The following is a 288,358-nucleotide window of genomic DNA, read 5'->3' as shown; positions in this document are numbered from 1 at the left end:
AAAATGAACGGACAGATTCTTTTATTACCTCTTTGTATACGGTCTGTATATAACCTGCTGCAGTGTCTTGATCTTGATGTGGCCTTCCTCTCTCTTCCTCTCATATCCTCTCTCTGTCATCCGCCGCAAAAATACCTGGTAAATGTCGGCATTTTTATGAGTTTTTCCATTTGGCTTTATATGACTTTGTGGATCCATATTTCAGTGAAAATGTGGTCTTCTCATCTCTCCAATTGCTACCACAGCTCATTTTTCTTTTTTTCCAGACTAACAATCTGGACTACCTTATAAAGTATTACATTTTTCTATCATGTACGTATATATACACGCTGGTAGATGCTCATATTAACAATGACCAGCGTTTCAAATAATGAGGTCAGCATAGGTACAGGGTGATCCCTAACAGAAGTTCATGCTTCAGGCTGCTCTAAAGGCTCAGTTTTCCATGTTTTTGTCCAGCCTTAATAATGTCATAGAGATGGGATATCCCTAATATAGTCATCTCAGGTGCACAGCTCTGTAGCAGCGCTACACACCTGCTGTTCAGATCTTTTGTTTCCCAGCTGCAAGCAAGAAGGAGGGAAAAGAAAAAGGGAGATAAAATGACCAAGACCCAGTATAAAATAAGTGAGGATTATTTTAAAATGTGAAGCATGCAAAATGAGCACAATATGTCTCCTATCATGTAAATGGTCTGTAAATGTGAATCATCCAAAAATGTTTTAATACTAGAAATAAACCATGTTTTAGTTTTAGTTTGATCTCATTTAAGAACAACACTTTTTGACAGACAAAGACTAACTTCTAAAGTCTGGATTGCACTCTGGAAGGTTTTATACCTGTAATTTTGGTTCAGTTTAGATCCAAATACTTGTTTCCCTTACAGACAGAGCTTTCGGTATCTGTGTAGGCAAAAGAAAACTTTGCATACGACCAAAATTCCTCCAGAAAAACTGTAATTTGACACATTAGACAAATCGTACTGTTGATTTGGGTCATATATGAATAGTGTCACTGGGATTACAATACAACAAACAATGAAAGGCTGCTCATCCATCTGAACTCATGAAGAAAACAAAAGGATATGTGCACTGTGAGTGTGATCTTTATGCTTGCCCCTCAATCACCACCAGCCACAAGCGAACAGAGGATGATATTGTGTGCAAGCCGCAGCTGCACCAAGGAAGGCTGCTTGCATTCTGTATTTCTCCTTCATCAGTAAGAACCAGAAGTCGATACTATTTCCCACAGACACTGAACGCACTCCGCTTTCTCTGAATCTCTTTTACCCACAGCACATACCCCACCCATGCTTCTCCCTACACTAAATCTCCTATATTCTCGTCCTCCATCCTCCCGTCTTCCAATACCCTGCACATGCCCTTTTTCTTTCCCTCCCTGTGGTCATCTAAAATGCCTATGCTGAGCATTTGGAAGCATCTCTATATTTACTCCATCTCCACCCTGCTTCCACCCCGGCAGTCAGTGCTATGCGTCTTTCATCCTAGGGGCTGAATGACCTATATTCTCAGTCTGGCCCCGTGCAGCCATAGTTCACCACCGCTCTACTCTGTCCTGCTGATCTCGCATTGGCCCCGAGCAGCAGCTGTGGGTGTGGCAGCCAGGCTCAATTGGAATGGGTTTTGCAAGCACAGACTCCCATTCAGAGCAATCTATCTTGGCTGTCTTGGACACACTGAATTTCAAAAGTAAAATGACAAAACTAAATCACACTGCACTGAGAACAAGACAGAGATGGAGGAACAGGCCCATACCAGTGGCATAATAAGCATTTCAACATACAAGTGTTTGGGAAGAGTTGCTCTATTAAACACAGCTGAATATAGGTCAAAGCACACTCTTATAGCGCATAACCCAGTTTACTAGTTTTTTTCCACAGCACCATTATTGCATGCTCAAATGTGAGTCAACTAATTATCACTTGTTATAAAATTTCCATAGACTTATAAATACACATGCAAACTAGATCAAACATAAGCACAAAGATGCTTCTGTAATGAAGTTAATTTGCTCGTAAAGAATGCATTCATCACTTGCTGCTTATTGTCCTTGACATATGAATGTTTTTTGTTTTATTTCTTTTTTTTAAAGCAGTGAATATACAATCATATTCACACTTATCCAGGTCAGTATATAGTGGGATGAATATTCATAACTGCTGCCTTCAAAAGACCTAATCGCTGTTATAGCACTATTAAAATCACTGTGATAACTATTTCTTTTGAAAAGCACCTGAAAACTTAAAAATATAACACAAAACAAAATGGTACCCACACCCACATCTCTCACAAAGGAAGTTGTATAAAGCTAGTGACTTTAGGACAAGTACAACAAACGTAATATTTGTGTTACTAAATCAAACTCTGCTTGTTTTTTTAATGACAAGACCAAAGCCTTGCAATAGACTCTGCCAAATGTGGTTGAAAGTACTGATGCACACACAAGCACACACACACACTGTTTATCCATATGCTAACCGTGTTTAACCATTTGCTGTTGATCCACAAAAGCTGATTAGAAGGTTTCTCTTTCTAACAGATGTCACCACACTGGTTGGCTTAAATTCATGTCACCAGTGAGTCACTGCTCATGTCCATCCATCCATCCAGCTTTTCAATGAAGTTCTTTTGGAAAGTGGGCACTGAATAGCACACCAACTGCAGTCTCCATTTGTTGAGAGTATGAAAAGCTATTGATCTTCTCAAGTTGGAAAGAAAAATATATTTTGTTAAGAATCAATGCCCACACTCACTTCCCCATACAAAGTACAGTAAGTGCCAATGAGGAAAAAAAATCATCAGATGATCCTTTCCCCTGGGTATGATTTGTGTTGCTAATATAGCTGCCCTCTGCAGCAGAGCTGCTGAGTCACAGTTGTTCCCATACCCTGGGAAAGTGACCTCTCTTTGGGCCGGAGACAGGTGCCTGCCCTTTCCCCTAATGTCAAGACCCCCAACCTGAATGTCAAATACTCACAAGACATACACACACATGAATATAAACACACAAGTCAGCTTCCGGGTTATTAGGTCACTCTGAAATGCACAGGCCAAGCTGTCATATCAGCCATTATTAACAGCCCAGGCGTCTGGGAGATTTATTTAGCGTGGTGTGGGCGAGGTAAGTCTCTACTGCAAGCTGGTAGACTTGGGTAATATGGGGTCTAATAATATGCCTCTGACTACAGCAGGGCTCTGCTCAGTTTAGGCTGAGAGCTAACAATGAGATACTAGTCAAACTTTCCCAATCAGGATGTCACATTTCATTAATGGCCAGACAGGGTTAGCATGCCAAGTTCATGCACAAGACAGCGGAAAGGTATTAGCCTAGGTGGCTTAAGTTTTCTGCATGGACAGATGCTTCTAAGTAGGGAGAAACCAGCCAAGAATAGATGGGAAAATGATCTAATTCACATGAATATTTTCCAGTTTGGTTTTTCACTCATCTAGACATTTTGCTCCTCCTCCTGTAGGTTGGAAGCAAGGTTGCTTTTGCACTTCATAATGACACGTGGCACTCTAAATATTGACAGTTAACCTTATAAAAAGAAAAGTTTCAATTCTCCAAAACCAAAGATCAGTTTATGGCTCAGTTTAGTTCTTTAGAGGAGATGAGTGACGAAAACCAGCAAAATGTTATTTTTAGCGATATGCCTTATCAAATAATTATGACTGGTGCATGAACTTGAACAATCTTTAAACATTATAGCTTTCACCATACAGGAAGACAAAAGAAGAGCCATTTTAAGCCATTCCCATATATCCACTGCAGCCCTGAAATTTTATGAGAGCAGAAATGTCCAGAAAATAAAGGACTACTACAGGGAGTGCAGAATTATTAGGCAAGTTGTATTTTTGAGGAATAATTTTATTATTGAACAACAACCATGTTCTCAATGAACCCAAAAAACTCGTTAATATCAAAGCTGAATGTTTTTGGAAGTAGTTTTTAATTTGTTTTTAGTTTTAGCTATTTTAGGGGGATATCTGTGTGTGCAGGTGACTATTACTGTGCATAATTATTAGGCAACTTAACAAAAAACAAATAGATACCCATTTCAATTATTTATTTTTACCAGTGAAACCAATATAACATCTCCACATTCACAAATATACATTTCTGACATTCAAAAACAAAACAAAAACAAATCAGCGACCAATATAGCCACCTTTCTTTGCAAGGACACTCAAAAGCCTGCCATCCATGGATTCTGTCAGTGTTTTGATCTGTTCACAGCCTCCCAGACACTGTTCAGAGAGGTGTACTGTTTTCCCTCCTTGTAAATCTCACATTTGATGATGGACCACAGGTTCTCAATGGGGTTCAGATCAGGTGAACAAGGTGGCCATGTCATTAGTTTTTCTTCTTTTATACCCTTTCTTGCCAGCCACGCTGTGGAGTACTTGGACGCGTGTGATGGAGCATTGTCCTGCATGAAAATCATGTTTTTCTTGAAGGATGCAGACTTCTTCCTGTACCACTGCTTGAAGAAGGTGTCTTCCAGAAACTGGCAGTAGGACTGGGAGTTGAGCTTGACTCCATCCTCAACCCGAAAAGGCCCCACAAGCTCATCTTTGATGATACCAGCCCAAACCAGTACTCCACCTCCACCTTGCTGGCGTCTGAGTTGGACTGGAGCTCTCTGGCCTTTACCAATCCAGCCACGGGCCCATCCATCTGGCCCATCAAGACTCACTCTCATTTCATCAGTCCATCAAACCTTAGAAAAACCAGTCTTGAGATATTTCTTGGCCCAGTCTTGACGTTTCAGCTTGTGTGTCTTGTTCAGTGGTGGTCGTCTTTCAGCCTTTCTTACCTTGGCCATGTCTCTGAGTATTGCACACCTTGTGCTTTTGGGCACTCCAGTGATGTTGCAGCTCTGAAATATGGCCAAACTGGTTGCAAGTGGCATCTTGGCAGCTGCACGCTTGACTTTTCTCAGTTCATGGGCAGTTATTTTGCGCCTTGGTTTTTCCACACGCTTCTTGCGACCCTGTTGACTATTTTGAATGAAACGCTTGATTGTTCGATGATCACGCTTCAGAAGCTTTGCAATTTTGAGACGGCTGCATCCCTCTGCAAGATATCTCACTATTTTTGACTTTTCTGAGCCTGTCAAGTCCTTCTTTTGACCCATTTTGCCAAAGGAAAGGACGTTGCCTAATAATTATGCACACCTGATATAGGGTGTTGATGTCATTAGACCACACCCCTTCTCATTACAGAGTTGCACATCACCTAATATGCTTAATTGGTAGTAGGCTTTCGAGCCTATACAGCTTGGAGTAAGACAACATGCATGAAGAGGATGATGTGGACAAAATACTCATTTGCCTAATAATTCTGCACTCCTTGTAGAGTCTGTGTATTTTCTGATTGCACCACTTTGCACGGATTTTATAAAAGCACGTACAGTGAATTCAGAGCTAGAGAAAGGCTGTTCTGTGTCTTGATCCCTGCTCTCTTTACTCAGGCACTACCCTCGCCCAAGCCAAAGGGAATATTTCCAGCAGCAAAACTGACACGGATACTTTACTACTGTCTTTAAATGTGACAGAGGACAAGTTTGGAACAGAGTCCAGTTCCTTAAAATCAAAAAATTATTTTATTTTAATTCCCTGTAAGTGACACTGAGACAGTGTCAGCAACCTTTGATCACTCCAGTACTAATTCTGATCTTATCCTTCAGTTTCTTCTTTACCTCATTAAACATCATTTGGCTTCACTTCAGAGCAGTTTTGCTATAACTAAAGCTATTCTGCTACCAGCACTGAAATCATATTGTACAAGTGAATGTGTTATTGCAGGTGATGTGTCTGAGTGTATAATGAGTGACTCACCAGGGACAACTTTGTCTTTGATGTAGCTGCCAGCCAGCTAGTTGGATGACTGATCAGCTGTTTCTGAATTGGGAACAAGAGGCTATCAGAGATTTTAGCTCCACGGCTACAGGCAGATGGTGTTGTGTATGCGCACACAGAGTGAAATACACACAGGATGTACAGTTCAAGAGACTGTAAAGCACATGCACAAGCATTCACACAAGCAAACACAACGAGACACACCGCTATCTCATCCCACACTTAAAAAGATCCAGGAACACAACATCTCTCTCAAGAGGCAGCAGCTCCAACATGACTAATTAAACACACACACAAAGACAGAGCCCTCTTGGACATTGTAAATTGCCGTGGCAATAATTGCATTAGTGCAGTAAGTAAATTAAATGGCTGTATGCTTGCAGGCTCTGCAGCAGGATGGAGCGGTGGCCTCTGCTCTGCTGTTGGCACCCTTTATGGACCCTGTTGCACTGTCAGCTGTTCCATGTCATACACCATTACCTGCAACCACCCACCATTTCACACACATGCACTTGCATGCGCACAAAGACCTTCATGGTTTCTTTCTAGTTAGCTGTAAATTTTCTAAACTGTGTCAAGATGTAGTTCAATAGCACATGCATTATTTACAGCTCTTTGCCAGCTCGCCCTTGTTATTTCTTCTGTAGCTACATGCAGCATAAAAGACAACACCTGAGAATACTAAGTGGGCAGCGATGCATACACAGTACAGATGGATAACAAACTTGCCTTCTTGTCATCATATGCATAAACACGCACATTCAGACATGCCCTGCAGTGTAGGTAGTACTGGGGATTTATGCTTGCGCAGAAAATCTACACCACAGCTACGTCGTAACTGTAAACCCCTCTGAAACCCTACCCTGTAACCTACAGAATAACCTGACATGTACCTCCAGAGAAATGTAACCACACATCTGGTCAACACAGCCTTCAACTATTGTGACTGGCCTGATCAGTACTGTTCATTCTTCCTGTGCATTTCCAGCTAATCTTTCTCTTCATTTTTGGAAATGATCAATGAGAGATAAACAATCATCATAAGGAATAATAATCACGGCAACAAGGTAATTAACGCATAATGGTGTTGAGCACCCATGTAGGTTACGCATAGGCTCTGGAAGACTCCCTGTAGAAGTCTAAATTAGTCCTCTGTTGTAAGTGCTCTGAGTTTTATCTATGTCAGTATCAGGAGTCACATCACGTCAGGGGTGCTTGTGGTCACAAGCTAAGGGGCTTAACTAGCTTGCTGCCTGACCTGTTAAACAGCTGATAAGCCCTCTCAGCACATCACCTGGTGAGCTTTGAGGATGTTACAGGCAAGATTAATAAGTAAGAAAACTTTCTGTTATGGAAAACCTTTCAGAAGCCTTAAAAAGAAAACGCAGTATCATGACTTCCTACAGTTGTTCTATAAAGTCTTAAATAATGAATTAACATTAAGTTGGCGACTCTGGTGCTCATATTACATCAACAGCAGAGTTCAAATTAAGTGTGCTGTCTAATTTTGTTGTTTCTAATCAGGGGTGAATGTTATGTTAGTTAATGAATAATAAGGTCTGTTAAAAAGGTTAATAATATTACTACTGAACGGCAAAGGGGCACTTGCACAGTATTAAGAAAATAATGACATCCCATGGCCTACTGCAATGTAAACACATCAGTTTGTTCATGGTCTAGATGTAAAGTTGTGGTTGCAGTAGTTTATCTAGCTAGCTACAGAAAATGAGCGAGCTTTTATGGAAAAATAGTTTTTTGTTTTGTTTATCTGCTGAGAAACTTCAAATTCAACTTTGCAAACAGCTCAACAGATATCACCAAGCACACAATGGTTTCCACACAGTTTGTCAAAAATGTGTCTGTGAGCTAAATGTACAGTTGTGTTTTTTCCCAGGAAAAGAAAAAAACACAGAGATGGTGAAAGATGTAAGATTAGTTTCAAAGGTGACGACAGCTCACCTTAAATTATATACATGTCATGCATGTCATATCCCTATTCATTTTAAACTGTTTAACAAAAATGTAACAGCATAACAGTCCAGTAATTGGTTCCATATATGGCAACTTCCTCCTTGACTTTGCATGTGAAATTGCAAACCTGTGTGCAAAAGCATTCTAGTTTTACAGCAAAATCAGTGATTTTAACTAAGAAAGTAATTCTGGATCAAGTGTGTATATTGATGAGTACTTTAAATGATGTAACTTGTTTTGTTTAACTTTTTTTAAAGTTGTCTGTAAAACCAAACCCTATCAGAACTGGGACATGGACTTAAGCAAAGACATGAAAATGTTTCTAATTTAGAAGATTTTTGAAAATGTCATGTTAGATGTTAGAAAACAGCAGTCAGACCCAGGTAAATGTATCAATCTGTAAATAGATGATGACGGTTGGAACTAATCAAACAGAATGGGAGCTTTCACAGTGTTCGGTGAGTGGGGGGTTAGCTCAGTATCTCAGTATCACACAATGAGAGCCAACTTTTGTATATTCAAAGAAAAATCCATATATTAAATAAACTAATGGGAACACACTAATGCTAACACTAATACCATTATACTCAGTTGAACAGAGGTCATGGCACCAGAGCTGTCATATCCCATTTTGACTCAGGGATCGAGGCTAGAGCCACTGTCGATGCATATGAGCTGGAATGAGATCAAGGCAAGGAAACAGCCACAATTACCGCCACACAGCCTGAGCTGGCCTCCCTCCGAATCATTACAGTACCATCTGATGCAGCTTGAGTACAAACGGTGGATTTTTGTTTGTCAGGATTGCAGTGGTGCAAAGTCAGAAATGACTGATTATATGAGGTTGTCTTTTGAGGTGAAGCAACTTCATTTTTAGTGTGTTGTTTTTTTTCTTCTTTGTATTATTATTATTATTATTATTATTATTATTATTATTATTCTTTTTAGAAATACTCTATGTCTTCTTTTAAAAATAAGTCGCAAAGTAGCAAGATCAAAGAAAAAGGGCTTCCTCAAGAAGCAGCCACAGTTCAGGAGATAATATTTAGAGGAAGTCATTGCAACATTTTTACTGAAAACTGCATTCTCTCGATGGAATCGGATTTACATCTTTATTCGGGATTGTCTCCTATGGGAAGGTGGTGTAATTTATGCCTTTTGTTACTGGGCTGTCTGCTGCAATTTTGAAGCGAATGCTATTGTGGTGTGACTTTTTCCTGACTGCTGTGCATGAGTCTCTGTGTGTGTGCGTGCATGTGTGCTTGAAGCATCTGAAGGTGTCTTAATGCCTGCGGCAAACTGGCACACTCAGCAGATGGGACAGAGACTGATCCCCTGTTTGTTGACAGTGCACTCAAATGTGGATGTTTGTGTATGTGTGCACGTGTGTGAAACCTCACATCATAAACCATCTCCGGTAGTGTAGTAAATAAATCATAAACAATTCAGTCAATCCAAAGCAAAGCCCAGTCAGATCTGCGCTCTTCTTTATTTGTGCCTGGGTGTGTGTAAGACAGTAAGAGAAGGGGAATACGCATATATATATGCGTATTCCCCTTCTCTTACTGTCTTACACACACCCAGGCACAAATAAAGAAGAGCGCATTCTCCACTACCCTTGGGGGGCATCTCCCATTTTGACCTCGGGACTTCCAGGTTATACTCTGCACAGATGTTCCTGTACACTATGCCGGCCACTTGGTTATGGCGTTCCATGTATGCCTTGCCTGCTAGCATCTAGCATATATATATATATATATATATATACACTCAACAAAAATATAAACGCAACACCTTTGTTACTGCTCCCATTCCCCATGGGATGGACGTAGAGACCTAAAATTCATTCCAGATACACAATATAACCATCCCTCCCAAACAGTGGTCACAAATCAGTCCAAATGTGTGGTAGTGGGCACATCTGCTATATTGAGATAATCCATCCCACCTCACAGGTGTGCCACATCAGGATGCTGATCTGACATCATGAGTAGTGCACAGGTGTACCTCAGACTGCCCACAACAAAAGGCCACCCTCGAATGTGCAGTTTTTTGCGCTATTGGGGGTCTGGGGACCCAGAACCGGTCAGTATCTGGTGTGACCACCATTTGCCTCATGCAGTGCAACACATCGTCGCATGGAGTCTATCAGATTGTCAATTGTGGCCTGTGGAATGTTGGTCCACTCCACTTCAATGGCTGTGCGAGGTTGTTGGATATTCGTGGGAACTGGTACACGCTGTCGTATACGCTGGTCAAGCACATCCCGAACATGCTCAATGGGTGACATGTCCGGTGAGTATGCTGGCCATGCAAGAACTGGGACATTCTCAGCTGCCATCTGCCCTGAACAATGTGAACCATGATTCATCCGTGAAGCGCACACCTCTCCAACGTGCCAGACGCCATCGGATGTGAGCATTTGCCCACACAAGTCTGTTACGGCGACGAGCTGGAGTCAGGTCAAGACTCCGATGAGGACGACGGGCATGCAGTTGAGCGTCCCTGAGACGGTTTCTGACAGTTTGTGCAGAAATTGTTTGGTTGTGCAAACCAATTGTTCCAGCAGCTGTCTGGGTGGCTGGTCTCAGACGATCTTGGAGGTGAACCTGCTGGATGTGGAGGTCCTGGGCTGGTGTGGTTACACGAGGTCTGCGGTTGTGAGGCCGGTTGGATGTGCTGCCATATTCTCTGAAACGCCTGTGGAGACGGCTTATGGTTGAGAAAGGAACATTCAATGCACGGGCGACAGATCTGGTTGACATTCCTGCTGTCAGCATGCCAATTGCACGCTCCCTCATTGCTTGTGGCATCTGTGGCATTTTGCTGTGAGACAAAACTGCACATTCCAGGGTGGCCTTTTGTTGTGGGCAGTCTGAGGTACACCTGTGCACTACTCATGATGTCAGATCAGCATCCTGATGTGGCACACCTGTGAGGTGGGATGGATTATCTCAATATAGCAGATGTGCCCACTACCACACATTTGGACTGATTTGTGACCACTGTTTGGGAGGGATGGTTATATTGTGTATCTGGAATGAATTTTAGGTCTCTACGTCCATCCCATGGGGAATGGGAGCAGTAACAAAGGTGTTGCGTTTATATTTTTGTTGAGTGTATATATATATATATATATATATATATATATATATATATATATATATATATATATATATATATATATATTCGTATCGATATTGAACCGTTCGATACAGTGCTTTTGGTTCGGTACGCATATGTATCGAACAATACAACATTTGTAATTTATTTTATCAACTTTCCTTCTGACGATGCTGTCTGTGTTGAGCGCTCAGTGAATCTGCGTTCGACTACTCCGCCTAGGCTGCACTGTCGAGCGCAGATCCACTGAGCGCTCAACACAGACAGCATAGTCAGAAGGAAGAGCGCTGGGCAAGCTAGCAAGACAGAAGTTAAGCTCCCCTTGCAAGATGGACCTCCCCCACTCTCATTCAGATCTGGCGTTTGGAATTATTTTGGTTTTCATGTGACGTATGACCCTGAAGGTAAGCGAGTCATGGACTAAAGTAAAACAGTATGTTGGATGTGCCATGCAATGCTTAATTACATGGGTGGGAACTAGTGTGTTAGCGCAGTTAGCTCGTTAACGTGTTGGCCGTCTAGCCCCATGCACGGGGCGATCGGCGGTAGCTCGTTAACGGAGATTTGCCGTGTTGTGGCGTTAAGGTCATTTCAACGAGATTAACCTGAAAGCACTAGTGGGAACACAACGGATATGACTGCACATTTACGCCGACATCATCCTAGTGCAAAGACCAAAACAACAAGCATGCTACTAACTTTAGCCGAGTCATTTAGACAGCTGTTAGCACATGATTCTCCTTATGCTGCTGAGAATATAGCCCAGAAGAAGCGGATAGTATAGCTTTTATTTTGGAAAGAGACATTTCTCTGTAATAAACTCTCTTTTCCAAAGAGGAGTGATTCCTCAATCAGATACAGGGCTCACAAAATCGCTAGCCCGACGTCCTGGGGCTAGCGATTTTTTTCAGACGGGCTACCCTGCCCGTCGAGCTATTGTAGGAAGGAAAAATATATGTCAATGCTTTTGCATTCTTTCAGAAATGTAGCTGGGTAATTATGTCATTGGCATCAGTGAGCCACTGTCAATATGTGACATATTGAAATCGCGTTTGAATTTGCGCTTGTTTTTTTGCTTTCACTTTGCAATCGTGCGAACTGTGTATAGAGAGCGACAGCACTGATCTGTGAGTGATGATAATTTGTGCACCAATTCCTCTGACATCGTCTTATTAATCGTTAGCTTACTATGCAAACATGACAAGTGAAATCTCCCGCAGCAAGCTTAAACATGTGAGAGGTTGATCGCGCAGAGAATCGCTGAGCTTATGTGAGTCCGTGTGTAAAAGCAGCAGTATATATATTTTAGTTCTGCTGAGCCAAATAAGACAGGTCGGGGTGAAGAAGTGACAGCCAAAGAAAAGCTTACCACAAAACGGAGAAGTTATGACAAATGAGACTATAAGGCAAAAAGAAAGTGCAGCTTTATGGTTTCATGGACAAAAGAATTTCTGTGGCTGCAATATGACGAGCTAAATAACCAGGGCTGCACATAAGTGGTCCGCAGGTGCGCATTCGCTGTCAAAATAAAAAACACGCACAAGGGTTAGGGTTAAATTTAAAAACTGTACTTTTGAGTTAAAATATATATTTATAATTTTAATAAATGACAAATTAAAAAGGCATGAACATTTTTTTGTATCGAAAAAATATCGAACCGTGACACCAAAGTATCGAACCGAACCGAACCGTGAATTTTGTGTATCGTTGCACCCCTAATATATATATATATATATATATATATATATATACACCCAGCACGCCCCTGCGGGCGGTTTATCCTTCAAGCTCGGGTCCTCTACCAGAGGCCTGGGAGCTTGAGGGTCCTGCGCAGTATCTTAGCTGTTCCCAGGACTGCGCTCTTCTGGACAGAGATCTCCGATGTTATTCCCGGGATCTGCTGGAGCCACTCGCCTAGCTTGGGAGTCACCGCACCTAGTGCTCCGATTACCACGGGGACCACCGTTACCTTCACCCTCCACGTCCTCTCGAGCTCTTCTCTGAGCCCTTGGTATTTCTCCAGCTTCTCGTGTTCCTTCTTCCTGATATTGCTGTCATTCGGAACCGCTACATCGATCACTACGGCCGTCTTCTTCTGTTTGTCTACCACCACTATGTCCGGTTGGTTAGCCACCACCATTTTGTCCGTCTGTATCTGGAAGTCCCACAGGATCTTAGCTCGGTCATTCTCCACCACCCTTGGGGGCATCTCCCATTTTGACCTCGGGACTTCCAGGTTATACTCGGCACAGATGTTCCTGTACACTATGCCGGCCACTTGGTTATGGCGTTCCATGTATGCCTTGCCTGCTAGCATCTTGCACCCTGCTGTTATGTGCTGGATTGTCTCTGGGGCATCTTTACACAGCCTGCACCTGGGGTCTTGCCTGGTGTGATAGACCCCAGCCTCTATGGATCTTGTACTCAGAGCTTGTTCTTGTGCTGCCATGATTAGTGCCTCTGTGCTGTCTTTCAGTCCAGCTTTGTCCAGCCACTGGTAGGATTTCTGGATATCAGCCACCTCCTCTATCTGCCGGTGGTACATACCGTGCAGGGGCCTGTCCTTCCATGATGGTTCCTCGTCTCCCTCCTCTTTCTTGGGTTTCTGCTGCCTGAGGTATTCACTGAGCACTCGGTCAGTTGGGGCCATCTTCCCAATGTATTCTTGGATGTTCGTTGTCTCATCCTGGACTGTGGTGCTGACACTCACCAGTCCCCGGCCCCCTTCCTTCCGCTTAGCGTACAGCCTCAGGGTGCTGGACTTGGGGTGAAACCCTCCATGCATGGTAAGGAGATTTCTTGTCTTTATGTCAGTGGCTTCTATCTCCTCCTTTGGCCAGCCTATTACCCCAGCAGGGTACCTGATCACGGGCAGGGCGTACGTGTTGATGGCCCGGATCTTGTTCTTACCATTCAGCTGACTCCTCAGGACTTGCCTGACCCTCTGCAGGTACTTGGTGGTTGCAGCCTTTCTAGCGGCCTCTTCATGGTTCCCATTTGCCTGCGGGATCCCCAGGTACTTGTAACTGTCCTCTATGTCTGCAATGTTGCCTTCTGGTAGTTCAATCCCCTCAGTTCTGACTACCTTCCCTCTCTTTGTTACCATCCTACTACACTTCTCCAGTCCGAACGACATTCCAATGTCATTGCTGTATAGCCTGGTAGTGTGGATCAGTGAATCGATGTCTCGTTCACTCTTGGCATACAGCTTGATGTCATCCATGTACAGGAGGTGGCTGACAACTGCTCCGTTCCGTAGTCGGTATCCGTAGCCAGTCTTGTTAATGATCTCACTGAGGGGGTTCAGGCCTATGCAGAACAGCAGTGGGGACAGAGCATCTCCTTGGTAGATCCCGCACTTGATGGTGACTTGTGCTATGGGCTTGGAGTTGGCCTCTAGTGTTGTACGCCACATCCCCATTGAGTTCCTGATGAAGGCTCTTAGGGTCCCATTGATCTTGTACAATTCTAGGCATTCCAGTATCCAGCTGTGGGGCATTGAGTCATAGGCCTTCTTGTAATCAATCCAGGCAGTGCACAGGTTGGTCAGTCTGGTCTTGCAGTCTCGGCTGACTGTTCTGTCTACCAGTAGCTGGTGTTTTGCGCCTCTGGTATTCTTGCCAATTCCTTTCTGTGTCCCACTCATGTATTGACCCATGTGCCTGTTCATCTTTGCCGATATGATGCCTGACAGGAGCTTCCATGTAGTACTGAGGCAGGTTATTGGTCGGTAGTTGGAGGGGACCGGTCCCTTCTTGGGGTCCTTGGGGATCAGGACCGTCCGACCTTCGGTTAGCCATTCCGGGTGTCTCTCGTTAACTAGCAGCTGGTTCATTTGTGCTCCCAGACGCTCGTGGAGTGCAGTCAGCTTCTTTAGCCAGTAGGCGTGAACCATGTCGGGCCCTGGTGCTGTCCAACTCTTCATACTGGAGACCCTTTCTTGGATATCTGCCACTGTGATGGTTACTGGACCCTGTTCAGGGAGGTCGCTGTGGTCTGCCCTCAGATCCACTAGCCACTGAGCATTGCCGTTATGGGTTGCGTCCTTCTCCCATATGCTCTTCCAGTATTGCTCCGTCTCCAGCCTTGGTGGTGCTGTTCTCTTATTATTGTTCCCTTGCCACTGAGAGTACACCTTTGCTGGTTCTGTGGAGAACAGCTGGTTTATTCTCCTGCCTTCTATCTCTCTGGTGTACCTCCTCAAGCGGCTGGCCAAGGCTGTGAGTCTTTGCTTGGCAGTTTCCAAGGCCTCAGGTATGGACAGCTTGCTGTATTTCTTATGCGCCTTCTTTGTCGCACCTTTCTGCAACTCCGTTAGTTGGCTAAACTCCCTCCGTGCTACTTTGATCTTGCCCTCTAGCCTCCTTCTCCATGGAGGGTACTGCCCCTTGTGGCTGTTCAACTTGTAGCCAAGCATCTCACTGATCACTGCTGCCGTATTGTAGATCAGCTTGTTAGTGTCGGTAATCGTGGTTGTAGGTATTGTCCGTAGTGCTGCATTAACATCATCTAGCAGACCTTCTGAGGGTACTTCACGTAATCTTGGTAACCGGCTACGGGGTATCCAGGTTTCAAGCTTGGCCATTATCCTATTTTTCAGGTCAGTTCCTCTCGCACTCAACGATCCTTCTCCTATCGCACTTGGGGCTATGTACCCAATCTCGGGTGGGGGTGATGATATCTCCCCCCTGACCTGGCGTCCTGACTCCTCCTTGCCGTAGCATTTGTGTTGTGCCTCGTCAATCTCTAGCTGTGAGAGCAGTCCCTTCTTTCGAATGTTGGAACACTGAGCTACTAGTTGTTTCGCCGTCATTGTGGATGTTGGGTATCGAAGAATCCATAGGTCCGTCATCCTATTCATATATATATATATATATATATATATATATATATATATATATATATATATATATATATATATATATATATATATATATATATATATATATATATATGCCACCAAGGGTGGTGGAGAATGACCGAGCTAAGATCCTGTGGGACTTCCAGATACAGACGGAAAAAATGGTGGTGGCTAACCAACCGGACATAGTGGTGGTAGATAAACAGAAGAAGACAGCAATATCAGGAAGAAGGAACACGAGAAGCTGGAAAAATACTAAGGGCTCAGAGAAGAGCTCGAGAGGATGTGGAGGGTGAAGGTAACGGTGGTCCCCGTGGTAATCGGAGCACTAGGTGCGGTGACTCCCAAGCTAGGCGAGTGGCTCCAGCAGATCCCGGGAATAACATCGGAGATCTCTGTCCAGAAGAGCGCAGTCCCTGGAACAGCTAAGATACTGCGCAGGACCCTCAAGCTCCCAGGCCTCTGGTAGAGGACCCGAGCTGGGTGTTTTTTTTTAATATATATACACACATATATATATATATATATATATATATATACACATATATATATATATATATATATATATATATATATATATATATATATATACACATATATATATATATGTGTGTGTGTGTGTGTGTGTGTGTGTGTGTGTGTGTGTGTGTGTGTGCAGGCTTTGCACTTCATAACTTGTGAGGTTAATGCATGGATGAATTATTAATTTTCATTGGCCATATTCTATCTCTGGAAGTCAGTAAGAAAAGGAAATCTGATTGACTCCTAAGGAATAAAAATCCAAAGATACACACAGGTAAGTAAATTTAGAAATTCATGCTACCATCTGATAGGCAGACTCAGCGAGTCTAGCAAATAAAGGGATGGAAACAATGATAGAGAAATAGAAAGAAATGATGTCGATCATGAATGTTTCATAAAGCTCTCAGAACTGTGAAGGATTCATCAAATCCAGGGGGAGGTCTCTGGCCTTCGTACGACTCCTTCCTCTTGAGTTCCTGGCATCTATTTTCTTCCTCTCTCACTCAGTGTCTCCTTTGCACACACACACATACATAAAGGAGGGTTACATACGAGCGCAGATAGAATCAGCTGCAGAGCTATCATCATCTGGCTTTTCATTTACCAGCCCTATTAGCCCCATTACCCTCTCAGCCAGACCCTCTGCTTGGCCTTCTGCTCCCCTTTCACAGAAAAACAATGATTATCTTTCCGAAATCCCTCCCTTCCAAATGTATTCAGCTGCTTCCGGAACTCAAATACTTAGCTGGATGTATTCTAAGCTGGCTGACATGCTTGTTTGCGCGGTAGCTAGCTGGCTGGCTGACTATCTAGCTTTCTGGTGGCTACCTGGCCTGTTCGGTCATCTAAGGTGCCATAAATGATGAATTCCACAGTGGGTGAGGAGCAGGCAGATGGCTTGGCCTCCAAACACCCCTCCATGTGAATGTGAGGAGAGGAGGGGGGCAAGGGATGCGAGCTGACAGAGTGCCTCTGTCTCACCAGAGCTCAGATCCGCATGTAGCAGATCATGGTCCAACTCAGAGACACATAACATACCCATGCACACAAAACAGAGATTATGAATAGTTATGTTCAGAGATCTTTCATGTATCAAAGCAAGCCGGCACCAATTTGGCCAGATTCATTAGGAGCTATGTTTAATGCATGTCAGATATTCTGAAACAGTGTGGTATGTTAATGAAGTGCTGCATGTTTGGACTACTGAGAGGAATACGCCTAATTAAAATTCTAACATGTGAAAATGTGTGTGATTATGTTTGTCCGAAGATATACAGTGTAATGAAGTGATTCTAATGGGGTTCCTTTCATATTAATCACATGTAATGCTGTCTAGTGTCTCTAGAAAGATCTTTAAATGATCCACAGTGGACGTCTCCACAAGACCGATGTCTGTTAACTGTCCATCCCTCTGTGGAATCTGTAGAGCCTGGTGACGCAGGTTTATGAAGCATGTAATGGCCAAACGATAAACATATGAAGCACAATATATTATAGAGTGTATTTATAGCGTATCTAAAGCGAATCTAACCTACATATAGTCATTTTCCCTTTAATCATTATTTTATTTTAGACCAGTATACTCAATACTATGTTCATATTCGGAATATTCCCGTGAATATATGCATCCAGTGTGTAAAGGCCTCACGAGTTGTTGTTGCCATACCATATCTGACCCACAGATATTAAAAACATTCTATATTACAAACCATGAACTCTGTCGGCCATGGTTTCAAAGAGTCAGAATTGTTCATTTGAATTCAATTTTATTCATATAGTGTTAAATAAGAGCAGCAGTCACCTCAAGATGCTTTACATTGTAAGGTAAAGACCCTACAATAATACAGAGTAAACCCCCAACAATCAAATGACCCCTTTGAGCAAGCACTTGGTGACAGTGGGAAGGAAAACCTCCTTTTAACAGGAAGAAACCTCCAGCAGAACAAGGCTCAGGTCACTTCACAATTTTCAGGGGAGGCTCATTCATGCCTCTCATCCTTTGTAAGTGTTTTTGGCATGTAGAAATGCTTTCATTTTCATATTAGAAGGCAAAAATGCCCCTTTCAGCCAGGAGACTGCACATTTTTACATTTGGTTTTCACCCTGCGTTTAGTTTAGTCTTTATTTACTGTTCGGTTAAGTTAAGCCAACAAAATTAGTCGGTTATTGTTAGGAAAAGGGTTGAGTAAATTACACCCTTTAACAACTTCAAACACGTTTTAGAAAGCTTTCAAGGTTACTAGGTTAGAGACTACTGCCACATTTAATAAGACACAGTCACACATTTTCCATGTATTTCTTTACATAGCCGCAAGAGTTCGGTTAATATTAAAACATAACCATAAGTCTTTGTAACAGCTGGAACTATGAGGTTGTTTTGTGGGGGAGGATACACATGGTATAAAATTTGTTGTTTGTGCGCCGTGGCCTGAGGCACACTGAGTAGCAGTCTCTAAGGCATGGCAAGGAAAGCTGGAGCAAATACAGGCAGCAAAAAGCAGCAAGTTGTGTTATGCAGCACATGTACAGAAAACGAAGGCTGTGATTTCAAAATGAAGATGACCCTAAGCATTTTTTTTTTCATTGTACATGAGATGTCTTCAACATCTGCTTCACCTGCTCTGGTTCTGGTGCTCTTAATCAGCTCCGGGGAAGGCAACATATCAAGGTAGACAGCTCATCAACATGACTGACAAGTATTAGTAAAAGGAACTGCCCATCTGAAGGAAGAGGTCAGACCTTAATATACACAAACACAGCCTTCAGGCATAATGTTGTGTATTGCACCTTTATGCTTTCACATTTTCACTGGAGCTCCTGAAGATTTCTGGTTTCCCTGGTTGACAGGTAGTGGAGAATCGACACTCAGGGCAGGAAATACATGACCTCTGTGGCCTGTTCACAATAGTGCGTTGTGTGAGGAAATAGGATTGTGTATTATAAAAGAAATCTCTAGTCAAACCAGTACAGTACTACTGACAACAATCAGAATGACTTTTCCGTTATTTGTCTCTATATTCATAAGATGTCAGTTCTTTGACTGGAAATTTATCCAACAAAAAATACATTAAGTTTAATGTCTTATATGTCACACGGGATGTTTTGAAGGACAGTCATAGCTTCCTTAATGTACAAACGGACCAGTCTAATCGAACCTGAAGATCAATAATAAATTAAATACTGCTCCAGACACTTCACGCTAAAATGGCTCCCTAGAGGTGATGCCAACAAAGTCTCTTTGTCTCTCCTAAGAAGCTGCCCTTATTGCAAAGAAAGATAAAAGGATAAGCTCTATAATCCTGTTTCCAAAAGCCTTTTTTTTGGTCAAATACAGTTTTGAATCACTTCCATAGGAATTTCTTATGTAAATAATACAAAAGCTGTCTCATTTACCTGTAATTCACTAAAGAATTTGTGATTGCACATTACACAGAATCCAGCACTTTCCAATAGGCAAATGTTTGATGACGTTTATACAAAATCCTGTCTGGCGCACTCTTATTCCTTCACTGTGCTGGCGTTCCAAGGTAAATCCGTGATGCTTCTGGAGTTATTAAACATAATGCAATTCTTTTTTTTTTCTTTATCTCCCCAAAACCAGGAAACATCACCTATTCAAAGGCGGCTCCCCTGAGAAAGACACACAGCTCTGAAAAGTGGTAGACGGTGTTCCATAACAGACAATGAGCACAAAAGTGTTTTACCATCTCAAGGGAGCGAGTGAGCATGTGCAGTACAGCGAGTACAGATTTCCCCTAAAAGAGAGCAATCAAAAACAATATTGTCATGACATGACATGTAGTTAACTCTTTCATGGGACGAATTCAAATGGAAAAAAACATTCCTTTTGAAATGGAACCATTTATTCAGCACAGGATGCTTCAGTGAGGCATTTTTTATTTTTATTTTTTTGCCATAATTGTGCTCTTCTTCAGATTTCTAGTGGAATTTAATTATCCATGTGAACTCAGCTGGTTCGTGACACTTAACACACACTTAACAAACACACATTTAACTGAAAAGCAGATAATTTTTATTTTTTTATTCCCCCTTTGTTTTAGCTGAACAGAAGCTGCATTTGCACTGAGTGCACTAGGTTGCGTGATTGAAGGATAAAACTGAATGCAAATAGTAGTTCAGTGTTTACATCTTCAGTCACTCAAAATAAATCCCTGACTCACTCTTGTTTGTGCCGACTTTCTCTTCTGACCCTTTTGTGTGTGTGTTTCTGTCTCTTCCCCCCCTTTTTCTGCAGTGCCAGACTGCGTCTTTATTTTGCAGCCTTGTTTTGTGTAACTCGCTGTGACCGTTGGCCTTCTCTTGGGTCATGTCACTTGCTAAAGATGACAGCAGGCGTGCTGGGTTAGGTGGACGTAGCACGGTGTCGGGATTGGCATCTGTGAGCGTGGCTGACACAGAGGGCACGGTACACTATTTGCAAAATTTATCGCTGTGTTGTTCTGCTTGTGGTCATGCCAGCAGCTTATTGTTCACGTCGGTCAAGCGGGCCATCTAAGCCCAGTCGAGTGTTTGCCAGTAAAAAAGGATGCCACATCTACATGTGGCTAGAGATAAGACAAATGACAGGGGAGGTCATTAAAACAGGAACAACATCAACTCTCTCACTCGGACTGAATATAAATCATGCAGCCAACTTGGATATGTGAATGTGCAGACACATATGAATCTCCTGAGAGGAAGCCTCTGCCTGTTGCTTGACGCTTTGGCTCTTCATTTTCTGGCAGGAACCATTGAAATGCGGGCCGAGCGGTATGGATAATGGACTGTCCCACAGTGGCACAGTGCTCTGCAGACTCTCTGCCGTTCCCTCAGACAGACGCTCCAGCAGTAGTCTGCACTACACATCCCTTCTTTTCAGCCCCAGGGAGGTGCTGGCAAGTGGCCAACCATCACTGAGCGTGCGAGTGACTGGCTATGTGCTTGTGTGTTTGTGCGTGTGAATTTTGTGTGGGAGTGTAGGAAGCACTTGCTCGCCGAGAGCTATGCTTATTAATGCCCTACAGACTAAGTGCTCTCTTTTGCGCTCTCCTCCACTCCTCCCCTCCTCTGCCAATCTCTCTTGCCCTCTCAGTGGCCATTGCTGAGAGAGATGGAGATGGGGGAGGTGGTGCTGCGGGACAGGGCGGGGTGCTGGAGGGAAGTGCACGAACAAAGCGGAATATAAGAGGAAGTACACTAGTGGGCTTCGACAACGCCGAGCCCTCCCGCCGTCTCCCAGCTGCCTTCTCTGTTTGATGCTAGGAACGATCGATATACCCAACTCAAAGCTGCGCCTCAAATTGTCTCATTCTAACCACATACATAACTCCCCAACTTTCACCATATTCGGCAATGAAAGCACACGACGCCACTGACAAGCACACCTGATTACTCGTATTCAGATGCTCATTTCACATGCATGGAAACATGAACGACTCATAAACCTTCACACACTCTCCAAGTGCTTTCTTTTTTTTGCATCGGCGGGACTTACATGAAGATCCCTGCAGCTTTCACCCTCAGCTGAAACCCTGCTGCATGCACTCTCGCACACTTAAGTGCCTCCATAACCTTGTAACAAATACAGAGAGCCACAGAAATTCTGTGGCTGCCTTTGTGCTTGGGCCCTAATGTTATTCTAATAGTTCAGCTTACACCAGCAAGATGGTCATAACTCTATACGAGTCTGTTCTTCGGGTGTGTGTTAAGGTGGCTGTGTGATGAGACACCTGGGACGAGGCATAAAGAGGCCCATAGCTCCTGTCTGAGTGAGGCAGAGCAAAGAGACCAGAGCTAGTTTACGCATATTTAAGGGGACCATAAAGCCAGCCGGGCCTCCTCCTCCATCTACTTGAAATATGATCTATGCTGAGTATTGTTGCTGTTGTTTTTCCCAACTAGACTTCCATCCTCTCGTGACTCTTCCCTTCCACCACATCCATTCGCAACTATCTCTCCTTTTCACCAGCTTCCTGTCTCTCTGTAAGCACTTCTTCCCTTCCATTGGGTATGGATGGCGGCATGCCACTCTGCCCTTTGAGCAACCTTGTCTGATTAAGGAAAAGAGGTTTTTGTGGCCATGGCATCTGGCAGGGTCAGTCCAAATATGAGAAACAATGCCGTATACATTCTCCAGAACAGAGCAAACAGAGAGAGACGCTCCTAGTGGACCTTACTGAAAGAAGCACATGAATGCAAACAGACCCCGGCACTGCAGAGTGGACCCCCTGAATGAGGGGTCCTGTTTGATTTAATCCCAGCACTGCGCTCTGAACCTCACGCACACACAGATTTCACAGGCGTTACTCAGGGCCGCTATTTGCACTGAGGCTATAGCGCAACGCAGAGAGGTAACCCACTGAGGATGCCAAAGGTTTGGATTTTCCCATGATAGCAACCACTCTCACTGGATAGAGGGTGAGTAACCAGGAAGGAATCTGTCCCTTTTCAATGGCCACTGAAAGGGGAGCTGTGAAATTGTCCGAAATTTCTCTGTGTGTAAACAGAGGACCGAGGGAGGGGGAACCCAGGGACCCCGCCTGGGCCAGACCGCTTGTTTCTCTGAACTCTTTCTCTACCTCTCTCTCTCTCTCTCTCTCTCTCTCTCTGTATGTCTTTGCCCCTCCTTCCTTTTTTTCCACTGCACACCCCTGTCTCAAATTAATTTTCAGTCTCTCGGTCCCCCATCCCCACTGTGAACAAGCCTCAAACTGTGAGGACATGGGAGCATTTCTGCACGCTGTTCTCACATGGTAATAATTAGTTTTGAGCATTTCTCATTGACAGACAGATGCCAAATACTAAAATAACAAGCAGACTGCAGGCACTGGTTGTCTCCTAAATAAGACTACTGCCCTACGATCGGTGAACAGAAGTGTAAATGTATTACATCCATTCTTGGATCAAACCTTACCTAGCGCGAGGGTACAGACGCATGAATCATCCTCTGTTTTGACTGAATATGACCACACACAGGAATTTGCGTGAACTTTTTTTTTTTTTTGGCTGGTTGCTAGGTGATGGCTTCAGCTCTTGTGAGAACGCTGTGTGAATGAGGCGGGGGTAACTAATGTCCTCACCCAATGACCACACTCTCAACAGACTGCTCTTGTCCAGTTAAAAAAAACATTATGCTACTTCCTCAATGTAATCAAACACACCGCAATAGGCAGGCTGAAAAGCTCTAATACTCAGCATGTGTCTGATGTTTTCCAATGTGAAAAAAAAAACTAACAATGCAATGGCCCTCAGGGAAAATCACACTAACGTCAGTAAATATTGTTTTGATTTAATTCATTTCATTTAGGATGTTTTTTTAGTTGATTTATTTTTTAAAAATTAAGGAAAATTGCTAACGGTGGCGTGGTGCCGTGGTGCCGTGCAATCCAGCGAAGTTTGGTATTGATCGGACACCAAGTAAATATGGAGCCAGTGTTGCTGATACCAATGCCGATACTTTTGACTTCAATGGGAAGCTTTGTGTGTCGTGATTTATGAGACGAAGTTGACAGCTAGATGAATTCTGACAGAATTTAATGATCACTAAATCACTGTGATTTTTACTTTCTACAATAACTAGTTAACACTACATATCACACTTTTCAGTATTTCATGCATTTTGAAACTGTTTTTGTTTTTTGGAGACCTGAAATGTAAACGTGCCCGTGTCTAAAGCACTTTGGATCAACTTATATTTTTTAAATGTGCTACAGGCTATAAATAATATACACCTGACATTCAGCGCAACAAGTTCAGGCATTTTTCACAGTCCATGTTTAAGGTATATTTTTTTCTTAAAAATAAAATTAACACTATATACTGAACTTAGGGGCTACAAACAAAGTATTTGTCCTATCGTGCTAGTATAGATCCAATACCAATAGCAGCATTAGCATCGATGCCCCCACTTTTAGTGCAGGGACCATCACAGACATTTTTAAGTGAACTAATGTTCATTTATGAATTTATTAATCCAGCACATACGCAGGCAGAAAAACAGACCAACGCACACTTTCCTGAGTACTCACGAGTCTATATATGCTACACTGGTGATCTTCTGCCTGTGTGATCTCTACTGGGGTTATATTATTTGTCATTGTGTATATAAGGCTGCACCTGGTTCACCACAGGTGCCAGTGTAGTGCAGTTTGGCAGAAGGTGCTTATAGGGGCACAGGTGTAGCACAGCGTCTAATCATTCTTTGGTTGACGGGGACGATCACACGGTTTTTAGTGCTCACTCGGGACGCCTGCATGCTGGCACGCTCACAGCTTCAGGACAGCCACACCAGTCATCATGTCATTGCGCAGGTTTTATTTCCAAGCCCCTCCCCCCCAAAAAGCCTGTTTGCTGTATCCATTAATTGCTGGTTTGTGGGAACATCAACCAACAGTGATGACACTGATTCACTGAAGCGCATCAAAAACGTTTCCCGCACACCCAGCTGAGTGACTAACTCTGGGTTTGTCGCTACATGATCAGATCCATTAATAATATGGTTTCACTAGAAAACAGTGCCTTTCTTTTTACACGGCTGGTCCTACACCGCTCAAAATTGTGCAAAGCTTCCTGGATTTTGTTGTTTTTTTGGTTTGTGTTTGTCTGTTTCTGGTCACTTTTTACGCTTTTTAATGCGCCGTTAATGCTGCATTTCCGGGAAACAGATAAATCCTAAACTGATAGTGAGTGTATTTCACATTTGGGAAAATAAGCTGAATTTTCAATCATTTTAAGTGGAAAATGAGATTTTACGAGATGCTCACATTTTCAAGACAGCCAACCAAAGAAAGAAGCAGAGAAACAGTGATGAGCATTAATATTCTTTTTTTTTGGACAGAATGTCGCCTGCTGACCGAGTTTCGCATATTTGACATAGTATTGTGCTGCCAAAATTTCTTTCCTTAGTGACAAGGTCTGGTTGCTCATGCACACAAACCCACACATAACATGCAAAGAAGTAAGAACAACCCCTGTAAGAGGGATAAAAATACTTCCCATGATTGTGGTATATATCTGCTCCAGACCAACACTGTGACAGCTTCCTCATCTATATTCCTCACAGACTTTATGTTTCACTCATTTGCATTAAAACATACATTTGTGTCAGATGAATAACACTACAATCAATCTCTCTGCCAATGACACACACATCCATTGCTTCTTTAAACTCAGCTATTTACTATCAGACAAAGGGCTTGCTAAATAACCACTAAGCCTCATAATTTGGAGAATAGCACAGCACCTCTTTGCTCTTTTTACTCTCTTTAAATGCATTTAATTCCTTTTAACAGAATAAATATGACAGGGAATAGTAGAAATAACTCAAGAATTAGAGCTGTGCTCCAAAGCTAAATCATATTTTAGTGCACTTACAATTCCTCTAAAAGCTTGGGCGATATGGCCGCACAGCAAGAGTGATGGCTTGTGGGACTTTGGGGTAGAAAGAACAGCTTGAGACTGCTTGTTGCAAACCTTTAAACCAACCTGAAACGCCAGATGCTCACACTAAAATGCTTCTTTAAGGTGCCTCCTCCATCTCTTTTTTTTTCCTTGCTCAGAAGGCTGAGAAATCCATATTATTGTGTTAAATGTAGCTTCAAAAAGCGAAGGCAACACATTCATTTTAGATTCTGGACACTGAAAGGACCACATTTCCAAGTGAATTCAAAGTCTGCTCATTTATCTGTTTCGGGACAAAAAAAGACTGAAACCATTTGTAAAATTCCTATTTCACTTTGTCTGCGATCCAGTCCATTTGTTTGTTTTGTCAGCGACAAATTGTCTGGGCTTTGTGCCAGTAATCTTTAATTCTAATGGCTTAACTTGGCTGAAAGTGCAGTATGCAAATTAAAAGATATGCTTCAATCTGTTAAATTCTCAAATTTTGAAGACAGCAGCTGAGATGGTATAACAATTCAGCTTACAGACAAAAAAAACTAGATTGGGTAATGGTGTCTCTTGGATGAAGCCAACTGCATAACCTTATTCAGTATTTTGGTTGTCTGATTAATATCAATCATATTGTGTGATTTCACCTTTTTCCTTTTAAAGCACAGCCAAAACATCTAAAAACCAGTGAGATCCACATTCCTACAGGAGTGCCATGGAGCTCATTTATACATGTTTGCCATTTGTCACTCCATTTGAAAAGAAAAATGAAATGAAAGAGGAGGTCCTTTAAATATTGAACATTTCATGCATATTAATACCAGAATTGTGTTTGTCCTTCGTATTATAAGGATACAGCATTTGGAATGACGTCAACCCGAGGCACCTGTTTATTTTCTTAACTGGGTTAAGTGTCATTTTTTTTTTAATATTAACAGGGTTTGTCGGCATCATTTAAACGCCTGACTCGGTTATTTAATGCTCTGATCATTATACATTTCTTCACTGAGACTGAGGACTAGTGTGGTGGCCACATCACTTTGACTTTAATCCAGACTCCTCCTCTAACTTCCGATATGCTTATTTTCCGTGCTCTTATCTGAAGACTTGTTCTCTATAACAACATTTTTTAAAAGGCAGGCATTAAGAGGCTTAGCAGTGGATGTGCTTTAGCAGCCAAAAGGTCACTTTTGCAAATTGGGTTCATTAATCTTCCAGTGTATGGCAGCTCCATTGGGACACTCTTCATACACAGACACAGATTAAAATGGGGAAAGCATTCGTAGATTAGCCCAGAAAAAAAAGAAACTCTTGGAATGATAAAGACTCTTGTGACGAAGTTGAGCCTTGGCTCTGTAAAGTCAGATTGCCAGTTTCGCTCAGATCAGAGTGAGAGAGAGAGCCGATGGGAGGGATATATGGAGTCTGGAGTAGAGTTTGACTGAGCTGTGATTATACCATCACAGATGATTATAGTTAGGCATTCCACTGACCCAGTGCATGACAGAATCTCTCACTTTTCTCTCACTCTCAGTCTCTCTTTCTCGTTTTCTCTCCGGGTCTCTGGGTGGGTGCCAGCTCTCCTACAGATGTAAAACACCTGCACAAGCAAGACGAGCCCCGAACACTGTAAGGTATCCAGTGTTCTGCAGAGACCCATTGATTTGGCTGAAATACGAAACAAAAGAATCACTACAACAGCAACAACAAAAACGATAATAGTGGACGGCAGTGTTTCCCAACCTCACCTCATTCAGATAAACCGAACTTTGCCTTCATTGTACAGGATACAGGAAGCCTATTTTTTTACACACACATAAAAACACACGTATCTATATCCACATACAAACTCCGGCCAAAAAAACCACCAAAAAAAACTTAAGCATGCATCAAAAAGAACCAAAAACCTGTATGTGTCCCTTAATCAGCATTTCTAAGAAGTCATAACCATTTTCTGGTTAAAGAACTATGGTCTTCAATGGATCTAGGATGTGACACAGACACACTGTTTTCACCCACACTGACGTGCAAATGATGTTCATCGCACCAGTCCACAAACCTGCTTACTTCAGCTGAATAGTTGCTAATGCTGCAGTTGCTTGTGAGTAAAGTGAGAATAAGTGCTATCGGAGCATTTCACTACTGATTAGTTTGAGAGTCGGTACGATCATTTCTACACAAACCAACAGCGAGCAACAGGATCCCTTTAGAAACCAAATCTGACTAATGCACTTTTTTGCTAATTGTGTCTCACTTTTAATGTCACTACAGCTTTAAGGTGTTGCAATTAAAATGATGAGAGGTGTGCTCTACTCAGTTAACATGGTACTAGAAAACACAGGCTCATATTTATAAGAGCAATAAAAAAGTAGGCTTAGAGTAATTCTACTAATACTATTTTAGACTATGGACTAAGTCAGTGGCCAGCATTGTTATTGCACCAAAGAAGAAGATGGTGCTCACTGATCTCGTAAGCCTCACCCAGCTCCATTAAATCTTTACTATATAATAAAAGTGAAGCATATTATCATAATATTGTAATGATCATACTTTTAACATAGTAGCTCAGAGTCTTTGGTTCTTCTGGCATGCTAATTGCTGTCTTGAATCCAACGCTGTCTAGGAAAAGGCAACAAATGACTTTGTAAATGAGATCTAGATCTACTAATAAACTTAATCAAAATTTCATTTATCCATTTAGTTTTGACAAACCATCCTCATAGTCCAGATGGCATTGTGTGTTTTCAGTCTCTGTTCTGCCATCATGATGCTTATTAATAATTCATGTCTCATAAATGACTTATCAGCTCCTTCTCCATCTCTCGGTTGCTTTTCTCTATGTTATGGCTCCATGCACGCTATGGATGTTCTGCACTTCATGAAGCCAATGAAAATGCGCAACCTGTTCCACAGCTATTCCAACTTGCTAATGAATGGTTTGTTTTGATGCTCGTGGTAGTGCTTGTGTTGGAGTGGCTGTGTGTCACGACACCTGGATTTTATGCAAAACCACATTTAAGAAGGTAGCCAAATGCGTTTTCTCTGCAAATAATAAAATGTGGGATTCTGGCATGATAAACTAGTCATCACTCACATAATGAAAATCATTCCCACCTAAACATTGTCATTAAGGAGAACTTTAAAGGGTCTAATGAAACTAAACTCATAAAGACTTCCTGTAATGATCAGAGAGTGCAGATGGGATTGGATGCTGCTCACACCACTGCCGCATACACACAAACACAGATGCGCACACTCGCGTTCAGAATTCGTATATTATATTCAATCCACTGGGTGTGTAATGATGGCCGTTATTAAAGCGGGTAATTGTCTTACAGCGGTGCCGTGTTATTGGATCCGGGGGCCGTTCTGCAGACACAGTCGGAGGCAACTGGATGTAAAGTCGCTGAGCAGTGAAATAGGGAGCAGGGCTGAGCAGACACACAGAAGATGGTATCAGCATCAAAGGGAGATGCTAGCATTGTGCTGTCTGACCCTTCTGAATGGCACTCAGCCCACCTGTTATCCTATCCCCCCTGGGACTCTCACTAACTCTGTCCCCTTCCCTCCTGGAACTAGACACTCAGTTTACTAGGAAATCTCATGAAAACCCAGCAGAGTGAGATTCAACCATCAAAGATATCAGGCACAGATCCATTGTACCATGGAAAAAATTGGGCCATGTGATTGCAGGCTTATTCCATGCAGAGGTTTGTAACAGATCATACCCACATAAGGGCAAAAATAATAATAAAATATTTTTAAAAAAGTAATTTTTTCCTTGTTATTAAAAAGCAAAGGTTATTATTCACAGTGGAATAAAAATGTTGAGGATATCTCAGGAATAAATCTCAGTGCTTTAATCACTGTTTTTAACTCCTGTCCATTGAAACATTAGGTTGATGCCATTATTTGTAATCCACTCTGTAATAGTTACCCCTGTTTTTCATGCCTGCCTTTACAGTTTTTTTCTGCTATTTTCACACTCTATAACAAAAATTACTCTGAACATTCATTTATTCAAAACAATACCATGTCAGCAAAAAAGAAAAAAAGTGTCATTTCATTCATGAAAGAAAAATACACTGTCATTACAAAAGAACTCGAATAATAATATGTTCATGAGGTGTCCTTAAATGCAGTACGACATTCTCCAAGGGCTCTGTGAAAAATGATTGAATACAATCATTCTGAAACAGCGCAAAAAGGAAGGAGAAGACAAATGAAACCAAAAGCAACATAATAAATAAAACTATTATATTAAATACACTGCAGCAATTTATAAGCAGGGTTTGAAAAAAACATGACATTTAATGTAGCCTAAAAGTTTATATTCTATTAAAAATTCTATATTAAATTCTGTTGCAGTGATTTATCAAAACACGCAAAAATATACATGGAAATGTAATATAGGAGGCAGACCACCTTTATTCTTCAGCGCAGTCTGAACTCTCTTAGTAGTTTTCTAGTAATTTCTTTAAGTAGTCTTTAGGAATTTCTTGAAGGACATTCAAAGCGTTTTTCTATGAAGGTATTTTGTTTTACTGCATTTGCGGTGTGTTTGTGATCACTGTCATGCTGAAAAATAAAACTGCTGTCAACCAGATGCTTTCCAGATTATATTGCACGGTCAATAAAAATCTGACAGTACTCATAATGTTCAGAATTCCAACAACTTTGACAGAATTCTCAACACCAGAGCCTCCAATGTGAGGTGCAGATGGCTGTAGACACTGTTGCATCATATATTGATGACAATTTGGATTTATAACTCTACATAAAGAGAGTAAAGACCTGTTGCCACTGATTTTCAGTCCAGTTCCTGAATACTTTGCTGGAACAACTGAAGGGCTCAATCCATCTCTCAGCTCCCGTGTCAGCTCTGTGTTGGAGCTTTTCTTATTTATTACTTTCAGAAGCTGTTCATCTGCTGTAGATAGTTTTTGACCTAATAACTTTTTACAAATCATTGTGACTGTCAAACTATGTTAGCTTTGTTATTTTTCATTGATTTAACTAATGAAATTGGAACAAATGATGTTTTTGCGATGGGCTGCGAGTAACAAAGTGCCTACAGAGACAAACAGATTCTTTGCTAATGTGTGTGTCATGTTAGACACAACGCTAGTTATTTCCTTAGGTTAGGGGCCCGTTTATGCTTAAATGAAATGCTTCTCCTAGTAAACAAACAAGGTGTGGATTTATGAGCACACTGATATCTGAGATGTACTGAAGCCATGTTTAATGCAAGATTGCTTATTTCATTGAGTTCATGTTATGGGTCAGTGTAAAAGTAAACTTGGTTAGAAATATGTTCAAGTTTAGCTGTTATTCATGTGATTAACAGTAGAGTCAGCCAGTTCTCACATTAGATTGTTTATATAATGTTACACTGCACCATGAGTGTATTTGAGACGTAATTCTAGGGCTGTACCATATGACCAAAATATAAGACGTTTCTCGTCCCGATAACGATATATACTACAAAATAGTGCTTTTTCTGTGAATCTCGGATAAGTAGACTTGTGTGAAGTCTTTTCAGCTGGTGTACCTGAGTCGAGTGTTTTGACCGATGCATGAAACGATATATTTTTAGATGTAAGTTGTAACAGCCGCCATCTTCTTTGCGAGTATTTATTACATGGCGTACTTCGGGGAAATTTTTACTAGTCCTTCTGTTCGGAGTTACCTGGTTCTGCCTCATTTTCACCGTCTATGCTGGAATTCTCTGTGCCCCGATGAAAAAATATTGCCATAAACGGTGTATTTTGCGACACCACGAAACAAATGATAGCGTATTATTTGAAACGATAGATGTTTTCATTTAATCATATCGCACAGCTCTATGTAATTCTATTATATAAAAATATTGTTGTTGTAGCTCCACTTTGTGTGGACACCACAGCGCATTTGTTTAAGGGCACTGCTGTGATGACAAAGATTATGAATTGTAACGTGTTGCTGAGATGTCAGTGGTTGTTTGGAGTTAAAAGAAACAAAACAAAAGGAAATGATTTTGGGGAGGGGGTAGTTCTAATTTAACCATCAAGGACCTTGACACAAATCGGCAGTAACATTTAGAAGCGGCCTTTTATTACCTCTTTGGTTCAACAACAACAAACCCATCCTCCTTCACAGCGCCGCTGAACTCTCATTTAACGCTGGCCCCACAAACAACATTAATCCAGTTCCTGCCCAGCTGTGCACAGTGTGAGGTGAAGCTGGCAAGAGAAGAAGGAGGTGGACCGTCCCAATACCCTGTGGTCTGTACTTTAGCCAGCCAGCTGGTGTCATTGGATCCTTCCTGACTTGGACTGCAGAGGTGATTTCTCAGTAGAGGCCATGGAATTAGCATCTTAAACACAGTTTACTGGAGTCATTTTATCAGCAAGGCACTTTCACATGCAGTCTACGGGTAATTTGTTCTGGGAACTGTTCTCCAAAATCACAAACCAATACATTTGCACAAGGAAATCCTACCTGTAGCTATATCTAACTGCTCTAATCAGGTGCATCATTCAACTTCTAAAGGTAAGAGATAACAAGACATCGGTACAAAGTCTGACCAAGTCACATTTTAACTTTGGGGCAGTAAGCTATTATGGTTGTCTCTGCATGTCCGGTAGACACTTTTGTTGAACCACCGCTTTTCCTGATGTGAAAGCTTCTACATTAAATTAAGTCAATACGAGAAACAACAATGAACAACATTGAAATTTTAGAATCTGTATCCAGCAAAAAGGGTGAGTGCAAAAGAAACACTGTGTGGGTCAGCTGTGTGAGCTCGTGAAGTTAAGTATGAACTGTAAAAACTGCATGCTGTTTTTTTGTTAAAGCACAGTGGCACACTCTTTCTAGTGCTTACATAGCTATTGGAAAAGCCGAGCTATTTCCTCCCTTGCAAGACCAAAGGCAGCCAGGACAGAATAAACAGGCCTTTCAGCCCATCCTGTGGGGAATGTATTCCTTTTACCAACTACCACATGGATTTTAACATAAGAAGGTCAAAGCTGGGATTTTCTTTTGCACAAATAAACAAGAGAAGGTGGTTTATTTATTTATCGCTGTCTTAATATATGCAAAGTCATAATTAAGACAGAGAAGGGAGGGAAAGAAACAGAGGATGAGGGAGGGTGTTAGTGTTAAGGATAGCTATCTGGAGTCAGTAAGGAGGTGGTGTGCATATCTCTATTTAAGGGATATTCGATATTCAATTAAAAAAATAGAGTACGCGCTGTCGGAGTTAATTCGGATTCACATGAATTATCCCCAGTCTACATGCACTGATGGAGCCTATGTGCGCACTATTGAGTTTTCAGGGATCTGTGTGATTTGTCTGCAAAGTGTCTTCCCATCTATTCCATTCACCTCAGTCACATCCTTCACATCAACCCCTCGTCTCTTGTCTCATGAAAGGCAGTCCATTACTGAATATTAGCAGTGGAGTGAGGCAGCGAGATAAGGGAGGCTGCTGATCAAACACACAGACAAATCGCCAGTGACAGAAACACACATTTGTTGCTCAGCGTTTAGCTTTGATCTCTGACTCTGCCAAAAGCCAAAAAGAAGCAAATCTCAGCCTTTGAACTAAGGCTGTTCAGATGAGGTATCTCTCTCTCTCCCTCTTATGGAGATCGGTACACTCCACACATCATTTGCAATCATGCTGCACAACTGATACTGCCTACACATTCAGCAGACCATTGAAGAGATGGTACAGGGAGGAGCAGGATATCCACATCACTGACATAGAACATGACACTGGAGATGTTGATGCTTATTATTTGGGACTTTGGGCCTCTGGTGGGCTGACTGAGGCCCATTACAGTGAAACGATTGTTCAAGGTTTAACAGCAGCATCCTTATAAAACCTTCATACGCCTCTAAATCACTGTCAAGTCGGCAGGAGTATCAACAAGTAGTGACTAGAGCACTGACTTGCGATTATGTTTCAATTTTGTGCACATGGGCAGAGCGCAGACCCACACGTAAAGCTCCGATTAGCCTCGACTGCGAATCTTCCGATCTCTGATCTGCTCTGATATCGCATTTTATTTTGTTTGTATCCTTGCGATCATCAGCAAACACGTGCGCAAACATATTCACACACAGGGGAGAGTGAGATTGTTTTTGCAGCATAGAAATAACAGATAAGTGGCTGCTGTGTGTCTAAGCTGTCAGCCATGGATCATCTCATTTCCTGACCGGGCCGGCCCAGGCCCCCTGTGTGTTATTACAAACAGCCCAGATCATGTGACAGAGGAGGAAGATTACTGGAGAAACTAATTGAGGCTGTTCTGTGTGTTCTCTGATGGAGAACAGTGGGGTAACTGTTTGCCCAGGCGGCCTGATACTCGACCCTCCTACGTCCCCTGCAACCACAAAATGGCTATTACAAACAAAGACCCTGTCAAAGCCAACAGACCTGGCCAGCCTGTAGTGAACAAGATCGCTCCTTTGAAGCTTGGGGATTCCCCTTATCATGAAGAAAATGTATGGGCATGGGACCAGTTGTGCATCCACACACCTGGCTCAGCACACTGTTTTACTAAACAGGTAGCATGCTCCTCATTAACCCCATAGAATTACCAGGAAGGACCTTGCTATATGTGTTTTATATGATATACACTGGAGGGTGAAGTCAGCCTTGAATACTCCACTCTTAGCTTCATCCTCTCCCCGATACCTTGGCCCACCTGCATTATTTATGGCACATCTTGCACTGGCCGTTGTGTACAAGACCTGGCCGGGTTGTATCATCGGCCTTGGCACAGTACTCAGTGGTATTGGTACCTACAGTACAACAGAGCTAGAAGAAAAAAAAAGAGGCCACTGGCAGCAACCAGCGCCCACTACTTCACACGCAAGAAAAACTGTCAGTTAGCATTTGCTTTGAGCAGACCAGTATGGCTGTCAGGCAGAGCTATTATTGTGATACAGCCCTGGGTCAGGCTGGAGCTCCAGGGTGAAACAAAGTCATCTTGTGTCATCACTTTCAGCTCTGCTTTTCCATAGATCAGCATGCTGTGAGGCTTTAACAAAGATAGAGTCACACATACAGCTATATCTCTTTTGACAGGTGATAGACATGGCAGATGCATTACAAGGAAGGCAATCAAATGATCTTATACGACGGGCGTGCTTAAACTGAATAATGGTGAAAGTGTTATATTATCTAAAAAAAAAAATTAAACTGTCAAAGCGGTGAAAACATCAATCAGCGCCAGATACAAAACAGACATTTGTGATTCTGGCCTTTAGCCTTGAGTCGAAGTGACAGGCAACCATATGCGCAATCTGTTGATCACAATCTGTGATTCAGATCAGATCATTGGCCAGATTACTCGCCCCTAAATGCATACATACAAGAAAACTGTTCCATAATTACTAAGAAGCATGAAAGGAATGCAAGAACAAGTCTCACACAGAAACCCCTGAAACCAATTGCATAAACAGTCACACGCATACCAACACCTATACCTACGCTTTCACTAGAGAAGTTCCAGGCACTGGCTGGTAAAAGAGAAAGTGGAGGGGGAGGGGTTGCAGTATTGTATTTCCACTAAGTATATATTGCCTGCGTTTTATGTGCAGTCGGCCCCAGGCATGCCCCAGTTCTAGCCTAGTGCCAGTGCCAAGGAGAGCCCAGGCGCCAACGATGGCTGTACAGGGCTGATAGCACTTTTACAAGTGGGAATCTGAGAGCCACTGTGCTTTTAAAGCTTGGCTACTTGTGCTGCATCTCAAATGACATCCTCTTGCCACAAATAAAGCAATAATCTTGACCACTTTTGTGTCATGTGTAATGCACTATGTGAAAGTAGAAGTAGAAGTAGAAGTAGAAGTAGAAGAGTAGAAATAATAAACGATGCCCAGGTCAGGAGTGGCATTATTTTCTGGGCAGCTGACCGGTGAATGTTGGCCTCATAGGCAGAGAAAAACACAGTCAAGATGTCAGGTTGCATGGGAATCCTAGCTTTAACTTAATAGCTTGCAATCAGTGGCTGCTTGAATTAAGTGCTTCAGGATGCACTTAGGCTCAAATTGTACTGATAAAAGTTGAACCAAAGTGAAAAGTGAACTGAACTGCAAGTTGTGCAGAGTTTTCTTAACTCTATAACCCACAATAGTAGCATTTTTTTGTGAACGCAGTTTTCTCCTGTGAACCAGAGTTTTTGCATAACTTGGTCTGAAGTTGAAATACCTGCAAGTTTATTCATCTGGTGATTTCTTGGACTATTTAAAAATCATTTGAAAAATTATCCTTGCAACATATGGAAATTATCTAATGACAAATTATCTACTAAGTTGGATCCTGCCTCTACCATGCTGGTATGCCCTGGATCATTTGTCATCCCATCATGCTAGTGCAAGTTAATCATGGTTTTATTTGTCTAAATAAGTATTTTTTCAAAACTCTGCAGACAGATGTTTTTCAGCAAAGTCTAATCTGGCCTCCCTGTTCTTGTCATAAACCTTCTGTATGTATATTCACAAAGTAGTCTCTTGATTGTAGACTTTGACAACCGTCAAGAGTCTTAACCAAAAAAAGGTTTGCAGTTATTGTACTTATTTGTTATTGAACGTTTTATATACTGGCCTCGCTCTATGGCTTTCCGGGCCTTTTTGAGCGTGCCGGTGCATTCCTTCTTTTTAAGAATATGCCAGATAATTTGATTTAGTTTGGTTTGTAAGTCTAATGATGTTCTTCTTCAATAGCATCAGAATCTCTTTGGCGCTGACAAAGTTGACAGTGCCAAAATACAGGTTCAACACTTGTATTCTACTTCAGATATTTTAAGTTCTTTTTTTTTCCAGGCAAAATGAAGCAGCGGGCCTCACCTCACTTGTCAGTCAAGTCTGATTACAAATGAGCTTCTGAAAATACTTATAAAAATGGCTGTAATTCCCAAATATTGAATTCAGGACTCTTGTTAAACTCCTTCAATCACATAAAGTGGTTGCCTCTGTAGGGTTGCACAGAGGCAAAATTACAATAAAAAAGTGTCATTTTCTAGGCTAAAAAAGGATCAGCACTGGTTGTCTAGCTCAAACCACAGTTGTTTTAATATTTTTTCAACAGATAGAATTTTATTAAAAACTTGAAAGCAGAAGCAATTAGGTAATGTAAGAAGACAAAATTGTACTCATGATGCAAACCCTGAACCTAACCTATAAAGGGTTGAATGAGATGTGATTAAGAATCCTTATCTTAAATTTGGCAATTTCTCGTTTGAGATTATGTTGTCAGTCAGCTCCAGACAACGTCCAACATCGAACGTTCAGCAGAAATCAGAGGCTTTGTTTGTTCACATTCAAACTTTTTGCAAAACACGGAGAACTCGGCAGATTCTCCAACTTGCAACTGCACACACTTCCTGAAAAAAACACAGTGAACAATGCTATTTTGACACACAGCACGTTGAAAAAGATCTTCTCCTGAGGGATCAACAAACAGGAACAGTGACAATGGTCCTGAAGTGCATAAGAATATGACCTCAAATGTGTTGCTGAACAACTATAAAGGAGTAATGAGATTTTACAGTTAAATCAGTTATATTTATAATTAAGAAACTGTTCTAAAATCATCAGTGTCTGCCTATGCCTATATATTCAGGACTCTCTCTGGTTAATTATAGCCTAATTAAAGATCAGTCCATTTACCATGCCATACTATTAATGCACTGTAGACCTCTGGATATTTATACCTGGGTGGGTTTTTTTTTGGTATATACAATAAAACAGGTATAAATATACAGCAGATGTTCGGGTTAAACAAACAAGCCAGCCTTAAGCGTTGATAATTTTAGTATGATAATAACTTGCGTACGCATATTGCATTTGGTTTTGTGTGATACACACCTGCTTCAGCTAAAAGTCCATATTTAGTCAGAGATATTCAGAATTACATCAGAGCTACGACTTAGCTGTGACACTGAAATGAGATCTAGTGCTCAGTGAGCAGCTAATATTCTTTGCTCACGTTGACTCTCCAGCACCCAGAGCTGATGATGATTATCCAAGTTGAAAGATCCAGATTCAGTGAACCGAGTAACTGTATCTGAAACATAAAGCCATGCCCATAACCGATGACTAATAAACCACAGTTTGTCTACAACACTAAAACAAATTATAATGGCTGAACTCTCCTACATTCGCACACTACAATACTTCTTCACACACAGAAGTTACTTGCAGACACTTATTACCATTTCAACTTAACATTCAGTTGTTGCACTTGATGACATCAAGTCATAGAGGCCACTGTCATACCTAAACTTTAGGATTTGCTGCTGTATTTTTGTAGAGTTGTTCTTTCTTACCATGTTGCATGCAGCAGGAATAAAATTGGATTCAAACATTTTTGCACTACTGGAAACACTCCAGTGTGTTTTAAGGGAGAGAGATACCTGGATCCCGAGGCAGGACAAATGATGCCCACTTCCTGGTGGTGAATGCAGTATTACCCGTGCTATTTTCAAATTGGCACAAACCAATATTGCACAGATGTTGCAGGAGCTGGCCTGTTAAAGACCAGCTACTGTCCCACGCAACAGCATCAGACATTTGCAAATTCACTATTGCCAGGTAATGTCTAAAACATTTCAGGGCTCCAGTGCATTTCTGAAAATGCCTCGAGTAATAGTCCTCCCTTCTCAACCTAAGTCTCCCAACCTTAATACAAATCTTAAATATCCTGACTATGAGTCACTAGCTCAAAAAGTACTGTAAGGACATCTTTTATGTGCTTAATAAGAACAGAAATGTTAAGATCATGTGCCTAGTTTGCTGCAAAGACTTAGTCTTGGTCTATAATGTGGGGAGAATAATGGGCAATTTGGTGCTTAAGGGCAATTATCTGTTTGGTGTAACTTTTTACAAGAAACATACAAACACCAAGCCTTTGTGTCACCCACTATTAAAGCAGGCCTGGATCTTGCCTGCCATGCTACATATTTCCATTTGTTTGTGTGATACATACCACCTGATAGCCTATTAGTAGCAAATGATAGTTTAGAGGTGCTAGCTAGTAAGTGGCAGGTATCTCTGAGATTATCTTTTAAACAATCCCTGACATAATCACACCTTATAAACAACTTTGCTATGTGGAAACTTAAAACCCTTATTTGTTGCAGCCCATATGGACCAGCTATAAGATTTCTACATGCTGAAGAAGAGCGGTAACAGCAGGAGTCAACATCTGCACATTTACTCTCTTGAAGAGCAGCACAGCCAGCACACACACAGAGACTGACTCCAAAAAATGCTGGGCCTCTAAAAACACTGATTACAAGTAATGTTATATTTAATGCTAATAAATAAAAGCAAGACTAAAATATTCAATTAGTAAAGTTCATTTTCACTAACACACATTGTAACATCTTCACAAAACGCCTCACCGTCTAAGTCTAGACCAGGGGTCAGCAACCTTTAAGACCCAAAGAGCCATTTGGACCCGGTTTCCATGCAAAAGAAAACACTGGGAGCCGCAAATACTTTTTGACATCCAAAATGAAGATAACACTGTACACAGCATTGTTTTTTACCTTTTTTTTTTACCTTTGTGTGAACAACTAAGGTGTGTTGCTTATGAAATCCATGAAGTGCTATAGAGAATCATATTTTATTTATGCAATTAACACATTTTGAACTCTTAAAGAAATATAGAGGCGGACGCACCTGAGCAGCACCCGCAATCGCGCCTCGCCGCCTTAACGTCTGTGCTATCTGTGCTGTTGTGTTGGTGTGTGTCAGGCTGTGAGCTGAAAAGCTACAGCCAGCTGTATGCGTACAGCAACCGTGTGTGAAAAGTGGTCAATAAAGAGATGCGTGTTCATGGAAACATCGTCGGGTCTGCCGTGATATGTTTACAATGGGACTTCTGCTCCTGAACCTCTCCGCACAGCGTCTGCAAATCGGGGCTGTACGAAGTCACTTTCATCTTTACGCAGGACTGTAAGCTGTCATCTGTGAGGCGTGAGCGGTGTTTGTTTTTAACATAGTTCACGGTTGAGAATAGCTGCTGACATAATGTGGATCCGAAGATCCATAATTGGCCTACCTGGGGTTGAAAGTCTCGATAAATGCACAGGGTTAGGGTTAGAACTAACATAAATAAAATACACTTCAGCTAAATGCTCCTAATTTATTTTCCCAAACCACATGGAGCCGTATTATAAGGACTAAAGAGCCGCATGCGGCTCCGGAGCCGCAGGTTGCCGACCCCTGGTCTAGTCATTAAATAAAGAGTTTATTTTCATGTTGTTAATCTGCTCATACAGCACAGTTATACCACAAGAGTACACAAGAACATGCAAATATCATAACGCATCTCTAACTGAAAATTTAATACACAAACTCACTGGCAGGCTTTGTCTCAGTGCCCTGCAGCGAGTCAGAAAATATGCAAATGAGGGAAAATCTCCAATGGATTAAACAGACGCAGCAACCACTTTTACCAACCAAAACACTCAGTAATTTATTTACTTATGGCTTTGCTCTGAGTTGAATAGTCGAACACCTTTGCACTCTCTGAGAGACACAGCAGTCTGTTGCTTCTGACCTCTGTGTTTTGAGCAGTGGGTCGCCCACCTAATCACATATGAAAAACAAATTGTTTTTCTTGTTCTTTACATGTTATTCACACTATGCTTTTATGCTGAAATAGAGTAAACTCCAGGAATAACCAAACATGACACCCAAAGTTTCTCTTACACACAGAGATTTATATAGAAAGTAAAAATAGAGTACTTGAAATAAATGCTTTCGTATGCGATCTCCCCTACATGTTTATCACCATGTGCTGAAGGGTTGTCTCTCAGCAGCGTCAGATGGTTTTAGCACCACTTAAGTCATCGATCCATTAGCCCCTCCATTTAAACCTTCACACCTAATTGGTGAATCAAATAATACGATTTAAGAGGCTCAAAAGACACACGCACCTGCATCAGGGGTAGTGTTACTCTCTTATTGCGACGTTAATGCACCGGTCCTGGTTTAACCCCTAACTATTATTCCCTGAAGCACTTTCATTATCCTATTGATGTTATATGAACTCAGTTGCTTGTTTTCTTTTTTTTACACATATTGGACATATTAAAGTCAACATGTTCACAGGTTTGCTAAATGAGTGAAAGAAGCATTTAGAGCAAATTCGCAGGTACACTTCTGACTCATTACGCAATTAATGTTGTCATTGGCCATTCAGCGCTGCCGTAAATAATAATCACACCTCATTATGAACAATATTATGTTAAAGCTACTTAGCATGCTGTGGTGTACTGAAGTGAATTTGTTTATTTACAGCTGGCTGGCTTTTGATTACTCAACATTTGACAAGAACAAATTTACAGTCATGCCAATTTTCTTTGAAACCATCCGGCGTGCTAAAGACAACAGGGCTTTGATGGATTCTCTCAGGGGACTGATCATGTCAGCCAGATAACAGAACACTAGTTAAAAGACACATACCACTTCTTTTGAACACATTTGATTAGGTTCGTAAATTACTTGCATTCCTGGTGGAGTTGCCTTCAGGATATGGAACAACTTGACATGCAAATATGTCACATTGTGATTCTATCTTTGTGTGCGCTAACAGTGACGTGTGCATCCCCCTTGCAGTTTACTTTTAGAAGGTCTGGCATCACTTCCAAATACATAAGTGTCCTATAATGCTGACAAATAATCTGCAGTGAAGTGAAGGCAAAGCTTGCTGCTGTAATGGAAGAATCATACAGCCTTGATGTATTATGACCAAATAGCATATGAATCAGGCAGGGAAATAGAGAGCGAATTAGCATCGGGACAGGTCTCCTCCCCCAGCCTTCCGCTAGCCTCCCATCATTCATTATGATGATCAATGGCTGCTCTTTATGCCCTGACTTGATATTTCAGACTCATGTGAGGTGTGGATCATTAGGGAAAGCTTTTACCATTAATAAACAGACGTTGTTTACATGACTAATACTCCACGAGGCAATGAGGTTGAAGCATTTAGAGCAGGACATTCATCTTCCCCACACCAGTAAATATCACCCAGATGCTATTGATATTTACTGTGTTATAGAGAAAATGGCTGAAGTGGACAAGCTTCATCATGTAAGGAGGGAAAAACAGAAGGAAAAAATGGAAGAAAAGTTTTCAACTTTAACAGCAGAATAACAAAATGGATAAAAAGGCCATATGTGCAGGTTCTTTAGTTGGAATCAAACTGAAATATGGCACAAAAGCAAAACCTCAGACAATACGAGACAATAGAGTATCGGAGTATGTTTGAAAAAAAAAGGGGTGATTTGGGTTGGTCTGTTTTCTCAGGGAGTTATTCTTTGCTGTTCTTATCAGACCAACTAATATCCAACCAGTGGTAAACATGCTGTAGCACTGTCAGGTGTACCAGGTGATAAGGCAAACTCTCGAGTCGAGTCATGAGCGGCCACTCACGTAAACACAATCACGCTCGGATAAGCATGTATGCTCACCATAACATTATCCATTGTCACTCCTAAAATTTGATCAACAACCTCACATGAAAGGGTAATAATTCAAGGAAAACAGGGAAGTGGTAGATATCATTTTCCAAAAGTGGTTACGATAATGGATGGAAACAGATTCAGTTCCAGATCTCAACCAACTTAAAGACCTTGGAAGATCAAACGCAGCTGTGTTCATTGTCTTTCACTATTACAGTCATATCGCCAACACCATCATCACAACACAAACAATGAGTCATTGCTCCAGCTGATTTGCAAACACTAGTAAAAGGATTCGGGTAAGACTGCCGATGTTGATGACGTCGCCCCTTCGATTCTCTACGTGCTCGTCGACATGTCCACATTCACACAAACTACACCATATGCTAAGTGACACTGATACTAATTAGAAGCTCTTGGTGAAAGGTTAGTTTAAGCAGAAGCATCTGTTGACCTTTTTCAAACATCATAGCATACCAACAAATGCTGAGTGTCAGTAAACAATATTAACATGTCATGGTGGCAACATGGTGTCCTCCTAATGACAGGCCAACACAGCAGGCAGAAAAAGGAAGCACCACATATAATGTGTTACATGTACGACAAGCAAAGCATGTTCATACTCTATTGTGGTAGTCCAGTCATACACACATCAGCCATGTCAGCTATGTTGTTCCTGTCAGGGGAAGAGACCTCGGAGAGTCCCACGGTACCACAAGACATATATATCTCTTCTGTGCTTGTAACCGTGTTATATTGCAATTATGTCCTTGTTCATGCTGCAATAGATCAGGATACAGGGGAGTGTGTGGGATAGTCACTAAGGTGAAGGGAGGTGTGTTGGGTCACAGTGTGAAGTTCCCTGTAAGGACAGGTATATTTCCTTGTATTCCTGTAACAGCTGGCAGAACACAGACACAGTTATTTTCCACCAACGCATTGAAATCGGTGATGACTGATGGCAGAAGACAGAGTTCTTCAACCCAATGGATTATCGAGATTAGCTTTTAGGTCCGCCTCCACGCGTTAGACCTAACCAGAAAAAGAGAGTGGCTTAACTTGTCATCCCTTTAGAGAACGATGTAATTAATGGGCTCTGATGAGCAGCTCAATCTCCACAGACAGGAAGAGATTGCCCTGGCTTTTGAGGCGAGGTGCAGTGTGTGTGTGTGTGTGTGTGTGTGTGTGTGTGTGTGTGTGTGTGTGTGTGTGTCTGTGTGTCTGTGGGACAGATGAGAAGAAGTAGAAAGAAAAAGAGAGAAACAGGCGTACCTGGCAAATATGTACGCCATCCCTCCTGCTCACTCGTCCTTGAAAACAACCTTCTTGGCTTTCCTCTCATTTCTTGGAATTCTTATCAGCTTTGGTTGTTATTTTATTAACGTAAACTGCAAAACTGTAGTTGAAACTGAATTGGAAAAATCCACAACCTTACAAGTACCATTAAAAATCATTTTCACATATATTTGCCAAATCTGTTGATTTGTTAGAGTGATACAGAGGAATGGAGCAGAGCTCATGTTAGGACTCCAGCGGTGCCGGTGAACGGTGCAGCACTTCTTCCTGTCTCCCCTGAGGATAACTATTTGAATCAGATTATGTGCTTTATTTCTGTCTCTAGTGACGTGAGCTCTCGGCATCACAGGAAAAGCTTTCGCACACGCGAACAGCTTTTTCTCCTGAGTGGTATATTTTGAAACAGCAGTAGTGATGGGGCGCTAAAAGAATTCATAATGCATGGTTGCACAATACATACATAATATTCTACATCACCATCGCAATATGCATACGCTGAAGAACTATTTTTTGACCTGGGAAAATTGCAGGCTGCATGCCTGCTTTCGGGAATGACTAAGACAGTTAATGAGGAACTAAAACTACTACATGAAACCTTTTATTATTGTTGTTGTTGTACACCCTGTTTAAGCAGTGATAAATAAATGATACATAAAAAAGATGAGCTGATTCTTGTGTAAACCCTAGACAAAGTGTTAAACTGTAATGTAAAGCAGCAAGTATTATTTCTACTGCAAAAAGCTTTTTAAAAAATTGGTATAATAAAACAAAAATAAGTTTAGGATATTTAGTATGCTCCCACAAATGATGAAATAATGAAAACTGCTGAAAGCGTGTTCCCTGGATTATCTAGAAATAATTGTGCCACTGTTTCTGGAAAGAGATGTTGAATTTTTAAATACTACACTAAGTGCTGTGAGCAATTAAAAAGAAATGTAATTCACCTCCTTTTCACCTACTGCATGCTATAATTAGAGGCATCTCAGCATGACCCCAAAAAGAGAAATCAGTAGTTATGGGAAATAAGTGGATGGATAATATGTAGGTTTTATTAATAACATTATTTCAACTAAATAATATGTGTTTATATCGTCTGTTTTCCATAGCAATCCTAATTTTTGCCATTTTCTATTTGTCCTCTGCGATTTCACGCAGAAAATGTTGCAGAGTCCGTCTGGCTATCCAGAATCCAATCTCCTGATGACATCATTAACCCAACCTCATTTGAAATTTAAAGAGGCTGGGTGGACCATTCCCCCTAGTAATCAGTCAATACTGAGACTGTGGGAGCACTTAGTGGGAGACACAGATGGAAAAGCACAATAAAAAAAAAGCATGCTTGCAGGACCTGACTTAAAGTCAGATCAAGCAAACAAGCCAATGCTTCCAGTTAGAGGGAGGGTTTAGACTAACCTATGTCACGTCTGATCACAAACTCAAAGCTTTTATGCATTTCTTAAATAGAACGTCTTTGGTTCTGCTCGGGTACGTTCCACAAAGCACAAACAAACCCTTATATCCTGTGACAGTAACACAGATTCTGAAGCGTGTTAACAAAGTAGCAAAAAGGCCACTGTCACGTCACACTGAATCTGGGACAGACATCCAAATAGGTAACAGACCATGAAAGAGTTGCTGGAATGAACTAATCTACACTAAACTGTGTAAACACCTCATATTTACTGAGGTGTCTAGCTAAAGCGTGTACACTTGCATTTCATATTTATATCTATCTGAAGGAAATTCAAGCGGGAAGCTGGTGGACAGATCATCAGCAAACTGAGACATGGACATGGGAGGAATATTGGCTCAGTTTGAGCTTAGTGCTGTCCCTTTTTGAGTGCATTCACAAAATGCATCTGCCACTCCGACTGCATAAAACAAAGGTGGCATAGTTGGCGTTTCACTGTGTAGCGGGGGTTATTTTTTATATTTATGGTTTTGTTTTTCTAAGTGGATGGAGCACATTAACCAGTAGAAAGGTCAGACCTGTGTAATAACTCACACTAAAAGCAGACAGACAGGAGCACACTTCACTGCTGAGCCCTGTGTTTTTAATTCATTAACAGAAATTTTAAAAGGGACAAGCTCATGACCTTGGTTTAGAACATTTAAATGATACTGAACTATATGATTCAGTTTGCAACTTTAGCGTCGCTTTTTCCTATTTTAGTTTATTTAAGAATTCAAACAGATATGGACCTTCCCAATGCTGACATTAGGCTCATATACTTTTAAATTCCAAATATTTTCAGTAATTACCACTATGGTATTGCTGCATTGACACTATCATATTGCAGTTAAGGCATCTAAATGTATATAAAGCAGTAAATATTAAATTCCCAGCCTCTCACTGGCTCCCTCACTCTCTTCAGATTTCTTCTCTTTTACCATCAGAAGATGCATTCTAGTGCCTGCTGTCTGCTCACTAACATCCAGCTGCACACAGAGCTGCCAACAAAATTGGAAATTAAGTGAAAAAAGGACAGAGTGTAAAGAGTGGCTCAGTGAGAGGAGCTGAGCAGCACGTGCACCTTCAAAGCCAGAAGACCACAAAATACAACTTGTGAAATCAAAGGTCCACGCGACAGTACCGAGCACTAGTGATGAAAGAACATTTTACATTCGTTTCAAGATCTGCCGACTGAACAAATGCCCCGGCTGATATAGTTTCTGCATCTCTGATTAGTGTCCTAGTTCTACTACTTGTTAAAATACACGAGCACCTTTATAATGGTTCGGCGGCTTGCAGATCACTCTGGGGCATTTCGTTTCTTTTTCACCTTAGTCGTCGCCGTTTTACTGAATTTCTGACATTGCTATTTCTGTTTTTCCCGGCTTGCAGTTACCTTCTAATCGTTGCTCACCCCGAGTACACCCTCGCTCCAGTTTGAATTTGTAAAACAATATGAAGCAACAACAGGTGTACATAGATACTTTGTATGAGATGCTGATTTTGGCTCGGTTTATGGGCTTTACTTCTGTGAAAGTACAACTTTTTATTAGTTGAGCACCGTCTTTGGGATCGTCTCTTTCATCCTCTCTGAGAGTTAATATTAGAAACCGAGATATGGGGAGATATGGGGGGACGCTCCCTATAAGAACAACAGGAACTATATATGCACTTAATATTCTCTTTCTGACGAACTCGCCATATTAAGTTAGAAATATAAACATACAATCGATTGCAGGTTATCTGCTGTTGAATATAAAAGGCAAAAAAGCAGGGCATTACAGCCATCTTAACCATCCTCAAGTATGACATCATCCCGTCTGGGAGTGAGGGACGTAATGGACCTTCAGATGTCTTTAAACACTAAGAAAATACAGTAGCTGCGAATAATCAGTCCCTCTATCCTGCAATGCAGTCTTCACCTTGTTACAAGCACACACACTTTTACGGGTGAGTGACTGTGTTTTGTTTGCGTTTCTAACCGTGTGAATTTTAGGCCACAAAAATATGTATTTTTGATGTAAACAAAAAGTGATTGTTCAATCAACAGATGATGCTGTGCGCTAAAATTAATTATGAGCGCTTTCAGAAGAAGCTTCACTAAAGCTGTTAGGATGCAGCACGCTGAAGTCCTTCAGTTACCCTTCATTCACATGCATACCACACTCAAACTATGAATTTCACTTTGCTAGGATTTTTGGATCGTTACCAAATGTGCCTTGTGATATTGTTTATGACACACAAACGCACATACACACACACACACAGACTGTAATCATTAGTCATTCTGTCATAAAAGCAATGTCAGCATGAACAATAAACATGGCTCATCCAAAACAAGGCTTTTGTCTATCTAAAAGAAATTGTGTTGGCAGGCAGAGCCTCTAACGAGGCAATAACCAAATAGGCCACACACACATACACTATACTATATGTAATATGGCAGAACACGACTTCTTTACGCCTGTCTGATTATGGTAAGCAAGAAAGTTGCGAGAAATTAGCCTACGCACCAGACCCTCTGAAGCTAAAATGAAATAAGGAGTTGTAGGACACGGGCAAAGGGGGATGGGTAGATGAAGCACAATGGATCCCAGTTAAAGATAGAGATGTGGCTGAATTATGAGGGGAAGGTGATAAGGAGCACAAACAATGTGCTAGTCAATATCAGTGTTGGCTGACTCTTCCATACAGGGATGACAAGGTGTAGTGCTACAGAAAAAAAATGTTATGGTCAGGTGGTCCAAATTGCTCAACCATAAAATCCTAACTTGGGGAAATATGGACATTTCACACACCTATGAACAGTACTGAAGTATCCCCTGCCCTGATGTTCACACACAAAAATACAGAGACAGCTCAGCCGGAGACCAGATGGTTCAAAATCCTCTCACACACATACAAACACATGCTGGTGCGCATACACATGCCCAGTGACTGGTAAGCTTGGGATGCTGGGTTTTACAAGTCTAGACGCCATGCAAGCGGCAGGCTGGTTCCAACAGCAGACGAGCATCCCGATGCATAATTAACAGGCTGGTTTGGCACCTGACAGTCTCAGAGGTCACAGTGTCCTCTCCATTAGCCAGGCGCCAATCAGCCTTTCACCTGAGCACGTCCTTGTCCCAACAGCAGATTGCCCAGAGGACATCAGTCACATTATACAGCCCAATCAGAGGCTCAGACTCACACAAAGGCCAGAACAGAGACAGCTAGAGATAGAGTACAAGGTGATGTCTCCCAAATGAAGCCGAGCTGCCACTCAGGGTAGGCGGTGTACAAGACGAAACACACCCCGCACAAGGATACGACCTTCCACACGTTGAAGCTTTTCTACGATGGCAACAGAACAAAAACAAGGGCCGACTGATGGACGCAAGCTGATTCAACCGTACTTATGGTCCCTGTGGCAATCAAATTGTTTTTCCTCAATGCTTGATACATTTGTATGTCTATTAAACTGGATTTGCTGCAGTAATCCCGCTGATGGGTGGAAATGTGTTTCTTTTAAATGCCAGTCCCTTGCAGGTCAGAATAATTGTGTTTCTGAAAATGCCACAGCAGGTGTCACCGGCTTTAATTTATCTCGGACATTCTGTGGCATTTTGTGGAGACGTGTTGAATAAGTTTTGCTATATCAATAAAAAAATAAAAGATTAAGTGAACTTTTGTTTGAGGACCGACCCACCAACCTCTGCCTGCAACCAAGCGATAAGATTTAAAGCACAAACCAACAGCTCTGTCATCACAGTCATATTAGCTCTGCTGCAGTAATACTAAATACTTAAGTCAGCAATACCTTTGGTCTGATGGAAGTTCTAAAGCTACTTCAGACCGCTCACCAAACAAACCATTTATTCCCCACTCAGATGGCAACTCTAAATCTCTGGGCTCCCATTGACCTGGAACTGGGCCTCAACACAATACTGAAAGACTCCTTTGAGAGGGCCAGTACGGCAAGCAGGAGTAGGAGGGGTCTGAGGGCAAGGAAGCCAGGCTGGGGCATTACAAGTTGAGGGTCCCTTAGCTCCTGTTTCCCAGCTTAGAGTGATAGGCGCAGGGAGATGAAAGACCCTCAAGCTCTGTGAATTGAGCTCTAGACAGGTCTCACAAAACTAGATGTGCTAACAGAGGGCCTCCTTCAAAACTTCAGAATGCCTCCTTTCAATTGGCAGGCCTATTGTCTTTCTTTAGAAAGGCAGTGTTTGACTTCTGGAGGACAATGCGGTGGATACATGGATTTGCTGTGGCTCAGTTGAAGGCTTTATCTGGGAGGGTTGAAGCTATAATGAGATTACAAATTCAACTTTGTCCTCTTCATGCAGTAGCTTTGGCTTAGAGTTTAAGTGATGTAACCACAGAAGCAACAAACAAGATGTCAATATTCGGTTAACGGCTCAGCTTTTAATACCGAGGTGCTTTTTTTTTTTTTTAATCAAGAAGACAAATTGGTAAAGGTGCTGCTTGTTGAAGTTGCTTCTGCACTCCAAGTTAATATGGCTATATATTGATGTTAAAAATGTATCTGTTGACTTAGGCAGGATTAGGAACATGTTCAAATCAAATGCTGGATTTCCAGTGGCATTGGAAACCATCTTTCCAGACACTTATAAACAAGGTAGGAAGTCACTGTGTTGACGGTTTACTTTAACATTCATTGTTAAACCGTGAATGGTATGTAACAAGAAGCATGATTACTATGTTGTGCAGAGGTTAAAGTCTTTCTAACATCTTTTTTTATTTGTTAGTTTGTTATTTTTTGCGATGCTGTTATGTGCACTGCTTAATGCAACCCTATCGATCCTTTTCTGATCACACCTTTAACTGAAATTTTCATGGTCAGGTTATGGTTGAAGGAAAACTAGTTTTGTGTAGTAGTAAAGGTTGGTAAAATGAGTTTTCCACTGTGGTAAACTGCAGCTGCTTAAGTTTGCTGAAAAAATGCTGTGCTAAGCAGTCTTAATGTAGAAACATGTCATGTTTCGCTGCTTAGTTGCCATTTATATTTACACCCACCAAACCAACATTTTCACACACAAAAATGACAGAAATGGAGTTGAAAACAATCTGAAGCATATGTGTTAAATTTCACAATAAATGTGCAAAACAGACGCGAAACACTGATTATTGTGTGCTTAAGCACAGGCGCACAAGTGCAAAGCTTGTTGCCACCTTCTTATCTTTCTGTGACTACTTATTGATCAATGCAGCTGTCAGTATTACATTTTTTCAAACCTACATACACGCCAAGAAAAGACCAAAACATACAAACCGTTAATGGAAAGCAGGAGTCAGCGGACTAAAGTTTTAAAGCTCAGCAGAATCAGTTGTGTCCCATTCTATACTGGGTGATGACTCTGATGCACAAGTTTGTCGTTTGCCACTCAACAGGAGAGATTTAACTGCTTCACTGTTTTTATTTTGGCTTTGCTGGAAAGAAAAATCAAAATCTTTATGTTGTCTGATTTCTACACCTTCCTGTGAATGTAGACACGATCAATTTGCCTTTGAAGGCTTGTGTAATCCAGAGCTCGTCTTTCAGTGAGAACAGCTAAATCGCTAAGAGCACAATGTGGCATTATGTATCCACACTTTTGCGGTAGCTGACAAATCCATTCTAGACCTGTCAGTAGCCACATAAGCAAAATCATCTCTCTGCGTAACAAAGGAGAGTGGACATACACAGCCCCTCTGGCCTCTCTTGCCTAGTTTCCCTTTTGGTTTCCCAGCCGAGAGGACAGAGAGCTCAGCCCACACTTCCACCCTACTTGTCTGCCTATGTGGAGGTTTTGTGTTTAGTTTGAAAGTGACTTTAATCCTCTAACAAGTCTGAAAGCAGTTGGCCGGTCAGTCTTGGTCATGTGTCTACTTCTTTGATGATGCAGATGTGGATTTAGGCTAAGAGCCCCATTAAGTGGGTAGGAGTTAAGACATTTTTTCACATGCACGCCACCCGTGCAGACCTTACATGGTAGAGCTATGAATTTAAGAACCCATTGGAAGTGTGTCTAATATCTGATTAAGCTTGATTTACACCAAACCTGCATTCTGATTCTTGCACACTCTACTGAGGTTGGACCAAACAGAGCATTTTAAGTACTGAAAACATGAGACAGCAACTGTCTCCTGTGTTGGCAGCTTCAGATAATGTCCTGACCTAATTCTTCTGACATGTCCGGAGTTTGGATTGCAAAAATGGCTAACAAGGGATTGTTTAGGGGCAAGGACAGGCTCTGCTATAAAACAATTATTATGCCGTCAGCAAGTTAAAATGCTATTCTGATCTTTTGATGGAGTGCTGGATGTCAGGCAGACATGCTCAGTGTCTATAACGCGTGGAGATTTTTCTCTTACAGTTCAGGAGCTCATTTAAGTTGAATGAACCAAATCTTCACTTATTCATATATTCTATTAGTTGCAGTGGACTGTGTAATTAATCTTGAAGGGAATAATGAAGGGATCTGTCACTGGGTAACAACCAGAGATCTACTGGAAGAGAAACCATGCCGACAAAACCATTACACATCCACAAGTTATCCAAACTATACATTTCAAAACACTTTCTCATCTGTGCAACGTTGTGATGGGGAAAAATATTCTTTTGGGGACATTATTCATGTTAATCGATTCATCTAAAATATTACCTACTACCTAAAACAATGTCTCAGCTTAATACGTCATTGAGTGTAGCCACCCAGTCTGGCTTACAGCAAGCACTCACTGGATTTCGTTGACCAGTCAACAAGAGAAGCAAGTTTCAAGTCACATATCTGACAGGACAAGTGAGAGAACAGCAAAATCTAGACCAGACAGGGAAGTTCATTTAAAGTGCATACTTCCTGTGAGGGATGTGTCAATAGGCAAAACCTTAGCTAATACCCCCTAGTGCTGTGAAAGTCCAAGTGCCTGAGACACAACTTTAAAGTTAACTGTACAGATTAAACAAATCTAATCTGTACAAATCCTATGCTAAATGATAAATAATATGCTATTTATGCTGATAAAACCTCTGAAGAAAAAGAGATATTTCACACCAGTGGTGAAACACATTATGAATGAAAGCCAAATGGATTGTTAACATGACCTTACTCTACATCCTTACAATGTTTTATCAGAACCTTTTGCGCTATCATGTTATAGACACACACGCACGCATGTAAATGGCACTAAAAACATGACTGCCTTGGCGGAAGGTAATTAAAGTCAAACCAAGAGGCTTAAAGACCATTATTTTAAAAGCTCTTAGAACTGTGTAATATTTTGTGTAATGTTGTTTTTCTAAGCTCCTACCAACTAAACTTTTAATCTGTCTTCAATACATGTTCGAATTATTTGTCATTATTTTTAGACAGTAGCCTCATGTGAAAAGTCATCCAGGGTCCGTGTAACATTTGATATGAATGTTATTGAATTTTAAATTCAATAACAATACACAGGAAAATACTGAATATAATTTTAAATACCATTTGAAAAACAAATACAAAAGAAGAGGCTTAGAACAATGCTGATTCATGCAAGTGTATTCAGCTACAGGCCCTGATTATTTTCTGTGGACTGGCTCCACAATTCATTGCTGATTAACTAAGTCACCACTATTTCTCTTTAATTGTTGGTAAACGTCTGTCAGCTTCAATCTGGGACTTTACAAGAACACTTTTTAGAGAGAAATAATTGTTTTCCTGGTAAATTAACACTTAATGTTGCAGATATGCAGGAAGGCTTGCTGCCTAGTTCCAACACAAACATTACCATTATACTGGATTTTTATAAATTTCATGATAATTTAACAGACAGCGCCTGCATAAGGTGGTTGTGGCAGTAATGATGAAGCCGACCACATATTTCACTCTTTCAAACACTTTTCTTTATTCAACACACCTCGGCTGTAGCCTTTCAGATGCCAGCCACACATACACAATAACAAAAACTCCTCAGGTCCCAGCACGTTTAATAGAGGAGGCGTGATGAGCTGGTCGAGCTCAGGTGTGTCTGCCACCCCCGCAGCTGCGCCACGAACCACGCCCTGTCAGAGTCCAATCCAATCTAATCCCACTTTATGTATAAAGCACTTTAAAAACAACATGGTTGACCAAAGTACTTTCCAAAGACAGTGACAGTGGTTAAATCGGGTAATAGCTGTGGTTAACATTGGCATGTGCATTTCCCCAGGTAACATTTATAACTATTTAAATACTTAAATGTTGTTGAAATGGGAGCTTTACTAATCTCACAAAAATCCATCATCAAGACCAGCATGTCAGTCTTTAAGATGCTCTGAGAAGTTTGCTATGCTACTGCTCATTTGTTCAGCTGCTAGTGAGGGGAGGGGCTGTGTTCCTACCAGTCTCTATGCACTGCTGTTAACTTTTGTCTCTCCTGGAGGGCAGTGTTGATAGCAGTACTGCGACAAATGAGTGTCTAATCCAGGCAACGTTATTTATCATACTAAAAAAGTGCTGATTCTTGTCTCATCCCAAGTAGACACTGTGAAGCATCAGCTACACAATAAACTGTTTGCATCCCACAAATTATTGTAATAAAAACTGCACATGTGTATTTAAATCGTATCGCTCATGCGCTAACAGCAACAAATATGTTTAAATTCAAAAACAAAATCTGAAAAAATATTTGCTTACACCACATTGGTGAGTTACTTACTCACCTGAGTCTTGTTTATCAGTAACCATACTCAAGCGAGCGCCTATTCTGGCCTAAAAAAAGAGTGCCCATTGCTAAAAAGCGGTCTCTGTTGGCCGTGTTTTCTTACAAACTAGCACCAGCGCCTGCATCTCACCAGCTAACAGCTACATTTTGGCTCTGTGTCACGACTGTGGAGCTCCTCATTTTTTCCTTTGTGCATCGGTGTGTGGCTGTATGTGTGGCTCTACTGAAAATATGTTGTGTCACAGGATCGCCTCCTGGGCCAGGGCTTTATTTACTGACCGGGTTTGGTGTGTAGTGGGAACACAGCCGCCACAGATCACTACACGACCTTAATTATGTTATCAGTCAACTCCGGGTGTAAATATCCTAGAGAACATATTGGGCCCAGTGGAAAATGTGCACGCATCACAAACACACATCCAGACACAGCAACTCACAAACTCTGTCAAACGCATCCACTGCTCTAGTTGCCATTAATTGCAATCTTTTTCTGGCTTCTGACTGATGTGTGAGATCAATATGCCCAAGGAGTTAGAGTGCGGTTCTTATTTACAATCTGAGCACCATACCAGGTTTCAAGCAAAGGAGAGGGGAGGGCAACAAAAGAAATTCAGAAGTAAGACAGACACTGGGTGAAGATGAGGGGAAGATAGAAAAAAAACTGGGAGTTCAATCATTGAACAAAGTAGCAGCTTCTCGAGGACTGCTCTAGGCAGAGCTGTTCTGTCACAGATTTATCATACACATACAGTAGATGCACGCTCTCGCACACACGCACAGAAACATCTTGACATACTTGGGTATGAGTAGGACCATCAGAGTCAGTGTTGTTTATCCATAGTGAATGTATGAAATATGGAGCGTGGCTGTGTCAGGCCCTCCCTGGAGCAATAGAGCCTGTGTCTGCGGGATAAATAAATGTCCTGTGCCAGAGAGAGTTCAGGTTTGTTTTCAAAGGACGTTCCACTGTTGTTTTGGCTCTGAGGACCTGCCTGGACCCGTGCTGCAATAATAACTCACTCTTGAGTTAACTTTCAATATTTTCACCTCCGCCGTCGAATAGCAAACGAACGAGAGGGCCAAGTATAAGGTATCGTGGGGTGGGAGACGCGTCGCTGCTTTGGAAGTCGAGAATTCAGACCCCATTTTAATTAAATACAAGTCATTCAGAGTTTATTTCCGAAGCCGATCAGCAAACTGTACTCCGTAGCTTAATGAGAAAAATGCGCCCATTTCATATGCTGCACGTTACAAAACGCATCATTGACTGCTGGTACCCGACACACACTCGCACGCCCTCTCAGTGAAGCTGTATCTGGAAACAGCGTGCTTTGTTTTCATCTTAATGACGCATATATTTGTCTCAGTAGTGTGTCGCTATGAGCTGTAGCCAGTATTTTAGTGTCACTGGCCTCACTGCAGTGACTAAGTAATTACTATGTGTGTGACCCTCTCCCATCCTGTGCTGTCCTGCCTAATTGTGGTTGTCACCACGACTTCCATTTAGCTCCAGATAAGAAACTGTTGGATGCCGGTACATGCAGACTTAAGACCCTTTTCAGAGAGGGCACATCAGGAAGATAAATGTGTTTACTAATACCTCTTTCACAGCCTCCATTCAGGCTGTTCAGTGCCCGCTGGCTGGTGACTCATTCTCATCAGCATAGAAGAGGCAGAGGTGTGATATTCCAGTGGTGTGTATAGCTTGTATTAAAAGGCAAGAGACATGTTTAAGGAACACAATTTTGCATAAATTTACGAAGCTATAAAAAAGATTGTGCTCATCGTGCCATTCGACCACTGATCTGACAATATAAACAGCAGTGACAAAAAATGATAGGCAGTGAGCCCTCTATCTCTTCATCATGAGGAAGGTCTAACAGCAAAATGTACCATTAAACCTTGTGGTTATATAAAGAGCCTTACATAAAGAGCCTGGAGCTAGCTAAAAATACAGAATTCAGTGGTTTTAACCCTATATATGGATTGCCAGTGAATTATTCAATACAAGTGAAGTCTGACGAGAAAAAAAAACATACACAAATTTACGCAACAACTCAACTCAAGTGCCTCGCCTGCCTGCCTGCTGAGATTTGAGGTCACTACTGTAAAGTGGTTTGAGCAAAGTTTGCAGCTGTAGTTTTTAGGAGGCAGTAAAAGGCGGGGAGAGGTGAAACAGACTGGAGATAAGCAGAAAGTCTGGCTGTAAAAAAGAGATAAAAGACAGATTCATGTGTTGCTTTCATTTTTCTGTTTGCTTCACTTTGCTCTCGGTAAATTTTAGCATTGGTGGCTGTCTGTGATTCTGCTGATATGATGACCCCGTTCAACCCACCGAAAGTCATGATTTATACTTTTGTGTTAAACCTGTGTCGTATGCCATAACCACACACCCTCCTGAAAGTTTATGCCATAACCTGCTGTGCACCTCCCTCCAAACGCAACTGCATGACGCCTCTGATGCAGCCGCTCAGGTACAAAGGCTGGCAGTGGCTGCTTGCTGAAGCTACGTGATAGGCTGTACATAGGTTCAGTACAGAGGTATAAAATAAGCTTTATAACCCTGCTGTTGTGTGGAACAGTGATGTATAGCCTACATGTTCAACTTTAAACTTTCGCTCTGGTCTTCCGATGGGGATTTATCAGTGTATATGCAGCTTTAGACTGCCCGTCTACCTGCAGAGAGTGTCTGTTTGCAGATGGGGGAAGTGTCAAAAATGGGTGGTTCAAGTGGTCTCTAAGCTGGTCTTGTTTGTGAAGTTGTAGCATATGAATCAAGTGATTAAAACAATGTAAAGTGTTGACTGCAACCACTCTCTGTGCTGTCCTTACAATGTTATTTAATCTTTAATGGGGGGGGGGTTAGGTTTGGGTTGGGGGTTTTTGGCACTTCTCCCATTCCTGGTAAACGCAGCAGTTCCTTTCCCTTAGCGGTCTATTTGTCAACCAATCAGCATTCAACTGACCCACAGCATCATTCACACCGAGCACCAAGCAGTTAAGCGTTTGAAAGACTGCAGGAGAGCACGTAGCATAAATGAAGCATAAAACAGAAGAGGATAGTTCTACGTGTGACTGTTCACACCTGACATTAGAATGCAATTCGGCCTTTGTCTTGAGTAGATTTTGTGATTCCGCCTTTCTCTATATGCAAAAAACAAAAGATTGGCAAAGATAAAGGACAATGTATCTGTCTTCCATTTTAATTGATGTGAAAGCATTTTTGGGGGGTACTCCATGTGTTGCTTGTTTTCACACTTTGATATGATAATATTGCCAGATGAATGGGGCTTAAGCGGATGTCATTTGAGTAGGCGGTGCTTCAGTGTGACCACGGATTATAAAATGTTTCAAGGGGCATGTTTAAATGAACAGACTGTTTAAATAAAAAGACAGACAGTAGGCCCAAAGAATGTCGATCAAGACTTGTGATCAACCTTCTTGGGTGGTTGAAGTTGTGAATAGGCAGAATTTTATTTTAATTTGAAGAATTCTTATTTTAGCCACCCACCTGTATTTATGGGGGGACTTGCCAACACACTCTTGCATAACTGGTTTAAATTACTGCGATTCCGTTTAGTAAGAAATTCTAGTTAACTTTTCCAAAAGAGAATATTACAGGTATCGTAGGAGGCAGGGCACATCCTGCACAGACTGCCAGTCTATCACAGGGCTAACTACTAACAGTCTTCTTCTTTTTGCTGCTCCTCCTAGGGGTCATCACTTTCATCTTTGTTTTAACCTTTATGCTTTTAACCCATTTATGCAGCATTCCAGATACCATGGAACTTGGATGTCAGTTCCAGCAGTGTATTCCAGAAAGAACAAGGAAAAACAGGATTTGTTTCGGTTCTTAGCATGGTTTAGCCATTTATGTATCATTAGCAATACAGAATAATACTTCTTTTTTGTGCTTTTTTTTTTTTTTTTTGATCAGCCATAAACAGAAAATACATAACAGTGGCAGCACAGATTAAAAGTGAACAGATTTACTACTGTTTACATTCAGTGCTGCCACCTTGGACTGCTGACTTCAGGTATGTTGTTCTGTTCTAATTTTCCAAGTGGGAAATCCGAATTGAGGGGGTGATCCACAAAAGAGATTTTGACTGGGAATTCAGAATTTCCCACTTGCAACTTATTCAGGAACGCACCATCCAAGTCCCTATTCTCCTCCAAATTACTGCCTTTCCTCCTCTCTTGCTGCCTTCTAACACGCCTTCCTCTTTCATTGTCTTCGGCCAGCAGCACAGATTCCCACCAGTAACCACTAGGCCGATCCAGTGTGGAAATCTAATTCTTTATGATCCCTGTGTTTCATTTGGCCAAGACTTTATTCCAGATGCCCATCCTGAAGCATTCCTCTCTACTTACCAGCACCAAGCGTACACACTTGATTGCAAACCTGGAGCATAAATAAGTGTCTGTATCGTCCATCCATTCTTTTTTGCTTATTCCAATTCAGGGTTTGAGGCATCATATTTTATTTATTTAATTATTACAGGAGAAAACAATCTAGCCATATGTCACAAACACAATTTCCAAATGTGGCGTGAGCAGTCACACCTGTACTTTGAGTTTGATCAGATCACCCAGGACGCATGTTAATGCCAGGTGTGAACACTGCTGAAGTAACTGCTTGACCTTGCTGCACTGGGAAAGAATTCATGAGCTGTAGGTGTTTTCTCAGCAGGAGCTTTCTTTTATGCAAACATGAAGCTCTGCTCAGAGGTCACAATGCCACACAATAATAGTGGCTCATAAATATATACAGATTCAGTACCAGCGCACGTTGCATATTTATCTGAATGTGTGAAGACTTACAAAAGGCACACAAAGGTTTATTTCCCACAGTTTCGCAAATTTAAGCATAATGTACAATATTAACCACAGAAACAAAGCATCAAAACACAGCTGAGGAACCCTGATTGAAAATTTTCTTAGACTCAGACATACAGAACATCATATAATCGAAATAAAATAGAATTATGTTGTTGATATTTATATTTTACAAAGTCCAAACCTGACCATTTGGCAATGTAAATGATTAATATACTAACACAAATATATATGTAGCAATTTTCTCTTCCTGTCTTTCAACTTTTCTGACTCATACAGACACACAGTATTATCTCTGGGCAACCCTCCCCACGCCTGGTTCTTGTTTCTCAAGCATAAAGAGTACTACCCTTGTTATTCTTCCTGAGCTGGTGTCACTGAGTACAGCCAAAAACACCAAATCCCAACCAGGAAGTCCAAACACAAAACAGAAAACAAATCTATCACCACACAGTTTGGATAACATCTCGGACTATTGTTGTGTATGGCTTTGAGTTTTTGTGAATACTAGCTGACCCTGGATCTGTGTCCCATACCCAGAGGGGGGCTGATGGATGGGATGAGCGGTAGACCACTTGGCCAAACTTGAAAGCCTTCTTGCTTGGTCCCTGGTGGGTCTGTTTGTCACCACTCAAAACACTCTTTTTGACTCTGTTTGGATGTACAGTACGAGTGTGTGTGTGTGTGTGTGTGTGTGTGTGTGTGTGTGTGTGTGTGTGTGTGTGTGTGTGTGTGTGTGTGTGTGTGTGTGTGTGTGTATGAGTGAGTGCACGCTAAGCTCCTGGCATGAGTTCCTTAGAACCAAAGACTGTGGATATAGAGAGATCCTTTTGATCTGGTTTGTGGTGATGCAAATGAAACATCCGAGGGAGAGTCTGGAAAAAAACAGAAATGGTTCCTTGTCTTGATGTGAGTGGATTCAGGTAATGTTTGGATGATCTTTATAACAAGAAATAACCTTTTGATCTAGTACATGTCACTGCTGGCTTTAGTAGCGCGTGTTCATGAAGTGCACGAACGAGCTGAAAACCGCCCGTTGCAGCATAAAACTATCTTAAGGCACAAGATACTTCTGGAGAAAGAAGAAAAATATTTTGGGAACATTTTAGGAACTATAATGGTTAGCAGAGCGGGCAATCCACTGAAAATTTCCATCTGGATCTCATCACAGGGAGGCAAGAGAGTGCCTTGCTCTTGCTGCGGTGACTAACTCACCACACATGCACTCACACACGTGCACACGCGATGACTCATCTAAGGAGGGAAAAGGAAGTGGTACACATATATGTAAAACTAACCTAAAATTAATTTTTGCATTCTAAAACCATACTTAAAAGTCAATATAGCCATAGATGTTACTCTGAGGGGCATGGTGCCTCTCATATAGTGTGCGGCTGTTGAGCTAGAGCATGTAAGGGGCTCACAGGTGCTTCATTCATGCTTTCATTATACAAAATTAGGGTTTAGGTCTTTGCTATCTGTTTTATTTTAATATTTTCTCTAGTTGTCATTGTTATTAAATTTACTAAAACAAAGGAGCTTAAGGCTGAATGAAGATGCTTTTATTCCTTCTCTTTATCTCCTTAGCATATTTATTCCTAACTTTATCGTCATTAAAGATTTTTGGAATATGTTCGTTTTGGCAAAGATTTACAACACCAATTTCAAAAAAGTATGGGATGCTGAGTAAAATGTAGATAAAGACAAAATGCAATGTTTTGTAAATCTTATTAAGCCATAATTTATTCACAACAGAACATAGAAACCATATCAAGTGATTAAACTGAGAAAATACAATATTTTTAAAAAAGAAATGGGGTCATTTTGAGGAGCAACATATCTCAAAAAGTGGTACGGCCATGTTGTGTAGGAACTCCTCTTCTTTTAACAACAGTAAACATCTGGAAACTGAGGAAACCAGTTCCTGGAGTTTTGGGAGAGGAATGTTGTCCCAGTCTTGTCTGATATAGGATTCTAGCTGCTCAGCAGTCCTGGGTCTTATTTGTTGTATCTTTTGTTCCATGATGCCCACATTTTTTTAGTTGGTGAAAGCTCTGGACTGCACAGAGGCTAGTTCAACACTCAGACCCTTGCACTATTAAACCATGCTGTTGTTAGTTGTTAGATGTGGTATAGAGTTTAGCATTGTTTTGCTGAAGTCTGCAAAGCCTTTCCCTGAAAAAGATGTCTGAACAGGAGCATATGTTGCTTTAAACCAGGGGTGGGGGAACTCCAGGCCTCAAGGGCCGGTGTCCTGCAGGCTTTAGATGTGTCGTTGAGCCAACACAGCTAATTTATATGGCTAAATTACCTCCTCAACATGTCATGAAGTTCTCCAGAGGCTGGGTAATGAACTAATCGTTCGATTCAGGTGTGTTGACCCAGGGTGAGATCTGAAACCTGCAGGACAGGCCCTTGAGGCCTGGAGTTCCCCTGCTTTTAAACCCTGCATATACCTTTGGTGCCTTCCCAGATGTGCAAGCTTCTAGCTCCATAGACAATAATGGACCCCAACTATTTCTGGATCTAGTTTACATATGCCTTCTTCTTTGCATGGTGGACCTTTTAACTGCATTTGTGGATGGCATGGTGAACCATGTTCACGGGCAATGATTTTTAGGAGCATTCCTGAGCCTTTGCAGTCATGTCCATGGGGTTGCAGCCACCCACGTGCATAGAAAATGAGGAAGTGCAGAGAAAGAGACATGAATTGATGTATAAGACCAAAAAAGGACAGATAAGCATGTTAAAGGAAGGAGGAGATGTTTTGATCAAAACTGTGTATGAAGGGTACAGAAACACAGAGAACTAAATAACAGGGAAAGTAGGTGCTAAATGAGGACCTCTGAAAAAGTATTAATGTAACAGATCGAGGGACTCCCCTTCGAATCTGCAGGAGGCTTTTGCGCTGTGATGTTCCCCCTTGTACATGGGATAATAAAGAAGCTGTTGAAATGAAGAAGTCTGTCTCGAGTCGTGTGTTTTCACCAGGTCAGAATCAAAGGATCGGGAGCGGCAGCTGGCCAACGACAAGACACCACGCAGTTGTGACTGTTACAGCGTACAGAGATTTCTTCAGATTTTCTTCAGAATCTTTTCATGATGTTATGTGCTACAAATGAGATATTCAATGTCTTCTCAATTCTCAAAGCTTCAACATTGTTCCACAATTTGTAAATATACTTTTTGCTGATTAGTGAACCTCTAATCTTACTTCTGAGAAACTCTGCCTCTCCAAGATGGTCTTTTTACACCCAATCCTGTCACACTCAATTTGTACTTACTAGACATACATTTGTCCAACAAAAATCACAAGAAGTTTTGTTTCTTTAGGTTTACCATAACACAGCTTTTAAATGAAACATAGACACAATTGCATATTCATTTGTGCTCATTTACAGCATGCAGAATACACAGAGAAAGTGACTAAATATAGATTCCACTGTACAATCCTCTGTGATCTCTAAAAGAAATACTCCTGCCTACTCAGAAGGTGGAGGCTGCAGCAGAGAGGGGTACTTGGTATAAGTTAACATTTATCAGGAAGAAATTAAAGAACAGAGAACAAGACAGGTGGAAAACATCGACTGTGTTTGCTCTTTACCAAAGCCACTTGACTTCAAACAGCGCACTCTTCTCTCCTTTTTTTATAGAAAGCCCTTAGAGGAAAATAAGAAGGGAGATAGCGGGGAAACATTGAAGTGAACTCGCAAAGAAGACAGAGTTCTTGTAATATGTAAGAGGCTGTGAGGTAGGCTTGAGAAGGAGTTGTGGGCTGTCTGATCAGCACTGTACTTTCCTTACAACATTATAATCACATATATCATGAAAGGACTTTTCCCCACTCATTTCCTGCCTAGCTATAATTAGAACTGCACTCTCTCTCTAGCAGCTACCACCAACTTTGGAAACCCTCTGCCTTGAGCTGACACAGACGCTTTTCTGGGTTCAGATTTAGAACTTCCTCTTTATGGAGCCACCCAGTTGAGGCGATTCTGGTGAACTTCACATCATCCCTGTTTTCAACTCTCATTATGAGAGTAAGAGAAACACTCAGCTAACAACCACATGGTTACAGTCACACAGACCTGATCCAGCAGCCCTTCTCGATCGCTCATAATCACACACGCACACACACGCACACACACATGCGCTGCTCGGGACAGCTCACCAGTTGAAAAATCAACTGTATGCACTTCATTAGAGCAAATTCCCATAGTATGACTCTACATGTGTGTATATGCATGTGCGTGGAAACATTAAGCAAAGTGTGTGTGTGTGTGTGTGTGTGTGTGTGTGTGTGTGTGTGTGTGTGTGTGTGTGTGTGTGTGTGTGTGTGTGTGTGTGCGTGAGCGAGAGAGAGAGAGAGAGAGAGAGAGAGAGAGGGGTGGAGTTGAGGCTTTTCTATAGAGCAAAAGCAAACAGTCCATAAAGAGGCCCTGCCACTCTCCCATTTCAATGTAAATGAGTCTGACTCTGTTAGGGGGTTAAAGAACTCTCTAGGGACCTGGCGACTACCACCGCTGGGGTCACACATGCACATCTATGCACACACACACAGGCAGGGAAAAACACACAGTACACAATTTACAAACACGCACTAAGACACACAAATTGTGAGGCGAGAGGCCCAGATAAAGAGCTCAGAGAGCCTGTCAGAGTGTCAGCTCCCATTAGGCCAAAGGCTGTTGTGTGTGTGTGCAGGCAGGCGTACTGCTTTTTACATTTCGCTCAGCGCGCACACACTCTTTTTCTCACACACACATCCTCTCAGAGCCGCCCCGCCTGGCTGACATGCTGTTTCAGACAAGACACACAAAAGGCAACGGAACCCGCCTGAAAAGACAAACATCTCCTACATTTCCTACATCACACACAGCGGGGGGGGAAAAAGAGAGGAAACAAAACAAGCTTTAAACGTTTTTAGATGAGCAGAAGTGGTGCTGAGGAAAAAAATGTGGAAGCTTTCAAGGATTCCCTACATAATTAACCTCTAGCGTGCAAGAAAGGAAGACACACGGTGTAAGTTTCCAGTTTCGAGGCATCACGGAGCAGGATGTAAACTGTAAACTGTGAAGTCATGCATTATTGTACAGTAACTGAGTAGGGGGTGGGAGGGAGGGGGTGGGTGAACACATCAAAGAAAGAGCTGAATGACTTTAAAACTTCGGTGACCTGCACAATTAGTGCAGCGCTCTCTTTAACTGCCTGCGACGAGCTAGTGTGCAGGGCAGGATGGGACTGTTAGGACAAAAACAGAGAGGACAGGAGGGCTGATTGCCTCCTACAGAGCCTCAAGAAACACATTGCAGCCTGAGGAGGAGGAGGAGGAAACAATCTAGAGGAAAAAACTATCTGGAGAAAGAGAAAGATAAAGAAAGGGCATGCGACCAAAGAGCAGAAAAAACTTTTGATCCCACGTTCAGTCTTCCCATGAATAAAGATATACGCACCCACATGCTCTTGTCACACATGCCCTGACTCAGCTGACTCAGGCAGGTGTGTCAGTGTGCTACCGCCTAAAGCTTTGGCATGCTGAGGCAGCAATGTCGTCTCGACCCACATAATCAAAAGTGTCAATCCTAAACAGAATAGCTGGAATTACTTGAAGTCTCCCTAGTCTTTAGATCTTGTCCTTCTTGCCTTCCATCTTTGACTTTTATGTCCTGAGCAGAGGCTGACAGCTGTTGCTAAAAACAGTCATCTGAAAACAGCATATGCTTGATCTAGGGGAACTCCAGCCACCACACAGAGTTCATTCATCCTATACTCACACACGGTATGTCATGCAACTGACGCACAGCTCAGTCTGACTCGCTTGTCTAATCACTCCTTCTTTTTAGGAGCCTAAAAACCACAGACCAGACCCCCTTGGGCAAGAGACCGGTTTGCGAGCAAAGAGTCAGAATCTTTCTCACACACATGCTCAGAGTGCTTATTACTGAATTCACTTTTCACCTACATTTATCCTCCCAGAGTCTAGGGATTGGCAGCGCAACAGTCACGGCCCTACATGCACACACAGGCTCAGACAGACAAGCAGAGAAATAAACACCAAAACAGAAATACGTTACAAAATTACTCCTGACGACGAGTTCAACTGGGCCGAGCAGCACGGGGGCACGCCCAAAAGGTTAGGAGAATGTCTAAGAGGCCCAGTTTGGCCCTGCTGCCTCACACTCACACTCAAGTAAAATAGATATTTGAAAGTGCTTCAGAAGGCTGGCACCGACGCCAAACAGCCTTCGGTAATAACGCTGGCTAAAGCCCACATAAAGTCTTTAAATATAGCTTTTCAAATTTGGAATTACAGCAAACACTGCCAGTTTACAAGCTGTATCATAAAGTGCTCTTGAACCTATCTAACACGAATAGAAATAGGAGTTTTGTACAAATAAAGTGACAAATATAGTGATCATACTTCCGGATGCTTCCTTAAACAGATGGCAGGGTGACACTCAGCAAAACAAACTGAAAGCTAATTCTCCTAAAACTCTGGACTGTCGCACAATACCTATTCTTTCTGCTGTTTGGCTCCAAACACAAGGACAGACTAAAAAAAAAGAAGTCTGTAGCTCAGCTCTGCTCATAACATGGCAACATCTAGTGTTGGGGCAATGCAGCAAGTCAGCAGCTTTTGCCTCTTAGTGAAATGAGAAAGCTCAGGGCACTGGGCAGTGGCCCAGCACCATCCCTGTCTATGAAGTATAGATAATTGTTTTGAGATCTCCTGTTGAGAGGTGCTGTCTCATTTCCATATTCCCATGGCAGTGGGTATGATATAGGAGAACTGATGCCATGATGCACTGAAGATGGCAGACGGTATAACAACCCACTGACAGCTACATGCTGGTTAGTGCTTCTCTATCAGGCAAAAAGATTTGAGACTTAGCAGGAGATGAAAAAAGAGTGAAATAAAGTAAAAATACAGACAGACAAAAGAAAAAAAGACAGCAGAGAAAGCGAGAGAAACAATGAAACGGAGGGAAGCCCTGAATATAAAGCACGATTGCCTCGGATAAGGTTCATTGCTATGACTTATCATCTGCTGGTATCCATGACTGCAGCTGTAACCTTTGGTAAATGGCTCTACTTAGTCCACGACCCAGCCACTACCCCGATGGGAGATAAAATTAACATCCCACAGCAACAGTGCACTGACACACACACACACAATTTTAGCATAGACTCACACACATTACGTGCAGTATGAAGAGACAACATTCATCAGTCATCATCAGAGCAATATTTACTGCCCCAGTTCTATCGCCTTACTCCGCAAACTGGGAGAATGTGCGATGTAGAACACTGGGATATTATAATTCAAGAAATGGTCCCATTAACAATGCTTGGATGAGAACGAGGGAGGAGGCAGAGATGTGAAGAGCAAGGAGAGACTTGATTTAACTTGAGTTATGGGGACCATAGAGAGGGATTTCATAAGATGGAAAGACTTTATTTAGCATGCAGGATAGCACTTGTGTGTAGCTCCAGGTAGGGCAGAAACACAGAGCTAAGCTACTTCAGTACTCCATCCACCAGGAAAACTGCAGAGGAAGGGTTTTCCCTCTAATGGAAGCCATTAATTATCATATAGCCTTATGCTTTCCAGTCATCACTATCTTAAGTTAAATCCTTTAGGAGCGAGGAATTGTCAAAGATATGGTTTTCTTTCTAAAGACTCTGTCTGTCTGTCTGTCTGTCTGTCTGTGGTGCACTTAAGGGTCTGCACACACTCTGGAGCTGTCGTACAGAACTGACTGATGTTATCAACAGATGAATGGCCATACAGGCCAGAGGTCAAGTCCAGCTCTGTTGTTTTGACTCTGAAACCCTGTGTGCTCACGCTGCTTCCTCTCCTCTAATCCCCACCAGCTGCATGTATATGTGCATACATGCACTTCTATGTGTGAGACTAATAGAGGGGGGAAATAAGTGTGGACTGTGTGAATGCGCAGTGAGCAGTAAGGCTGCTCAAGCCAGATGACTTAGAAAATGAGTGAGGCTTACTTCATTTAAATTAAATCTACCTGTGGGATGTTATTTTTATTCAATGGCAGTTGGCATCTAGCAGGAGCAGAGAAATCTATCGAAATATTCATTTGGCGCAACAGGGAGGAGAAATCAATCCCATAAAAACAGAGCACTTAATAGAGTTCCATTAAACTGACTCTTAGAGCTTTACAGAAATGGCCACTTCACTGCAGGGAGGGCACTGAGAGGCCACACTGTTTTCACCAGGCTACAATTTAGACTGAATAAAGTCATGCTCCATTTTCAGCCAGCCCTGACAACTGCTTTTTTTAAATGATACCTGATACCATCACGCCCCCAGTGCCCCCTTACCATCATTCAGCCAGAGACACACTTGAAGAGGGGGTGTGCATGGGAGGAGGAGGAATTGTTGAGGACTGCTGCAGATGAGGGGTCAGACGCCGAGGCTGCAACACCCCTGTCGCGCGCACACCCACAACTGTCTCCAAGTGTTTGTGGAAGTGTGTGTTACATGCCACCTGGCTTGTGACACTCGGAGGGAAAGTCTCAGACTGGCTGTTTTGGTAGTTAGAGCCAAGTGGTACATCCAGAGCGCCATTGATAGGGTTTGTTTTTTTTAATGGATGTAGTATATTATGCACAGGTTTATGTATTCTCTTTTTCAAGCCTGAAATGCCATCTTACCTTTCTGGAGGTAAAAAGTGACCATATTTGGATGAGCATGCAAAGCGCTACGCAGCCAGCTAATGCTCATCTTTCACTCTCTTCTTGGATGGGCTATTAGCGCAATTAAGCGCACAGCAATCCATGTAATTTGTCAGATAATTGTATTAAAATCCTCCAAAAGGCACCAACACTAGAAACACAGTGAAGAGGTGCATTTTAGTGACTCCAATTAGCTGAGGTGACACCTATCAGACAGCTAGCAGCCTAAATGCACCCACCTGTCACATATCCTGCATAACTTTAAGCCTTAACATAATTTAATTAGATTATTTTAAATTCCCTATGTCCAGTTGTTACAAAAGGAGAGATTAGTCATAAAGTTTGGTTTATAATGGAGCACTGTAACAAAAAATAATTTCCCCCAGGGATCAATAAAGTATTCTGATTCTGATTCTGAAAGACTAGAGTTATTTTTTGCAAAATGCTGTCCAAACGTCTTTGCTGTAAAGTTGGACCTTTTATATGACAGTCTACGGGGATTGGTTATCCCCAATCCCAAGAGATCTTTCATGATACTGAAGTTTTTGAGGCTTTTACATTAGCTTCCTTTTATCTCATTATTTTAGGTTTTAGTTTTGTTCCACAAATTCCACAAACACAGTAAATGTGTATTTACGAGTTATGTCCCCGAGACGAAAAACCACAACAACAATATTCTTGTTCTCATGGCCAGTTTTGTTTTGAGACCTTAACCTTTTTATTTTATCTGTAATATCAGAAATTTTCCTTGGACAACAGTTCTAGTTCCTACAGTCCAATCTGGTTGCACCCCACATTGCCAGTTGAAATGAAATCCATCACTACTTGTGTGCCAGTATCAGCTTTTTCTTTGCTGCAAATACACATATTTACCTGGTGCCAGTGGCATACTGTAATCTTGCTATGCAATCTTTCACTCTGGCTCCAACCTCTAAGTGCTCTAATTAACCCACAGACTAATCAATTTTCATTGACACCCCATTGTAGAAATAGTATTCCACATTTTGTAAATTTATTAAAATGACTGTTTAGCCCATTTGGCAGACTTTGCAAGAACTCAGTTTGGCATTTGCAAAACATGAAATGGCATAAAATGCTCACTTATTGAGGAGATTTTACAAAAACAAAAGTCTTATATGGTTTACCGTGCAATCTAATTCCATCTACTAATCTGTCTCTTGATTCCCAGAAGAGATGTAATATAGAGTGAAGAAGTAGGAGCCGAAGCATGTTGGAGCCGGTCAAACTCCCGAGTGTGGAGGCTGGAAAGTGTTAACCCTGAAGTGTCTGGTTGGAGAAGTGTATGTGTGTGTGTGCGTGTGTCTGCTATTCTATGGGTTTGAGAGGGAAAGATTTCCCTCTTGGTGTGTGTTAATTAGGCTAGAGTTAGTGGGGCCTGCTAAAGCTTGTCTGATAGTTGACCTGGAGAGACAGGATTACCTTCTCCAGCTGCTGTCCTCCCTGCTGCCTCTCCTAATGCCACCTTTTTTAAAGGGACAGGTAACGCTCACTCGATCTCCCACTCGTCACAGTTGAGCTACCTGGAAGAGTCAGCATTTATACCCAACATTTGTGCGCACACTGGATATGTGAAGGAGCCACGGTAGCAATGATAAAACAGTAAATGGCACTTATACAGTGGCCAGAGTCCATTGCAAGTGACTGTGTAGCTGCCAAGAGAGAACATGTGGGTGTGAGCATAAACATTTGTTCAGCAATCGCTGAAAGCATCTGCATTCATATAAACAGCTGATGTAAATGTGATAAGAGCTGAAGACGGTCCAGTGAATACTAGCATACTGGTCCTTCTTGTGTTACCCTCCATTTGCTATTGTGATCCAGGCAAGCCATTCTTGTCATTTCCTCACTAATACATTCTACACTCACACACACACACACAAACACACACACAATGGGTATAAGCGCACTGCCCCCCATAGCCAGGGACACCTGGTCTGGATCTAGACAGTAATGGCATTCCTGTGAGCTGGTAGCTTAATTCCCCAGATTAGCATATACAATCCACCTAAGGGTTAATCAGCATCTAGCATCAAATCCCTCAAGAGCAACCTTTATGTACACCCACACAAGTAGAAATGCATGCATATGAAAAAGGGTTCATAAACATGCATTTTTTAAAAATCTAATGTGTAAATTAGATGTGTAAATTAACCATAAGCACCGCAGGCCCACTAATGGCTTAAATTGCACTAGCAAACGACACCGTGTGTTTGCGCTCCCGGAAAAGTTTTGTTTGCTACCTCTGAGAAGCCGAAAAGATGATACTTGGAGCATTTATGGTGTTTTGCTGACATGAGACATGTGCTCACCCCAGCCTCCAGAGAAAGTCCAGGATAAAAGGCTTTTCCCTTAAATCCCAGATAGCCTTCGAGCTCCAAGAAGGACTTAGCTGGCGACTGACAGCCAGGATGGGAGGAGGGACGGGGTTTTGATGCTTGGGCTTATGGCCTGTGCTCAGGTCGGGTAAGGGGCAGTTAAATATTTATGCCAGCATCTGTAGGTATAAAGCTTGTCTTTGGCTAGCTGGTTAGAGTACAGGTATATGCCCGCAGGACGTTCGCTGTATTATTTTTTTTCCTATTCTGGGATGTACAGCAGAGAAAGAGTTACCTCAATGTTAGCTTAAAGAGACAATATCACTCTGTGTGTGTGTGTGTGTGTGTGTGTGTGTGTGTGTGTGTGTGTGTGTGTGTGTGTGTGTGTGTGTGTGTGTGTGTGTGTGTGTGTGTGTGTGTGTGGTGGGAGGGCTAAAATGGCACCTCGCAGCTGGCCTCTGTCTGCACATGTGAGCGTCAAATGCTGCATCCGGCAGTAGTCGGAGAATGCGACAGCCATCTCCCAGCCTGCCCAGAATCTCCTACACACAGCTGTTCACCGCACAGTCACTACCCCACACAGCACCTGTCTGCATATGTGCCTGCGCACACATGTGTGTGTATGTAAGCATCCCAGTCAGATTAAACACGTGATCAAGACCTGTTGGAGCGTGTGAATGGAGCAACCTCCTTGGTTTCTTTTTTTCCGTTCACGCTTCATCTCAACCGACTAAATCCCACTTCTATCCTCTTCCACCTCAAATAAAGTCATACCCTTCCTTCCTGCTGAAAATGTTAACTTCTCCAATACCTCATTAACTTCATTACAGAGAACGTGAGAAGGCCTTGGAACATCGGCATGGTTCACTGCTATGTTTGGAGCATTCATTAACAGAGCTCCAGTGATGGATTTTAACAGAGATGTTAGGGGATCAATGTTGTAATGAAGGGCACAGTGTGTGGGAGGAAGCATTTATTATCATTATCAGAGGTAATAAAACTTTTGCCCCTTAACAATGGGCTTCCACCCACGCCGGATGGATGTGAGTGTTAGGCTCGGGCTACCTTAATTGGTGAAAACATTGTCCTAATGGTGTCAAGGTGGCACTGCATTATAAGCACATCATCATTCATTTCAGACACAAGACAGAAGGAAACTGTGTCATCATCAGCACAAATCTGGGAGCGTTTCATACAGCCCCTATGTGAGTGCTTCAGTAGCCAAGCAAATTAACCATTTAGATGGGAAATGAAATGGGATCAATAAATAATGAGTCAAAAATGTCACGTGTGTCACTCAATCATCTGCTTTTCACACCGATATAGCAGCTTATCAGAAGCTGCAAATTACCCACAGCACCGGCTATGAATATGATTAGCATTCTCATTTTCCCCAAGAAAATTCTAATAAATACAGTTGTATTATATCAGCACTTATTTCACAGCATTTCCCTGTGCAAATGTAGCAATCATCTGGACCGCATCAAAGCCAACCACATATCGTAATTTCCTTAAATTTAAAGCAGAAAACACATTGTGACAAAACAGATCTGCTCCAGTATGATCTCGTGAAGTAGCTGAAGTAGCAATATGTGCAAACAGAGCACAGGTCATTTCACTGCAAATTACTAATATATGTTTCAATCCTATTCTCTGCCGGTGCATTAAACTGTTAGCAATAAAACGTGCCGCCTTCCTTTGACCTTTGATGAACAGGTGAACATTCAATAAAAGCAGCCGACGAGGTAAATTTTATGGCATTATCATGAATTTGACAGTCCGTGACACACAGCTCATCTGAAGAGCGGTACTTATATGAGTTGGACTCTGCTGGTTACAAAGCAGTCATGGACTATATGTCAGAGTTGCCTGCGTACTTCAATTTCTGCTCGCTCTTTATTCATTAAATTGCAAAAGAAAAGTTGGTGATTTAGAGCTACACAACTATCTGTTCACATATTTAGTAATGCTGCTGTTGCACTGTGTGAAGATTATCAAGTAGGTGAATTTTGGACATTAGAGCCAGAAAAACAGGTTACTCGTGATTTTTATCAACGGTAAACAATATAAATGTTCCCAGCAAACATGGTTGAAACCCCAACATCAATCTTCCCACTCAAAAGTGACGCTAAAAACTGAACCGTGAACAGACGGTTTACGGGGTCAACGAGGTTAACTCAGACTCTCTCTTACAAAGAGAGAAAGAAGGAATTTTGTTTTGTTGCTTTGTTTCAAACACTGTCTGGTATTTACATGGTCGTGAACAGACGTCCACACAACATCTTCTTTCTCCGCGTTCACAACTTAGTGATACCAGAACCTGTTTCTTAAAAAAACCCCAAAAAAACTCACAGATATTTATGATTTCTCCATCTAACACGTTTGATTTCTTGCATGAACTCACTGGACTTTGTCAAATATCACCTCTCTGTCGTGATGTTAGCATCATAAGTGATAATACAGCTTAAGCCACCACTGAGGTGTTTTATTATTATTCTTTTCAGCAAGAAATGTTTTAAAAATGTTTATTTATGTTCAGTGTAGCTGGTAATGAGACAGCAGCATTTCTATAACACAAACTTTCGCTTGCTAGAAAGTCCAACAAGGATGTGAAGGCAGTGTTGTAGACACACCTTGAACCCACAACCTAACATCCCCTGGTCAACTTTCATTTTTGAACTCGTTTTCAACCATGACTAGACATCGAGAAAAGACCGTCAACTCTGAATTCAGGAATTTTAATCAAATAAACATCAGCACAACAGCATCAGAAAACTCCTGTTTGCTTGTTTCCCTGAATGAGTCATGTTCACTTTCCATAGTCGCTCAAAATTTAAAACTGGCCGCTCACACCCGACCTGCCACGCCCTGCAATTTGAGAACCAGGGCTCTAACAGCTCCTGCACACTTGGCACAGTTTTTTCACCCTCTCTTTACAGTACGCGATACATTCTCCCTCATTTGTGCTGCCATTTGGGGATGGTAAATGATGCATGTCTCTAAAACAGATCACAACAAGAAGTCACGTTACCTCACCATCGCATATGCTGACCTTAAATTTAAATCAGAAATAGTAAACTAAAAAAAATGTAACTTTAAAAAATTGATTTTCAAAATTCTGTCACTTGAAGCAAATACAGAAGAGAGAATCTTTCATGTGCATTTTTTATGTTCTAATATGCCATTTGGTGTTTACTCTAATCCAAAATGCTGAGCACCAGAGTGACTGAACAGATTTTTTGACATGGGTGGCCTTGGTGGAGCTCACTGAGTTGGGGAGATTTAGGGGGAAAAAAAGTCTGAATGTAGATTGGGGGACAAGAAGCTCCTCAACAGGACTGCGCTGTCAGGTGACAAATGGTGCCCCGGGCCAGTGGAGTGCCAAGAATGGCCTCTTAATCAATCAGAGGTCAGCGTGCAGGCTGAGTCCAGACTGCCTCCACCCCGAGTGGCAGCCATCTGATGGAACACTTAATGCCAAGCCAAGAAGCACACGGCTTTTTCTTCTGGTCAGAATCACTGTTGCTGCCATGCTCATCACTTCAGAAAACATGAGAGCTCAGTGCAGAGACATCTTTGTCCTTCAGTTTAGGTTTATTATTACAACAGAAGAAAGTTGAAATAGTTGAATTAAAGATTCAATCCTTAAACTTTCATTGTGTACCTATTATTTTAAACATGTCACATTCATGTTCTAATTTTCTATTTTGAAGGTCCTGGAGAACAATCGCATGTTGCTTTAAAAGATTGGCCTCAGCTCCTGCTTAACCCTGCGGCCTCTATCCTTGTCACATTGCCATCTGTACCAGTGTTTCAGGCAGTAAATAAGGGCATGGAGGGTAGTGCACCTCTCTTGTAGCCCCAGCCTAAGGCCAGGGGTGCACATCCTCCTCTGCACCCTGAGGCCCACCCACCAACACTCCCTGAGGCTGACCTACACACTGCAAGGTCCCCAAGGGAACATGTCTAAATTTAAGAGGAAGGCAGGCCTTCTGTCTTCTGTCCACCCCACCCACGTCCTACATATATTACTACTCTCTCCTGCCATCCATCTCTCCATCTTCCATCAAACAGACCATTCATCTGACCATTCCCACTATCAATCCAACCCAAACATACTCACAAAATTTAAAGATCTTTGTCATTCACCCATCTGCTCCACTTTCATTGCTGATGGTGTCATTGTCCTTCCATTAAATCATTCATTCTCCAGTGGCTCAAAGATGGGAATTGTCTCATCCAAAACAATAGTAAGAGCCAAGATTTAGCAGGCCAATCAAAGTTTTAATGCTCCTTTTTCTAACTCAGATGGAAAGAGTCATAAAGCCTGCAAGAATTTTTTTTAAATCTGACTGCGTTGGTGAAAATTAATCTGAATTTGCAGAAAATATTAAAGAAACTACGAGAAAAAGCTGACTGTGATGGCTAACAGTCTCGCATCAAAAGCCATCGAATTCTCCTGAAATGGTGTCACATAGCCATTACACTATCAATAAAACTGCCAATTCACAGGAAAAAGGACCAATCAATAGGCCCACCAATCACCACACACCGACAAATCCATATATCTATTCATCCACCATGACACTCAAGACCTGCATCTGGCAACCCTTAGACACATTGATCAATCCATCTTGTGCCTCTCTCACGTAGAACCTCGTGCTGATTCAGTCCCCACAGGACATGGGGACTGCTAACAGAAGTAACCCAGAGCAGAAATTGAGGCGTGAGAGACAAGAAGAAGGGGAATGAAAGTCACGTAAATAACAAATGTGTTTCAGCTGAAATAACACTGATTAGATTGGGCAAAAACTGCAGAACGCCTGAAGACAAAAAAGGAAAGGAAAAAAATTCCATGGAATCAAGGTCCCAATACTGAGGAACAATATTTCTACAGAAACAGGTAGAGCGAGTGAGAGACAAGCACGGACAAAGACGCACAACGAGAGCCAAAGTACAGGATTGGGCATATCAGAAGTGCAAAGTAGTGTTTCCTACACAAGTATTGAGATGCAGATCAAACTTTCACAACATAATAGGGCCTGTCAGGACTCTCTGTGTGTGTGTGTGTGTGTGTGTGTGTGTGTGTGTGTGTGTGTGTGTGTGTGTGTGTGTGTGTGTGTGTGTGTGTGTGTGTGTGTGTGTGTGTGTGCTATCGTGGGTGAGGATGTTCATTTGGAAATGATCCTCGCACATCTGCCAACCTGCTTTTCTAATGGGGTGAAAATGAGCCTCTTCTGTGCGGGTTTGCAAACCTGGCCGGAATGACTTCTCACATGTATGTCAAGTTTGGGGAAGACGCTCACGATGATATTTGCATATGCATATACAGAAAAGATACTTTAACATCACTGCAGCGTTGCTGTGCATGCAGCAAGGTTCGCTGTTTATTTTCCCTACAAGAATAATGCTCATGCAAAACTTGAACTGGCTGCGTTGCATGCATTTGCACAGGAGTAAAACTTTTATGCTACTTTGCAAAAATATTGTAATCTTTAATGATTAAAAAAAAACATGAGTTTCACCATGCCCTGCTGAATTAAACACAGAATTGAGCTAAATCTCTTCCTCAAATCCAAACATGGCTAAAGCTGTGTTTTACTAAGCAGTCCACTTGCCACAACTCAGCTGTAAAGATTTTAACTAGAAGCTCTTGCTGACTTAGTGTTGGGGGATGGGGTTTTAACTGAAGAGGGAAGGGGGGCGAATATGGGGTCACACAGGAGGAGAAATGGGAGGGTCGCTGTTTTCTTTCTCTATGCTTTAGGAAAAGAAAGGAAGGAAGCCCTAGCAAGGAAGAGAAGCCCGAACCAAGTGAGGAGAGATGGATGATTGGGGGAGGGACTGGAGGAAGAGCGCTGTTCATTGGTAGGGCTCGGGTCGAATTACACCATTTGCCGTGCATTAGTTTGTTTTTCTCCCAGCCTGGAGAAGTTGATTCACTGAGACGCGCAGAATCTTTTTTGGGAGATTACGGCAACGCGAAAGGATACAAAATAATCATTTCCGATGAGGTGAGTTCCTTGCAGCTATGTGGACACAGGCTTCTTTGTTGCGCCCGTATTTTGCAGTGAAAGTCGAGGAGGGGGGGAGAAAAAACTAGAGAGGAGAAGTCTTTGCTGGGAAACAAAATATTTCTTCTGACCACGTCGCTATGCTGCTCTGCAAAACCGATGGTTGCAGGACAGAAATAGTTGAGGTCCGGACTATTTTTACTAGTGCTTTCGTGCAACACTATTCATTCATTCCTTACAGGGCTGGCAAAATGAATCCGTCCAGCTCCAAAGCTTTCCACTCCCAGTAAAGGGGGGAAATTGTAGTTGTTACAGTTCCTCCTCCGGTCTTTTAAAACTGCCTATGAAACCGGTGATTTCAAACTTCTGCGAACCATATCTGTATTTATTTATTAAAGAAGAAGAATCACAGAGGATAGTTTTGCGTAAATCCCACATGCGCTATCTTGCTCTCCGCGCACCCTCTGTTGTTTTAGATCAGTTAAGTCAGAGAGCGGCGTAGTAAGGATATCGCATCGTTAATGTTTATATCTTTTCCCTCTGGTTTCCAAAGTTAATCGTAGTGAAAAGGGGGCTGGTGTAACAGTGTATGAGGGAGGAGGAGGGGGGCTGGTGCGGTCGTGGCAGAGCTTTGAAGCTCACTTATCAGAGCGCAGGGGCCCGGGGACGGAGAGAGACTCATCAGAGGCAAGAGTCACAATAATGTGTGGCGAGCGGAGCTGAAATCTGTGCGCAACTGGATAAAAGAGAAAAGTGGGGTCCGGATGGAGCGCAAAATAACAGGAATATTACATGCTGGGGGTTTTCTCGCAAATGGATTACCAAAGGAATATGACATTCTGCTGGACTGCCCCGTTCATGTGTGAAATCGGATACTTGAGGTAGGTGTGCCCAGTGTTTTGTTTTTGCAATTAAACCATGGATAAAGCGCATCTTTTTTTTCGTTTTTTAGAAAAAAATACGTGTTTCTTGTTTTTTTAAATGTTGGTATTAATATTATTGGATTGAATAAAGGGCATAGCCTATTGCTACTGGCCAATCTATCCGGAGCGCTATACTTAGTCACTATAATCTATAAAAAAGTATCAAGTACGTTTCCGAGTAAAACGTCCCGCTTATCGAATGCAAGAGTGCAAATGGGTTCCTGATTATAATCATGCTGATAGAAATATAATTGGAGCCACGCAAACGTTTTCCTTTAACCTTCCGTGCAGGCGAGTGTCCCTGTTTTTATTACAATTTCAGTCCCAATAACAAAGCGTTTCTAGTCTGAACTGTTAAACAGTTCAGAGCAGGAATAAAAGTGTTTTCTGGCATTTTGACTTTACAAAAAAATCAACTTGGGATCAAAGGCAATCTGCGCAGACGAGCGAAAACAAACGGCTGTTAAACAATTAAGAGGCAAACTGGACGAGCAGTGGAAAATGAAGGTCGTTTGCTGATGTCTTTAAAACATATAATACATCCCCTGATCCATTACTAAAGTCACATATTGGATAATAAATTGCAAAAGCGCCCGTAACCTTTCTGGAGGCAGAGTGGCACGGAAGCCCTGCCCTGTGAATAGATTAAGTGCTATGGAGGCAGTTAAACGAAGCCCCATCACTGTTGTCACTTCACAGATGTCCCCCCGCGTCTTTGTTGTCTTTTGTATCAGTTGTGCATGTGGACTAAAAGGGGTCTGAAATGATTTACCACGGACCAAACTTGAATGCCTTTATGCTCCAGTCCATATAATGCATGCATTCGAGCCCGGGCCGCTGCGTGGACTGTGTGCGTAAAACAGGAGAAGAAGATCCAAAGGCAAAACTTGAAAAATAGAAAATGAAACGGAGGAAAAATGATGAAAGCAAGGGAGTCGAGGTAGTTCTTTTGTTTCATAAGGAGCTATCCAGGCGTGATGAGTTTAATTATTTGTGTCTTAAGGTTTAGGAACATGTGGCTAAATTAAGTAAAAGAGCAAAAGGTGCTTATTTTGTAGTTGTTGCCATACTAATCTGCTCTACTCATATATTTTTTTTTTTTTATTGGCAGAAGTGTTCACTCATTTTTAACTATTGTTGGTTTGTGGTCAAAATGTTGCTGCTATAAATTCTCCCAAAGGCTTTAAGTTTTTATAGAAATAAGGGATAAAGGAGGATGTTTGCATTTCCCTGGAAACTTTCAGCTGGCTGAACCATGTCTCAGAGATCAGAGAGCTCGGCCTAACTGCTGAAATGACAAACTTGAGATATCGGCAAGGCCATCAGACTGTGGCCGGGTCAGACATCAGAACCAAGCCATGGGTTTGTTGACAGCACAGCTGGCTTGTGTGTCTCACTTCGCTTCACTTTCCAGAGGGTTAGAACTCAGTGACCAGAACGATCACCGTTGACCTCCTCTACAGCCGGCCATAACCCCGGAACAACCACCATTAAACCATACAGTGATCAGTATTAACCCTTTGTAGCCTTATAGGTTCCTAAACTGCTGTTCACAAATCAAATTGTTCCATACTTAATTGGCTGAGAGATGAAAGTTAGACCCTATGTGACGTGTTCAGAGTGGGCACGTTTTTATACTTTGCTTTGTTCCCTCTTAGTCCCTTTCGCAGCCTCGAAAAAGCTCTTCGGAACATGGGTCCATGGACCGGGGGTGGGGCTCTATTGTGTTGACTTGCCCAGAGCCCCTTTTGTTTCTTGGTCACACCTGCAGCACAGGCTCTTTGTGCTCTATAATAGTAGAACTACTGCTGAGAACAGCCTTTCTCCTGTTTCACTCCTCCTCTCACCAAGGTAGAGAACAAAAGGGAGGGAAGCACGGTTTAGGGTGGCACAGCCTTCTCCTTCAGCCAGATCTCTGAAGCAACAAGTCCAACCAAGCCCCTCAGAAGGGATCCTTAGGTAAACAGCCTGTGATTAGGGGGTGCTTGTTATTACTCAAGTGGGGAAAAGGAGTATTAATCATTTGTGGGCATGTCTGGGAGCTGCTCTAATCATCTGGCTGGCTCAATCTCCTGTGTGGCTGCATCTTGATTACTTTCCAAGGGCCACAGTTGAGTTTTAACAGCCGTGTCACTGGATGCATGTGGGTTTGAAACAGACAGTCATACATGGACAGGTGATGGTGCAGAAATACAGGTTCGGTCACGATAGGAGCCAATCATTAGAAAACTGACACGGCAAAGATGCATTACATGATATAATGTTAGGTAATCTACTATGGCATGATATTAAAGTTATACGAAGGGCAAAAATGCCCTTGTAAATACAAAAATCACTGTGGGTAATAAGTGTGTGTGTTTTCATCAGGATTCAAATTTATGGCGTCCAATTAGCCAAATAGCTCTCCTTCCATCTCTGTCCACCATTTTCCGTCTGTAAGTTTCTTCGCCACCATGAGTCAGTTCACTTAATTTTACTTCAACCTCATTCATTGATAAGTGCCAACACAAGGAGTCATGAAGTAGTCACTCTGGAAGGTCAATTCGCCATTCAAAGTGGCCGCAATTGCCAACAGCGCCTCGATAAATCAGTCACAAGAGGAATCAAAGCCGTATATAGCAGCACAAAATTTTGTTCCACCGCAGTTTAGACAAACAGAGTTAAATAATTTAACTTTGTAAAAAATAAAATAAAAAAAGAACTCCCGGGTCATCCGATTTCCCGTTGTGCAAGATGACAAGTCAGGCAGCCTCAAGCAGCAGCAGCAGCCTTTTGTTCTGCTGGGATTACATCCGCCCTTCACATTCACACGCAATTACAAAATCCTCACGCACTACTGTTGTTTGCTATCCTTTTACTATCCCCAAATTCTCCCAGTAGGACCTCCCTGCAAAAACACATTCATCCAGTGCTGCAATTGAGGAGATTTTATGGCTTACGTACTGTATGCCAACGAAAGCACAGCTAAGAGGAGGGTATGTGTTAATCTGTCATTTTAAGCTAAAGGAGCACTAAAGCGTCCCCTGTAACTACCAGAATTGGGCTACAGACCCCTACACCCACCATCAGCAGAAATGGCAGTCCACTCGATTCCCCTCCTCCTCCTCCCCCCATGTTTAACACCATGGGTTTGAGCCAAAAACATCAGCAGGGAAAGTGCGTGGTTGTAGGACACTGCAAAGCCTGTAATAACAGAGGTAGAGTAAGGCAAGATTGAATGGCAGTGAGATGCGTGACAAGCCCAGCGTCTCCAGGCTTGTTGAGGCCTATATGTGTGCATACACACACACATGCACACGCAGGAGGGCAGGAGCCAGAGAGCGTAAAGGAATAGTCAATAGAAAACATGCTGGGCTCGCTAGAGATTGAGAAGTAATTTTAGATCACTGACCTCTGAATGTCTTCTGTTTCTGTTTTACATTAAAGTTTCTGAGGGAAGCCTTTGCCTTCCACATCAAGGCTATTACCATGCAAGGAATCATGGGAGATTGGCACTGAGCTTTTCGCCCTTCCTTAGAGTGTTTTTTTCCCCCTTCTTTTCATCTGAATTGTTTAGTGGGGGAGAATGGTACAGGGGCAAAAGTGGCATGAATGTGAGTGCTTCTGAAGAGCTCGTGTTAAGCAGGAGTGTAAAATTCTGACAGGTAAGGAAACCATTTACCTGTGAATACAGCCAGGTTTTTGGCCACAGGTACAGCCTGCAGTGTGTACGATAGCGCTATAGAATTGAAACACGGAGCTCGGTTTATTTACTTTCACAGGGCCTCTATTTTTCAGCCGTCGAGTATTTGGTATCTATTTCTGTCTCCGGCTTCTAGAAATTCAGCTATTTATTGCCTGCGTTTTAACGCAGCAGATTTCCTGGTGTGAGAGGCGTCTGAATGAGGAAGTAAAAAAGAAAAAAAGCTGTGATGCTTTTAAGGATTTTCAGAGTCGCGTCGTCAGTCCTCGTTAGGATCAAGTTTCTTACATTTGCTGCTCCGCACAGATCGGGGAAACTGCATCCATAGATCTGTGGATGGGTTCTGCCCAGTGATTCATTTGTGACTACAGTAGAATTACTGCCTGCTTTAACATTATTGATGTTTGTAGTTATAGAGAGAGCAAACAACCCTTTTGGTCCTCATAAAATCTTCCCTTTTCCCCCTTTTTTTGCCAAAACATCAAACCCGTAATTTAACCACTAAGTGGACTAATTGAGATTAAGCGTTGTCTCATCCATGCCTCACATTATCCAGTCATAATGACATTGCTCTTTGAAAGGCCTCAGTATCCCACAGAGTCCTGAATAGCCATGATTACACACTGGTGATGATTAAAACATGTTGGCATTACCCCGATTCCATCTCACCACTACTTTCATTCTTTTTAGTGACATGCCATCACACAGTAGCTGTTTAGACCAAAATTGGATTATTAATGGACGCACACACACAGCATACTTTACATCAACATGCTGGCACAAAGGTTGTGCAACAAATTAGTTATGCCATCTACATTCTAACAAAAAGATGACATGCCGATTGTTGCTGTCAGGTAAACACCTCGCGGCGGCTCATTTTCTACTTGACAGCCATGTTTGCTTATAATTAATTCACTTAACAGCCATATGCATTGTAGTTTATTTAGTGTTTTTAAACTAAGCTTCTGGACATTTTTTCATAAGCTTGAGGCTCTTCAAAAAATATCAAGATGAAAGTGGCTCGATTTATAGTTACAGATATGGAGAAGTCCATGGATTGCCTTCTCTGGCTGCTGATCTGCCATGTTTCCTGTGTGGATCAATCAAAGCACTAATGGCTTGGCAGGCAGGGCTCACAGACAGCACTGGAGCAGGTGTGCTTTGGGGCTAATTGAAAAATGAGTCAATAGTGTGTGTGTGTGTGTGTGTGCGCACATGTGTGCGTTCGCGTGCAACACACACATCAGTCTTTGCATTACACCATTTGAAAGAGTGATTACGTATGTGCAGTCGCGTGTGTGCGCATCCAAGTGCGCTCCTGGCTAATCCATCCCTCTGCCTGTGTGACGTCTCCCAGTAAATTGTTTATATCCGTTCAGGCTTTGCCTGCATGAATAATTTGTTTGCCTTATAAATATTTGAATGTACACCGATCATTAATATGCACAGACACAGTCTGTCTCTAAAGTACTCCTTCAGACACTAACATACACACTAAACCCCTGCCACTCCCACAATAAATTATTGCCAAAGTAACTGCTGGTGTATCATGTCTACAATCAGATCCTGTACAAGCTTTTATCCACAAAAATTACTACAATGTCAAAACAGCTGTACATGAGTAGGAGCTCATAATACAAGTATGAGTGAATCACTGCGCTGCAATAAAGCACACCGACCCCAAGGAAAAGCTCGAGCAATAACCACAACTAGAGCGCTGATAGAGGTGTGCTAAGGTTAGAGCAGAGGCTACACTTGTGATGATGATGAAGTTGCAATGTGCTGATTAGTGTTGAGCCTGGCCCAGTACAAACCAATCAGAGCACAGATGTACTGAGACAGCAGGCCTGCCACGTTTCTAACAGAGTCGACTTCCGCTCTTTGCAACACACACCGAGACACCCCACCGGTCAGTTGGCTGACCTTCCCTTAGGCAACAGATGCAGGAAAAGGTAGAGGGGAAGTGCCAAGCACTGGCACTGAGAGCTCAGTCATCAATAAACACGAGAGCGTTTTACTGTATGTTTGCATCACAAAAGCTTGAAAAAGAGACAGTTGTTGCTCCGAGTTTAACAAAGGGTTTGGACTCGGTTCGCGTAGTTCACAGCGGTACAAAAGATTATATTTAGCACATGTCAAGTAACGAGAGCATGTCATTTTTTTGTGTGTGTTTCCAGGTAACATCTCCACCAGTGTGAAACAGGAAGTGTCGTCTGTGAGCAGACATGGGCCAGAAAGCTGTGCTTCTGCTCAGTGAGCTGCTGCTGCTGCTACTGACAGTCTCGCGCACTCTCCTCGCAGTCAGCTTCCCGGAGGACATCGTACCCCTCGATGTCGTTGACGCGCACTGTGAGTACACCCGTAAATGAGCTCAACAGAGACCGGGTTGAGATTATAATTACTCGAATGTCACTCAAAAATAGAAATAAAATAATGACAATCCCCATGTAAACCTTTTACTTGCTCCACTCAGAATATTGTTACAAAAACTTAAGACACACACTAGCGCCTCCTCCCTCTCATCGGGTCCATACTTTAGACGCTAGCATCCACCGTAATAAAATCAATCTGCTGTGATGTAATGGAATAACAGAGTGGTATGCTGGCAAAGGCAGCCGTTATCGAACACACAAAAACATTACAATGACGCACAGGTCTGATTGGAGAGACTGTAGTTGAGTCTACGTACACATAATTCCCATATCTAACTATATGTTTAATCAGAACAGGGTGGTTTATCAGCGTATCACTGTTTGCTTTTACCAGTAGCCTCCCGTTAATAGCACATGTTTGTTGTCACTGCAGTTTCACGGCGGTACCCTGTATTCAGAGGCAGGCCCTCTGGCAACGAGTCCCAGCATCGCCTTGACTTTCAGCTGATGACCACGATACAGGACACTCTGTTCATCGCTGGCAGGTAAATCCAACACACACACACACATACACACACCTCTCCCCCTCACCAATATACTCAGTCACTCCTTGGCAGGTAAACAGTGGCATAAAGGGGTGGGATGCGGGAAGGGTGAGCTCTTAGCGTTATTGGATCTCTGGCTTCTGGTCGTGCATCTGATGTATATGGCTGGTATTGATCCAGTAAAGGCGTCTATCTTCCCGGCCTGACGCGCTGTCAGGGATTTCTTGGCATCTTTACATTTCTTTTTGCTATTTATGGGCAGTGGGATTAATCTGACCACTAGCACTACTGTAATATTGTAGCAGGAAATCACTTTGACATCTAACAGTATAACACCTTCCCCCTCTGGAGCCCCTGTAATCACCACCACATGTATCTGTGTTGTTAGATGGTATGCTAGAAATGTGCATGTTTTTACTGAAAGTGAAGTGAAATTGTGTTGTGTATTTGTTGTCAAGATTATTCATTTATTTATTCTATAGTAAATGAGGCCTTCTAATGATAAGGACACAAAATATTCTCATAATTGGGAGAATAATAAAATACTTTGATTAATGTACACACACAAAGACCCAGTAAGTAACAATATATTCTTGTTGTCACTGAGCTGCATGTTTTGTTGTTCGTCCACAGAGATCAGGTGTACCTAGTCAGCCTGAGAGAATCCTACAGGAATGAGATCATTCCTTACCGGGTAAGATTCACACAAGTTGCTCTCGCAATCCACAAATACTGAAAGGGCTTCATAGAAAATACTGAACCATTCATCACAGAGTGGACAGGTGGTAAAATGAGAGAGTGGAAAAAGTGTGTGCCTGCGTGTTATGTCGCACGCATGTGTCTGATACCTCATGATGTTGTTCTTTTTCTTCTTCTTTTTTTTACAGAAACTAACATGGCGATCGGGCCAAGCTGACAGAGAGATGTGTGCTGTGAAGGGAAAACACAGAGTAAGTAGGGGGGAAAAATCATTAAAAATCACTTTTTGTTTGGTCACCCGTGTCACCCATGACACGGACAGAAAGTTAAACTACAAACCTCTGAAAACACAATTTAATGTTGTGCATTTTCCTCCAGGACGAGTGCCACAACTTCATCAAAGTTCTGGTTCCAAGAAATGATGACCTGGTGTTCATCTGTGGTACTAATGGCTTCAACCCAATGTGCAGATACTACAGGGTCAGTATTCAGGGTCAGAGCCTGTGATTCATTAGGCAAAGCTCATGCAGGCTGTGTACAACAGCATGCAGTGGTCCTTCGTTTACTGCAGGAGTTACGTTCTAAAAAAAAAACCTGCGATAGGTGAAATCTGTGAAGTAGCCAACTTTATTTTTTACAATTATTATAGTTGCTTTAAGGCTGTAAAACCCCTCACAACACACTTTATACCCTTTTCTCAGACAGGCACGAACATTTTCACACTTTTTCTCTCTTGTTTAAACACTCTCAGTTCAAACCTTCGTAGAAAAATAAATCCAGTATTATAGAATGAAGTCAAAGGCAGCCTTTGACGGTGCAAAACGTTTCATCGACATTGTTGTATTCGTTGTTGAGAACAATTACAAACATACAGTACAGCACTTCAGAGTCACACTGGTAGCGATCGAAGATTTATGTAAATTTGACAAGCTGAATGCATTCTGTACTGTACAGGAGACGTGGCATGAGATTGATTGACAGTCTACAGCCAATCAGGACGCAGAACACTGCGTAGTAAAAAAGGGAAGAAAAATAACCCATGCAAAATTGTACCAAAAAAAAAATCTGCGAAACAGCGAGGCTGCGAAAAGTGAACCACGTTATAGGGAGGGACCACTGTACACCAAATGTGGACTGTTACTAGATAAACAGCAATGTTTTACTTCCTGTACTATCTTTTTTTTTAAATAAATTTGACAAGATTCCTTTCAGTGATTTATGTGTACACCAGTGCTTCTGTGTGTGTGATTGTTTGCACCGTGCCTCTTGAGAAAGCTCTTTTTAATGTGTGGGTGATCGCTCCGTTCCCTTCAGCTGGATAACCTAGAGTTTGATGGGGAAGAGATCAATGGACTGGCACGGTGCCCATTTGACTCCAAGCAAACCAACGTTGCCCTTTTCGCTGGTAAGGGTCAAGCACACACCCGCCCACGCACGCAGTTCATCTCGCCAAAGAACAACTAATGTGTTCCTACTTACGCTCTCATTATCACCCCTGTGTCTTTGCCACGGTAAAACTGGGCCTGCAGCGCTAGCAACTCGGCCAATTAAGCTCTATAAAAGAAGACAAAACAACAAAGGATCCAAGAGCAGCGCATCCTACTTTTTGGTGACTGTGTTTCCTTCTTGTTTTTGTTCTTAGAAGGGAAGCTGTATTCTGCAACTGTAGCTGACTTCCAGGCCAGCGATTCTGTCATCTATCGGAGTATGGGTGATGGATCAGCCTTGAGAACCATCAAGTATGACTCCAAATGGCTGAAAGGTAATCCTTGTTTCTCTCTCCTCTTACTTCACTTAAGATACATGTGTCTACCTGCCAGCTAGCTCGATGCTCATGGTGCCTTTGCGTGGTATATGTATGTGCGCTGGCTGTCAGGGTTGTTTTTGGAGTGATAGAGAGCTTCCCTGCCTTGCCAAGCTCTAGGAGGATATGGCCTGTTCTCTCACAGGCAATCTAGGTCACCCCCAGTCATATACAGCCTTGTACAAATCCCTGAAATATTCAACATGCACAGTGGTGGTGACAGTGCAGAAATACACTTCAACTCTCTGCCTCTGTCTCTCTTTCAGAACCTCATTTCCTGCATGCTGCAGAGTATGGGAATTATGTGTACTTTTTCTACCGGGAGATCGCGGTGGAGCACAGCAATCTGGGAAAGGTAAGACTGTGCACCTGCCGTTTATAATGCATCACGTATTCCACACACAGCATATGCAGGCCTTTATCCAAGACTACAGCTTTACGCCTCCCTCAGTGCCTGCGTTTCTGCCACAAATGGGCCCGGTGGTAATGGGGGCCCATTCAGGCGCTGACACTACATCACATTAGAATACCCGAGAAATTTCACGACAAGTGTTTGGTAGGGATGTTCTACTAACGTAAAACCATTACACAGTGGTGAGGATTTGTCTCACAGAGATTGCACGCTTTTGTGTACGCCTCTCCCTGTGAGGCACACACACGCAGATGGCATTATAAATGTCCCATGTTTGAAGCCAACCTCAGATTTGACCATGCCTCATCCTGAGCTGGCCGGGCCACAGGAAGCCGGCATCCTCCATCAGCCACCAGCTTATGAATATTTCAACCCAACTAATGCTGGGGTGACACCTGGGCTCTGATGGAGGTTTGCACTGGTAAATAATTAAAGCTATCCAAGCTAACTGCTTTATCATACTTGATTTATGCTTTAAGCCTTGGCAGTATGTGCAGTCCAACACACTTACACATGGCCCAGCTTTAAGTCAGTATAGGCCCATTGCAAGTGTTTGTTTGTTTTTTTTCTTTCTTTTTTTTTTAAATATTTGCTCCAGTCAGAGTGAACAAGTTAAATATGAGAGAGTCTGTTTGTTAAGTCATCTGTGCTGAGTTGCTACAGGATGGGGAGATGCATTATTCAGCATGTTGAAGTGTTTTTAGTGGCATTCACTGAGATGCCCTCCTCATCTGCACGCCTCAGTCCTCTCTGGGAAAAACAACAACAACAACAAAAAAACCTCTGCACCTCACAGGTTGTGTATTCCCGCGTGGCCCGAATCTGTAAAAATGACGTGGGTGGGTCACAGAGGGTGCTGGAGAAGCACTGGACCTCTTTCGTGAAGGCGAGGCTGAACTGCTCCGTGCCGGGGGAGTCCTTCTTCTACTTTGATGTGCTCCAGTCCATCACCGACATCATCGACATTAACGGGGTTCCCTCTGTGGTGGGCGTGTTCACCACGCAGATGAACAGGTGAGCCGTAGCTGCCGTTGCTGCAGGAGGAATTAAGAGTTCAAACAAACAGGGGATTTTATCTAGATATTTTTCCTTTTCTGCAGTATTCCAGGGTCAGCGGTGTGTGCCTTCTCCATGGCTGATATAGAAAAAGTATTCTTGGGCCGGTTCAAGGAGCAGAAGACCCCTGACTCTGTGTGGACTCCGTTCCCAGAGGAGAAGTTACCCAAACCTCGGTAACGGTTCATCTTTTCTCTTCCTCAGAATAATATCCAAATTCTGAACCTTGCTAAGCACGTGGAACCAAGAAACTAAACTAAGAGGGCGATGTCCAAAGATGTTTTTTTTTTTTTTTTAAACGTGGTGCTGGACTCGTCAGCTGTTTACCGCCTGTCATTTTTCACCTTGTCTTAACCCTTCTTTGTCCAGGTTAAACCCAGTGAAATGAAATCTTTTGCACCAGGTTATTAGTTTTGACCCAGCACACACATTTACCATCTGCTGACGATTAAATAATTAATTTAGTATAATTAGATGCGCTGCATATTTAACCTGTTTACAGTCAGCGCCTATATTTGCAGCCCTGCGTACAAAACACAGAGTCCACGAAGCACGTAATTACCCCAGTAAATCATTTATGGGAGGATAACCATGCATATGTATATTTTATGCCTCCAGCTGAGGTCTTTTTGTGATCCTAATAAGCACCTGCTACTCTCCCCCACCCTCTCGTGGCACTTTTCCATCCATCTCAGAACACATTATTATTACTCCCTGGTGTGCGATCATATAGGCTGATCTTTGACCTTTTGCCCTCCGTGCAATGGCACTCTCTATCCTAGACCCGGGAGCTGTGCAGGTCACGGTCCAGCTGCGTCCTTTAAGAGCTCCGTCGAGTTCCCGGACGATACCCTGCAGTTCATCAAGTCCCACCCCCTCATGGACACAGCTGTGCCTTCTATAGGAGATGAGCCTTGGTTCACCAAGACACGGGTCAGGTAAACGCATAAAGAGCATATATCTTACATTTGAAACTTGTGATTTCAGATCATACCTTTTATTGGAAGGATAACCAAGTAAAGTCTTCCTAAAAATAAAAAGTAATCAAAAATCTTGCCAAGATCTTTTACGACCCATATCTATATCATAGCTGAACATTTGTTGTGAATCTGTTGGTATTTTTCAAATGTGGATGAAGTAAGTCCTTCAGTGGAAAATTGGTAAATAGTATCCATAGATGACACAAAGATATAAAACAGGCCTTACCTATGTTGATCAGTGAGCATATGGGATATGTGTATTCAAATAGTCTTTCCTATTTTGCATGAAATAACCCCTGCTGTGAGTAACACATGCCTTCTGCTACGTATAAAGGTACAGGCTGACAGCGCTGGCTGTGGACAGTGAAGCAGGACCCCACAAGAACTACACAGTGGTGTTCATCGGGGCTGAGTCGGGGGTCGTCCTCAAGGTTTTAGCCAAGACCTCCACCGTGTCTCTGAATGACAGCCTGCTCCTGGAGGAAATAGACATCTTCAACAGGGCCAAGTAGGCACACATGCACTTTTCACCCTCTCTCTGCCTGCTCCCTCTTCTCGTTTCCTCTTCCCCTTCTGTCTTTTGGCTGTGGAGTCAGCAACTCTTAGAGTGATGATTCCTGGCACAGATGGCAGTGTCTGTCAGCTTTGTGCTCACGTGCATGTGTGTGTGTTTTTGTTTTGCTGTGTTTTTGTGTTTTTTGAGTCTGGTGTGTGTGTGATTTTATTTTTATTTTTTTTTTGGAAGCTAAAATGCACACTGCCAGGAGTCAGGGGTTAAATTCTTGTTAAACTGTAAGAAGAAGCTTCTGTGAGTCGTCAACCTAACAAGTGATTAAATCTTCCGAGACTGAAACAGGAGACAGACGGGTCTGATAGACCTCTGATTAGGTTTCTCTCCACCCTGTCCAGGTGCCTGTCTAACCGTGAGGATGACAAGCGTGTCCTCTCGCTGCATGTGGACAAAGACGCACACAGCCTTTATGTCGCCTTTTCAAGCTGTGTCATCCGTATTCCCCTGAGCCGCTGTGAAAGGCATTCCTCCTGCCACAAGTAAGTGATGCACTACTGCACACGTAGGAGGTTAAATAAAAATGTCCTTTGTACAGCCAGTCATAGCTTTATTGTTTTGTTCTTCGGCTAAATGTCATAAAAGCAACGATAACAGCTTTACCCTGTGCCTTGTGGTTAATGTTCAGTCAGTCACAAGTGATTATAGCGTTCTTTCCAGAATGATTAAACCTGGCGTTCTGGTGTGTGTGTGTGTGTGTGTGTGTGTGTGTGTGTGTGTGTGTGTGCCATACCAGGTCCTGCATTGCATCAAGGGATCCTTATTGTGGCTGGAAGCCTCACGGAGCCTGTGAGAGGATACAGCCGGGTGTTTTGTGAGTTCACAGCCCACCTGCAATATGAAGCACAAATATTACAGATGAGAAAATGACAAGAATATTTATTTATTTTTTGTTGTCGCTGCTATTTTGGATTAATATCTGTTTCTATCTGTCTTTCTCTCTCTCTCTTTTCAGGGCTGGATATGAGCAGGATGTTGAATTTGGAAACACGGCCCACCTCGGAGACTGTCAAGGTATCGATCTCATCTCCATGCCATGCTATTTGTCCTCAGACATATACAAACACACACATGCAGCTATACACACACTGTACACAAACTCATCTCTGCATACACCATGAGCCTGCACACTCACATCAGTAACCACTCCAGTAACTTGCCCCTACATTAGTCTTACGTGCAGTATTAACACACATATCTACATAGAGTACATGGCCACCTGTAACTAATACCGCCCGTGAGGCGGAAACATGGACATGTACAATTGAGGGTCATGTTCAGCCGGTGCAAATGACAGAGGTCTTGTGATATGTCACGACTAGAAAATGTACATTGACTGATTTCACTGCACCTGTCCCTTCATATGTATCAGCTAAACATGACCCATGGCTGAACCACAGTATTGATCAGAACCAGAGTGCCTCCAGTAAAAAAAATGACACTGCTGGCCGAGTGCTTAATATACTTCCTGTTAAAACCTAAACTAAGCTGCACTCTTAGTGTCTCTCAGGAGTTTTATTTTTCTTTTCTTTTAATTTTCAGAGTTTCCTTATAATGATTTCTTGTCCCTTTTAATTCTTTTAGCATTTTTGGGCACTACTTCAGCGCCAGATTACAAATCATTTGGCGATCCTACCTCTGGTTAGTTTGATCTTTTACTCAAATGGTTTCTTTCCTTGAGTTCAGCATCTCCTGCCTTTTTCTTTCAACCCCTGCTTCCCTTCATCTTTTCGTATCAAACACCTCTCGAATGCTAATATTCCCTGTGTTCATTTTCATCGCCATCAATAACCGAACCACCAGGCAACATCAGCACTCTAACTGGGCGACGATTGACTTCCTCCTTTTCACCCATCACCTCCTGTTCTGATCCATCCTCCCTCTTGCATGTCTACTCCACTATACCTTGGCAACCTTCCTGTTGTGTACCAACTCCTCTTTTAACCATCACTTATTTCCTTTTTAAATTGTCTTCAAAATGTACATTTATTGGTATTTGAAAACACAATCATTTAAACTGTGATAAAGTTTACTCTTTTGTTTTTCCATACACTCTACCGATGCCTACTAACTGGGATGATAACAGTATGCTTTTCACTCGTCTGCACAGTTTAACAGTTTGTTTGTCACCACAGACATGGAGTTTTCATCAGCGCCAGTCACTATCCAGCCCAGTGGGCCCATACACCCCCCAGTACTCATACCCAGTCAGAGCCCCAGCTCTGGGCCTGATCCAGAGCTCTACGGCTCACGCTTTGTGCTGCAGGATGACCCAGCCACCTCCAGTTCTTTAGACTCTATCCCAGGGGGCCAAGAGGGTAAGGCCCACAGGGAGGCAGCCAGCATGCTGCATTGAGCCTGATCTGATAGCTGCCAGGAAATGTCACTAAGCCACGCTAATGTGAAAGTACACATATATGCAAACACACTGTGGTTGCTAATACGGTTTTCCCTTAGATAGCATGGCAGATATTAGTCTTTTCATTAAACATTTATATTATGATTAATATTTTATTTTCATAATAACTTTTTTCTTTACTTAAATGGTAATTTCCTTCATCTTCTTTCTTTCTTTTACGCAACACTGCTCTAACGTAGTTTCTTTAAAAGCTCTTGTTAGGAATGGCCTCTTGCAGGTTAGACTTTCTAACCCTAGTTCTAGTAATAGATTACCCTGGCTGGTAAATCATTGACTGGACCAGCTCTGCCACATCATGGCCGCACGGTGGATGACTAACTCTTTCAATGTCTGTGGTTACTAACAAACTTTCTGTAGAGCAGCAGCTATCTGAACACCTGGATGGCAAACACTTTCCTCTGATCAATTTCCTGCTGGTTGATCTCCTGCGGGAAGAGATTGACTTGGCTCTCTATCTGAGATAAGCGCGCACTCCTAACCCTTTAGTGCTGGATGCATGACAAAAAGTGTCTTGGAACGTGGGACAAGGCCACACTTTGAGTCTTCCCGGCTGAACTAACATAGCATTTCCTCTTAAAGAAGGACAAATTGGGTGTGGGTACATAACAGCTTCTTCACCATATTTCTTCTTCATCTTAGATTAGGATGAATGTAACAATATTTGTGGTTAACTACGTTGTATGGTGGAGGTTGAAAAGCAGAAGCTTAAGCATGGCTGTGTTCACACAATACTGTATCATTTCTGCTGTGGGTACACGTCACGGAGTCGTTTCGCCAGAGGGTTAACTGATGCCTCACTGTTTTGTAGGTGTGTGGGATATACAAGCTGGTGAGACCAACCAGATGGTCCACATGAACATCCTGATCACCTGCGTGTTTGCTGCTTTTCTCATGGGTGCCCTACTGGCGGGTTTAATTGTGTTCTGCTACCGAGACTCATTCCTCCGTAAACCAAGACATGTCCACAAGGATGCAGAGTCTGCACCATCTTGCTCTGATTCCACTGGAAGCTTTGTCAAGCTCAATGGCCTCTTCGATAGCCCTGTAAAGGTACAGCCAAACTACAAACTAAAAAGCAGCTTCAATCATACCGCTTTTGTGGAGAAGAGTCATTGAACAAGATGTGAAACTGTCTAATCTTACTCTTGGTTTTATTATCACATTCTTAGGAGTACCAAACCAACAATGATTCTCCGAAGTTGTACACCAATCTTCTCAGCACTGGCAAAGACCTGAACGCGCCCAACGGTGACACTAAAACCGTCATCTTGCGGGATGGATGTCAGCCCCCCGAGTTGGCTGCTCTGCCCACACCAGAGTCTACCCCTGTGCTTCAGCAGAAAGGTCTACAGCCCATTAAAAACCAGTGGGAGAGGGCACATGGGAAGGTCAGTGGGTCCCGTAAGGAGTCCAACTCATCTGCCAAGAGTCCTCAGTTCCTTCCTTCTTCTCCTACTCCTGCTAACTCTAGCTCCCACCACCCTCACCTCGCCCTGGGACACTCGCACATCCCAAGCGCCGTGGTCTTGCCCAACGCTACACATGACCACCCCAGCCATGACAATGGGGAAGATACACTACCACATTCATCTGAAAAGAAGCTTAAGAACCCAGATTCTAAAGGAGCTAAGAAAGACCAGAAGAGGTCTGTGGATGCCAGAAATACCCTAAATGACCTTTTAAAACACCTCAATGACTCTGTGGCCAACCCCAAGGCCATTCTTCAAGAGGGATCAGTACCCCGCCCGAGGCAGCACCTCACACTCGAGCCCATGGAGGAACTGACTGAAATACCCCCCAAGGTGCCCAGTCGAGAAGCTTCCTTGTACTCTCCCTCCTCCTCCCTGCCGAGGCACAGCCCCACCAAGAGGGTTGATGTGCCCATGCCCACTACACCAACGGGAAGCCTGAGCATGGGGGGCACCCTGGAGAGGCAAAGAGGGGGGTACCAACTCCAGCGGAGTGCATCTCACAGGCACTCCTTATCCACCTCACCAAATGGGGTAACCATGGGGGTGTCTGTGTCTCGCCAACACAGTATGAACAGAGGGGGTTACATGCCTCCGACACCCCCCTCCAGACTTGATTCACATGGTGGAGTTATGGCACCAGGAATGCATTCAGCCCACCCACCCTCAGTATCCAGCTACAGTGGGCATGGCTCACTTCCTCGCACCGGGCTTAAACGGACCCCTTCAATAAAGCCAGATGTGCCGCCTAAACCCAATGGGTTTTCACCACAGACTCCACAAATGCGAGTAGTCAACAAGTACAGCTATTAAAAGACCATGGACACTTCAAAGTGAGTTCTTGGCCTTGACTGTAGAGCTTTGAGCCCTGAGGGCTTGGGGGGAGGGAGTACAGATGGGATAAGGCCTAGTGTGTGTTTGTGTATCAACTTGAGGTGTATTTCCCCTTTAAATGATATGCACATTCACTCACACTAAAACCAGAAAGTCATACATATGGCCAAAGATACTCGTTGGGGCCTCTTTGCAACCCTGCAAGCCAACCTCCCTCCCTTGCCACAGTAGCCACAGGATATGATCAGTGGACAGTGGTGAATCTGCTGCTGCCCAGTGTATCTGGGCTTAGGTCTCACCCGTTACCACATTTGGAGCGAGGTTTAGGACACCAGCAGAGGTCACGATGGTGTATGTGGGACCAGGTCAAAAAAAACAGTGGAATACTTGAAGAATGGGTCTCATTTGTCACTCCCCTTGAGCACTGTCTTCCCACTAATGTGAAGTGAACAGAGAGAAGCCAGAGGCCATAGCTTTGGCTGTAAGATGGCATAAGGCAGATGGAGGGGAAGATCAAAACGTATAGCGCGTGTGTTGTTTTAAGATACACGTGGCCGTAAACAGCTGATCAAAACTGTAAGAAAAGAGAAAGTGTGTGTGTGTGTGTGTGTGTGTGTGTGTGTGTGTGCTGGCTGACAGGAAAGCAGATTTGTGTAAATGCAGCAAATATATTAGTGCCACTTGCCCAAGAATGCACCTTAAGACATTTAAGACCTAAGTCACTGTCTTTCATTAAAACAACATATTTTCTTTGATCTTCTTTAAACCCCCCCTGGACAGAGCTGAGGTCATACCTCTTTGTCACTGTTGTGTACTTAGTAATTAGATTAGGTTGTGGCGAATTGGTCATGCTGGCTGTACACAGAAATGGCCAACTCAAATTTTGCTCACTGGTTTGTGCTATTGATTTCAGATATAGGAGTTTTCCCTGATGCATGTATTCCCCCTACCAGTCGAGGATAGCCTGTGACATGGGTGTGCACATCTGCGTGTGTGTGTGTGTGTGTGTGTGTGTGTGTCTGTGTTGTGTTGCAGACAGAGGCCAAGGAGTAGTTTTAAGCAACCAAACGCACTGATACATGAAATAAGATGTCTCTCTCTCTGGGACTGAAACTTCCTCTAACCTCCACTGCCCCTTTGTAAGAATTCAAGAGTGGTTCAAGAGTCTTCTGTCTTTATGTAGCAATGGTATTAAAAGAAAATGCAATTTTTCATCTCATTCTGTAACTGGGTTTCCAACAAAATGACTTGCTTTTATAATCTTTTACTATTTTATTTAAAGAATTTACCATTTTGAAACTAAAGCAACACCAATGGTTTAGCCCATATATTTGAATTCCACATTTCAAGGCAGGTTTATTCTGTTAAATGTCTGTGTGTGCGTGTCCCCTGATAGAAGAATGCTAGTTTTTTCCTCCCACTTTAAATCCTATTTGCGACATATTTAACTGAACCTAGAACAATACGTGGATGTACCATCTTTGTCATCTGTCCAGTTCTGCAGCCCATGTTCCCTGTGCAGATTTTCTTGCGAGTGGCCCCGTGTACAATCAACACTACATTTATCAATGTGTCCAAATGAGTCATGCTGGGAATGACAAGATACTGTATATACTAAAAAAATACTATAAATAAGGAGTATAAATATTTTTAGGCAAGTGAACCCGAATCTGTGCGTTGTGTGCCTTATTCACGAATACAGTATATAATATTGGCAACGTCAATTGGTCCTCTGTATGTTATGTCATATGCTCGCTATATGAGTGATTTTTACATAAGCAAATTGAAATTTTAGCAGGATGCGCGTCGGAAATCTAAACTGAAGCGATGCTGAAAACACACTGACAAACATTCCATTTGTGGATGCGAGTCACACAAAGGGAAAGCAAAAACACCTACTGGGATATAAATCAGTTCGTTCCTCCTTTACTGCCGGTGTTGAAATGAGTGGTGTTAATCCACCAGGTAAAGGTGCCATGCAGTGAATGTATTTTTCTTGAACGTGGGATGTAGGTAGGGTGGTGAGACCTTGCACTGTGGAGCAGTCAGCTCAACGCAGCATATCCTGCCCACAGCCGATGTATTAAAACAGTGTTCACACAAAAGCCGTCTTTTGGCATGGCCGCCCGGAATCTGTAATTCCCCCAGGATTGCAGGACAGGAATTGTTTCTATTGGCCGGCAGTGACGACCAAGGGATCATTTCTCGTTAGCAGTGGGTACTTATTTTTAATTTTTTTTTTCTTTTGTGAGGGCGGGGGGTGAATTCTGAAATCTCATTCGAGTGTCAGTTGCCTGTTCAAGCCCAAAGCCACATTTTGTTTACAAGTGATGATTGTATGTAAAGACTTTCTGCCTGTCATCGAACCAGAGTCTGGGCTGTCTCTTTTCTACTCGACACATGCACACTGACATCACAGACACACACTCAGCATACACTGTTCAACTGCCTTGTACATTGCAATATGAACTGGGTCTTTCAGTTGCAATCTAAATTGAAGCCTTTATATTTCAGTCTGGTGTACGTGCAGATGAACCAGATTTTGTCATGTAATTCTAATTTAAATACTGTGCAACGTGGCGATGAGAGGCCAGCTGATCTCCAGAGTATTTGAGCGTGTAGATATGTTGTAAAATTGTACTGTGAATGTGTAAATAATAATGATGGTCTTTGTTTCATGATATTTTTTGTTGTTGTTTTTTTTTTTTTTCTCCATTTTTTTTAACACGGCATGTATAGTTGAAATAAAACATTACTGCACAGAAATTGTGGTGTTTTTCACAACAAACTGCTGATGAACTCAGCAGAGCTGGGTTTTGTAAGCCATCTCTTTGTTTATCGTGTTTCTGGACAACTGAGGAAGGCTCAGATTTGAGAGATAGGGCCTTGTGAATCTGGTGGTGAAATGTAGTAGGTGGTTGCAACATGACTGGGAAGGAAGTAGCTAGCTGGGTTCTGGGAGCAGACTGTAGAATGATTAAGACTATTTTTAGATGTCTGGGGCCGGCACAGAGTCAGCCACACCAGATAGCATGTGGGAAAGTTTCCAAATTAGTATGTTCTTGTAGACCCCGAACATCTGGACTAACTGCTCCCCAGGGGATAAGATCTAAGCCACCAATGAGCTGTGGTGGAATGCACACAAAAGTAGCACCCACATACATTTGGATGCATGCAGCGCAAACATCTCGTTTATGTTATGCACTGATAAAGCTGTGGGGAACATCAACAAAGAATAAATAAGTGATGGTTGGATAAGAGATAATCACGGGTTCATGTTATCCAGTTTGTTGAACTGCAAAAAAAAATGTGATTGCCATCTGAGGTGGGATTATTCATTCACCTTTAAAGGATGTAATATATGAAACTAATGCACATATAATAAAGTCTAGAACTGCAAAATGAACACAATCAAAATACAAAAAGATTCATAAATAAAACGTGTTATCATAGGATGTGTTGAAACATGACCGCGTGGATGCAGGGGAATCTACTGCAGCCGTTAGATGTCACAGTCCAACTCGTATCACGAAACGCCAGCATCCCCGGTTTGAATCCAGCTGGGTAAAAATGCTCTCTAAACCAGGGGTGTCATGCTTATTTTACATCGTGGGCCGCATACAGCCTACTTTGATCTTAAATGGGCCAGATCAGCGAAATTTCTGTCAGTGTTACAAGTTTAACTACACATTAAAGTCCTGCGATATCTTAATATAAGAACAATAAGTTGAATTCCAACATTATGTCTCAGTTTATCTACATAATAAAGAAATGCTGCTGTCGCAGAGAAGTCTGTCAGCACAGTTCTTTGGGCTGAAATTATAATAAATAAATGTGAACATTTTCTGCCAGCTCATTGCCCAGACTGTCCTGTAATTATAAAACACACAGAAAATATCCTACTTTTTTCCTTCTGTAAGAACAGAAATATCTATAGTTGGTAAATGATAGATTAAAAAAAACAGGAACTTTTCTGTCATATAAATCTTTACCCATTACTCAAATACTCAAGTGTGGTATGAAAGGCCATGAGGGAGTTGTTTCTTCAGCAGGAAAAGCTGTGAAACAAAAATGTCCAAAATGTATGCCCTTCCTCACTTGTTCCAAAGCCATCCAGCCATCCAACGCCCGGGGGCGTTCTCTTCTCTTTTATTCTAATTTCTTTCTTTTTTTAAACACATACAGTAATGTAATATCAGTTATACATACAACCACGATTTCAAGTGTTAACGTCCTACTAAAGCTCAAATCAATAACCGGAATCATCTGAAGCCAACTCATCTTACTAATCTGCATATAAAGAAGCTGTGTAGGAGGGCTCTAAGAGCGCGGGCCCTGCTTTGTTTTGCAGAGAGGTGATGAGGCCCTTTGGATGTTTGGCTAGGAGGCTTTGTGGCTCATCACTGCCAGCAGAATGTTGACACAAGTACTCCTTCATTGGCTTTCTGCAGGACCTCCAGAAAACTCACACCTCCTAGCAACCCCCACCCACCCTTTCTCTCCCACATACACACACACACAAGGGAAACATTCTCCCCTCTGGGTGTTCTAGCGGGGGTTGGGGTGTGATTTGGTTAGGAATGGGGAACAACAAAGAGGCACCTCTTGCTATTCTGATGTACATCCCATCCTCTCAATTTATCAGATGGTCTCTTTGAATTAGTGGAGGCAAATCAAACACAGCCAATGATTCTGTAGCCGTTTCATTCATTTGTCCGTCCGCCTGGCCACACTTAGTCTCATTACAGACAGCGACTGTTCTCGGACAAAAAGCGAGCGTTTGTTGTCATACTGACGCGTCTGTGTGCATGTGTGTGTTTATTCTATCTCTCGTGGGATGGGGAAGCGAATGGTAGAAAAAAAACAAGAAAAATACGTCTTGGTTAAGTCTAAGTGGAACACAGCGAGGCCACTCATCTAGATGCAGGCAGATGAATGTAAATTGCTAGAGCTGAAGGTACAGATGAAAATTTGATTTAAAACAGTAGCAGCGGGTACAGAGACACACACTAACGCAGAGTGATATGGCCCATTTTCTGCTTTTTGGCTTTCTCTGCAGCATCTCTTTAGAAATTTAAGGATAGTGATTAGACTGAAAATCATCCATGTGTATGCCTTCCTGTCCTCTTTTCCTAAAAGCCTGGAGGTGAAACCAGCAATTCCATTTGCAAGCCTCAGTCATGGAAAAGGTGCTCACAGGGTTTCTTTGTGGGCTTTAGCGAGTACATGCACTCTCTCTGATGTATTAAAACCTGACCCAGTGTCCAGGAATTGACTCATTTGAAAATGGAACTAAATGACAGGGAGGAAGTTAAAATTTCTCCAAGTTGGATCGAAAAAAGTTTTGACACTTGTACAGCCTCCACATTCGGGAAAAGCCATCAAAATCTAATCTGTGCGCCAAGCGACCTTACATTAACAGTTGGTTAATGGCACACGCTGCTTTGAAAAGTAACTTAAAAGCCAGGCAGGCAAAAGCGGCGAAAGAGCGAGAGGTTGTTAAAATATGAGGAATGGAAGCGCAGATAGATAAGGACCGGTATTTCCCCCGCCTTTACGAGTAAATACAGGCATTTGGATCATAGATGAACAAAATAGAGTGATGGGTGAAAAATGCATGGCTTCCCAGTTCTCCCCCAGTGACCTTCAGCCAACCTCTACAATCAAGATCACACCGACACCTCAGAGAAGGACGGTGAGAGCTGTGTGATGAGATGGCAGGAGGAAGAGAACTTGTTGACAGAGCTTTTAGTTCATTGTGTATTATATAATAGTTACCATGATGTACTTATAGTCCATAGTTATTGCGTTCTCATACATGTCCAGAATGTGCTATGACAGCTTTGTTGTATCTGCACTCCCGCCTGTGTTTTATTTGGGGGCATATTAATTAGGGAGGAATACTGACTGGGAAACATATGGGAATAATTATTCTGAGGTCCCCAAGTCTTTGTAGAAACATATGCAAAGATGTCCAGAAATTGCTTAATTACTAAAATAGAACTTCAATCATAAGTTTTTGTCTTTGTTTTCTTACGGTTCACAGATGCTTTGTTGCCACAGATTGTGAACCATTAATTTAACGAATATCTACCATCTTTTTCACAGTCTGTTCCTAACATTGGATGGCTTGTGTTTCAAGTACATCACAGCTGTATAGTGCAATTAGCCATGATATTCAGCGTGATTGATGTGATTATGTTTTATGTCTTTTACTGTAAGTAAAAATCGCATTTACACACAACGAGCACAAAGGAGAGGCATTCAGCAACACAGAGCAGCCAAGTAGGGCCTTTAAGCTTGTTAGCAGCAATACACAGTCACAGAAGCTTTTTAGGTACACATGTTTCAACTGCTTGTTAACACAAACACCTGCGGTAGCAACTCAGTGCGTTTATTCATGGTCAAGGTCTAACCTGTTCAAACTAAGCACCAGAATAGGGAAGAAAAGTGACTTTTAACTTGGCATGGTTGTTGATTCCAGACAGGCTGCTCTAAATATTTCAGAAATTAGTGATTTACTGGGATTTTCCCACACAGCTGGTTTACAGACAATGGTCTGGAAAAAAAGAAAATATCCAGTGAGTAACAGTTCTTAAGGCAAAAAATGCCTTGCTGATGTCAGAGGAGACTGGCGAGATTGCTTCTGATTACGAGGCATTAGTAACTCAAATAACCACTTGTTACAATTAATGTACGCAGGTCATGTGATTGTTGGGGTTTTTCTGTATGTATGATTGTAGCGTCTACCATATAATATAAAGTGCCTTGAGGCAACTGTTGTTGTGATTTGGCGCAGTATAAATAAAATAAAATTGAACTGAATTGAATAGTAGAGCATATCTAAATGTGGGTGCTATCCTGGTTGCAGGACACTGCACACTCATACAACAAATACTGTTCAGTCACAAGGTAGGTGCACCTTTAAGCGCACCCTCCTTTATCATTTATGTCACTCCAAATGGAACAATAATTGACAAAAGGGACATCAAACTGCATTTATTAGGACTTTCTACTTAGCTCATAATACAAGTGAGCAGTAGGATCATTTTCTCATAGATTTCTGCATATGCACCTGTGTGCCTCTGATTTAATTTTTGGAACCAAATGAGTTATCACCTGCAGGTCTAATTTACCTGACTTTACTCTTTAGACCCAGGGGACCATCAATCTTTCATATGCAGTCTATGACAGAATAATGAGCTGTGAAGTAAATAAAAGCTTAGAGTATGTAAATCTGATACATCCACTTAGTTAACAAAAACATGCAATTACAATGTTTGCCAATTGTGCCAATTTATATTACTGAATGACCTTTATAACCCTTATCTACAATAATCCATCATTATGCTAAACTCAGGCAATAAACATAGAAATTGTTGACTGACACTCGGCTCTGAGGTCACAGTAATGGTATGAAGAAAGAAATCAAATCAAGTTTGCAATTATTGTATGTTACTAGAAAAAAAAATACCAAAGAAAGAATTTATCATTCTTTCCAAGCTACACAAATCTCTGAAATCACCTTCAAAGATAACACCCACTGATAAGCTGCAAAATAAATCTTTGAGATTTATTTCCACCTAAACTTGATGTAGGAGTATCAGGTGTCGCATTAAGATCACAGAAGGGTTACTGCCACATCTGGGTTGCGTCTCAGTCCCAGATAGTGCAACATGGTACTGAATCTAGATTCATGCCATTAGGTATTACCACGCATAGCATCAAGTCAGTAATGCAGGATAGTCTGGGAGAAAGAGTCTAGAGACACAGATATACAACAGTGCTAAGAGCAAAAGGAGAGAGTGAGATGAATATCTGCCCAATGTGGTTCTTTAAGATGCATAGACCCTGCTCCAACACCTGCAGGTGCTTATCTGTCAGATTTAATCTGCTCACTGGGCTGTGTGCTTGTGTGCGGATAAAAGAGTGTGTTTTGGAGAAGAGTTGGGTTGGTGAAGCAAGTTGTAGCAAGCCTATTGAGCGTACATTGACTTACCAAGACTCTAAACACCTGACTGAATCTAACTCTTGTTGCGTGGATACTGTGTGTTCAGGTTAGGGATTATCACAACAAAGTGTACATCTGGCAACTAAATAACCCTCCACCTGTTTTGCATAATAACTTCATTTCTCTTCTTCTCTTTCTTCTGTTTTGGATCTTTCCACGGTCTTTATCTACTCCCCCCCCCCCCACCTTTGAAGCCTGACTCAGACCCTTTTAGAGTGTGGGTGTTCTCATAGCTTTGCTGGTAAAACAGTGGATTAGCGCAATTGCTTTATGACTAAAGCCAAGCCTACTATTACAGCGCTCTGTCATTGGGAAATCACATCTTCCCAGACACGCACCCATTACACACCCTGGCACCCACCCTATCCCCAAGGGGTGACACGGCACCCAGTGGGACCCTCCTCACCTGTGAAGCCCTGAGCCTGGGAAAGCCCCTGATGCTCACACAAAAACAGCCTGCATCTACCCTCAGGCAGACACCTTGTCTGAATAAGCAGAAAGCTATAATAATGATAAATGGCTTGCACCACATGCAGCAATATGTCTTCATATAACAAAGAGCTTTTTAATTACTTTTCACATTAGAAATACAACATCAGACATAAATAACTGAGCACCTGCTTAAAGAAAAGTCATGACTGACTAAAAGGTACCATAATACGACTCTGTCTCATGGATCAGATTATACAGGGCAGTTGTAAATGCTGCTCCCTGCCTTTGTTACGAGGTTTAATTGAACATAGCTTGGCTCTGACGCTGGCTAACAACATGAAGTTAGCTCCCTCCTGCATTAGTGCCAGAGCAAATTAAGTCTCCCTCCAGATCAATGGGCTTATAGTCTATACACATCAGCACGGACAGATTTCACAAGCAGGCTGATGTATCAGCTGCCTAATTTTCTCCCTCTCTTCCACAGTCGTCCCCCCGACCAACCTTGTTTATCATTGAAAAGAAATCAGATCAACACACAGAGGCCAACGTGGAGCCAAACTTCTCCTGTTGTCTCCTCTCCTCCATCTACAGCGTATAGTTACAAACATAAAACTTGCCCTTGCTGCCCTAAACAGATCAATACCTAATGGGCGTCACACTGAGCAGATGAGCTCTCTCGCGTTCTCTCACACTCTAACCACCCTGTGTGAACACTGTCTTTTTGTCTTGTTAAGGCACATCTACAGTTTAGAAGGCGCAGAGGACTGAAGGAAAAGAGGAGTGAGGACAGAGTGTGACGGAGGGGAGAAGATGGCACGAAAATGAGGGAAGAGATGAGTGCCAAGATGTTGCACAACAACCCCTAGTCTTTCCAACAGGCAGAATTATCATTCAGGGCAAAAACACATCAACAAAGATCCAATACCCTGGACGAGCAGGATACAGCTTAGCGCCACCCCCATCCCCGGCAGCACATACCCACACATAACCTTGAAGTTATAGCAGCACTTACAGGATATGAAGTTATTCATTTGGCTTTTGGGTTTCCTTGTTTTTTTCCCTGGTGGAAATAATCCCTAAGACCATTCCTTACTATTAAAGACTTACATCTTCTAACAATGTCTAAAATGTATGGTTTCATTCTTTCGAGCAAAAAGTGGCTCTGTAATATTGCGGGAAAGGCTTTAGCTGTTTGCAAATGTTACTCAAACTCAAAGAAGTAGTTGCACTCACGTGGAAAAGAAAGCTCACACTCTTGCAGATCTAAAGTTTTACTATTCAGAAATAATAGAAGTCATCAGGTCCTTAACAGGTTCTAAAATTATTCAGATACAACCTCAGATGAACGACAGCAGTCATTACTTATTTAACCACAACCCAGAATGCAGAAACAGTGTGTGAAACCTAGTCCGTAGCTTTTAGAGCCACCTCTAGCAGCAATAACTTGAAGTCATCATGGAGGAATACTGGCCCAGCTTTGTTTGCAGCGTTGCTTCAGTTTTTTGAGGTTTGCTGGCATCAGTTTATACACAGCCCTCTTAAAGCCATAAAGCATGGGATCATTGTCCTGTTGCATGACCCAATTTTGGTCAAGCTTTAGCTGACTCTAGAATACTTTGGTATACAGAGGAGTTCATGGTTGAGTTACTGGAAGGCCCCCAGGTCCTGTGGCTTCAAAAGAAACAAAGTCATCACCACTGTGATTGATATTGTATGGTTTTCACCAAATTTGGTGGTATCTAGTATGTGGTATATGGTCAAACATTTCCACTTTAGTCTCATCTGTCCAAAGAACATTGTTCCAGAAGTCTTGTGGCTTGTTCAGATGCAATATTTCAAACATTGCAATCCATGCTGTTCTTTATAGAGAAGTTTTTTCCTGTAAGCCCTTCCAAACAAGTCGTACGTTTTCAATTGTATTTATAATTTCATAAACATTAACATTTAACACGCTAACTGAGGCTTGTAGAGTCTCAGATGGAACCTTTTGTTGTTTGGAGTTTCTCCGATTTTTACGCAGTTTGACCCTGGGGGGAATTTGGTGGGACATCCACTCTGGGTAGATAGGAAACTGACTTGAATGTTTTCCACTTCTGAATAATCTTGTTACTGTAGAATGATTGACTTCAGATTATGTAGAAAATTGTCTTGTAACCCTTCCCAGACTGATGTGCAGCAGCTGATCTAAGATCACTGCTGAAGTCTTTGATCACTGACATTACGCTAACACCTGAATGCCAGCAAACGAGGAAAACTTCTCCTTTATAGAGGTTTTCACACTTCCTGATGATCAGTTAAATAAATACATTCAATTAAGAGCATCTGGCTGCTACTAAGCATTTAGTTTTTCAAAAGCTGCTTCTGCATTTTTTGTTAAATAAATCATGACATGGTCTAATACGTCAGAGATAGTATTTACCTGATTTTAAGACCTGGTAAGGACTAAATAATTTCTTTCAAACCTGAGAATTGAAAGAGGGTGTACCTTCCTTTTTACGTGTTCTTGGGAACTATGTTAAAATATGTAATATTACGCTTACTACCTTAAAAAAGTCTAAATGACTTCCAAACTCTATAATCATAGCAAAAAAAATCAACAAATGTGTATATATAGCTAATATATTTATCTGATCTGGGGTTTTTATTCTGAAAAAACCCCAGATCAGATGTGGTGATTTTCTTTTCTTTTAGTACATACAGCCTGAAATCCATTTAGCACAGAGAATCTTCATCCATTTGGAACAACCTGCTTTCACATTACTTTTTCATGTAAATCCTCATGCATCAAGTGCTTTTAAAATCGACATTATATGGGGAAATGGCCAAAACCCTTTAGTCCTCATCCGTCTGCCCTTGAGAGCAGCTCTTATAACACTGGCTAGTTAGAGTAGTAGCTTTAGCTTAGCGGTTGCACCTCTGCATGATTTGGAAAGTAAAAAGGCGTCGTCTGGCCTTAGGAGCACTTCAAAAGGCCCATAGCAGTGTGAGCGGCAGCACAAGTGACAGACGCACACAGGGGGTCAATGGCTTGTGTGTGTTTGTGTGTGTAAGTGCGTTGTGTACATGTGTGTTGCTGCATAGGTGCACGCGTGTTTGCGTGTGCTTGTGCATTTGTGTTTATCTGTGTGCGCGTGGGTGTGTGCGAAGGCAGGGGAGGCCTATTAAAAAGCTGCCTGAGGAGAGGGCTTTCAGTTGGGAATCTATGGGGGGCAGAGAGGATGGCAGGGCCATTGTGTGTCATAGTTCCATCCTGAGAGCTGGAATTAGAGGCTTTCTCCTCTGCTCGACTGGAAGACTCTGTACCACCACCGACCCCATGTTTAATTAGAGCAGCTCTAGAGAGACAGCCTGGAGAGGGAAGAACACGAGCAATGAATATAAGAAAGAGTCAGATTTAACTCTGAAAAAAAAAACATAACTGTGGGTGAAAGAGGGGGAAAGGAAAGAAAATTGGATTCACACCGTTTGGCGATGCTGTGCAAGTCTGATTGGAAGCGTAATGGGGTACACGATAGCAACATGATGTGAGATATGATAAAGATTAGCCTGGTAGAATTATGAGAATCTCTATGGCATGGCACTGATTGGAAATAGAAGCTAATACGAGTAACTTTCCCAGAGTGCATTTGACTTTCAAATCAATAATCTTCAACTCTTTCAGGAATCCTCACACAAACGGGCATGATGTGCCTTTGTGGAGGTTATAGTCCAATCAAATTAGGCAAACAAACATTAATGGATGATAATGAATGTGAGCATTATCTCCAAATAAAGTGGCCATTAATATTGATGATTGTTTTCATCCCAACACATTACAAACCGAAGCAACATCAATATTTGTCGGAGCAAATGAGAGCGAGAATGTACGTTTATCAGTGATTGGGTAGCTAAATGGATATATGGAGGAGATAAACACGGGCTGTTATCTCCTCTGCTGATGATCTATCCGTTTAAGCTTGTAAGGTTCATTAATGTTAAATGGGTTGATTGTTATAGGAGGTAAACAACGTGTCAAGTCTTATTCCAGAACAACTCATTCTGCTTAACAGAATGAATAGTCGGAGCCATTAAGGCCCACTAGTGAAATGGTTCGTCTTTGAAGTACTTGCTTGTTTGTTAAGTGGAAGGGTGATCAAAAGGATGTCATTTTAAATGCTGCTTCTGATTGATTGTGTGCCTTTATATGCTCACCTGACTAGGCTTTGCACAAAGCGAAGTAGGAAAGGGATTTTTTTTTCCAGACACCCATAGCATGATAGTGTAAAAAAACATTTAAAAAAATCTTATAGGAAAACATAGCACTACTGGCACACACACATTCAAGGTGCACCTTGATCCTGACTTTATTTGAGCTCTTTCTCTCTCTGCTGTGTTTAATCCTGCTGTCTGGTATGTTCCACCTGATTAATCTGATCATTCACTTCTGACAAGCCCATTTCTTAACCCCACCACCCACACACGCAAACAAGCACCTACACAAGTGAAGTGATACAAACACATGATGCATGTCACACACACACAGACAGACACGCATCCACTTGAAGGGCAAAGAAAAGAAAAAAAAACAGAGAGTGAGATTGGTGTGTTGGTTCGGTCACTCACAAGGAAAATGTCCCATCATAGCCTGCAGTTACCAGTGTCACACATCACTTCGCATGACCAGATATAAACACTGCTCCATTTAATGTCAGATTTACACACACACACACAGATATATACATATACAGTATACTGTATATATACACATCATTTGATCTAATCAAGTTAAATCCAGGAAATGTTTTTCCTATAAATAATGATCCACATATATGCTCCTAGGGGATTTCAGTGCAGAGCCATACAGGCTATGAACTCAGCAGGAAAGAAACAAATGCAAATGTGAGGTACAGCTGTGGGGTTGAAGCTAGGTTCCCCATACAATGCCTGAACAATATTGTCCTTCACCTGCTGAGATCTAAAGGAGTAATCAAAAGGCATGGAGAGTTGTGGCGACTGATTCTGTGCAGGGGACCTCACTAACTCTGACTGACGCCCTCAGACTACAGATAAGACTAAAAGAGTGTGTGTGCATGTATGTGTGCACACGTGTGTGTGTATATCTTCATGCATGTAACTAAAGGAAGCATATCCCTCCCTGTGTTGAGCAATATCTCTTGCTCTCACTGCTGCGTCCGCTCTCATTGATCCTGCATTCCAAACAGTTCCTTGATGACCAAACTGCTGTTAGAGTTCTTCTTGTCGAGGTTGATTTAGCTGAGCTTGGCGGACCTAAAACTCTGAGGGGAATTTGTCTCAGTGGCTGTAAATTACATTTATTTACAAGAGGGAGAAAAATGTGGGGGTGTTTTATCTATGTTCACATTGCATCTGTCCAAACCCAGTCGGCAACTCTTTCTAATAAGTTGCTTTATAAAGAGTATGAAAGCTGGAGCTGTAGACCATTAATGGAATAACTTTGTAGTTTCCAACATATGAAAACCATCTGCTGATGTTTCATTTTTGCTCGTATTAAAGTTACTTTGTCAGAAATAGTAATAATGTGAGAGAGTTAGCCAGGTGCGTGGATTAGCAGTTTTGTTCCATTCTGCAAACAGCATTAAGTCTGCACAGGGTCTTTTATTTTGAAAAGTCACTGGAAACTCTATGGTGTTTCAGCGTCTGACTTCCTGCCCTCCTTATCTGCTCTATACAACTTGATGAAGGCGCTGTGGAAAAACAGTGAAAAACAGATTTGGTGATTATTTAAGCCATGTGGAGAAGAGAGCTGCTTGTAAAAAACGCTGCAGCATGTCTGCAGCATGTGGAACGGTAAGGTGGAGCATCCGTGGGAAGTCTGTGCAGCTGTAAAGAGAAACACCCTTCAAGCATGTTATTAGTGTTGATGTTGCATAGCTTCTCCACTAGAGGGCACTCTGTAACTTCCCTGTTGGCAAAACACAACAACCAGCCGATCCAATACAGTCAGACGTGAATAAGTAAGAAGAACTGAGCAACCAAGCTTGGCACACAGGTGCATCTCAGGCCCCTGAAGATTATTATCTATATCACATATTATGACATAACGATGTCAGCTTTTAGTATTTATGCACCTATTGTCATGATCCTGGGCCATGTTGGCCCAGCAGTCTTAGTATTTTTTTTGTTCCTTATGTGATTTCCCCTTGTGACTTTTATCCCCTGTGTGCCCCTCTATGTATCTGTGAGCCCTCGTCTCCCCTCCTTGTGTTTCATTCCATGTTTCCCCAGCCCACTATGCCCGTGCTCTCTCTCTCCTCCTGTCTGCACCTCTGTGTACTTCCTGTTTTACTTTGACAGTCTCCCGTCAGTGTTGTTTACTCCTGCCATGTCTCGTTATGTTTATCTGTGTCAGCTGTGTTCCCCGTGTGCTTCCACTTCCCTCGTTAGCCCTCTGTGTATTTATGTGCATGTCTCCCTCAGTTCGGGGTCGTGTCATCAATGTATCCTCCCCGAACCTGTGTGTCTTTCTGTGTTCCCTCGGTCTTCTGTTAGTATTCCCAGTTTAGTTCTGTTTCGTTGTATGGCCTGCAATAAAGCAGTGATTTTGAGTTCAGTTCCTGTCTCCGTGAGTTTTGCGTTTGGGTCCTCATCTGCCTCCACACGGCTAGTTCATGACACCTCTATCGTCTTAAAAAACATCATAGCAAGGTTGTTCCTTCCAGCTGCTGTCAGACCAGCACTAAACCCCATGTATTAATTCACACATGTATACACATATGCACACAGTGGGGTCCAGTGTGCAATAGTTTTCAATTAGTCTGTGCTCTGTCATGCTATCGATATTCATCAACTGCACTTTGCCATATTCTACTTCCATATTTTAGCCACTCAGCATCAGAAAATATCTCACTATTTGTGTCATGTATACACACATATATTTACTTGTATATAAATTAGAGTTTAAATTATATTTATATTATTACACAGGTTACATTTTTCTTCTTGTTGTAAAGTATTAGTTGTTATTGGATACAGTCTACGCTTTACAAATTCCTTACAATAACTAAAACAATATCTAATTTATATCCATACTTAGGATCAAAGCATATATATTGAATTACGCATGATAATATCATGAACTTATTACTTCACACGTCATTATTATATCCAGTATTTTAGAGTAAATAAGTAATGCACTATTGTGATGAATTAGAGAGCTAAATACTAGTTACAAAAGTTTTGTTTGTTTATTTTTTTAAACCTACATTTCTTGCTGGTTTTAATTGTTGCTGATGAGGACAATACTGAAACCATGACTTATTAACCATTATTATTCATTTGTGAAGAATTTATGTGCCACAAACACTGAATGATGTATTTTGAGAACATGTTGACACCAGGAGAATTTTTTTTTTGTTTGCATCTCAGCTTCTCCTAAGCCACAAATCCCAGCTCTTTCTAGACCACACAGCAAACTCTCACAAAGAGCTTTGCCTGCGGTTTGGAGAAGGTGAACGCAAACTTTGCCAAGTGATTCCCTCTTTCTCTCTCATCAGTGTAACAATCCTTTTCCAGCCTGAGGCCAAGATCCTCTTTGTTTATGTAACATCACATGATGTCCTAGATGACCCTACCTGAAGCTAGGGGCTCGTATCCATTTCCCAGCTCCGGCTCTGCATCCCTCCCCCTGCTCAGGCCTTGGCTTAGCCACAGGCCAGCTATCCCACTGCTTGGACAAAGGCAGCTTCACAGGGATGTAACTCGTGCTTGCACATACAGTCAGAACAAAGCCTTCAACTCTCCTCTAGCAACAACAGTGCCTCTTGTCTTGAAAACTACAAGATGCCAAATACACCATGAAAAATATTTTGATTTATTTCTTTTAATAGCCTTCTGTTATTTTAGCTGGCATAAAAACTTAAAACAGTAATTAAATCACTTTGCACCAGGTACACTTTTAAGTCATCCTGTGAATGTTTCTTTTAATAGCGTGACAGAAAAAGAAGTCATTGTCCAAATTTTAAAATTAGGATCATATCACAGACTTTCGTTTTCTGCTTGCTACTTATCTGATGGAGTCCTAATGTCTGTAAAACTGCATTGCAACACACAAACAGTCACAAGGAAGCAGTATGATGATAACGTTGTTTCCATAAACAAGATAAGGGCTTTTGAAACAGAAACATTTTAAAGAAACAACCCCATAAAACAACCATGGTTCATCCACACCAGCCAGGACCAGTTGTGTGTAGTATTGAAATAAAAATTTGGATTTAAGCAATTATTTTGCAGGTTTTCTATGTCAAAAGTTTGTAAGAAGTAACAGTCGTTTTTTATCTTTTCTATTTTTTACACGTGAGACTTGACTGATAACACATGCTTGTTATACTAAGGCTTTGCAGATGCGTGATCGTTATCTATGTGACATTAACCTGTCTGCTATTTTGGATATGACAATGGTTGCAAGGACCCCAGGCCTTGCAACCATCAGTTGCCGGGGAGAAATGCATATTCACTGTTCAGTTATGAAAAACCTCCCTGCCATGGCGTTGTTCGCATGCAAGTTCCCACGGTTGCTCGTGGAGCATGCAAAATTGTCTACAAACACTTGTCCACTACTTTCAGAGAGATAGTGAAATGTGAAAATGGAAACAGGACATTGTTGCCTTCAAAGTAGAGCTTTCGTCCTTTAAGTTGCGCTGTCTGCGATGCTGAGGCTCAATGCATGCTTTGAAGGCAAACATTCCTGGTTTCCATTTTCCATTGTGCTCTTATTAAGTTTTATTGATACTTGGTTTGTAGTTAGATAGTTAGTAGTTTGCAGGCACAACGGCATCTTCAATAAAATCTACAGGCAACCGCAGAAATCTGCTAGTGACCAAAGCAAATGCAAGAAGATTTTCGAAGTAGCACCCTGTTTCCAATCAATTTCACCTACCAACAGCCAGGAACTCAACCATTTAGGGAACACATTTCCCCCTCGTTTTCCCCAGTGTGTCAGGTCAACTATTGTGGACAACTCAAACTAGATGCAGGCTGTAATAATCTGGAGAAACAGCTCAATTCTGCGCAGTCGTTTTCATAAAAGTATTTCATTTGGGCTTCGGCACATCAGCCTTTGAACTTAATACACTTTTCTACTTTTGTTCAAGCTAGTTCCAAATAACGTTGGGCAATATGTAAAATCTTTCCAACCAACAACGTCCAATAACCGACGATAGGCGATATAATCGCGCGGGTGCAGCTTTTTGATGGGCGGAGCAATGTAATCATGCACGCTGACTCTTGGGTTCAACCAGCATTATTAGCAAACTTACTCATAGGCAAATAAAAAAAAAAAAAAAAAAAAAAAAAAAAAATATATATATATATATATATATATATATATATATATATATATATATATATATATATATATATATATATATATATATATATATATATATACATATATATATACATATATATATACATATATATATACATATATATATACATATATATATATATATACATATATATATATATATACATATATATATATATACATATACATATACATATATATACATATATATATATATACATATATATATATACATATACATATACATATATATATATATATATATATATATATATATATTTTTTTTTTTTTTTATTATTATTTTTATGTATATGTGTATATATATATATATATATATATATATATATAGAGAGAGAGAGAGAGAGAGAGAGACACTGGCATGGAGGCTTTGCATGAATATAAATGGAGAAGAGCCTCGTGTTGCTGTAAGAGACACATGGTGGACACAGAGCACACAGGCAGCAGGGAATGCAGATGAACTGGAAAACAGAGTAGAAGGCTGTATCACACTAACAATGAAATAGAGTTTATCCTTTTTTATCTCCATGATAAGGAAAGGATAAACATCACTTCTTGTGAGTAAGATTTGCTCTCATTTCATCAAACATCTCTTGCAAAATCCAACTGAAATTGAGCCATGTCCAAGCAATGACCCTTAGCATTTAAAAATTGGGACAAACCTCTTCCAGTGACTTTTATTGGTGAACCAAATGGCAGCCACAGCTTGTGGACAAACTGTTGAGGGAAACCCAGGCAGGCCTGTAACAGATGGTCAGAGTGAACGGGTGACTGTTGACAGTGTGTGCTGTGTTTGGGGACAGCGCATGGCAGGAAGAAAAAAAACAGAGAAGAACCTGAAGTTTCTGTTGTGCTACATATGGAAACTCAACAATGGATGGAGGCTCACACAGAGACACACACTCAGTATAATACCTTGCTATCACAACAAGACAAGCAGCACAGCAAAACAGCGCCCGCTTAACACTAGCACCACAAGACTTGCACATACCAGTTCTTTGTTTAATGGCATTACTTTAGCTTTTCCCTAAGTCTCATATGCATTTTCCCTTACTCCCAAATCCAAATCAAACATCCTGCCCCTCCCATCAATCCCAAAGTAAAGGCTCTTTTGCATTTCTCTTTGTCCTGCTTACTCTTTGCAATTAAGCAAATGGGTCATTAGTTAAACGCCACGGGCAACAGGACACACGAGGAGTTAATCAGAGTGGATTGATGGACCACTTGCAAGGAGCCTGGCGCACAGGCGCATGTATCTGCCCATAGAAGCACATGCCCGCTTTCACAAGCTATTGACATTTCTGAAGAGTTAGCCTCCAGTAAGACGCGCATACATAAAATTACACAAAATGGCAGCAGCTGATGAAAAGCGGCCTGATCATTGATTCGTGTTGTCAAACTGTGCTGAGTGGCAGTTTCTTCAAGAGGAAACGTCAGTTGAATCCTTGCCTCGGGACATCAACATTAAGAGGGACACAAGAGGATATTTTTCCAGCAAGTGATGGTGCGCGGCCCAATCACCGAGGTCGAAGACTGCTGACAAATCATTTTCATGAAGTATTTACAAATACAACTATTGATGGGCAAACCACATAGGATTTGCGGATGCTTGATTCACGGGCCAATTGATACGATGAGTACGCGGCCCGTATCCAGACAGGTGTGAGCTCAGTGTTAAGCGGTCACTTAAGCTTTGGAGACAGAGGCTGATTGTGAATGCAGACGTGGTTCTCAGCCCTTTTCTAATTTTTTTTCTTTTCTTTTTTTTTTCTTTTTTGCCTGTCCCGTTTGGCTCTTTTGCCATCAGAATTGTTGTCTAAAGGCAAAGAAAGATGCCCAACGGATTTACTTTACCAAATTGACCATCCCAGCCTTGCCATAATGGTCCATTTGATTCACCTTTTATTGTTTATTTTATTTTCACTTACTGAATATGGGACAGACTTGACTGGGGGAAAGAAGGGGAGAAAGAAAGAGGGAAAGAGAAACAGCTGAGAAGAGGGACGGGGCAGAAGGGCAAAAACCAAAAACCAACAGAATGAGCAGAAAAAGAAAAAAAAGAAGAAAAAAAGAAAAGAAAATGCATATATCAATCACCTGGGTCACCTGCTGAGAAAGAAAAAAGAAAGCAAGCAGAAGAGAACAAGAGTAATAGAATAAACAACATCACAATGATATATGGGAATATGACAGTAAATACTAAATATTAAACATTATTGTGCAGCACATAAGATCAACAGAACACAGTGTGCTTTGAGGTAGGAGCCAAAAAGGGTGTAGTTTGTGGGTGTGATCACCCGTGTGTACACCTGTGAGCATGGACGCGTTTGTTTTTTGTTTTTTAAAAAGGTTCCTTCATGTAATAATCTGCTAGAGGGTGTGGGGGGGCCACAGCCCCGTCCTCCAGGGCATGAAGCAGGTATGGAGGAGATCAAAACTCCAAACATCCAGAGGCCCCCAGAACACAAGAGACCAAGGAAGACCAACAGAGGGGCAGCCGCGCCACTGTCCCAGAAAGAGCTGAGGAGAGTCCCAGATGAGGGCTCACTCAGCAGCCGCGGAGCAGAAACCAGGGGGAGTTGCAGTGCCCGTTGACGCGCCCGTGAGCTCCGCCGGCAGCCAGCCGTGCCTGAGTGACCGAGCCCCCGGCCGAGAGGCCGGGGGCACCCCACCTCCGAAGGGGCCCGAGCAAGCCCCAGGCTCCAGGCCCCGATAAGCGGCTGCCAAGGAGTGAGCCGGTGTGTACCTGGACGCCCATCCCCGGACACAAAGAACCTCCAACGCACCGATGTCTGAGGGAGTCCGCCACTGGCAGGGGAAGTGGTGGTAGGGGGAGATAGGCCTCCAAACCTTGGAGGGCCTAAGATGTCCCCAGAGAGGTGGCGCCTGACACCCAACCTGACATATAGACACAGAAATACAGGCACACACAGATACAAACATCCATTCCCACCCTCATGCTCTCATATACACTTACTCCACACTCAACCAACGTGGAGACAGACATAAAGAGACGTTGTACACACGATCACACTCCCCAAGCGTACTCTAAGCCCCGGGTCTAGGTACCCTTGCCCCTGGAGGGGGGGACTGCACCCAGACCCAGGTGGTGTTACCCTTTTCCCTGCGGTGGGGGGAGGCAGACCGCCCCGACTCCGCAGCAGCAGGGAGGCCCCACACTCCAGACCGCAGTCGGACGGCCAACTCCTCGTCCTAGCCCCCCCGCTCCAGCAGGTCGCAGAGAACGGGGGTGAGAGAAGACTCCAGACCTCCCTCCACCCGCTCATATGTAATGTTGATGCATGTGTGTTCTAAGGTGCATTTAAAACCCAGGAGGGCATGGAGCTACCTGCCAGAGAGCAGCAGGTAAGCGCATGGTCCCTCCTGCTGGCCCTCAATGTCTACGTGTATTTAACATTGAGAGGTGGGTAACGATGCCAGGGGTGGGGTGTACACCCTGATGGTACTTTGGATTCCGTGTATCGTGCCCACCCCCAAGATCCTATATGTATGTGTAATGAGAGTGTGAGTAATGTGAATGTCCAAGTTGTGGGATAAAATTGAGGCAGAGGCAGCCAGAAGGGGACGGGGGGTGGGGGGGTGGGGGGGGGGGGGGTGGCCTCCTCTGCACCCTGGTGACATACCCCTACTCCAAGGTCCTGCATGTGTGGGTGGTTGTGGTGGAGCGGGAAGAGGGAGGCAGCTGGAGATGGGGAGGGAAGGAAGGGAGGGGCAAGTGACCCCTCCCTGGGGCCAGCTCCCCCGCTGACCCCAGTAGGCACCTCCATACTCCGCGACCCACCAGGGAAAGGGGGCCCAGGCCCATCCAGCCCTTTTCTAATTTAAACGCTGGTTTCTCTGAGGGCACGCAGACCATCCCTTTTTATCTGTCTTTCTGTTTCTCTCCCCTTTGTCTTGCGTGCGCAATTGTGCTGTAGGTGTGTGATGGGTGGCACTCTGGTAATAACATGAACAACTGGTGGCGGGATTTTGTTTTTGGAATATGCAGAAGAGAAAAGAAGACCAAACCATCACCAGATCCCACACTGCATGGTGGAATTTTAAAGACCCATGATAAAGTTTATTCAACTGTAGCAGCTTCAATCTGCTATACATGCATTTGGTAGTGTGGAAGCTGTTACAAAGGTCTAGGAAAAACAGAAATTCCCATTTTCAGGGTGCAATAAGTAGAATCCCTTACACTAGGTGGGGTCACAGATGTTTTGCAGAAGCATGCACACATGCTAGGAAGAACTACTTTTTCCATGAGTGACTTTTGTAAATTTGTGCAGCACATTCCCGTCAGAGCAGCAGATGTTTAAATCTTCCACCAGATAATGCTTCAGCCTGCACGAAGCTCTGCTGGAGGAGCTGCTTAGCATGTTAACTTTGCAACGCAATACATATGCAGACATATCTGTAATAACATCAAAGCTGTTAATTCTTCAAATTCACACGGTGGAAGAAGAGGAAGCTACTTTCGGCCGCTCCCTTATTCACAGGAGGTCGCCGTTCGCATGTTTGAGTTTTTATGCCGGATACCCTTCCTGATGCATCCCCGAAGGGATGTGTGTCTCCTCCCAGGATTGAACTGGGGATCTTTTGCTTGTTAAGCGAGCATGTAAACCCTGACGCATTTTTAGTATTTAAAGAGTTGCAATCATACTTAATTTTGCAGCTATAAAAGGTGGACCTGACAAATGTTTGTATTAGTGCTTTTAAATTTCTGCGCACTGTCTTAATTAACAATCATAATGCATTAACACATATATCAAGAAATCAAAAAGCACAGCTTCTCCAGAATCTAATGAATGACAGGGGCAGGGATAGCTCAGTAGGAAAAGTGGTCGCCCCATGATCGGAAGGTCGGCGGTTCGAATCCACTTAACGGCTACCCTGAGGTACCCCTGAGCAAGGTACCGTCCCTACACACTGCTCCCCGGGCGCCTGCTTAGTGGGCTGCCCACTGCTTCACTGAGTGAATGGGTCAAATGCAGAGAAAAACAAGTAATTTCCCCATGGGGATCAATAAAGTATCCATTATTATTATTATTATCATTATGACAAAGATTCCCCTGATTTCTCAGATAGTGAATATAATGTTGGATTAATATTTCTCCACTAGATGGCAGGCTTGCGGTCCCTTCAGTCTTTCAACACTGAACCAGACTGAACAGGTAAAATGATAATTCAAAGTCAAAACTTAAAAGACTGATGCAATCCATAGATCAGATGAGTTGTTTGTTCCTGGTGTAAAAATGGTGTGACATTGCTTTCTTCCGTTGAGTCAGAGGGAAAGAAATGTTTCCTAGCCACACGTGATCTCTCTTCCTTTGACCTTGCATGTCTGCCCTTTTGCTGCGAGCAGGAAAGAGAGCGACTAATGGCGAGCCAGCCGACATGTCGGACAGGAAGGACATGTCAGAGAAGTAACAATGCCACAGCATTGGATTTGTTTAGTCGGGCGCAGTCAGCACTATCTGATCTACCAGAGGGACAACAAGAGGAAGGAAAGCCTGACAACATCGAGCGGCAGCTACAACTCACACCTGCACAAACCTGAAACAGTGCTGCTGGGCTGGGGAGTATAGATATATGCACAACACAATAAGTAGCCAGACATGAGCCACATCAGTCACCAGTAAAATATCAAGTAGGTTTTATTGAACAGAAGAGTCTGAGTCTTCTTAATACTTTGAACATAAACCTGCAGAGAAGAGCTGTGACTAGCATTCTCAATATTTTCACTTCATCACGGAGCCAGTGAGATGTGAAGAAGGGGGCTTTGTGATTTATTTGTCTGTGTAAGCACAACATAAGAAATGTTTTATGTTGTACTTCCCTCGCTAAATTGATTCATTTGTTTCTTAGTGCGCTTTTATAATTGAATTTCTCTTGTTCGTTAAGATAATTACTCAGACAGTCTGGGACAAGAGAGCCATGGACAAGCACCAAGTACTGTAATTCGATTAAAGAGACTTTCTTTTGCTCCACTGAATCTTCATAGATAGATGGATAGATGGATAGATAGATAGATAGATAGATAGATAGATAGATAGATAGATAGATAGACAGATAGACAGATAGACAGATAGACAGATAGACAGACAGACAGACAGACAGATAGACAGACAGATAGACAGACAGACAGATAGACAGACAGATAGATAGATAGATAGATAGATAGATAGATAGATAGATAGATAGATAGATAGATAGATAGATAGATAGATCTAGTTTAAGGTCAATCCAAAATCCTAGCGTTTGAACTTGTGTGTATGTGTGTGTGTTTGGAATATCAATGCCTCAATAAGTGGACAAGCAGAACTCCTCAACTGGGCCATTAAAGCACACTGCCAAGTAAGTGCTGTATTTCATTATGAAAGGATTTATTACTCTGTATGTTCCACTCAAGCAGGAAATTGTCCTGAAGTACCTGAAGATCAAATATGAAAGGGTGGAACCATGCAGTTTTACCTTCTCTGGAAGGCAATTTAAAGTCACTGCAAGCATTTACTGTGTCCACCAGGTGGTGCTGCAGAACGATCCTAATGTTCACAAGGAGAGACGGAGACTTACAGACAAGCATTGTATTCATGCCTGAACATAGAGCAGTGTGTTCTTGTTTAATTGCGACAAACAGCAGGCCCGAACACCTTCCACTGTCTCGTCCAGCTGCAGGCCTCCAGCCAAGTGTACTTGGTGCCATAGAAAAACATGAGATGTTTACTGTGATTAGGCTGCACAGGAGAAGATAACGCTATCAGGCCACTACGGTAGTTAATTCCATTGTTTGATTCTTATCTGGAACTGAAGGTCAAGTGTGGTACCAGGGTACAGCCACCGACTAGTGTGCCATTAAATGAAAACCTTCTGACTCAATTTTCTCAGAACAACTACAATAAATCAGAAGAGCACCGCCGCTGAGCAGATCATGCCTCTAACCCAAAGCCAGCCAGTTGTTCCCAACATGGCCAGTTAGTTCAGTATTGATTCTCTGTCATGCTGTTATACCACTATAACCATCTGACCTATGAAAGCTGAGCTCACAGCACTGGCCTGAAATCCAGCACACACTGCCCTCCAAGGGGAGAGGGAGCGCCATGTGAGGAAACACTCAGCTCACCCTCTGGGCTTAGGACTGCAGGACTTTCACCGAAAACGTTTGCCCTTGGCTCATGCCCTGTTAGTATCGCTGCTTTAGTCTCTGCACTTCTAACCATGCCTACCTTGCACAACTTGACCCCACTCTTACATTGATCTTTTTTAAAAACTCCTCTTGGGACAAATCAATCAATTCTTTGGTCAACTCATGGAAATTCTGACACTCTCTGACAATATAATAAAACAGATAGACGTTAAAGCTCATTTTAGTTTTTGTATTCGATTTTTTATAAGGGTGTGTTATAAGCTAGTTTTACAATGCGCACTTTGACCCTTGCAAGTGAAAAGTATGACATAAACAGATGCTGCTTGCGTGCCTGAAAAATATGAGCACCAAGGACTAATTACTCACTGCTGTTTAGGTTAGTGTAGCCTCTGATTATAAGGACTACAAAACAAGGCAAAGCCCAGAGGCACAGAATATTTAAAAAGAAAACTAAAACATAACATTTGAAATCAAGAAAATAAACGCAAAGCAAGCAACAAGCTCAAGAATGCACGGGAACTCAAATTCATGATTATATCTTTCTGATTTTGCTTTATTGCCAACTATCGGATACCTCTGGGTTCTAAAATCAAGCAATTTGAAAAGGAAAAAAAACCAAACACGTACTATTTGGCTCAACCTTATTCACAGCCACACAGAGGCCACGGTCTGTGGTAAAGTTATAAGGCTGACTGACTGAGTTTCATCAGGTGTCACATGCGGTCATTACTGGAATTCAATCGAAAACAAAACCAAAAGCTTGGGAATCTCTGCTAAACAGAAAGAGCTCGTGCTGCTGAGTGTACTGGACCTCGGCTCACTCAGGCTCCAAACCACTGACAGTGAAAGCATTTTCATTAATGGAGCAAATACAGCATTTTTTTAAATGTATTTGTGCAACTATTTAGCTTGTAATACAGTATTAAGTATGCTACTTTGGATCCATTTTGATAGCCTATTAACGTTATTTATTAGCTAAACAGACTGATTATCAGCATGTTGTTTGTTTTGAGCAAAAAAATATGACACATCATCCCAGAGCCTCCGTTTTGTTTCCATGTTTGGATTTTTCCAACTCAGGAAATGTGATCACCTGAGGAGTAGTCGAGCTTGCTCGGCTTGTTCGTTCAAGCCCGTATACTTATGTGGTATGATGATTATCCCACTGAAGCTTAAGGTGTGTATGTGTGTATCAGCTCCCACCTACGCAGGAGTAATTACAATTTCACTTCTCTCCTACAGTTATCTCTGTAGAGACACATCTCTGAAAGTGAGAGGTTCCTTTACCATACTTTTCACGTTCATGTTCATGTTCGTATATATATCCCGCAAAACACACACACGCAAACAAACACCACTTCACAAGTATGTGTCCTCGTTAAGTTGGCCTCATTTTGAGGGATTTATTTCATTCTAAAAAGCATCAATGTGATTTAATACAGAAAGTAATATTCGTTTTTTTACAGTGCAATTTAAGACTCCTGGAATCTGTAAAACAGCCGTGAAAATGATTCGATATAAAATCTTTTTAGTACCATGATCGGCACATCCCACCAGAAAACAAAGAAGTGAAACAATTCTTTAGCTTTATCCTTTATGGAGGGACACACTTTGGATCGTGGAAGAATCTCAAACACGTTCCTATATTTAACCGTGTGATAGATCAGAGGTAGAGCACGGGCAAAACCTGGAAGACATGTTCATCAATAACAGTTTATGTCTGCAAATGAAAATCAGCTGTACTTTCCATAGTGTGTTACCTTTATATTAACACATAAAGTTGATTGAGTGATAAGCCAGTCTCAGTGTATTACTTAAAAAGATAGTACACATAATAATTTCACGATAATTACACAGTAATTCCCCCGTCCAGCAGCCAAGAAAACATATGGGAAGAAAATTATCTACACTGCAGATGCCTGTTTTATACATATATATAGATATATATAGAGAGAGATAGGTAGATATGTCTATTACAACATGACTGCATTACATTTCACTTCTGGTTGTGTGATCTGACTGAACATGAAAATCCTTTCTTCAGCACACTGTCATGCTATGAGCCTCTGGCCCTCAGGTGTATTATTTACTCATGCCCGAGAAATGCATGGCATGCAGTGTTTCCAGACAAAGGCGTGTTTATGAGGGTGTGTTTGCAAATCCAGAATGACAACCCAGATGCAAATGGTAAAAAAAACACTCAGAAAAAGAAAGGACAGTGATTAGGACAAAGTGGATTATGAGAAATACATTTGTATTTCAGTTTAAAGGAAAAAGAAACGTTTGGTGTATATTACTGCGAGCAGCCCAATATTGAGCCTTTTATTGGAAGAAATTTGGCCCCACTTTCTGATATTTATATTCCTTCCTAACCAACATCAACTGCTTTGTGCCTATGCAAAACAGCTATCTGACATTGGTGTCGCTCCACGACTGCTCAATTCTATTCTAATGAGCTGCGGATTTATGAACACACCCACTGTTTACAGAAAACAAAGAAGAAGCACTGACATTTAAGTTAATGACACACATTCGTTGACATTTTAAATCCTTGGATTCTTTTTTAAATCATTTTAACATGTCCACATTGCAAGATGAACATTGTCTCCTCTGTTGATAGATTAAACTTTGATTCCACTGGATCACTGTGTGCCAGAAAAATATCTCTTTTAAATAGGAAATTTAACTGTGTCCTGATTTGTGCTTTGTTTTGTTTCCACTGCTGCTGCTCATCCCCTCGCAGCCTCTGAGTCTTCCTCGAAGGCCCTGTTGTCATAGCGATGCTGCTGTCTCTCTGGGTCGAGGCTCCCTGGGTCAGTCAGTGGGACTTCATACAGGGCGTCTCCTGTCACTGTGATCACGGTGACATCTGGCGGTGACTCAGAAGAGAAGCTCTCTTTTCTGTCGTCCTCAACGCCCAGGGCCTTCAAGATGTCGCACTTACACATAGGGCAGGTTCGCCTCTCCAGCAGCCAGGGCTCGATGCAGGTTTTGTGGAAGATGTGATCACACGTCAGCACGGTCACCACATCGCCTACCTTGTAGGATTCGATACAAACGGCACACATCGAGGAGTCCGAACTGGTCTCCTCGTCCCCTCTCTTGAGCGTGCGTACCTGCAAACGCTTAATTGCCTTCTTCGCCTCGGATTTCAGTCGCTTCTCATTGCGCTTGCTCATGCTCATATTGTAGAGACGGTTTGCGGAGATGAACACAAAGTAGGCGATGGAGGCTGCGGTTACAATGAAAAAGGCAATGGACAGAAAGTAAAGCCAGTATGTGTCCATCCAGGGTCCGTGAGCCACACCTTCACTAATTATCATTTGAACATCAATCCCGTTTTTCACCAACCTGACAATCTCCATGCCCTGAGTGTTACCAATCATGATCGCCACAATTTCGTCTGCATCTGAGTGTGCCATGTGTGTAGTGCTGTTTCCACTGCCGTCCACATTATACACAACAACAGCAGCTGCTCCGAGGCGTTTGGCAGCATTGATCTTCTCACCGAAGGTGCAGTTGCCCCTCTTCACCAGGGCTATCCACGGTGGTAAGGTTTCGTTGCGGTCGTACACAGGATCTGGGCCACAGCCTTTGGGGTCTCCCACGGGAAGCGTAACGATGCCGAAAGCTCTTTTCCTCAGAGAGTTACGGCCATACAACCCACACTCACAATATTTCTCCTCAGTCTCATTGTAGCTGTTCACAAAGCTTATTTCCACGTTGGCAGTCCAAAATACAAAGGTAGCTGAACAGTGAACAAGCCCTGACAAAAACAGCAAAAGCAGCAGAGGTGGTTGTGTCTTCTTACCCATGGTAACACTGTTCTTGAACAAGAGGAAGTCCTCTTACTCAGGCTTATTTAGCCTCTTCAAAACTTCTTTTTCAAAAAAAGAAAAAAACTCCCAGTTCCTGGTCTGTTCAAGTCTCAGCAGTCTCAATCCGGCGATAGTTTCACCAAGCCTGCTGTCTTCGGTAATATGACACGAGCCTTTGGTAACATAAAACAAGCTACGCGTCAGCCACTCACCTCTCGTTATCTTCCTGAACCTTGAACACTGAACACTCCCCGCTGAGGGCAGGGTGTTGCTATTCAACAAGTTGAAGTACACAAAACGCACAGACCTATGTTGTTTCCAGAGCCAAGGAACAGCATTCGAGAAGGAAAGACATGATAAGCAAATGATAAGAAGACTTTCATAAGGCAGGACTGTGACAGCTGTAAAAACTGCCGCATTCTCCTTGCATAATGATGACAAAAGCAACTCAGCCAGTTTTTCTAGTTTGACTGGTTTCCTTCCTCTTTTTTCTGCGGCTGCGATCATTGTTTTGTTAAGGTGACAGGCAAGTTTTGCACCGCTGCCTTGTGGCTATTGTCTCTAATCTACAAATATAGTCTACTGCATATTCTACTGCAGTAGACTAATGTTGCTGAATATTTTTACAGGCTTACGAAAAAAACTGAGTGAAGAGGATAAGACACACAAGAGTAATGTTTTTCCATTGTGCTGATACTGTAACTAGAGACTCATCCACCACTGCAGGCATACCAGTGACCACTGAAATAGAACGAGGCACTGTCAAGTTTCCACTGTATCTTCTTACACACAAGTGAAAGCGCACAAACACTAAGAGACAGAAAGGCTTCAAATGACAAATTCGATGGTGAGGTTGCTGTCCAGCTTGATAGTTTACCTGAGATTGAGACTGGATTGAGATCTGCTCTATTTCATTGAGCCATTTTTACCTTAGTTCACACACACACACACAAAGAATGTGTACACAATGCGCTATTAAATAATCTATTTGACTGGGGCTAGCTCTGTAAATAAAAGACTGTGAGATATTTCCTTTTAGCACAGCTAGAAGTCACAGCTTCTGATAACAGGAACAATGGTTCTGCTCTGACCCTTAAATTCCAGAAATATTACCCTGTCAAGTTATGAACACGCACTCCAAAAAAGACCTCATGTCTTGTTCAAGTTAATAAAAACAGACATTCCTCTTTACAGGTGAAGTTTGGTGTTAGATTCTAAAGGTATCCTGAGACTTTCTGATCTAATACTGGCATCTGCTGGCTGGTTAGTGGTGTGGTCAAAGGAAAAGACAAACCTCCACCAAGCTAGGTGAGTCAGACAGACGTGCAAACTGTCAGCACTGGACACATGTGTGCATTTGCTTATATTTTAATCCGAAAAAGAATAGTGATTTCAACAGTGTTCAGTGGTGTTAGTTTGATGATGAACTTAAACTCACTTACTTAAAAAAAATTTAAAGAATAAAAAAAATTAAATTGTAAAGAAATTAATGGAAGCAGTACGGACGAAATGAATTTGTCCTAATTCACTCCTAAAAGGTTAATTTAATAATAAAAGATTAAACAGTACTAAGTTGTTATTCCAATAAATGAACAGAGTCATTAAAAGAGATAGATACTTATGAACCACTTTATTAGATACACTTTTCTGGCACTGAGTTGGACCTCCTTTTGCCTCCAGAACTATTGTAATTCTTCGTAGCATATTCAACAAGGTGCTGGAAAAATGTCTCAGAGATTTTGGTCCATATTGACATGACTGCATCACACAGTTGCTGCAGATATGTTGGCTGGCTTCATGTGCCACCACATCTCAAAGGTGCTCTACTGTATTGAGATGTGGTGACTGTGGAGGCCATTTGACAGCAATGAACATGCTGTCACTGCGGTCGTAAAGGGATGGCTATGGTCATCAACAGCTAGGTTGAGGTGTTTTAATGACACTCAGTTTTTATTACACCACTATCAGCCTGAACCGCTGATGCAAGGCTGGATGGATGCACGCTTTCAGGTTTTTTATGCTATATGCTGACCCTAGCATTCAGCTGTGTCAGCAGAAATTGAGACTTTACAAGCCAGGCAATATTTTTCAAATCTTCTCTTGGAGCATTTTGGCGATTCTGTATGAAGTGTAAACTCAGTTTCCTGTTCTTGGCTGACAAGACCCGGTGTGGTCTTCTGTAGCTGTAGCTCCTGTATTTCAAGGTTTGACATGTTGCATGCTCAGAGCTGCTCTCCTCTTTTGGTTGTAATAAGCAGTTACCTAAGTTACTTTTGCCTTCCTATCAGCTGAAAGGAGTCTGGCCATTCTCCTATGACCTCTGACACCAACAAGGAATTTTCTCCCAGAGAAATGCTGCACACTAGGGATGGCTGTGTGGGAAAATCCCAGTAGATCAGCTGTTTCTGAAATACTTAGTTCAGCAAGTCTGGCACCAACAACCATGCCATGTTCAAAGTCACTTAAATCACCTTCCTTGCCTGTTCTGATGCTCAGTTTGAACTTCAGTAGTAACTGTCGTGTGATTGGTTGATTAGATATTTGCTTTAAGGAGCTGTTGAACAGGTGTGGTCTATGAGTGTAAATGAAATGATAAAAAAATAAATAAAACTTAAAAAAATGGTGGTACTTCCTAAATTTATTCATCTCTTCCAAAACATACCCATCTTTCCCACATCATCATTTTTAAACTATTGACTCTATCATTATGTCTTTCATCTGGGCAAATAAACACCATACAATTTCAAAGGCACACTTGCAGAAACCCTCTGAGGGCAGACTTGGCCTCCCAGTTTTCAGGCAATATTATTGGGCTTGCAATACCAGAACATGGGTTTTCTGGAACAGTGTTTCAGCTGTTCCTGCTATTCAGAAGGGCTGTGGTCCTTCCTGCCAAACATACCTACCAAAATTTTTTTAGCAAAGATTTTGTCCTAGCTCTATTCTCTTCAGATCCTAAAGCAAGTTAGGGGTGCTTTGTGCCAGACCTATCCATTTTTGCACCATAACGCCAAACCTTTCTTTTTTACCTGGCGTGATGGACCCTGTGTGTAATCATTGGTCATAATTAGGTCTCCGCACTATTAAGGACGTCTACATCGACAATTGTTTTGCTTCATTTGTTCAGTTGCAATCAAAATGTATGCTTCCCTCCACTCGTTTATTTCGATACTTACAAATCAGGAATTTTGTTAAACACTCGTTCTCCCATCTGGATCAGCCACCTGCTCATAGAGACTTCTATGATTATTTGATTGAAATCCCAAACACCTAATCAGCCAGTTTACTACACTTTTTACACTTAAACCACCTACAAACCTCACCAAGGATGCTTGCGTTAAGGACATGGAAGTAGACATATCGGACACTTTGTGGGCCAATGGGTTGAAGAAGATTAAAGAATGCTCTGTTAATGCCAGATTACAACTTAGGCAGTTCAAAGTCCTTCATCGTTTGCGTTTCTCTAAAATAAAGCTAGGCAGCATTTTTCCATCTATTTCCTCATTGTGTCATAAAATGCAAAGCAATGGAAGGAACCACTGCCCACCTTTTCTGGTCTTGCCCTAAACTTTTTTGGGCAGAGATATTTAATATGTATAACCGGATTTATGACTTAAAATTAAAGCCGGATTGTATACTTGCAGTGCTAGGCTGCTCCCTAACCTCACTGGCACTTAGACGTCCTCTTCAGAAACCCTTAATGTTTGACATGATTGTAGCTAAAAGCTATTGTAGCTATTCTTAGAGCCTGGAAATCACCATCTCCTCCCTTGTTTAGGGTTTGGCTATGAGAGAGGATTGCATGTTTGTATATTGCCTTATTTTTTTCTTTTCTTTTATTGTTTTCCTGTTCTGGTTTTTTGGTTTTTGTCTTACTTTCTGCGCTTGGATGTCATTGTTTTTTATTTGATTTTATGTCATTTTAAGTTAAAATCTTGTAAATAAACATTAAAAAAAAAACCTTTAAGAGCAAGTATTTTAAAAAATATCTCCAAGCATACCGTCTATTTACCAGAATACCTGTGTTGGTTTTTGTTTTAGGTTTTTTTTTTAACATTGCCTTATTTCTTTGTTGCATGACTTCCAGGCTAGGCCCTTATCAGTCTACACAAGATGACCAGCAAACCACAAACCCAGTCAATGCCACACAGGGGCGCCATTAACTCACAGCTAGGCTCAGCATCATTCATCACAATTAGCACAACAAAACAAGCAAGTTCAGCTTCATTCGGCTAGTGTGCACTGCTCACTGGTGCAACAGAAATGCCAGACTGATGATTTAAGCATTTGTCAACCTTAAAGTTGCTTTCATAATATAAATTCATAATGTTAAATCTTCTGCTTAATGAAATACGTGCAATAGACGCAGAGCAGCCTCTCAGAAAACCAGTAATTGAATTGACTCACCTTTTTTCAAATCATCTTGTTTGGACTCAGGATAAACTATCCATCGTTTTAATATCCATTCATTTCATGTCTTTGGAGCACGAAGGCGATCCACACAGAGAGCACTCCTGACTGACGCTCTGTGGCTCCGGGGGAAACTTTGGGGCATGTCCAAACAAGCCCTGGCACCCCGTCCCTCCACATATTCACACCCCCTTTTTTTCCTCACATGTGAGGAGTATGGGTATCAGTCTACGGTGTAACTAAAACTACACTAAATCCTGTTTATGGTTATGTTCTGTCTACAATCACGAGTCAGATATGCGCAAAGGCCTAGTTGAGTGGCCTGCATGTACGCCCACAGTGCCACTGTTTGACGTGAAGATGATCATCTCCAAATTCAGCAAGTGTGTTGCTTAAATGTGTATTTAATCAAGAAAACATTACATTTCCACTTGTAAAGCTGCATTAAAACTGTGTTTAAAGAAATCTGGATTTCACCCCTGCTGCGCCTCAGGCTGGATTGTGTTCAAGCTGACTGGAATGACTCGCAACTCGTGATCCCCCATTCTTAGTAGCACCAGACTTTAAAATGTCCCCCCTCCCAATAATCTCTCTTTGCAGCTTGCAGCCGTATGTAGTGTTAGATGCAGCGCTCACAACCAATTTTAGTCCTTAGTACATTTCTACAAGCTTGTAAAGACACACATGCGTCCTTGGATTAATCGCTAATTTCGTATTTATTTTTTTGTTTTATTTAATTTTAAAATGACCATGGGTACTGCTGTAGCTGTGCAGAAAAAGAAGAGAAAAGATTTTATACCTTACTTTCTGGGATTTGTAATATTTTTGTATTGCACGGTCAGTCTCCTTTCAGTAACAGCAAAAACAGCACAGGAAAGTCACTCTGTCAGGGTGCGTCGGGCCGTGGGTAAGCATATCTGAAACAAGTGCGTGCGGGATTTTTGGGTTACTTTGTAACATTTTAGAGCTGCCACAATAATCTGGGGGAGTTTTGTTTTATAGTGACAATCTGTTCAGTGTGTCATGAGTTATGTCACGGTAATAATGTGTGCGTAATCATGTGGCATAGCAACTGTGGCAATGTTTGCTCTACTAATCGTCGTGTGTTATCGGCATGAAAGACCGTGTAACTGCCATGAAAATAGATCTAACCATCTTGGCAGAGCGCTCTAGCAACTTGCTGGCTTCTTGGGGTGACAGTTTGTGTGTATGAGTTGTTAAGAGTCGTTATTAGAGTCGGTGCTTTCGTCTTTTATTTGATAATATTCTCGCGTGTATTTGTCAGGGGCTAGATTTAAGAAGTTGAAAATAGGTATTATCACACAACCGTTACTGGAGGCGACTGATTCATCCTCATCCCAGTCTCCATAAAGATAATCTCCCTCAGGCTTTCTGTACTGACGTATTCGACCAAAATGGCCAGACTGAAACTTTTCTGTACAATTAGATTTTAGTTCACTTTACTAAAATGTTCTAAAATATTTTTTCTCCCTTATTTTTGAATTAGTTTACTTTAACAGCCTTGATTTGAATGCGTGTGCGTGTTGTTTCTGCTGTTTTAGAGAATGAGACAGAATGCATCCCGCCACAGTCCTCCGAGTTTCCTGAAGGCTTCTTCACAGTGCAGGAGAGGAAGGACGGAGGGCTCGTCATTTATTTTATGCTTATTTTCTACATGCTTTTGGCTGTCTCTATAGTCTGCGACGATTACTTTCTGCCATCATTAGAAGTAATCAGTGAACGTAAGTTCTACATAACACACACGTTTCCAATAGAACATCTGCGTGTAAGGTGTAGGTGTAGGCTTGGGTGGATGTTCTCATTGTATTTTTGCACTGTGTGATTATCAGAGTAATCGGGATTTATAACAACAGATTCTAACGCAATTTCTTCATTTACAAGGTGGGAGCCAAATCTACACATACAGTGTGAGGAAATATTTAACTTACTGAACATTTTAAGTAATAAATAAAGCTGTTAGTCAGTTAATCCTTTGGTATAGTTAATGTAAACTAGTAGTTTGGTCTTTGCAAAGTCTACAAACATTGTGAAAGTTTTCAACTTTATGCACCTATCCCTCCAACACCTAAGTATATTTTATTTTATTTTTAAAAACATATCCTTTTTTAATAGACGATCAAACCATGAAATCAACTGACTGACTAAACAAGCCCACAGTGGGCGGATATAAAATGTAATATCACAGGCCAATCCTTAAAAATAAATATATCAATCTGTTTTTAATGGGCCATTTGAGGAGGGATTGTGCTATTGTTGAACAAAACTGTGCATTATATTTTTTTTGTGTGTGTGTTATTTTGGACCTCTCTCAGGTCTGGGATTGTCACAGGACGTAGCAGGAGCCACGTTTATGGCAGCTGGAAGTTCTGCACCTGAACTAGTCACAGCCTTCCTAGGTAATCACAAACTAAGTAAAAACCTAATTATGACATGATAACCCCAGTATGATCATCTGTGTCCTTGTGGTGTTCCCCAGTCTGACATAGTGACTTTACTACATGGGAACAAAAAGGAAAAGTGTCCTTGAACTAGGCTATTTTAACTTTCAGATCTTTATTTCTTTTCCCTGTCATGCTTCCTCATTGCTCCTGGCTTCAAAGCTAAAATGTGCTCTTTACTGTCAGGTGTGTTTGTGACAAAAGGGGACATTGGGGTCAGCACCATTGTGGGATCGGCTGTCTACAACCTGCTAGGAATCTGTGGTGCCTGTGGACTTTTAGCCTCTATGGTACATTCTGACACGATAACACATAAGATACAGACAAACATTACACCTCTGCTAACTACTTGTGTGTAGCAGTTGCACTTTTGCTCAGCCAAAACAGAAGGATCGTTGTGTTTTATGAGCCTTAAACCTCTTATTTTTGTTCGCTTTATCAGGCTGGGCGTCTCACCTGTTGGCCACTATTCAGGGACTGCCTGGCATATGGGATCAGTGTTGCTGCTGTCATTGGGATTATTTCAGATAACAAAGTTTACTGGTGAGTGTATTTGTGTGTACTAACTCATCATTACATGAATCATCTTAAGACCTTTCACCACATACAAACAGGTGTTGAATTTGGGTTGTAAAAGACTTTGTCCTTTTATAAGAGACTCTATTTTATAACCCAAAGGGTGGTAACAAGATACAAAGTCATTTACAGCGTTTTATTGCCTCTTGTGATGTAGAGAAAAACAAATTAAAAGAAATCACAAAACAATTTGTACAGTGCAGGTATTTACAGGTTTGTTTTTTCTTTTTGTTTTTTATGGTACTGTCATAACTATATCCATGGCTAAAAAAAAAGCAACAACAATTTGGAGAATTACACATGGAAAATATGTTGAAATAATCCAGTGGTACAAAAGCCACTGAAAAGTATGTTTTCTGACCTTAATTGAGGGAAGTGAGACCTGCAGTTTTTTAGATGGTGATCTGGGTTCTTTTGTGACCTCCTGGGTGAGTCATCGAAGAACTCTTGAAGTATTTTTGGTAGGCTGGTCACTCTGGTGAAGGTTCACCACTGTTCCATGTTTTCTCCATTTGTGGATAATGGCTCTCACCATGGTTCATCACTGCTATTACTTACATTGACATAATAATTGAAAAGTGCATTTTGTATTTACTCAGGTTATCTTTGTCTAATATTAAAATCTGTTTATGTTCTGAAACATATAAGTCTGACAAATATGCAAAAAAAACTAAAAACTCAGGAAGGGGACAAATGCTTTTTCACAGCATTGTATGTTTTATTTACAATATTTTTCATTTACAGTATGTCAATTTGTTGACAGGTATGATGCTGCCTGTCTCCTGCTGGTCTACGGCGTTTACATTGTGGTTCTGTGCTTTGACCTTCGCATCAGTGAGTTTGTCCTGAGGAAGCTGAGCCCTTGCTGCACGTGTCTGGGGTCAGGTTCGTGTGAAAAGATTGAGACACAGCGTCTGCTGGGTTGGAATGACGACACCAGTTTGCGAGTCCACAGTCGCTCCAGAACAGACAGTGGGATCTTCCACGATGAGTCAGGATACTCTCACCTGTCCCTCAGCCTACACGGACTCAATGAGATTCCTGAAGGTAAGGCGCACTTCTTAGTGGCACAGTAAAACTGCTTTCCTTCAACGCCACTTTGAGTCATTCGCCTTCGTGTTTGATCTAGGAGAGATGTATGATGTATATTCTCTCATACCAGCAGAGCATAAAAGTGTCTTTGCCGTCCCGGAGAGCGACATGAAACGGATTCTGTGGGTACTGTCCCTGCCCATCATCACTCTGCTTTTCCTCACCATCCCTGACTGCAGGAGAAGGTTCTGGAAGCAGTGGTTCGTGATCACTTTCCTCATGTCAGCAGTCTGGATCTCAGCTTTTACATATGTGCTGGTGTGGATGGTCACTGTAGTTGGTAAGATGGCTGTTTTAACTCTGAAGTCTGTAATAAAATTCTGTAGTTTTCATTAAACTTTTGCAGATTAGCTACAGGTGTAAATAAGCTCATCACCCACTGAGCCACGGCAGATCACAAGTGTTGAAACTTGTGAGAAAAATGTTGGATTTGCAGAGTACAGTCACATGTTGGTCTGCTGGTTAATTCCTGGGATGCCATTGTCTAGGCAGGTTCAGAGGGGGTCTGTTGTAGCTCCAGTGGGCCATGTGCCTAGCCGGCCACAGCAATTAACAGGGGGCTCACCCCTAGGGAAACACAGTCACATGAGGACTGAGTGTATACAGGGCTTCAAGAACCCCTCCACCTTCCATCTACAAAAGAATGAACTATAGAACTATATTCCAAGTTCAGGGTAAAAAGGCAATATTATCATGTGACAGTGGCAGGTCTACTTAATGTATAATGAGATTATTATCCAATAGTTCTCAGAAAGGCTCACATGCAGGGAAATACCAGGCATGTAGGCTCTGCACTGAATTGGACAGTACAGAGAACCCAGTCACAGTTCACAGGCAGGATTGTAAGGATTCATTTAAGGTGGTGATTAATATTGGTGAGTTATTTTCTGGATCACTTTGCCTGAAATTTATTTATTTTCCTATGATGAATGTGGATTCTGGATAATGGACAATGTCTAATAATGGACTTAATTTTCAAAAAGAGAAGGAGCAGATGTGCTGTTTATTTAACTTGATAATAGGATTTCACATTCTTATGGAAGATCCACAGTACTATGTACTTTTGAGCCACCCCTCATTTCTTGATATTTAGCTTAGGTTCTTGAGAAATAGTTCCTTCAGTTTTCTTCAGGTCGAAGGTTTTCCTTAGCTGCTTTTTCAGTCATTTTCAGCGCTTCTACCTGACCCTTTACAAGGGAATGTTTCTGTTGAGCAACTTAACCCTGACGTATGAGTCATTCAAACAAAAAAAGTACCCAACCTAAGGGAAGAACCAGTGTTGTGTCTACACATTACAGACGACTTCGCAGAGAACCAATGTTAATTTGTATTTTTAGGCACTTTGTTACTAGCAGCCTGTCGCAAAACATAATTTGTTCACATTTTTCACTGACTTGACTACAGAAGTGGTATCTCTTTAGTTGAGAATGTCAAGAAGCTATATTTAAGGCTGGAAAACAGGGAGAAAAGTCTCCACAGCCATCTGTTAAACATAGAGGAGGCTCTGTCATGGGTTTGGCGCTTCATTTCAGTCAGGTGTGTTAGACACAGAAATTGTACTAACTGTTTTTGCCTGATATACTGCATTTCCATTAATCTCTGCACCTATTTCCCTTGCAAGACATAAAAAAAATGTGTAGTAGTTCAATATTTTTGCACAACACTGTATCTTGAAGTTATTGGTAGGGTAATCCGACTTTGTGTTGGCATTGTGTTTATGCAGGTGAGACCCTTGCTATCCCCGATACTATTATGGGACTTACTTTGCTTGCTGCTGGAACCAGTATACCTGACACTGTGGCCAGTGTGATGGTGGCCAGAGAAGGTAACACTAATTTCCAGTTTCATTAACTTCATTTAAAATTCCTGAACAACTGCTTGCTGTACATTTAAACTTCCACAGCTTGTTCACTCAAAATACAGGAATGTTGAATTCTTTAAAATTTCAATGTAAACTTTTTTTCTCTCTCTCTTAAGGGAAAGCCGATATGGCCATGTCCAACATTGTGGGCTCTAATGTGTTTGACATGCTGTGCCTGGGTTTGCCTTGGTTCATCAAAACTGCCTTTGTGGACACCAACAACCCTGTAGAGGTCAACAGCACCGGACTGGTCTTTATTTCCTGCACACTTCTCCTTTCAATTGTCTTCCTTTTCGTAGCCGTGCACATCAACGGATGGAAGTTGGACTGGAAGCTGGGAATCGTTTCTCTCATCTGCTACATCCTCTTTGCCACTCTGTCCATCCTGTATGAGCTGGGAATTATTGGGAATAATCCCCTAAGGCTGTGCAGCGACTGAGATCTGACCTTCTCAGGACTAAAGCCATATTTTCTGAGTAAAAACAAAAATGTTAAGCTTTTAAAAATGTACAAATATCAAGTTGCTACGGCACGCATACGTGATGGTCACCTCAGTGAATGATCTATTGTTAATATATTTTACCAAAGGTGGCAATGTTCCTAGGATCATTCTTTTGGGCGTGTACACCAAGATCCAGACAAGACCAGTATCATCACAAGGCCCATCTTCACATTGCAAGACATTCCCTGTCTTACATAAGGGTCATGAACAAAAAGCTACTGCTCCCACAGGTTTACTGCAATTTCCAATAAGAAAAGAAATAAAAGGTTTAAACTGAACTCATCTGGCCTTGTCCTCCTTTTTAAGAGGGTGGTTGAGCTAAAACAAAGACTTATTTCTCTGATAAGCTTTTATGAGCGAGAAAGAATGGTTAGAGCCATAAATAGTTTTTAAAAAAAAAAAAAAAGAAAGAAAAACTTTCCACTCATCTTCAGTTCCCTAAAACTGTCACGCATTTTTTTTCCACAACCAAGTTTGCAATGCTTGCGTGGACTTTAGACACTAATCTACCCTCAGAACAAACCCAACAAAGCTTAGTTCAAGCTAAGCACAAAAACCTTCCAAAAAAAAGAATTTGTTCAAAACTGTAGCAAACCTAATTCAAATAAAAATAGTTTAAAATCCCGTTTTAATCTGTAGCTTTGATGAAATCTTTCTAACAGCTTGAGGACACACTGTTATGCATCTTTTTTACAGCACTGATGTCTAGTTAGGTGTCCGTATTGTATTCCCCTGACATACACGTGCCATAATATAACTAAAAACAACAAACAAATCTAAACAAAACAGCTACTTTTGGCTGTATTCTTATTAACAGGTCGCCGCAGCAGGTAATTCAGTTTGTCAGGATTATGCCAAACCCACTCGCGATCTAACTAAAAATACTAAACTTTAAGCTTGAAGGTTTAAATACTTGAATATCTTTTTGTTCCTATAAAATAAGCTCATACTGAGTTTCATCTGTGGACTATTGTGGTATTTTTTAGATTTGAAGATGCCAATGTAGAACACTGTTCTTGGAGGGTGGGGGCAGAACTACAGCAAAAGTTTAGACAATGAAGAACAACTTCGAGACTTTGATCTCAGGAGAATTTACAACCACCAAGTTTAAAAATTACAAACTTTATTTGGTCAAATAAACTGTCTCACAAATTAAAAAGGGTTTATAAAACAAAATAGCTATGTAGTTTACATTAACAAACAAAAGGACGAAAGAAATAAACAGTTTACACGTGAAGATATGAAGTAATTGTGTTTTTAAAACAAAACAAAAGATCATTGGCAAGGGGACTGAATGTGTACGTGTTAGCTTCACTTCTACAAAGGATCTAGGCGTTTCGATCAATACGGACGTCCACCTCTCGGCCATTTATCTTGGTTCCATTCATCATCCTGCAGGCCTTCTCGGCACTCTCTGGAGAGTCGAATCTCACCGTTCCGCATCCCTTCGACTTTCCATTCTCCATCTTGATTTCTGCAAACATTACCTGACCTGTAGCAGAAAAGAATGAGCAACGGCTGAATTTTGAAAGCAGAATCTTTAACAAAGTGCTGATTAAATCTTAGATATTGGCCTTTGTTTTCAGCGATCAATTGTGGTGAAATGCCAAAAGTGCTCCAGTGGTTCATGAATTAAACAGAATAATTAATTCAGTGGTCTATAATAAGCGAAACACTTACCACAGTGACTGAACTTGTCTTTCAGTTTTTGCCATGTCAAATCATAGGACAGCTATAAAACAAAAATATACTTCAGTCATTACATTAGTCAGCATTAACACATTTACAGCTGGACCTTTGTACATAGGGCTGTGCGATATGACCAAAATCTCATATCCTGATATTAAGACATCTATCGTCCGATAACGATATAAATCACAAAAATTTAACATTTTCTATAAATTCTGTGAATCTCGGGCAGCTCGACTTGCGTGAAGTGTTTCCAGCTGGGCGTCGCGTACCTGGAGTCGAGTGTTTTAACTGATGCATGAAACTATACATTTTTAGACATAAGTTGTAAGGGCCGCTGTTTTCTTTGTGAGTATTTCTTACACGGCGTGCTGCGTGTGAAAGCCTGTTCTAACGTTTGAGTCTAAGGTTTATTTTTTTTAGCACCTGACGGCTCTTTTTTGCTTCCTAATCCGTAAAACTGCATCTTTCACGTGATTCAGTTTATTTTGAAAAGTCACAACAGGATCTTGAGCTTTATTGTGAAATGTTTATGTGGAACATAAACAAGCGGACACGCGGTGGTTTTACCGTCGTTGTTGCTAACGACAACGCATAAAAACAAACGCTTGTCTGTCTGTAGTGTGGTTATAAATATAAGAGAAAGTGAGAACTTTAAGAAATTAATATAGCCACTACAGTGACCATCAAAATAATGAAAAAATATTGCCGTAAACGTTTATTTTGCAACACCACGAAACAAACGATAGCGTAAAATGAAACGATAAGACGTTTTTATATCGTCATCCGATATATATCGTTATATCGAACAGCCCTATTTGTACAGGAATCAAACATGTCAAAGATGACATCGAACTGATCATAAATCCTCCAAGCAAAAATTAATGATTCATCAAAGCACACCACATATTATTAATAACTTTGTGTGCTTATGCAGCTATCCAATCAAAGGCCCAGCAACAATATATTTAATGACATCTAATGAACGTTTATCACGTTAAAGTTTAACTGATCATGTTAGCACAGCGAACTGATTAAAGAAGCAGTAAATTTAGATACACAAATGTCTTGAGAACACATCTAAACAAAAGAGGAATGATGGGGGGGTTACAAGAAATTCTAACACAAGTGATGTTTGCTAAACCTGGACCTTTGAATTCCCCTTTAACATTTTAAACTTTGAGTGGCAGCATACTATAGTGCTTGCACTATGACTACTATCACTATCACGACTGACTGTATAGGAAGATAAGGATGTCCACAGATGTAACAGCTCTGAAAATCAGAATAAATGAACATGGTTTTATTTCTGCTTACATTTCGCACAAATATCTGGCAACCTCCTTTGGACCCTGAGCCTCTGTCCGACATGCCACCACCCATGTGGCCCGGCCCCCCGCCTCCATAGCCACCAAAGCCACGGTTCATGTCCATTCCTGACATTCCCAAACGGTCAAAGCTGGAGCCCATTCGGTCCATCGACATATTTCCCATTCCCCCACCTGAGCACGCACACACACACACACACACACACACAGAAGTGCACACAAACAATTTAACCTAATGCACAGTTAGGTTTTAACAGGGTCATGTTTGCAGTTTCCTGCACTGCTGCAGAACTACAAAGCCTCATGACAGATTTCTGTGAATTGGGACTTTTAAAACACTTTGCACCGCTTTATGAATAGATTTTTATTAACTTATTCTAATAAAATGTAACCGAAGTGTATCTAAACGGTGCAGAAGAGGATTGATTTTCCACTTCCAAACTTGCTATCACAGAAGCCAATGTTGCCATGACACTGTTTATACAGTGGGTGCAGACTCTGTACCAGTTTAAATAATTAGTCACCACACTGCACGAAGAATCAATGGGAAAACTTCATTCTTTTGTGAAAAGAAAACATTTTAACTACTGACAAACCACTATACCCCTTTTTAGTCTCTAACAAACAAGTAATTGTCGATCTCTGGGAAAATAAATACCATAGCATTTGCTATAGTACAGGCAGCAGTGTTCTGAATACTTTCAGTCTAATAATTTAAACAAGCCTGGGATGAAATGGAAAAATACCATAAGGCTGGTCAACCAAAACTTGACAACTCCATCATAGATTCCATCTTATACTGTAACTGTAAAGATTTTCAGGTTTGTGTGGGTTTTTTGGCATACATGAAACAGAGAAAGTGCATATTTTCTCTGTGGGTTGCTGTGGCCAGCCAGGCCCTCTGCTGTTTTTTTCTTGGTCTTCAAAATGCATCTCTTTTCTCCAAGTACTATATTTTCCGCACTATAAAGCGCACTTAAAATCCTTTAATTTTCTCAAAAATCGGCAGTGCGCCTTATACTCTGGTGCGCCTTATCTATGAATTCTGACTGTGTTTACTGACCTCGAACCAATTTTATGTGGTACACGGCGCTCAAAAATCAGTCAAAAAATGTTTTAGTAGGACTTTGCTAAGCTACGAAGCCGCACTGCTTGATCAATTGTCTGAGCGTTATGGCTACCGTAATCAGGAGCCTCACGGCTCATAGTAATCTGGGTCCAAAACCCCGTCTGCGTCAGGTCCCAAACGAACACTGTGTAAATACTTTCATCTTTAATAAAATGATCAGTGTTGCTGCTTTACCAGGTGTAACAATTAAGTTTAACATCCAGGCATCCATGAAAACAGAAATTATTAAATTTAACGGAGTTAGAAGTTAGCAGATAGTTAGCTGGCTAGTTTCGCTAGTTACCTAAACTAGCGAAACTAGTAGCATGTTCTGACTGAGAGATTTCTGGGCAAAAATAAAACGTACAGCTCTGCTATCACTTCCAACATGAATGAAGACAGAAAACTACACAGCAGTGACGTTTGTAGGATTACTGAAGTTGGACTAGCTGGTATATGATGCTGTGCTAGTGATCGCTAGCGACACAGATGTTAGCATAACAAAGCATAAAACAGTGGGCCCTAAACTCCATCCGCTTCAGGTCCCAAAGTCAAACGAACACTGCAGCATCACTGAGAGTTAAAAACTTTCTAAATTCTTTCATCTTTAATAAAATGAGCAGCGTTGCTGCTTTACCAGGTTTAACAATTAAGTTTAACGTCCAGGCATCCATGAAAACAGAATTTATTAAATTAAACAGAGTTAGAAGTTAGCTCGCTGGTTTCGCTAGTTACCTGAACATGATATAGCATGTTCTGACTGAGAGATTTCTGGAAAAAAATAAAACGTACAGCTCTGCTATCACTTCCAACATGAATGTAGAGAGAAAACTACACAATAGTGACGTTTGTAGGATTACTGAAGTTGGGCTAGATGGTATATAATGCTGTGTTAGTGATCGCTAGCGACACTGCTATGTTAGCTTACCAAAGCATAACACAGTGAACCTGGAGAATGAACGCTAACCTTTTTCCACTTGATAAAAGTTCCCGATGGTTTTTTTTGACAAATACAATCGCATGGAAAATTGATGTAAACAGACCAAACTTCAGTAGGGAAGGGGAACAACTGAGATGCTCCAGCCACAATATGAGGTTAGTCATTAATGTAAGATAACCTTTATTAGTCCCACACGAGGGAAATTTGTTACAGCATAAAGCGGACAGTGCAAAGTTACATAGCAAAAATGAGAAAAACACTAGAAAAATATATACTGTTGTTCCGGTGTTTATAGAGCAGCTACCAGAGAGAGTAATCTAATTCATACAAAAAAACCTGTTATATCTTATTCTTTATTTATGTTACCAAAAATAAAATGCGTGTGGTGACCGAGTCTGTTGTGACTCTTAATAAGTAAGACGTATTAATACACTACTTTCTTAATCTGTGTGACAACCATGACCACACGTTTCCAAACCCACTGCTAAGTGTATGACAGTTCAGGAGATTAGGTTGCTGTAATCAGCCATAAAGATCTAAGCTTCTGTTTCTCTATTCAAATGTTATCCTTTAGGAAGCCTGATATGAGAGATGTTACTTATGTTATAGCAGGAAATACTGTTAATTTTGTTTCATTTTTTTTTATTTTTCCATTTTTATCAATTTACACTGTTTAAATTCAAGTAAAAGAGTTACATTTTACCAAAAAGGTCAGACTTGGAAAAGACTAAATATATTAACTACTGGAAGGAAATGATGATTTGGGGGCAGCCCAAACTTTAAGTAAGAGTACTGTTGTGGAGTCTCATGTACCTTTAATTACTGAACAACTGCTATAAAAATGATAATTTGAAACACTGTGTATTAAGATTTTTTTTTTCCTAACCTGTGCCTAATCCAGTTCCCATGTGCCCCATGCCACCACTGCCCATGCCTCCTCCAAAGCCTCCACCTAAAGAAGAGTGCAAGTTGATGCAAATTCGATTATACCACGATGCAGTAGAACTCACAGCCTCACTGAAGTGAGAGTATAACTTACCCATTCCTCCAAAAGAATCCCCAAATCCTCGATTCATTGGCATGTCACCGTGCCCAAAGTCCCGATCCATTCCACCCATTCCTGATCGGTACATATCTTAACACCAAAAATACAATGAAAGAGAAACAAAACAATCAACAATAAAACGAGATGACACATTAGTTACCAATAACAAACAAGAAAACCTGATTTTTGGCCCACTGAGGGTAAAACAGACTTACCTCCCATTCTGCCAACTGGTGCCATGTCCCTCCCTCCAAACCCACCCATACTGCCCATGCTGTCCATGCCTCCAAAGCCTCCACTTGCACTACTCATTCCTATCGAAAGCAGAAGAGAAAAAGAAATCTCCTTTGTTAACACCGAGGTAACCATGGTCATTCAACAGGAAAGAAACTCGTAGGTAGCAAAAAGCTCACCTCCCCCAAGTCTGTTCATTCCACCATAACCTGATACATCCATACCTGGCAAAGACAAAGGAACATCGAATTACAAGAAACAGATGTAATTCCATAAAATTTACAACGTAAAAGCGCTTAAATATTATCTGGACAGAGCTCTGATCATTTCATTTCTTTGCACATCGAGGCTAATAGAAAAACAGACACTGGTATGTTGCATATATGTCAGTCTAACTTGAACACAGTTAATATTGCCTTGAGACCCTAATTTGATGATCAGCTAGTGGAAATGTAATTCTGTCGGATAAATATTGGCTTGTAAAGACAAACTGTTGCAACTCGGCATATATACGACACACTTTGCACTGAATATAATTTAAACCTAATATCTCAAAAGGTGACTGACCTCCAGGTCCCATAGCGCTCATGCCGCCTCCACCACTCAAGCGGTTGGCATTGATGGGTTGACCTCCTGGCCCCAATCCCATGCCAATACCACCTAGACCACCTACACAAAGAAGAAAAATTCCTTCTGTATTGTCTCCAACAACAAGAAATGCTCAAGACATACTTCATACATACTAAAGGCACACTGCCATTTTGGTGAACAAATTATTTATTCACTCACACACCATCTTGTTAAAATGCAGCTGTTCACTTCCTGTTCTGGTAAGACGCGTTTACTTGATTAATGATAATAAAACTATTTTTTTTAAATTACGTTTTTTGCTTATGATAAGGGAATAACAGCAAACTCACGTGGTAACTGAGGTGCTTTTTCTACTTGCCGAAAGTCTTCAACGGGTAGAGATTTCTCATCCTGCAAGACCAAGCATTTTTCTTTGCCCACATATTCACACCGTCTGCATAGCTTAAAGCACATTGTAACTTAACAAACAAAAACAACACACACGTACCATTTTTACGTGCATCTGCCTGTCAAAGAGCATCTGCCCATTAAACATGGCTGGAATCAACATCAAGGAGAATGCTGTGGTAAATATTGTACAGAATAAGTTCTTTTTCTCTTTTTGTTTCTTTTTTAATTAATACTTAATTATAAAGGATACAAATGGCCTGCACAGCTTCCAGTGGCTGCTCAAAAGTCACTGTTCCCATCCCACGGCTCTTGCCATCTTTATCTTCCTTTACATCTGCTCGCTTCACCACACCGGCCATACTAAACACCTCTTTTAACTTCTTCCACCCCACCTTAAAATCCAGCTGTTGAACAATAGAAAGACACCAGTGCGTTTAATAAACAGGAAAAAAAAAAAAGATTACTACACAGATTTGGAAACTGCTATACCTCCATATCAGTGACAGCCATACTGTGCACACTGTGTGGTAAAGATGGCACAGCAGCTTTTGTAGCCGTCTCTTATGGAGGGTGGTGACGGTGGTACAGTGGGGAGTTCATTTCCCATTTTCAGTACGAAGACAAAGTAAAGTGGATTATACTACTGCTTACGGTAAACAGTAAACATTAGTGGATGGATAGCACATGAAAGGAGTTAAAACAATACTACCGTATGTCAGTAGTTATCTAGTTATTTTCGCTTACTTAGGGGTCTACTAACTCTTTTGGTCGGGGTAGAACAGTGGTGCAGGGTTTAGCACTGTCACCTCACAACAAAAAAGGGGTTTGAATTCACCGGCCAGCTAAAGCCTTTCTGTGTCTGTGTGGGTTCTCTCCAGGTTGACCGCCCTCCCCCAACAATAATTCTAAATTACATGTTTGTGCATAAACAGTTAACGGTAACTGTAATGGTGAAAGTGGATTTGCTTGCTAAACAGTTGTAGCTACAACATATACACATATCATAAAAACTTTTTTTTTTAAATTACACAATGTTTAGGCCCAGCTGAAGCTCCATTAAACTCTGGTGGGCTGCCAGGCTTAAAATAGACTGGCACAAATCCTGTAGAAACATATGATTGTGGACGTATTTCACAGCTGGTCAAATATTTAATTAGTAATACTAATCTCTGGTGCCAAGCTATTAAATTACTTTAAAGCCTTCACTATGTATACGAGTGTGCTTGGCAGATGTCTACAATTGCACAGTGATAATTAATGTTTAATAACATTTCCTTACATTAGCTACAAACACAGTGTTGCCAAGTCGCCCAGCCTCCAGTGCATGGATGACTTCAGGTGGGATGTTAGGGTTGTTAGCAATGGAGGGCGGGAGGTTCATCACACCAGGCCCCATGTCGTGCCCACGGCCTCCCTGTTGACCCCCTCCCATGCGTTGCAACACACGGCGGGCATGCTCTCCATCAGGGTCCTTAAATAGAAAACATTATGATAACATTTAAGAAAAAATAAATAAAACTAGAAAATTTCACAGTGTCATTTTAATTTAGTGGTACATCGCTGGATATTTTCAGATCTGATGTTAACAAAAACATATGTAATGTAATAATGCTACATCATGGTTACCACCACAATCTTTTTATGACTGCTTCATATGCCCACAATCAACAGAAAATAGCAACATGAGATCAGCTTTTCTTAAAAAAAAAAAAAAAAGAGAAAAAAAAAAAAGAGAACAGCTAAATATAATCGGCAATCTATGCTTCTCACCTCCTTGATGTTGAGTGGCCTTCCACTCAGGTCATGTTTATTCATAGTTAATACTGCCTTCTTCACAAACTCCTCATCTTTGAACTCCACCACACTGTTGAACGAGGCAAACGGAGACGCCACATGAGTCAATGCGAGCACAACATATAAAAACAAAAGTTGTTTCTTTGAGAAAAATAGGGTTTCTTACCCACACCCCTACGAAGGTGGCATCACAGGAGTTCAGGAGTCACAGAAGGAGGGAACAAAATACAGTTAAAAACAAGATATTACAAACAAAAACATAATATAACATCTCAACTAGTTTTTAATATGTTTTTTATGCATGTTGGCCATATTTTCCCTGCTGGCTTGAGCCGGCTGGTTTTTAACTTTACTGCAAACAAGAAAAAATGCTGAAAAAAAACAAAAACAAACAAACATCACATTTCTTAATAATTAAAGATATTACAAGAAGAAAAATATCTAAACAGTAATATATAAAGGTTGCAGTTAAAATAAAATTAAAAAAAAAACTAAAAAAAACAACAATCACATTTGTCAGTAATATTTAAACATTCTATTATTTTACCTGAAAATATTTAGGTTTTGAACTGGACATTGATTACCATGATAGATGAAAAAAGCAACAACAAATGTATTTAGTACATTGTTTAGGATTAACAAGTTGTGACTTTAAGAGAAAAAATGTGTGGTTCATCTTTAAATCTATTGCATCATTTGTTGCCATTTAACATAAAGACATAACAAAAACAACTACGTGGTCTTTTGCAACTGCTTTGTTCCATTAAACAGAAAGCTTTGCCATATAACAGAATTGTAAAATAAAATTTTGAGACATGAGGGTCAATCAATAAGACCAATCACACAACCCCGCATTTCCCTTTGGAAAATGGCCAAACAAACAAACTTTTAAACCAATTGAAATGACAACAACAAAAGCAAAAGTATACTCTTAGATGAGTTCATTGGCTACATTTCCAAAAGTCAACAGGACATCTCCCTTTCAAATGAAAAATCAATCATTAGCCATCTTTCAGGCTCTAAACACAACCTATAGTGTCTCCAGTTCATTTAACCCAAAGGATCAGAGCCTAAAAGAGCACTACATTATTGAGAGCCTGCTGAGGGCATTTAAAACCTCGTGCAGCAATTTGGCCACATCACTTACCCTTGACTTTCCTTCAGCATCCTTAAAGAGCTCCACGTATGTAACCTCACCAACTACATGAGACATACAAAGGGAAAATACCAAAAGAACAAAGGAATTTAAGTCACCAAGTCTTCAAATCACCGCTGGCCTTGGCAATACAGCTACAGATGGAGATGTCCCCATTGATCAACAGCCAGCCCAGACCAACATCCCACCAGACAACACCATGCCTTTCTGGGCAGTGACTGAGACACCCAAAGGCCAAGGCCAGAAAAATAAAAACAAAAACAGCAAAAAACAAAAACACAGCTATATTAAACCTGGGAATTTCAAAATTCAAATCAAAAGACTTCAACGTGATCAGTTTAGCAACAAATTCCATTCAAGGCAGTTGAGATGTTTAAGCTGTCCTTTGACCTTTCAAAATATCTTTTTTGGGAACTCTGTATTTCATAAAGTAAAACATTGGAATATTTTTCATTGATACTAGCAAGATTCACCTTAATGCAGATGCAACAAAAACATTCAACAATCAAAATATTCCTTGCTGGATTGAGGTTACATTTTGGAGCTGACAATCCATTAAAACAAGTAACAATGTAACTACGTAAATCCTACTTTTTCCTCACATACATATCAGCCCAAGCTAAATTGGTGCCCATCCAAAAATAAATACATAAATAAAAGAATTAAAACTCCAATAACCTTAAATCACAATATGGCGGTTCCTTAATATCTGCACTAAGCATATCCACAAAAGCTACACACAAATTAGCTGGCGTTAGAAGCAAACGTTCAAGCTTGTAACAAAACAGAACAAAAGGTCAAAATCTTCTTTTCAGCTGAAGAGAGAGGCAGAGGGAAAGACGCCATACCCATCACTGGGTAGATTACCTTTATCACGCATTAGATCTTTAATTGCCTGCCACTTCATATCATACGGGATATTGCTGATGAACACTCTGTTCCTATGAGCACCCTTCTTTTCTCCACCATGTTTGTCTTTGTAGGGATGGTAGCGGCCCCCTCTTCTGCCTCCAGAGGATTTCTCTTTACCATCATGCTTTTCTTTGGGGGGCTTGCCTTCTTCTTCCCTACAAAATACAGAGAAGTGCAGGTCAACATCTCTAAACATCTTCCACAGATCACTGGGGCATCAAATTAAAAATCTACCCTTAATAAATTTGTGAGTAACAGCAGACTCATCTTTTGTGATTTGCTTTAGAAATTTAATTTATACCTTTTTTAACCTTATACATACAAAAAACTCTACTCATATTAATAAATTCTATAATATGGATCTAAAGTAATAATAATAATAATAATAATAATAATAATAATAATAATAATAATAATAATAATATCATCATGATCTAAAATAGCCATACCCACAAACAGCAATATGCATGCATACGTGCTAGACAAACTTTGGATTTCTTTGCGTGTAAATGACAACTACGTGAGTAGATGAATGCATAAACAAATTAAAAGAAAAGTATTCATGCAACTTCTGATTTCAACCAAGTGTGACATTTTATAAATCCTTATGAAAATACAGCACACATTTTAAATGAACTGATACTTTAATGCGTATAGAGCACTTTAAATGTATTAAGCCGGTATAATTTTTGTGCAACAGCGCGGAGCCATTAGCAGCTAACCGCAGGTTTGTTAGCATAGCATAGCGCAATGGCCATGAACAATTTCATTAAGATTAGAATGGGTGCTAACTAGTAAAAGCACAGCTTATTTTGCTTGTGGTTAAACCTAATTAATTTAATTAAAGTAAGGCTGGCTTGGTGGTTACTAGCGCTGAATTTCAGAGTTTCGTTAGCTTTAGCTAAATATGAAAGCACAACACAATGGAGAGTAGCACCTAACCGAGAATGACCCATTGCACCAGCCTTGTAACATTGTGGCCACAGTTTATGGAGATGCATATATACCTTAAAGTCTTACATTATATTTAAATTTAACACATATACTTCGACGTTATATTTCTTACAAGAGATTGGAGGATTCTTTGCTAACAATAGCTAATATTCAAGGACTCCATTTTAGCTAAGCTAGCTAACAGCGACGCAGAACGACCGGATAATATTACAACTTTTTAACTCACATTTTCACACCGTTGGGTGTTTCTTCAGATGTCTCGTCGGGTTCCGACTTGACTGATTCAGAAATTTCCTCCTCCTGTGGTTCCTCTTTAGCCGTTTCAACATCTGCCATGTTGATGTTTATTTTCCCCACACACAACGCAGGATAACTCGATCGCTACGCAGTTCAAAATGTGCTGGGAAGATATGTGATTCCAACGCGAGATTTGGGAGCTGTTGCTAGGCATCGTCGGAGAATTGAATAGTATAGGTGTCAATGGACACGGGTGAAAAGAAAAAATTAACTCCTGTAAAAAGAATGTGGACGCGATTTCTCTCTAAATTGAGAAGTGAAGAAAGTAAAAGCTTCTAATGCAGCGATTCTTACCTTTTTTCTTATGTGCCCCACTTTATTTTAGCAGTAAAAAGGATTCCAAATTGAGCAATACCATGAGCAAACTTTTTTTTTGTCCACCAAAGCCATTTTATACATGCACACAACAGCGTGCGAACAAGCGTCTACTAAAATGAAAATCGTTGGATACTGTGAAAATGTCTTATACAATATAGTGCAAAAGATTTCTTATAAAGTATTATAGAGCAACAACTATTTTATATGCGTATATGTCCCCTTTCCAGATAAAAAGACAAAACAAAAAAGAAACATAAATTGGGGTGATGTTCGGGTACAGAATATACAGAAGTTCAGTGTTATAGAATCGGTTTAAACTTTCTTAAAATATGATCCAATAAAGCTCCAAGGACCATCAAGCACATCAGGTCCCAGAGAATTGCCTGCTCCACTAATTTGATCTCCATAACATCTTTATGGCAGCTTTCCATCCTCAAACTGTTTAGTTTGTGTAGCTTTAAGTTTATTAAAAATGATCTGTTTGCTGGTTAGAAAGGCCAGTGCTATAATACATTTGTTTTCCTGTTTCAGACATTGTAATTCATAAAGCAATACCAGTATTACCTATAAACTACAATATTCCAGGCAGCACACTCACGGTGTCAGACTAAAATGTCCCATCTTATTGATTATCATGCAGAGCCAAGTCTATTCATCATTCCTGAAACTATTGATTAATGCACTTTTACTCCACTGCAGGAATACTTTCAATTTCGTCACACAATCAGCTTTAACATTTGAAGAGAATCTGCTCAGCGAGCCCTGAGGAGATTCCACCAGTGGAGAAATACTTTGAAAGCTAATTTTTAACATCACAGTTTAAAGTTGCACAGTTGTATAGAACTCGTTGCCCAGCAGGTCTGTAGTCCTATAGAAACAGTAAGGTGCTGTTAATCGAATGCACTTGATTAACTGATCATCAGTAAGTGTGAGCACCTGCGTAAAACCAAACATTTTCACTTTTTGCTTATGTGTAACTGTCAGATATGTGACAATCTTCCCAGGAGTGAATGACCCAGTAAATTCACCCCAAAGTCAGACGATGCAATACACAGTAATAGCATCTCAGAGTCTACATGTCTTTTGTCATGTCCAGACCAGACAGTGGAGATGTGTGAACATAATGTAGAGCACAATTTTTGGTGAAAACCAAGCGCAGCAAATCACCACAGTACTGTGGTGGAGGGGTGGTGATCTGGCCTATTTTGCAGCAACAGAACCTGCACCTCACAGTCATTAAGTTTGAACTCCTCTATAAGCCAAACTATTTTAGAGTCAAATGTGAGGCTGTCTGTCTGACAGATGAAGCTGAAATTGGGCAATGATTCCAAGCAAAACAGTAAATCTACAAGAGCATGACCAAAAAAGAAAAGAATCATGGTGCTGCAATGGCCCAGTTAGAGCCCAGACCTCAACCTGATTAAAATGCTGTGGCAGGAACTTAAGAGAGCTGTGCATAATTGAAATCCTTGCTAACCGCAATGAATCGAAGAGACACACAAGTTAGTTATTGCTGTTATAGGTGGTTCTACAAGCTACTCAATCATGGGTTGTACTTTTTTTTCCACACACTGCTTCTGCATTTTGGTTCAGCAGCTACAAATAGAAAAAAAAAAAAAAAAAAAAAAAATATATATATATATATATATATATATATATATATATATATATATATATATATATATATATATATATATATATATATATATATATATACCTCACTGCTTTGGTTTTGGCATACTAACCACTAACTCAAAAACTGACTTGTAAAAAAAAAACACTTTCACTTCATTCAGGAAGAGCTACACGTAGGAGTGACAGAGTACAAGTTGCAAACAACCGTACGTCTGGCTGACCTGTAACTGAGCATAGGTTAAAATTTAACATACAGTGAATTGCATGCATCACTCTGTAAATGAAAAATCAGATCAGTAAACTGATCCTTCATTTCCTTGATGGCATAACATCCATTTCACAAATGATTGGTGCACAATTCATACCATGCCTGCTGAACAATCACTAATCGATAAAGTATCACATTTACTTTTACTATTATTGGAGCAAGACCTATAAATTAAAGCTGGAGTGTGAGTACCGAATGAAAGTAACAATGACGACAAAGTATTTCATGTGTAGTGGTTTACACTAACAAGCAAAAGATCTCTGGTTCAGTTTTGCCAAATCAAACATGTGAAGTGACCCCTTGTGAATAAGGAAGCAGCTAAAAGTCACATCTGCACATCCTAAAATGAAAGACCTATGATCTAAGAGACACAGTCTCTCCAGTGCGTCCTGGGTCTGCTCCAGGGCCTCTTCTCGGTAGCAGTGCCCTCTCAGATAGACCTAGAAGGCAGCCTAGTCAGATGACCGAACCACCTCAACACAACAAATATATTACTTATAATAATAATGGATTGCATTTATATAGTGCTTTTTGAGACCCTCAAAGCGCTTTATAATTCCACTATTCAGTCACTCTCACATTTACACGCTGGTGGAGGCAAGCTACAGTCGTAGCCACAGCTGCCCTGGGGCAGACTGACAGAAGGGAGGCTGCCATAACCCGCCATCGGCCCCTCTGGCCAACACCAGTACGCAGTCGGTAAAGTGTCTTGCCCAAGGACACAACAACCGAGACTGTCTGAGCATAGGTTAAAATTGCTCGAACTGGCAACCCTCCGATTACAAGATGAACTGCCAATTCTTGAGCCACGATCGCCCTGTGTATTTGTGCAAAAATGTACCAGACCTTTTCTTTTTTTAATGAAAATAAAATTTGATTTGATTAACTTGCAGCTCCCTGGAGAAGTAGTATTTGCAGCAGTTTTGTTTGACGGGAAAGCCAACTGGAGTAATTACAATCTTTGCAAATCAGTCTTTGTACTGAGACGGTATAACCCCCCAAAAAGACATTCATTAAAGTTTCTCTTAGAGCAGTTTAGAATAATTGTTTTACAGTTCTCAGTATCAGCCTTTCTCCTGATCGCTTGGATAATATTCTAATATGCTTTATGCAACAAGTTAATGCCTCAGCAGTTCCTCTTTCACCTTGATACACAAGTAAAGGTGCATTTAATGATATGATAAAGGCAAGTAATTGAACTTCTGATAATTTTGACATGAATGGACTTGTGAAATCCTCTCTGCAAATTTGTTATCAATCAATGGATTGATAATAACATGCAGTTTACATGCGTTTCATCACTGATAGCCACACACTACTCCACTGTATCTTCACAATAGCACCTCTTAAGAGACTTTCATTTTAACCTTTGGGCTTTAAGTTGATAAGAACAACAAGGTAAAAAGACTAATGATGAAACTGCCCGTGCAGTGTGGCATCTAAATTGCAAACACTGTCTGAAATACTGAAACAGGCTGCCTATTTCTACCTGAATACAGCAAAGTAATAACAATAAGTCTAAAAAATAGCTGCTGATCCAAGAAAAGCAATACTAAAATTTACACTGCAGAGGCACGAATCCAATATGAAGGAACTATTCCCATCTAAGGTTGCATCGGTGATGATAATCTCCCTCATGACATGCCTTATCCTTAGATGCGAGCCACTGCACCACTGTGACAACAAACAACATTGTTCATCTGAATGTCTACTGAATAACAATGAAACAGATGGCCAGATGCTTCACTGCTGCATTCCTTTATAGTTAATAATCAAGTACTTGCTGTTTGATCTGTTTTTTGTTTTCTGTGCAATACTGCTTTTCATTCACTACATTAATATCTCTTAAAATGACTGGCTTTTCTCCTTCGCCGTGTCAGGGCAGCTTGCATTCGGATAAGCCTTTAAGGAGAGGGGGCTAATTCGATTTGGCCACAGCCAACTGCACCAATTAAAGACACATCATCAAACTCGGCTTGAAGGATAGTGCTGTGCTGTACCAAAAATACCTTTGCAGCAGCATTTACAGCCCAGAGGCAGTCAGAGGGAGCACTCCCCCTGCCTGCTAAAGCAGGAGATCCCTGTTTGATTTTTGCTGGAGACGTTTTGTTTTTTGGAGAAAGCCCCCAAATAAGCCCCGAGAAGGAACAGTGAAGAGAGAAGAAGCAGATGAGGCAGATTGCTTGTTTATGCTGCTGCATTCATCCTGGTGCTGCTGAGGTTGGGGTGGGAGGGAATGTTGTGAATGACTGAGGCAGCAGAGCAGCTGAGTGAGACTAACAAGTGGTTGCCATGCAGCAGGAGCAAGCGCGCGTGCTTCTGGAGAGAGAGCTAGAGAAACAGAATGATAATGAGCAGCGGGCGGCAAGTAAAGGAGCATGAGGACAGGAGCTCTATCTCTCAGAATAGACATATAATAGCTAGATCCAGCCTTCCGCTTCCCTTCCTCTGTTTTAATCTCTTCACCTCTGGCTTTTTGGTTAGATGAGCAGTTAGCCTAGCACATCCAGAATGCCAGGAATGGATGAATTAATGGATATACATCTGAAGGCTTCAAGAAGGAGGAGTTGTTCGGAAGAGACAGCAGCAACAGGTCTGTAAGGATGGCACGATAATGATGGTGAGACGCCTGTTTTTTCTCCCTAAGACATCCTCACTAGAGAATCTGTCAATGCAGTCCCTCTCTCTTTTACCTTACCTCACTGCCTCGCTCTCTCTTCTCTCACTCTCTCTCACCATCCACACTTGTGCAGTGTCCTCCTCATCATTCTGCTTCCTTCCTCCTCGTCTGTCTTTCCCTGTCCTCCCTGTTCATTTTCCTATCTGTATGTATCCCCCTTCTCTTTTACCCCCTCACCGCTTCCTGTCCTCTCACTCTGGCCACCTGCTGCTTGTGTTCATGTGAAAGATTTTGGGGTTGGGGTTGGGGGATTGGGAAAGTGCAGACTTCCACTTGGGTGACCACACCAATTTTTTGATTATGTTTGGTCATTTACAGTTTCCCTCTCACCGTCTAATGGAATTGCACTGTCGCACAGGCATCTGCTTACATGCAACAGGTAGAGATTCCATTCCTGTGAGCGGAACATATATAGCGTCACATCTTCACAAGATGCGATGTAGTCATTCATTCCTCACTGCTTTGCTTATGTGTAACGGCTGGCTATGCACTGCGACACACTGTAATTCTAACCTGACTTAAAGACATGTAGTGATGCCTTGCTTTCAGTGAGTCGAGCCTGTCTCTTTCCTCGGTTCACGTATGCTCTTTGGGTTTTGGGGTTGTTGTTTTTTTTTTTAATTTCTTTGCAAAATTTACAGGGGGGGTGGGGGTGATCTGTAGAATGAGAGAGATCAATCTTCAAACGTTCAATAGAGGCATTTATGTAGATACAGGAAACCTTGAATGAATTTCTCTACAGTCTATGCATTAACTGTTGCACTTAAACAGACTGATTGAAATGGATCTGCTCACAAGACATGATGGCCGATAGCTGACACCATCATTTAAACTCTGTCCAGGTAACATGCAGGCTTCTAAACGCCTGACCCTATCAGAGGAGAGATGAGGCACCTAGATGTTGGTTTACCATGAGCAGCGTCCACTACAACCACTCCCTTGCTGCCATGAGCGGAAACGACATGATGGCGCACTCTCTGACTCTGGAGCAGAAGACAGCCTTTGCCTTTGTGGGGATGCTACTGGTGTTTTTGGGGCTGCTAATAGTAAGGTGTTTCAGGATCCTGCTGGACCCCTACAGCAGTATGCCCTCCTCCAACTGGGCTGATGGCATTGAGGGGCTGGAGAAAGGGACGTTTGAGTACGCCCTTACTTAACACAGGGACACACGCATCAGTAGATGTCCTGGCAAACAAGAAGTGTCCATGGAAATCCATATGCATATTCACACACACACACACACACACACACACACTTGCAAACATGAACGCACACAAGCTCCGCACAACCATTGCACGCTGAAACGCCATTAAGACATTACTGTGGCATACCAAACTCCAACAGCAAAGCCACGTGTGTTGTTTAATGTGTGTGAATTGTTCAGTGTCCGTGTGCGACTACATGTTTGTTGTATGCGTGTGAGTGTGCGAGGTGGTCATATTGTCCGCCCTTCTGCCAGGGGGTGTGTATTTCAAATCATCGATTTACACAGAACTTGGCTGAAGCTCCCTTTAACCCATACCTGCGAGATGAATGAATGTCTGTAGATAGATAATAAGAGATGGATGTTCATGGATGTTCATGGATGTTCATGGAAGTGGGTGGGAGATTAGGATGCAATGGATCTTTTACGATATAGTTTGAAGACTCAGGGACAAGATTCCTCATGTGAACTTAGAATGGAAGAGAGAGAGTGTTTGAAACTCTGCACAGCTAAATTGTTCTGCACAGGAATGTATACGAGTGGATACAGGGTAATATGTCTAACTAGTGCTTTGTAGACTAATCAAATCCAATCTGTGGATGATCCAAATGGATGCTGCTGCTGCTGTGTGTGTGCACTTCGGTCCCTTTCTGTGGTGTCTTGTTCTCTGAAGTCATGCAATGAAAGGCAACACGACAAACTGTGATTTACATTATGGTGTTACTGTTTCTAAATGATGCAAAATCAACTCTCAAGAGTTTGTACTGCTGCTTTTTTTTGAATGATGGTATACTGTATCCTGCCACAATCACGTGTCAGAGTGAAAGGAACAAAAAACAACCCCAACTGTTTACTTTGATACATGTGGCAGTGTTGCTCTATGACTTGTCAAGCATTACTTCCATTGTTTAGCTTTCAAGCGAAATGAGGACGAAAAAAAATTGGAAGGACTTCCTCATTCTCAGCACTGCTAGTTTTCTGACGACAAGGAGAAACTCTCACTGCTCGCCTGCCTGCATAGGAAAAGGTCACATGGAAAACAGGTGTGGGATGTGCGTCCCGCTGCACCTGAACATCTTTTTCCTGTAGTTTCGGTCTCACCTCCAGTCTTTCTTCCAGACAGAGGAAGAGAGAACAGTCCTAAGCAGAGATTCTGTAATTCGGCCCACTGCTCAAAGTCTGGAGTGTTCCTTTGCTAATTTCTATGGTCTACGGTTTCTCCTTAGCGCTGTGACTCTGCCTTACTGTGACCTTCAATGGGTTTATGTGCCTTCATCTAGAAAACATTAGAGCACCTGTTTGTGCGTGCGTGCCCGCGTACGCGTGCGTGTGTGTGTGTGTGCTTGAGTGTCATATCATGACGACAGGCCTGTCGCTTGCTCAGCTGGTGGTGGAGGTTTCTCATTGATTTTCGTTGGATCCAATGATGTAAAAATAAATAGAATTTTCTTCACTTTAAAATATTGCTTGCAAAGTCTCTGTGTTTTGTGCCTCTTGCTTCTTATGCGGGGAGATCTGTTTTACATGTGAGCACGCTACATGCTACAAAATTTCAAGCCTTTTTACATGGCCCGCTCGTAAGCTAGGAGAGCAGTTTTGCAACATTGCTGCAGCAACAGAGGGAAGGGGAGCAAGAGAGCTCCACAGGCTAATATTGGAGATTGTGAGGGACCAAGCAGCCAAAGCAAAGAGGACACAGGCAAAAAAAAGTATCTTCAAAAAGGGTTTTCTTTATTTTAACCCTCAAAAAGTCCAAAATTACCAAAATTCAAAAGCATACTTAACAGGCCCATAAAAGAGGTCAACTAAATATAACTCTACAAAAAGTAATTTCCAGAAACTTAAATAAAACAAAGTGAGACACAACTTAACTCACAAACTGACCTAATTACAAAGACATGAGGGTAGCTTTTATAATGATTTGGCCAAACCATTTACACACAATAGGGGGAAAACAAAAACACACTAATATTAACTAAGCACAGAATAACCTAACTAAACCTAAAACACCCCTGCTCCTGGTAAGCCCATGGTTGGTCCTGCTGAGCAGGCATTTTGTTCCTAGAGTCCTCAGCCACGCCCCTGTGTGGCTGATGCCATCAGAGATTTAGAAGCAGTTAGACTTTTATTTTATTTTTAAATAAAACATTTACAAATAGGTCCTCATGCAGAAAATGATGATATGCATGTGCATGTATGGTACGGTCTAAAGAGAAATGGGGGCTAATGCAACAGCAGACGCAAGCAGATCTGCAGAACCCACATGCAGTTTACAATGAAAGGCCACCCTGTTCATCCCCTCTGACACGCATCATTTGTCAGGAATGCAATCATTATTGCACCATTATCTCTGTCACCTACGTGACACCCTTATCTTAAATCTATTCTTAGCAGGAAAAGGCCCAATTTGCCCTCAAGACCACTTAAAAGAAAAATGAACCCGACATTCTAACAAAGGTTACCCAGGAAGTGTTTCGAAGCGTTTCTGCGTCGCACTGTCTTGTAATATGTCACTCTGCTGTCAGCTCGGACGGTGTCGTTTATTCGTTTAAACACTATAAATCGCTATCCCTTCATTGACTGGAATAAAACAAGGAGACAGTTCTTTGGATTTTTGGCTCCTGGGTTTGATGGAAATAGGAGCTGATGAATGATTACAAAATTATTATTGCACAGATCATGTGTTGATGGCATGGCTGAATAACGTACCTTAGCGTTGCTGATTATCGATCATTAGTTTTATAACTTGCGATCTTCAGACCTCACAGCTATGACCTTGACCTTGATCTTCTGGCCTCGCAATAAGGCCAGAAGATCCAAAAAGTTACATTTTTGTTTAAACCAAAAGCAATTTAACACAATCTGCTGCTTTTAGTACAAGAGCTTTAGGAAATCATTTTAGTGAGGTGAATACTGTAGTTTAAATGCCTCATTTTAACACTGCACTGGTTATTGTCAGTGCCCTTGGGGTCAGATCTGATGCTTTATCTAAGACTATTTAATTTTAGACTCGTGACTTGAGTTACATAATTTGACAAGCCTCCCCATAATTGCATTTGCTTCTGATAAAGAACAGTGGTGCTAAAAATGGCACGTTGTATAGAAAACTCAAAATCATAAAAATATTCAAGGTGTTTATTTATCTTTTCACAGTTCACGCTGGGTTTGCTGGGTTGCTTTTGCATGTATAATCTTAATGTGGACAGGCTCGAAATAAGCGCTTTGAACAACTGTGGAAGCCTGTCTGAATGAACATATCAATGATTACCTACCTCGATATATATCATTGTTTGATAATGGTTATTAATGATTAAAAGGTTCTTTAATAATTTACTTTTAAATGATTAAAAAAAACTGATTCTTGGATACCCTTTTCTTAGTTATTTGCAAGTTAATGTTAATGCTAACACTGAAATCAATTCAAACCAGGGTGGTTTGAATTGATTTGATCAAGATAATATATATACAGAAAGTTTATTTTACCTGAATATTTATCATTATTATTAATGATAATGAAACGGTATATATTACCTGAGTTTAATATTGCAAGAAAACACTTCTATGTGTAGTAGTTATGTAAAAAAGCTGAATTTTCAGAGAAGTGCTGCTACTCTTGGATCAAAGGCTACATTACAGCCATCAAAGCCAGAAGTTGCGAGTTATTTCGCGTTTGACTTTTTCTCCTTTTCATTTTAAGGATCACGTTTGGTCTTTGCTAGATTATAGAAAAGAGAGAACATTTATCCAGCACTTAAAATTTTCTTGTCTTTTTTTTTTTTTAAATAGACCATATTTGAGTCCAGGTCACTTATTTTGTTTCTGAATGCCATAATGCAGTACAATTAGTGCAATAGATGAGTGGAGCTAAAAGGTTTGACCACTCTTTAATTTGCAGTCTATTGCTTCCTGTTTAAGATGTAATGCCGAGAATCTTGTCTGCTAATATTTTCACATTGCAGGCTTGATAGATTATGCAAAGGGGTTTTCTGCCTTTTTCAAGTGATTTGGATGTTAACGAGAGTGCAGACTCCCTTGTTCTCTGTACAAATTGGTGCATATGCACCTGCTACCACAGGCTCACAGTGTCCGCTCAACAGCTCTCTGAGGAAAGCTGTATACTGTGAATTTATTAAAGCAGATCTGGCAAAAGTCAAGCAGCCTGGATAATAAAAAAGAATCGCAGCAATTTCATGTCCCGGCTGCGGGAGAGTCAGCAAGGCCTGAGGATCACTGACTCTAATAAGAAAGCCGCAGTGTAAAATGAGACAAGGCCTGGGTCTGTTTAACCACCAAAAACACTGTAAACCTGGGAATGAACATGTGTCTCAAAGCTTAAGACTAATATCTCTATTAGTTGGATCGATTACTGCAACTCTCTTCTTTTTGGTCTTAGTCAAAAATCTATCCATAAGCTTCAAAGTGTCCAGGGCTTTCTGCTGCTCTCCCCCCGTCTTTGGAACTCCCTTCCTCCTGAGATAAGAAACCTCACTTCCCTCCCTCTTTTTAAGTCCAGACTCAAAACTCACCTGTTCACAATAGCCTAATCCACATAAACTTTTCCATCCTGCTACTTTAGTTTATTTTATTTATTTGCTCTACGTTTTAGCTTTACTATTTTGTAAATTATAACGTTTGTTGTTGTTATTGCTTGTGTAAAGTGTCCTTGAGTGTTTTGAAAGGCGCTTTCTTAAATAAAATGTATTATTATTATTATTATTATTATTATTATTATTATTTATTAGGTGTACAAGGCTTTTTGAGTCTGATTAAGAAAAAAAACGAGATGGGGAGGCAGAAGGGAAGAGGAGAGATCTAGTGTGCAGATCTTTACACTCCACATGGAAATTTTTCTTCAGCATGACTCAGTCAGTATCATTCATGTGTTAAACCATAAAAACTTTGAAACACTGATTTGATAGGCAATGAACAATTGATTGTCTCCTTTCAACTTAGATATAGAAACACATGCTGGAGTATCTTTGTCAGCCCGCAATACAGCCAAGGTCAGCTCTCAAGTCGTTAGCCACCCTTTCACTGGGTGCATAAATCACTGTGGTGTATCAGTAATAAGGAAGTTTACCTGTTAAAAGGTCTTTTAAAGGCACTTCAGAAGTCATGTGGCTCTGGTGAAAGGCCTCCGGCATGTTCCTGTTATTCATGGTCTTATATTAACTCCCATTTTCCCCATTAATATGGCCATTTCTTCTGAGCTCGCCAATTCACTAACATTCCCCCATAACAATTTGCAGCAAAGAGAATCATTAGAGACATTTATTTAATCCGCTATATAACTCTGGGCCCAGTATACTAGTCACACGTAGATTCTCCTGTTATCACACCGTTCCTCAGGATTATATCTTATTGCAAACATATGTTATGAAATGTATATTTTTCTATTGGCCTACATTAGCCTTATCTTTTTCAGACTCTTTACAATATACACATCATAATGGGTCTGAAACCTGTTTAGTGAGAACTTCCATGTGGATGTTTCCAAATGATTCATCCATAGGTCTGAGGAAATACTATACTTAAACTGCAACCACAGAACAACATATGCTGTTACCCTACTCTTCACACAATAATATTAGTAATCAATTCTCCAGCACTCAGGCAATGAGCACCTTTATCTCTCGTTTGGTGTTTATGACTTGGTTAATAGTTAAGCAATGTCTTTGTGTCCCTTACGATGGAGCAAGGACATATCTGACACCCCTTGTTCGGATTTCTGAGGGTTGATCCAGTAAGTTAGCCAATAGCTGACAGCCAGTGTATGACCCTGGGATACATGGTATAAAGGTAAGCCATCTGAAAGAAACCCAGCTCATTTGCAAGGAGCTGAGAGTATCAGAAGAGTTCTCTGCAAGTCTGATCATAGATCATAGCCTAGTCATCAGTAAACAAGGACAACCACACCAAGTTGATCCAGCTCTCTGCGCTTTTGAAACTTTTGGATGTCTGAAGACTAGACTGTTCTTTCATCCTTGACGGTTTAAATCTGAGTCTCCCTCAGCATTCTTGATGGAGAGATTCAATTCTAACAAGGGGGGGCACATCAACTCTGCCTATGATTCCAACCTGGATGAACCTCCAGTTTATGAGGAGACCAACGATGACCACAGGACAGTGCGACCCTCCGTGATCAGCGCCTTCGGTCATGACACTCTGGACCGCGTGCCCCACATTGACTTCTACCGCAATGCAGGCAGCATGAGTGGCCACAGAGCTGTGCGACCGTCCCTGCAGGAGCTCCATGATGTGTTTCAGAAGGTGAGTGAATGTAGATGTGTGAGATGTATAAGATCTCTCTGTTTTTCCTCTATGGTCGGCACCCAATCTCCTCCTCTGTTAAGCCTGTTTTGTCCACAACCTGCCATTCTGCAGAAAATAGCTTGCACCCATTTTTCTCCAAATTCAAATCAGTGACGTTTTAACTGCAGGGTTTTTTTTTTCCTCCTCTGCTGCACACTTCATTAGAAAGTGAAGTGATATATTTTACAGATGTTTATTCTTTCAAACATCCGTGCAGTAGCCACAGTCCAATTATTAGAGTCTTATCTTAAAACTTGTGAAACTAAAAAGGACAACAAAAGTTATTCTTACAACTGAATGACAACCAGCACTCTTGACACACTTAAGTTTTATTGTTTTTTTAATTATTATAAGGCTACATTGTCTAAGAAATGGGTAAGATTATTTAGGTTTATTGGCTGAATTAGGTTTGCAACCCTGGATGGTTTAAAAAAAAGATATTTTAGTACCCTTGCCAGCAAAAAATGAAAAAACACAACCACCTATTTATTGCCATGAGAAAACAAAAACCACAACTTTTTATAATGCCGCCCCTTTTCTTGCAGCAGATTATGCATATAAACACCAAAAATGCCATCTAGTTACTGTGAAAATGTATGTTTCCTTCTGTGTTTTCATTCTTCCTCCAGAACGGGGTGATCTCTGTCCCAGACACATTGGAGGACGATGGCGAGAGGAGCAGTGGAACCCCCTCTGACGATTTAGAGTCTGCTGCTCCCACTGACGATATGAAGGGCATGGTAAAGTTTGGCTGGATAAGAGGAGTCCTGGTAAGTTATTTTAGGTCATGGTAAGCTTCTTTTTTTATTTAACCATGGTCACTCAACCAAAGATGAAGCTCTGTGGGTCTCGATAACACAACGAGGCCCAGTGGCGCTTTCGAGACCAGAATCTGGGAATGATTTGCATTTGCTCAGGACATGATTTTGATCTTGCTTTTGTGTTTCAAGGGCACAAAGGTCAGAAAAGGCCCCCAACATATTTTTTATTGGATTTTTTGTAATTAAAAGCCAAATTATGCTCAGTGACATTTACTCCATAAATTGAAATAACATTAAATCATGAAACACAGTGAGAAAAATAGACTTACACTGCTCTCTTCCACAGGTGAGATGCATGCTCAACATCTGGGGTGTCATGTTGTTCATCCGTCTGTCCTGGGTTTTTGGTCAAGCAGGCTGGGGTGAGTGTGGCAACGATACACACATACGCACACATAAATAGCCACTAAGCCCACAGTAATGTTTTTTTTGTGTGTGTGAGCACTTTTGCTGAAAATGAGTCCGCCTGTAACTCCAGCCCTTATCAAACAGTGAACGCAATAAAAAATAATCTATTTACCTGGTGAAAATGTATAATCTGGGGCAAAAACAGACCAATCCCAGAGGTCTGTGTTGTCAAGGCCAGTGCCGATGCTGTTCCATGTAATTGCAGGGATTGGAGATAATTAAAGGATAATTAATGAGCTCCCTTAATGATCTATACCTGCTCAAGGTCTGTTGGGAGAGGTAGATAGTGGTGTTTGTGTGTGTGGATGAGAGAGAAAGTGAGAGAAATAAAAATAGGAGTGGGGCTTTGAGTATGACTTCATTAATTTGTTCATTGCTTCAGAACCTATAGATCAGCTGGGTAACCCATGGGGTTCCCATGAGACGTTAAAGTTTAGCACTTTTAAAGCTAACTGTGGGGAGGAAGCTTTCATGTCACACACAGAGTGTTTTACACCTAACTAAGCAGTGCTGTAGCTGGACTTTACAAAAGTGATTATTTGCATATTTGCATTTCAGGTCTGGGAATTGTGATCATCGCGCTCAGCTGTGTGGTCACCACCATCACTGGCATTTCCATGTCCGCTATTTGTACTAATGGTGTGGTGAGAGGAGGTAAGGCAGCGAAATTTCAAGATAAAGATAAAGGCACAAAGTTCCAAACAACACCTGAATATGAGCTCCTGAAGCACTTTTTATTTGTGTTTTTTTTTTAAGCTGTATTTAACTTATCCTGACATTAAATCAACCAGTCACTGAATTTTCTATTAATCATTCCCTACTGTATGTGTCTGTGTGCGTTACATTGCCATTTCAGGAGGTGCCTACTACATGATATCTCGCAGTTTGGGACCAGAGTTCGGTGGTTCGATTGGTCTTATTTTTGCATTTGCCAATGCAGTGGGCGTATCCATGTATGTGGTGGGATTTGCTGAGACAGTGGTCGACTTGCTCAAGGTGAGACATGTTATATTGATTAGGCTGTTGTAGAAGGATATATATCTATATATCTATATCTATATATCTATATCTATATATCTATATATCTATATATATATATATATATATATATATAGATATATAGATAGATAGATATATAGATATATAGATATATAGATATAGATATATTGTTTTTTGGGGGGTTTTTTTGTCATACACAGGAGAACTCTGCTATCATGGTGGATGAAATGAACGACATCAGGATCATTGGCTGTATTACTATTGTGCTGCTCTTGGGTATATCAGTTGCTGGGATGGAATGGGAGGCAAAGGTTAGAGCAAAAAACGGTGCTGTTTGTTCACCAGTCTCGTTTACTTGTACAAAAGCTTAAACTGTTTGCATTTGTTTCTCACCACAGGCGCAAATTATTCTTCTGGTTATCCTGCTGGTGGCCATAGTGAATGTTTTTGTAGGAACAGTCATTCCTGCAACCAACGAAAAGAAAGCCCAGGGGTTTTTCAATTACAGATGTGAGACATCCGCTCCAAACCGATACACATTTTTCATTACAAATAATCCCACTCACTCACAAAGTGCTGCTAACCCCTGCCGTTTCTCCTCACTCTCTCTTTTCACAGCCAAAATCTTCTTAGAGAATTTTACTCCAGCATTTAGGGACGGTGAGACATTTTTTTCAGTATTTGCCATCTTTTTCCCCGCGGCAACTGGGATCCTGGCTGGAGCTAACATCTCTGGAGACTTGCGGGTAACTTTTTCATACAGAGAAGAGTAATACATGGGGGTCATTAACTGCTACGTAACATAGGCTTGAATAAAGAGTTTTTATTTTTTTAATTCAAACTTATTTGTTTTACATAAATACATTTCTTTAAAGTCATTGTATTTAACTGTCAAGCACAGATCTGCATAATTTAACACAAATCTTTATTATTTCACAGGATGCCCAAGCTGCACTACCCAAAGGTACCTTGTTAGCCATCCTGATCACTGGTCTCACCTATCTGGCTATGGCTCTTTGTGTCGGTAAGTGACATGTTTGATTAAATGCAGCTCCAGTGAAATAAAATCTTCACTGGAATGAGTAAAACTGTGTATAGCATTACCTTGGGCAGATACAGTTTTACCAGGATCATACAATCAGTATCACTTATGTCCCTGAATATAAATGTGTCCTGAAAGCACAAATTTTATCTAAAAAATGCTAATTAATCCATCTGCTCTTTTCTTCGACTGGTCAGCTGCTACTGTTGTCCGTGATGCCACAGGCAACTCATCCAGCATCATAAATCACACAACACCAGTAATTTGCAACGGTTCAACAGCGGTTGCTTGTGAACTCGGCTACGATTTTTCTTCCTGTGAAGTAGAGAAATGCAAGTTTGGCTTGATGAATAACTTCCAGGTACACAACTTTCTAAATAAAGAAACTTTTAAGAAGAATTCAATTTCGTCATCTGTAATGCTCTCATCTTCTCATCACCTCTGATTCAGGTCATGACCTTGGTGTCTGGGTTTGGTCCTCTCATTATTGCTGGAACATTTTCAGCCACCCTGTCATCAGCCCTGGCTTCCCTTGTCAGTGCGCCTAAAGTCTTCCAGGTCAGTAGATCGCCACTGTTTTTTTAAATGTACTACAATAAAATGCAAAGTCATAGAGAAGCAAACCTGTTGCTCTTAACCTCTGAAAATATTTTCCTTCACATCATTTCTTTTCTCCTCAGGCACTGTGTAAAGACAACATCTACAGGGCCCTGCACTTCTTTGCCAAAGGACACGGCAAAAACAACGAGCCAATCCGTGGTTATGTCCTCACATTCATCATTTCTGTTGCTTTCATTCTCATCGGTGAGCTCGCTGCTGCTGTACCATACCACCCAAACAACCTTAAACCAACATTTCATGCTTTGTCTCAAACCACATAGCTAACAAAGTCTTCCAGTTTGAATGAATCAGAAAACACGTTCACACATCAACAGATCACTGACATAAACTAAACAAGCCAAACAACGAAAGGAAGATTTCATCTGACAAGTGGCGTCCATGCAAAGTGATACAGTTAAAACTCCTTCTTAGCAATCTGCTTATTGTGTATATTCACAAACCTGTTTCAGATACATATTGGTTCATGTTTAAGTTTGATATTCCCGCTCTGTGAAAGAATTTAAAGTGACAGAGATTTTCTGTCTGTGCAGGTGACCTCAACACAATCGCTCCTATCATCTCAAACTTCTTCCTCGCATCTTATGCCCTCATCAATTTCTCCTGCTTCCATGCATCTTATGCCAAATCTCCAGGTGGGTGTCTAAAAAGTAGCTTATAAAGGAAAAATTATGTTAGTAAAATCAGGTAGTTCTGCTTGTCCCTATCCTCATTTACCATTTTTTGTTGCTGTTAGTGTTTTAATCCATTACTTTGTATAAGTGACTTCAAATATTTAGGAAATAAAGCACTACCTGACAAACCGAGCTGTTTCAGCAGTGGATTATGTTTAATGGAGTTTGTTATATATAGTCTGTTTTCCATCACTTTTCTCACATTGCTCTTTGTTTTAATGCAGGTTGGAGACCGGCATATAAATACTATAACATGTGGCTGTCCCTGATGGGAGCATTGCTCTGTTGCGTTGTTATGTTTGTTATCAACTGGTGGGCTGCTCTGCTCACATATGGCATTGAATTCCTCCTCTACATATATGTCACAGTGAAGAAGCCCGGTGAGCTTATTTGATTGCTTGGAAGGATTTTTGCTGTGCAACAGGAGAAGTAGAGCTAACCTGTCCGGACTGATTTTATCTTCAGATGTGAACTGGGGTTCGTCCACGCAAGCGGTGACGTTTGTGAGTGCAGTCAGCAATGCTCTATCTCTGTCAGGCGTGGAGGATCACGTCAAGAACTTCAGGTAAAATCCTGCACTCAATTCCTGCAAGCACATATGAGAAACATTATTATCATAATAGTTTCAAAGATAATTTACGTTAGGTAAAACTTTTCAATCAAGGGGATTTTCAGAAACCTAAAAAAAAAAGGAGATAATGTTCTTATTTCCCGTCTTCAGGCCTCAGATCTTAGTTCTGACGGGTTCGACACGAAGCAGGCCGGCTCTCCTTGATCTGGCTCACTCCTTCTCTAAGAACTATGGACTATGCATCACCTGCGAAGTGTTTGTGGTATGTAATATTGCAATCTCAGACAGTCTTAAAATCTTGATTTAAAAAATCAACCTCACATTTATATTAAGATTTGCAAAATCAAGCAAATGTAATTCATCAGAGTGCAGACTTAGCATGCAGTGGATGTTCAAAAGAATGTGAAGTAGGAATGAGGGAAATGCCAACTGTCTGACACTAAAGTTTAGGGTCAGGTGCACTTTCTGAATATAAAAAAAGATGGACCGCTTTTCCCTTTCACAAAAACGCTTACATTCAGCCGTATGGTGTGATCTCCTCAGGGCCCCAGATCAGAGACCGTTGACGAGATGAACAATGCAATGGAGAAGAACCAGTTGTTGCTTAAGAAGAAAAAACGTAAGGCATTTTACGCTGCCGTGGCCTGTGACAACTTCAGAGAAGGGGCTGAGAGTCTGCTGCAGGTCAGTATGGTCATAATTTATGTAAGAGGTAAATAAAAAAATCTAGGTAACCCACAATAATCCAGCGTATTAATGTGTAACGTGAGTTTTGATGAGAATATGATAGCAGATTCACAGAAGCAGGTTTTATTGACCCATGTCTTCCAAACAACACCCTACATCTGTTGATCTAGAGCTGTCTTAAAAATCTGGCCAGGACATATGTGCAGTAGAAAAGTTCGGAGCGGAAAAACAGTGGTATGGCTCAGACTATTGCACCGTCGAGATAAGGCCTCTTATGATTGTCCGGATAGCTTACTTCAAACAACACGGCAGATTAAAAGCTATAACTGATTAACACTGCATTTGGATGAGCTCCGGCAAAGATAAAGTGAGGTCTGCTGAGTGATCTGACAGTAAAACAGCCTTACAGTCTATTTCGCTTGGAAACTTTTAAGCTTTCTAGAAATCATTCCCCCCTCCCTCTCTTAATCAAGGTTTTACACTCGGTTTTATAACCCCAGGGTAACATGGTGTCTGTATTGCTTCACTTAACAGCTCATTGTGATTTGGGATTTTATATCTTCCTCATAGGCTTCTGGTCTTGGCCGTATGAAGCCTAACACATTAATGATAGGCTTCAAGAAAAACTGGAGGACTGCCGGGGCAGAAGCAGTTCAGAGTTACGTGGGAATACTTCAGTAAGTGCCGAATAAACACACACACATACATTTTTATAACAATAACACACTCAGTAATGAGCAGCACATTGAGAGTTATCATTTCATTTATTTTGTTTTCTCTGTGCTTTTTAAATGTACTTTATGAAGTTTGCAGTGCAGTAAAAAACCAGTGCAAAGTGTAGGCTTCTTTTATTTGATCATTTGAAATCTATTTTAATATGTCATTATAATACATGTGTAGCATTTATTTCACAGTAAATTCCATTTAAATCTTTAGGAACATACAAATAAACATTGTGGATGTATTCACATTGTTATGTACTTAAACATTTATAACCTGCTCCTATAATGTACATTACAAAGCCATAATAATGTGATATTTCAAATGCCCATATATCCTTCCCCATATGCTTACACATTGTTAATGCAAATGGCAATTAGAAACTTAGCATTTAATAACTCTATATAGCATTATTCTCACTTTGACCTTCAGATCAATCTAATGACCTTAAAGGGGAGGTCATAGGTCAAATGTGACATATTTTAAATTATGCATTTCACACACACCAACTGTACACAACAAATGTAAGTGTCATAGTTTCTGGGTTATAAGGGTTTTTGTCAATTTTCAGCGAATTAATCATGAAGTTGACCTTGAAGTTCTTAGTGGATGTAAGCCAGAATTTTTATTTTTTCATAAGAATTCATTCAAAAGTTTTTGAGCTATTGTATTTGTATATGACACACATGTACACCACAGACTACCAAAAGCACAACCTCCGTAATTAAGCATAAAGGTAATTAAGCATAAACAGGAGATCTGTGTTTGAACTAGCATCCTTATTCTCTTGTTGACAGCGATGCATTTGACTTTGAATACGGGACCGCAATGCTGAGGGTGAACCAGGGACTGGATGTGTCTCACATTGTCGAGGCAGAAGGTCTGTATGATATTGTCGTTAGGCTTTAAATTATTTAACCCGCAAGAGCTCCAGCATCAACATACCCATGGTAGAGAAAACAAACCACCAAGAAATTAAGAAAAACTGTTGTAAGAAACTGCTGTACATCTGTCACAACAACTCACAATAACCCTTTATAATAATAAAAACACTGATAAACCGAGATACTTTGTTCTGTAGATTAGAAGCTTTTAATAAAGGTTTACAACGGTCAGGTAGTTCACAGATAAGATATTTAAAAAAATGCCATTTATAGCTGTGTCTCTGCAGATTTGTTTTCCAATAAGAAAAGGGATCCTACCTTGTGTAACACATATTCACAGTCATGTTTCCCATTCTGTTTTTCAGAGGAGATGCTAAGGGCAGCAAAGGAGCAAGAGGCTCTGGAGAATGAGATGATGCCAAATGGAGGGAAGGGAAAAGGACTATTCAGGAAATCCAGGAAGTCATCTCAGCAAGTGCTCACGACCAGAGGTACCCATCTTACGACTGTCTCTAACTCCTATTTAACCCTCTCAAGGCAGACGTTGCCGATTTGCAACAGTTAAAAACTAACAACCTGATTACCCCACATACATATCTTATGAGTTTTTTTTACTCAGAAGTACCACTGCCGGACTTGGTTGTGCATTAGCAACAAAAAAACTTAATTTGAGCCTGAGATGGTTAACCCTTTCATGCACGAATTATGACAGCCTCACATTTACATTCATCTTTAGGTATGAAAAATAAAAATACTTAATGAAAAAATCCAGATTGAGATTCTCATAATTCATGCATAACAGGGTTAAATAACAATAATTACAATGAAACACGTCATATATCTCCAGTAACGTTAAATGACCAGTGGGTGGCGGGGGATGGAGTGACACATTAGTGTCTAATGTAGTGGTTTATGTGCAAGTAAACCATCAACACTGACACAAATACAAGAAAACAGCCTTTGAATAGCTGTCTACTGTAACGACCACTATGCCTGAAAGGGTTAAAGAAAAAGTTGCATCAAAAGATGAATGTGATCTCTTAATATGTGGAAGCACGTTTCTCTTTTTCAGTCTCCTCCACACACAGACTCAAATAGCGTACATTTAATAAATGAAACCAATGACTCTTTTTTCTTTTTTCTTTTTTTTGGGGGGGGGGGGGGGGGGGGGTGCTCACATTGAGACATAATTGAATCCGCCATTCCCACTAAAGAGGCCCCTGAGGCTGTAATCCAATAATACACTCCTTTTCGTCCACTTTGAAGAGCATCTTTTAAGAATGTTCCTTTAACCCAGACAGCAGAGGGTGCTTGCAGCCTGTAGCTCAATCTTTCTCTGTTTCACACGCACACGCCAACACACACTCATCCCTGAGCTGCATCTTGGCAAGACAGCGAGACAAGGCAGTCATTAGTATACAAAATGCACCCTACTCATTGGAGCATTAAACTTGAGAGACGGCCATTTCTGGTGATGTAGAGTCATCTCTTAATGTTGGTTTGTGATAGTTTTCATATCCGACTTTACAGTGAATTATATTCCCTCCTGCTGTTGCTCTCATATCTTTCTCCCTTTCTTTCTCTCTCCCAGTGTCGGTGTGTGGCTCTCCACCGCCACAGGTTGCCAAAATGAATGAGAAGCTGGTGGAAGCCAGTCTTCAGTTCAAGAAGAAACAGCCCAAAGGCACCATTGATGTGTGGTGGCTGTTTGATGACGGAGGTAATTCTTGGATCATTTTTATGAACACTGCCTGAAGTTCGTAACAGATCCAAATCCATAACATTCTCCTCGATATCACTGGAGACAAAAATATATGAAACAAGCCAAATCTTTAAAAAATAGTAGTCTCTGAAAGACGCAACACGGACCAATAAATAAAAAATGTGCTTCTCTTCTGTCAGGTCTTACACTGCTCCTCCCCTACATCCTCACTACCAGGAAGAAGTGGAAAGACTGCAAAATGAGGATCTTCATGGCAGGACAGCCTGGACGCAGTGATCTGGATAAGGAGGAGTGAGTAAACTAATTAATATTTCAATATCAATTACAGTTTAATATGTGGAAGTTAGACTGGATACATTAATTGGCAAGATATGAAAATTCATGTGCTGCTAACGTTACTGGAATGCTATTTAGCATTAACACCAAAATGAGGAAGTACATGTATAGGACAGCTAATCAGTGCGGGGTGATTTGACTTGCAGGATGAAGGGCTTGCTGAAGAAGTTTAGAATCAACTGCAGTGACATTAATGTCTTTGATGACCTACATATCAAGCCCAGGTCTGAAAGGTAACTGCCATTTCTTTTCACATGCACAAGTAACAGCGAACCAGATGCTGAAGTAGTAATAGTAAAATTGAATCACATTGTAATATCAGCATGCTACAAGTTTAGGGGAGAAAAAGAACATTTATAGAGAAAGCTCATGTTCTTATTTGCATTTCTCCAGCTTGAAGGAGTTACAGGAGATGATTGAGCCTTTCCGTCTGCATGAAGGGTCCAAAGACGCTGATCAGATTAGAGCCTTGCAGAAAGAGCAGCCCTGGAAGGTCACCGACAAAGAGCTAAGCGAGTTTGAGGAGAAGGTAAAAAGCACTGACACTAAGTAATAACCTTACACAGGCTACAGTGAAGATATCATGTATTATCTTCATATCAATATAAACAAAATAAAAAATTTATTGTTAAAAAAAAATAACTGTCGCTTGGTTACAGACACACCTCCAGGTACGACTGAATGAGCTCCTCAAGGAACACTCCAGATCAGCCAATTTAATCATTGTGTAAGTATATATTGTCTGAATAACACTACCAAGCTTAATCCAGTGTTGAAAGAACAATGTCTAACATATTTGTTTACACTGTTGACCCCCTGTAGGAGCATGCCCATAGCTCGTAAAGAAACGATCTCTGATTTCCTCTACATGGCCTGGCTGGACATCCTGACAAAGGACCTTCCACCCACCCTGCTCATTAGAGGCAACCACAAGAGCGTGCTAACTTTCTACTCTTGAGCACTTTCCATGCCAACAATCCGAGTGTGATATAGCTAGAAAGGAAAAGGAATGGTGTTGCCATAATGACAAGCCATGTTTAAATAAAATGTACAAGAATATTTAGTCTTCCAGGCCAGCAGAAAAGTGTAACACAATCAAGCATTTGTGGATAACTCCAGCATATAAGCATATATATAGAGAGGTATATATAGATATATATATATGCCCGCTAAGAAAGGACACACACACAAGTCTGTATTTCCGAAATTGAATTTGCAAATGTGAAATGTGTCCAAATATGAATGTAGCTGCTTAGAAAAACACATAGTCAAATCAATTCAAATCAGTTCATAAACAAAGGCAGAGACACAACCACGGCTGTGCAATGGTCAGACTGTAAAATAATTGTATATAGTAGATGTGTGTATTCTAGAAATGATCAACATCTTGTTATTGGCAACTTTATTATCAGTTCTTTTTTAAACACTTGTTATATTCACTGTGTAAAATACACTGCTGCCATTATACAGATGTTTACCTTTCACGTGACATTTTTTCAATATTTTTCATGTTACTTTCATAGTACACTTTTTAAGGGCAATGGAATAAGGTAGAACATTATAAATCAGATTATTCTGTAAATTTTACCCTTCCTATTTTAGTCTATCTATTTAAGCACATAATGTTAATCAGCTGAAATAAAGATTAAAAACATTTGTGATGTCTCCTTATGTGAATATATTATATTTATTTATAGTGTCAGATGTTCTTTGTCCAGAGAAATGTGTCAGTGGAGGGGGAAATGGGGTATATACTGCAGTACATAAATTAGATGTCTATTATTTTAAATGTATAGTATCTTACTTGGTACCTTACAGACATCATTTGGGTATTTTCTCATTTTATGATGATTATTCTATACAGTTTGGCACACTGGGAATAAAAAGTATGCACACTTTGAAAGTAGTCAGCAGAACCTAAGGTTTAACAATAATGATGTTTACCCTTCATCAGACATATTTATTCATTGCAAACCATAAAAGATCTTTTGAGTTAAAAGTAAAGCTGCACATGCCACCTACATATCAGCCAAATCAAGATCAGCCTTCCCTATCAGCAAATAAGACGACCTTTACCATTGGCAGTAGCCATAATCTGCTGTGTCACATCAACAATACAGAGTTCAAACATAATTTAGCGCACTTTAAAACTATTATTTTAATTGCTGTAGTTAAAATTTTGCAGTTTAAAGAAACAAGAAAAAAAACACACCTATACAGGCATAACTGGTCAGTATTGGGCCACAACTCCCTGATTATATTATGTGTCTATGAATATATTACACTGAATGTGAATCCCCTTTTAACCACTTTTAACCCACAGAAAGAGCTAAAATTTGTGATCCAACACAAACTTTTCAACTGATGGTGATATTCACCATCAGTTGAATTGTACCATATCACCCTATTAGAGCACTTCGCTCTCGCTCTGCAGGCCTACTTGTTGTTCCTAGAGTATTTAAAAGTAGAATGGGAGGGAGAGCCTTCAGTTTTCAGGCCCCTCTTCTGTGGAACCAGCTTCCAGTTTGGATTCGGGAGACAGACACTATCTCTACTTTTAAGATTAGGCTTAAAACTTTCCTTTTTGCTGAAGCATATAGTTAGGGCTGGACCAGGTGACCCTGAATCCTCCCTTAGTTATGCTGCAATAGACGTAGGCTGCCGGGGGATTCCCATGATGCATTGAGTTTTTCCTTTCCAGTCACCTTTCTCACTCACTATGTGTTAATCGACCTCTCTGCATTGAATCATATCTGTTATTAACCTCTGTCTCTCTTCCACAGCATGTCTTTTATCCTGTCTTCCTTCTCTCACCCCAACCGGTCGCAGCAGATGGCCGCCCCTCCCTGAGCCTGGTTCTGCCGGAGGTTTCTTCCTGTTAAAAGGGAGTTTTTCCTTCCCACTGTCGCCAAAGTGCTTGCTCATAGGGGGTCATATGATTGTTGGGTTTTTCTCTGTATCTATGAAGCGCCTTGAGGCGACTTATGTTGTGATTTGGCGCTATATAAATAAAATTGAATTGAATTCAAAGGAGAAAATCTTAAACTTCAACTCTGTTCTCAGATAAAGGGATATAGATACTCTGAGTATGATCTTTGAACATCGGCTGTTTTTTCAGTCATTTTCAGGCCAGTCCTTGTACCTGACCATGTTTTTGTTTGTTTGTTTAAGTTGTTTAACAGTGATCTAGGAATCATTCAAGCATAAAAAAAGACTGTAACAGACAACTTAATTCCTAAAAAGCTGATCCAGAATATGAGAGATGCATCTGGCCTTTCAGTTGTGACCAGGGAGACTAGATGGAGGTATGCCAAATGACACAAGATCAAATCAGTAGTACCAGGTCTTATGGACTGAGGAAACAAATTTGACACTTTTGGTTCAAATCATCACTGTATACAGAGAAGGCAAGGAGTCCAACAATGAGTGTCTATAGCCATTCGTAGGCTGTGGTTTAAGACTGCATTTCAGCCTGTGATACAGTGGGGCAAAAAAGTATTTAGTCAGCCACCGATTGTGCAAGGTCCCCCACCTAAAATGATGACAGAGGTCAGTAATTTGCACCAGAGGTACACTTCAACTGTGAGAGACAGAATGTGAAAAAAAAATCCATGAATTCACATGGTAGGATTTGTAAAGAATTTATTCGTAAATCAGGGTGGAAAATAAGTATTTGGTCAATAACAAAAATACAACTCAATACTTTGTAACATAACCTTTGTTGGCAATAACAGAGGTCAAACGTTTACTATAGGTCTTTACCAGGTTTGCACACACAGTAGCTGGTATTTTGGCCCATTCCTCCATGCAGATCTTCTCGAGAGCAGTGATGTTTTGGGGCTGTCGCCGAGCAACACGGACTTTCAACTCCCGCCACAGATTTTCTATGGGGTTGAGGTCTGGAGACTGGCTAGGCCACTCCAGGACTTTCAAATGCTTCTTACGGAGCCACTCCTTTGTTGCCCGGGCGGTGTGTTTTGGATCATTGTCATGTTGGAAGACCCAGCCTCGTTTCATCTTCAAAGTTCTCACTGATGGAAGGAGGGTTTGGCTCAAAATCTCACGATACATGGCCCCATTCATTCTGTCCTTAACACGGATCAGTCGTCCTGTCCCCTTGGCAGAAAAACAGCCCCATAGCATGATGTTTCCATCCCCATGCTTCACAGTAGGTATGGTGTTCTTGTGATGCAACTCAGTATTCTTCTTCCTCCAAACACGACAAGTTGAGTTTATACCAAAAAGTTCTACTTTGGTTTCATCTGACCACATGACATTCTCCCAATCCTCTGCTGTATCATCCATGTGCTCTCTGGCAAACTTCAGACGGGCCTGGACATGCACTGGCTTCAGCAGCGGAACACGTCTGGCACTGCGGGATTTGATTCCCTGCCGTTGTAGTGTGTTACTGATGGTGACCTTTGTTACTTTGGTCCCAGCTCTCTGCAGGTCATTCACCAGGTCCCCCCGTGTGGTTCTGGGATCTTTGCTCACCGTTCTCATGATCATTTTGACCCCACGGGATGAGATCTTGCGTGGAGCCCCAGATCGTGGGAGATTATCAGTGGTCTTGTATGTCTTCCATTTTCTGATGATTGCTCCCACAGTTGATTTTTTCACACCAAGCTGCTTGCCTATTGTAGATTCACTCTTCCCAGTCTGGTGCAGGTCTACAATACTTTTCCTGGTGTCCTTCGAGAGCTCTTTGGTCTTGGCCATGGCGGAGTTTGGAGTCTGACTGTTTGAGGCTGTGGACAGGTGTCTTTTATACAGATGATAAGTTCAAACAGGTGCCATTCATACAGGTAACGAGTGGGGGACAGAAAAGCGTCTTACAGAAGACGTTACAGGTCTGTGAGAGCCAGAGATTTTCCATGTTTGAGGTGTCCAAATACTTATTTTCCAGCCTAATTTACGAATAAATTCTTTACAAATCCTACCATGTGGATTCATGGATTTTTTTTTTTCACATTCTGTCTCTCACAGTTGAAGTGTACCTCTGGTGCAAATTACTGACCTCTGTCATCATTTTAAGTGGGGGAACTTGCACAATCGGTGGCTGACTAAATACTTTTTTTCCCCACTGTATATGGGATCCTGTCAAAATCAATACACTCAAGAACCAAGAAAAATCAGATTTTGAGCTACTATCTGGAAAGCATCTGATTGCCAATAGCTTAATTTTTAAATAGATCCCAAACACATGGCCAATCCAGTAAAAGCATACCTAGATAGAAAAACAGCACCACTAGTCATGGATTGGCCTCACCAGATCCTGGACCTTAACTTTACTTAAGTAGCACGGAATCATCTTGCCAGAGAACAGAGCGAAGCTGTTTCCAAAAAACAGCTTCAAAATGCCTGAAGAATTCAGGCTGTGTTGACGAATTAAGGTGATCATACCATATCATTTAAAATCTGTCAGACAATGCTCAGGATTTTTTACGAGTCTGTTGTGGTCAGTACCATCCTCTATGCTATTGTGGTCAATACCACCCTGCTATTGTGGTCAGTCGCAGATGCCAATCGACTCAATAAAACTGATCCGAAACGCCAGTAGTGTTGTGAGGATGGAGCTGGACTCCCTTAAGGTGGTGTCAGAGAGGCGGGTGTTGTCCAAGATAAGGACAATGGTGGATAATACCTCCCACCTTCGCCATGACATGCTGGCCAGTCACAGGAGAATATTCAGTGAAAGACTGAAATTACCCAAATGCACCAAAGAATGATGCAAGAAATCAATCCTGTACGGTGGCCCCTAGAGACAAAGCATGTACAAACTCTCTAGGGGCCACAGTAATCCTGCCCATCTAATGCACACTACACAGTGCAATAGTTAGACTCTTTTGCACATGCTCTTTTTACATTATTAAATTTAGTTCAGTTTGTTACTGTTATTGTCTTACAGCAAATGTAACGACATTATTTCCTTGGCGATTAATAAAATATTTTGATTCTGATTTAAATCGTGATACCAGCACGTTCAGATGCTATGACGGCATGTAGGGGTCATGCTGTGGCATATGGAGTAGGAGATGTCCTGCTCTTTGGAGATGACTGCACAGCATTTTGGGTATGATGCAGCAGCGTTTGGGGATAATGCCAAATCTCGGTGCTGATGCCACGATTTGAACTAGCCCAGCTGCTGTGACAGCAAATTAAATTTATATTTAAAAACATAGGCAAGGCAAGGCAAGTTTATTTGTATAGCACAATTCAACAACAAGGTGATTCAAAGTGCTTTACAGAGACATTAGAAACAAGAACAAATAAAAAGCATGATTTAAAATTGATTAAAACAAGCAAATAAACTAACTAACTAATTAACAAACAAACAAACAAACAACAGTATATAAAATCAAAACAGATAAAATCAGAACAGTAGATAAAATCAGTAGTTAAATGTAAGTTTTGAAATTTAAGCTTAAAGTGTGGATTTGGTGCTTTATTCAAATGCAGCTGAGAACAGGTGAGTCTTCAACCTGGATTTAAATAAACTGAGTGTTTCAGCTGATCTGAGGCTTTCTGGGAGTTTGTTCCAGATATAAGGAGCATAAAAGCTGAAAAACATACCCTATCAACCAGAACTGGGTTGCGAGTCGATACGACGAAGAGTATATAAATCGTGTTTCGTTTCTTGGTTCTAGCCTATCAAATCGTTTGCGTAATTTATACGCTGCTGAAGCTTAGAGCTGCTCCGAGACACGGGGGGGGGGGAAAGTGCGGCGTTCGTGAACCTGAGAAACCTGCAAAACGAAATTATTAACAGTATGGCCCGAATACTGCTGAAGGACTTTCAACTATGCTCGCGGGTTTTTAACGCTGCTCCGCGTTTCTTGGGGAAAGAACTGCACTTTCAAATGACAACTAAAAATAAAGGCAAGCAAGAAATTACGAGCGATAACACCACCATGACCGACACGCCAGGAAGTGCTTAGTGGCATTAGCTTTGCTAGCCTGCCTAGCGTTTTGTAACTGTCTGCTTTGGTTTGGTCATGTTCTTTTCTTTCTTGTTTGTCGTGTTCGAACCACGTAAGCGAAACAGTCATTCTGCTTTGTTCGGATATATAATGTATAAGGCTTATGTCAACGATTTCCTTTTTGTTTTTGTAGGCTGATATATTTTTCCACCGGAAGTTCGAAATATTTATATTAGTAACTCTCGCGAGAAAACTCACGTTAACTACTTTGACTGAACGCGGGAATCTCATACAAATAATCTCGCAGACCCGGGAACACACTGAAGCAGATTGTTGGTGGAAGTTTGTAGTGTCGTCCTTTAATTATCAATTACTTAGTTTTTAGTAGGTTTTAATTTTTTATTGTACTGTAGGTTTTTAATTGTGCATACTTTGCCAACATGCCCGTCCTAGAAGTCACAGATGCTTCTGCAGTTTCTCCATCAAAGAGAACAAAGACAGAAACAAACCCTGCAGAGGAAAGACCTGTCCTCAAATTTGCAAAACTTTCTGAACATGCTACGACCCCGACCAGAGGCTCAGCTAAAGCAGCAGGTTATGACCTCTACAGGTTAGTAACTCTTTAAACTGAAATTGTTAGGTTAGGTTCACTAGATGCCTAATTTGTGACTGTTGATGTGTGTGCATGTATATTTAAGTCTGATTGTACCTTTAACTTAAAGTATTATTTTAAAAATGCAGATACACTTACCTTTACTGTCTTTACTTAACAGTGCGTATAATTACTCCATTCCTCCTATGGATAAGGCCATTGTAAAGACAGACATTCAGATAGCAGTTCCACATGGCTACTATGGGAGAGTTGGTGAGTGTCTCTCTGCTATTCAATTTTTATTTGTTTTTGGGGTTTTTTAATTTTATTTTATTTGAGTTATCTGTTGTGTGAACTCGTGTTAGTCTTTCCTGTTTGTGCACCAGTTGTAAAACACCAGGTCGCCTGTAACTGTCTTTTTGTGGTTTTTCCCTCCCCAGCACCAAGATCTGGACTGGCAGCAAAACACTTCATTGATGTTGGTGGTGAGCTAGCTAGCTATCTGACCTAATCATTGCAAGTTAACCCCAGTAGTGTACAGACATGACATTTTAATTTGTGTTATGTGTCGCATGTTCTCCTCAGCTGGAGTTGTAGATGAGGACTACAGAGGAAATGTTGGTGTTGTGCTGTTCAACTTTGGCAAAGAGACGTTTGAAGGTGAGTTATGGTGACAATAATGTATATTGTCAGTCTTTCATAACCACAGTAACCAATGAAAGTAATCAGATTAGGGGATGATATCCATGCGCTCCGCTTAAGATAGATGCAGTATGGTACGAAAGTAGACTTGGATACTTTAAAAGAATGATGCAATTATCAGCTATTATTTATCAGTAAAATTTGTGATTTTTAAAAAAAAAAAAAGAATTGGTATTTGTGTGAAAGACTATTTAAGCTATTGGCTTCACTTTGAAGACCAAAAAAAGGTCTAAAAGTGATCTGAGAATGATAAATTGAGCTTCACATATATTGCTTATATTTCATTTAAGACAAAAAATAAATAATATTTTTACTGTTGACACTTTTCAGCCTATTGGAGCTTAATAATGAAAGTATACACATAAACGCTTGATATGAATACTTTTATCGATCAGTCAGATTTAAAGGTTATCTCATCTGCTTCCTTTTAACCTTACAGTGAAAAAGGGCGACAGAGTTGCTCAGCTGGTGTGTGAGAAGATCTGCTACCCAGATCTGGTGGAGCAAGAGGTAAATTCAAAGTTGAGTTTATTGGGTAGATCTAATTAAAACCGGTGCAACATAGATGGTCATGAAAAGATGCGAAGCTTCAGCTGTGTGGCTATTATAGGCTATTCTACTTAAAGATGTCTAGGCTTATGTCTGTGAAACAAAATGAACGTGAACAGCACTACAAGTGACACAGAAATTGTCATAAAGCTGAATCTCATCCTCTGAGTTTCAGAACCAGAAAATTAGTCTTCTTTAAGGTTGCTTAAAGAAGTCGCTTTGTGTTCAGAGTAGGAAAAAGAAAACTATGTAGAAATAATAAAGGTTTAATAATGCATTTGTTTTCTTGTGTATTTCTTCAGATTAGTTTTAGTCTTTAAATCCAAGTGTTTGCCTTTATTTATTTATCTTTTCTGTTTTAGACACTCGATGAAACAGACCGTGGCACTGGAGGTTTTGGATCAACTGGAACCAACTGAAACCCTCATGTGTTTTTAAAATATGTTAGTCTTAACTTTGATAAAATAAGAAATAAAGTTTTGTTTTATATTTGAGTCTAGAGTTTTGCTGGGACTTAAAACCATGCGTTCCTAGTAAAAGTTCACTAAAGTTATAAATTCTCAACAAAGCTATTCTTCCATATGGCCACATGGGGGCAGTCATACACAAGAATGTAATCTGCTCTAACTATTTCATCCGCCAGAGACTTGGTAACTTCCCTTTACTTAATACAGACGTGTGCAGAAAGAGGACATATAGGTGCCTGCTCAACTTGGTTACAATGGTAATACAATTCAGATAAAGGGGGGGAAACACAGCAGTGAGTACATGTACTCCAAAAATGTTTTTATTGTGAATTTACATCTAAACCCTCACTGATGTGTACATGGAACACAGACTGGTGTCAGGCTGGTCCATTGCAATGCAGCACTGATTTTGACTTGTGAGAGAATATGTGGCCATGAAGACCTCAGTGCATAATCATGAAGGCCCAGGTTTGGCATCATCAATGTGGTTTGTGTGTGCGTTTGTGTGTGTGTCTGTATGTATACACAGTTTACAAAGGAAGTAGTTGGTCATTATAAGCACCATTACAACCCCTTCCCCTCTATTCCAGGGGTATCCTCTAGTTTACAAAAGCTTCATAGATTAAAAGTGGCATTGATTATTACAGTATAAACACAATTTACATGTAGTATAGAGGAGAGCAGGCAGGCTATGAAGCTAGCTGTTACTGTTGCAAAGACACGAAACCTTCAGAAAGGCCAATGGGTTTGTGCCTTGTTCACTACTGAGTGCATTCAAAAGTCTATGTGGATGTGTTGCTAGCACCAGTAAATATGAATTATTCTAGTCAGTAGGAAAATGGAAAAGCATAGTTCAAAAATACGCGGTAGGAGTTGTTCAACCTCCGACATAGCTACATCTCAATAGTCCACAATGGGTTCCTCTCCTCTCCTAAGCCTTATTTGGGGAAACAAAGAAATGTGTGTATCCAGGTTTGATAGTCATTTACCTGAGGGGAGGAAATGAATTTATTTCAGACTATTGGGACTCGCCTCTTTCTTTTTATCCCCCCGCCACTTAAGCTGAGTTCTAAGAAAACAAACAAACTTGGCCCTTAGAGCTTTCTGCAGTCCACAAGCCCTTCAATGCGGCATCCGATTCCACATATCATTATACAAGATTAAACCATACAATTACAAACCCTATCCACACCCTCTAGTGCTTTAAACGCAGCTGGAGTGGTGTGTCGGGGTGATATGCTTTTTATTTCGACTGGAATCTTTCACACCTTCGGTGGATACTTTCCACAGAAATTGTACCTATGATATGCAGAATCATCTTTGGTGATCAAATGACACAGAACAGTCCATCCCCCCCACCCCCCCCCCCGTCTTGTCTCTTTGGTGGCGAGCCCTTCGAGTGAGTAGACGTTAACCCTTAGCTGCTGAACCAGAGTCAGAAATGTTTGGCCTTTTTCAGGAGGGACTGTGAGCTTGACACTGGATTAGCAGCTGCTGGCAACATCCGCCTCTCTCAGTCTTGTGATGGTTAATGGAGCATGATCTGCACCCTCATCTTCAGTATGTCTCCCAGCTGTCCTGTGAGGTAGTCTTTATCATGTTGGTCCTCCAGCTCAGCCAGCTCCTTCTTCCTGTAGAGGGGCATACTGCTGATCTGAAGGTAGTATGCGCCTGGCACGAGGCCCTTCTTCTTGCTCAAGTGCAGGTAGCTGACACCCTCCCGCTGGTTGATTTTGAAGTAGCCTTCCTCATTCCCGTAGTCGATGCTGTAACGCACATGGTCGCTCAGTGTGCTTAAGGCCGGGGTAAACTCGAGGATGTGGTCGCGGTTACTCAGGTCACTGATGTTCAGGTGGAACTGGAGAGTGTCTTCGATGTCCACACTGGCCAGGCTGACCGCCTCTGTCTCAGTTAGCTGCAAAGAGAAAATGTGGTCTGGCTGAGTTTAGAGGCTAAAGATGTCCAATAGTAAAGTCGTGTGCAAACACAGCAGAGTGAATCTGTGAATCAGTGTTAATTAAAGTCTGACTAGACGCTGGAGACATTATGGAAAAAAAAAAAAGACTTGTAATCAGTTGGTAGATCTGTCATTTAATACTGATTTTCACAAAGTTGTTCCTTTTTTTACATGAAGGTTTTGGTCCCATTTCTGTTACAAGGCCTTTCCCTGCTATAGAGGGGAAAACTCTTTGTAAGAAATCAGGGACCTTCATTTATTTATTTTATTAAGACTTAAAGTAGTGAAATATAAACGTAGTGTCTCTTATAGAATCCATCAACTTTTCAAAACCTTCAATTTCTCTTAAAAAAATACAGGGGACAGTGGGCTTCATACATACCTGCATGTCTTCCAGAGGATTTTCCTGTGTTGAGTTAATGCTGCGACGTTTGCGTCCCTTCTTGGGATAGCCATTGATTTTACATTCGTAGCAGGCCTCGGGTGAGAGGGAATTATCCTCCATTTCACTTCCCTGTCCAGGACTTGTGAAGCCCAAACCTGTGACGCAGTGTCTGAAAGCAAAAGTAAAGCCATCAGTAACCTATAAACACAGAGGAAACGTTACCACCGCATTCGCTCGTTTACTTACCCTTGTCCTGCACGGAAGTACCCAGGTGGACATCCACATAAGTAGCCTCCATCCGTGTTTGAACAGCCAAACTTGCATGGGTTCTGGCTCGTGGAGCACTCGTTGATGTCCGTGCAGCCTCCGCCGGTCTGCTCGTAGTTAAAGCCGGTGGGGCAAAGGCAACGGAAACTCCCCAGGGTGTTGTGGCACGACGCTCCCCCGCAGATCTGGCTGTTCAGGCACTCGTTCTCATCTGGGTCACAGGAAGTTGACGGGAAGTAAACAAACATGGGGTCATTCCAGTTAAAAGAGACAAACAATACTGGGAAAGCCTGCAATGAATGTCGTAAATATGTGCAGACATTCAAACTAAAATTAGAGATTTAACTAACCACCACTTGTTTATTCGGCGGTGCACACATCAGGACACACACAGTACATATAATTGCTTTCTCGGTAACTTCGCTATTCCTACTTATTTTACATACCAAATGCATTTTTGATGTTACCCTACCTTTTATTTGATTTTTTACCTACTTCAATCGTTCATTAGCACTAACACAATAAATTGAGAAGATTTTCTAATAAAATAGACTCTATTGGAGAACTTCAAGGCTATATGGTTGATATTTTAGCAACCAATTCATGAGGATGTTCCAAAATGAAAGAATTGTTATATTTGCTGTCAAAGAGGACAGCGGTATAACTTACCAACACACTGATTCCACTGATAGTGCTGCAGGTAGCCTTGGGGACAGCTGCACCTGTATCCACCTACTAAGTTCTGACAGCCATGCTGGCATCTGTGATTGCCGTCACACTCATCCATATCTGTCAAACGCACACACACACACAACACAAAATTACTCAGAGTCTTTTCCTGTGATTAATCAGCTGATGCTGGGTTGGAACAAATTGTTTTTAGACCTTCGCAGGTTTGTCCGCTAGGATCTAATGAGAATCCCCGCTGGCAATCGCAATTGAAGCTGCCTGGCGTGTTCTGGCAGACGCCACTGGAGCCGCACAGATTGGGGTCTGTTGCGCATTCATTGTTGTCTGCATGGACAAAAAGGGAAGGTTCAGACAAGGGTAAAACTGGAAACATGGCATAAAGGCTCATTACCCTGATTTGGACTTGCTGAGTCAATAAAAATTCATTCACAGTTGGCACCGGCCTCTAAAAATAGGTCAGCTTACTGTAAACTCTTGGTACAAACTGTCTTGATGTCTGAAAGGGGTTCAAGAATAAAATCCCTAATCAGCTGAACGAAGATCAGATCAGAAGTGGCAAAAACAAATATTTAAATTTGAATTCCTGACCTTGGGAATAAAAGAAAAGCCAGCGCTCGTTAACAAGAGTTTTCGGGGGAAAAAATGTAGAAGTGGGTGTTTGAGAAACAGGTTTGATTGTTGTGATTGGAATCTGTGTAAATCTGAACACAACGTTGAAGTTCATGCTGGGAAACAGAGTAATCTCTAAATCTCAGCTTTTAAATGTGTTGTTATTTTTCACAGTTGGTTGAGATTTAGAAAGACTGCTAACACGTTTGCAGTTTAGCTTTCCATTTGAAGAAACAATCAGTGCGTGGGACATAATGCTAAAGCACAGCAGGATAGTCTACTTTGTCCCCAGGCAACCCAACTATGGGTTTCAAAGCTGATTTAAAGTGGACACGTTATGATTTTCCTTACTGGTGTCAGTGGATGTAAAGTATTACAGTTGTGGATTCATGCTAAACACGGGTAGAGATTCACATAATAAAATCTGTGCATGTACAAGCAAACCGCATGTTAGTAAATGCTCAAACTGTTTTATTTACTCTTGTTTCTGTAAGATGTCAAGGACATTGGATATTCTTAATTTGGTCGGTGATTATAGCAGACACACCCACCCACTGTTTATGAGGGGCAGCCAATTACAGGAAAGATGGCTTAAAGGGAAAGGATCAAAATGGATTGATTGAAAGAGGGGTCATTTAAAACAAAGATTGTGTCGACACGTGAAATGACACAAGCTAGTCTAGCAGAGTTGAAGAACAAAAAAAATGATGGTGCTGGACATGCACAAAATAGATGTGCTGGGGAGAGAAGAAGAGTAGCATCTATAATATGTCTGGAAACGGCCACTACTTTCCCCACTGAACAGCTTGTTTGATGAGCATCCACCTTAGTGAATCACACATATGACTGAAATAAGGAAAAACAATTTAGGTCAACTTTGAAGCATATTTGGAATCTACAGCCAAATGACACTATCCTCCTATGACTCAGAGGTTCATTTTGTACCACTTTCTCTTAAATATTGGCAAACAGCGATCATAGTATGACTGGAACAACAGCTTTACGTCACAGTCATGTTTTTCCCAGCTCATTGCTCGTAGACTAACAGCACATCCACACCTGCTGTGTGCCATTTGGGTTACACTCTAAAAAAAGCCAAACCCGAGGATTCCCTGACACTGATTTGATGTGAGGTCTCGGGTGCCGTTTTATGGTCTGGAAAAAAGGCTTGGAGTTGTCATGGCGATCTACTGCAATGTTCCATAACAAGCATTGTTAAGCTGCCATGACTACAAACCAGACTGGCCTAATAAGATCAGTGTGATATCCGCCAGAGTCCATTAACATTTAATGGGTATATAAAGAAATAGACAAAACAGTGCTTCCCGTGTCTATTATGAGCTGGGCAGGATGACACTTTAAAAAATTCTTCTTTGAAAAGACCAACAGTCTGTGTGAAATCCTATTCAGACTACACAGGCAGTTTGATTAAAGACAATTCAGAATTTAAAGGGAAAAAATCACCGGATGTTGTATACGACTGTGTAGACTGTATATGTGTTTTTACCAATGCAGGCAGTGTGATGCTGGGTGAAGCCAGCAGGACATTTGCAGGTGAAGCCACCGATGGTGTTGACGCATAAGAACTGACAGTTGTGCTGTTTGGTCGAACACTCATCCAGATCTGTAAACAAGAACAACATAAAGAATGAATTTCCCAACTGAACCTATTTCATACTTCATAGTTAAGATACAGGGGTCGCAGTCATCTAAGACTACTACTTGCTCTACTGTATGTGGACTGCTCTTTTTCAAGCAAATTCCAGTCCTTCTAGAGTCACTGACCTACAAATGAACTAGACACCGGAAACATAGAGGGGTACTGTAGAGGGGGAAGCTAAAACTATGGTAAATAAAGAACACTATGAGCACTATTTGTTTAGGCGTATAAACACGCCTGATAAACACAGATACAGAGAGATGCACTGTGTCAAAGGCAAAGGGCACACTTGCAGTGAGCATTTAAAATTGAGCATCTTAGGACAGCAAGCAGAACGCAGAATGTAGCAGCTCCAACCTGGAAACTAAATCAAGCATGAAAATCGCTGAACTCAAGTGATGTGACAACCATTGGGCTTAATTGCGGGCTTCTTTTGGTGCTTGTGCAAGTTACCTCTGCAGCTCTTTCCATCCTCCTGAAGGATGTATCCTCGGGGGCAGGAACAGAGGTACCCTCCCTCCGTGTTCTTACAGATAAAGTTACAAGGCTTTGGTGCCTGTATGCACTCATCCACATCTAGAGGGAGAGGCAGAATGATTCAAAATAAAGAAACAGATCCTGTAGCCAGAAATTCCATAAACAGAGATCATGAGAAAGACAGACCCGAGCTGCATTTTTCATAGGAGTGGTGTGGGAAGTCCACCCACATAGTTTGGGTTCTTTACTAGACAGCAGGAATGAGAACGAGAGGTTTCAATTCTGTGTAAACACTGGAGGTGAATTTAAGCCTTACCCACACACTGCGTGCCAGTGATGTCAGCAGTGTAGCCAGGTTTGCAGATGCAACTGTAGGAGCCCAGACTGTTGATACACTGACCATTCCTGCACAAGTTCCCCATCACACGGCACTCATCGATATCTGGACAGAAATGAGAAACGCCAGCTTACTTCAAGTTAGTTCAAGATTTGGTTTCTTTCAGATTTTGACAATAATTACATATCAAAAGACCGAATAGTTCCACAAAAGTTGGAGGAAATATCTGTTATGCGTTCTTTTATGCACCATCAATTAAAAAATGTATTTCGGGTATAAAATCACTGATCTTACAAATTTTGTTAACCAGAAAAAAAGTTAATGCTTTGCAAGTGATGTCAACACAGATAACAACAACCATCTTATATTATTTAACCTTCACTACTCATAATTGTCTGGTTTCTGGTTTACATACACGCAATGGCAGTTTTAGAAAAATTTATCACTGGCCCCATTTTTAGGGCCTCAACTCATCGTATTGTGTCCCGTATTGTGTTTTTTGCACTATTTTGCAGCGTTTGAGTTAGAGATGGACCAATCCGATATTACATATCGGTATCGGTCCGATACTGACGTAAATTACTGGATCGGATATTGGCGAGAAATAAAAATTGTAATCTGATCCATTAAATATTTTTAAAAAAGCACCTCACAAAACTTGCGACATGGCGTAACTCGGCTCATAACCGTAGCACGTCGGAGCAGTGTGCTCACGTGATAGAGCGGCTGTGTGTATTTGTAGCCTCGCTACCAAACTAGCATTTCATCTCCAAGGAAGTGATCCCAGAGAGAAGTAAAGCAAGTGTAGAAGTTCATCTCTGAATGTTTGTAAAGCATTCCAGCGTTAAGCTTAACAACCGATATATGGAGCGACTGCCTCTTCTCTCTCCCTCCCTCTCCAGCTGCTACTTCAATCGTGAAACTGATTAATGATCAGCTGATCGGCTTTTCTGTCGCGAGTCCGTCTCTCTTGTTCGTTCATCGCCCACTTCGTGCCAGAAAGAGGAAACCAGCGGCTGAGCAACAGCAGCACGTTTAACCTTGATAAGCTGTTGTTAGAATTTATTTAATATTACTTTCTACTCGAGGATCTTTTTCTACGTAGCTGACGGCTGGTAACTGTGCAGGGGCGGATCTAGCAAAGTTTAACCAGGGGGGCCGATAGGGCATTAACAGGGAAAAGGGGGCACAAAGACATACTTTTTTTCTTATTCTCATTTTAAATGTCTAGCTTTTAATAAATAATTATCTGAATCTTACACCCAAAGTTTTAATCTGAAGTAAAATGTATAGAAGTCCATTACTGTATATAGTAACTGTTAAGTCTAATATACCCTAGTAAGCTATACTACTTTTTCCTTTGGGAAGGTACCATCTGTGCAGTCTGCAGTTCTGTTGAAGAAAGATGTTGAATCTATTTAATTATTCTTGAAAATAAATTTATTTCTGTGCATTTTTTTACCACACTGCATCAAATTAAAGCTGATTACGCCGATTAAGCATCATGACGTGGGGGGTGGGGGGTGGTTCCCTATTTTTTTTTTGTTGGGAGTTTACAACCCTATTAGTTAGGTTGCTTAATATTTCTTCTAAGTACTATTTAAAACACCAGAATAGGGAGGATAAAGTAGGTTTAAGTTTATTAGATTGTTCAGTATTGCTGAACTATGAAATATTTTGGGTGCAGTGTATTTTTACATACAGGTATAACAGAATAGCTTTAGTGTTGTTGTTTATTTAAACTTGAGTATGAACTTACACAAAATGCAGCAATATATAAAAAAAAAACAGTTTTATTGATTAAAAAACACACTATTCATATCGGTACCGGCAGATATCCAAATTTATGATATCGGTATCGGTATCGGACATAAAAAAGTGGTATCGTGCCATCTCTAGTTTGAGTGCGTGTGTGTAATTTTTTATGTCTGTAAACACGATAGCTTGAAAAGTTTTGAATGACTTCTGATAAAACTTGTAGGAGTGTAGAATGGGATCATGTTAACAGTCTATTAAAATTTGGCTTACAACCACCAAGGTCGTCAAGGCCAAGTTCACAATTTACTGGTTGAAAATTGACAGAAAGCCTTATAACTTAGAAACAATGATCACTGACCTTGTCATTGTTATCTGTATTGACCAAATACAGACATATAGGGAATGATTAAAATAATGCTGCTTTTGTGCCTTGTAATGTCAAGGGAGTTCAGTGAGGGAGGAACTGCCTGCTGGCATATACTCACACCAACAGGGATACTTAATGCAAAAGCAGATAAAAAGATACATAGTATTTATTTTCATCGATTGATGTTTGATCACTATTTTCTCTGGACTGAAAAACTGAGTCAAAGTGTCAAAAAGTTCCTCTGTTAGACCATTTGAGGCTGCAAAATGGAGTCAGTCCCCTTTGTCTTGTGTTAAAATGCCTAAAATTAGAATTGGGGGAAAACACACACACACACACACACACACACACACACACACACACACACACACACACACACACAGCACCTGGTACAAAAAAAAGAATCTGTCATAGATAATTTTCTACTCTGTGCTCACTGAATGGGGTGTGAATTTAGTGATAATCTACTTGTTTAGATTGTATTAAGACTCAAAGTTAAGCTTTCTTAAGCCCATGTCCATTGTGACTGATAGGTGGTTGCCAACATAAACTGTGGATAAATGTGGATTACTAAATACTCATTAAGCTACCTCTTCCATCAGTGGTGTACCCAGGTCCCAGAGGACACATCTTCTTGTACTGGGTCGTCCCTGGCAGGGGACAGAGCTCACAGTTGTTACCCCATCCTCTGCCCCCATCACAGCAACACTCCGACTTGGTCACTGGGACCCTGTTAGTAGAAGTCATCTGACACAGAGTGGTCAGAACCTCGGTGAAGCAGACGCCTTCACGGTTATCTGCAGGGTGAGAGAGACACACACACAGAAAGGATCGTGAGAGCGAGACAATAACAGCAAGCAGACCAAACCACCCAGACAGGGCCTGGCCTCACACAGCAGACATAAATAGATAAGCCACACTGCTATATCACTACTGTCTGTAAGGAGGAAGATAGCCATACAGTTACAAAGTCCCACTGGAGGTTTTCTCACCATGCTCAACACATAACAGCTATCCAGAGCTATACTATATATTTAGACTAGGAGGAAAGGCTTTGAGCAGTATTTCCTTGCTTCCTCCTCTGCTGATAGTAACAGACCCTTGTTTATTTTAGGAAGATTTGGATACCATCATGGTAAAGTTCAATTCCCATGGAAGCATTAAATTCAGCTTCAGCATCTGTTCTTCCAAAACACATACAGCACATTAATGTCTAAATTATTTATATTGTTAAACTATTAAGTAGCATGGATGATTTTTAATCAATTACTGTCTCTGTGGCTAGACACTGCAAACACTTGTTTTAATTATGTACTCCTAATCTCATCTATCTGGCAGCAAATTAAAGATAAAGGGGTTCTCTTCTGATGATAACCTTACAGCCTTTTTAAAGTGATGACAGTGTACATACCAATACATTCTGTCTGAGTGGGGTTGGGAATGAATCCTTGGTCACATCTGCATCGGTAACTTCCGACAGTGTTCTCACAACGGCCGTTCTTACAGATACCCGGTTTGGCCGTGCACTCATTCAGATCTAAAGCAGACAGACACACAGTGTAAAGAGGCATACTATATTAAATGTACTCAAGGTAAAACCACCTACGACACCATGATAATTACCCATGCAGCCCTCTCCACTGGGCAGCCGTGTGTATCCAGGTGCACAGATACATATATATGTACCAATCAGGTTCTTGCAGGTCATGCCTCTGCTGTCACAGTCATCTATACCATCTGCACACTCATCTTGGTCTGGAAGACAAACACCATAGTAAGAGTAAGTGGATGCAAAAGCCTCAAGAAGCCCACGTGCATTCATGCCTGTGCAACAGGTAACGTAACACAGACACTCAGACAAAGTATGCCAGAGTTTAATCTAACCACTAAATCCAACACTGAGCTCTGGATTGATAACAGGGTTGTAGTGGGGTAGTTGGTGGTCTGTTTGGAGCTGTAATGTAAACAGTGACGTTATAGACACTGACATGTTCCTCCTGACTCACCACTTCCCTCCAAATACAACTGTTGCTATGGCGTGCGAGGTATATGAGAGATCAGAGGTGTAAACAGAGACTCGGTGGGTTACAGTTGTCAGAGTGATTTAAGTTCATCCCAGACAGAGAACCCTTGAGGATCTCACAGAAACAGTGCGAGAGTGCGTTATGTAACTTTATGGAAGGTGCTGGCATGGCTTTTTGTGAGAATTTCTACCAGAGCTTTCCCGTTAATGGACCTGCGAACTCTGACTACACGGGTGAGTCATTTTACTGTTATACCTTTACACATCCTCCTGTCCTCCCGCAGCACGTAGCCTGTTGGGCATTTACACTCGTACGAACCCACTACATTAACACAGCGGAAGGCGCACAGCAGAGGATTCTGGGCGCACTCGTTGATGTCTGGACCGGAAACAGAAAAACCACAAGTTACACATTAAGACACCCATGACCTAAACGGGGGCTCAGATACAGCTTCGGATACCTTCGCAGGTCATCATTGGCCCAGGCTCAAAGCCGTCATCGCACGCACACTCAAATCCCCCAATAACATTAGTGCATGTGCCGTTTCCACAGGGATTTCCAATGTCGCACTCATTAGTGTCTGTGTTGAAGAAAAAAAAAACGAAAAAAGCGACTCAGAATGACTAAAAGAGCAATCAGGAGGATAAGAAAAAAGAAAATGACCTGACTGACCTTCACATCTGACTCCACTAATGTCAAGGCGGTATCCCATGGGACATTCACAGCGGAAAGAGCCGTCCGTGTTAATGCACTGGCCATTAACACAAGGATTATTGATGCATTCATCAATATCTACAATCAGAAATGTCAACACAGATTGAAATTAAATGCCACAACCATAACAGAGATATTGAAAAATGCAGATTTATTATCAGCCTATTTACCTTTTGGATGTTCATCTGGCCCACGTTGATATCCCTCGTTAGGGCAGAGATCGCGATACCCCTCTGGAACCGTCAGATGTCAAAAGTCATCAAACGTTTTGATCATGAGCTTACATGAATATGAGCGGTTTCTCACATCTATGTGTTTTGCGCAGCAGTGTCTGTTTTATGTGTAGAATACACACCCTGTCCTTTGATGGGGCAGATTTCACAGGGGTCTCCCCAGCCTTGACCTGGCATGCCGATGCAACAGCACACTTCCTTGGTAGTGTTTTGAGGTTTTGGAGCCTGACAGCGCCCATTTTCAAACTTGGTATAGCAGTAGTTCACACGGACATCTATGGGATAACACACATAGAGAAGGCAAGAACAGTGAATGGTGATAAACAGATGGATGAAATATCTAGAAGCGCAATGTCGTCAAGATAATCTATATCAAGTCAGGATCCTGTCTGGCTTGTTTTGGCAGAGGACAACTGGTTCTGAAAATCTAAAACCTTTCAGATAACTCGAGAAACTATTTGACAACCGTAAAGATTGTAAGAAAAGTTTGTTGCCTCTGAATAATTCAATAAATCAGTAAATCCATAGCTGGTTGGTTCACTATAGCCTCAGCCTGAAGAAGAAGATTCCCAGGCACAAAGATTATTTGATTAAGGCAAATATGACAAAACTCTGTTTTTTCAAACAACTCAAATTTTTTCGTGCTTTCTCAAACTGGGGTCTTGAGTCGTTATGGCAAGTTAATCACTGTGATCACCATCTTCCTGATTGTTTGTTTCTGTTGTTGGTTTCAGTCTCCTTTCATTTTCTGGAAGCTTTGCCACAAACAATTGGCTGTAACAGACAAAAGAGCTTGAGAATCAAAAATCCACATGAATGAATAATGAGCAGGCTTAGTCCGAAAATCATCCGTGACATTTCGGGAAAAGTTTGGAAAACAATCAGTCATGAGGTTCAAAAGTTACGCGCATAAATGGTCTGAGCTTGAGCAATTGGTGGTGCCAGAGTGCTCAAGGGCAAGACATGAAACTAACACAAAAGAATGAAGAAACTATTCCTAATCAATGTGGCAGAATCCTACGTTTTTACATGAAAAATACGAAGAAGAAAATGAAAAAGAAGGAAGCTTCATTTCGGGCCCCTAAACAACAACCATGTTAAAGGTTCAGAATTAGAAACAGCTGTAGTATTATGTATTCTGCGGCCACAATGTAAAAGCTGTAAAGTCTTACGTAGTGCTTGTACCTGCGACTTGATTATTACGTCAGTGTACAAAACAGGACCTCGATATGAGAAAAAGTGTTCTTGTTTTCAACCATTTTTTAATTGTACAGACTGAAGTTGCATAATTATTTCCACTCACCAATCTGTGTGTGTCTGGTTACTCCAGGACTAAGCAGCCCCTTACTTGTAATAGGAAGCATATGGTTTCGCTCTCCTGCTAACAATGGCCTTCAGTGAACTCAACACAAATAAGCTTTCTGACCACCATAGATCACTCACACACCTGGCTCAGGAGCAAAGATCACATACATGAACACCTGGTGCTGTGAGGAGAATGTCAAAGAGTGTCACATTACTTTCCTCCATGAAACGGATTTGTCAGCCTCTCTGCGAAAGAGATTGATGGAGCTCTGTGCACAGCCCCTTGCAAGTATATGTACACATATGCACGGGTGCATTGGAATCTCCAAGTGCATATCTCCTTCATATTTTGCATTTTATAAAAGGAAAATTGTGAAATAAAGAAATTTTCTAAATAAACAAGAGAGTCGCCTGATAAAAAAAAAAAAAAAAGCTTTTAAATGAATCAACTCTTGGCTAACAATGACAGCAGGGACAACGATCTGAAGTGTGGTGACAAATATTTAATAGTTATAATTATGTTCATTTGCAAAACCACTGAAGCATTATAATTTAAAACGTATCATTAATTGGCGAGCGCTGGTGGCCAAGTGGTTAAGACACATACCAAATACTGCAAATGCAACTCCCCTAATCACTGAAATGGTTCCATCCAAGGACTAATCATGCGTGTCATCACCCTCCTATTCTCTCTTTGTTTTCCTACCAGTATCGATTATTGCGACGCCAGAAAAAACATGAAATTCACAGCCTCTTTCTTCACCGCATATCTGCATTTTGTGAATGATTCTGTTACCAAAGAATGTTAAACAAACATCCTGCTAATAGAGAAACTGCTGATATCCTTCACACTATCTCGACATTTGTTCTTTCAAGCCACTTTAAACTTGTGAGGCTCATTTCTGGGAATGTTACTAACTGCAGTGCTGAAGCTGAGTTTGTTTTGATGGGTGGCCTCATTTTCTTTCCCTGTTTCCAGGCAATCAATAGACGCCAATGGGAATGACATCAAAAGCATCACTGTGGCACCTATGCTGTCACAATATCTGTCACAAATGATTATACATACAGATTAAATTTAGAACTGCACAGAGCACAGTGACAGTGATCACTAATAAATCATTGATGTCAAAGAACCTCAGTGACCATCAGCGATGCACAAAATCACAACAACAGTCACCTCAAGTCGCTCTATGCTGCAAGATAATCGCTAAAATAATACAGAGAAAACCCAAACAATCAGACGACCCCCTTGGCAACAGTGGGAAAGAGAAACTCCTTTTGACAGGAAGAAACCTCCCGACAGAACCAGGATCAGGGAGGGGCAGCCATCTGCCACGATGGGTTAGGGTGAGGGGAGGGAGCCAGGAAAAAGACACACTGTGGAAGAGAGCTAGAGATTAATAACAAATAATTATTGAAGTCAAAGCGGAGTTTGAAAACAAATAGTGAGTGAAAAAGAAACACTCGGTGCATCACGGGAAGCCCCCCAGCAACCTAGGCCGACTGCAGCCTATCAAAGGGAGCTAGTTCAGGGTCACCTGACCCTAAAAGCTTTATCAAAAAGGAAAGTTTTTGGATGTGAGTAGAAGGATTTTAAACTTGTTTTTAGATTTAACTTTCTACTCGTTCTTGTCCCCGTCAGTACTCTCTCTGCTATTGCATACACAGGCTACATAACTCTTCTTAACTTGTGCTGCTTTAACACTATATTGCATAATGCCATAATCCCTTTTGTGGCCGAGAACTACGTCTTCATTCATTATTGTAGCATTCATGTAAAATACAGATGTCACGGAGGAGAGCGGTTAGCACAAATAAATTTAGGCTTTGCGGTCAAATCTAAATATGTACATCTATTCCAGTCTGCTAAATTATGAAGAGTATAATCTAAAATAAAACAATGTTATTCCTCAATGTGTTAAAGGGCTGTTTTGGGTTATGCAGCTATAGAAACTATACGTGCATTTTGGAAATCTCACCATCATCAGTGTTTTCTCAGTAATACACACAAACCACAAACTAATTTACTGCCAGTGTTACTCACTTTCCACCAAACTCCTCCTGTTTATCCCCTAACCTTCAGTCGAACGCTTCTGGTGATGTCATCACTTCAGTGTTTGGAGAGGGAACTCCCTAGCAGAGGACTCAGCGCACCCCCACCCAATCCAAAATACACACATATACTGTATAAACACACACACACAAGTGAGGAAATGGAAAAGTGATCTGTTCAGAGCCACCCTTGGCCTTGTTGAGGCAGCAGCAGCAGAACCAGCTGGAACACAGTGTGCTATCATGAAAGAGCAGGAAAAGCCGGACACCACTGGCTGCTGCTTAGTCTCCACTAGTGCTCACTTTTCACTGTAAAAGCAAACGCGTGCTATAATTGCGTGCTATAGCTTCTTTTCCCATCCTTCTCACTCCCACACATGCACACACAGTTACCTATACATCTCCGTCCAGACGCAGAGAGCTGGAAGCCTTCAGGGCACAAGCAGGTGAAGCTTCCTTGAGTGTTAGAGCAGGTTCCATACTGACAGATCTCAGGTGACTGGGCGCACTCATCGGTGTCTGACATAAAAGAGAGAAACAACATTGTGAACCTCATTAAATGACATTTCCAGTTGTTTAAACCATTAGAAGCATTCCAGTTTCCAGTATGTCACTGCACATCTAAATGTCAGTGTAATCTCGCACGTGAATAATTGCACGAAGGCAGTTGCCTCACTGTTACATGTTCACTTATCACAATAACCAGCTGCTGTGGCTGCTTCTGATGCTGAGAATTCATAGCTGTTCCTCCCTTCGTCTAGGAACTCAGCACAAAGCAGGAATGTATTGAAGTCTCCGGAATATCTCCTCATCAGCCCCGCTATACAAACAATCCATGTTTTTTGGCTCAGCCTTATTCTCACATGTGAAAGGAAGAAAAAGGGGGTCTGACGAAGCTTCCCCTCCTCTGGTGCACTCCAGTAGAGCTGATCTAAGCTAGTCTAAGTTAGATGTTAGCAGAAATTCACCTCTATGTGCATTTTTTTTGCTTCAGTAATTCTTGTTTTTCACCTCTCAGTTTTTTTTTAACCACAACACGGAATGAATGGGATTTATGACGCTCTACCTTCACAGGTTTCCTCATGAAGGTGGTAGCCAGGTGGGCAGATACACCTGTAAGAACCATCCAAATTCAGGCAAGTTCCTGCACCACATGTGCCTGGATTCACTGCACATTCATTAATATCTGAAGAAAAGGGATGATATAAATGTACATATTATAGAACATATCTATATCATAATTAGATCAATATCAAAAAAGGACAAACAGCATTTCCTTACCTCCACACAGTCTGCCGTCTAAAGTGAGCTCATAGCCATCATTGCACACACAGAGGAATGTGCCCACTGTGTTGACACACTGCCCGTTTCGACACAAGCCCCTCTGCGTCGCACACTCATCGACATCTGCTCGGCACACAGGCAACACAACAGTTAACACAGATGCTATGGCTCTTCTTCTTTTTCACTTTTTCTTTACTCACGTCCACACACGCACCTATGCAGTCGCTGTTGTGCGAGTTTTGAAAGCCAGGATAGCAGAGACAGTTGTAGGAGCCTACGGTGTTCTTGCAGGTCCCGTTTCCACAGGGCTGTCTCTCACACTCGTCCACGTCTGAAACCAGAGAGCAGCGTCACAGTTTTATCACCTGGCAGAGGAACACCGGTGAGACTGATGGGAAGTAGCACCGCTTACCGACACACATCGACAGGTCCCGAGTTGCTTTGAAGCCATTGGGGCAGACGCAGCGATAGCTCCCCAGTGTGTCAATGCAATGGCCTGGATTGCATATACCGGGGTTCTCGTCGCACTCGTTACGGTCTGAGACAAAAGAGAAAAACAAATGTCACACTTTGAATCCATATTCAAATAGTATTTAGATATTTTATCCTCAAACAGTTATTAAAATTCATATATTTCTTCATAATACATGAAACTGACCAAACATTCTTTTGCACTATAACTCAATAATTAGACTGCATGAGGCCAGTGTAACATCATCAAGTGCAGCCTGAGCGTGTCTGGGTGTTAGGACTTGCATGAAAAGCAGGATGCCGGCATAACATTCACTTATCGTTTAGGACTCTCCAGACTGACAGCAACATGATTTAGATATGCTGTAGCACATGTTCAGCAGCTCAACACCTGCTTCACATTCTCTCCTCCTTAATAACAAGCCCACCATGAAGAATTCAGTCTCAGGCTGACTGTAACTGTGCTGCCTCTTTGTGTGCTTTATCTCTGGCAAATAACTGGCCAGAATGTGCACTTCAAAGAGTTTCGCATAACCGCATTTGATAAAGCTGGAAGAAGTGAGACAGCGTTAGCGTGAGGCCACAGAAAGACCCTGTGAAGTTAGCATCTTTCTCAAGGGAATGACAGAGGGATTTCTGGCTGCTCTTTTTTGGCTAATGTTTTCTATCATTCTATCCATCTGTCCACTAATTTTGTCTCCATTTTATGCCATTACAGGAGACGACTAAACTGGAGGCTGATTATACAACTGCAGTGTAATTCGAGTGCCGCTGATACCGCAAACATTTTTAGCTAATAACCAGCACATCCTTACCAAGACATTGCCCAGTGGGAGTGAAGCGGTACCCAGCTTTACACTCGCATCGGTAGCTTCCTGGCAAGTTCAGACAGTCTGCATTTTGCTGGCACACCGGTCCATTCTGACACTCATCAATATCTGACAACAAGAGGGACAGAGATGTTCATACAGCAGGCATAAATATAAAAAGACCAAAGTAAAACACAGGGATTCTACAGCAGACTGCAAACGTCACCTTCACAAATCAGCAGCTTGTCGTTGTAGATGAAGCCAATGGGGCACTCGCACCTGAAGCTGCCGATCATGTTGATGCACACTCCATTCTCACAGATTCCCGGAATTTCCCTGCACTCATCGATGTCTGTCAAATGAACGAGAGACCAACGGCGGCGTGAGAAAAGAGAAGCGTTCCTCCTCATCGCGTAAGCGTTTCAGTGTGAAAATCTTTACCAATAATCTGTCCAGTGGTGATGTCGATGTAATATCCCGGTCTCTCGCTGCCACACAGGATCGCAAACTCATCTGAATGGACAGGAGGCACGAGTTTATACGAGTTCATCGCCACTTCCGCGTGCTGGTATATACTACGTATTTACTCTACTGTCCTAGACCTCACCGCTGCTGGGCACGGGGCACTGTTCGCAGGGTTTGTTCCACGCACGGCCGATGTTGTAGGAGCAGCAGCACATCTTTTTGGTCATGTTGAAGTTTAGCTCGCCGTCGCACGTTCCGTTGTCAGAGTAAAAGTTCCTGTAGCAGTAGCTCTTCCTCATGTCTGTGTGTGGTGCGTTTGTGAGAAATGCAGAGTTGCAGGTAACCCTAAATACGACAGCGACAATCGTGAAAACCCAGCAAGCCTACCTACCCATGCAGTTGTTCCCTCCGTTGACCTGCATGTAATCCACAGGGCAGATGCAGGTGTAGTTCCCGATGGTGTTGTAGCACTGGCCGGGGCCACAGATGCCTGGCCGTTCACACTCATTGACATCTGTACACAGAGAGAGCAGCACGGGGGAAAAAACATTCCTTCAGTAAAGGTGCCAGCTACTTCTATGAAACATATTTTGGTCCACGCCTTTAAATATATTAAATTCTTTATCAGCATTACTCCTAAAAAGCCACGAGCATGCCTATGAGCCCAGCTCATAGCTGAACAGTTCATTGACCACAAACAAGGAGGACTTGCAGTGCTAGACTTTTGTACTTCAGGTCAACAAAAACACACTAATTAAACACTTTCCCATGATTATTTTCATGTTGGCTTGAAATAAAATATCCCCCTCTGCTGTTACTGCAACTTACTGCATGTGTGTGCATTTCACGGGGGGGGGGGGGGGGGGGCAAAGCGTGAAATGTGCACGGTGGACCGGCGTGTCTATTACACGCTTTCGGCTGAGTTAAAATGTCACTGTCAACCCATTAAGCCTCCTGCTCTCCTCCTTTCTCTGTTCCCTTTTCTCTTTTTTAAACAGCCTTCTATTTCATCGCCTTTCGTTCCTCTCTCCGTCATCACTGGCGTGCCTACAGGGGACACTGCGTACTTCCCCAAGGAAAGAGTTGACCACATCAGAGCCTTGCTCTTCTGGACACAGTTAGCACTCTCAGCTGTCTCATCATTCTGGCTGAGCTTTGCTGGGTTAGCAACAAACGGGAACTAGAGCAGACACTTATTGAGCTGCAGTGTTGTCTATGGGACAACAGGGTCCAATATTTTCTTTGCCTTTTTGCTCCCAGTGCTTCTTTCTCTCTCTTTCTCTCTCCATGTGTCACTGAAAGAACATCTCCACGGCTGGATTCAATTTCCTCCCCAGTGAAATGTCCCAGGGCCAGAGCTGGAGACGGATGGGTCACCTGTTTGTTCATTTGTGCATGTGTGTGCTTAATACCTTCACAAACTCTGGTGTCCAGGTTGAGGGCAAAGCCTCTTGAACATTCACAGTGGAAACTACCAAATGTGTTGATGCACCGTCCTCCCTGGCATAAGCCGGGCAATTCCTGACACTCATCGATGTCTGTGGGAGAGAGAAAGGGAAAACTCAGCACCATTGTGGGCTGGTGTTTCTGTAAGTATACCCAGGGGCGACCTCAAAAACAAAAAAAGGCATAATAGCATGTTGCTACAACCTTCCAAGATGACAGTGATGGGGTTTGGTCTGAAGCCTTCCCCTCCAGGACACAGAGTCTTGTACTGAGCTGTAACACAAAACACAGAAACGAATTACAAGCCTGCATCAAGGGTGTGCGTTATAGCAGAATTTGCCAGTAATTGCGATGAATCGTGGTGCTTGAAAAAGCCATTTTTAGTCATGCACTTGTTTCCTTTCGTTTTCTGTCGTGCTTTTTGTGATCTCAGCGTTAGCCACAGAGCCCAGAGGACCGGACATGACTGCAGCTACTCAGAATTACAAAGCGAAAAGAAAAAGGTTTTGTTCTTGTCACAGAAGCAAACAGTTCCCTGAGCTGAAAAGGATGAGTCATTCCCTGTAATGTTTTGAAACATCTGTTGGCAATTTCCAAATAAGTTGCACAAAGCTGTCTCATTTTTACCAGCAACAGCAATTACAGCAAACACACTAATCGCATGGCAAGAGAAGCCAGCATGTGAGTCTGCATGTAAGCAGAGCAGCTAGTTTGCACCTTAAGACTCCTTATGCACTCTGGTATATTAATATATTTTGATCTTGGATATGATTCACAAACCTTAATTTGAGGAAATTAAGGTTTGGTTTAAGGAAATTAAGGTCTGTTTTGTTTACCCTGCCGCAAATAGATGGATTTGACAGGATTATTGATTAAACATAAACACCAAATCTTTTTCTTTCCTCTACATTCAAATCTAATTTTTAAACCACAATTCAAAACAGCCAACAGCTAACAAGCCAACCCATCCCACCAACAAGAATACAGGGTGAAAAGTCAAGCCGACAAGGAACTGTCAAAAATCACATTTCCAGGAGAGACCACTTCAGCCAGGGTGCAAAAGCTTAAGAGCGTAAGAGCATATATAAAAATGTTTACATCCTGGAGAGGTGGAGGTATGCACAAGAGAGAAGAGGAGTCAATAGAAGCAAGGTGGAAAGGTGAACATGCAGTAGAGTAGAGGTAGTGAAGGTAGGTGAGTTTAATACCTGGGGTCAGGCATCCAAACAAATGTGTACACAAGAGAGGTGAAGAAGGGAGTGCACGCAGGGTGGAAACCATGTCAGGGATGATTTGTGACAGAAGGATAGCCGCAAGAATGAAAGGGAAGCTTTATAAGATGGTAAATCAGAGGGACCAGCTCAGGTTGAGCAGTAAGGCATAGTGGAGATACTGGACAAAGGATGCTGAGTATGAACCTGCCAGGGAGGATGAAAAGAGGAAGACCACAGAGACGTTTCATGGATGTAGGGTTGGTATAACAAAGGAGGATGCTAGGGATAGGGTGAGATGGAGGCAGATGAGCTGCTGTAGTGACCCCTAAAGGGGGCAGCTGAAAGAAGAAGATCCTGGTACAAAGAATGGTGTTGCAATCCATAGCTAATCTATCCCTTATGCCTTATCCCATAACTGTAGTTTGACTGTGAGGTGTGTTTCACCTTTGCTCTGCTTATGGATTTGGAGACTCATGGAACACTTTTTAATCAATTTATCTGACAAATGACATGTATTGGTTTATGCACAAATGTAGCCTACTTGATAAAGTCTTCCTAAATCCTAGCATTTTATTTGTATATATTAATTAGCAGGTACTATATCTGAGTGATGCACCCATGCAACCCACTGCATGGTTCCAATTTTATCATGCCATCATTCTTCAGATGTTTGTGTTGCTTTCCTACAGCTGAAATGAACAAAAATGTTGAATCGTGGAAATCTTTATCAAAGTAAGTAATGCTAGCAATAAATTACCTTCTCATGTACTATCACAAGTCACTGAGTATATCAGCTCCAAAAAGAGACGCTAAGGTTAGCTAACTATGCACTGTATTTGGGCTATAGACGCTGTGGCTTCCTGGAGGTGCGTCACGCATGAGTATTTCTTGCTAGAGTAGACATTCCTCGCAGTTGAACTGAAAACAAAAAGTACATAATGTGTGGTTACAAAGGATAATGTGATGACTCACTTGAGTTTACAGGCGGGCATAATTCACATGGATTTCCCCAGCCCTTGCCCATGGAGCAGCAACAGGACGCTTTGGAGACGCCAACTCCAATCTCATTGGAGCAGTCCAAATTTTCAGATGCGTCTCCTCGCAAACGAACATCTCGAAAGCAACTACCAGAGCGAGTGTCTACACACAAACGCACGCATAAACAGGCACAGATTTTCAGCTATGTTGGTTAAGCCTTTTCTTTGAAATTAGTTAAAGAACAAGCTAAGAACAGTTTTAAATATGTTTAGTGTTGCAGTCTCACCTACACAGCCCACTCGAGTGGGATTGAGTTCAAAGTCTGGTGGGCAGTTACAATGGTAGCTTCCAGGGATATTAACGCACACTCCATTAATGCAGATGGTCGGGTCTGCACATTCATTGATATCTGAGAAAGAAAAAGTACATTTTTTAATATATAAATGATCGCTTTCAATTTTTTGGCCAATACAAAAGCAACTGGATGGATCACAGAATATGAAAGCTCTTATCTTTACACATGTGCTGCGTTTCTTTTGCACTTGTATATATTTCCCCTGTTTGCTGAGGCCTAAACACAGGAACATGGAGGGGAGCTGGACTAGTCTTACCTGTGCAGTTGCCTCCACTTCTGTCCAGTTCATAACCAATGCTACATTTACATCTGAAAAGTCCCGGGATATTCTGGCACTGTCCGTTGACACAGATGTCAGCAAAGGTACATTCGTCTATGTCTGTGAAAAAGAGAGATAAAGAGCGAGCCAGCTGTGAGTGATTAGTGGATCATGAGATCACGGTGGAAAACTGGCAGTGGGCTTTAGGAAGTGAAGGCCACTCACCTCTGCTACAGAATGACAGCTCTAGACATACTCAGACAGACATACGCACACATACACTATCAGAACTGTAGCCAAGGTTATGAAATTGTGCTCTTCCACATCATTACACTCTGCACAAGTCATTACTGTCCAGCTCCGACTGAGCTGATGGAGGCAGGACTGGACAGGTTATTTCAGGATGTTTGACACATCAGTGCAATGAGGTCAGTCTGCTCTTTCAATTGAATCCTGCAGTGCATTATCACTGCACTCAGCATTCATCTGCAACAAGTTATAAATGTGTTCATATGCAGCTTACAAGAAATCTTAAAAACAAGTTAATATTTTATTCAGACTTTGAGTAAATGAGCGGAATACATCCCAATCAAAACATCTTTAAAAAAGAGCCTGCAGTTGAGATTCCCACATATGGCAACTCTGAATCATATGTCAGTATATTATGAAGGTTAGGAATCCAGAATTTATACAGTTGTGGTCAGAAGCTGACTTATATTCATCATTGGCATGAGTGTCATGGTAATTTTGGACTTTTAATGATTTCATGGAACTTGTTCTTCCAGTATGAAATGACTGTACACACATCTTTAATGGCTTTAAAAACCAACAACTGGTTTCACTGGTTTAAATTGTTTTGGGATTTACTCTAATCCACAGAGGGGTTTTAAAAAAATATGAGTGGTGCTGAAGGTTCTACCATGTCTTTTAAATTGACATATTATCTTCTGTTTAGTGATTGTAATTTAATACAACCGGTAGTTTCCGGTAGTTGCCAGCATAAAAAGCATTTGTTTGACACTGCTCATTTAAAACTGAGAAAAATGGGAAAGTGCAAGGAATTCAGTGAAGATGTAAAAGGGAGAACTGCAGATTTACACAAGTTGCGAAGGTCTCTTGAAGCCATTTCTAAACAAGTGCAGACTCTAAGATTATCAGTTCAAACAACTGTATGCAAGTTATTCTGATTTGTCACCACTTCTGTAACTTGTAAATTGGTTAGTATTTCAGGAACAACCTGGGAACTTTCCAGGCTCAAGTGTGTCATGAACTGGAAACTGTTGGAACACCAGCGTCACTGCCTTCTGGAGAAAAATCTTTAAGCTTTTTGGCCATAATGGTAAGAGGTATGTTTGGAAGAGTAAAGGCCTTCAAACCTAAGAAAACAGCTGATAAGCATGGTGGTGGTAGCGTAATGCTCATACTCTGGAGATGTTTTGCCAGCAATGGTACTGGTATGCTGCACAAAGTGGTGGAATAATGAAGAAGCTGGACTACAACAGCTAGACCGTTGAAAGTTGGACACAATGGTATCCTTCAAAACAACAATGATCTTGAACATAAATCCAAACTGGTTTTGGAATGACTAAAGCAGGCTGACATTAGGCTTCTGGAATGTCTTTCCCAAAGCCCTGACCTCCTCTTTATCGGAAATATATGGACTACATTTAAAAGTCAAGAATGTGCCAACCAATTTAAATGAACTCTTCCAATTTTTGACAAGCATCTGGTCAAGTTGCAACTTGCTAAGAGACATTTAACAACATGTTAGTGGGGGTCTATGTATAAGGTCTTGGGTCTGTATGTATAAGTTTGGCCCTGTGTGTATTAGAAAAACAAAAAAGTAAATTGAAAATTGTGCACCTAATTCTTGCTTGGGTCATTAAAGGTGTACGCTGTACAATCATTCCACCCTGGCAAAAGAACTGTTCAAAGAAATCGCCAAAAGCTCAAAATTACAATTTATGCCTACGATGAGTAAAATTCTGTCCACAGCTGTATGTTGTGTAAGCAGCTTGTGCATCTCAAGCACTAATTTTAAGAATAAGACTGTTTTTAGAGCAGCCTTTCATTACAATTCTAATATGTAGCCTTTTTATGCTACAAGGAATTACACTGTAAGCAGGAAATAATGTTTGGACCGGTTTTTTCAAAGAATTCCTTCCACTCAGTTCATTTTTATCTCCATCACAAAGCTTAGATACAACCTTTAACCAAATTGTAGCAATTGCACAACTGATATACACTCCTGAGTCAGATAAACATCTCGTAGTTACGAGCTCGCACGCTGTGATGTGTGCTTCAAGTTTCAGAAGCGTGATGTTGAAACACTAAATTATCGAGCAAACGTGAACAGAAAATCAAGGCGAGTTCCACTGTTATTGTCAGTCCTTCGAAATGTTCTCACAGCCTAAATCACATTAATGCTCAGCATATTGTGCTCTTTGATGTCCAAAAATCCATATAATTAGTAGGCAGCATCTGTTTGGATCTGCTATTTCCATAAACAGGAAAACAAAACAAACAAATAGCACCGGGCAATTTTTGGGTTTTGTTTTTTGAAACTGTCAACATAATTTAGGATGCGGGCACCCATTCAAATCCTGGGAACTATGATAGTCTGTGTTGTATTGCCTTACCCTCACAGGCCTTGCCGTCAGCAGTGGTGATGAAGCCCATGTCACATTCACAGCGGAAGCCTCCTGGCAGATTCAGACAGTGGCCGTTTTCACACAGGTTGCCGTTCTCTGCGCACTCATCGCTATCTGCAGTCACACACCCACACAGAGTCAGTAAGCACAAAATACATCCGTGGATCTTTTAAAGGGCTGAAGTGTGGATTAAGAAACTGATTTTGTATGTGTGACCTGAGCAAGAGAATCCATCTCCAGAGAATCCATCCTTGCACACGCATCGATAAGAGCCCATGGTGTTGAGACAGTCAGCATTGTTGCTGCACATATGTGTCCCATTTGAGCATTCATCCAGGTCTGAAACACAACAAACGATTACATTCCTGCAAACGTAACCGAATTCATCCAAATATTGAGGATAAGCCTTGCAGTATTAAATCAATATCAAAGTAAAGACGATAGCCAAAAGCACAGGTTCGCTTTTCGCAATTGCGCATCTCATACACAAGCTCATTCATTTCAGATGGTTCATGTATTTTTACTATTTACTTGCGCATTCCAGGCCATCAGCCTTACCTGTACATTTGAGACCACTGCCAATCCACCCCGGAGCACAACTACACTTGAAACTGCCGGCTGTGTTGGTGCAGGTTGCATGTCTATCGCAATTATGGGCTCCGATTTCACACTCATTGATATCTGACAAAGAGAGAACAAGAAACAACATAAAGAAAAATAGACACAGGTCTGATGGTCCAATGATTAAGGTCTGCTTTCTCATTCCAGTTGGGTTCTTGGCGCTGTAGAGTGAGTTGATGCTTGGTTTGATTTGTATAAAGATAGCAGCAGGAGAAGACAGGGCTAGGTCTTTCTGGCTCACTGTCTCTGTATTTCAGAGCACAAGGCAACGAGGCATTCTCATGATCTCTGATACTAATGGCCTTGCTACAAAGGTTTAATGAGCGCAGCAGGTCTCTGGATTTTCGTCATTCAAGTGTGTCCTGAGAGCTGTAAAACGGCTAAGAGGTGGAACGAAGGCCTAACGCTGAGGCCTTGTTCTGTCTGCACCGTCTGAACTAGTCCTCGCAGGTTATTTTAGGCAAAGATACCTCCTTTTACCCACAGACTTTGCACCTCTAATGTGAAGCTTCTGGAACAGCACATTACGACCCCCGCCCCCCCTTTAATGTTCATGTTTGGGTTTCTCACCGCCCCAGATGTCAAGTGTGGAAATTTAATCTTTCCAAAACATAATTTCTTTAAATGTGATGTGGTAAAAGTGTGATGTGCCAACTCTACAAATAAACATTCCTTCACAGCAAAACCATGACAATAATATCTCCCAACCAATGAAATATTCGGGGTAATCTATTCTCTGAATGTACAGACCTACTGTTTGCCACTCAAGATTCTAATAAATGAGCAATAAAAATTAATGGGAGCAATTAGTGAATATTATTAATATCTGCCCTTCCCAAAAAGTTGATTAAATCCTGTGGGGTGGAACCAATAAGGATCTCTTTGAGTGTGGCTGTAGCCTCACTCAAAGACTGAGGCCTGAGCTAGAGGTGGAGCTTTAATAGCAAGAGCGTACAAGTTAGTTAGTTCACGTTCCCTTCATGTACTTCAAGGGAAACCATGCTGAAAACTCAATTTTTTACGACCTATCAGGGAATGAGACACACTCCTCTCTGCGTGTGTCTGTCTTTGTGAGGGTAGTAATTCAAGACACAGTCAATTAGAGATTAGCGCTGCTGGTTTACAGTCTTCCTAAGGACAGGGTATGGCATATTTTCATTACATTTGATTACAAGGTTAATATGAGGGCTTGCGGCAAACGAATCTCCCTGGATTACAGGCAAAACTAATGATCAGCTCCTCCAAGCCTTTGATGAAAGAAAGAACACAAACACACGCACACACACACATACACACACAATGCAAACAAAGATTGCTGCATGTGAGAAGCGTGTCATCGGTCAAAAAAGAGGGCTGAATGAACTAGGACAGTGTTTGACAGATGAAAAAAAGTTGCGAATTACACATTTGCCTATACATGGCTGCTTAGCTGGCTGTTAGTGTGTTTGCATGCCTGACTGCCAGTTTATCTGAGTGTCCTCTTGTCTCGTTTTATTCCAACATGTTTTGACAACTGTCAAGCATTTACCATTTATGTATTTGCCATATTAACGTGCCGCATTCTCTTAATACTTAATACTGCATTTGAAGGATCTGCCTCTACTTTATGTACCACCACTAACATGTTTTTGAAGCCTTTTTACTGTTTTAATCACCATGATCTACTAGTCAAATAATCAAAGCAAGAGTACAAGGGAATCATTTACAAAGACAAATATTATCATGTTAAAAATAAGAGTCGTGAAAAACTAAAACTAAACTAAAGCCAGCGTGGAATAATGATGCCAAAGCAGAATGGTAAATGGTAAATGGTAAATGGCCTGTATTTGTATAGCGCTTTACAAGTCCCTAAGGACCCCAAAGCGCTTTACACAACCAGTCATTCACCCATTCACACACACATTCACACACTGGAAGTGCCAGTGCCAAAAGTGCCATCCATCATCGGCTGTTTGAAGCTGCGTCAGACCATACACAGTACAAAAGACAGAGCCACTGTTACATCGTATTGGTTATGAGCCCATAAAGTCTTTGGGAAAGTGTTTACCCAAGTCAAAGAGCACATGATCGGGGGGGTGTTTTTTCTCATAGATTTCTATGCAATCAGAAGCTTTTTTGCAACTAGGAGAGTCTGCCCCTGCTGGTCATTAAAAATAATGCAGCTCTACTCTTATTTTCCCTTTTTTAGACCCAAAACCCATCATTTATACATTCAAAAGCACATAAATCTAAAGAAACCCCAGCGGTAACATTCGTTCTCAAGGTACCGCATTCACAAACTTGGGTGTTCATGTTGGCCAGCCGCCCAGCAGGGTGACGACAACTCCCCATGAGCCTTTTACAGCTGAAGGGTAAAAACCTCCACATCAACACTGGCACAGGAGCAGAAGAAGCCAAAACATAAAGCGAAACCAGAGTTTTAGTCATTGTACAAAACATGGAAATAGCTTCCAGGTTGGAAAATGAAGCCAATGTGGAAGTGCCTTAAACCTGCACTCTATCTGAAGGAGACGATGATACCTGTGGTTGAGGGGAAAAAAGAAACATTTCCAGTCCTAAAGGGAAAACAATGTTCCATCTTGACCTCTTTAAAGACTTGAGATTATGGACTCACTGATTTTGACTAAAAAAAATGAATAAAAGATTATTTTCCTAAAATGTAGGATTACCTGTGGAAAGAAACTCCTAATAACTTCTCAATAACTTCCTTTTATTTTTTTATTTTTTTTTAAATTACTGCTCACCAAGATAGTGACAGCAGAAATACTTCTCTCAAGGCTTCAGAACACGACTTCAGAAACCAATAAATGAAATCACAGGAGTTAAATCCATCTTTGATACTGTCTATGAGATACTCTCATCTTTTCAAGTTGATACACCTTATTTATTTTATACCCAATTTCTAAATCTATTTGAACCATAAACCATAGGAGCTCCTGGGGTGGCTGTGGTTCAGGAGGTACCAACTGGAAGACTAGTTGCGCCTACTCCAGGCTGTGTGCTGAAGTTTCCTTGAGCAAGTTACTGAATCTCGATTTGCCTCATCCATGAGCATGAGTGTGTGTGACTGTTAAGAGAAGGTGATTATATAGAAAAAAGTGTTTGTATGAATATGTGTTATTAATCTCTGTCTCTCTTCCACAGCATGTCTTTTTTCCTGTCTTCCTTCTATCAACCCAACTGGTTGAATTAGATGGCCCCGCCCCTCCCTGAGCCTGGTTCTCCCAGAGCTTCCTTCCTGTTAAAAGGGAGTTTTTCCTTCCCACTGTCGCCAAAGTGCTTGTTCATAGGAGGCCATATGATTGTTGGATTTTTCTCTGTATGTATTATTGTAGGGTCTACCTTACAATATAAAGCTCCTTGAGGCGACTGTTATTCTGATTTGGCGCTGTATAAATAAAATTGAATTGAATAGTGTGTGACTGAGTGAATGAGGCTTGTAGTAAAAAGCATTTTGAGTGCTCAGTTAAATAAGAAAAGCACTAAGTACCAATCTAACCTTTATCACTCAAACTGAAAACAGCACAAACTGAAATTGTGGCTGCATCCATCTTGCTAGCATGCAGCCCATGTTTAAAGTCATATTCATGTTAAGTTTGATAACAATAAGCACTAGCCAGCGAAAGCTGCTGGTCATACCATATATGGTTAATAACACGATTAGATTGGGAATTAAAATATAGCCAATCTGACCTTTCGGCTGCAGTAGTAAAAACTGACCAACTGACTCTTTGGAATCTAAGTTCTCACTTTCAAATGACAGATAGTGTAACTTGTTATTGTCAAAGTTGCATGGTCTTGCTTCAACACATTGTTAAAGCAAGAATTGTTTCATTGTTTTGTCATTTAGCTGAGAGACGATAAAGACAACAGACCATAAATTCTGATAATGATCACCCCTTTAAGATGCTTCCATGCTTGTAAACTCTACCAATACATCTCCACCCAGGCCCCAACTTTCCAATACACATGTAGAGATGCAAAAGTGCTTGAGTGTACGCTCAAGATACTCACACCCTGCCCCTGAGTTCTCAATGTTGTGGAATAAAAACAAAAATAATTCTTGTGGGAGCCACATAAACAGCTGGATCATATCTGGGCTTAAGAGCACCGCTCACTCATTAACACTCGCACACACAGACACACACACGCACAAGAAGGTTTAGTCCCTGCATGCCAACAAGGTCGCATGAGGCAGCTGAACAATAGCAACCAATTTTTTGTGAATTTCATTGTCCGAATTTTTTTATTTGGTGGAGACCTTTTTCCAAAAGAAAGAGTAGCAGGTTTTGTTTCTTGTGTATAAGAAGACATCATGCCTGTCCGAGAGGAATTAGCATCTCGATTCCCTGGTCTGGGGCTGAAATTCCAAAGCTGTGAATCAGAACCGGCTGCTTTTGCTGCAGCCTCGGGGAAAACAAGGAAAATACTGTATGAACATTTAAATGGGATTAGAATGAGCAGGAGTTATGTGTTTGCAAGTGTGTGTGTGTGTGTGTGTGTGTGTGGAGAAGGTGGAGGTGTAACAGTTCAGAAAAACCTGTTTATTTGCGTCTGAAGAAAATGCACTGCTGCTGCTGCTGCTGCTGAGTGTGTTAGATTAAAAGAAATCACCGGCCAAAGTCACAACTAGCCTTCGACCGCACACTTTTTAAGTAGCCTCATAAATCAAGACTTAATTTTTTCTAGACGAGAGGCGAGTCCAAACTAGCAAAAGACTCTAGCGGATGGACAGACATTGTATTTATGTGTTCTGGAGACGTTACAGGTGATTACGTGCTGCCGAACTCTTCCAACCATCACGTAATGTTTAACTGACCCTAATGAAAGAGCAACAAAAGAATAAACAAAGGTGCAAAATGATGCATGCATTAGATGGAAGACGGTGACCTCACTGCTCCTGCTGCTGTTAACGATGCTGCATGTTTGTCTGCACACGTGAGTGTGTGTGTGTATGTGTGAGCGTGTTTCTTATCAACTCAGACAGCAGCTTTCGAATGGTGATGAGTAATGTTAGAGCTGCTTCGGGTTAGACAGGCATTCTCCCCGGGTCTTCTCATTTCTGACCTCTCTTCAACTTGTTTTCACTGCTGCTGTTAAACAACGTCTCTCACACACACTCACACACACACACACACACACACACACACTCACACTCTTTCCACACTGATTAATTAGTAGCCGGCTCCGACTGACTCACCGTTCTTTCACTTCTGTTCATTTTCCCCCACAGTTAGAGCATTTTGGTTTGGTGGGTTTGTATGCTTGTGTGTGCTTGTTTCACTCACCTGTGCAGCCTGTGGTTCCCTTGCGTACAGAGTAGCCCAGGTCGCAGTGACAAATGAAGGATCCCTTGGTGTTCTCGCAGTTCCCACTCAGACAGATGTTCGGGTTTAACTCGCACTCATCCACATCTATGAGGTGAGGTAAGAACAGAGCGATGCCATTTTAAAAATTAAAAATCAAGAACTTGCTTAAAATGAATATAATAAAGGAAAGGTTAATGGCAGTTAATAGAGATGAATTCGCTTTTGTATGTTCAGCCAGCCAAAAAAAAAATGGTTTTAAATAAGCTATAACATGGGTGTTAGGAAAGCACAAAAAATTACATCATGAGCTACACTGAGGCTTTAAAACATTTACTTTAAATAAATACAGCAATAACAGTCAGCTTGTGCAGATCCATTTAGAAGTTGGTTCTTTGTTTTCTCACTCAGTGGAACCAGACGTCTAAATGTCACACATTCCTCCGGCTAACACAATGTTCACTATTTTATAAATCAACAACAGCACTTGCCCCGTTCTCTCATACACAGACTCATTGATCTGAGTCATTTAAGACTTATTCTCATGACTCATATCTTGGATAACCCTGAAGATGCTCATTATGTAGTTTCAGTAAATGCGAGAATCCCCTGGATCTAATAAGCGCAGAGCTACAATTGCAGTGTTTTATTTGGGCTATAAAAAGAACGTCCGTTACCCAGGCAGGTCTTCATATCCTCGGATGACATGAAGCCATCAAAGCACAGACACTGATAAGTCCCTGGTGTGTTTGTACACTGGCCCCCGTCACAGATGTCTGGGCTTTCTTCACACTCATCGATATCTGCAGATTGGAGAAAGCAGAAAGGAAATAGGAATAGAAAAGAGAGGGACAAGAGGGAAAGAAAAAAAAACATATTTTAAAGCTAGGTATGCAAACAATGAGGGAAAAGCACACATCAGCTTCAAAGAGGAAGTCAGGACTGAATTTACTTTGTCTCTCATAAATAAGCAAGTTCAATTCAGGACAGCACTTCTGCAAGAAACTGAACAGTTCTCTCCAATTAACCCCTCTATTGCCTGGATCTCTGTCTGTAAATCCGTCTCTGTTAATTAAAGGAATAAGCATCACAGGAGTGAGTCTATAAGCAGCGCCTGAAACCTGCACTCATTCTCCAAAAAAAATTCTGGCACCATAACCCGGCTCAGTGTGAGCTTTCTTTAAACATGTGCCAGCCAAGTCACAGCCACGTCTTTGTATTGTACATGCAGGCTTTTTGATGTAAACACAAAAATTGAGGGTATTTTCTTTACATTTTCCATGCAGTGTACAAAAAATGCCAACTGTAAGACAACGACAGACAGGTAACGCAGCTACTCACCAGTACAGCTTCTTAGATCGGGCATCAGGGCGTACCCAGATTGGCAGCTACATTCATAGCTCCCCTCTGAGTTGGTGCAGAAAGTCTCACAGCCACCGTTCTCAATGGTACACTCGTCAATGTCTAAGCGGCAGACAAAACACACATACTGTTGGCAAAAATCGAAATAAAATCTATTCTTTAAAACACAGTCACGTGACAGTCAGAACATACCGACGCACTCCAGTCTGTTCTCAGTAGATTTGTATCCTGTGTCGCAGGAACACTGGTACCGGCCGATCATATTCACGCACTGACCATGCTTGCACAGCCTGTCGCTCAACTCACATTCATTGATGTCTGTAAAGACAAAAAAACATCATATTAGTTTATTTCTCAACGACTGCAAGAATGTCAGCATATAGGAGAGCACATTGGCCCAGAGTTAATGTCTGCCCATCTATCTAAGGACACAAACGCTCTCTAATGAGCCCACACACAGCATGATCCAAGTCAATCCAAGGATCCAAAGAAAATACAGTAGAAAGGGCCTAATGTGCAGTAATCAATGAAGGGAGAAAAACAGGAAAGAGGAAGAGACTCTCTTCTCTCTCAACACTCACCTAAACAGGCCGATCCATCGGGGGCGACCTCGTGTCCCTCCGGACACGCGCACTGGAAGCTGCCCTCTGTGTTCATGCACTCACCTCCTCGACACAACAGAGGGTTTCTCTCACACTCATCGATGTCTGGGGATGGCAGAACACACAGTAGACACAATGATGCAAGTACAGCCATTCAGCGCTAGCCATCGGCAATCGAGGCAACATTAGTCTGTGCACGTGTTTGCTTCACCATAGAAACCCACCGGACTGACAACTTCAGAAGTTCTGTTTCCATTTTAACAAAGACCGTGGGACTGGCAGTCACAAAGTACTTGTTATATCTCAGTCAATATAACGGCATGATTACGTTATTTCAGTCAGCCTGCAAACCCATTCAATACCACCAGTTTATGATTGTAGTTCTGCCCACATTATTTCCACTTCCAGCTGCTTTTTTGCCACAGCAGTAAATTTTGCTTTGCCAATTTCTGGCTAATTACGGCTCTTCACCAACAAAATTATTGACTCTCACCATTTTGTTTGTATGACTTTTCCAAGATATTTAATCAAACGGCATAAAAAGGCAGACCAGAACAGAAATAGACCATTTTTTCACTAGAGTATTAGAACTTGAAGCTTCAAATAAAATTCATTTTGGTTGGGCAGCTGATTGTGTGCGGGTCCTTCGCGTGCAGGTCAAGTATAGCATTTAATAAAGAGCTATTATGGACTAGCTTTGTCAAGCAGTTGTGACCACATTGGGCTGCCCAGACTAGATGCTTTCAACACCCCGCGGGGACTGAAATTAAGTGAACGAAACTTTCATTTCATTTCGATTACATCATCTTCTTCAACAGTGAGGTCCTGGTCTGGCATACAAGCCTAGGCACCTCATCCAGAGATTATGACCCATGGGGGGAACGTGAAGGAGGTGGCAGGCCGTCACTATACTTTTCAACCTGGCTGTGCTCCACTCAGACATTGTCCCTTTAACAGGGTATATGAGAGAGCTGTTAAGGACATCAAATTACTCAGTTATGTCCTGAGAGATGAAATGATTTCACATGAAAGCATGCTGTCGTCTCTGCATATTACTGAACCGGATCATATGAAGATGAGGGGGTATACATAGTCTGAATCCTCAGGTACTGCTGTGTGGGGATTCAGTGCTCACCCATGCAGTTTTTCATCATCATGAAGCCACTCTCGTATCCTTCAAAGCACTCGCACTCAAAATCTCCAGGCGTGTTCATGCAGGTGCCCGGTCCGCACAGGTCCGGTGAGATGCGGCACTCATCGATGTCTATAAGAAAGGAACAGAACAATGCAGCAAGTTAGATATTATCCATAAAACTGCACTAACATTCACGAGTAAAGAGAGCATATTTAATGTATTTATTTATTGTAACATAAGTAAAAAATAAATAAAATAGAGAATTTATTTTAAGCGGAGGGCAAATTAACATATCAAAGCACAGAACGCTTAAAAATAGTCGACTACATGAAAGTTAAAGTATACAATAAGATTAAAGGGCCAATGAAAGCTAAAGGTCTGATCCCTTTTGACTTGAATCCACATTTTGAAACACTTAACTCAAACCATTTGGGCTGGGATTTCCCTCATATGGGGTTAAAGGGTCCCAGATATCATTTACTCTGTCTGGGCCTATAAATTATTTCAGAATAACGAAATAGAACTTAAAGGCATTTAAACCTAAAGTGATGTGTGCACAGTGTTGCAATGTAGCTAACCAGACTGCAAGGACCGGCTCCAACAAGTCCCCAAAGCTAGCCAGACTCCCATTAGACTGAATGAGATGAATGGAGGCAATGTCTTTGCAACACTTTGTTGTAATTAGTGCTGGCAGAGGGATTCAGAGAAAGCGGAACTGATGAAGGATGGTTAGACTTGCAGAGACATAATGGAGCAGCTGACATACTCCAGTCAACAATAGAATTTTAATTGTAGCTAAAGATTATTTTCATTACAGATTAGCTGTCAAAAATGTTCAGTAAATCATTCTTTCATATATGTGAGAAATACTGAAACATGCTGATCAGTGTGTGACCAGAGCCCATCAAGTAATCCATTAAGAAACTATCTAAGAGTTTATTTTACAATGAGGAGGAGATGTTGCTCCTGAGTAATGGGTATTGTTTGTGGAAGCCAGCTGAGGGGCAGCCAATCAGAAGAAAGCAGAACGCTTAAATAAGCAAATGCCCTACAGACGCTCGCTGTTTAAATATAGAGGTTGAATCAGAGGTTGAACAGGGCGGGCCATTTATATGGATACACCGTAATAACATGGGAATGGTTGGTGATATTAAAGTCCTGTTTGTGGCACATTAGTATATGTGAGGGGGCAAACTCCTCAAGATGGGTGGTGACCATGGTGGCCATTTAGAAGTCAGCCATCTTGGATACAACTTTTGTTTTCTCAATAGGAAGAGGGCCATGTGACACATCACTTATTGGTAATGTCACAAGAAAAACAATAAATGGCCCACCCTGTATAAACTACAATAACAATAAATTAAGAATTTATTTTAATGCTTTCATGCCTTGACCAAATGATATGACCAATCAGCTTCAGTTCTACTCACCAGTACAATTCCTCTCATCAGAGTCCAGAGCATAGCCGTTATCACAGCGACAACGAAAGCTACCAATAGTGTTTCTGCACCTCCCATTGGAGCACAGCGTGCTTATCATCCTGCATTCGTTTATATCTGAGGTGCAGAACAGAGAGATTAAAGACACAGGTGAGAGGTAGTTGATGCAACAACCAATAGCAGTCTTTGCTATTTGTGAACAGTGCCACACCTTTAAGGAAGGGCCTGCCGTTAATGAAGTCACCCCTGTGCGAGAAACCTCGGCCCCGAGGACAGAGCTGGTTAAATTCCGGAGTGCCTTTTTCCGGGCATTCATCGCATTCAGGGCCCCAGGCCACACCCACTGAGCAGCAGCAGGCATCTACACGGTGCCGCCCCGGGATAGGAGTCCCGCAGCGCTCATCCTCATGAGTGAGGTAGCACTGCTCCGTGCGCAGGTCTGGATGTCACAAACACACATTTAACATGTATTTGATATAAGACTATGACGCGCTATAGATTGCACAAGTATAAAGGACAGCTACTACCGATGCACATCCTGCCACTCATGTCAACAGTCATTCCTGGAGGACACTGGCAGTAAAAGGAGCCCGGTGTGTTGACGCATTTGCCATTGATGCACACTCCAGGAAATACCTGACACTCATCCACATCTGAAGGTAAGCAGAGAAAAAAAGCATCATCAATCTGAACATTACAGGAATAAGAGTGGAAGTCTGATTTTCCAGAACCCAGCATCAAAGCAGCACTTACCCTCACAGACGTTTCCTTTGACTCTAGCAAAGCCTCTACTGCAGATCGGATCTAAACAAAGAAGGGCACATAACACGGTCCAAATCAATGAAGTCATCGGTTAAAATAAAAACTATATAACATAAACTCATATCTAAAAAAATCAGCGATTGTCCACCTTTTTCACATTTGGCACAGGGGCTGTTCCAGGCTTCTCCCAGTGTGGCACAGCAGTGGGATTTCAGTGTGGCCCCGTTGATGTTGACCTCACACCGATCATTGATCATCTTCAGCCAGCAAGTGCTCTTAATAGTCTCTGGTTTATCAAACAGACCTCAGAGTTACTAGATAATCAGTTTACATGAAGTAACTTGGATTTGGCTTTATATACAGTATGACACAGTGCATAATATCGTTTACATTCAATTAATCTCCTTTGATCGTTGGAAAAAAGGAATGTGCTGATTGGCTTACAAGCACTGGCGTAGCACTAATTTAGGGGCGATGCATTGGGTTAAGGTTCAGCAAAAGTGAAGCAAATTTTCATTTTTCATCTATAATGATCTAATTATAATTGGTAGGACTGAATCAATCCATACTACAGTGTACCTTTTTTAAACTTTTTTTCAAATACACAAAAAATCTATTGGTAATGTATTGGTATAATACTTACCTATGCACTCCAGCCCGGTGCTGTCCAGGGAGCTACCCGCTGAACACAAGCACACAAAGGACCCTTGGCTGTTCACACAGTCCCCATTTATACAAGGGCTAGACTCACACTCATTGACATCTGTGGGACACAAAAATGAGACAACAAATCTGAGACACGGCAGATGCAGCTACACTGCGCCGCACAAGGGAATGAAGGGGTCTCTGACCCTCGCAGACGTCTGTCTCGGGATCAAAGCGAAATCCCGTCGAACACTGGCAGGAGAAACTCCCCGGCGTGTTCCGGCACTGACCATTTTCGCAGAGCAGCCGGTTCATCAGACACTCATCGATATCTGAAATCACAGACAGGGACGCGTGACGACACTGGCTTTTGAGATCAAAGCTGTAGACAAGGACATTACAGAACAGTCCACCCACCAACACAGCTTTTCCCTGTCAGGTCTACTTCAAAACCTTCATTGCAGGTGCATTTGTACGTCCTCAGCATGTTCTCACATACTCCGTTCTGACAGATGTCAGGGTCGAGGGCACACTCATTAATATCTGCAAAAACAATAAACCGCTGAACATATCTGCAGGAAAAAAACCAACAAACTCTAAAAAAACCCTCTTAAATATGCGCAGCACCACTTGGTTTCAAGGTTGTCAGTGGTTTGAGCTTATGTATTACATTACCTCGTCCATCACCAGTCGTTCCGATGCCAGTGGGGCACAGAGCCAGGAACTCGGCTACAAACACACACACCACAATTTGCTTGAAAAAAGCAGCAACAACAGCAACAGAAGTAATATCACATTTGCCAAAAGCCATTTAATACCATGTCATTATCCATTTACACGCTTTCTCATTTAGCTTAGACGTGTACAAAACAGGCTCTTAATGTGGTGCAGCTCTGGCATCTTTTGATACCGAAACCTTAATTGGCACAACTAATGAGAAGTGACTGGATTATGTGTGTGTGTGTGTGGTTGTGGACATGGGTTTGTGTGTGTGTTTGGTGGCTGTCAGTGTTTCCAAACTGCGGGAATCACCGTCAAACAACTTAACTTCATATTTTTGTGAAATCTAAGCTGGCATGCAGAGGAGATGCAGTGTTTCATTTGGTCATCCTCACATCAACGGGTGTGTTTCGAATTTTGCGCAAACTGTGTCTGTCTGCGTTTGCATCTGTCAAGCAGCAGGAGGTGGTTCTATATGTGTAAAGGTTGGGGCAATTTGAATAGCCGTACCAGAGCTTTGTGGTGGGCACGGTTGGCAGGGCTCTCCGTAGGCGTATTCTGTGCTGGCACAGCAGCACTCCGACTTGGTCACAGCCCCAAAGAGAGGCTTAACACACTGCCCTCGCTTGTAGCCGCCGTAACACGTACTGCGCATGTGCGTGTCTGTTTGAAACAAAAATAAGACAGACAGCATGTGTGTGAGAAACCGAGATGAGGAAAGAGATCTCGAAAGAGACCGAAGACCAAGCAAAAGAGAGAGAGCGAGAGAAAAGGAGGAAAGAGGCCGCAGCTCCAATAAACAACAACACTGGCAAAACAAATGGTTGTTCTCTTTTCACAATATCCAGGGATTTGAGGAATTCTCTCGCACTGATATCATTCTGACAAATGTTCACATAGACCAAACAACAGCGTTTCGACATTTCTCACACAAAGAGATATCATTTATGAAAATGCAAAACAAATCTTTCAAAGGGCTCCTCCGTGGGACCGGAGCAGAAGGAGAGACAGAAAGTTCTTTGAGTGCTGATCAACATGTGCTCAGTAACTGCAGTAAATGTGCAGGAACAGCACAGGTTGATGGTAAAGGTTAATATGACGTGAATACTCTCTGCTTTATCACGTTCATCTTTGCTGAATTTTAGCACAGAATGGGAAAAAATATGTACGCTTGCTGGTAAACATCTGTAGACAGTTGTGGGATTAACCCATCTTACAAGTATGTTCAGTCTGTGCTTTCAGGTGCTTCGAAAAGTGGAACAAACGCTTTCATCACCGGCTTGTCCTTTGTTGGTTAAAACGGTCACATGTACTGAAGTCTTCGCCAAAGCACTTAAAGTTCTTTTACTTATTTCTTTCTTAATGTGCTGGTTGTTCCTATTAAATATGAACAAATTTTCAAATATTGACATCATGGTATGTACAAGTAATCAAAAGCAAATTTTCAGTCTGCTCTAAACAGTTTCAGACAATGTTTTCTGTTCTTGGACTTGTGCAGTACAAAGTCTGGAGCCAACCATCATTTTTCATATTTTTCTTACAAAGAGCCAGATTTCTTGTATTTTTTTTAAAGTGTTCTTGAGCAGTAGTTGTCCAGTCTTAATGGAGGTCTTACAGAGATTTCTTTGAACATTGGCTTCTTTTTCACTCTACACTCCTGTTTATGTGTTGTTTTCTTTTCTGTTTGGTTTGGAGATAAAGTATCTGAATTTCAGGAGTGGGACCTCCAAACACGCTCCTTCCGATTCTTATCTGTATATGATCCCCCAGTTCGACAAGGTTTTCGTGCCCCAGCCTCCCTCCCCTTTTCGATTCTTTCACTTCTTCACCTCTATGTAGTACATGGGGATCAGCCAGGCCCGGGAGCCGCCGCCAGTCCCCTTCGAAACAAACCGCAGCTCCAGGACATGGGCCCAGCGAGTGAAAAGGCACATACGAAATAAAAAAATGCACCTCAAGGGTTGAACCAGTGTTGTGTCTACACATAACAGACAACTTAGCAAAGAGACAATTTTAAAGTGTATCTTTATGCACCTTGTTACTAGCAGTCTATCAAATATACAATCTACAAAAAAAGTGAAAGATAGTAAAGTTTAATGGGTATAAAACTGTTATTCTTCACCAACAAGGTGATTTCCATATATAGCCAAGCACTTTTCATATCTTGGTATGCTGTGCAGATGTTCTTAGAAACTTGAGGAAGTGAATGAACTTTCCTCAGAAACAACTTCAGTGAAAAGGTGGCTGTCAAGAAGTCATTATTGAGGAAGGGGTCCAAAAATCTGGACCAACAGGTATTTGGGAGTGATGAGTACAAATCTGAAACTTTAGGTTTTTTGGTTCATCGGTAAGTACAAACGTCAAGAGGTACAACAGTCATGGATTGGCCTCCCAAGTGCCCGGACCTCAAAGCTGTTGAAACAGTGTGGGATCATCTTGACAGTACAGTCCAAAAGTTGGAAGAACTTTGAAAGAAGAGCTTTGAATGTCCTTCAAGAAGCCCAGAGAACTATTCCTGGAGATTACTCAAAGAGATTACAAGAAAGCTAAATAAGAGAGTTCAGGCTGTGTTGAAGAATAAAGATGGTCACACCAAATATTGACTTATTAGAATTGTACAAACTCAACTTTTTGCTTTATTTTTAAAAAAAGAAGAAAAAAATGGTGGGATTATTCTTGACTCTTGATCACGCAATTCACTGTAGTTCCATGTACTCACCAACACAGACCCGTCCATCCAGGCCCACTGCCATCCCGGCCATACACTCACAGCGGAAGGATCCCTCAGTGTTGACACAGTGGCCGTTCATGCACATGCCCGGAGTCTCACATTCATCGATGTCTACAAATAGAGACAAGAAAAAACACTTCTGTATATATCTATATCAAACTATATACCTTTCTCTTCACAATATTACGAGGTAAGAAGATAAAACAGATTGAAATAAATAACTGATTAAAAAAAATGCAGCCACAACTCCTAAAATTTCAGCTTTGACTTCAGCTAAGAAAACGTTCTGTGTTCTCTTTGTTTTCTCACTGTGTTACAATAATTACGATAACGAGCATGCACCATGATAAAGCATGCATGCTGAAGTCTGTGTTTATGAACGTATGTGTATGATGTGTATGTGTGTGTTCTGTTTGGGTGTCTTGGAGGACAGACAGACTGCGGAGAGAGACAATGAGGCCCCAGGGCCCCTTCAGACTACACATTTCATTAATGGCTGCATAGATCAGCACATTTCAGCCACACTCTACTCTCCTGTTTATTTATTCTGTAATGACTTAACCAGGTCAGTGTCTCTGAAATCAAACGTCTGTGTCTGAGACCATGAAACTCTAGTTGCCATCTAAGGTTCGACATAGCTTCGGATGTTGGCATATACAATAGTTGTTGGCTATTACAGCATATTAAAGCACGTAACAAGAAAAAGCCAAATCGTTTTTTCTTCTTTGCACTCAACAAGTTTAGGGCAGGCTGTCTGCTGAAATCTCAAAACAGGCGGGTCCCAACTATCCAACTATGTCCAACTGGCGTGCAAGGAAGCAAAGGGATTTTTCCAAGGCTTTTTAGGGGGATTTTTTTGCCCTGTGTGTTAAGAGTCATATAACAGAGCTATTAACATGCCAGAGAGGTAGTCATCCTCCAAGCTAGGCGAAAATGCAGTCAAGAGAATATCTTACTCAAAATACATTCTGCTGATGCTTCACTTTGTGGGCTTTTGGACAAACGTACCTACACACATGCGTCCGCTGGTGTCGAGATAGAACCCAGGTTTACAGATGCATCTGAAGCTCCCATCTTCATTGATGCACAGTCCATTGAGGCACATGTTCCTGATCAGACACTCATCCAGGTCTGTGGACAAAGAGGAACTAAATGATTTACCCTAGTTTACTCTAGTAACACTAGAGGTTTACTCTAGTAATAATTATTTTCAGTGATTGTGCATGATTTCACCCATTATGGTTCATGCTTCCACCACCTCTAACATATCCATGGTCCATTTGTCATAAATACTAAAGGAATCTTTACCCCATAGAGTAGTAAGTGACCAACATGAGAAGTTAACAGACCTTGACAGTTTTTGCCATCTTGAGAAATTTCAAATCCAGCATTGCAGACACAGTGGAAGCTGCCTTCAGTGTTCACACAGCGGCCATTGTTGCAAATACGACCATTGGCCACACACTCATCCAGATCTGGCAGGGAAAAAAGAAACAGATAGCACAATAAACATACACACTCTTAAAGTGCGCATATGTTGCATGTATGTAAATGTGTAACCTCGGCACTCGGTTCTGGTTGAGGTCGACTGGAATCCAGCAGGACACTGACAGATGTAAGAGCCGTCTGTGTTCACACATTCTCCGTGCGCGCATGGGTTCTTCTCGCATTCGTTATCATCTGGAAAGCAAGCATGAAATTTAACAGCCAAACGCATGCACTTTGAGTTTTGTGTTAAGAAAACTCGTCAGAACTCACCGATGCACTCTCCCCTTCTGTCCAGCCTGAAGCCCATGTTGCACTCACAGCGATATCCAACGCCTGGCGTGGGGATACATCTGCCATTCAGGCAGAGGTTACGAAAGGCCTGGCACATATTGGTGATATTCTGGGTTTGGATAATTACGGGACCTGATAGAACAAAATCACGCGAGCGTTTTTCGTCAAAACGTGAGGTAATATAACGAAAAATCGTATTTTTGTTTAGTTCAACATCTTAATTTACAGGAAGTGTAGCCAACACACCTGTTTCTGGCATATTACACATATGTAGTTTTACATTGCCAGATAAATCTCAACACTGCAGTAGTATAATAGTTGTGCAAAACAGTATGTCGGAATTTTTAAAGCCAAAGATTTTGGACATGTTTAATATAACTCTAAATACTACTATGCAGTTGTGTAAGGATGGTTTCTTTGAGAAAGGACACTCACTGCCATTCATTTTTTAGTTCAACGGTACCGGTTGTTTGTATATCAAAAGTTGGACGTTGATGGCAATCCAAGATCAATTGCAGGTTGAACATGCAAACATGAAGCAATCACGGGCAGAAAGCTGGGACATACCTGGCCTAGGTATAGGTATAGGTTCTACAGGTGGTCTAGGATAATCAGGCTGCACAGGTTGGACAGGGACCTTGATTGGAATTTGAGGAATGTCAGGCCCAGGATATGGAACCGGGTAGATGTTGGGTATGTCAGGGCTCCCTGGGACACGATCAGGTATCGGTGCACTGGGTATCTGAATGCACAGTTTCTGGTGCTCTTCTATAACAAGCATATTTGTAAAGCAGATAGAGGTTAGCTCTGAATTGTCTAGTGTGTGTGCGAATATGTGTGTACAAGTGAGTTTGTTTGTTAACTTGCATTTTATTCTTTGTAAAGTTTGTTTTTGTTGTTTTCATTGTAAATCTCCATAGATTCTCACAGATTTATTACATTTTTATTAAGAGCACTGATTTTGAGTATAATTAAATAACAATGCCACAAAGATCACAATACTTAAGCCATGTGAATGACTGCACCTGTTCCACGAATGGGGCACATTTCAGGGGTGGACCCATCAGACCAGCAGCGTCCACTATCACAGCAACACTGCATTTTGGTCAACAGCTGTGAATTTTGGTTGGCGCAGCGCCCGTTCAGCAGGCTGGCGTAGCAATACCCACCACGAGCATCTGTGGGAAACGACACAGCAGGAAGTCGGTTAAACTAACCGCGCCGCATGGAATATGGCATGTGCTGTCTGCGTGTTGAGCAAATTGGCAAGAGTACAATCAGAAAAAAAATTGTTGTTTTTGCTTCACATTTTCCATCATTTGGAAGGTGGAAGCCACTTCCAATAGTCCTCATTTCCTATTTATATGAACCCTTCCTTCATCCTGCAGTTTTTGGCACTGTGTGCCAGCATGACTCACACTCAAGTTGCGCATTAACATAAATATATCATGTTTTGTTTCACACCCAGACCATCCGGGGCAGATTTCATGTGGCGAAAATGACAGCCTAAACTACAGATCGCTTGCTCCAGTTCGACAAGATGTCAGGCACAGAACTGCTCGCAAGCAACCACGAGGTCTTAAGGGGGTCGGGCGAGAAGTGTGACTGCATGAGAAACAGACGAAAATGTTTTGGGCAAAAGTTTTCTGGAAACGAAACACACAGACATTCCTTCCTCAGGAACACGCTCTCCTGGGGGGGAGTAATGTGACTGCATGGTTGCATATGTTTGTGCGTGTGTGCTGTATGCACGTGTATGTGCAAGAGGCTGCTCTGACCTAATTTTTTTCCTGCTCTGGTTTTAGGGCGAAAATGAGCTTAACTAGGAAGCATACAGGAGTTTTCTTTACGAAGACGCACATAGATTTAGCGTTTTCCAGCTGTGTAGAAAGTCACCTGGAAATAAGACTTCATTTTACTTCTCTCATCACGTGCTCGCCACAGCTTGAAGAGAGTTTAACTCAACAAGTGACTATTGACCTAAATTCTACCAGCTGGAACTTTGGAGAGCTTCCTTTCTCTGCTTTCAGTGCCAAGAAGAACCAAAATAGAGTGGAAAAAGGAAAGAGAATGAAGCAGCATCTTTTGCTTTGTCTCCTATTTTGTCATGCCTAATAATGACTGCAACTATGAACACAAGCAAATCACACGCAATGAAACTTGCAGCTCTTTGGAGTGGAAAAGCGGACAGGTGGACTCACCTATACACCTGGATCCATCCACTGAGGTATAAAAGCCCTGGGGACATTTGCAGAAGTAGCTGCCGACAGTATTAGAGCATTCACCCACACCACAAATACCTGGAATGTTTGAGCACTCGTCCAGATCTGCGAAAGAGGAGAGGAGAGGAAAGTGAAAACTATCTTGAAACGTGAATTTCTCCAAAACTAGAGCATGCGTTGGCAGGAACAACGGAAATGAGGCATTGTCACGGGATATCAAATCCAGGGACCTCCGTACCTCTTCTGTTAGCACCATTAAACACCAAACGCACACCATGGAGCACAAAAGTCTGCAGGAATAGCGCTGTGACTTCGACACATTTGAAATATTTCTTACAAAGTGCAGAAGTTTTCCAGTAATTATTTCTGGGCATTAAAATAGCACACATAAAGTAAAGAAGTGCCCGATTACCTTTACCTTTCTCTGAGCTTAGGCCTTGAAATTATTACATACACGCCTAACAGACAATACATTTCGCAGGATCGATTTAGGCCTATATTTGTGGACGAGTAGTAAAAATTTTCCAGCAAAAGCATTAAAATCCATGTGAGTCCCACAGCAGAGGGAGAAAAATGTGTTTTTATCAAGTAATCCTGAAACTGAGTCTAATTAGGATTCATGGTGCAGATCAACCATGTTGATTACAACTGACAGCAATAATTAATGCTAATAACGAATTTTAATAAGGTGAAACATTCAAAGCAATAAAACAGAAGTATTGTAAAGAAGAGACGTAAGTTAATGATGAGTATTTCAATAAAATGAACACAATATTAGCCTCCCAAATCTAATGTCCATACCAGACTTAGTTAGTCTGGAGCAGCAACTTACATAGTCTAGCTTTAACATTTGTATAGAAGGGGGAAAATTCTTTTCAAAATTCATCAGCATTTCTTTCAAACATCAAAATTGAGTGTTACATGGGGTTACTGAGAGAAACCAGAGCGCTGCTTTGCTTTAATTAGGCTTTTTTCAAGGGAAGGGCAAAAATGTGGCTTATGTGTGGTCTTTCCTTACAAAGTAATAATCAGACAACCACGACTGAGGTGAAGTTAACCACATCTTGGCGGATGTGGCTTTTAACTGTCTCAACTTTTACGGATTTAAAAAATATCCGAAAGTCTACTCTGTCATTCAAGCTGACACCGAAAACCAGACAGTTCATGGCTTCACTGTTGCTTACCTTCACATTTCTGCGAGATCTCGTTGAACTTGTGCCCAGCGGGGCATTTACATTCAAACGATCCAACAGTGTTGATACAATTTCCGCCTTGACAGATGCCAGGGATGGCCTGGCACTCATCCACATCTGTACATGCATATCACAGAATTAATACTCTAACACAGACATTATTGTGGTAAAATAAACTTAGAAGAGGAGCAGGAAGTTAATACACATGCTGACTGAGTTTAACGCACAAATGTGAACAGCCTTGGATGTACATGGGTCTGTTTTTACAGTCTCTCTCTGACTTTCCTGAGATCAACAGTATGACAAACGAAAAGAAACAGGGGGAGAGGAATTTCTCCAGCAGAATGAAAAAAAACTGCAACCAAACTGGTAAAAAAAACAGGAATGAAGTGAATATAGAAAAAAAAAAGGCTGACTGTAAAGCATCAGGTTCGATACATTTATGATCACACGCACATGAAGACTAATGTACATAAAGATGTTGCTTGAAAGGAGGGTCATGATGACGCCATTTGTGAGGTGACCCGGACCATCAGGTTTGTGCAGCTTTCTAATCTGTTACTTTGTCAGTGATGCTGATGATTAAATGAAATTCATTTAATGAATGTGACAGACTAAAACGAAGGTCTCAGGCTGGAAACCTACAGGAGGCTGTGACCTGATGCTGTCTCAGAGTACTCCATGTTCCTCTGGGTCCTGGCTCAGGTCCGCCTCCCCTGCGGAGGTTCTGATGTTGTTGGGTCTGGAGCAGGCAGACACAGGGCCGTCTTACCAGAAATGAGCTCTCCCACGTGGCACCGCCACTGACCCGTGTTACTGACTCTGACAGTCCCGCCGCAGCGGGCGTCTGCGGGCATTCCATACACATGTGGGAGGCACTGCCACCCACCCCAATTTAACCCAATTAGAGCTAATCCTCTGGAAAAGGGATGGTGGGCAGAGCTCAGAGGGTGACAGAGGGAGGGGGGTGAAAGCAGACAAGGAGGGAGAAGGAGTTAAAGGAAAAGATGGCAGCAGCAGCACACTACTCAAAGAACGCAGAGGGTAGAGGGAGAGTAACAGAGAAAAAGAAAGATAGGAAAACAGACTGGGAGGCAGAGACACAGAGGAATAGACTTTACCTTGGCATGCCCCGGTGCGGTGGTTTGGTATGAACCCTCTTCGACAGGGGTGAGGCTGGGCTGGGCACATCTCACAGGGGTGACCCCACGCCCGTCCCACTGTGGCGCAGCACAGAGTCTTTGTGCACACAATGCCCGTGAGCTGTCCTTGACACATCTGGTTATTTACTGAGGCAAAGCACGGCCCGGTGCGATAGTCTGCAGAGGTAAAAGGGTGATGTTTTTTAAACCCAAAGCAAAAAGACAGGTTGTAAGATTAGGCCAAAGAAAAAGGTTGAAGCTGGAGCTTAAAATCACAGAATATGAACATTATCCTGAGTGAGTGAGCGAATGGCTGTCTGGCATACACAAACGCTCAAACTCAATGTAATCTCACATGACATCTACAACACACTTAGATTATAAGTGATAAAGGGCCTGCAGAGCAGACGGTAACGCACTCCATAAAGCATGCATTGTATTTTCCTGGCATTTTAATTGGTCTGGCTCTCAGGTGCACTGTTCGTGAGTGTGTGTATGTGTGCGCGTGTCTCTGTGAGTGTGTGTATGTGTGCGCGTGTCTGTGTGAGTGTGTGTGTGTGTGTATGTGAGTGAGTGAAAGAAAGAAAGAAACAAGAGATAGGGAAGAGGTCTGGAAAACCTTTTAAAGTTGTGTGGGCGGCTATGGAGAGCAATGGACACAAGCAAGGACAAGAAAATTCAGTCTGTTGCTTCTATTATATGATCACCGGCTCATTAGTTACCGATGCTACTGCTATTCTGTAAAATGTCACATTTACCATCAGCAGTTTGCTACCTTTTGCGATTTTCTTAATAATCCACAATCTAGGGTATAGATCATCATCCCTAAAGCCACCGGAGGCTGGCTGGCTGGCAAGGGTGTGTCTGTGGAACACAGTAGGTGATTTCCACACTAGCTACTACAGCCTAGAATTAAAACTAAAAGGCTAATAATAAATAACAGAGTGTAAAGAAAGTCCCTCCATCAAGACTATTCATCTCTCCTTCCCTTCAAATCAAATTCCCTAGAGCCGACTGCTTGCTTTATCTAACCCCTCTTTTTTCCACTCTCTCCTTACAAGTCCCAAGGAGTTTACACAATCATTTACTCTTATCAGGTGAAGGCCTGGAAGATGAAGATGGAACAGAGATAGGGGCACAGAAGAAAAGGGTAGGAGGGGGATACATCTTTCCCAAAAGAATCTGGACATGAGCCAAAGACAAAAATCATTTCCACATTTCACAGCAGACAACAGACAGTAAGGAAAAAGGGAGACCAGTTCCAGCAGCGCAGTCGTTTAAAACAAACGAGACATTGTGAGTTTCCCATGTGGACCGGGGCCCAGCCCAGTCCCGTCACGTGCACCCCAGCCTCCACCGTCTCTCTGCCTCTGGCACCAGTACTGTGTGAAACAGAACTGGGTCATCTCTCTTTCTCACTCCCCTCCTGCTCAGGCTCAATTGGAGACCAAATGCTTTTGATTCTTTGTCTACTTCTCCCTCCAACAAGCAGTTGAAAGTAGCGCAGTGCATTTACTCAAGCCCAGTTTGAAGATACTTGTACTTTACTTGAGTATTTCTATTTTGGAAAACCTCCATGAGACACTCCAGGATAATGTCTCTTTCTTGAACAATAATAACCTGAAAGTTACCAAAAAGTCAACAATCAGACTGCAGGCTAAACACAACCCAGTGCGACACTCCCATGTTTTGCCACTTTTGTGTTAATTCCCAGTTTAATTAATTTAAATTTGTGCTGAATGTTGCTCCCTGATTGCTCATAGGATGTGAGAGGCAGCCCACACCTTAGATGCAATCTGAAAGGCAAACGAGGGCTCTACCTCTTCATTGGTTTAATTTTTCATGCTGTAGTACATTCATGGGACCCTTAGCAAAACAAATCCAAGCACACATTGTAACACGACTTCACCTTTTTGCAAAAAATACTATATAATGAAAAAGAAATAACTTACATATGTTGTACAGCAGGGGTGATTCTAGGTTCAAAAGTTTAGGGGGGCTCAGCTCCCAATCATAATGTCAGCAGTTCCTAGTAATTATTATTAATGCAACATGCTGTTTACAAATGTAATCAACCCTTTTCACATTTACAAACCTAAATTTACTTAGATACACATTACAGTGTTACCTTCAAATGCAAACTATTTTAGGGTGGAGCCTTTAGTTAAAGAAGATAAGGAACCATTTGTGCCAAAGGAGACAAGATGAGAAACATACACAAAACATGCAGTGTTTTAATCACATAGAAGCAGCCCACCAAATCATCAGTCACATAAAGTAGCAATATTCAGTACAGACACTGGAAAATCACCCCAGACCTGTACATGAAGCAAATTGGTAACAAAGTTCTTTTACCAGTTCACACAAACCCTTCCTTTATTATGCCGAATCAGCATAGCAGAAGAGTGTTATAGTCTGTCACATCAGTGTAGTGGCAACCATCCTGTTCATGCCATGTTTACAGTGGTATGAGTCCTGTAAAATGCTACCATTCATATCAATACGCTCTGTTTACAATGTCCAGTGGCGTTTTTTAAGTGTCCTACTGCAAAACATGCATAGCATCCATGAAGTACATGAAAAACTACTTTGAGAAAAATAACTTTTTTTTCCCCAGCTAACTTCACGATTTGTTCCCTCGTTCTTCCTGTCCATCCTCTTCACTCAACTAGCTAGGCAAACAGAAGCTACAGCTTTATAATTTTGGGTGAATTTGTCTACATTTACTCTTGTTTCTTTTTGCTCTCTCTCTTTGCTGTTTTCATTTTGCTCTCTCCCTTTTTTCCCTCTCTATACTCCTCTGTCACTCTTTGTACTATCACCCAAAAGCTAAACATTACAGTGAATAAAAGACATAAACGGATCACTATCAGTTTATAGCAATATTAAAACTGAATACAGGCTTTTGCTGGACATAGACAGGTAAGATCATTTTAACTTGCTGTCACCTGGATCTGGAGTTGTACTGTAAACAAACACTGAAGCCCAATTCGATCAGAACAGGAATGAACATTTTTTAGCAAACAAAAGTAATAAAATATATCAGCTCCTCGGCTGGCAACTCCAAATATGTTTTACTCTACGTTAGCTAATATTAACACTATTTAGAGAACAATTTAAACAAAATAGGCACTTTATATGCATAACAATGCAATTATGAGAAGAGTTTGAACTTTTGCTATATTCCAGTTAAAGTGTGTTTTAAATCTGCATCATTGATTTGTGTCATCTTCGTCTTCTTTCTGCCGCAGCAATGAAAGTCTTATTAAGCGATTAATGACAAGCCACGCTGTTGAAGCAGCAACACCTCTGTGTGAGCGCACTGTAACATCATGACATCAACAATACTGGACATAAAACCTGTTTTCATCCTATCCTGTACTGTCATCAATGGAAAAGTTAGGGGGAAAAGTTATTAATACTATTAATATTTTTTTTAGGGGTGCTCTGATAAAAAACGGGTCTAAACTCACCCATGTGAGTAGTAAATTAAAGCACTTCCAGCAGTTGATTGGCTAGGCACAGCAGAAATAACGAAATATCGAAATAAGTAGGTAGCAGAAAAGCTTGTCAGTATTAAAGCCAATCAATTCATCTATAATATTCTACCCTTCTAACATAATTCATGTTTTACAAGTTATCCTCTAATAATGAAGCTGCCAGTCAAGCGATCACATCTGATTGGAATAAATGTCTCTTCATAACATTTTTATTGAAAAAAGCAGCTAGCCTGCAGATAGATAGCAGTGGAAAACAAGTTACACCAGCAACCTAACAAGACACTTGCAAATATGAGATTCTGTAAATGCGAAGCTGTGCAGCTTGCTTGCTCTAGCAGAGCTCGCCAGTTCTAATGTGGGTCGGATTTGTGAAACTAAAAAATTTCAGCATTTGCAGTCATTGTTAAAATATGTTGGAGGAGGAAAATGGTTGAGCAGACTGTAACTTCTGAGGAGTGGAGATGTGTACATAACCTTTATTTTCTTTATTGCACAGAAGGACAAGAATGTGATGGTAAAGTAGAAAAGTCCAGGACAAAAACAACTCCACTGCTGCTAACTCAACATCAGCTCTTTGCAAGCATCTGCAAAGACAGCATGCTAACACAAAGCTAGCAAAGAACCCAGAGTGATGGTAGAGCTAAAGGTATGCAGACTTCAGCCCGGCAGCCAGAGCTTGAACTTCAATAAGTAACAAAGGCAGTAATAATTAATCAGGCTTCACTTCTAAAGCTTTAGCTTAGTCAAGACCAACCTGTCCACAACTGGTAAACAATACCAAGCAGGAAAAAACACAACTAGTCAAGTTAGATTCTTTTGCATTGTTAAAGTATTGTATGGTCAGGAGCCAAAAGCTAACAAGTGTGAATTGCTATAAAATGGACAATCATGGTAACAATGTAGAATCAGTTGAATAAGGCCCTGGTCACACTGATCTAGAGACCAGTCTGCAACCATCTGGCAATCAATGGTCGTGAGGGGAAAATCAGTATTTCTGCACCAGTTGGCAAAAAGCTATTTTTCGTTACTTTGGTTGCTAGTATACTGCTGCTGTTGTAGCTTGATCAGAATTGACGGATATGTCTACAAACACAAATACTCAAACACACAACTCTCAAGCAATGTGTACATTGCGCCACGCAAGAAACCTCAATACCTGCTTGACATTAGCTTGCTAACTCATCAAGAGTGAGAACATGATGACCTCGATGAAGACCACTAGCCGAAGTGTGCTCGTCAAGCAATAAAGTTGTTTATCACACTTCAAAAATTGCTGACGCTTCAATGTCTTCAAATGTTATCATCTTCTCTAGTCACCTTGAAAGTTGGCAAAGTTGTGCTTAACTCGGTTTGTATCAAGAGTTGCAAAACCAGCCATATGATGTTATTAAAATCACAGCTATGTTGCCTATGTTGCATGTTATCAATACAAGTATTCATAAGTATCAGTATTGATAAACAGGATCACTATTGATATCAATTAAATCGCGGTGTATCAATAGGTGCCACAGCTTTAAAAACAAAAGAAGAAATCATAAAACCAATTTTTATACTTCACTGGTAGCCAGTGACGAGAGCCCAGCACAGGGCTGATATGGTCTCCAAACTGCAGGAGAGATAAGGCTTGACTACACAAAAAGAACTGCAATAATCGAGGTGAGAGGGGGAAAAGCATGAACTATGAAATCTCCAACAGAAGGAAATGGTTATAATTTTGCAAGTGATCAAAGAGCCAGTGCTGACAGGAGTGGAATGATTTTGTTTTTGTGAAAATCTAGACTAGAAAGCCAAAGATTGCTTTAAAAAAGATATATTCAGGAGGAATTTTCTCCAGTATTTCCTGCTTTCACTCTATTTTCTTAACACAGAAATTTTGCCTAAGTTACTTAAGGGATCTACTAATCAAGAATGTTCTGTTTTAACTAACTGTGAGCCTTATTTTCTATCTAACACTATGTGCCTCATCTAAAATAACAAAGCGAAAATCTCTATGTAGGCAAAGCAGTTTGAGGAGCTATGGAAAGTTTTCACATGGAGCCCAGGCTGAGTGAGTGCAACAGGCTGTATAAAGAGAACTCAGGTTTCTCTTTTCATCAAAAAAAAAAAAGGTTGTTATGTCTTATTCACAATGCTCTAAGTACACAATCTAACTTGATATCTGCTTATTACAGCTCTTAGCTGAGGAGAGTGAGTGAGTGTTAAGGCAAAAGATCTGAGCACAAGATAAAGTAGATCCAAGCACTGCACTTAAACAGTCAGCTGAGGTAAACAGGGAGAGGCAGACAGCTGTAGGGTGAAAATGGTGTCATTTCATCCGTCATCTTACTGTCTCTCTGTGAACTGCATACAGCTGGGGGATCCACCCATGTCCTGTACATCTGGGAGTAATCGCACGTGCTCACACACAAACACGCTCACGCACACATGCACACACTTAAAAATTCTGCCCATGTCCCAACTCCTCATCCCCACTCCAGCCAGCGATGATCTCAAAAACACAGCAAAACTTGCAAAATGTTACTCTTGTTTTTGCCCCAGTTTGGAAAAACGTGGTGAGTAGCTGCTTTAGCTCCTTCAGTAAAGAAGTATCTTAGCTTCAAGACTTTGCGTTGACTCTGATTCGTTAGCTCTTTAGTGTTTGTTTTGAGGTTTGGTTACTTTTAGAACACAATAGAAATGCTCCTTCAGTGCCCGGCGAGTTTATGCACAATAACAGCATAATCGAGAAAAGAAACGAGGGAAAGCACGACGGGAAGTGGGTAAAAGAGTTTCCTAGATTAACTCCAGGAACACATACACAAAGATATCTGCACACCTTCTCCATATCCACCCTTCCTAAGTTTTTCCCTTGCAGATGGTGTTCATTACATACACCTTACATGCTTTTATGTGTGTGTAATTTGCATATGTTTGTGAGATTTGTGCATGTGTGTGTTTCATTGCACGTGTTATGGGTCTTAATATTTGGGTGGGGCCTTCCCTAATGGCATGTCAGCAGATTTCTTCATCCTCCCCGGACTAACAAATTGAACTCAAACACACACAGACATACACACTTGGGGGTGTCAGTGAGATGCTAAGAGAGCCCCTCAGCTGATTGACCCACTTCCCTGTTGTGCTCTGGCTGCTGACTTGTTGACTGTGTAACTCACGTGTAGCACCATTTCAGGCCAGTCTTTCCCCACCGTCTCAATGGTGTCATACTGAAAGCTCGACTTTATTGCTCCACAGTTAAATGACTCTACAGCCGGAGCACGGAGCCCTGCATGCAATCACCAATTCCACATTCCAACCTTAATCATATTTGCAACGAACAAAGAACACGTTCATGTACCAGACTGCATTTCCACTGCAGTCAGCTGTGCCTGGTGGTGGGACGACTGGTCAGCAGATCGCCAGCCAGTTTAGCACACACAGCTCAGTATGTTCATGCTGAGCCATGACAACGTCATGATAACGCTACAGCCGTGAAAACCTCGAACTCCTGAGTTTAGTGACTTCTGGTCACATGACGTGTGTGGAAAGCTTGTGTTCTTGCTAATGCGATAAGATAGAGCCATAATGGGACGCAGTTCTGTAAACTACATTAAGAAAACCCTGTGGGGTGTATGTATACATGTACTTTATGCATCTGTTTGTATTTATGTGAGAGCACAATGTCTTTCTCTTGGGAGGTAATGGATTATAGCCAAGGAAATTCCAGGGAAAGTAGCTTAACCAAAAATGCCACTGAATGCATCAGCCAACTTTCTCTGCTTCACTTAATTATGACCTAATCTCTATAAATATACATTCACTGGCCACTTCATTAGGTACACCTTGCTAGTATTGGACTGGAGCCTCGTTTGCCTTCATAACTACCTGGATTTTTAGTGCAAAGTTTTAAACAATGACACCTGGTGTGGCCGTCTGCTACTGTAGTCCATTTGCTTCAAGGTTCAACATGTTGTGCATTCAAAAATGCTCTTCTGCATACCCATACTGTTGCCTTCCTGACAGCTCAAAGCAGTCTGGCTATTCTCCTTTGACCTCTGATATCAACAAGACATTTTACCCAGAGAACTGCCAGTCACTGGACCTTTTTTCTTTTTTGGACCATTCTCTGTAAACACTAGAGAGGGTTTTGCAGGAAAATCACAGTAGATCAGTAGTTTCTGATGCATGCCACATGACAAAGCCACTTACAGTGGGGCAAAAAAGTATTTAGTCAGCCACCGATTGTGCAAGTTCCCCCACCTGGGCGATCGTGGCTCAATGTAATCGGAAGGTTGCCGGTTCGAGCCCCGGCTTGGACAGTCTCGGTCGTTGTGTCCTTGGGCAAGACACTTCACCCGTTGCCTACTGGTGGTGGTCAGAGGGCCCAGTGGCGCCAGTGTCCGGCAGCCTCGCCTCTGTCAGTGCGCCCCAGGGTGGCTGTGGCTACAATGTAGCTGCCATCACCAGTGTGTGAATGGGTGGATGACTGGATATGTAAAGCGCTTTGGGGTCCTTAGGGACTAGTAAAGCGCTATATAAATACAGGCCATTTACCATTTACCTAAAATGATGACAGAGGTCAGTAATTTGCACCAGAGGTACACTTCAACTGTGAGAGACAGAATGTGAAAAAAAAAATCCATGAATTCACATGGTAGGATTTGTAAAGAATTTATTCGTAAATTAGGGTGGAAAATAAGTATTTGGTCACCTCAAACAAGGAAAATCTCTGGCTCTCACAGACCTGTAACGTCTTCTGTAAGAAGCTTTTCTGTCCCCCACTCGTTACCTGTATGAATGGCACCTGTTTGAACTCATCATCTGTATAAAAGACACCTGTCCACAGCCTCAAACAGTCAGACTCCAAACTCCACCATGGCCAAGACCAAAGAGCTTTCGAAGGACACCAGGAAAAGTATTGTAGACCTGCACCAGACTGGGAAGAGTGAATCTACAATAGGCAAGCAGCTTGGTGTGAAAAAAATCAACTGTGGGAGCAATCATCAGAAAATGGAAGACATACAAGACCACTGATAATCTCCCTCGATCTGGGGCTCCACGCAAGATCTCATCCCGTGGGGTCAAAATGATCATGAGAACGGTGAGCAAAGATCCCAGAACCACACGGGGGGACCTGGTGAATGACCTGCAGAGAGCTGGGACCAAAGTAACAAAGGTCACCATCAGTAACACACTACAACGGCAGGGAATCAAATCCCGCAGTGCCAGACGTGTTCCGCTGCTGAAGCCAGTGCATGTCCAGGCCCGTCTGAAGTTTGCCAGAGAGCACATGGATGATACAGCAGAGGATTGGGAGAATGTCATGTGGTCGGATGAAACCAAAGTAGAACTTTTTGGTATAAACTCAACTCGTCGTGTTTGGAGGAAGAAGAATACTGAGTTGCATCCCAAGAACACCATACCTACTGTGAAGCATGGGGGTGGAAACATCATGCTATGGGGCTGTTTTTCTGCCAAGGGGACAGGACGACTGATCCGTGTTAAGGACAGAATGAATGGGGCCATGTATCGTGAGATTTTGAGCCAAAACCTCCTTCCATCAGTGAGAACTTTGAAGATGAAACGAGGCTGGGTCTTCCAACATGACAATGATCCACAACACACCGCCCGGGCAACAAAGGAGTGGCTCTGTAAGGAGCATTTGAAAGTCCTGGAGTGGCCTAGCCAGTCTCCAGACCTCAACCCCATAGAAAATCTGTGGCGGGAGTTGAAAGTCCGTGTTGCTCGGCGACAGCCCCAAAACATCACTGCTCTCGAGAAGATCTGCATGGAGGAATGGGCCAAAATACCAGCTACTGTGTGTGCAAACCTGGTAAAGACCTATAGTAAACGTTTGACCTCTGTTATTGCCAACAAAGGTTATGTTACAAAGTATTGAGTTGTATTTTTGTTATTGACCAAATACTTATTTTCCACCCTGATTTACGAATAAATTCTTTACAAATCCTACCATGTGGATTCATGGATTTTTTTTTTCACATTCTGTCTCTCACAGTTGAAGTGTACCTCTGGTGCAAATTACTGACCTCTGTCATCATTTTAGGTGGGGGAACTTGCACAATCGGTGGCTGACTAAATACTTTTTTGCCCCACTGTAAATCACATTTCTTCCCCATTCTGATGCTCAGTTTGAACTTCAGCAGGTCATCTTGACCATGTCTACATGCTTAAATACATTAAGTTCCTGCCATGTGATTGGCATACTAGATAGCATAATTGGGCAGCTGAATAGGTGTACCAAACAAAGTAGCTAGTGAGTGTAAAAAAAGTTACCTGAAGAAGGTTTCGGGTCAGATATCTGCCTGGCTAGACCAGAAGCCCAGAAATACTATTTAAGGCTCTATCATCAGATGATAGCCAATCAGTTCCCAGACTGGGCCGAACAAAATACCAGAAGAATAGCCAAAAAGCAAATTTATGGATTTCTATTTATTTTCTATCCACTATTTCTCACTAAAAAGTCAATCAAATAGAGGAAAAATATCATCCCACATTACCCTTAAAAGTTGAAAATACATTTTAATTCAGTGAAATACAGTTAGCTAGCTTGTAATTCTGAGCTGTTTCATTCATATCCTAAACGGACATCTTCAAAGTGCTGACAACAGTTGAAGCTAACAATAACACACAGAAAAAGATGCATATTATCAAAGAAAAGATGTAGAGATGAATTATTTTTTATTTTTCCACTATTTATACTCATCACTACAAAATCATCACTTTTATTGATTTGTTCTGGCTTTCATCATCTTAGATTTTGGCTAAACATGAACTGGCAATGGCATCAATGGATAACTCCATACAGTATATTACACTATGTTAAGAACCTGACTGAAATTGGAGGGTGGTCTCTAAGTAGTTGCCCGAAATACACAAGTATACCTGTTTCACTCATTTAAAAATGTATCATCTCCTTGAATTCTCATCACCTTACATGGCGAATCAAACAGTTAAAAAAGTTATGGCCCCCTTCCCTCCCAGTGCATAATTATTTTGTCAGAAATAATTATATAAGACAAAACATGTTTTTTCCTTGTGCTTTTTTGTGTTTCTTGAAAAATATGACTATTGACAAGTTAATTTGTTGAAAAAAAGGCTTAATTTACATTCCTGCAAAATCTCACAAACACTCCAAAGACTCCGCAGCAAAGAGCAGAAACCCAGCAGACAAGTGTTGAGCAGCCAGATAAGTTGTTATTAGATACAGGCTAATGAACATACTAAAGTAAACCAATAGGCACATCTTCAGTTGGACTTAATTGACAGGCCTCCCAAGCATAGTTAGGATCTCGGCTTCTAATCCAAATATTAGTTTTAGTAGGTCACCATTTTGACCTCTAAAGGTCGTCAGCACAAGCACAAAACACGTACACTGAAAAAATGCTCACATTTTTGTTCAAACACATTGCAGGCTGCCCTTGGTTTGCGTGTGCTTGTATACTTTGGAGACTTTGCTCACATGTGCCAGAGAGCAACCACAGGAGGTTGGGAGGTCTTCAGTTAACAAACAGCTCACATTTAGAAAGACATTACATTCCCCAAAGCGTTGTTTCAGAGCAGATGTGGAAAATAATGGTAATTTCTGAGCTTGAGCTTAAAATGCAAATGTTCCACAACAAACCACATTCCTGGAGCCGATGGCATGACTAAGCAGGAATTGCCTTCAGTCAAAAAAAAAACAAAAAAAACACAACCACCACTCAATATCAAGTCACGTTTTTAAAGAAGCAGCACGTGTGCCTTTAAAAACTACTTCAGCAGCAGTGAGAAGTGAATGTAGAGCACAGGAACAGTTTCATGTAAAGTGAAGGAGGAAAATTCGGAGTAATGCGGTGTGGCGCTCATTACCTCGCTCGCACTGAGCTCCGGTGAAGCCGTACGTGCATACACATCTGTTGGGAGCCACGCACCTTCCTCCATTGAGACAGCCATTTTCACATACCGCTGGAGAAGAGAGAGAAATCGACAATGTCACAACAGGAGGACACCGCTGTGTAGACGGGGCCAGGATTTTGTTTTTGTAGGGTGTCACCAAATATAACTGATGCAAAGTGAAGGAATTCAGTAACACAATGATGTCACTAGTTGTGGTTAGGTGGAGCAAGAAATGAGCATCAAAAGTTTAGGCACATGCTCTTAGCTTTAAAACCATGGGAAAAAGACACCCAACCTACACACAGTGATCCTTTTCTATAGTGAAATTTAGTAAGCACAGTCATGTGAAAAAGAATATTTTCACAGGACTCATAACTCATGATTTAATACCAAATAAGCTGTATGATATTATTAGTTTCTCACATTGTTGTGTAGAATTTCTGACCCATTCTTCTTTACAGTGTTTGCTTCAGTTCATTGAGGTTTCCAGGCATCTGATTATACTTTGCTCTCTTAAGGTCCTGCAGCAATATTTTAAGGAGGCTGATATCTAGACCAGCGGTCCCCAACCCCCCGGGCCACTGACCGGTACCAGTCCATGAGTCGTTTGGTACCGAGCCATGAGAGTTGAGGCTCGGCTGTGAAATTCATGGTTTTTCAGGGTTTTTATCGTTTTAAAATAGTTACTTTTTTATCGTTTTTATCGTTAACTCGGTTTCCCTGGGTCTTTTCCCATGTGTTATGAATAAATCTTCTTTTTTTTGGTTTATTTTGTTGTATTTATCTGCGAAATCTTCAAGGCCAGTCCGTGAAAATATTGCCGGACATAAACCGGTCAGTGGTAGGGCTGGGCGATATGACCCAAAATTCATATCTCGATATTTTTTAGCTGGATGGCGATATAAGATATATATCTCGATATATCTTTTTTTAAAGCCATAAAGTAAGAACAAAAAGAGAGTTCTTAGTCAAAGCTGTGTCCCAGATGTCACACAGGCACTTTTATTAACATAGAGCAGATGTACATAAAATTTACTCAAAAATAAATTAAGAGCATTTATTAAATAATAATGCTCCATAAATAAAAGAAAACAATGTTGTTTTTGTGCATAACAAAAAGCTCACAAATGTGCAGTCAAAATGTAAAGTAAAAGACGCTGAGCACTATAACAAAGACAGATTTCACAGCTGCTCTGTTCCCAACTTGTACTGCGTGACTGACAGCCTGGAGTTTGTAATCCGCTTCGCAACCACGTCTCTTAACAGGTGCCATTTATAGTCCTTATACACAGTAAGGTAATATTACGTTGAAGCACAGTACGTATCACTCCGCGAGGCTCAGCCGTAATGCTCCGACAATCCATCAAGCGGTGCAGCTCCGTAGCTTACCAAAGTCGTACTAAAACATTTTTTGACAGATTGCTGAGCGCCGTGTTCCACATAAAATCGGTTCGCGGCCATCAAGCACAACCAGAATTCATACATAAGGCGCGCTGTCAACTTTTGAGAAAATGAAAGGATTTTAGTCCGTGCAGCACCTCTGGGCTGCATGGCGTTAGCGTGGTTAGCTCGTTAGCGTGGTTAGCTAGCTAACACGTTGACGCCGTCCAGCCCCACGCACGGGGCGATGCGCAGTAACTCGTTAACGGAGATTTGCCGTGTCCATCTTGTCGCTTCCTACAGGTGAAGCGATGGGGGAGGAGGGGGAGTTGTGTTCAGTGAAGGAGAGGCGAGGCCGAGTAACGTTGCGTAGAGACGGAAGTGGACGAAAGAAAGGCAAACTTGCGGCTCCGCAAGTATAATTATAACGTAACATAGACTATATCGATATAAAGGATATGGTCACATCTTATATCTCGTATAAAAATATATCGATATTTTTTAAAAACTCGATATATCGCCCAGCTCTAGTCAGTGGCGCAAAAAAGGTTGGGGACCGCTGGTCTAGACTCTAACTGGGTCACTGCAGCACCTCAAGTGTTTTCTTTTTAAGCCATTTTATTGCACATTCAATGCTGTATACTGTCAGAATAATGATGCTTTAGCTGTCAGAGAGATGGCCTCTCATTTGACTCTAGAATACTTTGATATGCAAGGCACCCAGGTCACAACACAAGCCCAAATCATCACCTCTCCTCTACCATGCTTCACAGTTGGTGTTAAGTGTTTGGTTTTCACCAAATGTGGCGCTGTAAATTACGGCCAAACCTCTCCATTCTGGTCGCACTTGCACAAAAAACATTATTCCAGAATTCCTTTGATTTGTTAAGATGCAAATTTTCAACCTTTCAACCTCTGTGCTGTTCTCTGACCTTGTGATTAGCTTGTCTGTCCAGTCTTGGGACGATTGTGGCGCTGTGTTAACACACATCTCAACGCTCAGAACAGAAATCTGCCAAAACCTCTGCTTCCACAGTGCTCACACTTGCTGATGATCAGTTAATCAGGTTCATTTGATTAGCAGCACCTGAGTGCTACTTATTCTCTGATTTCCCTTGAAAGCAGTAAGGCTTTTTCACATGACTATACACAGTGTTTTAATTAGACAATAAATTCTGTTCTTGCATTCATTAGCTCTTTTTTCCACCCAAATAAGAGTTGCCAGACTTGCTTCTAGAGGGCCTCAATGTTATTGACGCTAAGTTTTACTAAATAGCACTATTACAAGCTTGAGGGTAAAACAGAAACTCTAAGAAATAGAATTAAAAAGGAGGCAGATAATGATGAAGTTATTCAGAGTAATGCGTTTTATTATGAGCCTTACGTTGTCCACAGTGGTTTCCCACATAGCCCTTCTGACACAAGCACTGGTCCTCTGCACATGATCCCCCATTCATACACCGAATGTTACAGTGCTGGACTGTGGGAAGAACAAGACAAAGATACACACACATGAACACAGACCAGCGTTAGGGTTCAGTTCAGTGTATCCAAACACATGCTGCAGATTATATTTACGACATCAACAAAACTGACACTGAACCATGTTTCTTAAACGTTATGCTTCTAGATATTTCCTAAAAAAATTTATGGTGTGTAAACAGATGAGCACACCAGGTTGAAGTGCGGTGAGCTGCAAGGGAGCGACATAGAGAAGATGTTGATGGTGGACATCTTCCAAAGCATACACACTCCCAGTCGACACTTACACACACCCGTTCACAAAACCCACAGGACCGGCCGCTAGTATCAAGGATGTGATTGCAACATATATCAGTTGCTTCAGTCTTAGGCAGTTAAAAGGGATGCGTTCAGGTTCTTTGCCCTGCTATCTCATATGCTAGTACACATAAGCTGGTGCCCATTACTCATGATAAGGAGAGAAAAACAACTGTGATTTTTTTTTAAGTGCCAAAAAATCAATTCGATTGCAATTTCTGTAATAAAAGAAAATTTATATAAGATGGCATATTTTCTGTCATCCATTACTCCTATTTGCATAAATCATAATTATCTTTGTCTATTGCCCCACTCCCATTCCAGCCACCCACATTATATATTACAAAACTAATAACACTTCAATGGAGCTGATTCAGAAGAAAGTATATGAAAATGGAGGTGAGTGAATGACCTGACTTGGATCCACAGGATGGTGCGATCTGACCATTGGGGCAGGTGCACATATTGGGTCTGGAGCAGAAACCATCTCCACATGAACTCCGGCAGATGGCTGCAAATGAGAAAATGATACTCGGTCAAAGAAAATACAAGGCCAAATAACAAAGCAACGCTCACGTCATGGCGCCAGGACTTGACTTTATTTTGCGTTCGAGAAATTCTGATGTTGTGGGTCTGCTGCTTGTTAGCCTGTCCGCTGCCGGTTTTGAATTTCAGGTTAGAATATCAGTTGTTGCAGCTAAAGCGCTGATCTTAACCTCATGCTAAACTCTCTTCTGTAATATTTCAAACACAGACCACAGTCCAAAGAAGGCCAAATCTTTCTTTTTGCCCTGATCGTGCTTTACTTGTAGAAGCTGACTTGGCAACGTTGCTGAGCTATTTTCTTCTGTGAGTTTTGTTACCATAAATGTTATGTGTTTTCAGTTGGTGTCGTCTGTGTTGCTCTGTTGTTCTCTTTCCCACAGACTTTTGTTGGCATGGTCCACTTCCCCCCCAGCTCCCATCAGGTAGAGTCCAGCCAATGAACCCTACTCCATGAACCCCACTGCTAAACAATGTCATTAGAGCTGCGACCGGCATCCAGCCAGCGCTGCAATCACACAGCTTCTCAGACTCTCTTGTCTACTAAGTGAGTGAAGGCAGGTGAAGTTTGACAGAGCAAAATGTGGAGTCAATACAATTAATGACAAAGTATACCTGAAGTAACCACAGCCAGAGAAATAGACCAAATAAATTTTGGATAAAATAAATAAAAACTGAAATTTATGGCAAAAATTGATTTAAAATTGACAATGAGAAGTGCAAGTAGACTAATAGAGGTGATACTCACGAACAATGCACTGATTTCCTCCAGTCAGAGTCTTCCAACCTGGGCAGCAGTAGGCGTTGTTTCTTGAGCCGCACACATTTGGGCTGCAGACGATCAAAAAGTGATGATCCATGTCAAAAAAACTCAAGTATTTTCAAGACAAGTCCTTTAATTAAGATATATATCGAAGATCTGTCCAAGTGGGCTTGAAATTTGGCACACCAAACACTAATTACTCTATATTACTTACTCGTCTACATATTATTGAAACTGATGGTCTGTTTCTTGAAGCTTTTAAAACAGGTGGCAGGAATAATGGCACACTGCTCATGGACACTTTAATAGAATGGTAGTTGGGATCTGTCTGTGTTGTCCAAGCACAGCATCCATATTTTGTTAAATACACAAACACTGAGACCCTCCCAAAAATACTAACAATCAGGCATAGTGATAGATCAGGTGAGCCACAAAGTAAACATAACCTGTAATCCCTGCTGATCACCTGATGAGCTGATCTGAAAGTCCACTGCACCTATACACAAGGCTCAACATAGTTTGTAGACTTTCACTTGGTAAAAAGCACACAGAGTGAACTATTTATGCTTCTTTAGCCCAGAAACAGTAGCTGCACATCTGCAAGCTGCAAGCTGCTTTGCAACCCACCTTCATCTCGACTTCTCATTGTCACCCCGTTTCTCACTTAATACCAAATTCTTTGTCACCATGTGCCAGTAATAAGCCATGTATTACTGTAGAAGTAAATGACAATCCTAATCACAATCTTTTGTATGTACAAAGGAACTGCCTGAATCATATCCTAACAGTCCTCAAAAAAAACCCCACAAGCTGTCCATTGCTTTTACTTAGAAAGTTCTTGTGTGTGCCTGTGGTTCCCAAGCTTTTTTCACATGGATCTGATGTTCCCTTGCACAAATGACAGAACTAATTCTTTCATTTCTTAACTTTTTAAGTATCGAATAAAGCTGTCTGGTGTTCGTGTGTAAAACAATGTAGGGAACCACTGGAATATGCTATGATGTGAGCACAGCCACTATAAGAAATTTACTGCACCTGTACACAAAAATGTTTTATCTGACATGAAAGTGAACACCTAGTCCGTCCTCCCACCTACAGATGTTGAGCAGGTCGACATATGTGAACTTATAATCACTTTGCATACATTGACCAAGGGGTCAGTATATACATAATGTACACTGTAACTGAAACCAGACAATTGAAGCCATTTGGATGTTGGAAACAGTGGTAAGTCTGCATGACACAGTATGCAGCCTGTATGCACTTCCTGCACTGAACCCAGATGTTCAGATAGATTAACTTAAAGCATGTCAAATAAAAATGCCTGTGGAGAATGCTCATTGAGTTGTGTGACCTTCATCAGCTGTTTGCTGTCATCACTGAACACAAACGTTCTTTCTTTTCTGCATTGGTTTCCTCCTGTCTGTCTTTCCTTTCTGTCGCTCTCTCTTTCTCACACACACACACACACACACACACACACACACACACACACACACACACACACACACACAAAACCTCTCCAGCAGTGACCCACTGTGTACAGCTGCAGATGTGATTTATCCACAACTGGGGTGTGGTGTTTTTGGCTAGAAAGAGGATTAGGCTGTTACTCTCTTTCTTTCTCTCTCCCCCTCTCTCTCTCTCTCTGCCACAGCCACACGGCCAATGGCCTCCTTTGTTTGGATGTAATTTATTATTGCAGTCAGCAGGAATGTGATATTCTTGCCAGTATTTAATTACTAAACCTTTTCTCCAAACTTCCCATCACAGACAATGTCACTCATGGGTCCCAGTCTGCCTTTTTAAAAATACACAAAATCACACACACACACACACACACCAATTAACATGTGAGGACAGACACCTGCTCCAAGTTTAAAAGAAAAGAAAAGAAAAGATTTCCAAAACTGACTTTGCCGGATTATTAGAACCACATTACCCTCTGAGGACGTCCGTCCCTCCCCTCCTCTTGGCCCTACTGGCTCTGGTGTCGGTCTGCTTCGTCGCCAACTCAGTGATTTCGGTATCTGCCACCTCTGCTGCGTCTTTAGCCTCGGCACAGAGCGACAGTAAAGCCACAGTCACGGCCAACTGCAGCAGCCGTCCTCCACGCTTAATTTCTGTCATTTCCACTCTCAAGTGTACGACTTCAGTGAAGAAAAATCACCTTATGTAGTTTCCCAGCCCCGTCGACCTCTCCTGTCTGGAGTCAAAGCTGCACAACAATAAATGCAGGAGGGGAAAAAACATTTTGAAAGGAGACAGTGGAGACTGCAAGAAATCGTGGGCAAAAAACCAAATAAAAAACACTCTGCTGTTGTCACTGGGTTGGTGGTGATAGGTTTGCAAAAGCATGCAAAAAAAAAATAAAAAAAATGTATCACCAGCCAATTCCTTACCTTGTCTCCCGAATAGGAGATTCGCTTGGGACTCGACAGAGGACTGTCTGCACTTTGACTTGCAGGTAAAAACAAAACAAAACAAAAACAATAAAAACAAAAAAACAAAAAAACGTGTAGGAGCAAACTGTGGAAAAGAAAAAAAAAGCCACTGAAAACCGTCGCTTAGGCTCCTAGGCTATAAATAGATGCAACTTTTGAAGTCTGCCCGAGCGCATCCAATTGTGCGTGAATTGTGCACAGATAAGTTAGCTGATGCATTCCAGAGGATGAGAATGGTAAAACTCACTGCGTCTCTCCTTTCCAGCTGAGGTCTTTCCTCATCCCTGCTCAGCTCAACTTTCCCCAAACTCCCCCCTTCCGTGCCCTGCTCTCGCGATACAATAAAAATCTTGAGTTTAAAAATGCACTTTAAGCCGCGGACCTTCAGCATGCAGCGACACTATAACGACAGAGTCAGCCCAGAAAAAACCGGGAGGATGAAGACGTTTATATGTTTGTTTAAAGTCTGAATAATATAAATAACATGTCTTTTTTTCATCTTTGAAACCAGTACACCTGCTCCTCCTTTGTTTAAACATGGTGACACAGAACAGTTCCAAACGATAATCAGACGAACCATTCTCTCCAGTAGTTATAAATATTAAAGAAATGTAATTTCTTTCGCTCATCCCCTCAAAAAATAAAAAAGTCACTGTTATTCCTCTTGATATATGTCCGGTGGATATTTACACTGTCCATATTTGAGGAATTTTGTCCAGTCCAGTGATAGTTTTCACACGCATTGCTTCATGTCTGCAGCCACACCCAGCAAATATAGAGTCAAACTTGCTCCTCGCTCCAGTCTGCTATCCCTCTAAAACCAAGAAGAACAAAAAAGGTTTTTGACACAGTATAGGCTATGTGTTCCATTGCATTGGCTTTCATCGCTGTCTTTTTTTTCCTTCTATTATGCGCATTCTCCTTTCACACGAGTCTGAGCACAGCCCAGTCTTACACATTCGTTTTGCATTTTAGATTTTATAGCTTGAACGAAGCCTCATGAAATCACCACAGAAAGTTGCCATTGCCAGGTTGAGACAACACACTAAATTCTCCGTGTTTTATGTAACCCTTTGTCCATTTTTCACCTCCCTCTGTAAAGACGTTGATGACAACTTGCTTCAGCTGCTCCAACAGGTGTCCCACCTTATGTGGAGTTGATCTGCATTACAGTTTATATCAGCTTCCACAGCTATTCTTTTCTTTGACACTCAGGTTGAGGCACGCATCTCCATTAGGCCTGCTGACATCTCCAGTTGGATGTCTGGCCACCAACTCAAACTTAGTCTCAACAATGCTGTGCTGCTTTTTCTTTACTCTGGAAAGTCCTGCCCTCTGCAAGGCCTCTTCATCACTGCGTACAAGACCACGTTTGCTCCTGAGCGGACTGCCAAGTTTCTGCGTCTGCCTCAAGACGACCAACTGTGAGGCAGCTCCCCGAGAGCAGGTTTGGTCTTGAATAGCTTCATCCAGTCCAACTTTTTCTAATCAGTGTCTTTGAAAAGCATCTTAAAAGGCATCTGCTTTCACTGTCCGTTTTGGGCTATTGCAGCTCGCTCTATAAAAACTGTGAACCTCAAAGCAGATCACCAAAATATTGCAGGCGGATCTATCTTAAGTGTAACTTTCACTATTTTAATTCATATGGAAACTCATATTTTCCACCAGCCAGTGCTCTCTTTTGTATACAGGTTTTTAAAAATGTGCTTCACAAATTCATAGCCCAAATTTGATTCCTTTGGCTTTGATTGCAGATTTTTAACATTTTTTTTTATATTCTTGACACAGGATTATGTTAATAATATGTTAATAATACCCAAATGCAAATTGTTAATTATTGATATAAGACTCCTTCCTTTGCAAAAGCCTAAAACAAACATATGTTTAATATTTCATGAATATGATCGTAGGACTGGGGCAACAAAAGGCAGGGAAACTAAGTGGTACCAAAAGAAACAGTTAATTGGCAGTAAGTCAGTAACATAACTGGGTATAAAAAACACTTTTTTTTGTCATAGTACATAATATCATGAAAAGATTCAGAGGATTTGGAGAAATCTCTGTGCGCATAGGACAAGAACAAAAATAAATAAATTCTTTTTATTTTTTCAGTAACATTTGTCTCCACAGCATGCAAATGCCTACGCCTTCTCTTTTCCTGCACCTTTGGTGTACTCCATGTGGTCAGTCTCTAGACAAACACATAAAAAGGGAATAGGCAGAACAGTTCATCTAAGCCACTGTTTTCAAGGTGGCGACCAACATGGGGACTTCCACAAACCAAGAAAACATAATTACACACTGACCGAGGAATATTTATGAGTACAGCATTTCTTTTCTTTTAAATAAACTCAAAAAACAGCTGACTGTACCTTCAACTAGAGATGGCACTGTGTGATTCTTACTCTGAATCTGAATAAGTACGCGGGACCACTGTGTGCGGTAAGACCATCTCTTTTTACTTCCTGTATTACCATCTACCGGCATGCATTGCCAGTGCGTAACACGTAATTACACAATCAAACAGTGAACACATACTGCCCATACAACAAATGTACCAGAGACAATTATGAATACACCACATCTCCCCTTTTAAACAAAAACAGAATATTACTTTTCTCAAGACAGAACTTCCAGCCAGACTACCTCTTGATTCTTTTTTTTCTCTTTTTCAAAGCCATACAAGAACATCTGGCAAACAATCTGCATTACATTTTTAACCTTTTGTTTTTGTTTTCTTGTTCTTTTCTTTTCTTAACAACTCTTTTTAGCTTTATTTTACTGTGCTCTACAAAACCATTATAACACAGTTACATAACAACAACCTTTTTTTTTTTCTTTTTCTCTCACAGATCTAACTTTTTAGGTTTAACTATTGGCCTCCCTGACTTGGTTCTGACCACATCAGTGTTAACAGGTGTAGCAGGGATCACACTGGGTGTTTGAGGCTTCTGCAACACAGGCACATTAGCAGGTTCATGCACAGGTGAACTTAAAGGAATCAAATGCACACGATTACGCCTCACAGTCCCTTGTGGTAACTCCACTGTGTATGATCGGGGTGTAGAGTGATTTTGGATAACAGTGCCTGTAGTTTTGACATCAGTCACCCAAACTTGCTCTCCTGGGGACAGGCTGCATAAAGGTTTTGCGCGGTGGCGCCTGTTGAAGTTTGCCATGTCCATCATCCTCTTCTCCCTTTCCTTTCGAGCGAGCAGTGCGTTGTCCGGCAGTGTGGGCTCCAGCTGCGATGGAAGCATCGGCAGTGTGGTTCGCAGACGTCTGCCCATTAAAAGCTCTGCAGGGCTGTATCCGGACTGCAGTGGTGTAGCTCTATAGGCAAGAAGAGCTAGATAAGGATCAGCTGCTTTTTTCAGAAGATTTTTTACAGTCTGCACAGCACGTTCTGCTTCTCCATTACTTTGCGGAAACTTGGGACTGCTTGTGATGTGTTTGAAGCCGTATGCTGCTGCAAAGTCTGTAAAGATTTGACCTGAATACTGTGGTCCATTATCAGACATGAGGACCTCTGGGATGCCGTGACGGGCAAAGAAAGATTTCAGGTGAGTAATGACGTTGTTTGATTTTGTCCTGTTTAACAAAGCAATCTCAACAAATCTAGAGTGATAGTCAACAGCGAGAAGGTAAGTTTTCCCTCCCAGCTCGAAAAGATCTGTGCCCACTCTCTGCCATGGGCGGGCAGGGTATTCTGTTGGCATGAGTGGCTCACTGTTATTGTGTCTTTCTTGAATACACGTTTTGCACTTGAGCACCATCTCAGAGATTTGTTGACTCAGCCCGGGCCACCACACTGTTTGGCGTGCACGAGCTTTACATTTTACAACACCTTGATGTCCTTCGTGTAGTTTTTCCAGCACCTCGTTTCTCATTGCTGAAGGAATGACAAGCCGTGTGTCTTTTAACAAAAGGCCGTCTTCAACAGTGAGCGTGGCTCGGTCAGGCCAGTAATTTCGCAGTAAAGGCTCTTGTTTTGCATGTTCTGGCCAGCCTTCGGTGCACATGTCCATGACGCGAGCACACACACTGTCGCTTTTCAGTTGTTCCTTCAGTGTTTGCATATAAGATGAACTGACAGGCATGTTTGCTACAATACTGTCGACATATATGTCTGTGCTTTCCATTAGCTCTTTGTCTGACAGGTTCATTGGTTTTTTCAGAGGTGAGCGGGACAAAGTATCTGCTGTCCAGAGCGATTTCCCTGGGGCGTACTGCACAGTGTACGAGTAACGCATGAGTCTCATTCTGAATCGCTGGATCCTGGGTGGCAAGAGATCCAGAGCTTGTCCTCCCAGTAAGGAAACGAGAGGTTTGTGGTCCGTTTCAAGACAAAAATGTTTACCAATCAGGAAATCACGAAAACGCTCACACGCCCATGTAGATGCCAGTGCCTCTTTTTCCACTTGTGCGTATCGTTGTTCTGTAGGAGAAAGGGACCTCGATGCATACGCCACTGGTCGCCATCCTTCTTCCCACAGCTGCAAAAGAACACCTCCGAGACCATAGGATGAAGCATCTGCTGATACTTTAATGTCTCTGTTGGGGTCATACATTGCGAGCACTGGGGGTGAGGTCAGGGCATCTCGTAATGTTTTGAAAGCTCTCACTTGGTCAGTTCCCCAATGTCATGCGTTCTTTTTGGAAAGAAGATCTCGCAGGGCTTTGTCTTTTTCAGCTAAATGGGGGATGAACTTGCCCACTTGATTCACCATGCCCAGAAAACTGCGCAACTCTGACACATTAGTTGGCTCTGTCATTTCTGTAATTGCCTCCGTTTTCTTCGGGTCAGGACTGATTCCTGTATCCGCTATGATGTGACCCAAGAAAGCAACCTTGCTCTGGGAGAGCTCGCATTTTTCAACATTCAGCGTTATGCCTGCTTTTTCCAGTCTTTGCAGTGTAGCATGTGTAACAGAGTTAGAAAATAGCTTAATGAATTTCCTCAAAATTGATGTGCTTTGTGAATAGTTGGAGCCACCTGGTGGACAAACACAGCAACTGCAACTGTTAAGGTTCCAAATTGCTGCACAGCGCATGCCTCAGCAAAGGAAAAAAACTCCCAAGCTGGTGGTAGGTACTAGTGAGCGATACTGTTGTGAATTTTGTAATTGTATTAATGAAAACACCCTCATAGTGGTAATTGTCAACATGTATTTTGATTGTAAGCAGTACTAGCATGTATCCCGAAAGTTACAGGCATTTTGATGCATGGGTAGTAACTTTATTCACGAGTAGCATTTTTAGTTAGCATGCTAAGCTAATACTCGTTAGCTAGTCGGGTGCTTTTTGACTTTCACTCAGCTCTAATGCTTCTCTATGAGATTGTGATTGTTCTAATTCTTTTTAACAGAACTGAATGTTGCAGTTGCTTTGCAGATTGTTAATGAAGACTGTGTGCTGTTTTCTTTGTACCAGGTAGGCGCTGTTAAGTATAAGTTTTAATTGATGCTGTTGTATAGGGAAAAAAATGATGAACAATGATGATTGTTTTATAATAGAAAAGCTGTTTTTATATGTTATTGTTGTTGTTGGTTAGGAAAAAGGAGAAAAATAAATAAATAATATTGCTACTATACGATCACAAGTTTGGTTTCAGCTAGAACTTTTAAAATAAAGATTTTGTTGATGTTGTGTTGTATAAATATATCTTAGTCATTTGTTAAGTGTTATGTTTGGAAAAGGAAAAAGGAAAAAAACTCCCAAGCTGGTGAACTGAATGTTGCAGTTGCTTTGCAGATTGTTAATGAAGACTGTGTGCTGTTTTCTTTGTACCAGTTGCCAGAATAAAGAGGGAGCCCAGAGTAAGGGCAAGTCCAGCGTTGCAGTGCCGTCCTTTCTACATGGGCATATCACACCACTAGCACAATAGACTCTCAGAACAGCAACAGCTACATTGGTGCCGTGACTCTGTGATTTGAGATCAACTTGATGCAGATCTCCAACCCAGGTTGCAGTGTATTGTGCTTAAAGATTCATCCTTTGCTCGTCTTGGACTGTGAATTACGTTGAGGTACTGGACTGTTTGTTCTTTGATTTGATGGGACTCTCTCCGGACTGCTTGTGCTGACACCTGCAACTCTGAATATTTGTTATTGTCTACGTTTTGTTTTGGTTTGTTTTTCTTGCTTTTCCTTTTTTTTTCTGTTTATATGCTAATATGGCAAGCAAATTCCAGCTGAGTGATATATGTGAAAATGTTCTCTCCTCTGTTGGGCGGGGTAGAGGTGCAGCACGTGCTCATTTACTGTCACATGGGTCAGTTGGGAGGGATGAGGGAGCTTCACCTGTGTTGCCTGGGAGGGTTGGAGCCTTTGGGTCGGATTTAGATCCGGATGAGTCTCCCGTGGGGCAATTTTTGCGGGGCGAAGCACGTCACTCCACTCCCGGTGATGGGAATGACACATTAAACCAGTTTAGTGACATGATCTTTCAACTTGGTTCACAGATAGGTGAATCTATTGCGGCCAGACTTATGTCTAGTGGAGCTGTTGGTGATGTCGACCGAAATAATGCTCACTCACATAACCAGACTTCACATTCGGGTGGCGATACGAATACACCTAGTGAAAACACTCAATTCAGTGTTATTGTAAAATCCGACAGGGAACCTGTCATTTTCAGGGGTGATGGTACAGACAAGTACACAGTGACTGAATGGGTTGAGTTGATGAAATCATACATCAGGAAGCAGAGTCTTGATGTGTCGTTGCAGACAGAGGAGGTGATGGGGAGGCTAATGGGGAAGGCCAGGGATGTAGTTAAGATAGGCTTGAGAAGTGATCCTGCGCTTATTACTTCCTGCGCCCCTGATGTCATATTCAACATGCTGATAAGGTACTTCAGCAGCACTTCCTCTTGCCTACCCCTGCAGGACTTCTACTCAACTCTGCCTTCTCACAGGGAGAATCCTGTTGATTACTGGATACGCCTCAACAAGGCTGCTGATATGGCTGAGGAAGGTTTGAAGCGTCAAGGCAGGCGAATGGAGGACATTGGTGGTGAGATCGCTAAAATGTTTGTGAAACACTGCCCAGATCCTGAGCTCGCATCTGTGTTTAAGTACAAACAGATACATGAGTGGACGTGCAAGGAGATTCAGGAGAGGATAGATGAGTATCGGCGCAAGAGGGTGTCTTCTGTGAGAGTGCGCGTGGTTGAGGCCCATGCAGCAGCGCTAATTCGTGATGACACGCGTGTTGAGCTCTTGAATAACGATGACAGGAAGTCTTCTGGTGTTGACGCGCTTCCTACGTCACCCCCGTCACCTGGGGTAGGACCCTCTGTCTCACCCTCTCCTCTCTTGTCCCAGACGCAGCAGATGTTTCTTGCTCCAAGCTGTCCCACTGTTCCTCCTCTATTGTCACAGGATGGGGAACGGAATCCGACGACCTCAACTCAGAATAGATGCCAGACTATTCCCCTGCATTACCAGAAGCAGTCTGCCCTCCCTGCTCCTGAGCAGCAGTTCCCCCACAGTCAGCAGCCCAGCGACAATGCTGTGCTTGGTGAGATGATGTCGATGCTCAGGGAGCTGTTGAATAAAGCGAAGGCTGGGGATGGACATTCCCCCTCACGGCAGGGTGGCAGACGAGTACAGAATCGGGCCCCTTTGTTCAATGGCAGGAGCTGTCAGGTCTGTAATAAGGAGGACCACACTACACAGTCCCATTGCCGCTTTGCCCGACTCTGTTTCACATGCTTTCAGCCCGGTCACACACGTCGCTCGTGTGCCAATGGGGCCTCTACGGGTGACAATGCCCAGGGAAACTAGACGACCTGTGCTTTGAGGGAGGCTGTACAGGTCATGAAGAACACTCCCACACACATGATGCAGCAGAACTGTATGACAATGTAAAGGACTTAGACAAGTCTGAGAGAGTTATTTTTCAGGACACACAGAGAATCAGCAGCAGTGACAGCCTGTTCTACACTCCTGTTACAATCGGAGGCAAGTCATCCCTTGGTGCTATGTTGGATAGTGGTTCAATGGCCTGTTCTTTGAGTGAAGTAGCGCTGCAGAGGCTTGCTGCTGCTGGTGCTATTGATTTGAGAAATCAGGGGGCACCCACTGTTGTTTTTGTTGGCTGTGGTGGTGTACGAGTGAAGCCTAAATCAGTGGTGGAGCTTGACATGGAAGTGTATGGGTGTCGTATCTTGGTTCCAACCTTTGTTGTTGAGAATCAACAAGATGACTTAATAGTTGGCTCGAATGTCATCAGACATTTAATCCGTCAGTTCAAGAAAGATGCAAGCTACTGGGAGGCAGTTTCGATGTCGCGTTCAGGGCATCAGGAACTTGAACAGTTCCTCTCTCTGCTTGCTGGCCTGGAACGCTGGTCTGGTACTGAGATGCCAGACAAAGTGGGCACAGTCAGGTGCAACAGGGCTGTCACCCTGCCAGGTAACAGTGAGTTTCTTGTATGGGGGAAACTTCCGAAAGATGTTAAGATATCTCCCGGCTCTACTGTAGTTACTGAGCCAACCACCTCTCGCTCTGCACCCAGGGGCCTCATGGTCGCTAGAGTGGTGACTCCTCTCTGGGGAGACAGGTGGGTCCCACTCAAGCTCCTTAATGTCACAGACAACCCTGTTATTCTGCGGAGGAATGCCAAGGTTGCTGATGTCTACACCTGCCTTGCATTGGAGGATATGGAGGTTCCAGAGCTCAGTCAACAGTCTACTCATACAGAGCCCACTGGGACATCTGTACCCACAGTGGATGTTGGTACTGTACAGGAGAGGCTGGACCGTGTTGGCCTGGGTGACCTGGACCTGAAATCCTGTGATGTGTCATCGGACTGGCAAGAAAAGTTGGCTGACCTTGTGGTCAATTATCAAGATGTCTTTTCTCGCCATCATCTGGACTGTGGTGAGGCTAAGGGCTTTGTACACAGGATTCGACTGACAGATGACAGGCCATTTCGTCTCCCCTACAGGCGTGTGCCTCCTGCTGAATACCACAAGCTCCGCCAGGTTCTTAACGAGATGGAGGAGAGAGACATAATCAGGAAGTCTACTAGCGAGTTTGCCTCACCTCTTGTCCTTGTGTGGAAGAGAAATGGCGACTTGTGAGTGTGCACCGATTTTCGATGGCTCAACAGGCGGACGCTAAAGGACGCTCATCCCCTGCCACATCAAGCTGATTGCTTGGCAGCCCTTGGTGGCAATGCGTTTTTTAGCACGATGGACTTGACTTCTGGCTTCTATAACATGCCGCTACATGAGGAGGATCGCAAATACTCTGCATTCACAACACCCATGGGTTTGTACGAGTATAACCGCCTCCCTCAGGGTTTGTGCAACAGCCCAGCCAGCTTCATGAGAATGATGACCTGCATTTTTGGCGATCAAAATTTCCTCAGCTTGCTGTGCTACCTTGATGACCTGTTGGTCTTTGCACCATCTGAGCAGTTGGCTTTGGAGAGATTGGAAATGGTTTTCAGCCGACTTCGCCAACACAACCTGAAATTGGCCCCAAAGAAGTGCTGGCTTCTCAGGAGGACGATGAAATTCCTCGGGCACATCATTAATGAGTCTGGTGTGTCCACAGATCCTGCTAAGGTCGAGGCTGTCAGCAATATGACCATTGCGGACCTAATGGAGCCTGATGGGATCACCCCGTCACAGTCCCGTGTCAGATCATTTCTGGGGATGGTGAACTATTACCAGCATTTTGTGCCCAATTGCTCTGCCTTGGCAAGGCCGCTCTTTGACCTTCTGTCTGGCCAGAAGCAGAAGCGCAAGGGGCGGGCACGTGTGAGCCGTGCTATGCAATCTCGGAAGCTGACACCTACTGACTGGACACATGATCATCAACAGTCATTTGAGGATCTGAAGGCTGCTTTGGTGTCCTCAGTAGTTTTGGCCCATCCTGACTTTGCTCGCCCTTTTGTCTTGTCCACCGACGCCTCCTTGGATGGGCTGGGAGCAGTTCTTTCACAAGTTCAGGAAGGTGATTTTGTGGCTAGACCAGTTGCATTTGCCAGTAAATCCCTTTCCCGTGCCCAGCGTAAGTACCCTGCTCATCGCCTTGAATTCCTTGCGTTGAAATGGTCTGTGTGTGACAAGTTCAGCCACTGGCTCAAGGGACATGCCTTCACGGTGTGGACTGATAATAATCCACTTACACACATTATGACTAAACCTCATCTGGACGCCTGTGAGCAGCGGTGGGTGGCGAAGCTGGCATCTTACGAGTTTGATATCAAATATGTCCCTGGTTCTAAGAACATTGTCGCAGATGCACTAAGCCGTCGACCGTTTGTGAAGTTGGCTGTCGGAGAGAGGTTGCTCTGCTGTCCCTATAGCAACCTAGTTGGAGAAGCTCTTCCCATCTCTGTTGGCTCAGTACAGGAGGCATTTCGACAGTCGAACTCCAGTCGACATCTCTTCGATGGCCAGGTCGAGGAGGAGCCTAATGTGTCGGTGCATGCTAAGAACCAGTCCTTGACTAAAGAAGAGGTCTCTGCCATCTTTGAGACACATACCCTTTGGGAGTCGGGTGCCAGAACGCGTGCTGTTGACATCCTCCAACAGCTTCCACAGCTACTTCTCCCTGCAACGGATGCTCAACCTGTGTTCTCTGAGGGTGAGCTTCGTGAGGGGCAGTTGAGGGATCCTGTCCTCTCCAGAGTGCTGTACTTTGTGGAACGTGGCCGTCGACCTTCCCGGAGGGAAAGATCCAGTGAGTGTGCCATGGTCATTAGGTACCTTAAACACTGGGACAAACTGACGATGTGTAATGGTGTCCTTTACAGAGTATCTAGGGATCAGGTCTCCAAGAAGAAGAGATACCAATTTGTTGGTCCTGATGCCCTTAAACCCGAGGTCCTCCAGGGCACACATGACAATGCTGGCCACCAGGGGCAGTTTAGGAGCTTGTGTCTGGCCCGCCAGAGGTTCTTTTGGCCGCACATTGACAGAGATGTGAAGGATTATGTGCGACAATGCCAGCGGTGTGTCATTGGTAAGGCAGCTGATCCTGAGGGGAGGGCACCCCTGGAGAGTATCAAGACATCTGCACCTTTGGAAATTGTGTGCATTGATTTTTGGACTGCGGAGGATTCTAACAAGAAACCTGTTGATGTGCTGGTAGTGACAGACCATTTTACTAGGATGGCCCAGGCCTTCCCTTGCCGAGATCAGTCTGCTAAACAGGTTGCGAAGCAACTCTGGGACAAGTATTTCTGCATTTATGGATTCCCAGAGAGGGTCCATTCTGACCAGGGCGCATCATTCGAAAGTCAGCTGGTTGCCGAATTGCTCAGGGTTGCCGGTGTGTAGAAGTCTCGGACGACGCCGTACCATCCAATTGTCAACGGTAGTGTGGAACGTTTTAACAGGACACTGGGCAACATGATTCGTGCCCTCCCTCCTGATGCGAAACACGACTGGCCCCGGCGCCTCCAGACCCTGACATTCATGTATAACTGTACTGTGCATGAGACAACAGGTTACGCTCCTTTCTATCTCATGTTTGGTAGGGTCCCCCGTCTTCCAGTTGATGTGCTGTTCAAAAACATACTGAAAGATCCTGAAATCGGTTGTTATGATAGCTACGTGGTGTCCCTGACAAAGGATCTTCAAGAGGCAATGGCTATTGCTCAAGGACATGTTGACAAAGAACAGAGACGTCAGGCTGAGCTCTATAACCGCCGTGTGAAGGGGAACTTGATCGCTACGGGTGATAGAGTCCTGGTTTCCAACAGACGTGAGAGAGGGAAGCGAAAAACAGCAGACAGGTGGGAGTCCGCCATATACATTGTCGTTGGTGTGAAACCTGCTACTCACACATATGTGATCAAGAATCCTATCACTGGACAGGAGAGGGTTGTGCACCGTAACCTGTTGATGCTTGTTAACTTCTTGCCTGTGGACGTGGACAGTCACGCAGATCGCACCTTTCAGTCTTCTTCTGAAGCTGGATCTGGCGATGCCATGGATGCGACGGGATTGCTGTCTTTCTCAGAGAGTGGGGATTCTGTGAACAGAACTCGGCAATGGGTTGACAAATTGTCGGCTGCACGTTCGGACAGCTGTGAGGGCGCTGAGCCCTCTGGTCATGTTTTGAGCATGGCTGATGAGCCTGAGAGTGTGAGTGATTTGCACCATCAAGCCGGTTCAGTGACCTCTGAACGAGACTGCTTATCGGCCCCCTCGACTATCAGTCAGGGAGGGAACAGACAACTCACGCCTTCCACCCACTCTGGTCCTGGCGATGTACAACCAGTCAGATCTCGTTTTGGACGCATTGTCAAACCAGTCAATCGGTTGCTCCATGTAATGTCCACTCAAGAGGTTGTTAATGATGCAAGTCAGATGATTGGCAAAGTCTCTAAGTCATTACGTCAGGCTTTTCAGTAAGTTTTTTTTATTTTCTACATTGTGGTTTCCAGTTTGGTGTATTCTTTGTTCCATTCTGGTTTTCCATTGCACCACCATGTTTGAACTTCGGTCCCGATGCGGGGACATTTCTTTTTCTGTGGGGCATGGTTTGTGTGGGGTGTAGACTGCATCCTGCATCCAGGAGCTGGTAGTGAGTTGGCGCCGCTCACTCTGCTTCATCCTTTTGGGGATACTTCTTGAGTTGGTGTGTCTATATAACCATGTCGGGTCTGTTTTCTTTTGGGTTTCTCTTTTGTTTTGTTGATTTTGGTGGATGCTGTGGGTTGTGCATCTTTAATTTTGAGTGAAATTCTGCGGGGGTGGATGTAACAGAGTTAGAAAATAGCTTAATGAATTTCCTCAAAATTGATGTGCTTTGTGAATAGTTGGAGCCACCTGGTGGACAAACACAGCAACTGCAACTGTTAAGGTTCCAAATTGCTGCACAGCGCATGCCTCAGCAAAGGAAAAAAACTCCCAAGCTGGTGGTAGGTGCTAGTGAGCGATACTGTTGTCAATTTTGTAATTGTATTAATGAAAACACCCTCATAGTGGTAATTGTCAACATGTATTTTGATTGTAAGCAGTACTAGCATGTATCCCGAAAGTTACAGGCATTTTGATGCATGGGTAGTAACTTTATTCACGAGTAGCATTTTTAGTTAGCATGCTAAGCTAATACTCGTTAGCTAGTCGGGTGCTTTTTGACTTTCACTCAGCTCTAATGCTTCTCTATGAGATTGTGATTGTTCTAATTCTTTTTAACAGAACTGAATGTTGCAGTTGCTTTGCAGATTGTTAATGAAGACTGTGTGCTGTTTTCTTTGTACCAGGTAGGCGCTGTTAAGTATAAGTTTTAATTGATGCTGTTGTATAGGAAAAAAAATGATGAACAATGATGATTGTTTTATAATAGAAAAGCTGTTTTTATATGTTATTGTTGTTGTTGGTTAGGAAAAAGGAGAAAAATAAATAAATAATATTGCTACTATACGATCACAAGTTTGGTTTCAGCTAGAACTTTTAAAATAAAGATTTTGTTGATGTTGTGTTGTATAAATATATCTTAGTCATTTGTTAAGTGTTATGTTTGGAAAAGGAAAAAGGAAAAAAACTCCCAAGCTGGTGAACTGAATGTTGCAGTTGCTTTGCAGATTGTTAATGAAGACTGTGTGCTGTTTTCTTTGTACCAGTTGCCAGAATAAAGAGGGAGCCCAGAGTAAGGGCAAGTCCAGCGTTGCAGTGCCGTCCTTTCTACATGGGCATATCACACCATTTGCACAATAGACTCTCAGAACAGCAACAGCTACACATGGAGACGGGAATCGTGCTCCTGATGGTTACGTCCCCACACCAACACATCGTCAATGTGACACACCACTCCTTCGAGACCCTCGATGACCTCCGCCATCATGCGCTGAAAGTGTTCGGGCGGTGAGTTGATTCCAAACGGTAGGCGGTTAAAGTGGAACCGCCCAAAGGGTGTGATGAAGGTGGTGAGTTTGGCAGACTCATCGGACAGGGGAATCTGCCAGAAGCCCATGTTGACATCCAGTTTGCTAAACACTTTGGCTCCTGCGAGCATTCCCGAGACTTTGTTCAACCGATGGCAGCACATATTTTTCCCTGCACACATACTCATTTAGTCCGGTAAAGTCTACGCAAAGTCTTAGCCTAGGGCTGTTTTTCTTTGGAACAACAACCATGCCGGCACACCAATCCGTTGGTTCCTCAACTCGGGTAATGACACCAAGCTCTTCCATTCGTTGGAGTTCCTCTTTTACCCTTCCCATCAGAGGCAGAGGAAGCCTTCGCGGAGTTTTGAGTGAGTACGGCACAGCATTCGGTTTGAGTTTAATGTGATAGGCCCGCTGCACTTTCCCTAGACCATTGCAAAGTTTAGGGTAAGTAGTCTTCAGAGTGTCCATTGAAACCGCGTCAACTCGCACCAGCAGGCCAAGAGCTGTAATGGCGGGCAGGCCTAGCAGTGGAGTGCTCAGGTTTCTTACAACATAGACCTTCTCTGTTGTCTGTTTCGCTCCGTAGTTGAGCTGTAGCTTTGTAAAACCTGCAACGTCCAGTGGTGTTTTTCCAGGACCTAACAAAGGTTTTTCTGGCTGCTGGAGAACTGGTCTGTGTTCGTTAGCAAAAATCTTTGATAAGTCCGAGTCAGCTATTACAGTCACATCTGCTCCAGTATCCAGTTTGAAAGTGATTTTTGCATCTTTCACTTGTATGTTGGCTGTCCACGCCTGGCCGTCACTGGAAACTGAGCCTAGGAAGAAACCTTGCTCCTCTTCCTCCTCAATACTTTGCACTGTCTTGCTTTGTCTGCAGACTCGCTGGTAGTGACCTTTTTTTCCACATAAATGACATTTTGCATCATTTGCTGGGCACTCAGGTTTCGGATGTGGAGAGCCTCCGCACTTGTAGCATTTGTTACTTTGTCTCTTGCTATATTGCTGTTGTGTTTTGACAGTTTTATTTTTGAACATGTTGAACTTTGTTTTGTCGTGCTTTTGTATCACTCTGTCAACTGTTTTCGCATTTACATGCATTACATTTGTTTCACTTCTCAAAGCTGACTGTTGCTTTTTGATTTCTTCTGACTGCCTGGCCATATTTATAGATTTATACCAAGTCCAAGTCTTTTTCCATCTGCATGCGCTCAGACAGCCTCGTGTCGGCCAAGCCCACTACTATTCTGTCTCTTATCAGCTCATCGTGGAGCGGTCCGTAGTTACAGTGCTCTGCTAATGCATGCAAGGCAGTCACGAATGCATCAACAGTCTCATTTGGCTCTTGTTTGCGCATATTAAAACGTGCGTGCTCATAAACAACATTTTTCCTGACAATGAAAAAGTTGTGGAAGCTATCTCTCACTTTAGCATAGTCCCGTTGGTCTACATCACTTAACTTTAGTCCTCTCAGGACGTCATCCGCTTCGTCTCCCATACAATATATGAGAGTGTTCACTTGATTTTCCTCCGAGCTCGCAGACAGATTACTTGCCTGACGGAATCTCTCGAAGCGACGGACCCATCTTGTCCATTCGTGTGGTTTGGAAAAATCAAAGGGCTCCGGTGGTTGGATGCTAAACGTAGCGCTGGGAGTGCTAGCCGCGGTGCTAACTCCTGCCCTCGGACGATCGTCTACGTCGTCATTCGGCATTTTGTTTCCACCTTCCCCTTCTCCTCACACTCGGCAGATGTATGGAGTCTTACAAGTCACACAGCACTTCTGACACCATGTGTGATTCTTACTCTGAATCTGAATAAGTACGCGGGACCACTGTGTGCGGTAAGACCATCTCTTTTTACTTCCTGTATTACCATCTACCGGCATGCATTGCCAGTGCGTAACACGTAATTACACAATCAAACAGTGAACACATACTGCCCATACAACAAATGTACCAGAGACAATTATGAATACACCACAGGCACGATACCACTTTTTTATGTCCGATACCGATACCAATATCATAAATTTGGATATCTGCCGATACCGATATGAATCCGATATAGTGTTTTTTAATCAACAAAACTGTTTTTTTAATATCTTGCTGCATTTTGTATAAGTTCATACTCAAGTTTAAAAAACAACAACACTAAAGCTATTCTGTTATACCTGTATGTAAAAAAAATATTTCATAGTTCAGCAATACTGTACTGGAACTGTTTGTATGTTATTTCTCCAGGCCTATAGGGGGCGCAGGTTTGCACAGTTTGCTATGTTGAGCCAATTAGTCACTAAAAGAAGTGTGATAGGAAGTGTTTGCTCATGAGTGAAGCAAGACATGGTGTGTTTCTTCCGATCCAAAGCCACCCACTCCGTTAAATCTCTTTGAGTGGCAATATGAGTAAGTTTCTTAGTTGTGTTTACCTTTCAGACAGGGTATATGACATTATTGAAGCGATTTGGAAACATTTGATGTGTTTTATATGTCCACTTAAGTTCAACCCAAGCTAATGTTTATGTGACATTTCTGTATTCTGTATCATTTCAGTTTCACACTTTTTTGCATTAAATCCTGTCCAAATACAACACGTGCCTTGGAGGAAGTGATGCAAGAGAGAGTTTAGCTGGCTGTGAATCTCAATATAGGACACTGGGTCACATTGGGTGCAACAGTACAAATACTGATCAATCTAATAAACTTAAACCTGCACCATCCTCCCTATTCTGGTATTTGAAAGAGTACTTAGCGTAAATATTAAGCAACCTAGCTAATAGGGTTCCAACTCCCAGCAACAACAAAAATAAAAAATAGGGAATCACCCCTCACGCTCCACCTCATGATGCTTAATCAATGTAATCAACCTTAATTTGATGCAGTGTGGGAAAAAATGCACAGAAATAAATTATTTTTCAAGAATAATTAAATAGATTCAACATCTTTCTCTAACAGAACTGCAGACTGCACAGATGGTGCCTTCCCAAAGGAAAAAGTATATTAGACTTAATAGTTACTATATACAGTAATGGACTTCTATTCATTTTTACATCAAATTAAAATTTTGGGTGTCAGATATTTATTTAATAAAAGCTAGACATTTTAAATGAGAATAAGAAAGAAAAGTATGTCTTTGTGCCCCCTTTTCCCTGTTAATGCCCTATCCGCCCCCCTGGCTAAACTTTGCTAGATCCGCCCCTGCACAGTTACCAGCCGTCAGCTACGTAGAAAAAGATCCTGGTGTAAAAACTAATATTAAATAAATTCTAACAACAGCTTATCAAGCTTAAACGTGCTGCTGTTGCTCAGGCGCTGGTTTCCTCTTTCTGGTGCAAAGTGGGCCAAAAACAAACAAGAGAGACGGACTGGCGACAGAAAAGCCGATCAGCTGATCATTAAGCAGTTTCATGATTGAAGTAGCAGCAGGAGAGGGGGAGAGAGAGAGGCAGTCGCTTTACAAACATTCAGAGATGGACTTACACACTTGCTTTACTTCTGTCTGGGATCACTTTGTCGGAGATGAAATGCCTGGTTGGTAGCGAAGCTCCAAATGCTCAACCAGACCGTGGACAGGTCTGGCACAGCCGCTCTATCACATGATGCATACTGCTCCTACTGCTAAGGTTATGAGGCGAGTTACAGCGTGTCACAAGTTTTGTGAGGTGCTTTCGTGATATTTAATGGATCGGATTACATTTTTTATTTCTCTCCGATATCCGATCCAGTAATTTAGGTCAATATCGGACCGATACCGATATGTAATATCGGATCGGTCCATCTCTACCTTTAACATTTACATTTTCTCAGTTTGAACATATGTTTCTATGTTTTACTGTGGAGAAAGTATGGGTAGATAAAATATACAAATGATATACAAAGTTAATTAGGGATTTATGTGAAAACCAAACCAAAAACAAACTATGAGATGCCAAAAATTACAGTTCCTTGAGTGGCCACTTGAGGCTGGCTCCAAAAGTAGCTAAATCCTCCACACACACATGTTGTAATTTTATAAAACTCTATATAATTGGATAAAAGTTCATTGAGGTGTCTGTGGCTGTTAGCTATCTGCCAGACTTCAACTTCACTCATTTCGGTTGCTGATTTGCACCCTGCTCCTTGTCAGTGTTTATAGCATTTTATTTGTGTGGTATTTAGCACTAATTAGCAGGTATCTGTGTTTATGCATTCATACAGCCTGCAGGTTGCTGGTGTGAGTTGACACCTTAGCAAATAAAAAAGAACTAATGGATGATGTTTTGTTGGCTATGTTCAACTTTTATAAAAACGTTTGAAACTGTACATTTAACAATGTATTACTGAAGCAAAAAGTTTTTCCCTTCAGTCATTACACATATTTGTGGGCAATCATCTTTTAAGCTTTAAATCAGTCTCTTCTATCATGTAGTCATGCCGTCATGAGCCACTTCTTACAAAGGTAGTAACAGAAGGTATTGAAGTTTTAGGCAGGCTTATTTTAATGGTATTCAAACATAAATAACTGGATCACCCATACCATTCCCCCAACTTTTCACTCAACATTTCTCCTCTCTGCTGTTTTCCCTGAGTTCTCTGAAAAAAAATATCCATGTGAGCTTTTCTGTTCTCAAACATTATCTTTGCACTTAAATATTATTTGGACCCACATTTATGTGCTCCATTATAATAGGAATAATACTGGAAGAACTGTTGAGTATGCTTGGTAAAAGTGAACGACATCTAAAGCTGAACTTCATATTGCACCAAGATAACAGACTGGTTACTGGCAAACGGGGCTGGAGTGGTTTACAGTAAAACGGCCTCTCCCTGGTTATCTTGGACCCTTAACTCTCTTGCTGAACCTAACTGTGATTACCCTCTGCAAGAGAAGTGTGACCTGGATAGAAGCTGAGATGAGGGTGAAATTCTGAGTACTAGATTTTGAATTCTAAGTATTTGATTCCAAGTGGTTTGTGGGTGAGTTAAAGGGAGTCAGAGGCAGCTCACTGGCTTCAACACCAAAAAACTCTTGGCATTAGCCATCACCAGGCTTCTGCTGCAGCCATCTGTCAGTTGTGGTGAGTAAAAGTAGGCCTACCTTCACTCAAGTATTGCGCGCAAAGTGGTTGTTTCACATTTTGAAATTCAAGAAATTCAATATGCCTTCTTGCTGTGAGGCAACAATACTCCATCGCATTCAAACAACTGTGGGGATGCTGGGGCCTATCCCAGCTATCATAGGGCGAGATGTCAGGGTCCTGGGTTTTTGACTGAGTGTTTTGAGTTTCCTGTGTTTTTTGTCACTTTGTATTGTGAATTATGTTCTCATTGTTGGTCTTTAGTTACTTCATTGAGTCTAGTTTCTAGTGCCTAGTATTTCCCTCTGTGTATTATTTATCATCTTTAGCCTTTTGGTTCTTAGAGTTCTATGCCTTATGGTTTATGTCTCTGTGTTCTTAGTTGCTCTGTCTCCACCGTGTCTAGTCTGCATCCCAGTGTTATACTTCCTGTTTTACTTTGAAGGTCTGTGTCTCATGTGAGTGTATCCTGCTTTGCTTCCTTGTCTCGTCAGTTCTGATTTCCCCCAGCTGTGCTCTCCTTCTGTGTCTCATTTCCTCGTTATTCCCCGGTGTATTTAAGCCCTGTGTTTCTTTGTGTCAGTGTCGTGTTGTCCCTCATGCTGTGTGTTCCCTTGTGTGCATCTCTGTGAAGTTTAGTTTATATTTTCCCAGTTTCGTTTTGTATCTTTTCCTTGAGTCAGCAAATAAAGCTGTATTTTGAGTTCATCCCTCGTGTCTGAGAGCTTGCATTTTGGGTCCAACTCCTGCCTGCCACACAGCGATTCTTGACAGAACGACACGACCGGACATGAACCCAGTGGCACTCAACCCGTCAGGAGATCTTCGCCAGGACATTATCTACTCCTTCAACTGTGGCTTGAACATAAGGGGAGGGAGTTTCATCACGCTGTGGAAACAAGGCTACAGCGGTTAATTTCCGGTCTTCCTTGGCTACTAGGTACGCTCCACCCACTCGCACAGGATTTTAACCTAAACGAGCTCCACCTTCATCCCCTAGCTACTACTGCTCACCTGCCCGACTCGCCGGATGTGGAGCTGCCTGCCCCATCGGTGCTGTCATCAAAAAAGAAGCAGCGCCGCCGCCCATCGCCACAGCCAGAAGTCAGAAGAGTTGCTGGCTGTGATGAGTGAAAGAGACAATAATCAAGAGTTTTCTGACTTAGGGACTGTTTATTCCGAGGCCGTGTTTTTTGAGTCAACTGCCCAGCCTGAAGCTCAGTCATCTTCTCCGCCACTGCCTCAGTCTCCAGTGTTTCCCGCTAGCTCAGTCATCTACTCCGCCACTAGCTCCATTTTAACATCAGCCATTAACTCAGCCTGCTATTCAGCCTCCTATGTTGCCATTAGCCCAGTCTGCTAATCAGTGTTCAGCTCAACCTTTAGTTTGGCCACTTGTGCAATCCATAGCTCAATTACCTGTTCAGTCGGTCGCTCATTTGCCTGTTCAGTTCCGAGCTCGGTCTCCTACGCTGCCACTAGTTCAGTCCCCCGTAGCAGCTCGGTCTCCCTCTACTTCAGTCCCCCCGTAGCTGGTCGGTCCCCCTGTAGCTGGTCAGTTTTTTCCGCTGGAAGGTCCGATGGACCGCTTCAGCCCCCTGTCTCCGCTGGAGGGTCCGAGGGATCTATCCAGCCTGCAGCACCTCGGCCTCTGGCTTCCATGCCATCGCCTGCTTCGCCTGGTCCTGCGGTTGCTACGCCACTGTCCAAGCTACATCCAGCGCCTCAACATCGCCGGCAGCTTTCCAGGCCACTGGCTGGGCGTCATAACCGTCATGGGCAACCTCCGGACCTGCTCTGTTGCCGCTGCTGCCTTCCGCGTGGCCAGTCTCTGGATCTCCTTCGACTGCGTCGCCGCCGCTGCCTTTGGCGCGGCTGGACTCCCAAACTGAACTGTTTTGGACTCCTGTGTTGCCGTCCTCCGGGTCGGCCCCCTGAATCATTCATGAACTGCTCCCTGTGTGCCAGTGTGTTTTGTGCACGTTTTGTTTTTGGACTCTTTGTGCTCCTGTTTTTTGTTTGTACGGTCATTTTGGGTCCAACTCCTACCTGCAAAACAGCGATTCTTGACACGAGAGGCGGGGTTCACCCTGGAGAGGTAACCATTGCACGGCCAATGCATAAATTTCCACTGCTATACTCAGGTATGTGTATTACAGATTACTTGGTTAAACTCTTAGACAGAAAGACCTGGATAATCTGTACTTTTCTAGTCCGAAAATGAAACTGAAGTTCTTGTTTTTGGTTCTAAAAGTTTCAGAAACATGGTTTTAATCAAATATTGCCTTGGTTTCCATTGCTACCATGTGGAACTCTTTGATAATTTTTTATCACTATATATCCTTTAAAGTTTACTCACATGCCCGGCTGTCTTTTTTATATTTGCAACATTGCTAAAACTGGCAACATGACATTTCAGATTGATGGTGAAATATTATATCATGCTTTTGTTACTTTGAGGCTGGACTGTTGCAGTTCATTACTATCAGGCTCAAAAAAACCTAATTGGATACAAAAGAAAAAGAGTGCTAACGTGGAATAGAGATAACAGATATACATCCCATATTAACTTCTCTACATTGCCTTCTGGAGAAATGAATAATTTAATCCTTCTCATATAAAAAGTCTTGAATTATCAGCCACCTTCATATCTTAAAGACCTCATAGTGCATCCTAGTAAAACTGTACTTTCAGAGTACAGGCTTACTTTGGCTTCCTAGACTTTTCTCTCACGGACAAATTAAGCTTATTCAAGTCATACCACTTCAGTAAATGCATTCTGAGTTACTCAAGATAATCTAAAAATGTGTTCACCAGATGAGTAACATTCCCCAGACTTTTGCTCTGACCAGCATGTTTAAAACTCCTGGATTTCCCCCTTTGATGCTAAGAAAGTAATTTGAATATAACAATGCAGACATGTGTATAGGACGAGCACGCATGAATAGATGGGCTCATGCTGTATTCCCAGACTCACAGACTGATGTCAGAGTCTACGGCAGGATTGTTTCTTCGTGTCATGGTTCCCATCACAGGGTCACCCTCTGCTCTTCCTCAACACAGAGTGGGTGTCATTTACAGTAAGACACCACCTCCTCACCCCACCCTACTTTCCTCCTCTCCACCACCCACCTCTGTGTATCACCCCATCCTTCTTTCAGTCTCTCAGCTAATCTCCTGACTTTTAGAAACTGAGCGTGGGTTTCATTTTAGGGAATGTTTACTCCTCTGTCCTGAAATGGCTGAACCAAAAAAAGCCTGAAATAGTAAGACTGAAACAGAGATTAGATAAACACTGTAGAAGTAGAAGTTCTGCCTTATTGTTTCTTCACAACCCCTCAATTCTTCCCTCCCCCTCAGAATACCAACTAACTGTCATTTAGTAATAACACAACCTGCGTTTTATATTTCACTTGTTTTGCTGTATGGGACGCGAGCCGATCTCCTGCAACAACCCAAATATCATTTCACCAGCTCATCTCCCCGCCCTTGTGTTTCACATATCCCCTGGCAGTTTTTAATAGCTTAGATTGAGATTGCTTCTCACTGTGCTGTGAGCAGCAACTGCAGCAAGACTTTCTCACACTGTATGTTGTCTTTGGCTCCGGCACGCACGGTTCATTTCCTTTTGTCTTCTGCAGCACAACTGCTGCCAATATTCATATGAAATATTTCAAGAAAATGAGCTGCAGCAGAAACGAACCCCCCCCCCCCCCCCCCCCCCCTCACCCCAACACACACTCACACACACCCCACTCTTTCTTTCTGCATGGGTGTGTATGCATGTAACACGTGAGTTTGGCTGCCCGGTGCTCTGTATTTGTATTTTCTATGAGGATAATGTACTGGTGCAATTCAGATGTTTGGGCTCAGTCAGTTTGTCATCACAAATCGTCCCCTTCACTGCCACATAGCACACTACAGACTGCACACTGGTGCTGCACAAACTCAAACATAACCACAAAATAACTCAGAGGAATCCCTTCTCGTCTCCAAATGGATCATTTTCATTATGTGTACCTAGGCACTGCGTGAACTCATTTCCCTTAAATTTTGTTTCCACGGAAGAAGAAAAATTGAATTTCTGGGCTCATGAAATGTTGTAGTTGGTCTATTTCACGGTGAGGATGCCTCTTTCAAGGAAAAAGGCCCATGTGTAGGAGGAGAGGAGAAATGCGGGGATGACAGCATGAGTCATCCCTAAGAGTCCTGGGAGCTGAGTTTTAATAGCTGGTTTACGTAAACCAAATGTTTTTCAGCAATACTCAGTTGTGTGACCCTTGATTGAGAAAAGAGGACGTTACATCAGAAAAGCCCGCTACCCTAGTGTAATCAATATAAAAGAACTTGTATTAATGGAACCGTTAAACCCCAATCAAGAAAGTTTCACGCAAGCATGCACCGCATAGACCTGTTTCACTGCACCCATTTGGGTTTGTAGTAAAGTGGAAACACAGGTGTTACTAATCACCTTAATCAATGTTCTGTCCCTAAACACAACAGACCCTTAATTAAGGTGATTAGTAACACCTGTGTTTTTCCACTATTACTTGTCAAAATGGCAACTGAAAAAGTGCTTTGTACCAATACAGAGTTAGCTGAGAGAAACACCTTAACATCTCTTTGGTGAATAAAAAGGAATTCTTTCTTTGTGCTGTCCTAAGTAACTAAATTAGCTGTCATCATCTCTTCATATCACTAAGTAACACAGTATACAGGAAATGTCTGTTGTTTAATCCATACTCTTGCTAAATTAGGGGGGAAAGGACAAGTTGTTTTTATTGGGTGTGTGTGCTTGACTTTTCATTGACCCAGGTCAATGGTTTCCTGGAGGCTTCACTGATTGCTTGGCAACTTAAAAGTGAGGAGCTGAAAATTGATTAAACAGACATATGAGTAAATACAAAAGTAAAAGCTAAATACAGGAGTGTGCAAAATCTGATTTCTTTACATTTGGCAGACTTTTTTTGGTTCCAAACTGAATCCAAATCCCATTTCTTTAGATGAGCCTATGAAAATTGCCAAAGATAACGCAATCATACAATAGGCATGAAATTGTATTTTTGCACCAAAATGGTGATTCCCAAAGAGCTAGAAGCTTGGCAGTAACTTGGCAAATCTCAGCATGGTGTGCAGTGTGTTCTTAAAAAAGTTGAGGAAACTGGACAAGTGGAAGACAAAAGAAGTGGCACACCCAATGAACAGTATCTGGCAATGCTCTCCTTAAGAAATAAGAATAAATCAGCCAAAGACTTGACACAGGACCTGAATGAGAAACCTGAAATTTCATTTGATCCAATAACCGTTCACTGAAGCCTCATAAGAAGAAGTAAACAGGGATAAATTAGACAAGAACTAGAATGAAAATCAGAGGCAACAGGTTTGATAGAGTGATAGATACAAATGTAAAATATTTGTTTCAAATCCTTGATGAAAGTGTGCTTACGAGGAACAGTTTCCTGATGACTGCAAGGTCCCTAGTACAATTCTGGCTCAAGCTTTTGTTGACTGCCATATTGTTTCAAGTTTGCATCACCTTTCAATGAATTTCAAATGACAAACCCCAAAGCGCGAATTTTTCCTTTGTCCTTACTTTTAGGACAACAGCAGTATCCAAGCCTTCCACTCACAGCTCTTACAATGGCCATAAATGCTGTAGACAAAGCACAGATATAACCTTAGCTGCAGAGGCACTAGTTTTATTGGCTTTAAAAATATCCTCATCTAAACTATTCTTTTGGCTGCAATGCAATGTTTTCTCAAAATGCTGAAGAGCCGTATTAAATAAAGCGAGTTTACAAAGCTACTCAACATTAAATAATTACCTTTTGGCATTTGTATTTGCATACATTTATTTTTTAGGTTGTAGTTTGTGATGCCAGGTGTTCACATGCTGAATACTCAGAGATTTATTCAGGGTCTGCGGGGTACACTCAATAGTAGCAATGCAAGCTGTTCTAGTTTGCCTATCTTCCCTCCACGTGCGATTTATGCAGAGTCAGTGTCCCCCCACAAGAATCTGACCATCTTAGGGATGGAAAACATTCCCTGTTTCCCGCTGGTGGTTCACTGCCATCTGTAAGAGACACACACTTGCAGAGAGAACCATAAACACACCCCGTGCAAAAAGACAGACAAATACACTTTACTCCAGTTTTAATGTTATAACTTTATTTTAGGACATCAAGTATGAATGCATTCTTTGTTTGCAAAAGGAAGAACAGAGAGGAGGTGAGGAGGATGCCTGAGAAGGGGATTGTTACTGCTGATGAAGAAAGAGCAGTAACAGAAGAGAAAACAAAGAGCTGTGGCTTCAAGGCTTTTTTACCTTGTTGTGGCCTTGTTTCCTTGTTTCCAAGCATAAATCTCACTACTGTGAAAAAAAAAATTGCAATAATTTATCACTATGCTACCAACTGCAGGAGGCTTCATTTAAGTACTATGCATTTAAAACATTGGATTAACAAACACAATGACTGAGCCTGATGGGATTGTCAAATTGATGATTAAGTTGGGCACAACCTGAAAACAAGGAGCTGGAGTGGAGGTGGGTTACAAAGCTGCTTGCATATGTAATGCAAGATAATGTTCCATGTGAGGTTTACTCACTGGATGTCTAGAAGAGTATCTGCTTAGCTATCAGCTGATGCGGACTAAACATTGAGAGCAGCTGATTTGCAGCTGAGCCTCCTAATGCAATTACAAACAATAAAACTGCAAGAACATATCCTAATCCAGACTTTTGGGAGATTTGTGAATTGTACTGTAAATTACATGAATAAAGTCAGCACCAGTCACAAATGGATGAAAGACTGATTTCAGTTTATATACTGTAGTAAACTTTTACGAGAAGGTTCCCCTGAAACTTTGAGACCTCTGTTCAAAATCTTTAGCAGGAGTTCTCTTAAAAAGTGGGGAAAAAGACGTGAATTAGGGTGTACTATTAATTATGTCTTTTGAGGTCCTATAGAGACCACAGGTCCTCCGGAGCAAAGACAGAAAGTTATGATAAAGATTTACTGAAACATCCGTCCTGCTGTTTGCTCAATTCCAAGCCTCTGCTTGAAAGACAGGGGAGAAGCGTGAGCTGCTGGCCAAAGCATGAGCGAATGACAGAGGAATGGAAAGCAAAAAGAGACCAACACTGGAGAAGTCGCCTTTTGAAGTTGGCCAACAAAACAGTTTTGATTCAAGTCTCCCACATCTGTCTGCTGCCTCGTGCAAAAATCCTGGAATCCCCCACCCCCTCATCATCACCGTGTCACACACACACACACTCACTCACACAGAGACACACACGCATGCGCACAGACTCATTTCCAATGCACCGGCACAGATCATGAAAACAAACATTTTCAAGGAAGTTCTTTAGCCAAGTGGCAGATAAGCATGGCTGCTAACTGAACATGATCATGCACACCCTTGTAAGTCCATCTACACATGCACAGTTAGAGCACACACACACATGCACAGTTGGAGCAGAAGCTAATGACATGAACTGACATTGACCTAGTTTCCAGTGGGGCAATGATAAAGAGAGAGTGGAAAGATGAAGATTTGAAAGAGGTTAAGAAACTCCAGGGCATTTTGTGCTCGAGGACAAAGTGTGTTGCGCATGTGTGCATGTGTGTGTGCATATGTGTGCGATTCCACTCAGTAAGGCCTGCCAAGCTGCCATGCTAAGCCAGGGTAAAGAGCCTGTGAGCACAGGGAGGTAAAATCTCAGATTGAGGGCTGCTGAGGAGCGAGGCAGTCGCTGTGGGGGTTACGCACACACTCATCTATTCTACACAGACCCGAGCCAACAGCAACTCACTGTATACTCATTTAACAGAGACTCGTGGCTCTCTCTCTCTTTCTTTCACAGCACACCCTCACTGGTCCCTGACTTGTGGAAACAGGAAATAGAAACAGGCACAAAGGCGTCGGTCTCTATATTTTTTTGTGCATTTTGTTTGCAAATCTCACATGACTCACGTGTCTCCACCTCTGGGCTGCCTCTGGGGGAACATACATGTAGATTTTGGCATGGCAATAAGTGCTGCAACATGGCCCAGTCAGTGGGCCAAGTCTTGCTTTGCTTCCTTCCAGATCTGAACTCTGTGTGACTCTGATAACATTGAAACGAGGAACAATTTCATGCTCTCGTATTCTGGGCGCTTTTTATGACTTTAATTGTTCCATTAAGGCGCTTCAGGGTCTGGGAATGCTTTGTCATTTGAGCAATCTGTATGTGTGTGTGTGCAAAGTTAATGCCCTCAGGCTCATCAGCACTCAGGTTTATTCTGCAAAAGGACTTCAAGTTCAGGCTTTTATATTAATGCTCTGGATCTGAACTAAATCCACAGAACTTGAAGATTTTTTTACAAAAAGTTTATCATTTCCTTTTTCTGAGGAAACGTCTCGATATCGGTTCAAAGAACACACTCACACACATATGCACTAACAAAGGAAAGCTCAACATGTGCTTACACCATTTAAGGTAAAGTTCCTTTTGTTGGTCGAGCTGAATATTTAAATTACTCTAACAGTAAATCTTTCTGCAAGCGAAAACTCAAGGCCTCATGGGCTCATGTTGCGAGGTGGAGGGAGATCTCATGTCCAAGGGTGTCTGCATCTATTACTGGGGGTCATGTTCTTAATCAGATGATTGAATAATGAATTACAGCTTGACACAGTGGAGATTTTGTGAAACGTACTGGACATTATTCAATTATTTTAATTATTGGGTTCGAGGGCTGTAAAAGTTATGCGGTGGACCACAACCCTGACTTTTTTATTATTAATTATTAAACCGATGGTTTCCTGGATTAGTTTAATAACTTTTTTGGTCAGAGCAAGTGATAAATTGGTTACTTATCAATTTTGTGACATTATATTCTTTGTCTTAACGGTCACTTTTAAGATTTTTGTTGTTGTCTAGTCATCCACAGTGGCCATTATGTATTAAGTGGTTTCCACCAGGAATTAGGTCCACCAGGGTCTTTCTGTGTGGAGTTTGCATGTTCTCCCCGTGTTTGCATGGGTACTCCAGCTTCCTCCCACAGTCCAAAGACAATGCAGTTAGTGGGGTTAGGTTAAGTGGAAACTCTAAATTGCCCATAGGTGTGAATGTGAGTCCGAATAATTGTCTTTCTCTTTGTGTTGGCCCTGTGACAGACTGGCGACCTGTCCATGGTGTACCCTGCCTCTCGCCCTAAGACAGCTGGGATTGGCTCCCACGAACCTGAAGCGAACGGATGTTTGGAAGGCTGGGACCAAAAATGTCTCAGTATTACCATTTAAAACCTCCTGATCATATATCTATTCAAATGTTGAATGTCCAACCTTCTTTTTTTCTAACTGAAATATCATCGGTGTCTTTGAAGTCACTTAAAATTACTGCCTTTCACTGAAAGTGCCAAATTTCTTTTTATACCAGAGTAAAAATATGCTTTTATCCTGCTCAAGAGTCCAAGAGTAGAGGGTTATCTATAGACAAACATTTCCTTTGTTCAAATTATCAACACCAGTCTGATAAATTGACTGTCTTGTACAGTTACACTCCGCAGCTTTGCAAGCTAGGGGCCAGAGGTCAAATGGTGACCTCGCAAGTTTGACAACATGTGACCCTCACCAGGCCTCACAAGTCTGAAAGAATGGCATCACACACTAGGTCATTGTTGTTTTTGGTGAGTTGTTCTGGGTGAGGTCCGTGTGACTCAGAGAGAATCCACATGGGCATGAGCGAAGCAGGAAAACCGCATTTCTTGGTTGTAAAATTATTTAATTTCACCCTTGTGACAGCATTCATATTAAAAGATGATATCTGATTATTTTATTTTGTTTGTTTGTTTGGACAGAGATGCATTCAGTCCCTGCCTGTTTACTGACTGTATCAAATGACGCAGATATCATTATTACATTTACCTTCTGCATAAAGTGTTCAGGAAAACACGGGGACAATATTTCAAGTGTGTTCATTTCCTGTTCTTTACCAAGAATTGTGGGAAGTTAAATGGCATGTAGGTTCTGTGATAACATCCAAAAGAGTTACCGAACAAAAGGCTTCGAGTGTTGCTGTTCTTTAGATATCCTATCAGTGTTTGTCGCTTTTCTCTCGGTTATTGGCAGAGCAGTTTATTTACCCATCAACCGCCAGTTGTTCCTCAGTCTCAGCCTGGCAAACAGTGCTGAAGGTGATTAGTGTGGGAGAGACCCTCCAAGTCTCTCTGAGAGGGCAGCACAGCCCCAAACAGTCCACTGCATACTTTGAGCATACAGTCATTTTCTTTTTACTACACCGAAATCTACAAGTGACAGGGTGCTGAAATCTGAGGGAGCAGCGCTGCAGTTGTTGTTATAGGCTGTTTATTACCAGCTATTTTCACTGATTTTTCAGACACATCTGTGTGAATATCATTAAAACAGACACTGAAATGCAAAAAGGTTTCACTCTTTGTATTTAGCTCTTGTGAATTTGCTTTATATTGCATATAAGATTAAATGGAGATACAGTTTTAGAAAACTATCCAGATCTAGTTGACCAATCAGGGGAAAATGTGCTGGCATAGTATAGGATGAAGAGCTCTTGTAAAGACTGATAGCGCCACCTTGTGGTGTGAAATATCCAGTGAAACATGGATGCAGTGAAACATCCTTTTGTTTTCTTTCAGTAAAGAAGAAATAATTAGATATTATATGCAAAATTTTAAATAAAATGAAAAATCATAATGACTTTTAAGAAACACACATTGTGTAAAAATGTTGATTTCTTTATATTTTCCAAGTGGAAAGTAAGTTAATGGATTTATTGAAAGATCTGCAACTATACATGGAAATATAGTACATAAGGTAAAAACTTAGACAGCCGTTTTGTCGTTTCTTTAACCAGTCTTCAGGAATAGTTCTCCAGGCTTCTAGAAAGGCCTTCAAAGCTCTTCTCTGAATATGTAATAATGTGTTAAATAAATACGCTACAGTGTTTTTGATAATGCGATTAATGGTTTGATATTCACACCTTTTGACTAGGATCTGATGTTCTGGGGTTTTCTTTAAAGTTGGGCTCAATTCTGTCCACTCTAGTCCAAATCATTTGAGGCCACTTATTTGAAATGCAAGGGAATTTTTTTTCTCCATGTTTCTTTTTTATCTATCACAATCAAAAAGCTGGTAGTGTTTAAATTTAGTAAACTAATGAAACAGAGTAAAACTCCCAAGGCCAAACCTAATCATGTTCAATAAAACAGCCAGAATCTTTAAAATTGTTGCACAAAGTTGCAATTACCATGCTGATCCTAAACATGGAGTTTACGAAATAATAATAATACATTTTATTGGCTCTTGCTTTCAAGCTTCACCATGTGAGCTCAGCCCATGAAGTACAGAAGATGAATCATCCATAACATCAACTTTTCTTCTTCTTCTTTTACCTTCAGAACTGCTTTAATTCTTCATGGAACCGATTCAACAAGGTGCTGGAAAGATTCCTCAGGGAGTTTGATCCATATTGACCTGATAGGATGGCATGCCAATATGATTCAAAATCACTATATGTACATGTGGATGTGACGATTTGTCAGCTGCATATCCACAATGTGAATCTCCCAATCCACTAGAATCTCGGTGAGTCAGCTGGTCGTATTATTCTGAAATAATAAGATCAGCCCATCTGACAAAAATAACCACACCACATTCAAAGTTACTTAAATCATCTTTCTTTCCCATTCTGATCCTCAATTTAAACGTCATCGTCATCCTGGGAATGTCTACATGCATGACGAAGGGGTTGGTGACTGTATGTGTATAACAACTCATAATTATGCAGGGTATCTAAGGTTTTTGTAGTAAATGGGGAAAAAAAAGAAAATTTCAATACAACCAAGTTATTCAGTTAAATGTTATCGTGAATACAATGACATCTGAATGCTTTTAGCTTTTCTAAATTGAACAATAATGTGGGCAATGTTGTGAGGAACTGTTTATTTTGTGGTACAATCCCTAGTCACTCGAAGCTAATTCCATTAGTTTGATATCTTTTTGTTGTGGCGTGAATTGACTGGAACTCTTGGATGGACTGCAACACGATTTCAAAACAAAGTTCTGTTATTCTGGTTAGAGGTTTAACGTCAAATAAATCACCAACAAAATCCGATTTAATCACTTGTGTAAAAGACCCAAAGATGTGTTTAACCACATGTAATGTGGACCTAAATGGGGCTTCTAGATACAAAGACCACTGCAGTTTCATATTCAGTATGCAACAAACAAGTGGGATGAAAAGTTATTTTTCTCAAGTTAAGCATGGAAAGTGGGAACGAAAACAAAAGAAAATCAAAACTAATGAGCACGAGACAAATATAGTATATAGAAAAGGATTTGGAAAGCCTGCCAACATTCTGGTTATTTCCTGCCAACACCAGAGACTGTGTTGAGACACTGAGTAAATAATAGCAAACTGCCTGAGAGCGAGACAGGATGTTCTGCAGGCCAAAGGCTGTTCTCAATACAGGCACAAGCAGTGACTTGAGAGTTTACTCAAACAAAAAACAAAACACACAGTAAATAATATAATGGGCAAATAATGCAAAATTGTCCCAACAGTTTGGAAAAATGATCACAGCTCACTGGAAATTATGTCCAGGGGTGCTCTTCTCTTGAGGCAGCTGAAAGTGTTTAAAGGTTTAAAAGTTCTTCTTCTTCTTTTTGTTGTTGCTAGGCCTCTCTGTGTTTCATCTCAAAAACCACTGCTAATTCAAGACCATGCATCTGGCAGTCTGTGAATGTTTGTGTGTTTGCAGGATCGGCTGTTTCAGGCACAGCTCGCTGCTTCCAGCAACAATGGGCATCTGATTCTCCATGTGGAATCGCACCAGGTGGCCAACGCTCAGAAACACCTGATCACGGGTCCGCACCTGGTCAATAAATGGAAAATATGCTTAAAAGTTGCTTTCTTTCTCTTCTTTAAACGATATTTGAAATCCACCAGCAGAGCTGTACCTGTCCATGTGGATCAACCAGCAGTAGGTGTCGCACAGTAGCTCCCTCCATACCGCTGAGTACATACTGACCAGCGGCAGAGCTGCTCTCTCTGACCAGGAAATCTCCGCTACAGGTGAGAAGCGACTCCGCCTGCTCTCTTCCCAACCTGTGATGAAACAAACAAAATTCCACGGGAGAGAATGACCTTGGAATTAGCAGCATTTTGACGCATCACTCATAGTCAAACAGATATTGATTACCAACCTGCCGTGGAACCATCCTTCTTCCTGGATCAGCTTCTGGACCCGCGTCTCAGTGAGCAGAGAGCGTTGTTCAGTATTGATCTCAGACTGCTCTAAATCTGATGGAGATTAGATAGAGGAAGAAAACAACAGTTGAAAAGCAACAGCTTTAAACCCCAATTGAAGCACTGCTCACTTTATTTGATTTTTAATAACCAAGTTAAAGTAAAGTACAGTTTCCTCTGAATCACAGAGGCATAGAAGTCATAATTGTACTTGAGGGACACATGCATTATATGGACAAACTCGAAACTGGACTCGGATAACGCAGTTGATTTTCACCTGCAGGTGGAGCTGGAGTCTCATCTGTGATGGAGCAGTTCTCATAAAGGGAAACAGGCCGAGGGAAACGGACCTGCAATGGCACACCATGAGTCATACACACCAGACACATATTGTTGGCTGTGCACGTTTGAACGTGTGTGTGTGTGTTTAGGGGCAACTGCGCTGGTAACATTTTAGAGATGAGCAGTCATGACAGGAAATTATCATCTGGTAATTCTGGGAAGTGAAGAAAACTTGTGAGGTGATGTTTGGTGAGAAGTAGCTCAAGTGTTTCTCCTCTGGGATCAACCTTTGTGCTCAATAACAAGACCATAAAATGTGCTAGTGCACTGTGTGCCTGCTATCATATTTAATTATAACAACATCGTTTCTATATTTCTTCACAAAAAAACCACGTTTTGGCTGCCATTTAAAAATGACCTTGTATAAGTTACAAAGTCTCCTGGAAAAGCATTTCAGCATTTACAGCGATTACTGCAAAGTAATCAGATCCAGCTTATCTGTTGGCTAAATGCTAAAACTTTTAGCCAATGCTAAGTTTGTGAACTTAGTCCATAGATGTGATTATAGTCTACAGTACATCCTATACAATATAAGTTTAAATAATGCAGTCTCATGCATTGCAACATAATATGTTTCAAATTGTAATGTGACAAGCTATGACATAACACTATCAAAAACTAAACTGTATTCATGCTAGTCGACCACTTTAAAAATGCTGAAAAGCACCAAGAGATGTGGTTTTAAGCTTTTACAACAACAATGGGAACTTTTCTTTCTGAACAAATTGTGTTCAAGGTCCTGTCCTTATATACACAAACTCAAGTGACTGTAAATTATTAGTGCTTTGGTGTTACAGGTAAGTCTTACCCTGTGAATGTTAGCATCTTCTTTGCTCTCCTCTTCTGTGACCTGAAAGTCTTTTATTCCACCTGGGTCTCCTGGGTTCACATTGTAATAGTCACGGTGTTCATTGAATTCTCCTTCCCGGTTTGCCTTTTGGTTTATTATTAACTCTTCTGGGCACCATTTGTGACAGATTCTCAGTGCCGGTCTGAATATACACATAGTGTTGAGGTATTGGTAGAAGGAAGGAAGGACAGAAAAGACAGATACATTTTAATATCAGATAAAGATACCCTGATATGCCTTCCCTTGCTAAACCATGAATTAACCGTAATTAATGACATTTTTTTGAAACCTGGGTTCAGTTTCACTTGCCCAGGCCTGATTACCGCCAGACCTGCTGAATCAACAAATCACCTAAATAGAACCTATCTGACAAAGTGAAACAGGCTAAAAGATCTCAAAAACAACCGATAAACAAACTAATTTACATATATCCGGGTGAGATAGTGAGAGATAGTGGTGAACCTTCCCAGGAGTGGAAGGCACACAGGCTCATCTCACATTTGCCAATTAGCATCTTGATGACCCCCAAGACTTTTGGAAAAATATTCTGTGGCCCGATGAGATAAAGCTGAACTTTGTGGAAGGTTTGTGCCCCAAACATGTCGGTGGTAGTGTAGTGGTCTGAGGCTGCGTTGCTGCTTCAGGAGGACTTGCTGAAACTGCTGGAACCATGAATTCTGCTCTCTAGCAGAAATACCTGAAGGAGAACGTTTGGACATCAATTTGTGCCCTGAAGCTTAATGACGCTTTGGTTTTTTCAACAGACCATAAAGTCCAACGCCGAATGGTTCAAAAAAATATTGATGGGTTATTCAAAGTCTGGACTTTCATTAGGCCAAAATGATCTGATTGAGATACTTAAGCATAAATCATGCTTGTTTAACATGAACAGTATGTCTGAATTAAAACAATTCTTCTAAGAAGAGTGGGCCAAAATTCCTCCACACCTCAGTTATTCTAGTTATCACGAGTGCTTGATTGCAGTTCTTGTCGCCAAGGGTGGCACAACCTGTTATTAGATTTAGAGGGCAATTACTTTTTCACAAAGGCCCAGTAGGTTCAGATAGTTTTTAGCCCTAATAAACCAAACGTATCATTTAAAAACTGCATTTTGTATTGATTATGGTTCTCTGTCTCATATTAAAATTTATTTGTTGATCTGAAGCATTTAAATGTAACAAATATGCAAACATCAGGACGGGGGCCAATACTTATGGCACTATATACAATCATACATATACACATATATTCAGCTATACTTATATGTACATATGAATTCACTCAGAGTCACTGACATAATAATAATAATAATAATAATAATAATAATGTATACTTTATTGATCCCCGTGGGGAAATTCCTCTCTGCATTTAACCCATACGCTCTGTGAAGCAGTGGGCAGCCATTGGGCGCCCGAGGAGCAGTGTGTAGGGATGGTAACTTGCTCAGGGGTACCTCAGGGTAGCTGTTCAGTGGATTTCGAACTCCCGACCTTCCGATCATGGGGCCACCACCACTATCCCTGCCCCATACAGTAAATACTGCATAATATTGTTTCTATATTTAATAGCAAATCCATAATATACTATAATATTTATGTATATATACACACATGCATATATATATATATATATATATATATATATATATATATATATATATATATATATATATATATTCACATATATACATGTAAGAGCTATAACCTGGAACTGGTGGACAGGACCGATGGTGTCTGGCTGAGAAGGTGGCGGAAGCGCGTCTCAAAGGCCTGACCGATGCTGTTGATAACCTCATTGGCTTGACCCTCGGGACACTCCAGGATGTGACAGGCTGCCATAGAGAGCAAAAGTCAAACATTATTTTCATAACAATCAGTAAATTGAAATTTGAGTGTAAGGCCAGCTCAAAGCAAACTCTCTCTCATACCTCTGTCATTGGCAAGGTCTTTAGCTACATAAGCAATGTAATCTGCCATGTCCTGTAAACAAATTGAGAGAGAAAAACACAATAAAAGGCATGATTATAAATTATAAATGCAAAAAATGACTCGATAGACTTTTTCCATGTGGAAAGCTCAATTTCAATTTATATTTTCACCCATTATTTTCAGTTAATGTTCATCCACGTGTACGCTTCGTCTGAAGAGTTCAGCCTAATACAAGAGCACAGTAAGCTGAATATGGTTCACCATAAAGCTTCTGTGTCAGACTGAATTTAATTCCCCTTTGCTATCTTTCATGTGCCCAAGCCAGCTGAGCAGAGGCTTAGAGCACACTACAAGATTAGTATGGCTAATTAATTAAAAACGGTGAGCTATAATCCCATCCACAGCTTTGCTGGTGTTGTCTTTCCCAGAGAGTAACTACCTTCTTATTTTCTCTCATCTTTAGTCAGTGTATATTTCTGCACATGATTTGTAGTGAATCTGTGTTTGAACTAAAAGGCCAACCAAAATGCAGTTTGACCTAGACAGCAGCTAATAACCACATGCCCTACAGACAGATCTGCATTGATTTTTATGTTCATTACACACATTTTTAGGGCACAGGAAATTTTCACTCAGGCCAAATAACTTGAATCCTGTCATGTGGATATATGTGCGCACAGAGGGAAACAAATTAAGAAGAATAGACCTGAGTAATTAGTCTGATAAGCGCTTGGCAAGGTGTAAAGATGATGAAGGCAGTTAGCTCTGATGAGTGCATAAGTCACAGCAAAGGATTTCATGATTTGTCGCCTTTAGCAATTAATTAGCACAAGAATTACATTCAAGAGTTTTACAATGAGCCAAATTAAGGGTAAAACCGTAAACAGACACATTTATTAAATGACTCAGACTTGAAAGAGTAATCCTTAAGAGAAAACTCACAAGCAGTCACATGATTAATCACTGCTACAGTTCTAGCAGAAATAACCCATCAAATAAAATCTTTTCTTTATATTTGCCAGCTCTTTTATATAGTACCAACAAGCTTTAAACACTTAAGGAGGTGGTTGTCAAACTTTTCTGGAAGGCTTCGCTTCTGAAACAGGCAAAACATTCACGTGACACACTCCCAAGAATGAAGAATCCAAATTAAATTGAACAAAATAAAGGTCAGTATACCCCCAGCACACTCTGAATGCTGGGGATAATATACTGTTGAATATCAGAGGTTCTTTGCATAAATCATATTCATTAAAATTAATCACAAGGGAATGTTTAGACATTTTTGCCAAAGTCTGAAGTTTCATTTGTAGCATGCTTTCAGATGCTGACCTTGTACCACTAATTAAAAGAGCAGAATGATCAAGAGTTGAGGCAGGAAATGATTTAATCCTCCATAAATGGTAGTACACCAATGCAATAATCAGACTAAATCAAATTACTCACTGTGTGTGTGATTGTGCTCTTGCTACCCTGTTTGTGTCCCTATCTGATCATCAACGTGTACAAGGGGAAAGATTTGAGAATATGAACATACTGAATCTCCACCGGAGGCAAATGAAATGGTCTGCATGGGGTGGTGGGCAATCTTCTGTGAAAGAGAAAAGAGGAAATGATACAATAGCAGATAGGTTTGCCAGTAAACCTGACATGAGGCTGTTTTGATGGGGTTTAACATGCTGACACTGTCACCTGTAAGGACGAGGCAGCGATTAGAGTCATACTGTCGGTGGAGACAGTGAGGATGATCCTTCTTCCAGAAAACTGCAGGTTTGTCTGACCCAGAACAGAAGACAGTCCCTTGCAAACAGGCTAATGATGACAAAAACCACTGTTATTCCAGCTGAACGTGGCAGAAAGAGAGAGTGTGTGAGTATGAGTGTGTGCCTGTCTGTGTACACAAGCCTTACCCTTTTAGTTTTCACTGCTGTTTTGAGCAATGTCCTCGCACAAAGTCTGCTGATTGCCTCTCTGCACACAAACACATAGACACAGATCAGCATGTACATAAGCACATGCACACAGTAACACAGAGATACCTTTGTATGTGATCTGGTGTGCCCTGCGGACATGTGATGTGCATGTGAGAGGAAGAAAACTACACTACAGAAAGCACATATACATGCACTGCTGGAAGAATGTAACCAAATATACTTACTCAAATGCAATACTTTATTACTTTAGTTTTGGAGTACATTTAGTACACACAACCCAAAAAACCCCCAACATATTACACAAAAGGTATCCTTTTATCTGCATGTCGCTGTGAGTATTTGATTCAAAAGCCAAACATGACTTAGTACTTGGTGGAGAAACCCTTGTTGGCATGCACACTGATAAGACATTTCGTGTAGTTGGTCACTAAGTTTGCACACATGCTCAGCATTTCTCTTCCCCCAATCTCAGCACTTTCTCCCAGTCCTTCTCTGAATCATCTAAATGTTCACTTAATACGAGCCTGTTCATGTGCCTTGTTAAGCATGTGCTGCAAGACTTCAATCCACTGCATATCGCAGTGTGTTCCTAACAGTGTTCTTGGTGACTGCGGTCCCAAGTGTCTTAGGATTATTAACAAGCTCCTCCAGTGTAGTTTTGAGCTGATTCACCATCTTTCTCAGGATCATCCTCACCCTGTGAGGTAAGATCTTGCATGGAGCTGCAGACCAGAGGCAACTGACGGTCATTTTAAACTTCTTCCATTTCTGAATAATCGCAGCAAGAGTTGTCACCTTCACACTGAGCTTCTTGCTGATGGTCTTGTACCCCATTCCATCTTTGTGCTGGTCTAAAATCTTGTCCCTGATGTCCATTGACAGGTATTTGGTCTTGTCCGTAACAAGATGAGATCAGGAGTATCCGTAATTGATTGTAATCTGTGTGTTACATGTGCACACAGCTAATCGTAGGAGCAAGAATTCTGGCTGGGTGATTAAATACTTATTTCACTCAATTACATGCAAGTCAATTAATAACTTTTTCTGAATTTTTGGTTAATATTCTGTGGTAAACATGTACTTCAACAAAAGACAGGAACATAGGGTAATGTATATAAGTGGAAGAAGATGAATACAGGTGGACTACATCTTATGCAAAAGCTGCAACCTGAAAGAGATAGGAGACTGCAGGGTGGTGGCAGGAGAGAATGTGCCAGGCAGCATTGGTTAGTAGTCTGAATGATTACTTTGGAAATCAAGAAAAAGCGTTTGTGAAGACAGAGCCAAGGATTAAATGAGAAAGAAAGAAAGAAGAATGTTGAAAGAGTTGGTCGGTTGAGAAGAGGTACCAGATGACAGGAAATGGAACAGCTGTAGTACTTAGGGAAAGTCCAAAAAAGGTCTTTGGTGTATTCTCTGGATGGAGGATAGAGGACGAGGAGACCTGGTGGTGGAATGAGGAAGTACAGGAAAATATTCCAAGGAATAGATTAGCAAAGAAAAAGTGGGATATCGGGGAAATAAGAAAGTGGACAGCAGCACTGGGAGGAAAGAGAGAAGTAAAAAAAGGCAAAGGAAAAGGCTTATACTGAGTTGTATGCAAGATTCAAAAACTTGTATAAATTGGCAGAGGCAGAGAGATGGAGCTGGAAAGGATGTGCAGCAGGTTAGACAGCGAGACAGTGGTCAGGTGTGCAGCTGGAGGGAAAAACGGGTTCAAGGTTGGGATGGGATTACATCAGGGATCAGCTCTGAGACCTGAGGTTGCAGTGATGACGCACAGGTTGACAGATGAGGTCAGGCAGGAGTCTCTGTGGACTACACTGTTTCCAGACAACATTGTGATGTGTACTGAGAGTAGAGGGCAGGTATAGCGGATATACTGGATATTGAAGATAGAGCTGCAGGCAGGAGGAAAAGAGGAAGACTGCAGAGAAGTTTCAGGGATGTAGTGAAGGAGGACATGCAGATTGGTATGACAAAGGAGGATGGAGGGTGAGATGGAGGCAGGTGATCTGCGCTCCATCTTAAATGAGCTTTGGCTTAAAGAAGGTACAGTAGCGGCCTTTATGGATCTTTTTTTTTTTTAACTGCTTTTGTTTGTTTCTTAGTTTGTTTTTAATTGTATGGCATATTTTCAATTTGCATTTGTGGACCAGGACACAAACTGTCTACACTAGCAGTGAGTTTCAGCTGCCCACACATGGATTTCCACTATAAAATCTGTGTATTGTCTATTTTTAATGCAGTGCTGCCTGAGGTCTTGAAGATCACACCCTTTCAATATTGGTTTTTGGCCTTGTCCTTCGCCAATGTCTCTCTGGATTCTTGGAATCTTTTAATGATATGATGAAATCTTCCAATTCTTTGCAATTTTGCATTTAGAAACATTATTAAATTGTTGTGCTGCTTGCCATTGCCCACGTGGTCTTTTACAGTGTTACGAAATCCTCCTCATCTTTATTTTTAAGAAGTCTAACTAGTTGCAAGATGTTGTTTTTGTTAATTTGCTTTTAGCTTTTTACAAATTCAGTTTTCTTGTAACTTATAAATCCTTCTTTTAAGGATAACTTGCAATAATCACTGTAGTGAAGAAAAAATTACAGAAGAACAACAAAAAAAAAACATAACTAGAATAGCTGATCACAAACTTCCATCTGCAGTGTTAAAGCAGTAACACTTCAAAATATTCCTGGTATGTTTCTTTTTTTAAATCAAGTCAATCTGAGCTGAGATTGTATCTCTGACGCTTGGGTCAGCGAGGGCAAAGCAAAAAAACACCCCCACGCGCACGAATGGAACATCCCACTACCTAGGAAGCAATGCTGATTTCCAGGAAGACCGTTTTTCTTCTTGAAAACACATTGTAAGAATTGGATTGAGGTTTGTCTCCCTCTCTCTCTTTTAATAAGACTGAGGGATCATTAGGAGGAAATTCATCTAATTGGATTTTCTGCTCCATCATTCAACAGCGCTTCTGTAAACAGAGAGGGCTGTGTTATGGCATCCTGCACTAGGATTTCAATATCAAATGATGAGGAGAAAGCCCCGTTTATGAAATATTATACATTTAATTTGATTTCCCTCTTTGAAACATTTTTGAAATAAGCTACACATGGTTAGCTTGGCAAATATATGTTAAATGAGTTCAGGATAAAGCAATTTTGCTCACTTTTTTTCCTCATCTGTGTGCAAGCGAAACAGCACCTAATCCATATATGGCATTCCCCTGCAGTCAGGATTATGTTGCATGTATTATACGTTCATGTATTATATCATTAGATGTATATATTCGTATTTGTGTTTGTTTGTGTTTGTTAGAAAGGGGTGCAGAGAGGACCTCCTACCGTGTAACTTGCATTCTTGTATCAAAGTCAAGGGTTCTCATGGACTGGGTCACTTCCACACTACCCATGTACTAGAAAAACACACAGAAAAAAAAACAATGGAAAAATATATTATAATAATAATACTAGTAATAAAAGTCTCAGGAACATCCAACAGAGTCCTGAGGACTCTGAGGTGCGCACTTTCAACAACAATTAAAATATATTAAAGAAACACAACACTCTTACAGGAGTCTGGTCACTTTTCATGAATTTTCTGTTATTGCATCCTCACTTTTAGTTTTTATGATGGAAGAAAATGATTCTGCAGAAAAGGTGAAAAGTTCATGAGCTGATTTGCGGCAGACAACATAGATTTACACATAGCTGTAACGAGTCAAGAGGAATGGAAATAACTGAGCCTTCGAGAAGGTTCCAGAAAGCTGATAGAGAGAGAAAGTGGTTTTATGCATTGTGTTTAAGTCATTTAAGTTCCATCCATGTGCGTTCTTAGAGTTTTGTGGCTGGGAATGGGAATTTTGTTTTTAAAAAAAAGTGTAATAGAACACGTGAGACGGGATGGAAATGCTAGTTTGAAAACAATCCATAAATTAGATACGCAGAGCAGAAATTTAAAGTTCATATCCAAATTATGTCATTGTTTTCCTGAAATCGGTTTAACTTCTTAAGGAATGTATTCTGAAACACACTGGAGTTGTTGTTTTTGTTTGTCTGTTGGTTATATATAACCATGCTATTAAAATAAAGGTATTTTAGTTATTCAGAAGAAAGTACCCCAGGGTTCTTTAAGTGATGCTTAAAGAGATTTCACAGGACACTGAAAAACTAACTCCACCTTAACTGCTTCCACTGGCATTAAGAAGGTAAGCAGGTGGTGCTAATCAAATGCGCTTAATTAAATGATCATCTGGAAGTGTGACCACCACTAAAAAACCAGACATTTTGGTAGTTTGCTGGTCTGGAGTATTCAGCTATGTTAACACTATGTCACTCCAGGGAGTGGATGTCCCAGCAAACCTAAGAGCTACATCTCAGGTTCTACAGATCTCAGTTAGGATGTGAAACGTTAAAGTTCATGACAGTACAATTAGAAAAGGACTGAACAAGTTTGTTCTGAGTGATTGCCAAGAGAAAGCCTCTTCTCTCTAAAAATAAAATGGCAGCGTGGCTTAGGTTTGCAAAGTTCCATCTGCAAAAACCGCAAGACATTAGGGACAATGGCCAGACAAGTCCAAAGCAGAAATGTGTGGCCATGATGCACAACGACTGTCAAAAATCAAACACAGCATATCAGCAAACACAGCTCATACCTACTGTCAAGCACAGCTGTGGAGGGGTGAAGATTTGGGTTTGTTTTGCAGCCAAAGTACCGGAACACCTTGCAGTCACTGAGTCAACCATAAACTCCTCTGTATAGCAACATATTTAGGAGTCAAATATGAGGCCATCTGTGCAACAGCTAAAGTTTGGACAAAATTGGGTGAAGTAACAGAACAATGATCTCAAGGACAGCAGCAAATCTACAACAGAATTGCTGAAAAAGAAAAGACTAAAAGTGCTGCAACAACCAAAAGTCCAGAATGCAAAACAACAGAAAATGCTGTATTGGAAACTTAAGAGAGCTGTGCATGAACGAATGCCAACAAACCTCAATGAACTGAAGCAACCTTACAAAGAAGAGTGGGTCAAAATCCTTCCACAACAAAGACTGATAAAATCATACAAAACAAAACAAAACAAGAAGACCTCTGAAAGCATAAACCTCTGCTAAGGCAGCTCACTCTCTGTGCAGTATTTACTTTAAAGGGAATGTTGTACTCTGTGTATATTTATATTTGTTCTTAGTTTAAGAAGTTTGTAGTTTCTTCCATTTTAAAGGGAATTTTTCTTCCTGTACATGCTCGTTGTTGGAGTTTTCTCTGTATTATTGTAGGGTCTTTACCTTACAAATAACATTATAAATAACATTTAAAAATTAAAACTGAATGACAGGCACACAGTCCTTGGCGGAGGTAGTGATTTGCTACTTTGAGTTATTACTGCCCAAAACTAACCTTTAAAATCTTTGTAGCAAATTCTGATTGGAATACCCAAGAAATAAGTAAGTCTCAAGCTTACAAAAGCAAAAGCAAGATGGCAGTTTTAAGCAAAGCAAGTGAGCAGAAAGTAAAAGCTGTGACTACATTTTAATGTGCGACCTGTCAGCAGATTCTAACCATGCGACAAGTAGCCAGTACAATCTTTACAGTCTTACTTTAGCTTATTAGAATGCCAGACAACTCAGAGTTGAGGTAAATGTTGACATGTGTCTGACTGTAACTGAATTTATCAGACTATATAGATGTGAGGAAGACAGAGAAGAAACCAGGCAATATTCAGGCCATGTGCTCAAATACACTATGACGAGTCCCACTTCTACTGGGCAGGAAATTCAGTATCGCAGACCTCATAGGCTGGAGGCAGGATGAGTAAGTCCATTGATAAAAACCAGACTTAAATCAATATATGTATACATGGGTGGGTTGAGCGGGCAGAAGAAACATATGTGTGTGCTTGTTTATAGAGGTCAATCAGACAGTCCATTCTCATTTCCACCAGTGGTCAGCTCACAGGCCTGTGTGGACACACCTCTGCCATCGGGACAAGATGGGTTCTGTTCTAGGACAGCATGCTGATACTAGATATATTCACACACATGCATTCACACACATAGCAGGACTGAACTAGAGGGAAGCAGAGAGCTAGGATGAGTCACTACTGCCTACATAGGAGGCTCTAACTGAGGAGGGGAGTGACTGTGAGTGTGACGGTGTGGATAGAGCAGAGAGTGTATGCATATGTGTATTTTCCATGTTCACGTGTGTGTATTTATTTTGGCCGTGGCACTAAGTAAACAGTAATTTAACACTGCTGAAATCTGGCATATCTTTAGGTCATGACGACTTGCATAGTACAGAGAAAAGGAGCTTGCACAGCATTTTGGTAATTTCTACACACAAAGAATTTTACACACATTAACAAAATTAAGAATATGAATTACTTGGGCAAGTAAAATGTTGGTTTACTCTATCTGATCATGCACATGTGCAGGGTCAGGTACCTTGATGTGATGGTGAACTGCTTTGCTTCCTGTCCCCACCACTGTACGATCACCTTTTGCAGAGGAAATCTTCACACAGCACAGACCACCTCTGTGATGTGAGCAGGGAGGATATCCAGGGGTCCAAGGAAGGCTTGCCATCCGTTGTAGGGTGATAGGTCTTTTTGTGCAGAGCAAAGCAGGGTGAATTAGATTTTGGCCCGTGGATAGGGGAGCGTTGAGGGAAGCGTGAGTGCAAAATCTCTCATTACTTCCTGAACCCCACTCTGTTCTGGACAAGGGTTTGTCAGTAGGGGCACTGATGCTTCTGCCTCTGGCTGTGTCTGTCTGTCCTTTTAGGCCTTGCCGGGAAATAGGGCTTTGCAGTCGGATGTTGGCCATGCGGGGGATGAAATCCCTCAGGGTGGATGGTCCGTGGTGTGTAGTAATCCCAAGTCCCAGCTGACTGAATTCAGAGTCTAAGCAGAGGTCCTGCTTCAGGGGCAACATTCCCTGGGGGTTCTCCTCCAGAGATGTTGGAGAATCGTTGCGCAGTCGACTGTATTTAGTACGCTTCAGCATACCTGTAGAAGATGAAAAAGAAAGTGTCAGAATCAAATCAGCCGCACTGTGATTTTCATTGTACTGATTAAGCGACCTGCCTGGTAGGAGTCCCGTCTGTGATTTCAACCTGGATAAGGTTTGCTCTCTCATAATCAGGAAACAGAGCAAAGGAGAACGCTGAAATAAATGTAAAAAAAAAAAAGGAAACTTGAAAATTCAGGTCACCATTAAGGAATTTTAACTAAAGATTTTGGTAAAAGGAGATGAAGAAATAACATCAGGTTTCAGGAGCGTCTGAAAACTATCTTTGTGTCGGGTGCGCTCTGTCGTCAGATCATTTAAAGGGAATCCTGCTGTGCAGATTCAACTCACCACTGTAGGACTCTGGGATGTCCTGTTAAGTCTAGAGTCCAGTCTGCTCCACTCTAGTCATGCAGAGTACAGCCCCATCCTACTGACCCACACACTTTCTCAGTCAGTTGCCAGGCTCCCAGCTTCACCTTCACATCAACTTTCCTCCCCTCTGTCTTTTCTTTCTGAGGCGCAGCAGGATTGTGCAGCGTGTATGAATGAACTTTCTCTTTTTTTATGAATGAGATCTCGCTCACTTCCCCTGTCTCTCTCATGACGCTGCATGCAGATGAATGTGTGAATGGAGCAGAGGAGAGATTGACAGACGGCCCCCAAAGGCTCTCTTTCTCCTCCCTCACCCATAAACTACCATCCAATCACAGGCAGGCAGGGTGACTCATGCTGTGCACATACACACACACACACACACACACACACACACACTCACACTCAGTATTACACTGAAGCAGTGCTCCATTCCTTTCTTCTAACATGACTTCCACCTTAGAGATGTTTTAAATAAATTATCATTAATTTGGCTTACTTTGGAAAATAACATTTTATCACTGGTACCATGACTGACATGATTTACACAATAAAATGTACCCCATAGTGACTGTATTGTTCAAATTAACACACAGGAGGAAGAGGATTTAACTGAAGCATTTGCATTTCCCTTTGATCCCGATCAGAACAATATTCCAGGCGCCATTTAAACAGTGTTTTACATACTGGTGTTATTCCTGATTGAAAGATTGTCTTTCAGATTGCAGCGGTGCAGCCATACTCTCAAATTCCACAGTAAAAGCATTTTAAACCATGGAGCTTTACCTTTTTCCATAAAATAATAATTACACACCACTAGCTATTGTCAAAGAGTATGCAATATTGAAATCTGAGTGATGTCTACGGCAGAGTTTTGTCCCTTCCTAGTGGCCGTTTATTAAAACTACAATCTATATGATGTTGCTACCACTTTTTTCAGTAATCAGCTGGTCTGTTAACTATAAACTCGGAGCTGCTTTGTTTGGTAGCTCTGTTCAACTGCACATTTACGGCAACCACCACGCTGCAGCAAATCAGTGTAGCTCTAGGGTTTGGAGAGAATGATCTTAAAAAGAGAAAATCAGAATCAGAATACTTTGTTTTCTAGGGGAAATACCCAGCGAACGGCAGTTCAGTGGGAGAAAATACTTATGTCAGAGGAGAATGGCCAGACTGCTTTGGGCTGAGAAAAATTCAAATTACTACTCATTACAACCAAGGTAAGCAGAAGAGCATCTCTGAATGCACAACATATTGAATCCTGAAGCAGCAGCAGCAGCTAACATGTCCATCCCTTTACGACCACAAGAGCAAAATCAGTTTTATTATGAAACTCATAGCGGATTAATTCTGTTGTTCCTTTTCAGCTCTTGTGCAGTGTTTTTTGATTCATTTGGCATTCATTTGAACTTTTAACTAATCTAATTTCTAGACTTTTTCATCTTTTATTGGTTTAAAACTTAGTGTTTGGTTCTTTTAACCTTGTTATTGTGATCATTTTTCTTTCTTTGTGGGGATCTTCAGGCTGCATGTGTTTATGAAAGAACACACATTTGGCTCTTTATAAATAAACCCAAATTAGGTTAACAAAGGAGAGAAGATGAGGCACCAGTCAGAAGATTTTCTTAAACAACATTTTAATGATGTTAATCATCAGTCCATAGGTTAAGAGTGACAACAGGGTAATGAGAAACAGCCTCTAACAATGCTGTTAATGATGTACAGTCTTAAGGAGACCATCTTAAATATCCATGTAAAGATGAGAAACACGCTGAAAAAAGTACTTCATTGAACCATTTTTTTTCTTTGTTCACATTAGTTACAAGACCTTTACCAGTACTGTATTTACATAGTGCAAAAAACACATTTGCTGTCAAATAACATACTTTAAACACTTTGATGGAAGTCATACCAAAAAAATGCCTACACAGCGTACCTTGAATCAAACTAGAAATACTTTCAAAATCCCAAGTATGATATTCAGTACACCGTCGCGTCCCATCTCCACATTGCATACAGCCTGACGTACTGCATCACTGTCGACGGGCCAACACCTCTCTATGATTCACGATCGAATACTTTTATCTAATTGGATTCCAACTATTACAATGTTTAACCCACCAAATGGCTTGAAGAACAGGATGATTGTATTTTTTAATACAATGCAAAATCAAAATCTCCTTTGTACAATTATATTTACAAAGGCATGTGCATGACTTGGTGATGACTTATTTAACTAGCGGTAGTGAAGCACTGAGGATTTTAGTTTTAATCAAATGTTGTTTGAGGGGGGGGGGGGCAAAGACAAATTTTTTTAGTTCACACGTTTGTCTTCCAGCATCCAGTTTCCCAATTATTTCATGAAGCTGTAAACTACACACACAGGCTCAGTGCTTTACTATTGAGAAAGTAACAACCAAGTTGTGTCTCATAATTTACTAGGGAAAATGTACTTTCGGGATTGATTAAAGATCTCAGTGTTGATGATAATGATGCTGGGAACCTTGGTAAGAGACGGCTT

The 288,358-nt window shown here is 41.6% G+C and overlaps 9 protein-coding genes across 20 annotated transcripts; 5 read left to right on the top strand and 4 right to left on the bottom strand.

The window, feature by feature from the left end:
- Positions 1-75,261: 75,261 nt before the first annotated feature.
- On the top strand, positions 75,262-94,946 carry sema6d (semaphorin 6D). 6 transcript variants are annotated; one of them, XM_026163590.1, is made up of 20 exons: positions 75,277-75,520; positions 82,303-82,474; positions 82,931-83,042; positions 83,676-83,736; positions 83,930-83,992; positions 84,120-84,221; positions 85,056-85,146; positions 85,384-85,503; positions 85,812-85,900; positions 86,754-86,971; positions 87,058-87,189; positions 87,796-87,951; positions 88,328-88,501; positions 88,903-89,043; positions 89,298-89,375; positions 89,517-89,575; positions 90,146-90,202; positions 90,697-90,879; positions 91,789-92,030; positions 92,150-94,946. In XM_026163590.1, the coding sequence occupies exons 2-20, from the start codon at positions 82,351-82,353 to the stop codon at positions 93,260-93,262; spliced, it is 3,315 nt and encodes a 1,104-aa protein (XP_026019375.1). In that variant the 5' UTR covers positions 75,277-75,520; positions 82,303-82,350; the 3' UTR covers positions 93,263-94,946. The 6 variants fall into 6 exon arrangements, with proteins under 6 accessions (XP_026019381.1, XP_026019375.1, XP_026019377.1 ...); XM_026163591.1 differs by lacking the exon at positions 75,277-75,520 and adding an exon at positions 75,527-76,401; XM_026163592.1 differs by lacking the exon at positions 90,146-90,202.
- A 24,643-nt stretch (positions 94,947-119,589) lies between these two features.
- Positions 119,590-122,446, bottom strand: LOC113019942 (E3 ubiquitin-protein ligase RNF128-like). The gene has a single exon (XM_026163611.1). The coding sequence runs from the start codon at positions 122,032-122,034 to the stop codon at positions 120,949-120,951; it is 1,086 nt and encodes a 361-aa protein (XP_026019396.1). The 5' UTR covers positions 122,035-122,446; the 3' UTR covers positions 119,590-120,948.
- A 4,581-nt stretch (positions 122,447-127,027) lies between these two features.
- On the top strand, positions 127,028-133,215 carry slc24a5 (solute carrier family 24 member 5). 2 transcript variants are annotated; one of them, XM_026163604.1, is made up of 9 exons: positions 127,028-127,354; positions 128,010-128,189; positions 128,781-128,864; positions 129,093-129,196; positions 129,349-129,449; positions 130,246-130,529; positions 130,648-130,854; positions 132,298-132,399; positions 132,552-133,215. In XM_026163604.1, the coding sequence occupies exons 1-9, from the start codon at positions 127,192-127,194 to the stop codon at positions 132,872-132,874; spliced, it is 1,548 nt and encodes a 515-aa protein (XP_026019389.1). In that variant the 5' UTR covers positions 127,028-127,191; the 3' UTR covers positions 132,875-133,215. The 2 variants fall into 2 exon arrangements, with proteins under 2 accessions (XP_026019389.1, XP_026019382.1); XM_026163597.1 differs by having other exon boundaries at positions 130,645-130,854.
- Positions 133,216-134,164: 949 nt separating this feature from the next.
- Positions 134,165-145,507, bottom strand: myef2 (myelin expression factor 2). Its single transcript, XM_026163589.1, has 17 exons — positions 145,305-145,507; positions 144,080-144,279; positions 143,204-143,256; positions 142,223-142,230; positions 142,033-142,126; positions 141,542-141,733; positions 140,513-140,666; positions 140,360-140,409; positions 140,202-140,262; positions 139,849-139,950; positions 139,461-139,505; positions 139,263-139,361; positions 139,042-139,137; positions 138,889-138,954; positions 135,944-136,128; positions 134,618-134,669; positions 134,165-134,429 (listed from the first exon to the last, which is right to left on the bottom strand). Exons 1-17 carry the CDS (start codon positions 145,412-145,414, stop codon positions 134,266-134,268), a joined length of 1,731 nt encoding a protein of 576 aa, XP_026019374.1. The 5' UTR covers positions 145,415-145,507; the 3' UTR covers positions 134,165-134,265.
- A 4,328-nt stretch (positions 145,508-149,835) lies between these two features.
- ctxn2 (cortexin 2) lies at positions 149,836-153,318 on the top strand. Of its 2 annotated transcripts, none has more exons than XM_026162254.1 (2): positions 149,836-150,216; positions 151,119-153,318. In XM_026162254.1, exon 2 carries the CDS (start codon positions 151,188-151,190, stop codon positions 151,431-151,433), a length of 246 nt encoding a protein of 81 aa, XP_026018039.1. In that variant the 5' UTR covers positions 149,836-150,216; positions 151,119-151,187; the 3' UTR covers positions 151,434-153,318. The 2 variants fall into 2 exon arrangements, with proteins under 2 accessions (XP_026018039.1, XP_026018112.1); XM_026162327.1 differs by lacking the exon at positions 149,836-150,216 and adding an exon at positions 150,635-150,655.
- A 2,896-nt stretch (positions 153,319-156,214) lies between these two features.
- On the top strand, positions 156,215-168,420 carry slc12a1 (solute carrier family 12 member 1). The gene is made up of 26 exons (XM_026163588.1): positions 156,215-157,750; positions 158,422-158,562; positions 158,900-158,975; positions 159,580-159,675; positions 159,878-160,017; positions 160,221-160,331; positions 160,419-160,530; positions 160,639-160,766; positions 160,960-161,044; positions 161,260-161,423; positions 161,513-161,620; positions 161,743-161,866; positions 162,214-162,315; positions 162,579-162,734; positions 162,820-162,919; positions 163,076-163,187; positions 163,469-163,609; positions 164,183-164,289; positions 165,130-165,212; positions 165,582-165,707; positions 166,808-166,936; positions 167,119-167,230; positions 167,422-167,508; positions 167,669-167,804; positions 167,935-168,002; positions 168,098-168,420. The coding sequence occupies exons 1-26, from the start codon at positions 157,502-157,504 to the stop codon at positions 168,231-168,233; spliced, it is 3,129 nt and encodes a 1,042-aa protein (XP_026019373.1). The 5' UTR covers positions 156,215-157,501; the 3' UTR covers positions 168,234-168,420.
- Positions 168,421-173,843: 5,423 nt separating this feature from the next.
- On the top strand, positions 173,844-176,959 carry dut (deoxyuridine triphosphatase). 2 transcript variants are annotated; one of them, XM_026163586.1, is made up of 7 exons: positions 173,844-174,154; positions 174,649-174,805; positions 174,969-175,060; positions 175,228-175,272; positions 175,373-175,447; positions 175,929-175,999; positions 176,401-176,959. In XM_026163586.1, the coding sequence occupies exons 1-7, from the start codon at positions 174,046-174,048 to the stop codon at positions 176,455-176,457; spliced, it is 606 nt and encodes a 201-aa protein (XP_026019371.1). In that variant the 5' UTR covers positions 173,844-174,045; the 3' UTR covers positions 176,458-176,959. The 2 variants fall into 2 exon arrangements, with proteins under 2 accessions (XP_026019371.1, XP_026019372.1); XM_026163587.1 differs by lacking the exon at positions 173,844-174,154 and having other exon boundaries at positions 174,193-174,805.
- On the bottom strand, positions 176,804-241,526 carry fbn1 (fibrillin 1). 2 transcript variants are annotated; one of them, XM_026163582.1, is made up of 66 exons: positions 241,174-241,526; positions 240,714-240,989; positions 238,757-238,839; positions 237,878-237,976; positions 237,071-237,166; positions 234,280-234,375; positions 222,914-223,111; positions 221,784-221,909; positions 220,579-220,704; positions 219,403-219,555; positions 218,945-219,145; positions 218,357-218,509; positions 218,159-218,278; positions 217,948-218,073; positions 217,607-217,729; positions 216,587-216,709; positions 214,378-214,530; positions 213,823-213,876; positions 213,565-213,690; positions 213,354-213,479; positions 213,146-213,265; positions 212,651-212,788; positions 212,494-212,544; positions 212,268-212,393; positions 211,952-212,179; positions 211,732-211,857; positions 210,302-210,430; positions 209,146-209,271; positions 208,757-208,882; positions 208,544-208,666; positions 207,880-208,005; positions 207,185-207,310; positions 201,834-201,956; positions 201,492-201,614; positions 201,264-201,389; positions 198,622-198,744; positions 198,297-198,419; positions 198,005-198,172; positions 196,023-196,091; positions 195,785-195,910; positions 194,764-194,886; positions 194,515-194,673; positions 194,349-194,420; positions 194,134-194,259; positions 193,914-194,036; positions 193,040-193,165; positions 192,842-192,958; positions 192,625-192,750; positions 192,410-192,529; positions 191,737-191,862; positions 188,106-188,258; positions 187,921-187,983; positions 187,709-187,828; positions 187,497-187,616; positions 187,292-187,414; positions 186,636-186,767; positions 186,424-186,549; positions 185,603-185,809; positions 182,867-182,992; positions 182,527-182,649; positions 181,921-182,037; positions 180,000-180,128; positions 179,784-179,903; positions 179,094-179,325; positions 178,845-179,016; positions 176,804-178,420 (listed from the first exon to the last, which is right to left on the bottom strand). In XM_026163582.1, the coding sequence occupies exons 2-66, from the start codon at positions 240,899-240,901 to the stop codon at positions 178,034-178,036; spliced, it is 8,664 nt and encodes a 2,887-aa protein (XP_026019367.1). In that variant the 5' UTR covers positions 240,902-240,989; positions 241,174-241,526; the 3' UTR covers positions 176,804-178,033. The 2 variants fall into 2 exon arrangements, with proteins under 2 accessions (XP_026019367.1, XP_026019370.1); XM_026163585.1 differs by lacking the exons at positions 222,914-223,111; positions 234,280-234,375; positions 237,071-237,166; ... (2 more) ...; positions 240,714-240,989; positions 241,174-241,526 and adding an exon at positions 222,438-222,903.
- Positions 241,527-271,803: 30,277 nt separating this feature from the next.
- Positions 271,804-286,078, bottom strand: LOC113019738 (SHC-transforming protein 1). 3 transcript variants are annotated; one of them, XM_026163562.1, is made up of 14 exons: positions 285,814-286,078; positions 285,540-285,618; positions 284,899-285,461; positions 281,799-281,869; positions 278,428-278,488; positions 278,210-278,329; positions 278,055-278,108; positions 276,517-276,568; positions 276,294-276,420; positions 274,548-274,731; positions 273,675-273,747; positions 273,355-273,451; positions 273,109-273,256; positions 271,804-273,023 (listed from the first exon to the last, which is right to left on the bottom strand). In XM_026163562.1, the coding sequence occupies exons 2-14, from the start codon at positions 285,589-285,591 to the stop codon at positions 272,859-272,861; spliced, it is 1,767 nt and encodes a 588-aa protein (XP_026019347.1). In that variant the 5' UTR covers positions 285,592-285,618; positions 285,814-286,078; the 3' UTR covers positions 271,804-272,858. The 3 variants fall into 3 exon arrangements, with proteins under 3 accessions (XP_026019347.1, XP_026019353.1, XP_026019358.1); XM_026163568.1 differs by having other exon boundaries at positions 278,055-278,105; XM_026163573.1 differs by lacking the exon at positions 285,814-286,078 and having other exon boundaries at positions 285,536-285,590.
- Between the last annotated feature and the right edge of the window lie 2,280 nt (positions 286,079-288,358).

The sequence above is a fragment of the Astatotilapia calliptera genome, chromosome 1, assembly GCF_900246225.1.
Source record: "Astatotilapia calliptera chromosome 1, fAstCal1.2, whole genome shotgun sequence".
Classification (NCBI taxonomy): domain Eukaryota; kingdom Metazoa; phylum Chordata; class Actinopteri; order Cichliformes; family Cichlidae; genus Astatotilapia; species Astatotilapia calliptera.
Note: the sequence above shows the minus strand (reverse complement) of the source record. Positions and strands in the feature narration are given on the sequence as shown.

Coding starts and splice junctions, on each gene's coding strand:
- sema6d (XM_026163590.1), top strand. CDS start 82,351: ATGGGCCAGAAAGCTGTGCTTCTGCTCAGTGAGCTGCTGCTGCTGCTA. Junction 83,043..83,675: donor ACTCTGTTCATCGCTGGCAG/GTAAATCCAACA, acceptor GTTCGTCCACAG/AGATCAGGTGTACCTAGTCA. Junction 89,576..90,145: donor CCACCTCGGAGACTGTCAAG/GTATCGATCTCA, acceptor TAATTCTTTTAG/CATTTTTGGGCACTACTTCA.
- LOC113019942 (XM_026163611.1), bottom strand. CDS start 122,034: ATGGGTAAGAAGACACAACCACCTCTGCTGCTTTTGCTGTTTTTGTCA.
- slc24a5 (XM_026163597.1), top strand. CDS start 127,192: ATGACCATGGGTACTGCTGTAGCTGTGCAGAAAAAGAAGAGAAAAGAT. Junction 130,530..130,644: donor ACTCAATGAGATTCCTGAAG/GTAAGGCGCACT, acceptor CTCTCATACCAG/CAGAGCATAAAAGTGTCTTT. Junction 130,855..132,297: donor GTGGATGGTCACTGTAGTTG/GTAAGATGGCTG, acceptor GTGTTTATGCAG/GTGAGACCCTTGCTATCCCC.
- myef2 (XM_026163589.1), bottom strand. CDS start 145,414: ATGGCAGATGTTGAAACGGCTAAAGAGGAACCACAGGAGGAGGAAATT. Junction 140,667..141,541: donor ACACTGTGTTTGTAGCTAAT/GTAAGGAAATGT, acceptor ATTGTTCAACAG/CTGGATTTTAAGGTGGGGTG. Junction 139,362..139,460: donor AATGAACAGACTTGGGGGAG/GTGAGCTTTTTG, acceptor TGCTTTCGATAG/GAATGAGTAGTGCAAGTGGA.
- ctxn2 (XM_026162254.1), top strand. CDS start 151,188: ATGAGCAGCGTCCACTACAACCACTCCCTTGCTGCCATGAGCGGAAAC.
- slc12a1 (XM_026163588.1), top strand. CDS start 157,502: ATGGAGAGATTCAATTCTAACAAGGGGGGGCACATCAACTCTGCCTAT. Junction 158,563..158,899: donor GCTGGATAAGAGGAGTCCTG/GTAAGTTATTTT, acceptor TCTCTTCCACAG/GTGAGATGCATGCTCAACAT. Junction 167,509..167,668: donor ATCAAGCCCAGGTCTGAAAG/GTAACTGCCATT, acceptor GCATTTCTCCAG/CTTGAAGGAGTTACAGGAGA.
- dut (XM_026163586.1), top strand. CDS start 174,046: ATGGCCCGAATACTGCTGAAGGACTTTCAACTATGCTCGCGGGTTTTT. Junction 175,061..175,227: donor TGGCTACTATGGGAGAGTTG/GTGAGTGTCTCT, acceptor TTCCCTCCCCAG/CACCAAGATCTGGACTGGCA. Junction 175,448..175,928: donor TGGCAAAGAGACGTTTGAAG/GTGAGTTATGGT, acceptor TTAACCTTACAG/TGAAAAAGGGCGACAGAGTT.
- fbn1 (XM_026163582.1), bottom strand. CDS start 240,901: ATGACAGAAATTAAGCGTGGAGGACGGCTGCTGCAGTTGGCCGTGACT. Junction 213,691..213,822: donor AACGACTGGTGATGGACGAG/GTAATGTAATAC, acceptor TTGTTTTTGCAG/ATATTAATGAGTGTGCCCTC. Junction 192,751..192,841: donor GCACAACAGCGACTGCATAG/GTGCGTGTGTGG, acceptor TGTGCCGAGCAG/ATGTCGATGAGTGTGCGACG.
- LOC113019738 (XM_026163562.1), bottom strand. CDS start 285,591: ATGAGAGAGCAAACCTTATCCAGGTTGAAATCACAGACGGGACTCCTA. Junction 276,421..276,516: donor AGACCTTGCCAATGACAGAG/GTATGAGAGAGA, acceptor TCTCTATGGCAG/CCTGTCACATCCTGGAGTGT. Junction 273,257..273,354: donor GAAGGATGGTTCCACGGCAG/GTTGGTAATCAA, acceptor GTTTCATCACAG/GTTGGGAAGAGAGCAGGCGG.